The 276,462-nt window shown below is 41.9% G+C and overlaps 3 protein-coding genes and 2 pseudogenes across 3 annotated transcripts; 2 read left to right on the top strand and 3 right to left on the bottom strand.

Moving 5' to 3' along the window:
- Positions 1-64,133: 64,133 nt before the first annotated feature.
- LOC100607603 lies at positions 64,134-187,310 on the bottom strand (annotated as a pseudogene).
- A 10,550-nt stretch (positions 187,311-197,860) lies between these two features.
- Positions 197,861-198,492, top strand: LOC115831268 (annotated as a pseudogene).
- Positions 198,493-222,252: 23,760 nt separating this feature from the next.
- Positions 222,253-255,219, top strand: MIER3 (MIER family member 3). Its single transcript, XM_012497441.2, has 13 exons — positions 222,253-222,283; positions 223,725-223,749; positions 227,761-227,906; positions 235,778-235,912; positions 237,090-237,210; positions 239,044-239,129; positions 239,295-239,367; positions 241,396-241,547; positions 244,038-244,119; positions 245,950-246,044; positions 250,786-250,913; positions 250,995-251,137; positions 251,243-255,219. Exons 1-13 carry the CDS (start codon positions 222,275-222,277, stop codon positions 251,698-251,700), a joined length of 1,653 nt encoding a protein of 550 aa, XP_012352895.1. The 5' UTR covers positions 222,253-222,274; the 3' UTR covers positions 251,701-255,219.
- LOC100583725 (NADH dehydrogenase [ubiquinone] 1 alpha subcomplex subunit 5) lies at positions 226,197-226,624 on the bottom strand. Its single transcript, XM_003265945.4, has one exon. The coding sequence runs from the start codon at positions 226,611-226,613 to the stop codon at positions 226,263-226,265; it is 351 nt and encodes a 116-aa protein (XP_003265993.1). The 5' UTR covers positions 226,614-226,624; the 3' UTR covers positions 226,197-226,262.
- A 2,556-nt stretch (positions 255,220-257,775) lies between the features above and the next one.
- Positions 257,776-265,937, bottom strand: SETD9 (SET domain containing 9). Its single transcript, XM_030798283.1, has 6 exons — positions 265,790-265,937; positions 263,995-264,362; positions 261,980-262,100; positions 261,110-261,228; positions 260,132-260,237; positions 257,776-258,303 (listed from the first exon to the last, which is right to left on the bottom strand). The coding sequence occupies exons 1-6, from the start codon at positions 265,885-265,887 to the stop codon at positions 258,216-258,218; spliced, it is 900 nt and encodes a 299-aa protein (XP_030654143.1). The 5' UTR covers positions 265,888-265,937; the 3' UTR covers positions 257,776-258,215.
- Between the last annotated feature and the right edge of the window lie 10,525 nt (positions 265,938-276,462).

The raw sequence follows: 276,462 nt of genomic DNA, 5'->3' as shown, positions 1-276,462 counted from the left end.
AATGGAATGTTTCTAAAAGATACCTGAAAAACGGGTGGAACGTAAACTCACCAAAATTTACTGTCCCCAACGTTTTGTTTTAATCTTTATCGGGAGTTGGCCACTTTAATTAATAATGCCCCTCTGCGGGCCAAAGGAAAGGGAATTAACACTTGCTGGATGCCTTGCCCGTGCCAGGCATTTTAATGCTTGTATCACCCTCTGGGGTGAGTACTATTTTGCAGATAAGGAAACAGGATGAGATTGACGTGTTTAACGTTGCAGAATATGGAAGTTGGGCGCCACAACTTGGCTGTACCACATTTAAACTCAAGTCTATTAGGGGCTTGATCCGCTTTCTTTTCTCTACACCACATTGTTTCCGTATAAGCAACTTATGTGTTGGGAGAGGACCTGCTCGTGCTTTTATTTGTAAGCATGATATCAAACCAAGAAAAAATAAAGGAAACAAAAAAAAACCCAAGAATAAAACTGATAACTTGGACACACAATTTGTGCCTTTCATGTGACAGAAGACACTATAAAGTCGAACAACTAGTAGTGAAACAGAGAAACAATTGTAATAAATCACAAGCAAGTTAATATTTATATTCGGTTACCATCCTTAGCGTATGTCTTATTTGCATAATAAAATATAAAGAGCTCTTACAAATTATTAAGAAAAAGATAACACCCACTCTTTTAAAAAGTTGAGGGCGGACCGGGCGTGGTGACTTACGCCTGTAATCCCAACACTTCAGGAGGCTGAGGCTGGAGGATCACCTGAGGTCAGGTGACCAACACAGCGGAAACCCCCTCTCTACTAAAAATATAAATATTAGCTGGGCGTGGTGGTGGGCACCCGTAGTCCCAGCTACTAGGGAGGGTGAGGTATGAGAATCGCTTGAACCCAGGAGGGAGAAGTTGCAGTGAGCCAAGATTGCACCACTGCACTCAAGCCTGGGCGACAGAGTGAGACTGTCTCAAATAAAAACGTTTAGCCTGGGCGCGGTGGCACAGGCCTGTAATCCCAGCACTTTGGGAGGCCGAGGCGGGCGGATCACCTGAGGTCGCGAGTTCTAGACCAGCCTGAACAACTTGGAGAAACCCCGTCTCTACTAAAAATAACAAAATTAGGCCGGGCGCGGTGGCTCACGCTTGTAATCTCAGCACTTTGGGAGGCCGAGGCGGGCGGATCATGAGGTCAGGAGATCGAGACCATCCTGGCTAACACGGTGAAACCCCGTCTCTACTAAAAATACAAAATAAATTAGCCAGGCGTGGTGGCAGGCGTCTGTAGTCCCAGCTACTCGAGAGGTTGAGGCAGGAGAATGGCGTGAACCCGGGAGGCGGAGCTTGCAGTGAGCCGAGATCTCGCCACTGCACTCCAGCCTGGGTGACAGAGCGAGACTCCGTCTCAAAAAACAAAAACAAAACAAAAAATATATATATACAAAATTAGGCGGGGCGTGGAGGCTCTGGCTCACGCCTCTAATCCCAGCACTTTGGGAAGCTGAGGCTGGCGACTCACTTGAGGTGAGGAGTTCAAGACTAGTTTGACCAACATGGTGACACCCCATCGGTACTAAAAATACAAAAATTAGCCAGGCGTGGTGGTGCGCGCCTGTAATCCCAGCACTTTGGGAGACCAAGGCAGGCGGATCACTTGAGGTTAGGAGTTAGAGACCAGCCTGGCCAGCATGGTGAAACCCCGTTTCTACTAAAAATACAAAAAATTAGGCCGGATGCGGTGGCTCAGCTGTAATCCCAGCACTTTGGCAGGCGTAGGCGGGTGGATCACCTGAGGTCAGGAGTTCGAGACCAGCCTGCACAACATTGGCGAAACCCCGTCTCTACTAAAAATACAAAATTAGCCGGGCTTCGGCCGGGCGCGGTGGCTCACGCTTGTAATCCCAGCACTTTGGGAGGCCGAGGCGGGTGGATCACGAGGTCAGGAGATCGAGACCACGGTGAAACCCCATCTCTACTAAAAATACAAAAAAATTAGCCGGGCGTGGTGGCGGGCGCCTGTAGTCCTAGCTACTCGGAGAGGCTGAGGCAGGAGAATGGCGTGAACCCGGGAGGCGGAGCTTGCAGTGAGCCGAGATTGCGCCACTGCACTCCAGCCTGGGCGACAGAGCAAGACTCCGTCTCAAAAAAAAAAAAAAAAAAAAAAAAATTAGCCGGGCTTGGTGGCGAGCGCCTGTAATCCCAGCTACTTGGGAGGCTGACAGAGGAGAATCACTTGAACCCGGAAGGTGGAGGTTACCGTGAGCTGAGATCACGCCATTGCACTCCAGCCTGGGCGACAGAGAAAAAAAAATACAAAAAATTAGCTGGGCATGGAGGTGGGCGCCTGTAATCCCAGCTACTTGGGAGGCTGAGGCAGGAGAATTGCTTGAACCTGGGAAGCGAAGGTTGCAGTGAGCCGAGTGGGGCTGCACTCCAGCCTGGGCAGCAGAGCAAGCCTCCATCTCAAAAAAATAAAAGGCATGAACAAGCTAGTCGGGTGTGCGTGTATACATACATAACATATGGGGGGATTTAATAATTATGTGAAAAATTATCCCACCTCACTAGAAATCAGAAAAACTGAAAATAAAATTAACAGTAATATACCACTTTCACATAGCAGATTGACAAAGATTTTAAAAGACCAAAAACCTAGATAAGGATATAAGGAATTGGCCGGGCGCAGTGGCTCACGCCTGTAATGTCAACACTTTGGGGAGGCCAAGGTGGGTGGATCATTTGAGGTCAGGAGTTCGAGACCATCCTGACGAGCATGGTGAAATTCCGCCTCTACTGAAAATACAAACTTAGCCAGGCATGGTGGCAGGTGCCTGTAATCCCAGCTACTCCAGAGGTTGAGGCAGGAGAATCGCTTGAACCCGGGAGATGGAGGTTGCAGTGAGCCAAGATTGGGCCACTGCACTCCAGCCTGGGCAACAGGAGCGAAACGCTGCCTCAAAATAAAAAAGAACAAGAAAAGAAAAAGAAAAAGGATATAAGGAATAGGCATTTATTTGCATTAACCATATCAAAATGAAACTCTTGATATGTGCAAGCCTTTCTGGAAGACAGTTTGGCTTTCATAAAAATGTCAAAGCCTTTAAGACACCCTTTAAACAGTTATCTTACGTCTTGGAATTTATTTTAATAACATAATACGAGGCCGGGCGCGGTGGCTCACGCCTGTAATCCCAACACTTTGGGAGGCCGAGGTGGGTGGATCACAAGGTCAGGAGTTGGAGACCAGCCTAACCAAGATGGTGAAACCCCATCTCTACTAAAACTGCAAAAATTAGGCTGGGCGCAGTGGCTCATGCCTGTAATACCAGCACTTTGGGAGGCCAAGGCAGGCAGATCACAAGATCAGGAGTTTGAGACCAGCCTAACCAACATGGTGAAACCCCATCTCTACTAAAAATACAAAAATTAGCTGGGTGTGGTGGTGCACACCTGTAATACCAGCTACTCAGGAGGCTGTGGCAGGAGAATAGCTTAACCCCGGGAGGCAGAGGTTGCAGTGAGCCAAGATTGAGCCACTGCACTCCAGCCTGGGCAACAGAATGAGACTCAGTCTCAAAAAAAAAAAAGAAAAATGAGAGGTAGATTACAAAACTGTATATATAATATCCCATTTTTGTCAAATAAAAAAGTATAATCAAAGGAAAAGTTTTGACAGACTAGAAACAATGTTAACAATGCTTATTTCTAGGTGGCAGACTAATAGAAGATCTTTATTCTTCATACTTGCTAAGAGCATATATCACTTTTGTTTGAGATGGAGTCTTGCTATCACCCAGGCTGGAGTGCAGGGACGCGATCTCCGTTCACAGCAACTTCTGCCTCCTGGATTCAAGCGATTCTCCTGCCTCAGCCTCCCAAGTAGCTGGAATTACAGGCATCCACCACCACACCTGGCTAATTTTTGTATTTTTGGTAAAGACCGAGTTTTACCACGTTGGCCAGGCTGGTCTCGAACTCCTGACCTCAGGTGATCCACCCACCACGTCCTATCAAAGTGCTAGGATTACAGGCATCAGCCATCGTTCCTGGCCTACTTTTCTAATTATAGAAAGAAAAAAAGCTACATCTATGCTCACTCTGAGGGCACTACAAAAAATTTTAAGAAAAAGTTTAAGAAGGGCCGGGCGCGGTGGCTCACGCTTATAATCCCAGCACTTTGGGAGGCTGAGGCGGGCGGATCACGAGGTCAGGAGATCGAGACCATGGTGAAACCCCGTCTCTACTAAAAAATACAAAAAATTAGCCGGGCGTGGTGGCGGGCGCCTGTAGTCCCAGCTACTCAGAGAGGCTGAGGCAGGAGAATGGCGTGAACCTGGGAGGCGGAGCTTGCAGTGAGCCGAGATCGCGCCACTGCACTCCAGCCTGGGCGACAGAGCGAGACTCCGTCTCAAAAAAAAAAAAAAAAGTTTACAGCCGGCCGCGGTGGCTCACGCTTTTAATCCCAGCACTTTGGGAGGCAGAGGCGGATGGATCACAATGTGAGGAGTTCGAGACCAGCCTGACCAACATGGTGAACCCTCATCTCTACTAAAAATACAAAAATTAGCCGGGTGTGGTGGCACATGCCTGTAATCCCAGCTACTCAGGAGGCTGAGGCAGGAGAATCACTTGAACTCAAGAGGCGGAGGTTGCAGTGAACCGAGATCATGCCACTGCACTCCAGCCTGGGCGACAGAGGGAGACTTCATCTAAAAAAAAAAACACAAAAAAAACAAACAAACAAAAACAAGTGGGGAGTGGTGGGATGCTGTCAGCATGTTCAGCTTAGTTTTGAAATTTTTATTTTTTATTTTTATTTATTATTTTGAACAGGGTCTTACTCTGTTGCCCAGGCTGGAGTGCAGTGATGTGATTTCAGCTCACTGCAATCATTACCTCCCAGGCTCAAGGGATCCTCCTATCTCAGTCTCCTGAATATCTGGGCCTACAGGCACGTGCCACCACACTCAGCGAATTTTTTTTGTATTTTTGGTAGAGACAGGTTTTTCCATATTTGCCAGGCTGGTCTCAAACTCCTGAGCTCAAGCAATCCTCCCCGCTCAGCCTCCCAAAGTGCTGGAGTTACAGGCATGAGCCGCCACGCCCGGCCAAATTCTCACTTTCTTTTAGAGATATAGGTCTCTGTTACCCGGCTGGTCTGAAACTCCTAGCCTCATGCTGTCCTCCTGCCTTGGCCTCCGAAAGGGTTTGGATAATAGGTGTGAGCCACTGCACCCAGCACTTCAGGAGTTATTATATTAACTGCTGGAGAATTTACTACATGCTTCTTTTTATTTAATTTAATTTATTTTTTCTTTTATTTATTTATTTATTTTTTTTTTGTAGAGACAGGGTCTTGTTGCCCAGGCTGGTCTCAAACTCCTGAGGTCAAGTAATCCTCCTGCCTCAGCCTCCCAAAGTGCTAGGATTAAAGGCGTGACCCACCACACCCAGACTTACTACATGCTTCTTAATCCAAAGAGATGCATGGGTTGACAAGTATTCCACCCTGCTCCAGTTTTGGGTGGCCCAGTTTCCCTAATTGGCACTTCCACCTCTGTGCCTCTCCCTCTGTACTAGAAGGTATATGCAAAAACACACAGCATGATCACAATTACCAGCGAAATTTAAAAAATTTCTTTTCTAATATGTGACTTTCAAAACACTGCCTCTATAAATGGCATTTATTATTTTAAACCTACAGCAAGAATGTAAACATGTAAATTCTTGTAGGTAAGGTGAAGAATATATTTTGTAGTGTTTCAAAAGAGTGGTCTATTTCAATAGGTTGTATCCTTTGTCTCTAGAAATGGAAAAGAATACAGGGAACCCTGGAGGTGTAGTTGATTCCCTGCACCTTGTGAAAGACTGGGTGACACAAGGAGAAACCCAGTCCAGCGCCAGGCTACTTTGTTCCTTCCTGATCCTATGTAAAATGAACATGTGGGACCATGGTTAGGAGTATTCTGTTTGTTATGTCCTCTAGAAAGGACAACATACACTGCAACCCCAACTTCCTGTTTCTGTCTAATACACTCTGGAGTGAAAGGAATGAATATGGCCAATGAATGGTTGAAGAGAAGGGCAAACACAGGTGGTGGAATTTCCCTCTTATTTATCCTCTTAGGTGTGTTTCCAAGTTCATTTTTGCATAGCATCTTCCACTTTTAACTCTGGTTATCCGTTTTAGGAAAAGAAATCCATCATATTTTTCAGAAACCTGATTGAATCCATAGCTTCCCAGTGTAACTAAGTGGCAACCCTCCCAACCACTCTACTTAAATGAATTAATATTTCTCATAACATTGAGTCTAATTGTCTAATGAGCATATAGGGATACAGACAAGCTAAATGACATGGTCAAAAGCCAATCAAAGGAAATGGAGATAGAAGTAAAACTAAAGATTTCTCATTTGGGCTGGGCTGCATGGCTCACACCTACAATCCCAGCACTTTGGGAGGCTGAGGCAGGAGAATCCCTTGAGCCTAGGAGTTTGAGACCAGCCTGGGCAACATGAGAAGACCCCGTCTCTATTCTAAGAAACATTTTTTAAAAAAGATTTCTCATTTTGGTGTCTAGTATTGAGCTTTTAAGTTTCAGAACTAGAGTAGTCATAGATCAGTTCAACTTTAGTGACACTAGGACCTGTTTTCACACTAATCAGCGTTTTAAAAAATTCAGTCCAGGAGTGGTGGCTCATGCCTGTAATCCCAGCACTTTGGGAGGCTGAGGCTGGCAGATGGCTTCAGCTCAGGAGTTTGAGACCAGCCTGGGCAACATGGCGAAATCCTGTCTTTACACAAAATACAAAAATTAACAGGGCGTGGCTGCCTGTGCTTGTAGTCCCAGCTACTTGGGGGACAGAGGCAGGATTGCTTGAACTTGGGAGGTCAAGGAAGCTGCAGTGAGTGGCAGTGAGTGGAAATCGCACCTCTGCACTCCGGCCTGGGTGACAAAGTGAGACCCTGTCTCAAAAAAAATCCTTGTGGTAGTTTGCTGAGAATGATGGTTTTCAGCTTCATCCATGTCCCTACAAAGGACATGAACTCATCCTTTTTTTATGGCTGCATAGTATTCCATGGTGTATATGTGCCACATTTTCTTAATCCAGTCTATCATTGTTGGACATTTGGCTTGGTTCCAAGTCTTTGCTATTGTGAATAGTGCCTCAATAAACATACCTGTGCATGTGTCTTTATAGCAGCATGATGTATAATCCTTTAGGTATATAGCTAGTAATGTGATGGCTGGGTCAAATGGTATTTCTAGTTCCAGATCCTTGAGGAATTGCCACACTGTCTTCCACAATGGCTGAACTAGTTTACAGTCCCACCAACAGTGTAAAAGTGTTCCTATTTCTCCACATCCTCTCCAGCACCTGTTGTTTCCTGACTTTGTAATGATCGCCATTCTAACTGGTGTGAGATGGTATCTCATTGTGGTTTTGAAATCAAGCAAAAGTAATATGTTAGAAGTAAGGTCCTACTCTACTTCAAAATTAAACTTTTTAATTATTGTTATTATTTTGAGACAGGGTCTCACTCTGTTTCCCAGGCTGTGAGTGACTTTTGTATTTTTTATAAAGACTGGGTTTCACCATATTGCCTAGACTGATCTCGAACTCCTGGGCTCAAGCAACCCACTGCTCAATAAATTAGATATGATCCATGCTACCCTACTGTTTGTCTTAAAATGCTACTATTTTCACTTTAATAGACTCAGATTAATCTGGTTTCCACATAGCAGTGGAAAGAGCATGGGCTTTGGAGTTAGACAGACCTAGGCTTGAATCCTAGCTCAGTTCATTTCTGATTTATTTCATATTAGGTGCTGTTGCTGTGCTATCTGTTGCGGATACAGAAATGATTAGGATATAGTTCCTGCCTCCAAATTCCTACCACCTGAGGGATAAAACTGACAAAATATCTACACTCACTGCTGTACCCCACAGTACCTAGCAATAGTAGCCATTCAATAAATATTTGTCAAGTGAATACATTTCAAGATGTTTTGCTAGGTGCTATGTTAGAGGCATGTACAGGGCGCTGTGGGATGGCTTTTCAAGAAAAAGCTTTAAAAGCTGAGTCTGGTAAATTGAACAGAATTCCAGGGGGCGGGGGCCTTCCAGGTAGATGCTGTTGCACAACTAAAAGCACAAGGATAAAAATAAGCCACAAAGGGGCCGGGTGCGGTGGCTCACGCCTGAAATGCCAGCACTTTGGGAGGCCGAGGCAGGCAGATCACCTGACGTCGGGAGTTGGAGACCAGCCTGGCCAACATGGCAAAACCCCATCTCCACTAAAAATACAAAAATTAGCTGGGCATGGTGATGCACTCCTGTAATTCCAGCTACTCTGGAGGCTCGGTCAGGAGAATCACTTGAACCCAGGAGGTGGAGGTTACAGTGAGCCAAGATTATGCCACTGCACTCCAGCCTGGGCAACAGAGTGAGACTCCGTCAAAAAAAAAAAAAAAAAAAAAGCCACAGCAGGGCATTTCCAAAGATGCAAAGAGAAATGACTGTTAACCACCCAGGCTGCTGGGAACCCAGAGAGGGTTGAGATGGCATCACAAGGACCTCAACACTGTGCTAGGAAGATTAGATGTTTATCCTGGAGGCTTTGGAAAGTCTTTTAAGCAGGAGAAAGACACGATTGGATTCATGCTTTCAAAAAAGCCTTCTTGTGATCCCCTGAAAAAGAGATAAGGAAAATGAGGCTACAGGAAGAGAAAGAAGCTACGAACCTGTTGCAGTAATCCAGGTGAAAGATGACGGTGGCTGGGACTCCCCTGGCCTCCTTTCGGTTTCTCCCACACACCATGATTCTCCCTGATGAAAATCATTACGCAAACTGTTTCTTCTGCCTGGAACACATGTACTCTCCCACTTTCTGTCTCCATCTCTTACAAGCTTTTAAGTCACAGCCTAAATGTCACTTTTATAGACAGCTGTACTGACTACCTACCTAGTTCCCCTACTCTCCCTTATTGCACTGATCATACTTATAAATTAAAGTTATTAATAATTTATAAGTTTATTTAGCTGGGCATGGTGGCTCACGCCTGTAACCCAGCACTTTGGGAGGTCAAGGCAGGAGGATTGCTTGAGGCCAGGAGTAGAGACCAGCTTGGCCAACATAGCAACACCCTGTCTCCAAAAAAAAAAAAATTTTCGCCGAGCCCAGTGGCTCACACCTGTAATCCCAGCACTTTGAGAGGCCAAGGCAGGCAGATCACCAGAGGTCAGGAGTTCAAGACCAGCCTGACCAACATGATGAAACCCTTTCTGTACTAAAAATACACAATTTAGCTGGGTGTGGTTCTGGGTGCCTGTAATCCCAGCTACTCTGGAGACTGAGGCAGGAGAATTGCTTGAACCTGGGAGGCGGATCAAGACTGAGGCAGGAGAATTGCTTGAACCTGGGAGGTGGATCAAGCCATTGCACTCCAGCCTGGGCAACAAGAGGAAGCTCTGCCTCAAAAAAAAAATAAAATAAAAAATAAGATTATTTATTTAATGTCTGCCTTACCCACTGCACTCTAGGTTTCATGGGGAATTGAATGAGTGAATAAATGAATGAGCAGAGAGTGGTGGAGCAACATAAACAGATTCAAGAATAGAATATAGAACTCAGAAAATGTGATGTTTCAACGTTTGTGAAGACAAGGCAGAAAAAAAAGTCAGCGATGACACCCAGTTTCTAATTTAGGCACTTGGGTGGCTGTTAATGGCATTCCCTGAGTTAACTGAGGCCCAAAAACAAGTTAGATGGAAGATGGAAATCATGAGTTCAGTTTGGGACATTGCGATATTATGAAATACATATTTGGGCCGGGCGCGGTGGCTCACGCCTGTAATCCCAGCACTTTGGGAGGCCGAGGCGGGCGGATCACGAGGTCAGGAGATTGAGACCATCCTGGCTAACACGGTGAAACCCCGTCTCTACTAAAAATACAAAAAAAATTAGCCAGGCATGGTGGCGGGCGCCTGTAGTCCCAGCTTCTTGGGAGGCTGAGGCAGGAGAATGGTGTGAACCTGGGAGGCGGAGCTTGCAATGAGCCGAGATAGTGCCACTGCACTCCAGCCTGGGCAACAGAGCGAGACTCCATCTCAAAAAAAAAAAAAAAATACATATTTGGTCTTGTCCCAGCTTCCTGGCATGCAACTCTTAAAATCCTTGAAATCTCTAAACTGGTAAGTGTCTTTCTGTATGCTAGTAAATTGACTGATGGCTGGTGATTCCTGGATAGCCTTAGGATAGGGTTGGTTGCCTGGAGAACCAACCTTGTGATTGGAAGGTTGAGATTTTCCAGCTCACCCACCAACCTCCAGGGAGGCTAGAGGTTAAGTTGATCACCAAAGCACCAAAAGCCAATGACTTTTTTTGTTGTTGTTGAGACGGAGTTTCGCTCTTGTTGCCCAGGCTGGAGTGCAATGGCCCGATCTTGGCTCACCACAACCTCCACCTCCCAAATTCAAGAGATTCTCCTGCCTCAGCCTCACAAGTAACTGGGATTACAGGCATGCACCACCATGCCTGGCTAAGTTCGTATTTTTAGTAGAGACGGGGTTTCTCCATGTTGGTGTTAGAAATGCTTGTTCCCCAGTGCCTTAAAGAAATAGCACTTGAACATAAATATAATTTCCTCAGCAAGGCCATTTTTTACTTTCTGCAGAAAGGGTACACTCATCAGCAGTTTTGCCGTGACAGTACATCGAACAAAGGAGACAGGGTCATTTATAACCTGATGTGTCCACCCTACTGCTGTGTCCAGTTTCCAGTGGCTGGAATGGGACCTTACATTCTGTATTTGTCCCGATTGACTAGCAACTTAGAACTTTTTAAAAGAGGCAAAGGCAGAGGAGAACAAAGGAAGGAGGAAGTAACTTGTGGAATGCTGAGAAAGGTAAAAAACACCTTCAAATAAGGAAGAAGAACAGGCTATGACCTAATGCTTGCTTGGACCAGTATAAGCATGCCAGGGCAAATATTTAGGCTAAATTGAGGGAGCTAAGAACATAAAGTACATTGATTTCTTTATTACGGCTAGCAGATATTTAAGAATGTTATCACAGGTCTTTGAATAAATTTTGCTTCTAAGAGAAGTGTCTATTTATTCCTAATTAGATGGGGAGGAAAGTCTTTGAAGAGGAACCTCTACTTTACTTTTTGCATTGGTCAGGCTGGTCTTGAACTCCCGACCTCAGGTGATCTGCCCGCCTTGGTCTTCCAAAGTGCTGGGATTACAGGTGTGAGCCACTGCACCTGGCCTGAGAAGCCAATGATTTAATCATGCCTATGTAGTGAGGCCTCCATAAAAACCCAAAAGGACAAGGTTACTTTTTGTTGTTGTTTGTTTTTGTTTTATCCAAAAAGACAAGTTTTGAAAAGCTTCTGGACAGCTTAACATGTAGAGGCTCCTGGAGGGTGGTGTGTACAAAGAGGACCCTGAAGCTTCTTCCCCCTTACTGATTCTCATGTAATATCCTTTATAATAAACAGTAAACGTAAGTAAGTGTTTCCCTGAGTTCTGTGAACCAAGCTGGCAAATTAATCAAACTCAAGGAGATGGCCATGGGAACTCAGATTTATAGCCAGCCAGGAAGTCAGAAACAGAGATAAAACAACCAAGTAGATAGCATCAGAATTGAATTGAAGGACACTGGTGTCCTTTGAAGATTCCATCGCAGAACTGATTGGTTGTTGGTGGGGAGAAATCCCCACACACTTCTTGATGACCAGAGGTCACAAAGTCTTTAGACATGTTGAATGAGAAAACAGAAAAAACACCTTTTTTTTCCTGTATCTATGGAGACGCGTACTATGAATCTCAAACTGCTAACTCAAGTTGGCAAGAAGTGAAACTCAGTGAAATTTTCACAGTGAGCCCTATAGTCCAGTGTTAACCTCAGTCAATTTAGGAGGTTTCCCCTTTGCCTCCAGTTGTCTTATGTGGAGATAGGTAACTTATGTATGCCAATAATTCAGGGAAGGATAGGGTTTCACGTCACCTAGGAGTCAACGTTGGAATCTGCTGAGAGATTTTTTTTTTTTTCTGCTGAGAGACCTTTATGCTGAATATTTATTTATTTATTTATTTATTTGAGATGGAATTTCACTCTTGTTGCCCAGGCTGGAGTGCAATGGTGCGATCTCGGCTCACTGCAACTTCCACCTCCCAGGTTCAAGCCATTCTTCTGCCTCAGCCTCCCGAGTAGCTAGGATTACAGGCATGCGCCGCCACACCTGGCTAATTTTGTATAGTTAGTAGAGATGGGGTTTCTCCATGTTAGTCAGGCTGGTCTCAAACTCCCAACCTCAGGTGATCCGCCCACCTCCACCTCCCAAAGTGCCGAGATTATAGGCGTGAGCCACCGCACCTGGCTTTTATGCTGAATTAATGCCGATCATTGGCTCAAAAAAGTTCCACTCTTGAGTCTTCCCTTTGTAATGGCTCAGGAAATTAAGATTCTAATAACACACAATGGAAAAATTTGGAAGAAAGTACAGCAATAAGAGGTTGAGTCCAGAGAGAAAGAACAGAGGACAGATACAATCAGTAATAGCTTACAACATGGATGGTGATAAAAGATAGGAAGGTAAAACAGAATGGGTGAGACTCCTGGTCTTAACAGGTCTTTATGCTATTAGAAGTAATTTTGACTTTTTTCTATACAAGAGAAGGAGCCTTTGGTTAATTAATTAATTAGTTCTTTTTTTTGAGGTGGAGTCTCACTCTATCGCCGATGCTGGAGTTCAGTGGCCTAATCTCAGGTCACTACAACCTCTACCTCCCAGGTTCAAGCGATTCTCCTGCCTCAGCCTCCCGAGTAGCTGGGATTACAGGTGTGTGCCACCATGCCCAGCTAATTTTTGTATTTTTAGTAGAGATGGGATTTCACCATGTCGTCCAGTGGTCTCGAACTCCTGAATTCAGGTGATCCTCCCGCCTTGGCCTCCCAAAGTGGTGGGATTATAGGTGGAAGCCACCAAGCCCAGCCTGCCTTTGGTTAATTAATTTTTTAAATTAAATTAAAAAAAATTTTTTTGAGGACTTTTGCTCTTGTTGCCCAGGCTGGAGTGCAATGGCATGATCTCGGCTCACTGCAACCTCTGCCTCCAGGGTTCAAGCAATTCTCCTGCCTCAGCCTCCTGAGTAGCTGGGATTACAGGTGCCCACCACTGTGCCCAGCTAATTTTTGTACTTTTAGTAGAGACAGGGTTTCACTGTGTTGGCTAGGATGGTCTTGAACTCCCAACCTCAGGTGATCTGCCTGCCTCGGCCTCTCAAAGTGGTGGGATTATAGGCGTGAGCCACCGTGCCCGGCAGCCTTTGGTTAATTTAGATGGAAAAGTGACATGATCAAATTTACATTTAATAAAAATACTCTGAAAATAAATTGGAGGATGAATTGAAAAAAATTGAGGCTGGAATCTGGGAGACTGCTTACGAGGTTATCAAAAGAGTCCAGTTGGCTGGACGTGGTGGCTCATGCCTGTAATCCCAGCATTTTGGGAGGCTGAGGTGGGCAGATCACTTGAGGCCAGCAGTTAGAGACCAGCTTGGCCAACATGGTGAAACCCAGTCTTTACTAAAAATACAAAAATTAGCCAGGCATGGTGGTACGCACCTGTAATCCCAGCTGCTCGGGAGGCTGAGGCAGGAGAATCTCTTGAACCTGGGAAGCAGAGGTCGTAGTGAGCTGAGATCCCACTGCACTCCAGCCTGGGTGACAGAGCAAGACTGTCTCAAAAAAATAAATAAATAAAAAAGAGTCCAGTCAGGGATTCCTTTCTTAACAAATATATCCATCTATATGAGTGGTGTCAACCTGGGCAATTTTGAGCCCCAAAGGGTATTTGGTGATGTCTAGAGGCATTTTCGGTTGGCCAACTAGGTGGATGCTGGTGAATAGAGACCAGTGATACTGTTAAACATCCTACAATGTTCAGCACAACAAAGAATTGTTATCCTTCTTACACGTTCTGTGGTGTAAGATTAAGAAACTCTCATCTAGATGGGTAATATAAAATTGGGATTACGGTCTAATAATTTTTAATAATTTTTTTTTTTTAACTTAGCAATACACTTACCATCTTTTCAGGTTAATGATTGTAAATCTGGCCAGGCATAGTGTCTCACACCTGTAATCCCAACACTTTGGGAGGCCGAGGTGGGAGGATCACTTGGGACCAGGAATTTGAGACCAGCCTGGTCAATATGACAAAACCCTGTCTCTACTAAAAATTCAAAAATTTGCTGGGCGTGGTGGCATGTTCCAGTAATCCCAGCTACTCAGGAGGCTGAGGCAGAAGAATCACTTGAACCTAGGAGGCAGAGGTTGCAGTGAGCCGAGATTGTGCCACTACACTCCAGCCTAGGCAACAGAGCTAAACTCCGTCAAAAAAAAAAAAAAAAAAAAAGAGCAAGGCATGGTGGTTCACACCTGTAATCCCAGCACTTTGGGAGGCCAAGCTGGGCAGATCACTTGAGGTCAGGAGTTCAAGACCAGCTTGGCCAACATGGTGAAACCCCATCTCTACTAAAAATACAAAAATTATCCAGGCGTGGTGGCACACGCCTGTAATCCCAGCTACTCGGGAAGCTGAGACAGGAGAATCGCTTGAACTCAGGAGGCAGAGGTTGCAGTGAGCCAAGATCACAACACTGCACTCCAGCCTGGGTGACAGAGCGAGACTCCTTCTAAAAAAAAAAAAAAAAAAAGATTGTAAATCTGCATTACTTGTAATGGTTACCTAGTATTCCATAGTACAGTTACATCAATATTTATTTAAATAATTGATCTCATATCAATGGACATTTAGGTTGTTTTCAATTTTTTGCAATTAAAGCTAATACTGTGATGAATATCCTTATACAGAAATCTTGTACAAAAAAGGAAAAATAAGCTGGGTGCAGTGAATCACACCTGTAATCCCAGCACTTTGGGAGGCCTAGGTGGGCAGACCACCTGAGGTTGGGAGTTCGAGACCAGCCTGACCAACATGGAGAAACCCCATCTCTACTAAAAATACAAAAAATTAGCTGAGCGTGGTGGCGCATGCCTGTAATCCCAGTTATTCAGGAGGCTGAGGCAGGAGAATCACTTGAACCTGGGAGGCAGAGGTTGCGGTGAGCCAAGATCATGCCATTGCATTCCAGCCTGGGCAACAAGAGCAAAACTCCATCTCAAAAAAAAAAAAAAAGAAAGAAAGAAAAGAAAAATAATAATAAACTAAAACTTGTACGTAACACTACTACCTAATTATATATAAAATAACCTAGAAATCACTAAACCTCCACTTTATTCAAAGTTTTTTATAGTCATCTCACCCTCCCCCATCTATATGCCCTATTCTTTTTTCAGCAGCAATCCATTTAGTGAACAGTAAAGGTTCTTAGCTTTTCTTTGTCTTGTCTTATACTACCCTACTTTGAGACATTTCCTTTTTTTTTTTTTTTTTGAGACGGAGTCTCGCTCTGTCACCCAGGCTGGAGTGCAGTGGCGCAATCTCGGCTCACTGCAAGCTCCGCCTCCTGGGTTCACGCCATTCTCCTGCCTCAGCCTCTCCTAGTAGCTGGGATTACAGGCGCCCGCCACCACGCCCAGCTAATTTTTTTGTATTTTTAGTAGAGACGGGGTTTCACCGTGGTCTCGATCTCCTGACCTCGTGATCCACCCGCCTCGGCCTCCCAAAGTGCTGGGATTACAAGCGTGAGCCACCGCGCCCGGCCGAGACATTTCCATTTTTATTAGCACTTATGTCTCAAAATTAGCAGGGAAAAAACAGGAATTGAAACTCAAATAGAATATTTTTAGTGCTTATCAAAACGTTGATTAAATAATTGAGAAAGAAGCTGGAAGCATGATTAAAGTGAAATGCTTGGATTATCTGTGGATTTCCTATTCCTGGTTTAGTGTTCCAGTGAGTAATTAAGGATTGCTTCCTTTGCTCATCAGTATTATTCAGTGTTACTATGGAAGTCTTTGTCCTACATTGCCGGCACTTACCCCAATGATAATTAAACCTACCGATTGTCACTTCTGCATTTTTTCAGCTACTTGGCATCTGATTTATTTGTGTCTCTTACCTCTTTCTTTTTTCTTTCTAGTTTTCTGTCTTTCCAAGTCATAAAATTACTAAAGTTTGTCACAACCATGTGACAGCTCCATCAAGATTCCAGCCTGGGCATGGTGACTCATGCCTGTAATCCCAACACTTTGGGAGACCAAAGATTAGGAAGATCACTTGAGCTAAAAAGAAAAAAAATAAAAAGATTCCAAAACAAGGAAATATTTAAAAGTGTTTGAGGCTGGGCGCAGTGGCTCACACCTGTAATCCCAGCATTTTGGGAAGCTGAGACAGGAGGATCACTTGAGGTCGAGAGTTCGAGACCAGCCTGGCTAACATGCTGAAACCCCGTTTCTACTAAAAATACAAACAAAAATTAGCCGGGCATAGTGGTGCATGCCTGTAATCGCAGCTACTCCGGAGGCTGAGGCGAAAAAATGGCTTGAACCTAGGAGGCGGAGGTTGTAGTGAGCCAAGATCATGCCACTGCTGCACTCCAGCCTAAGCAACAAAGTAGATTGTCTCAAAATAAATAAATAAATAAATAAATAAATAAATAAGGCCTGGCTTGGTGGCTGACACCTGTAATCCCAGTATTTTGAGGGGCCGACACAGGTGGATCACTTGAGGTCAGAAGTTCAAGACCAGCCTCGGCAACATGGAGAAACCCTGTGTCTACTAAAAATATAAAAGGCCGGGCATGGTGGCTCATGCCTGTAATCCCAGCACTTTGGGAGGCCGAGGCGGGTGGATCATGAAGTCAGGAGATCGAGATCATCCTGGCTAACAAGGTGAAACCCCATCTCTACTAAAAATACAAAAAATTAGCCGGGCATGGTGTCAGGTGCCTGTTGTCCCAGCTACTTGGGAGGCTGAAGCAGGAGAATGGCATGAACCCGGGAAGCAGAACTTGCAGTGAGCCGAGATCACGCCACTGCACTCCAGCCTGGGCTACAAAGCGAGACTCTGTCTCAAATAAATAAATAAATAAATAAAATAAAATCATAAAAATATAAAAATTAGTCGGGTGTGGTGGCACATGCCTGTGGTCCCAGCTACTCAGGAGGCTGAGACATGAGGATCATTTGAATTCAGGAGGTAGAGGCTGCAGTGAGCTGAGATCTTGCCACTGCACTCCAATCTGGGCAACAGAGTGAGATCCTGTCTCAAAAAATAAAATAAAAATAAAAAAATTAAAAAGTTCTTGTAAATCAGAGTATTAGTAATTTTTACTAGAAATAAAGAGATGATTTTAGGCTGGGTGCAGTGGCTCATGCCTGTAATCCCAACACTTTGGGAGGCCGAGGCAGGTGGATCACCAGAGGTCATGAGTTCGAGACCAGCCTGGCGAACATAGTGAAACCCCGTCTCTACTAAATAAAAATACAAAAAATTAGCTGGGCGTTGTGGCAAGTGCCTGTGATCCCAGCTACTCGGGAAGCTGAGACAGGAGAATTGCTTGAATCCGAGAGAGGTGGAGGTTGCAGTGAGCCGCGATCATGCCATTGCACTCCAGCCTGGGCAACAAGAGTGAAACTCCATCTCAAAATTAAAAAAAAAAAAATCTTTCTTTCTTTCTATCTCTCTGTCTCTTTCTTTCTTTCTCTCTCTCTCTCTCGCTTTCTTTTTTGATTCAGAATCTCAAGAGCGCAGTATTTCGATCACAACTCACTGCAGCCTGGAACTCCTAGGTTCAAGCAATCCTCCTGCCTCAGCCGCTTGAGTATCTGGGACTACAGGTGCACACCATCGTGCCCAGCTAATTTTTTAAAAACAATTTTTAGTAGAGGTGAGTTCTTTCTAAGTTGCCCAGGCTAGTCTCAAACTCCTGGCTCAAGTGATTCTTCCACCTTAAAAATTGAAGAATTAGGTGGGGCACTGTGGCTCACACCTGTAATCCCAGCACTTTGGGAGGCAAGGCGGGCAGATCACTTGAGCTCAGGAGTTCGAGACCAGTCTGGGCAACATGGTGAAACCCTGTCTCTACCCCCCAAAAAATACAAAAGTTAGCCAGGTGTGGTGGTGCTTGCCTGTGGCCCCAGCTACTTGGGAGACTGAGGTGGAAGGATTGCTTGAGCTTGGGAGGTGGAGGTTGCAGTGAGCCACTGTCATGCCACTGTACTCCAGTCTGGATGACAGAGTGAGATTCCATCTCAAAAAGGAAGAATCAAGTGATTCTTCCTCTCGAAGTGCTGGGATTACAGATGTGAGCCATCGTGCCTGGTCCAGAGATGATTTCTGATAGAAAGGAATTTACTAAATTTTGTTTTCTTTTGTTTATTTTTTGAGATGAAGTTTTGCTTTTGTTGCCCAGGCTAGAGCGCAGTGGCGTGATCTCAGCTCACTGCAACCTCAGCCTCCCGGGTTCAAGCAATTCTCCCGCCTCAGCCTACCGAGTAGCTGGGATTACAGGCGACAGCCACCACGCCTGGCTAATTTTTGTATACTCAGTAGAGACAGGGTTTCACCATGTTGACCAGGCTGGTCTTGAACTTCTGACCTCAGGAGATCCACCTGCCTCGGCGTCCCAAACTGCTGGGATTACAAGCGTGAGCCACCGCGCCCGGCCTTTTTTTTTTTTTTTTTGAGACGGAGTCTCACTCTGTCGCCTGGGCTGGAGTGCAGTGGTGCGATCTCGGCTCACTGCAACCTCCATCTCCTGAGTTCAAGTGATTCACCTGCCTCAGCCTCCTGAGTAGCTGGGATTATAGGCACCCGCCACTACACCCAGCTAATTGTATTTTTAGTACAGACAGGGTTTCACCATGTTGGCCAGACTGGTCTCCAACTCGTGATTCGCCTACCTCGGCTTCCCAAAGTGCTGAGATTACAGGCGTGAGCCACTGCGCCCCACGTGCTTTTTTTTTTTTTTGCCATCTCAAAGGTCTAGACCTCCACAGAGAGTGGAATTTATTAAATATTAAAATGAGGCCAGGTGCAGCAGCTCATGTCTGTAATCCTAGTACTTAGGGAGGCCAAGGCGGGTGGATCACTTGAGGTCAGGAGTTTGACACCAGCCTGACCAACATGGAGAAACCCCGTCTCTACTAAAAAATGTATATATAATTAGCTGGGTGTGGTGGCGCACGCCTGTAATCTCAGCTACTTGGGAGACTGAAGCAGGAGAATCGCTTGAATCCAGAAGGCAGAGGTTGCAGTGACCGGAGATCACACCATTGCACACCAGCCTGGACAACAAGAGCAAAACTCTATCTCAAAAATTAAAAAATTAAAAAATTAAAAGGGTACCAGAATAGTCTGAGGAATTGCTGTCTTTTAAATCCTCAAACTTGGAAGAAGTTTAAAGTGGAGACTTTAAAAAAAAAATTGGGGGTGCTGACCAGTACATCTTTGCTTCTCTAGAATACAGAATGCTGATTTCTTGAGGGAACCCATTTTGTGTATTAGTGGGACTGACCCCACCTGACTACCAATTTCTCCCACGCCCACTCCAATTCAAGGTGTTGAGATGTGTATTTGATCTGCCTAATGAAAATATACCATCTTTGGATGGGCGCCATGGCTCACGCCTGTAATCCTAGCACTTTGGGAGGCCAAGGCGGGCAGATCACGAGGTCAGGAGATCGAGACCATCCTGGCTAACACGGTGAAACCCTGTCTCTACTAAAAAATATAAAAAATTAGCCGGGCATGGTAGCAGGCGCCTGTAGTCCCAGCTACTCTGGAAGCTGAGGCAGGAGAATGGCATGAACCCGGGAGGCGGAGCTTGCAGTGAGCCAAGATTGTGCCACTGCAGTCTAGCCTGGGCAACAGAGCAAGACTCCATCTCAAAAAAAAAAAAAAAAAAAAGGAAAATACACCATCTTCGATTGGGCATGGTGGCTCACTCCTGTTATCACAGCACTTTGGGAGGCTGAGGAGGGTGGATCACGAGGTCAAGAGTTCGAGACCGGCCTGGCCAGCATGGTGAAATCCCATCTCTACTAAAAATACAAAAAATTAGCCAGACATGATGGCACACACCTGTAATCCCAGCTACTTGGGAGGCCGAGGCAGGAGAATTGCTTGAACCGGGGAGGCGGATGTTGCAGTGAGCTGAGATTGCACCACTGCACTCCAGCCTGGGCCACAGAGTAAAACTCCAACTCAAAAAAAAAAAAAAAAAAAAAAGAAAAAATTCCATCTTCATGGCCACAATGTCAATTTGAGGATGTGACTCAAGCTTGACCAATTATAACCCTGTCTGGGACTTTGCCACAGATGCTATCATAAAGACATTCTCTTTCTACTGGGGTTACTAAAACTGAGAGGTTGTTAATCTGGGATCGCCAGTAGACAAAATCTGGGATTTCTATTGTCTGCCATGTCGCTCTCAGAAACAAATATAATCAGAGCATTGACATTTTTTTTAGTCTTTGAATGTAGTCCTTCCTTCCTGAAGCAGTGATCGTCTCTGGACTTCACAGTAATGGAAGCAAATACATTTTCTTTACTTCTTTACTAGTTTGTATTGGGTTTCTGTCATTTTCATTCTAAGGAGCACCTATGAATTCAGGGCCTTTGTCCTGTAAGGTGACTGATACAATGTAGTGTTTTCTTTCATTCATGATCTCCATAGTCTATTGAGGAAGACCTTCAGGTTTTGGTAAAGAAACTGGCCATCTGAAACAACCCATAAGGTAAGTGTAACAATTCTGGTGTTTTTCTTTTTGTGTCAACAGCATGGCTAGCCCAAAGAAGAATCAGAATCACTGGCTCTGTCTATAAATAAGTTTCCCTTAAAAGCAGGATCCCTTTTGTGGAATATAATTGAAAAGGAAGCAATTTATCCTATCCAATTTTCCTCTATCACCCAAAGCAGAAGCTCTTTTCATGTCAGCATAATGAAAGGCAATCTGAGAAAGGCTCTGGGAAGTCTCCTTGCAGTTAGCATTCTTTTCTACTGCAAAAGGTGAATCCAGCCAAACTTCTAGAAGTGTAAAATGAATGGGTGAAAAAAGACAATCAATTTGAGGAAAAAAAGTTGGTGAATCAAAGGTTAAGAGAAAAGTAGAATTGGAATGAAAAAGTAAAATTGGAGGATGAGAAAAAGAAAATGAAAACAGAAAAATTACTTAAAATTTTCTGTATTGCTTTTTGCTTTAACTTACATGCAGAAAACTTAGTTACTAATGGCATAGTAATTCATCCATTAAACAGTTAGTCATATACAACCTACTCTGACTTAGGGACTGGGCTAAATGCTGAGGATGCAACAAGGAGCAAGACACCCATGGCCTCATCTCTGTTTATAAAAGTCAAAATTTGGTTCTAAGTAGGAAATAAATGAATCTCAAACACACACTATATTAGTGTGGTGATGCTCTCCCCACTAGCCAAATGCCCTGGGCAATGGGCAAGGGGAGGCTGGAGCTTAGCCCCTTCTCAAGCTAAGCCTCCTGCTTATTATTATTATTATTATTTATTTTTTTTTTTTTTGAGATGGAGTCTTGCTGTGTCGCCCAGGCTGGAGTGCAGTGGTGCGATCCCAGCTCACTGCAAGCTCCGCCTCCCGGGTTCACACATTCTCCTGCCTCAGCCTCCTGAGTAGCTGGGACTACAGGCGCCCGCCACCACGCCCGGCTAATTTTTTGTATTTTTCGTAGAGACGGGGTTTCACCGTGTTAGCCAGGATGGTCTCAATTTCCTGACCTCATGATCTGCCCGCCTCGGCCTCCCAAAGTGTTGGGATTACAGGCGTGAGCCACCGCGCCCGGCCAAGCCTCCTGTTTAAAGGGCTTTAGAAGAACAAGTGAGCTGGGTTCACATTTTCCCCTGGAGCTTGGAAGCCACACAGCACCTGACTCAGCAAGGCTGTGTTGACCTGCTTTTCTGACAAAAGAGCTCAGGGAGGGGACTGTGTTGGGAACGGTCTGCACCCAGTGGTTGGTGGGGCAGAGGATGCATGAGTTATTCATAAGCCAAAGCCAAATATGGACTTGGGTAAGGGAGCTGGATTTGCACCAGGAAGACCACTTTTAAGGATGTGGTGACTCCAGCAGAGAGGTGGGTCACTGGAAACTCCTGGAAACCAGGGGCCAAGGGAAGACCACACATGGCCAGCTGGAGTAATCATTGCTTTACATAAAAAAGAGTTTTTTTGTTTTTTTGTTTGTTTTTGAGACGGAGTTTTGCTCTTGTTGCCCAGGCTGGAGTGCAATGGCGTGATCTTGGCTCACCACAACCCCTGTCTCCCACATTCAAGCTGTTCTCCTGCCTCAGCCTCCTGAGTAGGTGGGACTACAGGCATGCGCTAGCATGCCCAGCTGATTTTTGTATTTTTAGTAGACAGGGGGCTTCACCATGTTGGCCAGAATAGTCTCAATCTCTTGACCTCGTGATCCACCCACCTTAGCCTCCCAAAGTGTGTGCGGAATTGGTGGGTTCTTGGTCTCACTGACTTCAAGAATGAAGCCACGGACCCTCACGGTGAGTGTTACAGCTCTTCAGGTGGCGCATCTGGAGTTTGTTCCTTCTGATGTTAGGATGTGTTTGGAGTTTCTTCCTTCTGGTGGGTTCGTGGTCTCGCTGGCTCAGGAGTGAAGCTGCAGACCTTCACAGTGAGTGTTACAGTTCTTAAGGCAGCACGTCTGGAGTTGTTTGTTCCTTCCAGTGGGCTCGTGGCCTCGCTGACTGCAGGAGTGAAGCTGCAGACCTTCGCGGTGAGTGTCACAGCTCATAAAAGCAGTGTGGACCCAAAGACTGAGCAGTAGCAAGATTTATTGCAAAGAGCGAAAGAACAAAGCTTCCACAGTGTGGAAGGGGACCCGAGCGGGTTGCCACTGCTGGCTCGGGCAGCCTGCTTTTATTCTCTTATCTGGCCCCACCCACGTCCTGCTGATTGGTAGAGCCTAGTGGTCTGTTTTGACAGGGTGCTGATTGGTGCATTTACAATCCCTGAGCTAGACATAAAAGTCCTCCACGTCCCCATCAGATCAGTTAGATACAGAGTATGGACACAAAGGTTCTCCAAGGCCCCACCAGAGCAGCTAGATACAGAGTGTCGATTGGTGCACTCACAAACTCTGAGCTAGACACAGGGTGCTGATTGGTGTGTTCACAAACCTTGAGCTAGACACAGAGTGCCGATTGGTGTACTTACAATCCTTGAGCTAGACATAAAGGTTCTCCAAGGCCCCACCAGAGCAGCTAGAGTGTCGATTGGTGTACTCACAAACCCTGAGCTAGACACAGGGTGCTGATTGGTATGTCTGCAAACCTTGAGCTAGATACAGAGTGCTGATTGGTGTATTTACAATCCCTGAGCTAGACATAAAGGTTCTCCACATCTCCACCAGACTCAGGAGCCCAGCTGGTTTCACCCAGTGGATCCTGCACGGGGGCTGCAGGTGGAGCTGCCTGCCAGTCCCACGCTGCGCGCTCGCACTCCTCAGCCCTTGGGTGGTTGATGGGACTGGGCGCCCTGGAGCAGGGGGTGGCGCTCGTCGGGGAGGCTCCGGCCGCACAGGAGCCCATGGAGGGGGTGGGAGGCTCAGGCATGGCGGGCTGCAGGTCCCGAGCCCTGCCCCGTGGGAAGGCAGCTAAGGCCCGGTGAGAAATCGAGCGCAGCACCGGTGGGCTGGCACTGCTGGGGGACCCAGTACACCCTCCGCAGCCGCTGGCCTGGGTGCTAAGCCCCTCATTGCCCGGGGCGGCAGGGCCGGCCGGCTACTCTGAGTGACGGGCCTGCCAAGTCCACGCCCACCCGGAACTCCAGCGGGCCCGCAAGCGCCGCGCGCAGCCCCGGTTCCCGCTCGCGCCTCTCCCTCCACTCTCCCTGGAAGCTGAGGGAGCCGGCTCCCGCCTTGGCCAGCCCAGAAAGGGGCTCCCACAGTGCAGCGGTGGGCTGAAGGGCTCCTCAAGTGCCACCAAAGTGGGAGCCCAGGCAGAGGAGGTGCCGAGAGCAAGCGAGGGCTGTGAAGACTGCCAGCATGCTGTCACCTCTCAAAAGTGCTGGGATTACAGGTGAGCCACCGCGCCGGCCTAAAAAGTTTTTAACATTAGAAATTCCCAAAGTGGTTGGGTGTGGTGTCCTACACCCGGGACACCACAGCTACTTGGGAGGTTGAGGCAGGAGGATTCCAGCTGCTTAGGAGGTTGAGGCAGGAGGATTCCAGCTACTTGGGAGGTTGAGGCAGGAGTATTCCTTGAGCCCAGGAATTTGAGGCTGTAGAGCACCAGGATCCCATCTATGAATAGCCACTACACTCCAGCCTGGGTAACATAGTGAGACTTCATCTCTACAAAGAAATGCTCAAAGTGGGAGAGTATCTAGAGAAGCTCTCTATGGGAAAAAACCAGCATTTAACATCCGTTCAATCTAGAGGACACCAATACCAGATTATAACTGTGTAAGACCTTTGTGTTCTTTATTTCTGCTTCCTCCCTTCCAACCAATAAAACATGAAATATATTTGAGCTTGAGGGAAGGAGAACTTGAATTGGTGACATTTTGGAATGTGGATTATTCAACTGGACTGGCCTTTTTCTTCTCTAAAAGTGACAGTAAAAAAACTACAGAACATGCCTAAGATTTTGTCCTGGGACAGACAAGAACCATTGTAGAGAAAGGATTTAAATGTACAAACTGAGAAAGAGTAAAATAGTTTTCTGTTATCGAACTATTTACATGCCTTCCTTCATTACCCCATCTTCCAATTATCCCCAAGAGTGGGCTCACTTGCATATAATAAAGCACAGACTGTTTATGCAAAGGTTTCTGCTTATGTGTAGATGGGATTGTTACTAATTTTCATTCTATCCTGAAAGGGGTCTATTGGCCCGCAAGTGAAAAGCTGTTACTCTAGGCCAGTGGGTCTCAACTCTGCAGATCTTTTTTTTTGAGACGGAGTCTTGCTCTGTCACCCAGGCTGGAGTGCTGTGGCTCGATCTCAGCTCACTGCAACCTTCACCACCCGGGTTCAAGCTATTCTCTTGCCTCAGCCTCCCAAGTAGCTGGGATTACAAGTATGCACCACCATGTCAGCTAATTTTTGTATTTTTAGTAGAGACAAGGTTTCACCATGTTGGCCAGGCTGATCTCAAACTCTTGACCTCAAGTGATCTGCCTGTCTCAGCCTCCTAAAGTGCTAGGATTACAGGTGTGAACGAACCACTGGGCCTGGCCAACTCTACAGATCTAACCCCTCCCTTTTCTTTCAATAATAAACATTTTGTGCTCATTACTTTACTATAGTAAATAAACTGGAAGTAATTGATAAAACACACAGTTCAATGTGTAAATGTTTAGTGATGGTTTCACTAGAATGCATAATGGGATAGTCATACGTCTGTACACGTATGTGGAATCACTGAAAAGCTACAAGTGCAGAAAAGCAGGTATACTGTACTGACTTAGATAAAATTAGCTGACACGTTATTACTGGTATTCTTTTCTCTTTTTTTTGAGATGAAGTTTTGCTTTTGTTGCCCAGGCTGAAATGCAGTGGCGCGATCTCAGCTCAGTGCAGCCTCTGCCTCCCAGGTGTAGAAAGTAAAAAGTTTCCTCTTCAAAGTTTCCCTTCTTGTTAAAGAATAAATCATAAGTGTTAGAAATAATAGTTTCTTTCAAAGACTAACTTTCTTCAAGCCTCCTTGCTTTGTGTTAATAACTCTTTGTTAAGCCCTATCCTATGCAGCTGTTGGACATGCTCACAGCCTATGCCCCTTCTTTATTTGAAATTGTTATTGCTTCTTTAAATCTTTCGTAAGCAACTTCTTCCTTTCCTTTGTTCTCCCTTGCCTTTACGTATTTGAAAAAGTTTTAGGTTGTTAGCAAATCGGTTATCAGTTTAGACTGTGAGGTTGGGCTCCAGCCAATGGATGCAGGACACAGCAATAAGGATAAGCCATATGCGTAAGGGATAAATATGTCTGCATTTCCTTTGTTCGGTGTACTCTTGTGGCAAGACTGCTGGCAGGTGTACCCTTTCTGCAGAAAGTAAAAATTGCTTGCTGAGAGATCTTTTGTCTCTGTGCTGACTTTTCTTCACAGCACCGATTATCTATTTCTAACACAGGTTCAAGTGATTCTCCCACCTCAGCCTCCCGAGTAGCTGGGATTATAGGCGCACACCACCACGCCCAGCTAGTTTTTGTATTTTTAGTAGACACAGGATTTCACCAAGTTGGCCAGGCTGGTCTCGAACTCCTGACCTCAGGTGATCCTCCTGCCTCAGCCTACTGGTATTATTTTCTGGAGCTCTGAATGTTTCTTGGTAAAGTTTCCCATAAAAGGAAGTATGGTTCTTCAGTTTATTCAGTAGTTGCCTTCTTAGAAAATTAGTGTACATTTAAGGCATGCCAGAAACACTTAGTGTTTATATATTAAACAAAGTTGACTAAATTTAGATTCCCTATCTTTGAAACAATCAAAAACACCCTCACAAATTCCCAGATTACCCTCAGGGGAAGATTCTACCACTCAGTACTGGGTAGGTCTGTGAGGTCATCCGTTCCCACTTCTCTCCGGCTGTCTCAGTTCCTGCTTATCCCTTCCCCTTACCTTTCCTCACTTCAGGGGAGTTCCTAGGCTGATGAGAACTCTCTTTACAGTATTTTTCTTTTAGAAATGCTAATGAATTGAGATCACTAAATCTGATTATCTCATCATAACCAAATCTTGACTGAATTTGGATGTTCTAAAACTCCCTAGTCTGTCACATACTCATTGTTTTAAATGACTGTTCTCAACCATTCCTTAATAATGGTTTTGTTTTCAGAGGATTATCTCTCTACATTTGGGGTTTTTCTATAGAAAAATCCCAGAATCATGCTGATTGGCCCTATTCCGCATTTATGATCTCCAGTTTCAGTTTTCATGGATATGTGTACTTTTCTTTTTTTTTGAGACAGAGTTTCGCTCTTGTTGCCCAGGCTAGAATGCAATGGCACGATCTCGGCTCACCACAACCTCCGCCTCCCAGGTTCAAGCGATTCTCCTGCCTCAGCCTCCCAAGTAGCTGGGATTACAGGCATGCGTCACCACACCAGGCTAATTTTGTATTTTTCAGTAGAGACGGGGTTTCTCCACGTTGGTCAGGCTGGTCTCAAACTCCTGACCTCAGGTGATCGGCCCACCTTGGCCTCCCAGAGTGCTCGGATTACAGGCGTGAGCCACCATGCCTGGACCCTTTTTCTCTTCTTTCTTTTTGAGACAGGGTCTCCTTCTGTCACCCAGGCTGGAGTGCAGTGGCATGAACACTGCTCACTGCAGCCTGGATCTCTGAGGCTTAAAAGATGCTCCTGAATAGCAGGGACCACAGGTGTGAGCCACCATATCCAGCTCATTTTTAAATTTTTTGGTAGCAACAGGGTCTTTGTTGCCTAGGCTGGTCTCAAACTCCTGGGCTCAAGGAATCCACTTACTTCGGCCTCCCTAGGTGCTGGGATTACAGGTGTGAGTCACCATGCCTGGACTCTCTCCAGGTATTTGAAGGGACTCAGGTATTACTATCTAAGTTTCTGGTCATTGCATCTATATCTATATTAGTGGGCACCCCAAGCCCAGTAATGCTGTCATCTTTGCAGACTTGTAGAGGTACCCCCTTGGTGATCTTGAATAAGATCTTAAAAAATTCTCTGGATTACCAGGCAGAAACTCTTGTTCTCTCCCCTTACTTTCCCCTGAACAAAGAGTTTCTCTCTCTTTGCTGAGCTGCCTGGAGCTGGGGTTGGGGTAACACAAGCAGCCCTGCATCCACCACTACTGGGACTGCACTGGGTCAGACCTAAAGCTAGCACAATACTGGGTCTTGCCCAAGGCAGGCTGTAACCACTATCTGGCTACTGACTGTGTTCGCTCAAGACCCCAGGGCTCTACAATCAGCAGATAGCAAAGCCGGCCAGGCTTGTGTCCTTCACTTCAGGGCAACAAATTGCCCCAGTCCCTGGATGGGTTCAGAGATGCCATCTGCGAACCAGAGCCTGAAGTTAGAAACTTCAGGAAGGAAGTTTAGGAATCCACCTGATGCTTTGCTCTACTATGGCTGAGCTGGCACCCAAGGCCCAAGAGAAAGTCCTTCCTATGCATCCCTCCTCTTTCCTTAGGCCCGGGGATCTCTTGCCATGTCCATAACTACCACAAGCACAGGGTGAGTACTGCCAGGCTACTGCTAATGTAGAAGCTGGTATTCCTATGGGGAAGATGATCAATGGAAGCTTCTGTTCAGCCATCTTGCTCTGCCTCCTAAGAGAGAACTTTATTACGAATAAAGTGGATGAAGAAATAAATTTACAAAAAGTATTCTGCCACCTATACACCTGAAGGAAAAGTTAAATTGTTTAGCGAGTGGGTATTTTATAAAATGAATGGTTTTGTTGATTCAAATGGCAATGTTCTGAAACATATTTATATGAAATTAAAAGTGTGCTGTATATTATTACTTTTGTGCTGTAGTGTTCTGATTTGTTTATAATTTTACTCTTCTGCCTCTGTGCTAAGTATCCCATTGTGACACTTGACTTAATTTGAAGGATCTGATATCGCTCTTTTTCACATGCCCTGTATTAAATAAAACTTAAAGGAAGCCATTGGATTGGACTGAGCTTCTGTACTAGGCCCATCAGACCAAGTAAAAATGGAGTTACTCATGCTCTAGTTCCATGCCACTAACCCGAAACTAAGTTGTTTATCTGACCTTCTGAGAAATCAGAAAAGAGAGAGAAGAGCTGAATCCCCGAGCAAGCCAGTTTTAGCAAGATGAAGTTATCTCTGCTTTAACTTTTACAAGTAAAACAACTTTGAAATGGCCTATCTACACTGGGTGCGGTGGCTCACACCTGTAATCCTAGCACTTTGGGAGGCCAAGGTGGGCAGATCATATGAGGTCAGGAGTTCGAGACCAGCGTGGCCAACATGGTGAAACCCTGTCTCTACTAAAAATACAAAAAAAATAGCCGGGCATGGCAGCATGCACCTGTAGTCTCAGCTACTTGGGAGGCTGAGGCAGGAGAATCGCTTGAACCCGGGAGGCAGAGGTTGCAGTGAGCAGAGATTGCGCCACTGCGCTCCAGCCTGGGTGACAGAGTGAGACTCTGTCTCAAAAAAAAAAAAAAAGAAATGGCCTATCCACTTTTTGTTCTGTTTCTCTTTCCTTCAGCACTTTTCTGCTTTTAAGAACAATCTCAGGCTGCGTGCAGTGGCTCACACCTTTAATCCCAGCACTTTGGGAGGCCAAGGCTGGTGGATCACAAGGTCAGGTGTTCGAGACAAGCCTGGCCAACATGGTGAAACCCCGTCTCTACTAAAAATACAATAATTAACTAGGCCTGGTGGCACACACATGTAATCCCAGCTACTCGGGAGGCTGAGGCAGAAGAATTGCTTGAACCCAGGAAGCAGAGGTAGTGAGCCGAGATCGCGCCACTGTACTCTGGCCTGGGTGACAGAGCGAGACTCCATCTCAAAAAAGAAACAGAAACAATCTCCTCTGCTCAGCTCCTCATAATACTCATTCTGTTTTTTAGATTTACAAATAAAAGCCAATGACATCTTTAAACTAAATTTGTTGTAATTTTGTCTTTGGACAAATATTTTCCTGTGCTTTCAGATGCCGCTGTCTCAATCTTCATATAATCTATGGAAGATCAGTACATTTTCCCTTCAATATGAAGTTGATATTGACATTTTACTATTAATTACCTCCAGGCTGTGAAATTATAGGTGACTGTTTCACTATTTTATATTTCCCAGATTTTAAATTTATTATTTAAATTTATTACATGTTTAACTTTTTTTTAACTTTGAGAGATGTTAAAATACAGAAATGTGCAGAAAAAAACATAAACTAATACTTGTGTCCTATGTTCCCACAGTCCAGAGTTCATCTATAATGTTATAATTAACAAAATAATACAATTTTTTTTTTTTTTTTGAGATGGAGGAGTCTCTCGCTGGCTGGAGTGCAGTGGCAAGATCTTGGCTCACTGCAACCTCCACCTCCACCTCCCAGGTTCAAGTGATTCTCCTGCCTCAGCCTCCCCAGTAGCTGGGATTACAGGCGTGGGCCACCATGCCCGGGTAATTTTTGTATTTTTAGTAAAGACAGGGTTTTGCCATGTTGGCCAGACTGGTCTTGAACTCCTCACCTCAGGTGATCTGCCCGCCTCAGCCTCCCAAAGTGTTGGGATTACAGGCGTGAGCCACTGCACCCGGCCATTTTTTTTTTTTTTATGGAGTTTTTTAGACGGAGTTTCACTTCTGTTGCCCAGGCTGGAGTGCAATGGCGCGATCTCGGCTCACTGCAACCACCACTCCTGGGTTCAAGCGATTAGCCTCCCAAGTAGCTGGGATTACAGGCGCCTGCCACTACGCCCAGCTATCTTTTTTTTCTATTTTTAGTAGAGATGGGGTTTAGCCATGTTGGCCAGGCTGGTCTTAAACTCCTGACCTTAAGTGATCCACCCACTTCGGTCTCCCAAAGTGCTGGATTTATAGGCATGAGCCACCGCGCCCAGCCTCATTTTAATAAATTAATAAATTCTGCTCTCTCTGGAGGTCTAGACCTTTGAGAAGGCTTAAAACAAAAAAGGAGGCCAGGCAGGGGGCTCACGCCTGTAATCCCAGCACTTTGAGAGGCCAAGGCACTGCACCCAGCCTCTATAACCTTTGTGCCGCTGATTTTTTTCATTTTTTTCTGATAATAATATATAAAGTAAAACATTGTCTTGTAGAATGTAAAGAGGTAGACTGATCACAGAGTCTGAAGACAGAGGTCATTATTAAATATGTAAAAAGTAAAATATTTTCTCAAGTCCAGCTACTTTGGAGAGAGTAAAATCACAAGTAAGGGATAATTTTAAATGATAAAGATACCCTTGCTTTGAAAATAATAATATAGAGACTACTGCCTACTATGTGCCACATATTATTCTAAATATGCTATGGATGTTATCTTCTTCTTTTTTTTTTTTTTTAGTAGAGACGGAGTTTCACCGTGTTAGCCAGGATGGTCTCGATCACCTGACCTTGTGATCCACCCGCTTCGGCCTCCCAAAGTCCTGGGATTACAGGTGTGAGCCACCACGCCAGGCAATATTTGTATTTTTAATAGAGATGGGGTTTCACCATGTTGGTCAGGCTGGTCTCGAACTCCTGACCTTGTGATCCGCCTGCTTCAGTCTCCCAAAGTGCTAGGATTACAGGCGTGAGCCACCACGCCCAGCCAGATGTTATCTTCTTTAACCTTGGCAACAATGTGAAATGTTATTGTCATTATATCCCTATTTTACAGATGAAGAAACTGAGATGTAGAGAGTATAAGTGGCTTGCATACAGTCATACATCTGGAAGATAGTAGATCTGGGGAGTATTAATCTTGATAGTATAACTCTAGGGTCTATGTGCCTAACCACTATATGTGGGGAAAAGAAAGAGAGATCAGATTGTTACTGTGTCTGTGTAGAAAAGAGTAGACATAGGATAATCCATTTTGTTCTGTACTAAGAAAAATTCTTCTGCCTTGAGATGCTGTTAATCTATAACCTTACCCCCAACCCTGTGCTCTCTGAAACGTGCTGTGTCAACTCAGGGTTAAATGGATTAAGGGCTGTGCAAGATGTGCTTTGTTAAACAGATGCTTGAAGGCAGCATACTGGTTAAGAGTCATCACCACTCCCTAATCTCAAGTACCCAGGGACACAAACACTGCGGAAGGCCGCAGGGACCTCTGCCTAGGAAAGCCAGGTATTGTCCAAGGTTTCTCCCCATGTGATAGTCTGAAGTATGGCCTCCTGGGAAGGGAAAGACCTGACCATCCCCCAGCCCGACACCCGTAAAGGGTTTGTGCTGAGGAGGATTAGTACAAGAGGAAGGAATGCCTCTTTGCAGTTGAGACAAGAGGAAGGCATCTGTCTCCTGCCCGTCCCCGGGCAATGGAATGTCTCGGTATAAAACCCGATTGTATGTTCCATCTACTGAGATAGGGGAAAACCGCCTTAGGGCTGGAGGTGGGATATGCGGGCAGCAATACTGCTCTGTAAGGCGTTGAGATGTTTGTGTGTATGCATATCTAAAGCACAGCACTTAATTGTTTACCTTGTCTATGATGCAGAGACCTTTGTTCACATGTTTATCTGCTGAACTTCTCTCCACTATTATCCTATGACCCTGCCACATCCCCCTCTCCGAGAAACACCCAAGAATGATCAATAAATACTAAGGGAACTCAGAAGCTGGCGGGATCCTCCATATGCTGAACGCTGGTCCCCTGGGCCCCCTTATTTCTTTCTCTATACTTTGTCTCTGTGTCTTTTTCTTTTCCAAGTCTCTCGTCCCACCTAATGAGAAACACCCAGAGGTATGGAGGGGCAACCCACCCTTCACTATACTGAGCTTTCATAGGTAGAAATGCTAGAACCCCAGAGCCACATCAAGTCTGTCTTTCCCCCAGTAGAATTCAGGGAAGTGTACTAGTTATCTGTTTCCTCATAACGAACCATGCCAAAACTCAGTGGCTTTAAGCAACAGTTACTTGATGCATAAGCCTGCAATCTGAGTAAGGTTCAGCAGGGAAGGCTCACCTCTTTTCCATGTTAGTGTCAACTTGAGGAACTCAGTTGGAAGCTGAAAGATCCACTCCACGATGGCTCACTCACGTGGCTGATAACGTGGTGCAAACCATTGCTGAGGACTCAGCCAGGGATGAAGACTGGGAGGACGTAATTTCTTTCTATGCAGTCCTTTTAACAACTGCTTCAATTTCCTCATGGCATAATAGATGGATTCCAAGGACCACCATCTCAAGAGGGACAAAAAGTGGAGCCTGCTACTGTCCTAATATGTGGGGATAGAAACTGCTGTAGCATCACTTCCACTATATTCTATTGGTCAAGCAAACCCAGAGTCCAAATTCAGAGGAGGCCTCATGCTCCACCTAATACCACTGTTCGCAGTGGTATTAGGCCCTAAATTTAGATCATGCTTCCTGCCACTTATAACAGTCCTTGTGTTGTGGGACTTTTCTAAACCACTCTTTTAGTTTCTCATGATGTCCCACTTGGAGCCATTATCTTGTAGGCCTGGTCAGAAGACACTGGAAGAAACAGCACACAATACAACCTTAAATATCAGACTGCCCTGCTGACTATACCCTGTCATTCCTTGCCTCTGCCTGTGCTGTCTAACTCTCCTACATCAGGATGCGTCCCTTTGGCAGCCAGGACACTATGAGGTCTATAAGGTTAAGAGGACCCCCTAGGTCCCTGCTCTACACATCTCCCTATTTTCCTCATTGCTCCTCTCTTTCCTAAAAACACAATTTGTTTGAAAGCTTCCATTCAAGGCGACACAGGCTACATCATTTAGGAGGCCCAGTGCAAAATGAAAGTTGGGATTCCTTTTTCAAAAAGCAAGAAAAACGTATACTTAAAGACACAAAAGTATAAATTTTTTTTCTTTTCTTTTACAGTCTTTTTTTTATTCTATTTTATTTATTTTATTTTTTGAGATGGAGTCTTGCCCTGTTGCCCAGATGGGAGTGCAGTGGTGTGATCTTGGCTCGTTGCAACCTCTGCCTCATGGGTTCAAGCAATTCTCCGGACCTCAGCCTCCCAAGTAGCTGAGACTACAGGTGCATGCCACCATGCCCAGCTAATTTTTGTATTTTTAGCAGAGATGGGGTTTCACCATGTTAGCCAGGCTGGTCTGGAACTCCTGACCTCAAGTGATCCACCAGCCTTGGCCTCCCAAAGTGTCGGGATTACAGGCATGAGCCACCACACCCGGCCTTAAAGTCTCTTTCTTGACTTCTCTTGGTATTTTGTTGTTCTAAGTAAAGAACAATAGGTCAGGCATGTCACAGTGGAAAGCAAACTGGTCTAAATTCAGCTGACACCCACAGAGGGAGCATTTAGACAAGTCCTAGCCAGAGGGGTATCACCCACCCCAGCAGTTGGAACCTGAGTTTTAGCAAGTGTCACCATCACGGAATAAAGTGCTCTGGGGCCCTAAATAAATGAGCGGCAGTCTAGGCCATGAGGACTGCCACTCATAGGCAAGTCCTAGTGTTGAGCTGGGCCCAGATCCAGTGGACTTAGGGGGAATGCAACCTACTGAGATACCAGCAGAGGTGGCTAAGGGGTTGTGCCACCCCTCCCCCAACCCCAGGCAGCATAGCTCATGCCTCTGAAAGACATCTTTTCCTTTCATGTGAGGAGAGGAACTAAAGAGGAAAGAGGACTTTGTCTTTCAACTTCGATACCAGCTAAGCCACAGTAGGACAGGGCACCAGCAGAGTCTTGAGGCCCCCTTTCCAGACCCTAGCTTCCGGACAAGATTTCTAGACACACTCTGGGCCAGAAGGGAAACCACTGCCCTGAAGGGATGGATCAAGCAGGAGCCATCTCCTGCTAACTAAAGAGCCCTTGGGCCCTGAATAATCAGCAGCAATACCCAGGTCATATGCCATGGGTCTTAGGTGACACTCTGAGATGTGCTGGCTTCAGGTGTGACTCAGTACATTTCCAGCTGTGGTGGCTATGGTGAGAGACTACTTCTGCTGGAGAAAATAATAGGGAAGAGTAAAAGGAACTTTCTCAGCTGGGCATGGTTGCTCATGCCTCTAATACTAATACTCTGGGAGGCTGAGGTGGGCTGATCACCTGAGCCCAGGAGTTCAAGACCAGCCTGGGCAACATGGTGAAACCTTGTCTCTACAAAAAAAAAAAAAAAAAAAAAAAAGCCAGACATGGTGGTGTGCACCTGTGGTCCCAGCTACTCAGGAGGCTGAGGCAGGAGGATCACTTGAACCCAGGAGGTCAAGGCTGCAGTGAGCCATGATTGCACCACTACACTCCAGTCTGGGTGTTGGAGTGAGACCCTATCTCAAAACAAGCAAACAACAAAAGGTTTGGGGAGGGGCAGAACTTTATCTTGCAGCTTAGGTACCAGCTCAGCCACAGTGAGGTAGAGCACCAAGCGAGCTCTTGGGGTCCCCAATTCCAGGTTTTGGCTCTTGGATGGTATTTCTGGATCTGCCCTGGGCCAGAGGGGAGCCCACTGCCCCAAATGATGGATACCAGTCCTGGCAGCCTTCACCACAAGCTGACTGAAGGGCCCTTGGGCCTTAAGTAAACATCGACAGTAGTACTCCCCACGGGCCTGTGGTGGTGGTGGCCATGGGGTGAGGCTCCCCAAGAAGGGACAAGTGGGAAGAACTGTGTCTCATTGTTTGAGTGCCAGCTCAGCCACAGAAGAAGACCAGGTAGATCCCTAAGGTTTTTGACTCCATTCCCTAATTCCTGGATGCCATCTCTGGACCCACCCAGGGCCTGGGGCAACTCACCACCCTGAAGGGAAAAACACAAGCCTGGCTGGCTTTGCCATCTGCTGATTGTAGATCCCTAGAGTCTTGAGTGAACATAGCCAGTAGCCAGGCAGTGGTTGCAGTGTGCCTTGGGCAAGACCCAGTTCTGTGCTAGCTTTAGGTCTGACCCAGTGCAGTCCCAATGGTGGTGGCTGCAGGGCTGCTTGTGTCACCATACCCCCAGATCCAGCCAGCTCAGCACAGAAAAACTCTTTTTTGTTTTGTTTTGTTTTGTGACGAAGTGTCACTCTGTCACCCAGGCTGGACTGCAGTGGCCCGATCTCGGCTCACTGCAGCCCCCACCTCCCGGGTTCAAGTGATTCTCCTGCCTCAGCCTCCTGAGTAGCTGGGAATACAGGTGCCCATCGCTATGCCTGGCTAATTGTTGTATCTTTAGTAGAGATGGGGTTTCACCATGTTGGCCAGGCTGGTCTGGAACTCCTGTCCTCAAGTGATCCACCTGCCTCAGCTTCCCAAAGTGCTGGGATTATAGGAGGCCAGCGCACCCATATGAAACTTTTTTTGTTTGGGAGATCATAAGGGAAGAGAACAAGAGCCTTTGCCTAGTAATCTGAAGAATTCTTCTGGATCTTATTCAAGACCACTGTATTAGTCAATTCTTGCATTGCTAGAAAGAAATACCAGAGACTCGGTAATTTACAAAGAAAAGATTTTTTTTTTTTTTTTTTTTTTTTTTTTGATGGAGTCTTGCTCTATCGCTCAGGCTGGAGTACAGTGGCAGGATCTCAGCTCACTGCAAACTCTACCTCCGGGGTTCAAGTGATTCTCCTGCTTAGCCTCCTGAGTAGCTGGGATTATAGGCACGCACCACCACACCCTATAATTTTTGTATTTTTAGTAGAGACAGGGTTTTACCATGATGGTCAGGCTGGTCTCAAACTCCTGACCTCATGATCCACCTGCCTCAGCCTCCCAAAGTGCTGGGATTACAGGCGTGAGCCAACGTGCCCGGCAAGAAAAGAGGTTTAATTGGCTTGTGGTTACACAGGCTGTACAGGAAGCATAGCAACTTCTGGGGAGGCCTCAGAAAACATACAATCATGGTGGAAGGCAAGGGGGGAACCAGCACTTTACATGGCCAGAGGAGGAGGAAGAGAGAAGGGGGTGGTGCCACAAACTTTTAAACAACCAGATCTTGTGAGAACTTACTGTCATGAGAACAGCACCAACTGGGAAATCTGCCACCATGATCCAATCACCTCCCACCGAGTCCCACTGCCAACACTAGGGACTACAATTTGACATGAGATTTGGGTGGGGACACAAATCCAAACCATATAAACTATCAAGGCAGTACTTCTATGAGTCTGCAAGAAATATAGTGTCACTGAGCTTGGGGTGCCCCTTTATGCAGATAATGCTTAGATCACAACACCAAAGTATTTTCAAATACCTGGAAAGCCTTCTCAAGAAGGATGGGTACAAACAGGCTCACTCTGTGAAGACTAAAATGTACACCTAACTTTCAATGCCCAGACACTGACAAACAAGCACAAGCATCAGTATCATCCAGGAAAACATGATCTCACCAAATAAACTAAATAAGGCACTCAGGGACCAATCCTGGGGAAACTGAAATATGTGACCTTTCAGACACAGAATTCAAAATAGCTGTTTTGAGGAAACAAATTCAAGATAAAACAGGGAAAGAATTCAGAATTCGATCAGATAAATTTAACAAAGAGATTGAAGTAATGTATAAGAATAAAGCAGAAATTCTGGAACTGAAAAATGCAATTGACATACTCAAGAACACATCAGAGTCTTTTGTTTTTGTTTTTGTTTTTGTTTTTTCTTTGAGATGGAGTCCCTCTCTGTCACCCAGGTTGGAGTGCAGTGGCGCAATCTTGGCTCCCAGCCTCAAGCGATTCTCCTGCCTCAGGCTCTGAAAGCAGCTGGGATTACAGGTGCCTGCCACCATGCCCAGCTAATTTTTATATTTTTAGTAGAGATGGGCTTTCATCATGTTGACCAGGCTGGTCTCAAACTCCTGACTTCAGGTGATCCACCCGCCTCGGCCTCCCAAACTGCTGGGATTACAGACACGAGCCACCACACCCGGCCTGAAGCTCCCTTTCCAGGACTTCTGTGAGGTCATGTTCTCTCGTGTTCCATACTACTTCTTTGGCCATATCATCTCAGTCTTTTTCTAGGAACCTCTTCTGCTGCTTATCTTGGGAATGCAGGTGATCCTCAGGGTTTTGTCTGGCCTTCTTCCCTTCTCTACTGAATGATCTCTACCATGTCTATGAGTAAAAAACAATGAAGCATGCCTATAAGATCTAGAAAATAGCCTTAAAGGTATAAATCTAAGAGTTATTGGCCTTAAAAGAGAAGGTAGAGCCAGGCGCGTTGGCTCACGTCTGTAATCCCAGCATTTTGGGAGCCCGAGGTGGGCGGATCACCTGAGGTCAGAAGTTCGAGACCAGCCTGACCAACATGGTAAAACCGTGTCTCTGCTAAAAATACAAAAATTAGCCAAGCATGGTAGTGCATGCCTATAATCTCAGCTACTCGGGAGGCTGAGGCAGGAGAATCGCTTGAACCTGGGTGGTGGAGGTTGCGGTGAGCCGAGATAGCACCACTGCACTCCAGCCTGGGCAACAAGAGTGAAACTCTGTCTCAAAAACAAAAAAAAGGTAGAGAGATACGGGTAGAAAGTTTATTTGTCCAGGTGTGGCGGCTCCTGCCTGTGATCCCAACACTTTGGGAGGCGGAGGCCAAGGCCGGTGAATCACCTGAGGTCAGAAGTTCAAGACTAAAAATACAAAAAATTAGCTGGGTGTGGTGGCAGACGCCTCTAATCCCAGCTACTGGGGAGGCTGAGGCAGGAGAAATACTTGGACCTGGGAGGCAGAGGTTGCAGCGAGCCAAGATCGTGCCATTGCACTCCATCCTGGGCAACAAGAGCGAAAATCCGCCTCAAAAAATAAAAATAAATAAAATAAAAAAAGAACATTTATTCAAAGGAATAACAAAACTTTTCAAACATAATGAACAATATCAATATCTAAGTACAAGAAGGTTGTAGAACACCAAGCAAATTTAACCTGAAGAAAACTACCTCAGGGCATTTAATAGTGAAACTCTCAAAGGTCAAGGTTAAAGAAAGAATCCTAAAAGCAGCAAGAAAATAGAAACAAATAACATACAACAGAGTTCCAATATGTCCAGCAGCTAACTTCTCAGTGGAAACCTTCCAGGCCAGGAGAGAGTGCCATGAGATATTTACAGTGCTGAAGGAAAAAAACTGTTACATTAAAATAATATATCCAGTGAAAATATCCTCCAAAGATGAAGAAGTAAAGACTTTCCTGGACAAACAAAAGCTGAGGGATTTTATCAACATCAGATCTGTCCTACAAGTAATGCTAAAGGGAGTTCTTCAGTCTGAAAGAAAAGGACATTAACATGCAATAAGAAATCATCTGGGCTGGGTGCGGTGGCTCACACCTGTAATCCCAGCACTTTCGGAGGGTGAGGCGGATGTATCACGAGGTCAGGAGTTCGAGACCAGCCTGGCCAACATAGTGAAACCCCATCTTTACTAAAAATACAAGAAATTAGCTGGATGTGGTGGTGTGTGCCTGTAATCCCAGCTACTCGGGAGGCTGAGGCAGGAGAATGGCGTGAACCCGGGAGGCGGAGCTTGCAGTGAGCCGAGATCACTGTGCCATTGCACTCCAGCTGGGGCAACAGTGTGAGACTCCATCTCAAAAAAAAAAAAAAAAAAAAAAAGAAATCATCTGAAAGTACAAGACTCACTGGTAATAGTAAGTACACAGAAAAACATATAATATTATAATGGGGTAGCTGTGGTGTGTAAACTACTTTTTTTAAGTAGAAAGACTAAAATATTATCCAATCAAAAATAGTAACTATGGGCTGGGTGTGGTGGCCGTAATCCCAGCACTTTTCAAGCCCAAGGCAGGCAGATCACTTGAGGTCAGTGGTTCCAGACCAGCCTGGCCAATATGGTGAAACCCTGTCTCTACTAAAAAATACAAATATTAGCTGATGTGGTAGCGCACGCCTATAATCACAGCTACCTGGGTGGCTGAGGCACGAGAATCACTTAAACCTGGGAGGCGGAGGTTGTGGTGAGCCGAAATCACACCGCTGCACTCCATCCTGGGTGACAGAGTGAGACTCTGTCTCAAATATAATAATAATAATAATAATAATAATAATAACAACAACAACTATGGGCCTGGCATGATGGCTGACACCTGTAATCCCAATACTTTGAGAGACCGAGGTGGGCAGATCACCTGAGGTCGGGAGTTCGAGACCAGCCTGACTAACATGGAGAAACCCCATCTCTACTAAAAATACAAAATTAGCCAGGCTTGATGGCACATGTCTGTAATCCCAGTTATTCAGGAGGCTGAGGCAGGAGAATCACTTGACCCCAGGAGGTGGAGGTTGCAGTGAGCCAAGATCACACCATTGCACTCCAGCCTGGGCAACAAGAGTGAAACTCCATCTCAAAAATAAAAATAAGAACAATACTAATAACTATAGCTGGGCGTGGTGGCTCATGCCTGTAATCCCAGCATGTTTTGGTAGGTTGAGGCAGGCAGATCGCTTGAGCCCAGGAGTTCAAGACCAGCCTGGGCAACATGGAGTAACCCCATCTCTACAAAAAATGCAAAAATTAGCTAGTTGCGGTGGTGTGCACCTGTAGTCCCAGCTACTTAGGAGGTTTAGGCAGGAGGATAGCTTGAGCCTGGGAGGCAGAGGTTGCAGTGAGCTGAGATTGCACCAGTGTACTCTAGCCTGGGTGACAGAGTGATACCCTGTCTCAAAAGAAAATTAATAATAATAACGACAACTTTTCAAGACACAGTACAATAAGATATTAATGGGAACAACAAAATGTTAAAAAGCATAGAGATGAAGTAAATATGTAGAATTTTTTTTAGTTTTCTTTTTGCTTGTTTGTTTGTGTATGCAGGCAGAGTTAAGTTGTTATCAGCTGAAAATAATGGATGATAAGATAGTATTTGCAAGCCTCATGGTAACCGCTAATAAAAAAACATACAATGGACACACAAAAAATAAAAAGCAAAAAATTAAATTATACCACCAGAGAAAAATCCCCTTTACTAAAAGGAAGACAGGAAGGAGGGAAAGAATTGAAGAACACAAAACAACCAGAAAACAAATAACAAAATGAATGGCAGAAGTAGGTCCTTATTAATAATAACATTGAATGTAAATTGAGTAAACTCTCCAATCAAAAGACACAGAGTGGCTGAATTGATTTAAAAACAAAAAGACCCAGTGATCTCTTGCCTATGAAAAACACACTGCACCTATAAAGACACACATAGAATAAAAATAAAGAGACATAAAAAGATAGTCCAAGCCAACAGAAACTAAAAAAGAGCAAGAGTAGCTACAGTTAGACAAAATGAATTTCAAGACAAAGGCTTTAAGTAGGAACAAAGAAGGTCACTATATAATAAGGGGTAAATTAAGCAAAAGGATAACCATTGTAAATATATATCCACCCAGTACTGGAGCACCAAGATACATAAAGCAAATATTAAATCTAAAGAGAGAGATAGACCCCAATATAATGAAAGCTGGAGACTTTAACACTCCAGTTTTAGCATTGAACAGATCTTCCTGGCAGAAAGCCAACAAAGAAACGTTGGACTGAATCTGCGCTATTGACCAAATGGATCTAATAGTTATTTACAGAATATTTCATCCGGCGGCTGCAGAATATACTTTCTTTTCCTAAGCACATGGATTATTCTCAAGGATAGGTCATACATTAGGTGACAAAACAAGTCTTAAAACATCCAAGGAAATCAAAATTATATCAAGAATTTTCTTGGACCACAATGGAATAAAACTAGAAATTAATAACAAAGATTTTGGAAGCTTTAAAAACACATGGAAATTAAACAATATGCTCCTAATGATCAGTGGATCAATAAAGAAATTAAGAAGTAAATTGGAAAATTTCTTGAAACAAATGGCAATGGAACCACAACATACTCAAACCTATTATAGCTTTAAGTGCCTTCATCAAAAAAGTAGAAAAATTTCAAGGCTGGGCACAGTGGCTCATGCCTGTAATCCCAGCACTTTGGGAGGCTGAGGTGGGTAGATCACCTGAGGTCAAGGGTTCGAGCCTAGCCAAAATGGCAAAAACCTGTCTTTACTAAAAATACAAAAATTATCCGGGTGTGGTGGTGCATGCCTGTAATCCCAGCTACTGCTTGGGAGGCTGAGGCAGGAGAATCACTTGAACCTGGGAGGCAGAGGTTGCAGTGAGCCAAGATCGTGCCACTGCACTCCAGCCTGGGCGACAGAGCGAGTGCAGTGGCACAAGACAGATCGTCTCAAAAACAAAGAAAAAGAAAAAGAAAACAAAAAAAAGTAGAAAAACTTCAAATAAACAATCAACAACTTAATGATGCATCTTAAAGAATTAGAAAAGCAAGAGCAAACCAAACCCAAAATTAGTAGAAAAAAGTAATAAGATCGAGCATAAACAAAGTTGAAATGAAGAAAACAACACAAAAGATTAACAAAACAAAAAGTTAGTTTTTTTGGTTGGGACGGAGTTTCGCTCTTGTTGCCCAGGCTGGAGTGCAAAGGCACGATGTTGGCTCACTGCAACCTCTGCCTCCAAGGTTCAAGCGATTCTCTTGCCTCAGCCTCCCGAGTAGCTGGGATTACAGGTGGCTGCCACCATGCCTGACTAATTTTTTGTATTTTTGGTAGAGACAGGGTTTCACCATGTTGGCCAGGTTGGTCTTGAACTCCTGGCCTCAGGTAATCCCCCTGCCTCAAGCCTCCCAAAGTGCTGGGATTACAGGCATGAGATACTGTGCCCAGCCAAGAAGTTAGTTTTTAAAAAGGTAAACAAAATTGACAAATATTTAGCCAGACTAAGGAAAAAAGAGAGGGCTGGGTGGGGTGGCTCATGCCTGTAATCCCAACACTTTGGGAGGCTGTGGCAGGTGGATCACGAGGTCAGGAGTTCAAGATCAGCCTAGCCAAGATGGTGAAACCCTGTCTCTACTAAAAATACAAAAATTAGCCAGGCCTGGTGGCAGGTGCCTGTAATCCCAGCTACTCAGGAGGCTGAGGCAGGAGAATCACTTAAACCTGGGCAACAGAGGTTGCAGTGAGCCGAGATTGTGCCACTGCACTACAGCCTGGGAGAGAGAGTGAGACTGTCTCAAAAAAAAAAAAGAAAGAAAGAAAGAAAAGAAAGAAAGAAAAAAGGAGAGAAAATCTAAATAAAATCAGAGATGAAAAAGGAGACATTCCAATCAATACTGCAGAAATTCAAAGGATCTTTTTTTTTTTTTTTTTTTTTGAGACTGAGTCTTGCTCTGTTGCCCAGGCTGGAGTGCAGTGGCGCAATCTCGGCTCGCCGCAACCTCCACCTCCCGGGTTCACACCATTCTCCTGCCTCAGCCTCCCGAGTAGCTGGGACTACAGGCACCCGCCTCTGCGCTCAGCTAATTTTTTGTATTTTTAGTAGAAACGGGGTTTCACCATGTTAGCCAAGATGGTCTCAATCTCCTGACCTCGTGATCTGCCCACCTCGGCCTCCCAAAGTGCTGGGATTACAGGCGTGAGCCACTGCGCCCGGCTCAAAGGATCTTTAGAGGCTACTGTGAGCAGCTATATGCTCATGAACTGGAAAACTCAGAAGAAATGGATAAATTCCTAGACACATGCAACCTACTAAGGTTGAACCATAAAAAAATCCAAAACTGGAACAGACCAATAATAACTAATGAGATCAAAGCTGTAATAAAAACTTTCCCAGGGCGAAAAAAAAAAAGGCCTGGGACGCAATGGCTTCACTGCTGAATTTTACCAAACATTTAAAAAAGAACTAATACCAATCTTACTCAAACTATTCCAAAAAATAGAGGAGGAGGGAACACTTTAGAACATACTCTATAAGACCAGTATTACCCTGATAGCTAAAGCAGACAAAGACACATTAAAAAAAAAAAACTACAGGCCATATTACTGATTAATATTGATGCAGAAATCCTCTACAAAATGCTGGCAAACCGATTTCAACAACACATTAGAAAGATCATTCATCATGACCAAATGGGATTTATCTTGGGAATGCAAGGGTGGTTCAACATACGTGGATAAATCAATGTGATACATCATATCAACAGAATAAAGGACAAAAACCATATGATCTTTTCAACTGGTGCTGAATAAGCATTTGATACATTTCAACATCCCTTAATAACAAAAACCCTAAAAAATCCTGGGTTCAGAAGGAATATACTTCAACATAGTAAAGCCATAAACAACAGATCCATAGCTAGTATCATACTGAATTGTGAGGAATTGAAAACCTTTCCTCTGAGATCTGGAACATGACAAGAATTCCCACTTTCAGCACTTTATTACACATAGTACTGGAAGTGTCAGCTGGAGCAATGAGACAGGAGGAAGAAATAAAGGGCATCCAAATCAGAAAGTGCTGGGTGCAGTGGCTCACATCTGAAATCTCAGCACTTTGGGAGGCCGAGGTGGGCAGATTACTTGAGTCCAGGAGTTCAAGACCAGTCTAAGCAACATTGTGAAACCCCATCTCTACAAAACACACACATACACACACACACACATACTCACAATTGGCTGGGTATGCAGGTGTGCCCCTGTAGTCCCAGCTACTCAGGAGGCTGAGGTGGGAGGATCACCTGAGCTTGGGAGGTAGAGGCTGCAGTGAGCCATGACCATGCCACTGCAGTGCAGCCTGGGAAACAGAGTGAGACACTGTCTCAAAAACAAAGAAACAAAAACAAAAAACAAATTGGAAAGCAAGGAATCAAATTATCCTTGTTTGCAGATATGATCTTATATTTGGAAAAACCTCAAGACTCCACACACAAAAAAACTATTAGAACTGATAAACAAATTCACTAAAGTGTAGGATACAAAATCTACATACAAAAATCAGTAGCATTTCTATGTGCCAATAGCAAACAATATGAAAAAGAAATCAATAAAGTAATCCCATTTACAATAGCTACAAATAAAATTGAATACATGGGAGTTAATCAGCCAGGCCTGGTGACTTACACCTGTAATCCCAGCACTTTGGGAGGCCGAGGCAGGCAGATCACCGGAGGTCAGGAGTTAGAGACCAGCCTGGCCAACATGGTGAAACCCCGTCTCTGCTAAAAATACCAAAATATTTACCCAGGCATGATGGTGGGTGCCTGTGGTCCCAGCTACTTGGGAGGCTGAGGCAGGAGAATTGCTTGAACCCAGGATGTGGAGGTTGCAGTCAGCCGAGATCACACCACTGCACTCCAACATGGGTGACAGAGTGAGACTTTCTCAATAAATAAATAAATAAATAAATAAATGGAATTAACCAAAACCAAAGAAATGAAAAATCTCTGCAATGAAAACTATAAAACATTGATGCAAGAAATTGAAGAGAACACACAAAAAAGGAAAGATATTCCATGTTCATGGATTGAAAGTATCAATATTGTTACTCCAATATTCTATGTTCATGGATTGGAAGAATCAATATTGTTGCAATCTACAGATTCAGTGTAATTCCTATCAAAATACCAGTGACATCCTTCACAGAAATAGAAAAAAAAAAAACCCTAAAATTTATATGGAACCACATAAGCCCCAGAATAGCCAAATATACCTTGAGCAAAAAGAATAAAACTGCAAAATCACATTATTGGATGTCAAATCATACTACAGAGCTATAGTAACCAAAACAGCATGATACTGGCAGAAAAACAAACACATAGATCAGTGGAACAGAATAGAGAATACAGAAATCTATACATCTACAATGTATAGATTTTGACAAACGTGCCAAGAATATACATTGCAGAAAAATCTTCAATAAATGGTGCTGGGAAAACTGGATATCATATGCAGAAGAATGAAACCTGATCAGTGTCTCTCACTTTATACAAAAATGAAGTCAGTCCAGGCGAGGTGGTTCACGCCTGTAATCCCAGCACTTTGGGAGGCCGAGGCAGGTGGATTACCTGAGGTCAGGAATTCAAGACCAGCCTGGACAAAATGGTGGTGAAACTCCATCTCTACTAAAAATACAAAAAATTAGCTGAGCATGGTGGCGGGCAACTATAATCCCAGCTACTAGGGAGGCTGAGGCAGGAGAATCGCTTGAACCCGGGAGGCAGAGGTTGCAGTGAGCTGAGATCGCATCATTGCACTCCAGCCTGAGCAACAAGAGCAAAACTCTGTCTCAAAAATAAATAAATAATAATACAAAAACTAGCCAGGCATGGTGGCGCATGCCTGTAATCCCAGCTAATGGGAGGCTGAGGCATGAGAATTGCTTGACCCAGGAGGCAGAGGTTGCAGTGAGCTGAGATCGTGCCACTGCACTCCATCCTGGGCAACAGAGCAAGACTCTGTCTCAAAAACAAAAATAAAGTAATAATAATATATAGATATGTAGATTTTTTTTGAGACAGGGTCTCCCTCTGTCACCCAGGGTGAGACAGTAGCAAGATCAGGCCTCACTGCAGTCTCGACCTCTCAGACTCAAGTGATCCTCCCACCTCAGCCTCTCAAGTAGCTGGGACTATAGGCATGTGTCACCACACCTGACTAATTTTTTTTATTTTTAAATTGTTATAGAGACAGGGTCTTGCTATGTTGCTCAGGCTAGTCTTGAACTCCTGGACTCAAGCGATCCTCCTGCCTCAGCCTTCCGAAGTGCTGGGATTACAGGTCTGAGCCACTGCTCCTGGCCAGAAAGAAAAATATTTTTAAAAATTATAAGATCGATGCTTCCTTCCTTCCTTCCCTCCCTCCCTCCTTCCTTCCCTCCTTCCCTCCCTTATCTCGGCTCACCGCCACCTCCCTGCCTCGGGCTCCCGTGATTCTCCTTTCTCGGCCTGCCAAATACCTGGGATCGCAGGCGCACACCACCACGCCTGCCTGGTTTCTCTATTTTTGGTGGAGGCGGGGTTTCGCCGTGTTGGCCAGGCTGGAGTACAGTGGCCTGATCGCGGCTCGCTACAACCTCCACCTCCCAGCCGCCTGCCTTGGACTCCCAAAGTGCTAAGATTACAGCCTCTGCTCGGCCGCCACCCCGTCTGGGAAGTGAGGAGCGCCTCTGCCCGGCCGCCCATCGTCTGGGATGTGAGGAGCGCCTCTGCCCGGCCGCCGCCCTGTCTGGGAGGTGGGGAGCGCCTCTGCCCGGCCGCCCCGTCTGGGAAGTGAGAAGCGCCTCTGCCCGGCTGCCCCGTCTGCGATGTGAGGAGCACCTCTGCCCGGCCGCTGTACAACCTTCCAAGTGTGAAGTGACAGCCTTCGTTGTAGAATGAATGAAGACACTGGCACTGATTATATAACACCTTGGCAGCTATCTCAAGTCGTTGATGGTGGAGGTATTGGAATTATAGAAGAAAGCAAACACACAAATTTGACTAAAGGCGATTTTGTGACTTCTTTCTATTGGCCCTGGAAAACCAAGGTTATTCTGGGTGGAAATAGCCTTGAAAAGGTGATATATATATGAATGTATCTGATTTTTTTTTTCCCCGTGTAATTCTTACTTTGTGCATTTGATATTCAGTTGTGTTTGTAATCACGGAAAAATAAAAGCATATATTTAAAAAAAATAAAAATAAAAGAAAAATTAGCCATCTCAGAATGATGTGAGCAATTATTATTTTTTAAAAAGCACTTTGAGGTATTTATTAGTGGTTATGGCTTACAATCTACATGTGACATTTTTAGATAAGATAATTTAATAGACAGTGCCAGATAATGTTATCTGTTTTTGTTGAATCCGCCTAAGGTTTTATTATCTGAGAGGCCTCAGGATTTCTTTTTTCCCCCCAATAAAATCTCCCTTGTTGGTAAAATAGCTAAAAAACATTTAAAAGACAAAAATATATATGCTGGCTGGGCAGGGTGGCTCATGCTTGTAATCCCACCACTTTGGGAAGCTGAGGCAGGAGAATCGCTTGAGACCAGGAGTTCAAGACCAGCCTGGGTTAACATAGTGGAACCCATCTCTACAAAAAAAAAAAAAAGAAGAAAAGAAAAAAATTAGCTGGGTACATTGGCACATGCCTATAGTCCCAGCTACTTGGGAGGCTGAGGCAGGAAGATAGCTTGAGCCCAAGAGGTTGTATTTATAGGTAAAATAGCACTGCTCAGATCCTATGGCAGCAGTAGAAGAAAGTCAAGCTATACAGCTGTGATGGTCCCACCAGTCCTAGCTCACAGGCAAGATGGGACCTAAAAGGGTTGCTGGTCAACAGGAATGGGTGGCTTGGAGACCTGATCCCAGAAGAGGGCAGCCAAGAGCTGCCTTAACCATTGAGGAAAGCATCAGAGGAGCCCTTCAAGGGTGACTTTAAAAAACAGGTTCTGGGCCGGGCCTGGTGGCTCAAGCCTGTAATCCCAGCACTTTTGGGATCTGCCTCGCTTGGGGCGGATCACGAGGTCAACAGATCGAGACCGTCCTGGCCAATATGGTGAAACCTCGCCTCTACTAAAAATACAAAAATAGCGGGGCCGGGTGGCGGGCCTGTAGTCCCAGCTACTGGGGAGGAGAATCGCTTGAACCGGGGAGGCGGAAGTTGCAGTGAGCCGAGATCATGCCACTGCACTCCAGCCTGGGCGACAGAGTGAGAGTGAGACTCCATCACAAAAAAAAAGGAAAAAAAAAAGAAAAAGAGTGTGTGTGTGTGTGTGTGTGTGTGTGTGTGTGTGTATAATCAAGGTCCACAAAAGGAACTTTTGCCTATTTAAATATACACAATAGTTATGATACACTTAAAAATACAATAAAGGTATGCTCTAATGATGAGTTTGAGGGCACTTTCAGGACTAGAAGCTAGAAGGAAGCTGTGATACAACATTGTACTATGGCTTAAACCTCCCTTGGAGCATTCTTGGAAGTAAGAGCTAAAGCTTAAATGCTACCCAGGTGTTATCTGAAGTCTCCTACATATGACATCTAGACAAGATTGGCCTGAATGCTAGTTACTTACTATGGGAAGTCCAAAGCCCTCCCTAAGATTTCTGTGACTCTCTGGGAGGGAGGAGGTAGATGTCGGGGAAGGTATAACGTTCTCATGGTCACCTTTATATGTATAAACAAAGCATTTAGAACAAATCCTGGCATGCCTTGTCAGTATTAGCTGTTTTCACCTCTTCATTCTTCTTCCTCCTCCTCCTTCTCCTTGACCTTCTCTGCTTCTGGCTTCCACTAAGCAGGGTCAGTTAATAGATTGTCACCTTATTTCTTACACAGGTGTTTCATTCTGCACCATGCGGATCCATTGGTTAATTTCATTACCTGTTTCAATGGATACATACTTAAAATACCACTACTCACTCCACTGCTCACCTCCCACCCCACACCCACCTCCACAGATGTTATTATCTGTTAACGTGAATTTTTTTTTTTTTTTTTTAGACGGAGTCTTGCTGTGTCGCTCAGGCTAGAAGTGCAAATAGCGCAATCTCTGCTCACTGCAACCTCTGCCTCCCAGATTCAAGCAATTCTCCTGTCTCAGCCTCCTGAGTAGCTAGGACTACAGGCACACATCACCACAAATTTTTGTATTTTTAGTAGAGACGGAGTTTCACCATATTGATCAGGCTGGTCTCAAACTCCTGACCTCATGTGATCCAACCGCCTCAGCCTCCCAAAGTGCTGAGATTATAGGCATGAGCCACTTTGCCCAGCCAACATGAGGCATTTTTGCTTTTGTTTTTTGAGACAGGTTCTTGCTCTGTTGCCCAGGCTGGAGTGCAGTGGCAAGATCATGGCTCACTGCAGCCTCAACTTCTTAGGCTCAAGTGATCTTCCCACCTCAGCCTCCCAAGTAGCTGCTACCACAGACACATGCCATCATGCTCAGCTAATTCTTTAACATTTTTTTTTCTAGAGACAAGGTCTCATCATGTCACCCAAGCTGGTCTTCAACTCCTGGCCTCAAGTGATCCTCCCACCTCAGCCTCCCAAAGTTTGGGGATTTAACAGGTGTGAGCCACTGCACCCAGTACATTTTTGTTTTTTATCAGACTTTGGTGAAAATTTGGGGAGTGAAAATGAATGAGGTATGAGTATTCACAGCTCAATAACATGAACCCTTCCACTTGAATACTAGATACTTCTTTTTTTTTTTGAGACAGAGTCTTGTCCTATCACCCAGGCTGGAATGCAGTGGTGCGATCTCAGTTCACTGCAACTTTTGCCTCCCGACTTCAAGCGATTCTCCTGCCTCAGTTTCCTGAGTAGCTGCGACTATAGGCACATGCCACCACGCCTAGTTAATTTTTGTATTTTTAGTATATAGGGTTTCGCCATGTTGGCCAGGCTGGTCTTGAACTCCTGATCTCAGATGATCTGCCTGCCTCAGCCTCCCAAAGTTCTGGGATTATAGGCATGAGCTACCGCTCCCAGCCAAATACTAGATACTTCTTAAAAGTTCTTTTCCAAGGAATTTTTCTTTTTCTTTTTTTTCGAGACGGAGTCTCGCTCTGTCACCCAGGTTGGAGTGCAGTGGCGCGATCTCACGGGTTCACGCCATTCTCCTGCCTCAGCCTCCCGAGTAGCTGGGACTACAGGCACTCGCCACCTCGCTCGGCTAATTTTTTGTATTTTTTAGTAGAGATGGGGTTTCACCGTGTTAGCCAGGATGGTCTCCATCTCCTGACCTCGTGATCCGCCCGCCTCGGCCTCCCAAAGTGCTGGGATTACAGGCGTGAGCCACCGCGCCCGGCCCCAAGGAATTTTTCTATTGGCTTCTGACTCATATAGGTATTTAGTAACACCCTGGCTAGATTGTTTCTCTTCTCTCCTGGGTCTTGTATCATTTCAGCACCCTCTCCTTCCTGAACTGCAGCCCCCAAATGCAAATTCTTATTCTTTATACAGAACACAGCAGTTCTCACTGCTGTCTACTTCCAAACTAAGATCTGGACCCAGTTTTGCGTATCCAAACACACCCAAATGTTCAGTAGAACAAAAAGGCTTTTATTTACCAGGCTCTACCCTCCTTTGATGGACATTATGGTTGAAAATTTCATTTTTATCTCATCTTTGCACAGGCAGATAGAGTGAGAGAAATTTAACAGGGACCTCAGAGAGAAGACAAACTGGGAGGGATGTGGAGCTTCCTAGGGGGGGGATTAACATTTGGAGAGCAAGTATCAGCAGTAACAGCAGTTTTAGACTAGAGACCAAAAACCTGAAATAATCCAGTTCATGGAAAATGAGGCATACTAAGAATTCAAATCAAGGGAATAGAAGAGTAGACACAAGTTCCTGCAAAATGGGGCTTGTCAACCAACTCCATACAACAACTAGGGTACCTGATAAAGGTCCCCCATATTCTGGTCACTTGTATTGTGTGGTCTGAAGAATGGGCAAGGAAGAAACCCCCAAGCCTGAAAAATCCATGTGAAAAGGGCCGGGTGTGGCGGCTCACGCCTGTAATCCCAGCACTTTGGGAGGCTGAGGCCGGCAGATCACCTGAGGTCAGGAGTTCGAGACCAGCTTGGCCAACATGGCGAAACCCCATCTCTACTAAAAATACAAAAATTAGCTGGGCGTGGTGGTGGTGGCGCGCACCTGTAATCCTAGCTACTCGTGAGGCTGAGGCAGGAGAATCGCTTGAACCTGGGAGGCAGAGGTTGCAGTGAGCCAAGATCTCACCATTGCACTCCAGCCTGAGGGACAAGAGTGAAACTCTGTCTTGAAAATAAATAAATAAATAAATAAATAAATAATCCATGTGCAAAGGACTTAAGTAGGCAAGAATTCTAGGGGCTTGATACAGATCTGAAGACATTCTGACACTCATGATATGATTAATAATTGTTTTATTCCTGTGAGAAACAAGTGTGATTAAATTAAAACATTTGTTTTGGTTGTTTGGTTGGTTAGTTGTTTCTAGAGACGGGGGTCCTGCTATTTTGTCCAGGCTGGTCTTGAACTCCTGGCCTCCAGTGATCCTCCTGCCTCAGCCTCCCAAAGTGTTGGGATTACAGGAGCAAGCCTTGATATTTGATAAAGGTAGCACCACAAAACAATAACAAAAGGATGGATTGTTTCTTAGGTGGCATGATAAATCTGGCTTACAGTTTTACAGAGAAAAATCAAGTTCGAACTCTCTGTTTTTACCATGTGTAAAGGGGACTCAAAATGGATTCTACTATCTACTAAAATAATATTAATAGAAAATGCAGGGGACTATGTTTGTGAATCAGGAGGAAAACTTGGGCAAGATCCAAAATACCAACATGAGATTAAAAATAAAAAAATGAGGGGCTAGGCGAGGTGGCTCATGCCTGTAATCCCAGCACTTTGGGAACTCGAGGCGGGCAGATCACCTGAGGTCAAGAGCTCGAGACCAGCCTGACCAACATGGTGATACCTGTCTCTACTAAAAATACAAAATTAACTGGGCGTGGTGGCACATGCCTGTAACCCCATCTACTCAGGAGGCTGAGGCAGAAGAATTGCTTGAACCTGGGAAGCGGAGGTTGCAGTGAGCTGAAATTGTGCACTGCACCCCAGCCAGGGTGACAAGAGTAAAACTCTGTCTCAAATAAATAAATAAATAAATAGAAAAAGAAAAAGAAAAAAAATTGAATGTGACTGCATAAAATTTAAAGATTTGTGTTCAATGAAGTACAAACTTATGAGACAGGTGACTGAGTTGGAAAAGATAATAGCAATGGCTAAAACCTTCAGGGCATCAAAACTAGAATATAAATTACTCCAGCAAATCAGCAAGAAAATATTGGAAACTCAGTAGAAAAATAGGAAAAAGATATGACTAGGCAATCCGAAGCAAGAGAAGTCCAAAGGGCTAACAAATAATGAAGACATAATCAGCCTCACTAAAAAGCAAATAAAAATTAAAGCAAAGACATTATACCGTTAGACACTCATCAGATTGGCAAAAATGACAAAGAATGCTACATCTCAGTTTGGCAAGTATATGGGAAAGTAGGGTAAACTGATTCAGGTATTCTAGAAAGCATTCTGATAGAATTCGGTGAAAAAAGTTAGTATATACCTCTGACTCAATTATCTCTGGATATATTGTGCATATGCCAGGGAAATTCTTGCACAGGTCTGAAGGACAGTCATACAAAGATATTCTTTCCAGCAGTCCCAGCTACTGGAGAGGCTGAGGTGGGAGTGTCCCTTGAACCCAGGAGGTTGAAGCTGCAGTGAGCTGTGATCATGCCACTGCATTCTAGCCTGAGCGTCAGAGCAAGACTCTGTCTCAAAAACAAAAACATAATGCTGAATAGTAAAGAAGTAAGAAATAGAACAAACAAGCCTGGGCAACCTAGGGAGACCCCATCTCTATGAAAAACTAAAAAAATTAGCTGGATGTGGTGGTGCATGCCTGTGGTTCCATCTATTCCAGAGGTTGAGGCAAGAGGATTGCTTGAGCCTGAGTGACAGAGACTCTCTCTCAAAAAAAAAAAAAAAAAAAAAAATAAAGCAAACAAAAAAAATACCATATATCATTTATTTTAAATTAAAATATCATTTATTTTAAATTAAAACTCATAGAAATGTGTTTATAACCTATATAAAACATATTAGGCTGTGTGCAGTGGCTCACACCTGTAATCCCAGCACTTTGGGAGGCTGAGGCAGGAGGATTGCTTGAGCTCCGATGTTCAAGAACAGACTGGGCAGCATAGCAAGACCTCATCTCTACAAAACAAAAAAACACACACATACATTAGAGGCTGGGCACGGTGTCTCACTCCTGTAATCCCAGCACTTTGGGAGGCCAAGGCAGGCGGATCACTTGTGCCTAGGAGTTCGAGACTAGTCTGGGCAACATCTCGAAACTTCATTTCTTTTCTAAAAACAAACAACAACAGCAAAAGAACATCAGTGTGAGGAGAAAAAAATGGGATTCAAGATTGGGGCATTCTTTATGCAGAACACAGCAATTCTCACTGGTGTCTACATTGAAGGAAACAAAAATAAATTTTAAAAATGAACCAGGCTGGGTACGGTGGCTCACGCCTATAATCCCAACACTTTGGGAGGCCGAGGTGGGTGGATCACCTGAGGTTAGGAGTTCAAGACCAGCCTTACCAACGTGGTAAAATCCCGTCTCTACTAAAAACACAAAATTAGCCAGGTGTGGTGGCACATGCCTGTAATCCCAGCTACTTCGGAGGCTGAGGCAGGAGAATTGCTTGAACCCGGGAGGGGGAGGTTGCCATGAGCTGAGATTGCACCATTGCACTCCAGCCTGGGCAACAAGAGCAAAACTCTGTCTCAAAAACAAAACAAACAAACAAACCCAGTAGTAGGCATTATGTAGCTGACTTTATATTAAGCAATGAATTGAGAGATATGATTTTTTTTTTTTTTTTTGAGACGGAGTCTTTCTCTGTCCCCCAGGCTGGAGTGCAGTGGCGTGATCTCGGCTCACCGCAACCTCCACCTCCTGGGTTCACGCCATTCTCCTGCCTCAGCCTCCCGAGTAGCTGGGAATACAGGCGCCCGCCAACATGCCCTGCAAATTTTTTGTGTTTTTAGTAGAGATGGGGTTTCACCGTGTTAGCCAGGATGGTCTCGATCTCCTGACCTCGTGATCCGCCCGCCTCGGACTCCCAAAGTGCTGGGATTACAGGCTTGAGCCACTGCGCCCGGCTGAGAGATATGATTAACTGAATTCTCTACAACTGATTTTTTTTTTTTTTTTTTTTTTGAGACTGAGTTGTGCTCTTGTCCTCCAGGCTGGAATGCAGTGGCATGATCTTGGCTCACTGCAACTTCCGCCTCCCAGGTTCAAACAATTCTCCTGCTTCAGCCTCCTAACTAGCTGGGATTACAGGTGTGTGTCATCACACCCAGCTAATTTTTTGTATTTTTTAGTAGAAATGAGGTTTCACCATGATGGCCAGGCTGGTCTCGACTACTGACCTCAGGTGATCTGCTCGTCTTGGCCTCCCAAAGTGTTGGGATTACAGGCATGAGCCACTGCACCTGGCCCTCTACAACTGACATTTAATATAAAAGGAAAAAAGAGTAAATAAATGATAAAATGTATGCTTATCCACCAGCACAAACCACCTTGAAAATATTATGATAAAAGAAACAGATAATTGCCACTAAAAGGGCAAAAAAACCTTGAGAATATACTTAAGGTGCCAAGACAGGAATACTAAAAAACAAAACAAAACAAAAACAAAGAAACAAAAAAACCACAAAAAACAAAAAAATACCCAGAATATACTTAAGGAAAGATTGTATTACTGAGGCCAGGCACAGTGGCGCACACCTGTAATCTTAGCACTTTGGGAGGCCAAGGCGGGCGAATCACTTGAGGCCAGGAGTTTGAGACCAGACTGACCAACATGGTCAAACCCTGTCTCTACTAAAAAATACAAAAATTAGGTGGCATGGTGGTGCACGCCTGTAGTCCTGGCTACTTGGGAGACTGAGGCACAAGAATCACTTAAACCCTGGAGGCGGAGGTTGCAGTGAGCCTAGATTGCACTGCTGCACTCCAGCGTGGGTGACAGAGTGAGACTCCGTCTCAAAAGAAGAAAAAAAGAAAAGGATTGTATTACTGGAAATTTAAAGATGACATGAGCTAAAGGTTTCTGGAAGGAGAAAAAAGAAAAATAATATATTTTCAAATGAAGTTTTAACTAAACATCATTCCAACCAAAATACTAATATGATTTTTATTTTTTTTTTTTAGGACTTTGAACAACATGCTAAACCAATAAGATTTTTCTGAGAAGTAGATGAAACTGATGTAAAGTTCACTGGTCACAACTGTGAGTGAGAAAAAACAAAAAGTTCACTAGGCTGGGCGCGGTGGTTCACAACTATAACCCTAGCAATTTGGGAAGCTGAGGTGGGAGGATCACTTAAAGCCCAGGAGGCGGAGACCAGCCTGGGCAACATAGTGAGACCTTGTCTCTACAAAAAAACAATTTTAAAAAATTAGCCAGGTATAGTAGCGCATGCCTTTAGTCCTAGCTCCTCAGGAGCCTGAGGCAGGAGGATCACCTGAGCCTGGGAGATTGAGGCTGCGGTGAGTTAAGATTGTACCACTGCACTCCAGTCTGGGTGACAGAGTGAGAGTTTGTCTTAAAAAATAAAAAAAGTTCACTAAACAGGTTAAGGTATCAAAGAATAGCTTTAAAAACGAGAGTAAAGAGGAGACAGTCGCTGTCAAGATGGTAAATGACATTATGATGCAACAATAATTTAAATAATGGAACAAATAAATAGATTCATGGGACTAAAATAGGAACCTCAGGAATAGAACCTTATTACAAATGATCATTTAATGTATAACACAAAGACACTACTAAATAGAAGAAAGGATTATCTTATGAATGTTGAGACAACTAGTTGACAGTCTGGAGAAAATTACCTAGAACCATACCTTATATTGGTACCACAATAAGTCTGAAGAATAGTTTCTTTCTTTTTTTTTTTTTTAGACAGAGTCTCCTCTGTCGTCCAGGCCGGAGTGCAGTGGCGTGATCTCGGCTCAATGCAACCTCCGTCTCCTGGGTTCAAGCAATTCTTCTGCTTCAGTGTCCTGAGTAGCTGGGATTACAGGCGTGTGCCACCACGCCTGGCTAATTTTTGTATTTTTAGTAGAGACGGGGTTTCACCATGTTGGCCAGGCTGGTCTTGCACTCTTGACCTCAGGTAATCCACCTGCCTTGGCCTTCCAAAGTGCTAGGATTACAGGTGTGAGCCACCGTGCTCAGCTGAAAAATTTCTTTTTTTTTTTGAGGTGGAGTCTCACTCTGTCGCCCAGGCTGGAGTGCAGTGGCACGATCTCGGCTCACTGCAAGCTCCACCTTCTGGGTTCACGCCATTCTCCTGCCTCAGCCTCCCGAGTAGCTGGGACTACAGGTGCCCGCCACCATGCCAGGCTAATTTTTTGTATTTTTAGTAGAGACGGTTTCACCGTGTTAGCCGGGATAGTCTCGATCTCCTGACCTCGTGATCCGCCCGCCTCGGCCTCCCAAAGTGCTGGGATTACAGGCGTGAGCCACCGTGCCCGGCCTGAAAAATTTCTTTTTCTTTTTTTTTCAGACAGAGTTTTGCTCTATTGCCCAGGCTGGAGTGCGATGGTGCAATCTCAGCTCACCGCAACCTCCACCTCCTGGGTTCAAGCTATTCTCCTGCCTCAGCCTCCTGAGTAGCTGGGATTATAGCCATTCACTACCACGCCTGGCTAATTTTGTATTTTTAGTAGAGATTTTTGTATTTTTTGTATTCTCCATGTTGGTCAGGCAGGTCTCGAACACCCGACCTCAGGTGATCCACCTGCCTTGGCCTCCTAAAGTGCTGGGATTACAGGCTTGAGCCACCGCGCCTGGCCACAAAAAATTTCTTTCTTTCTTTTTTTTTTTTAATCAATATTGGCCAGGTTAGCCTCGAACGTGTAGCCTCGCCTCCCCGAGTGCCAGGGCAACCAGCCTGAGCCACAGCGGCTCCCAAAAATTTCTTTCTTAAATCAACTTTTCTATGCTTTTTACATATAATATTTCATTTTATTTTTTATTTTTTCAGACGGAGTCTTGCTCTGTCTCCCAGGCTGGAGTGCAGTGGCTTGATCTCAGCTCACCGCAACTTATGCCTCCTGGGTAAAAGCAATTCTCCTGCCTCAGCCTCCTGAGTAGCTAGGATTACAGACGTGCACCACCATGCCCGGCTAATTTTTATATTTTTAGAAGAGATGAGGTTTCGCCATGTTGGCCATGCTGGTATTGAACTCCTGGCCTCAAGGGATCTGCCTGCCTCGGCCTCCCAAAGTGTTAGGATTACATGCGTGAGCCACCACCCCCGGCCTACATGTGATATTTCATTTAACCTTTATAATAATTCTGTGAGGTAGATATACTTGTTACTGCTATTTTGTAGATGGAAAATCGAAGCAGCTGGGCGCAGTGGCTCATGCATGTAATCCCAGAACTTTGGGATGCCAAGGTGGGTGGATCACACGAGGTCAGGAGTTCGAGACCAGCCTGGCCAACATGGCGAAACCACATCTCTACTAAAAATACGAAAATCAGCAGTGCATGGTGGCACGCGCCTGTAATCCCAGCTACTCGGGAGGCTAAGGTATGAGAATTGCTTGAACTCTGGAGGCAGAGGTTGCAGTGAGTCGAGATCATGCCACTGCACTCCAGCCTGTGTGACAGAGTGAGACTCCGTCACAAAAAAAAAAAAAAAAAAAAGGCCGGGCCCAGTGGCTCATGCCTGTAATCCCAGCACTTTGGGAGGCCAAAGTGGGTGGATCACCTGAGGGCCAGAGTTCAAGACCAGCCTGTCCAACACAGTGAAACCCCGTCTTTACTAAAAATACAAAAAAAAAAAAAATTAACTGGGAATGGTGGTGGGCGCTTGTAATCCCAGCTACTTGGGAGGCTGAGGCAGGCGAATCGCTTGAACCCGGGAGGCAGAGGTTGCAGTGAGCTGAGATCGTGCCATTGCACTCCAGCCTGGGCAACAAGAGTGAGACTCCGTCTCAAAGAAAAAAAAAAAAGAGGTGGGGTCTATTTACCCTTCCCTTGAATTGCTCTCAAAAAAAAAAAAAAAAAAGGAAAAATAAAGAAATTATTGGTTTGAATGACTAAGTTTTGGAATAATTTGTTACACAGCCATAGATAATGAAAATTCTACTTATTATCCTGTGAGTTAGGAATCATTTTTGTTCCAAGTTTGTAGAGGAGGAACCAAGGTTCAGACTGGTTAAGTAACATGCCCAAGGTCATATGACCAGTCAGTGACTGAGCTGGGATTTGAAACCAGGTGTGTCTGACTTCAGAATGCCTGCTGTCAATCTCATGCCATTCTGTCTCTGAAAAGGGAACTCAACTCACACCCGAGTCATTCTGCTTCCCACTCAGTACTTATTAGTTTGTAGAGAAGAATTCCAGGCCTCTAAATTCCATACTGCTGGGAGGGTCAAGTTCCCAAATTAAACTTCAGGAACATATAGAAATCTGGAGATTTAACAATGGTTAACAGAATCTAAAAAAGGAGGTGTATGGGGATTGGAGAAGTATTTCAATCTCAGATATAGTTCTACTTTTTAAATATATACAGCTCCTCAACTGGAAAGGACAATTCAGGCATCTCCAGTGTAGAAATATGTCCCTTGTAGAATGATGGGCAAGGATTTGGTTTATTTTCTGTATTTTCTTCTTTTTTTATAGAGACAAGGTCTCACTATGTTTCCCAGGCTGGAACTCCTGGCCTCAAAAGGGCATCCTGTCTCTGCCTCTCAAAGCATTGGAAGTACAGGCATGAGCCACTACACCCAGCTGGTTTATTTTCTACTGGGGAGTATCACTAGCCAGCCTAAAATATTCCAAAGCATCTTTCTCCCTTTGGTTGGTTGAAATTAAAGCCACTCTCTCCCAGAAGTTTTCTTCCTTCTGTGCCCACCTTGTTCAAGGAATTGGTTTCTGCTTTAAGTCAGGACACTAATAATGACTTTATGGACTGACCTGAGGGGGAATTTCCTGAGGGAGAATTGACCTAGGCAAGATTCTTGGGGCCTCCAAGACCTTCATTTGAATCCAACCTTGAATGCAAGTGATATGATGATATGTTGAGCATTTCCTAGGGCTTTTTCCAAGGGAAAACAGGACCACTTGAGGTCCTCCCAGAAATGGAATTTAGTTCTGAAGACCGATTTTGGCAACCAAAGAAATTTGTATGCCTTTGTTATAACAATTAAAAGTAACAACTCTGTGGTCTCTCATGAGATCCAAAAGCAGTGCTCTTCTAATTTTGTTGCTTTATTCTATTGTTCTTAGGCTCCTGTTGTGCTTAAAATCGTTATCTCTTTGTCTAGGTGCTATGTGGGTTGTATTTATCTGTGCCTTGCACAGAATAGATACCACAGAAATATTTTTTCAAAGGAAAAATGACAATCAAAAGCACATCACATGCAGTGGCTCACACCTGTAATCCCAGCACTTCGGGAGGCCGAGGCGGGCAGATCACAAGGTCAGGAGATCGAGACCATCCTGGCCAACATAGGGAAACCCCATCTCTACTAAAATATAAAAAAATTAGCTGGGCATGCTGGCGCACGCCTGTAGTCTCAGCTACTCGGGAGGCTAAGGCAGGGGAATCCCTTGAACCCAGAAGGTGGAGGTTGCAGTGAGCAGAGATCGGGCTACTACCCTCCAGCCTGCTGACAGAGCAAGACTCCATCTCGAAAAACAAACAAACAAAAAACACAAAAACACATCACAGCTCTATTAGCTCATGGCTTCTGTTTTCCATTGCGGCATTTAACTTTGCATCCAGAAGAAGCAACTGTGTGTATAATTTTAAAATATAGAAAAGTAATAAGTTTAGCCAAGTAGGTATCACTGAAATTGTAAAACTTGAGTATGGCTTTGAAAATTTTCTCTCTGTCTTTCGTTAAGGATAGGAAAATCAAAGTGAAAGCATGTGGTTAAAAACTAAACTAAAATAAAAAGAACTGATAAAATAAGATTAGTGAAGGGAAAATCACATGTGCTTGAGGATCACAGCAAGGTATTCCCCAAATTAAAGCTAAGGAGAAATGAAATTAGTTACATTCAAAATGTAATGAATGAGGCTGGGCACGGTGGCTCACACCTGTAATCCCAGCACTTTGGGAGGCCCAGGCGGGTGGATCGCCTGAGGTCAGGAGTTCGAGGCCAGCCTGGCCAACATATTGAAACCCCATCTCTACTAAAAATACAAAAATTAGCTGGATGTGGTGGTAGGTGCCTGTGATCCCAGCTACTCGGGAGGCTGAGGCAGGAGAATCGCTTGAACCCGGGAGGTGGAGGTTGCAGTGAGCCAAGATTGCACCATTGCACTTCAGCCTGGGTAACAGAGTGAGACTCTGTTTCAAAACAATAACAACAGCAATAACAGGCTGGCTCACACCTGTAATTCCAGCACTTTGGGTGACTGAGGCAGGTGGATTGCTTGAGTGATGTAGTTTGAGAACAGCCCAGGCAACCTGTGAAATCTTGTCTCTACAAAAAATTATGAAAATCAGCCAGGCGTGGTGGCGTGAGCCGGTAGTCCCAGCTACTTGGGAAGGTGAGGTGGGAAGATTGCTTGAGCCCTAGAAGCAGAGGTTGCAGTGAGCTGAGATTGTGCCACTGAACTCCAGCCTGGGCAACAGAGTGAGACTCGGTCTCAAACCAACAGACAAAAAATAACAGTAATATCTGCTGGGTCAGTGGCTCACACCTGTAATCCTCGCACTTTAGGAGGTGGAGGCAGGCAGATGGCTTGAGCTCAGGAGTTTGAGACCAGCCTGGGAAACATAGTGAGACCTCTTTTCTACAAAAACAAAAACAAACAAACAAAAATTAAAAATAGCCAAGTGTGGTAGCTAAAAAAAAAGTTTATTTAACAATAGTGTCTGTCACTAGACTTTGGTACAGGAGAGACAATTGGGAGGTCAGTAATATGGTAATCAGATATATACATTAGCCCATCTAGCTAGTGTCAGAAGGTTCTTAGGTATAGCTAATTGTTGCTGTGTGGAAATGTGGGTCCAGTGCTGTCAAATGCTCTGAAATTTTTTATATGAAATTTCTTTAAAATTCCTTACACTTAATTATTGATAACTAATATAAATATTTAGAATAGCCTGTACAGCGGGCGCAGTGGCTCACACCTGTGATCCCAGCACTTTGGGAGGCCAAGGTGGGCGGATCACCTGAGGTTGGGAGTTTGAGACCAGCCTTACCAACATGGAGAAATCCCATCTCTACTAAAAATACAAAATTAAGCTAGGCGCAGTGGCTCACGCCTGTAATCCCAGCACTTTGGGAGGCTGGGGCAGGCAGATCACAAGGTCAAGAGATCGAGGCCATCGTGGCCAACATGGTGAAACCCTATCTCTGCTAAAAATACAAAAATTAGCTGGGTGTGGTGGTGCACACCTGTAGTCCCAGCTACTCAGGAGGCTGAGGCAGGAGAATCACTTAAACCAGGAGGCGGAGGTTGCAGTGAGTCGAGATCACGCCACTGCCCTCCAGCCTGATGACAGAGTGAGACTCTGTCTCAAAAAAAAAAAAAAAAAAAATTAGCCAGTTGCCTATAATCCCAGCTACTAGTTGGGAGGCTGAGGCAGGAGAATTGTTTGAACCTGGGGGGCAGAGGTTGCAGTGAGCTGAGATCATGCCATTGCACTCCGGCCTGGGCACAAAGAATGAAACTCCATCTCAAAAAAAAAAAAAAGGTCCTGTGCAAAGATCAGTAAAATGTTGATAATTATAGAAGTTGAGTGACGGGCACATGGTGGTTCATTTTATACTCTCCCTCCTTTTCTGTATGTTTGAAATTGTCATAATAAAAAGTTTTTTTCTTAAATCCAACCTATGCTGGCCAAATTAAATTATAATTTCTGTCTTACTTGCTAAATGCCAAGAATGCACTTACGCCTACTGTAATCCCAGCACTTTGGGAGGCTGAGGCAGGCGGATCACGAGGTCAAGAGATCGAGACCATCCTGGCCAACATGGTGAAACCTTGTCTCTACTAAAAATACAAAAATTAACTGGGCATGGTGGCGCACGCCTGTAGTCCCAGCTACTCAGGAGGCTGAGGCAGAAGAATTACTTGAACCCAGGAGGCGGAGGTTGCAGTGAGCTGAGATCGTGCCACTGCACTCTAGCATGGTGACAAGCAAGACCCCATCTCAAAAAAAAAAAAAAAAAGAAAAGAAAAAAAAGAACACAAGTTCTATGAGGGAAGAGATCTCTCCCTAGTGCCTTGAGTGGTGCTGGGAACGTAGTAGGCATGCAATTAGTATTTGTGGAAAAAATAAATACAGGAAGGAAAATGCATCTTTTTTGAGCACTTAGGCATTGTGTTAGGCACTTAATGCTATTGCTGCATAATTGTGCTGTCTATTTTTCTGAAGAAAACTTTAACATATTGATACGGTTGGGCTGTGTCCCCACCCAAATCTCATCTTGAATTCCCATGTGTTGTGGGAGGGACAGGGTGGAGAGGTAATTGAATCATGGGGGCAGGTCTTTCCCATACTGTTCTTGTGATAGTGAGTAAGTCTCACCAGATCTGATGATTATTGTAAGGGGGACTTTTCCCACAGCTCTCTTTGCCTGCTGCCATCCGTGTAAGATGTGACTTGTTCCTCCTTGCCTTCCGCTGTGATTGTGAGACTTCCCTAGCCATGTGGAACTGTAAGTCCAATTAAACCTCTTTCTTTTTTGTAAATTGCCCAGTCTCAGCTATGTCTTTATTAGCAGCGTAAAAACGGACTAATACACATATAGAGAATGAGGCCAGCCACAGCAACTCATGCCTGTAATCCCAGCACTTTGTGAGGCCTAGGTGGAAGAATTGCTTGAGCCTAGGAGTTCATAGTGAGATCCTTACTCCACAACAACAACAACAGGAAAAAAAATTTAGCTGAACATGGTGGTGTGTGCCTGTAGTCTCAGCTGCTTGGGAGGCTGAGGTGGGAGGATCACTGAAGCCCAGGGAGGTGGAGGGTGCAGTGAGCCATGATCATACTATTGCACTCTAGCCTAGGTAACAGAGCAAGACCCTGTCTGAAAAACAAACAAACAAACAAAGGAACACATAATGGCCAGGCATGGTGGCTCATGCCTGTAATCCCAGCACTTTGAGAGGCCAAGGCAGGAGGATCACTTGAAGCTAGGAGTTCAAGACCAGCCTGGCCAATATAGTGAGACTCCATTGCTACAAAAATTAAAATTAACAAACAAACAAAATACATATACAAAATGGTTTGTATCACCTGTATGAAAGTTAAATTCACAAAGAGCTTTTGTGGCTTCCGTAACAAATTACTGTACATTTAGTGGCTTGAAACAACAATGATTTGCCAGGCATGGTGGCTTCACGCCTGTAATCCCAGCACTTTGGGAGGCTGAGGTGGGTGGATCACAAGGTCAGGAGACTGAGACTATCCTGGCTAACATGGTGAAACCCCGTCTTTACTAAAAATACAAAAAATTAGCTGGGCATGGTGGCGGGCACCTGTAGTCCCAGCTACTCGGGAGGCTGAGGCAGGAGAATGGCATGAACCTGGAAGGCAGAGCTTGCAGTCAGCCGAGATCACGCCGCTGCACTATAGCCTGGGTGACAGAGAAAAACTCTGTCTCAAAAAAAAAAAAAAAAAAAGAAACAACAATGATTTATCATGTAACACTTCTGGAGGTCAGAAGTCCAAGATGAGACTCACTCAGCTAAAATCAAGGTGTTCGGTAGTGCAGCATTCCCTCTGGAGGATCCAGAAAGAATCCATTTCTTTGCCTTTTCTAGCTTCTATAGGCTGCCTGCATTCCTTGGCTTGCGGCCCCATTCTTTATAAGTTTTTCTTGCATCACCATATCACTATGACACTGACAGTGAAACTCCTACTTCTTTCTTCCACATTTAAGAATCCTGTGATTACTTTGGATTCCCCCCCGATAATCCAGGAAAATCTCTGTTTTAAAGTCAGCTGATTAGCAACCTTAACACTATCTGCTATATTTAAGTCTCCCTTTTCACAGTGTGATATAATAAGAAATATATTTGTCCATAGTTTCTGTCATGGAGCTCCTGAAACATCTGGCATTTCCTGAGTGATGGGAGTTTCTTTTGTTATTCAGTATGAGCCCCATTTGTTTTTTTGTTTTTTAGAATGTAACGACAATAAAACTAATCTTAATTTTATTTGCATTTTATACATCAAATATTATATATTTGAGTCTACCCTATTTCTGTCTATTTTTGAAAAATGATTAAGCAAACACTTAATATCAAAGGCAGAATCACATTTGGTCAGGTTCATGTTGATAATAACTGGAGCTTGATTTTTGTTGTTGTTGTTGTTGTTGTTTTTGAGACAGAGTCTCGCTCTGTCACCCAGGCTGGAGTGCAGTAGCACAATCTTGGTTCACTGCAACCTCTGCCGGGGTTAAAGGGGTTCTTGTGCCTCAGCCTCCCAAGTGGCTGGTATTACAGGCGCCTCCCACTATGCCTGGCTAATTTTCTGTTTAGTAGAGATAGGGTTTCACCATGTTGGCCAGGCTGGTCTCGAACTCCTGACCTGAAGTGATCCGCCCACCTCGGCCTCCCAGTGTGCTGGGATTACAGGCACGAGCCACCAAACCTGACCTATAACTGGTTTTGAGTTAATGTAACTATCTGGGATGGGCCAGCATTAACCAAGACGATGGTGATGGACCTTAATCTAACAACCATCACTGCAATGCCATACTATTCCTTTAATTTTACCCTCTTTGCGAACTTTGAAGCAGGACAAGAGACCATTGTATTTCCAAACAGGTAGATTTCTTTCTTTCTTTCTTTCTTTTTTTTTTTTTTTTAGACAGAGTTTCACTCTGTTACCCAAGCTGGAGTGCAGTGGCACGATCTTGGCTCACTGCAGCCTCTGCCTTCCAGGTTCAAGTGATTCTCCTGCCTCAGCCTCTCGAGTAGCTGGGACTATAGGTGCCCACCACCACGCCAGGCTAATTTTTGTATTTTTAGTAGGGAAGGTGTTTCACCATGTTGGCCAGTCTGGTCTCTAACTCCTGACCTCGTGATCCACCCGCCTCAGCCTCCCAAAGTGCTGGGATTACAGACGTGAGCCACCACGCCCGGCCCCAAATGGGTAGATTTCTTTTTTTGTTTGTTTGTTTTTGTTTTTGTTTTTGAGACAGAGTCTCACTCTGTTGCCCAGGCTGGAGTGCAGTGGTGCGATCTCGGCTCACTGCAAGCTCCACCTCCGGGGTTCACGCCATTCTCCTGCCTCAGACTCCCGAGCAGCTGGGACTACAGGCGCCCGCCACCGCGCCCGGCTAATTTTTGTATTTTTAGTAGAGACGGGGTTTCACCATGTTAGCCAGGACGGTCTTGATCTCCTGACCTCATGATCCGCCCGCCTCGGCCTCCCAAAGTGCTGGGATTACAGGCTTGAACCACTGTGCCTGGCCATGGGTAGATTTCTTATTTGGAATGCTCCATATACATGTGGTATAAAAAGATGTAATGGATGCTTCTTGCTTCCTAACCCACGTGGGTTTCCATTGATATTTGTTCCTATAAGCTCCAGTGTTTGTTCTAAAATTAGTGGCACTACACTGATTTCCAAAAGCCCAAGTTCATCAGGATGACGCTTTAGTACCAGGGCAATTTCAGATTCATAATGAACTACAGAGGAATGCCAGCAGTACTGTTTGTTGTTTTTTTCTACTGGTATTCAACCAAGAATGTGTACATTTTCATCAGGCGCTGGATTCCCATTTAATTGTTCTATTTCCTTTGCTGGTATCTAGCACTCTGGAACCTGTTTGAAGTCCTCCTCAAGGTTCCCAAAAACTCCTTTTGTGTTTTCTTTTGAATGTAGAAAATTTAAAATTTTTTTCGGCTTGTTTTTTGGGTTTTCTATCTAGTTGAGCCCACAGGTATGGCTAATCTGCTGCTCCCTTTTGGCAGAAGGCTCCTCTTTCACCTCCATCGAAAAACACATGGTATTTTTTGCTGCATGGAGCCCAGGCACCTCTTAGTGAGCCCAACAAGCAGGGTGAGTGTAGGGTGCACTTTTTTTTTTTTGTATTTGTTTTGAGACAGAGTCTTGCTCTGTCACTCAGGCTGGAGTGCAGTGGTGCGATCTCAGCTCACTGCAACCTCCGCCTCCTGGGCTCAAGCAATTCTCCTGTCTCAGCCTCCCAAGTAGCTGGGATTACAGGTGCATGCCACCATGCCCAGCTACTTTTTGTATTTTTAGTAGAAACGGGGTTTTGCCATGTTGGCCAGGCTGGTCTCAAACTCCTGACCTCAGGTGATCTGCATGCGTTGGCCTCCCAAAGTGTTGGGATTACAGGCGTAAGCCATTGAGCCCAGCCAAGGGTGCAATGGCACCTGGTCCAGGCAGGGTGAAAGCCCTGCAGCAGGAACTGTAAGCCTCTATCCCCTTTCTGGTTTTTTTATTTTTTTTATTTTTTTTATCTCGCTCTGTCACCCAGGCTGGAGTTCACTGACGCAATTTCGATATGAGCTCCCTTTGATCACACCTGAGTTTATGCTAATGAGGTGAGTTGATATGGGGCTGGTCACCAGAAAAAACAAGTATTTAGATGGTTGAAAGTTTCAGCCCTATTCACCAACCTTCTGGGAGGGAAAGGGGGATTGAGGATTGAGCTTTATATAAACTCCTGAACAACAAGATTCAAAGAGCTTCCAAGTTGATGAACACATTCACTTACTGGGAGGGTCATACTCCTGGAGAGGGTTTGGAAGCTCCATACAAACCCCTGCCCAATACCGTGGCCTATGCACCTCTTCCATCTGACTCTTCCTGAGTTGTGTGCTTTATAATAAACCAGTAAATGTAGGAAAAGTTTTTCTGAGTTCTGTGAGCCATTCTAGCAAATTATTAATATCAGACCTAAAGAAGGGGTCATGGGAACCCCTGAGTTACATCAGCCAGAACTATGGATATGGCATCAGACTTGCAAATGCAGCATGAAGTGGGGACAGTCTTGTGGGACTGAACCCTTAAGTCTGAAGCAAGCTAACTCCAGGTAGTTTGTGTCTCAATTAATTGAAATGTTTGACATCCAGCTGATGTTGGAGAATTGCTTGGTGTTAAAAAACACCCCAGACACAGAACCTAACATATTCATAGGTTTTGGGGATTAGGATGTGGACATCTTTGCTTCCCTAAATACTAAAGTAGGAGCCAGGCACAGTGGCTCACACCTGTAATCCCAGCACCTTGGGAGGCTTGACTGCTCCCACCTTGATTGCTCTTTAAAAATTTTTTGAAATATTTTAATTTTTAATTAAAAAATATTAGCCGGGCATAGTGATGTGTACCTGTAGTCCTAGCTACTTGGGAGGCTGAGGTGGGAGGATGGCTTGAGTCCGGGAGTTTGAGGTTGCAATGAGCCATGATCATGATGCTGCACTCCAGCCTGGGTGACAGAGACCCAGTCTCCAAAAAAAAAAAAAAAAAAAAAAACGAAAGAAAGAAAAGAAAAGAAAAAGAAAACAAACGAAGTTGGTACCATGATGACTCCATATCTGAGCAGTACAGTAGCCACAGAAAGGATCTGTACAGTGCAGATAGGCATGCCTGTCTTTCATAGATGAGTGTATCTTTCTGTCATAGCTAGGTGCACTGTCTTTTTATAACTTGATGACAATAGATATTAAAACCATTGAGGGAGCTCTCTGAACCTGTCCTGGTTCTGAGGGCTGCCTAATTTAATAAAAAACAAATTAAAAAATAATAAAACCATCTAATTTTGTTTGTTCTAATTCCACATTTAGTTAACTTCTGATTTTACCCATGTACGTATTTTTTCAAGATACAGAATACTCTGACTAGACAATATTAATGACTTCTCCATTTGGCAGTTAGATTTCTCTTTTTTAAAAATTTTTTTATTTTTTGAGATGGAGTCTCATTCTGTTGCCCAGGCTGGAGTGCAGTGGCACAATCTTGGCTCACTGCAACCTCCTTCTCCTGGGTTCAAGCGATTCTCCTGCCTCAGCCTCCTGAGTAGCTGGGACTACAGGCGCATGCCACCACACCCAGATAATTTTTGTATTTTCAGTAGAGACAGGGTTTCACCATGTGGGCCAGACTGGTCTCAAACTCCTGACCTCAGGTGATCTGCCTTGGCCTCCCAAAGTGCTGGGATTACAGGTGTGATCCACCGTGCTCTGCCTATTTGGCAGCTATATTTCTCATTGTAAATTAACACCTTGGATACCGGTTTTAATATCTATTGTCATCAAGTTATAAAAAGACAGTGCACCTAGCTATGAAAGAAATATACAATCATCTATGAAAGAGAGGCATGCCTATCTGCACTGTACAGATCCTTTCTTTGGCCAGTGTACATTTCATGGACAATGAAGAAAGGTGGAGTTTTTGGACCTGAAGACTCAACTCAGGATTGTGGTGAATACAGCAAAGTTCTGCAATTTTGTGTGTCCTTTCCTCAGGTAGCATCTCTCTGTCTCACTGCACATTTCTTTTTGTTTTGTTTTTTGAGACAGGGTCTTGCACTGTTGCCCGGGCAGGAGTGCAGTGGCATGATCGTAGCTCACTGCAGCCTCTAATACCTGGCTCAAGGGATCCTCCCACCTCAGCCTCCTGAGTAGCTGGGACTACAGGCACACATCAACATCCAGCTAATTTAAAAAATAAAAATTATTTTAGAGACAGGGTCTCACTGTCAGTCTCAAACTCCTGGCCTCATGCAATCCTCCCTTCTCAGCCTCCCAAAGTGTTAGGATTACAGCATCAGACTGCACCCATCCCACTGAAAATTTCCTATAAATGTGGCAAGGATCTTTCATGCATCATAAATGTGAGTTAAATGAGTTAAGACCTTTATACAAAGATGATATCAAAGGCAAGGAGGAGCCTCCTGCCCATCACAACATCAGGGCAAGAACAAAGGCTTTGAAGGCCAAGAAAGCCACACTACAAGGCAGCCACAGCCTCCTGAGGAAGGCCCATGAGTCACCCTCCAGGGGTGTAGCACACTGAGACTCCAAAGGGCCCTAGAAAATGTGTTTTCAGGAGGAACAAGTGAAACCATAGTGCCATCATTAAGTTCCCCTTGACCTCAAAGAAGATGGAGAAAATAACACGCTGGTTTTAACTGTAGATGCCAAGACCAACAAGCCTCAGATCAGGCAGTCTTTGAGAAAAACTTTATGCTATTGACATGGTGTGTACCTTGATAAAGCCTAATGCAGGCAAGAAGGCATATACTGGACTGGCCCCTGAGTACTCGGACTCGTTACTGCCAACAACATTGGGATCATCTAAAACTGAATTCAGGCCAGGCGCAGTGGCTCACGTCTGTAATCCCAGCAGTTTGTGGGGCCAAAGCGGGTAGATTGCTTGAGTCCAAGAGTTCAAGACCAGCCTGAGCAACATGGTGAAACTCCATCTCTACAAAAAATGCAATAGTTATCCAGACATGGTGGCATGGACCTGTAGTCAGGAGGCTGAAGCAGGAGGTTCCCTTGAGCCCAGGAGGCAGAGGTTGCAGTGAGCCGATTTTGTGTCACTGCACTCCAGCCTGAATGATAGAGTGAGACCTCATCTCAAAAACAAACAAACAAAACAAAAAACCCCCCAAAAAAACCTTGGTAGCCTGAGTGTGACATGACTGTACAGTGCCACGAGACTGGAAGGAGCTATATGGACAGGAACAAGTGCTGACTCCACTGTAGCCTGTGTGCAGAGATGGTCAATGACCATAAGACTCTACCCCATCCCTGCTGCTCTGACTCCGTGAGTTTCCTTTGATGGCACATCCCTAGGTGGGGCCTAAACAATGACTGAGGTTCTTTTTTTTTTGGACACTTTTTTTTTTTTTCTGTTACCCAGGCTGGAGTGCAGTGGCACGATTTCGGCTCACTGCAACCTCTGCCTCCTGGGTTCAAGCAATTCTTGTGCCTCAGCCTCCCAAGTAGTTGGGACTACTATAGGCATGCATCACCAAAGCGTGGCTACTAATTTTTGTATTTTTAGTAGAGACGGGGTTTTGCCATGTTAGCCAGGCTGGTCTCGAACTCCCGGCCTCAGGTGATCCGCCTGCCTTGACCTCCCAAAGTGCTGGGATTACAAGGCATAAGCCACTGTGCCCAGCCTGAGGTTCATTTTCTATCAATGCAGGAGGATAGGACTTGAAGAAGAAATTACATTTATTTATAAGAAATAATAGATTGTGACATATCTTTTAGGCACGGCTTTATGGACTGTTACACAAAGTCATCTAACACCTCCATTATTAGGCCTGTGTCGTACCTTTCACCTTCTTCTCCTCTACAGTCCACCCACAGCCCAACTGGACTTAGTCACTCTGCATTCTTTCGTGACAGAGCTCCCAGGGGCAGAACGTAATCTATTCCTGTCTGTACCCTCGCATTCCTCTCAGGGCTTGCTTCCTCTTCCCTCCTTGGGAATGCCCTTCTGCACTCTCATTTCTGCCTGTCAAAATTGAGTCACCTTTTGAAGAAGCCCAGTTCAAAGCCCCATCTGTGGGCTGAATTGTATTCCCTTCAACACAATTCGTGTGTTGAAGTTCTAAACCCCAGTACCTCAGAATGCGACTCTATGTGGAGATAGATAGGAAATTGAAAGCGGTAATTATGTTAAAATGAGGTCATGAGGGTGGGCCCTAATCCAATATGACTGGTGTCTTTAGAAGAAGAGGAGATCTGGACACAGACTGATACAGAAAGAAGACCATGGAAAGACCCAGGGAGAAGATGGCCATCTACAGTCCAGGAGAGAGGCCTCAGAAGAAACAGATCCTGCCAATATCTTGATCTCAGGCATGGCCGCAAGATTTCTGTTGTTTAAATGGCCCAGTCTATGGTACTTTGTTGTGGGGATCCTAGCAAACAGGACCTTCTTCACTCCTGTTCTTCAGATGCACTTTGCCTTGCCTGTCCTGTTGCTCTTTGTGCAGCAGCCTTGCATGACACTTAGTTGTAAACCCAGTCATCCCTTTGGATCTGTGGGTGATTGGTTCCCGAAACCCCCATTGATACCCAAACCCTCAGCTGGCCCTTGGTATCCTTGGGTTCTGATATGTGGACAGGAGCACCCACTGCATGCTTCCTTTCAGCTTAGGGATGAGCCTCATCTATGACCTTAGCTTCTGCCATAGTCTCAGGATAATTCAAGATTGGCTGACAAAATGACTGATACCTTGACTGAAATGATGAAATGTGCTGTGGCTTGGGAGATGCAGTGGTGTAACTTTTCTTACAGTTTGGAAACAAAATGAATTACAATTAACTTGTTTCTGTGGTGGACTGTGTCACGCACCACCTAGACCCCCTAGTAGGAATGAAAAACTTATTCCCCTACGTCCCAGGAATGCTGCAGGAAGACAGCACTCAGCTGTCTTTGGTGATCCCCTGGACTTGAAGAACACTGATTGATCTAAGATCACCTGTCCTTTCAGGGCTGGCCTGTGGGAGTATAAAGGCTTGGCTTCCTATCCCCAACTCTGAGCAATTCTGAAGAGCCATCAACCTGAAGGACAACCCGTTGTGGTCCTGAGGTCTTTGCTGGGCCAGCATGGGAGCTAGACTTCTTCCTAGTCCTGCTGCTTCCTCCCCTCCTTCCTCATGTGTTGATCCTAAGAGCACTGCCTAATAAAGGCCTTGCGTGTTAACTTCTGTCAGAGTCCATTTCTGGGAAACCCAACCCAGAAAGGGTTTCATATCAATTAATTAGTATTTTCTTGTAAATTTATGGCTGTTCATACAGACAACAGAAGGTATGTGTCAAATCCATGTTAATTATGTTTATTTTGTAATATAAATTCCATGAAGGAATAAAAGGGAAGAAAAAATGATCACGTAGGGTGGGAAAATAGGTAGTAATTACTGAATTGTAACAGAACACAAATTAATGTTATTAATTTAAAATGAAGTTTATTACTATTTCAGCTACATTAAATAACCTGGTGAGCCAGGCGTGGTGGCACACGCCTACAGTTCCAGCTACTCGGGAGGCTGAGGTGGGAGGATCACTTAAGCCCAGAAGGTTGAGGCCAGTATGGGCAACATAGCAAGACCTTGTCTCTGTAAGTAAGTAAATAAATAAATATATACATACATACATAATTTGGTGTGCTAGCCATTATTTCAATAAATTAACTTTGTGCCAGCAAAGATTTGAAGATTGGTCTCGCTTTTGTGCTGTTTGCTCTCACCTTAATTTTCCTTTTTTTATTTTTTTTTGAGACAGAGTCTCGCCCTGTCACCCAGGCTAGAGTGCAATGGCGTGACCTTGGCTCACTGCAACCTCCACCTCCCAGGTTCAAGAGATTCTCCTGCTTCAGCCTCCCGAGTAGCTGGGATTACAGCTGTATGCCACCATGTCCGGCTAATTGGTTGTATCTTTAGTAGAGATGGGGTTTCACTGAAAGAGTGGCTCTGTAGGCTCAGACTAAGACCACGCCACACCTGTTGCAGTCAAGAGATCTTTATTGGAGGAGTCTGAGGGAGAGCCAAGGCGGAAGGGAAGAGAGAGAGTGCTGCAGCCTCCGTCTTTTATGCCCGGGGACGTTACGTGGGGGTTGCTGGTTGGCTGAGGGGCTGTGCCTAGGCCGAGGCGGGAAGGCGTGACCTCTGGTTGGCTCCTTTTTGGCGGGCCTTTGTTGGGGAGGAAGAAGAACCCGAAAGTTCTGGGACTACAGGCATGAGCCACCGCGCCTGGCCCTCACCTCAGTTTTCTTCAGCAGCTCTTTGCCGTGAAGGTTTGGGTTTCTGTTTGTTACTAGAAGCATCCAGACCAAACATCTTCCATGAAGGAGAAACAAAAAGCTGAAGCGAACCCCTAAATGTGCTCGATAAAAATAAGAGTGAGGCACATCTATGTCAAGCAGGTGGACAACCAAGATACTGGCTGACACTTTTTTTTTTTAGACGGAGTCTCGCTCTGTCGCCCAGGCTGAAGTGCAGTGTTGCAATCTCGGCTCACTGTAAGCTCCTCCTCCCGGGTTCACGCCATTCTCCTACCTCAGCCTCTCCGAGTAGCTGGGACTACAGGCGCCCGCCACCACGCCCGGCTAATTTTTTGTATTTTTAGTAGAGACGGGGTTTCACCGTGGTCTCCATCTCCTGACCTCGTGATCCGCCAGCCTCGGCCTCCCAAAGTACTGGGATTACAAGCGTGAGCCACTGCGCCCGGCAGACACTTTTGTTTGCTTTTGACTGTGAGCAGTAACATTCAAGAGAACTGGAAGGTGGCTCCTTAGGCTGCCAGCAAGCAGGGAAGTTTTGCAGGTCAGGACGGGAGGCTGTGTGTCCGGAATTGGTGGATTTTTGGTCTCACTGACTTCAAGAATGAAGCCGCGGATCCTCACGGTGAGTGTTACAGGTCTTAAGGTGGCGCGTCTGGAGTTGTTCATTCCTTCTGATGTTCGGATGTGTTGGGAGTTTCTTCCTTCCGGTGGGCTAGTGGTCTCGCTGGCTTCAGGAGTGAAGCTGCAGACCTTCGCGGTGAGTGTTACAGCTCATAAAAGCAGCACGGACCCAAAGAGTGAGCAGTAGCAAGATTTCTTGCAAAGAGCGAAAGAACAAAGCTTCCACAGTGTGGAAGAGGACCCGAGCGGGTTGCCACTGCTGGAACAGGCAGCCTGCTTTTATTCTCTTATCTGGCCCCCACCCATGTCCTGCTGATGGGTAGAGCCCAGTGGTCTGTTTTGACAGGCGCTGATTGGTTCGTTTACCATCCCTGAGCTAGACATAAAAGTCCTCCACGTCCCCATCAGATCAGTTAGATACAGAGTATGGACACACATAGGTTCTCCAAGGCCCCACCAGAGCAGCTAGATACAGAGTGTCGATTGGCGTATTCACAGACCCTGAGCTAGACACAGGGTGCTGATTGGTGTGTTTACAATCCCTGAGCTAGACATAAAGGTTCTCCACGTCTCCACCAGACTCAGGAGCCCAGCTGGCTTCACTCAGTGGATCCTGCACCGGGGCTGCAGGTGGAGCTGCCTGCCAGTCCCGCGCGTGCGCTCGCACTCCTCAGCCCTTGGGTGGTCGATGGGACTGGGCGCTGTGGAGCAGGGGGTGGCGCTCGTCGGGGAGGCTCCGGCCGCACAGGAGCCCATGGAGCGGGTGGGAGGCTCAGGCATGGCGGGCTGCAGGTCCCGAGCCCTGCCCCGTGGGAAGGCAGCTAAGGCCCGGTGAGAAATCGAGCGCAGCGCCGGTGGGTCGGCACTGCTGGGGGACCCAGTACACCCTCCGCAGCCACGGGCCTGGGTGCTAAGCCCCTCACTGCCCAGGGCCGGCAGGGCCCGCCGGCTGCTCTGAGTGAGGGGGCCCGCCAAGCCCATGCCCACCCGGAACTCCAGCCGGCCCGCAACCGCCGCGCGCAGCCCCGGTTCCCGCTGGCGCCTCTCCCTCCACACCTCCCTGCAAGCTGAGGGAGCCGGCTCCCTCCTTGGCCAGCCCAGAAAGGAGCTCCCACAGTGCAGCGGTGGGCTGAAGGGCTCCTCAAGTGCCGCCAAAGTGGGAGCCCAGGCAGAGGAGGTGCCGAGAGCAAGCGAGGGCTGTGAGGACTGCCAGCATGCTGTCACCTCTCAGCTGCAGAGGCACAGAAGAGGAGGGGAGAGGACAAGAAAGGTAAGTGTGGTTCATTGAAAAGTCAAGAGCACAGATCCATACTTGGATTCAAAGTCCTTGCTTGCTTTCTAGCTGTGTGTCCTTGAAAAATTTCACTTAACTATTCTGAACTTCAGTTTTCTCAAGCATAAAATAGGATTAGTGATAATTCTTACCCATAGATTTGTCATGGTGATATTACATGTTAAGCATCTGGAACAATGCCTGACAGTACAATCGCTTAATAAATGTTAGGCCTGATCCTCTACACTAGGAATTGAAGGTTGGGCTTTTTGCCCACAAACCACCCCTACCCTCAATGCCAGGAATGGCCACAGTGCATTGGAAGCAGCATTAGCAAGAGCAAAAGATTTTATTATATTATTTAAGTCAATGGACGTTAGTTAGCACCCAGTAAAAAGGTATCTTATAGGGACACACAAAGATGATTCAGAGATCTACGCCCCAAGAGCATATTGTCAGATACAGACTACATGGTCATCTGGCTCCTGTTGAATGGAGACCCACCCTTTGGGAGTAACAGTGAAGTGTCAGGGTGACACTTCAGTGGCCAGTGGTCACCTTTGCAGAAAGCCCTCACTGCCTGCAGCCTCTGGCACAGGGCAAAGAGCACAAGTTTTAGAGTAAGATCGGCCTGACTTTGACTCCTGGTCTGCTCTGGGCAAGTCATTGAATCCTGCTGAGCCTCTACTACCCTCATCTCTAAAACAGAATGATAGTTACCTTATAAGGTTGCTGTAACAATTGAGATGAGGCGGACTAGAATGCTTAGCACAAAGACTCAGCATTAATTCACTGGACAAATATTTATTGACTACCCACTATGTTTCAGGTACTGTGCCAGGTGGTAGGAAAAACCTGGTTTCTAGTGTCCCTGGAAAGAAAAAATGTTAGAAAGATGGAACTATATAAGATCTAGTAAGGTGGGTCAGTAGGGTGACTACTTTGCAATAATTTATTGTACGTTTCAAAATAGCTAGGAGAGAAGAAGTAAAATGGTTCTAGCCTAGGCAGGATGTGGTGGCACATGACTGTAGTTCTAGCTACTCAGGAGGCTGAGGCAGGAGGATTGTTTGAGCCCAGGTTACCGTGAGCTATGACTGCACCATTGCACTCTAGCCTGAGTGACAGAGCAAGATCCTGTCTCCAAATAAATCAGTAAATAAAATGTTTCTAGCATAAAGACAAATATTTAAGGTAATGGATATTCCAAGTACACTGCTTTGATATTTACAAACTATATGAATGTATTAAATTATCACATGTACTTTGAAACTATGCATTTGTATTATGCATCAATTAAAAAAAGAAAATAAAGTAGGAAAAAACAAAAAGAGGAAACTCTGTCCAGAAAGTCTTCTTCGTAATATTTTTAAGTGCTAGCTGTTGTAAAACACTATGTCAAGTTGAATGCTTTATACAGGTTAACTCATTTCATCCTCGTGTGATGGATTAGACACTATTATCCTCTATGCCTCCACTTTACAGGGGGAGTGGGCAGACAGGAACTGAGACGGGTAGGCAGTGTTAAGATCACAAGGAACCTCATAACACAGGTCATGCAAAAACTGTGAAGCCTGTCCTGGATAGCTTGTGTTTGCCCCTCCCAGTTCACTCTCCTCCCTGCTCTGCCCTGCTCAAGGCCCCAGGAGGCGAGCCTGTAAGGACTGTATCAAAGGCTGCTGCACCCTGCCTTCCACTGAGGTTCACCCACTGATTATCTCTGCAGAGGTCAGAGGGAGGAGCGTGAGGTCAGGGTATTGATTCCCCTGGCTCCCTCTCTGTCAGGTTGCCTGGAGCTGGCTGTGTCCCAACTGAAAGCCACTTCCCTTCTACAGGAGGCCAAGTCCACATGACTCTTCCCTCTGGGTTTTAGTTATTTCTCCCTCCCTTCAAATCTTTACACTTGGGGGAGCTAAAATCCAGGCTGCTACCAGCGGTGGATCACTGTAGCATCCCTGTGGGATCCCTACATCTACAACATTAAATAGTACCTTTGTGAAAAAACCCATACACTTTTTCTTTTTATTTATTTATTTGATTATTATTATTTTAAAGATGAGGGTCTCTCCCTATGTTGCCCAGTCATCTCAAACTCCTGGACTCAAGTAATCGACCTGCCTCAGCCTCCCAAAGTGCTGGCATTACAGGCATGAGCCACCACACCTGGCCCCTAAACACATACACTTTTTAATCCATTTCCACTGCCATTTCCCCGGCCCAAGCTGTCCTTGGACTAGATAACTGGATAACATTCCAATTTGTTTTTCTGCATCCACTTTTTTTGAGGGGGAAGAGGGTGAACAGAAGGACATAATATTAAAATGGTGTTATTCTTCTCTAATTATTGCTTTGTTGTTGTCGGTTGTGGGTGATGGCGGTGGGGGTGAAACTTGCTTTTTTTTCCCTCAATATCTTGGGTAGATTTCACAGCTCTACCTTCAGTTATTAAAATTCAGTTAGCATTAATCCCAAATTTTATTTATCTGTTTTAAGAATTTATTAAAAATTCTTTTTATAATGAAAAATTCAAATATACACATACCAAAGTAGAAACACAATAATATAATAACTTTCTCCCTACACCTAATTACCCTGCTTTGATAATTGTTAAAGTTTTTTTTTTTTTTTTTTTTTTTGAGATGGAGTCTTCTCTGTTGCCCCAGCTGGAGTGCAGTGGCATGATCTTGGCTCACTGCAACCTCTGCCTCCCAGGTTCAAGCAATTCTCCTGTCTCAGTAGCTGGAACAGCAGGCACACACCACCACACCTGGCTAATTTTTGCATTTTTAGTAGAGATGGGGTTTCACCATATTGGTCAGGCTGGTCTTGAACTCCTGGCCTCAGGTAATCCACCCACCTTGGCCTCCCAAAGTGCTGGTATTACAGGTGTGAGCCACCACACCCAGCCAATTGCTAACTTTTTTTTTTTTTTTTTTCCAGACAGGGTCTTGCTCTGTTGCCAAGGCTGGAATGCAGTGGCATGATCACAGCTCACTGCAGCCTTGAGCTGCTGGGCTCAAGCAATCCTCCTGCCTTGGCCTCCTAAAGTACTAGGTTTACAGGCATGAACCACTGCACCCAGCCAATTGTTGACATTTTGCCAGCTATTCTACCTTTCTTTTTCCTTTTCTCTAAATTATTTTAAACCAAATCTCAAATGTCATGTCATTTGACCTGTAAATTCTTCAGTGTGTATATAACTAACATATAAAGTCAGCGTTTTTTTAAAAAAAAATTCCAGTGCCATTACCACACCTAAGAGAACAATTATTATTATTATTATTGTTATTTTTGAGACAGAGTCTCGTTTTGTCACTCAGACTGGAGTGTAGTGGCGCAATCTCGGCTCACTGCAACCTCCGCCTCCCAGGTTCAAGCAATTCTTCTGCCTCAGCCTCCTGAGTAGCTGGGATTACAGGTGTCCACCACTGTGCCCAGCTAATTTTTGTACTTTTAGTAGAGACAGGGTTTCACCATGTTGGCCAGGCTGGTCTCGAGCTCCTAACCTCAGGTGATCCATCTGCCTCGGCCTCCCAAAGTGCTGGGATTACAGGTGTGAGTCACCACGCCTGGCCCAATTATTTCTTTTCTTTTTTTCTTTCTTTCTTTCTTTCTTTTTTTTTTTCTTTGAGACAGAATCTCCCTCTGTCACCAGGCTAGAGTGCGGTGGTGTGATCGTGGCTCACTGCAACCTCTACCTCCTGGGTTCAAGCAATTCTCCTGCCTCAGCCTCCCGAGTAGCTGGGATTACAAGCACATGCCACCATGCCCGGCTAATTTTTTCTTTCCAGGGACACTAGAAACCAGGTTTTTCCTACCATCTGGCACAGTACGTGAAACATAGTGGCTAGTCAAAAAATATTTGTCCAGTGAATTAATACTGAGTCTTTGTGCTAAACATTTTAGTCTGCCTCATATCAGTTGTTATTATTATTGTTTTTGAGACAGAGTCTCGTTCTGTCCCCAAGGCTGGAGTGCAGTGACACAATCTCGGCTCACTGCAACCTCTGCCTCCCGGGTTCAAGTGATTCTCCTGTCTCAGCCTCCTGAGTAGCTGGGATTACAGGTGCCCACCACTGCGCCCAGCTAATTTTTGTGCTTTTAGTAGAGACAGGGTTTCACCATGTTGGCCAGGCTGGTCTTGGACTCCTGACCTCAGCTGATCCACCTGTCTCAGCCTCCCAAAGTGCTGGGATTACAGGCGTGAGACACTGCACCAGCCTGTTATTTCTTTTTCTTTTCTTTTCTTTTCTTTTTTTTTGAGATGGAGTCTCTTTCTGTCGCCAGGCATGAGCCACCACTCCCAGTCCCAATTCTTTCTTTCTCTTTCTTTCTTTCTCTTTCTTTCTTTCTTTCTTTCTTTCTTTCTTTCTTTCTTTCTTTCTTTCTTTCTTTCTTTCTTTCTTTTCTTTCTTTCTTTCTTTTTCTTTCCTTCTTTCTTTCCTTCTTTCCTTCTTTCTTTCTTTCTTCCTTCCTTCCTTCCCCTCCCTTCCTTCTTTCCTTCCCCTCCCTTCCTTCCTTCCTTCCCCTTCCTTCCTTCCTTCCTTCCTTCCTTCCTTCCTTCCTTCCTTCCTTCCTTCCTTCCTTCTCTCTATCTCTCTCTCTCTCTGTCTCTCTCTCTTTCTTTCTTTTTTTTTGACAGAGTCTTGCTCTGTTGCCCAGGCTGGAGTGCAACGGTGCGATCTCGGCTCACCACAAGCTCTGCCTCCTGGGTTCAAGTGATTCTCGTGTCTCAGCCTCTCGAGTAGCTGGGATTACAGGCATGCGCCACCATGCCCGGCTAATTTTGTATTTTTAGTAGAGACTGGGTTTCTCCATGTCGATCAGGCTGGTCTCGAACTCCTGATCTCAGGTGATCCACCCACCTTGGCCTCCCAAAGTGCTGGGATTACAGGTATGAGCCACCACACCTGGCCCCCAATTATTTCTTAATATCACCTTATAACCAACAGATGTTCAAATTTGCCTGATTGTGTCAAAATGTCTTTTGCAGTTTGTTTACATCAGGATCCAAATAATATCCAATCCCTTCCTTTCTAAACATTCTTCTTCTGGCTAGGTGCAGTGGCATATTCCTGTAATCCCAGCACTTTGGGAAGCCAAAGCTAGAGGATCACTTGAAGCCAAGAATTTGAGACTAGCCTAGATGACATAGCAAGACCCCATCCCTTACAAAAAAATTATTTTTATTCTCCACCTGCCAAACTGGATAGATCTTACTAGGTTGCGCAGGATGGTCTCGAACTTCTGGGCTCAAACCTGCTGCCTCAGCTTCCCAAGTAGAAGGGACTACAAGTGCATGCTAGAGTGCCCCGCTCTAAAATTCTTCTTCTTCTTTTTTTTTTTTTTTTGAGACTGAGTCTTGCTCTGTCACCCAGGCTGAAGTGCAGTGGTGCGATCTTGGCTCCCTGCAACCTCTGCCTCCCGGGTTCAAGCAATTCTTCTGCCTCAGCCTCCTGAGTAGCTGGGATTACAGGTGCCTGCCACCACACCCAGCTAATTTTTGTATTTTTAGTGGAGATGGGATTTCACCATGTTGGCCAGTCTGGTCTCAAACTCCTGACCTCGTGATCCACCTGCCTCAGCCTCCCAAAGTGCTGGGATTACAGGTGTGGGCCACCGCACCTGGCCTAAAATTCTTAATCTCAGTTAGTTTTTGCAGAAACCAGTTCGTTCATCCCATTTAGTATCTTGTATTCTGGATTTGGCCGATTGTATCCTTGTGGCATTGTTTAACATGTTCCTCTGGGTCCCATATTTCCTGTAAACTGGTAGTTAGATTTATTATCTTGATTAGATTCAAGATGCATCTTTTGGCATAGATGGAGCTATATACTTCTTCTCTTTTATCCACTCTTGATAACCTTCAATCTATACATATAACAGCCTGCTAATTAAAAAAAAAAAGACAACAAAAAACCCTGTATGTAGATGCTGGGCACAGTGGAGTGCACCTGTAGTCCCAGCTACTAGGGAGGCTGAGACCAGAGGATCTTTGAGGTCAGGAGTTCAAGGCTAGAGTGCACTGTGATTATGCCTCTGGATAGCCACTGCGCTCTAGCCTGAGTAACATTGTGAGACCCTGTCTCATTAAAGGAAAAAACAACCTGTATACAAGTCTGGTAGTATCACCACTACCTTATCCATCATATTTAAAGCCCTTAAATGTGTCCTGTGGCTCTAAATCCAAAGATCAAAATACTTAGCACAGTTTACTATGCTAAAGACAGGAAGCTGTCTTTCCATTTTCATCTTTTTTTTTTTTTTTTTTTTTTTTTTTTTTTGAGACGGAGTCTCACTGTCGCCCAGGCTGGACTGCAGTGGCGCGATCTCGGCTCACTGCAGGCTCCGCCCCCTGGGGTTCACACCATTCTCCTGCCTCAGCCTCCCGCGTAGCTGGGATTACAAGCGCCCACCACCTTGCCCGGCTAATTTTTTGTATCTTTAGTAGAGACGGGGTTTCACCGTGTTAGCCAGGATGGTCTCGATCACCTGACCTCGTGATCCGCCCGCCTCGGCCTCCCAAAGTGCTGGGATTACAGGCGTGAGCCACCGCGCCCGGCCTCCATTTTCATCTTGTACTACATCAGCCCTGTCCACTCACACTGGGTTCTCTCCATCCCTCTCAATCATCATGCTCCTTCTTCATCCAAAGCTCTAGCACTTGCTAGTCCCTTTGATTGGAACACTCCTCCTTCCTCTCTTTGCCAAATTAACTGCTACTTACCTTTCAGAATTCAGATCACCTTAGTTCTTCACGGAAGACTTCCCTGACTGTGCAGATAAATCTCTCAGTCAGGCTGGGCATGGTGGCTCACGCCTGAAATCCCAGCACTTTGGGAAACTGAGGCAGGTGGATCACCTGAGGTCAGGAGTTCAAGACCAGTCTGGCCAACATGATAAAACCCCATCTCTACTAAAAATACAAAATTAGCCAGGTGTGGTGGTACGTGCCTGTAGTTCCAGCTACTCAGGAGGCTAAGGCACGAGAATCGCTTGAATCGGGGAGGCAGAGGTTGCAGTGAGCCCAGATTGTGCCACTGCACTCTAGCCTGGGCAACAAGAGCAAAACTCTACCTCAAAAAAATAAATAAATAAAAGATAAATAAAAAATAAATCTCTTAGGATGCTTTTCTCTTGCAACTGCAAGTGACAAAAATAAATAAGTAAATAAACCAACCAATCAATCAGTCAAACCGGCTTAAGCAGAAAGAGGGGAATTAACTGGTTCATATAACCAAAATGTTTATCAGTTGCTGATATGAACCTAGGTGCATGTATTTAATTAATATCTGCAGGGATCTGCATTTTTTTTTTTATTATACTTTAGGTTTTAGGGTACATATGCACAATGTGCAGGTTTGTTACATATGTATCCATGTGCCATGTTGGTGTGCTGCACCCATTAACTCGTCATTTAGCATTAGGTATATCTCCTAATGCTGTCCCTCCCCCCTCCCCCCACCCCACAACAGTCCCTGGAGTGTGATGTTCCCATTCCTGTGTCCATGAGTTCTCATTGTTCAATTCCCACCTATGAGTGAGAACATGCGGTGTTTGGTTTTTTGTCCTTGCAATAGTTTACTGAGAATGATGTTTTCCAGTTTCATCCATGTCCCTACAAAGGACACGAACTCATCATTTTTTATGGCTGCATAGTATTGCATGGTGTATATGTGCCACATTTTCTTAATCCAGTCTATCGTTGTTGGACATTTGGGTTGGTTCCAACTCTTTGCTATTGTGAATAGTGCCGCAATAAACATATGTGTGCATGTGTCTTTATAGCAGCATGATTTATAGTCCTTTGGATATATACCCAGTAATGGGATGGCTGGGTCAAATGGTATTTCTAGTTCTAGATCCCTGAGGAATCGCCACACTGACTTCCACAATGGTTGAACTAGTTTACCGTCCCACCAACAGTGTAAAAGTGTTCCTATTTCTCCACATCCTCTCCAGCACCTGTTGTTTCCTGACTTTTGAATGATGGCCATTCTAACTGGTGTGAGATGGTATCTCACTGTGGTTTTGATTTGCATTTCTCTGATGGCCAGTGATGATGAGCATTTTTTCATGTGTTTTTTGGCTGCATAAATGTCTTCTTTTGAGAAGTGTCTGTTCATGTCCTTTGCCCACTTTTTGATGGGGTTGTTTGTTTTTTTCTTGTAAATTTGCCTGAGTTCATTGTAGATTCTGGATATTAGCCCTTTGTCAGATGAGTAGGTTGCAAAAATTTTCTCCCATTCTGTAGGTTGCCTGTTCACTCTGATGGTAGTTTCTTTTGCTGTGCAGAAGCTCTTTAGTTTAATGAGATCCCATTTGTCAATTTTGGCTTTTGTTGCCATTGCTTTTGGTGTTTTAGACATGAAGTCCTTGCCCACGCCTATGTCCTGAATGGTATTGCCTAGGTTTTCTTGTAGGATTTTAATGGTTTTAGGACTAACATTTAAGTCTTTAATCCATCTTGAATTAATTTTTGTATAAGGTGTAAGGAAGGGATCCAGTTTCAGCTTTCTACATATGGCTAGCCAGTTTTCCCAGCACCATTTATTAAATAGGGAATCTTTTCCCCATTTCTTGTTTTTGTCAGGTTTGTCAAAGATCAGATAGTTGTAGCTATGCGGCATCATTTCTGAGGGCTCTGTTCTGTTCCACTGATCTATGTCTCTCTTGTGGTACCAGTACCATGCTGTTTTGGTTACTGTAGCCTTGTAGTACAGTTTGAAGTCAGGTAGTGTGATGCCTCCAGCTTTGTTCTTTTGCCTTAGGATTGACTTGGCAATGCAGGCTCTTTTTTGGTTCCATATGAACTTTAAAGTAGTTTTTTCCAATTCTGTGAAGAAAGTCATTGGTAGCTTGATGGGGATGGCATTGAATCTATAAATTACCTTGGGCAGTATGGCCATTTTCACGATATTGATTCTTCCAACCCATGAGCATGGAATGTTCTTCCATTTGTTTGTATCCTCTTTGATTTCATTGAGCAGTGGTTTGTAGTTCTCCTTGAAGAGGTCCTTCACATCCCTTGTAAGTTGGATTCCTAGGTATTTTATTCTCTTTGAAGCAATTGTGAATGGGAGTTCACTCAGGATTTGGCTCTCTGTTTGTCTGTGATTGGTGTACAAGAATGCTTGTGATTTTTGTACATTGATTTTGTATCCTGAGACTTTGCTGAAGTTGCTAATCAGCTTAAGGAGATTTTGGGCTGAGACAATGGGGTTTTCTAGATATACAATCATGTCATCTGCAAACAGGGACAATTTGACTTCCTCTTTTCCTAATTGAATACCCTTTATTTCCTTCTCCTGCCTGATTGCTCTGGCCAGAACTTCCAGCACAAATCAATAAATGTAATCCAGCATATAAACAGAACCAAAGACAAAAACCACATGATTATCTCAATAGATGCAGAAAAGGCCTTTGACAAAATTCAACAACCTTTCATGCTAAAAACTCTCAGTAAATTAGGTATTGATGGGACGTATCTCAAAATAATAAGAGCTATCTATGACAAACCCACAGCCAATATCATACTGAATGGGCAAAAACTGGAAGCATTCCCTTTGAAAACTGGCACAAGACAGGGATGCCCTCTCTCAGGGATCTGTATTTCTTGCCTCTCCTCTTCTCTGTTAGCTTCATCCTCAGGTATACTCTCCTTGTGTCATGGCCACCAGCAGCTCCAAGTGCATTCTATTAGCTTAGCTGCTCAATTGAAGAAGAACATCTCATTCTTAATGGTTCCAGGAAAATCTCTGCATCTTTCTCATTGGCCTGGCTTCAGTCACATGAAACTTTCTTGAACCAATCACTATGGTCCTAGGGAAGTAGCACTTTCATTAGCCAGGAATAAGTCATGTGACCTTCAATGAAGTCAGTGGGGAGAGGCTGTGGTTAGTTAGAGTGGGACAATGTTAGCTCTACCTGAACTGCATTGTCAGAGAATGGGGAAGGGGTGGTTCCCAAAGGAAAGCTGAAGTTTTGTTTTTGAGACAGAGTCTTGCTTTGTTGCCCAGGCTGGAGTGCAGTGGTGCAATCTTGGCTCCTGCGACCTTGAACTCTTGGGCTCAAGCAATCTTCCCACCTCAGCCTCCTGAGTAGCTAGGACCACAGGTGCATGCTACCATACCTGGCTAGTTTTTTTTGTTTTTGTTTTTGTTTTTTTTTTTTTGTTTTTTTTTTTTAGAGGTGGGGTCTCACTATGTTGCTCAGACTGGTATTGAACTCCTGGGCTCAAGCAATCCTCCCACCTTGGCCTCCCAAAGTGTTGGAATTACAGATATGAGCCACTATACCTGGCCAGAAGTGAAGTTTTTAGAAGAAGAAATGTTGGATAGGTATATTCTTTTTCTCTTCCTCCTCCTTCTTCTTTCTTCTTCTTTTTTTGTTAAGAAACAGGTCCTTATTCTTTCCCCTAGGCTGGAGTGCAATGTTGCAATCATATCTCACTATGCCTTGCACTCCTAGGCTCCAGTGATTCTCCCACCTCAGCATCTCGAGTAGCTAGAATTATTGGAGACAGGGTCTCACTGTATTGCCTAGGCTGTTTTCAAACTCCTGACCTCAAGGGATCCTCCCACCTTGGCCTCCTAAAGTGCTGGGTTTATAGGTGTAAGCCACTGTACCTGGCCCCATACTAATACACTCTTATAGCACTATGTACTTTTCCTTCCTGGTACAAGTCACAGCTGCAATATTACACTTATTTGCTTGATGATTTGATTGATGCTTATCTCTTCCATGAGGCTGTAAGCTCCACGAGGACAGGCATGTTTTTGTTTTACCTTATTACTATATTCCCAGTGGATGCTTGCCTCCAGTGGGTGCACAATAAACATCTGTTAGCTAAATGAATTAACTGTGTTTTGGATATTTGTAGGTGTTACATCATGATGATTTTGGAATTAGACACATTTGAATTTCAATATTGACTCAGTGTTGGCTCTGTCACTAATTTGCTGTTAGACTGGTTAATAATTTGGTCTAAGAGCTACTTTCCACATTTGTGAAGTTGGAATAATACATAGTTCATTGGACTGTTTTGAGGATTTGAGTAGATAATGAATGCAAAAGATCTGGCATATTGTAAGAATTCAATAACCAACTGAGATTACTCTTTTACTCTACTTATTACCAGGAAAACTGGTTATCCATCTTCCCATGACAGAATTGCTTTATAATTTACACCCCCACCCAGACACTCCTTCAACTGTAACTAGGGCATATATCCATATTTTCCATTCTGTAGGGCTCCACCCTCTTACCTATTTCCTGGGGAGAAAAACAAGGTTAACCCAATAAGTAACATGAAACAGGTGGGGCCAGGTGTGGCTCTTGCCTCTTCCCAGTCACTCATTGTTTTGTATCTTCTCAGCAATCAAGCTAATTAACACAATGGCCTTCCACTCCAGTCTCCACTTCTATTTGCATCCCTGCCCTTGTTTCTTCATGGCCTCATCCAACTGAGGGGCTTCCTTCCATACCCAAACTATCCATTCTACCCTCATAAGTAGGGAAATGGATGTGTTCCAGACCAACCTGGGCTGTAAGCACCACGGATACGTCATACAATAGCCAGTGAATGGAAAGAAACATCAGGCTGAGTGATCCAGAAAGGAAGTGCACCTCCACTGATGCCCTGGCTACCTGTCAGCATTCTACTGCAAGGTGATGGAGTTAGACCTCTCGTCGCTCCAAGTGTTTAGGGATCAGTAATGAAAAGAGTACACACCTGAATAGGAAGGGAACAAATTCCATGAAAAAGTTGGGTGTGGGTGTTGAAATTGAACAGGAGAAGACATTTTGCAGGGCTGGTATTGTATAAGGAGAAACCTGTGCTGACAGGAAAGGAATTGAAATAGTGGACCACAGGAAAGAAAAACAATTGCTATGACTCAGTTTTGGCTTTGAAGGAGTTTACATCTAATCAAAAGGACAGACATGAAAACTAATCAAAAATAAAAAGGAAAATAATACAAATTATAATAAAAGTCTGTATAAGGTCTTAATGTGGGAGAACAACCTCTGCTTGGAGGAGTTAGAAAAAAAAGAGTTGGGCCGGGCGCGGTGGCTCACGCCTGTAATCCCAGCACTTTAGGAGGCCGAGGCGGGCAGATCACGAGGTCAGGAGATCGAGACCATCCTGGCTAACACGGTGAAACCCCGTCTCTACTAAAAATACAAAAAAATTAGCCGGGCGTGGTGGCGGGCGCCTGTAGTCCCAGCTACTGGGGAGGCTGAGGCAGGAGAATGGCGTGAACCCGGGAGGCGGAGCTTGCAGTGAGCCGAGATGGCGCCACTGCACTCCAGCCTGGGCGACACAGCGAGACTCCATCTCAAAAAAAAAAAAAAGAGTTTATTAAATGTTTGAAAGATAAAAAGAAATTTGGGATAAATTTGACGCAAGATGATGTTTCTTGCATGCCTGGGGGGTAAGGGTGATCTGAGTAGAAGCAAAACATAAACAAATATATGGAGGCATAAAGAAGCATTATGGGTTAAGTGAGGGGTAGGTAATTTAGATATAGCTAAAAATTAAGCTACGTTTGAAGGAATAGTATGCATGTAGGTTGGATAAGGGACAAAAGTACAAGGCCAGGTTGTATGGGGCATTGATGTGGCAGCAGGACATTTAGGCTAGGAATTTGGGCTTTGGAGAAATACCACCCTGGCTTTGAAACTTAGATGCAGTGTCAGTATAACACATTGTCACTCCTTTCCCACATCTCAGGAGGTGACTCTTTGTAGAGGAAGCTGTTGGAGACCTGAAATTCACAAAACAGGTGTTTTTTCCCTAGACCAACCTCGTGTACCTGCTTGTTACTTGGTCTCCAATCAGCAGTTCAAAGACTCAGAGCCAGTGAGGTCAGCTCTGATACGGTGTCTTTAAGACATAAAGCCAGTAGCCAGGCATGGTGGCTCATACCTGTAATGCTAGCACTTTGGCAGGCTGAGGTCAGCTGATTGCTTGAGCCCAGGAGTCTGAGATTAGCCTGGGAAATATAGTGAAACTCTATTTCTACAAAAAATACAAAACTTGGCCTAGAGTAGTGGCATGTGCCTGTAGTCCCAGCTACTTTGGAGGCTGAGGTGGAAGGATCGCTTGGGCCTAGAAGGTCAAGGTTACAGTGAGCTGTGATCATACCACTGTACACCAGCCTAGGTAACAGAGCCAGATGGTATCTCAAAAAAAAAAAAAAAAGAAAAAAAAAGACATAAAGGCAGTTGACCCTGCATTATAGATTTACCTTTTCAAGACTTCATTTCTTAATGTCAGAGATACAAAAAATTTAGAAATTAGAGGGCTGGGTTGCAATAAAAAGTGGGAAGCAGGTTGGGACGGACCATCCAGTGCTTTTGTCTTTATTAGAGTCCCTCTAAGGTTTACTTTAATAAGCACTTGCTTTGAAAATCCCTTTGTTCTTCCACAAAACTGGCTCATGGAACACCTTAAACTCTGCATTTAGTGGAGAAAGGGGCTTCTGGAATGCTTTTGACTTTACAACTCATGTTGACCTGACACTAGACCTCAGATCTTCATTGCATTTGCCTTGAACGGGACCTTTGAACACACTGCCTGAAACAGACATTTGCGCACTGAGTAGTCAGTGATTAGTTAATGTTTCACCAAAATTGCCAAATACTTACACATACCTAAGATACCTGTTTCATTTTTCATTTTACTTCTTTCTTATTTTTAAAACAACTTTTCTTCGTGAAAACATGAAAGTAAGTGGCTAAGATTATGGCCCATCATCTCTATTGCAAATAATCTTAAGAACAAGGACGTTAGGATAATAACTACAGCGTGATAATCTAACTCAATAAATTTAATGCTAATAAAATACTATTGCCTGGGCCAGGTGTGGTGGCTCATGCCTATAATTCCAACATTTTGAGAGGCCAAGGTGGGAGGAATGCTTGAGCCCAAGAGTTTGAGTCCAGCCTGGGCAACATAGCAAGACTGCCTCATTTTATTTTATTTTTTAATTTTTTATTTCCATAGCTTACTGGGGGAACAGGTGGTGTTTGGTTACATAAGTAAGATCTTTAGTGATTTGTGAGATTTTGGTGCACCCATCACCTGAGCAGTATACACTGCACCCTATTTGTAGTCTTTTATCTTTCACCCTCTTCCCACCCTTTCCCTCTGAGTCCCGAAAATCCACTGTGTCATTGTTATGTCTTTGTATCCTCATAGCTTAGCTCCTGCTTATGAAAATATACGACGTTTGGTTTTCATTTCCTGAGTTACTTCACTTAGAATAATAGTCTCCAGTCTCATCCAGGTCACTGTGAATGCCATTAATTCATTCCTTTTTGTGGCCAAGTAGTATTCCATCATATATATATATCACAGTTTCTTCTTCTTTTTTTTTTTGAAACGGAGTCTCATTCATTTGATTATGGCCATTCTTGCAAGAGTAAGGTTAGGTATCACATTGTGGTTTCGATTTGCATTTCCCTGATCATACATTTTTTCGTGTTTTTTTGGCCACTTGTATATCTTTTGAGAATTGTCTATTCATGTCCTTAGACCACTTTTTGATGGTTTGTTGTTGTTGTTGTTGTTGTTGTTGAGATGGAGTTTAGCTCTTGTTGCCCAGGCTGGAGTGCAATGGTGTGATCTTGGCTCACTGCAACCTCCGCCTCCCAGGTTCAAGGGATTCTCCTGCCTCAGCCTCCCGAGTAGCTGGGATTACAGGCACCCACCACCATGCCTGGCTAATTTTGTATTTTTAGTAGAGATGGGTTTTCTCCATGTTGGTCAGGCTGGTCTCAAACTCCCGACCTCAGGTGATCCGTCTGCCTCGGCCTCCCAAAGTGCTGGGACTATAGGTGTGAGCCACCACACCCGGCCGAGATAGTTTGTTTTTTTCCTGTTGATTTGTTTGAGTTCATTGTAGATTCTAGATATTAGTCCTTTGTCAGATGTATAGATTGTAAAGATATTTTCCTACTCTGTAGGTTGTCTGTTTACTCTGCTGATTGTTCCTTTTGCCATGCAAAAGCTCTTTAGTTTAATTAAGTCCCAGCAATTTATCTTTGCTTTTATTGTATTTGCTTTTGGGTTCTTGGTCATGAAATCCTTGCCTAAGACAATGTCTAGAAGGGTTTTTCCAACATTATGTCCTAGAATTTTGATAGTTTCAGGTCTTAGATTTAAGTCCTTAATCCATCTTGAGTTGATTTTTGTGTAAGGTGAGAGATGAGGATCCAGTTTCATTCTCCTACATGTAGCTAGCCAATTATTCCAGCTCTATTTGTTGAAAAGGGTGTCCTTTCCCCACTTTATGTTTTTTGGCTTTGTCAAAAATCAGTTGGCTGTAAGTATTTGGGTTTATTTCTGGGTTCTCTATTCTGTTCCATCGATCTATGTGCCTATTTTTATACCAGTAACTTGCTGTTTTGGTGACTATGGCCTTATAGTATAGTTTGAAATTAGGCAATGTGATGCTTCCAGATTTGTTCTTTTTGCTTAGTCTTGCTTTGGCTATGTGGGCTTTTTTTCGGTTCCATATGATTTTTAGAATTGTTTTTTCTAATTCTGTGAAGAATGATGATGGTATTTTGATGGGAATTGCATTGAATTTGTAGATTGCTTTTGGCAGTATGGTCATTTTCACAATATTGATTCTACCCATCCATGAGCATGGGATGTGTTTCCATTGTTTGTGTCATCTGTGATTTCTTTCAGCAATGTTTTGTAGTTTTCCTTGTAGAGGTCTTTCACCTTCTTGATTAGGTATATTCCTAAGTATTTTATTTTATTTTTGCAGCTATTTTAAAAGGGGTTGAGTTCTTGATTTGATTCTCAGCTTGGTCGCTGTTGGTGTATAGAAGAGCTACTGATTTGTGTACATTAATTTTGTATTCAGAAACTTTGCTGAATTCTTTTTTTTTTTTTTTGAGACGGAATCTCGCATTGTCACTGGGCTGGAGTGCAGTGGCACAATATCGGCTGACTGCAACCTCTGCCTCCTGAGTTCGAGCGATTCTACTGCCTCGGCCTCCCGAGTAGCTGGGATTACAGGCACATGCCTCCATGCCTGGCTAACTTTTGTATTTTTAGTAGAGACACCATGTTGGCCAGGATGGTCTTGAACTCCTGACCTCAGGTGATCCACCTGCCTCAGCCTCCCAAAATGCTGGGATTATAGACATGCCACCATGCCTGGCCTGTTGGTAATTTTTTTTTTTTTTGAGTCGAAGTTTTGCTCTTGTTGCCCAGGCTGGAGTGCAATGGTGCGATCTCAGCTCACCACAACCTCTGCCTCCCAGGTTCAAGTGATTTTTCTGCCTCAGCCTACCAAGTAGCTGGTATTACAGGCATGCACAACCACCCCTGGCTAATTTTGTATTTTTAGTAGAGATGAGTTTTCTCCATGTTGGTTAGGCTGGTCTCAAACTCCTGACCTCAGGTGATCTGCCTGCCTTGGCCTCCCAAAGTGCTGGGATTATAGGCACGAGCCACTGCGCTGGGCTGGTAATTTTTAAATTACCATTTCAACCTTGCTGTTTGTTATTGGTCTGTTCAGGGTATCTAATTCTTCCTGATTTAAGCTAGGAGGGTTGTATCTTTCCAAGAATTCATCCATCTCTTCTAGGTTTTCTAGTTTATGTGCATAAAGATGTTCACAGTAGCCTTGAATTATCTTTTGTATTTCTGTGGTGTCAATTTTAATATCTCCCGTTTCTTTTCTTATTGAGCTTATTTGGATTTTCTCTCTTTCTTTCTTGGTTGATCTTGCTAATGGTCCATCAATTTTATTTATCTTTTCAAAGAACCAGCTTTTTGCTTTATTTATCTTTTGTATTTGTTGTTGTTGTTTCAATTTCATTTAGTTCTGCTCTGATTTTGGTTATTTCCTTTCTTCTGCTGGGTTTGGGTTTGGTTTGTTCTTGTTTCTCTAGGTCTTTGGGGTGTGACCTTAGATTGTTTGTGTTCTTTCAGACTTTTTGATGTAGGCATTTAGGGCTATGAACTTTCCTCTTAGCACTGCCTTTGCTGTGTCCCAGAGGTTTTGATAGGTTGTGTCACTATTGTTCAGTTTGAAGAATTTTTAAATTTTCATCTTTATTTCATTTTTGACCCAATGATCATTGAGGAGAAGGTTATTTAATTTCCATGTATTTGCATGGTTTTGGAGATTCCTTTTGGAGTTGATTTCCAGTTTTATTCCACTGTGGTCTCAGAGAGTGTTTGATGTAATTACAGTTTTTAAAAATTTATTGAGGCTCGTTTTGTGGCCTATCATATGTTCTATCTTGGAGAAAGTTCCATGTGCTATTGAATAGAATGTATATTCTGTGGTTGTTGGGTGGAATGTTCTGTATGTATCTGTTAAGTTCATCTGTTCTAGGGTATAGTTTAAATCTATGTTTCTCTGTTGACTTTCTATTTTGATGACCTATCTAGTGCTGTCAGTGGAGTATTGAAGTTCCCCACTATTATTATTGTCAGAAATAAATTTTGTTGCTGCAGAAGGAATAGCACTCAAACATAAATTTTCTCAGCAAGGCAATTTTACTTCTATAAAAGGGTGTGTCTCACAGATGGAGCAATGGCGAGAGCACACCTGAACAATGGAGGGGAAGTGGTTCTTATCCTTGACGCACGTAGTCCCTACTGCTGTGTCAGTCTCCTATTGGCTAGTGTTGAACCCCACAGTCTAAGCTAATTCCGATTGACTATTTTAAAGAGAGCAGCAGTATGAGCCAGAGTGGCGGGGTGAGCAGTTTCGGCGGGAAAGACAGTTATGGAACAGGTGACTAAAGGTGACTCAGGTCAGAGCAGGTGACCAGAGGTGACTCAGGATGGAGCAGGTGACCAGGCAACAGATGTGAACTACTGATTGGAACTGGCAGGAAGGTTGTTTACTGAAACTAGGGGCAAGGAGAAGAAGAGAATGAGGAAGTTAAACTTTAAAATGGAGAACACAGAACTGAAAATACTGACATACTGATTCTTTGAAGAGAAACTTAGAACTCACTATATTTAACATTATGTTGCTGTCTATCTCATTTCTTAGATTTATTAGTAATTGTTTTATAAATTTGGGAACTCCAGTGTTAGGTGCATATGTGTTTAGGATTATGATATTTTCTTGTTAGACAAGGCCTTTTATCATTATATAATGTCTATCTTTGTCTTTTTTAACTGCTGTTGCTTTAAAGTTTGTTTTGTCTGATATAAGAATAGCTATTCCTGTTTGCTTTTTGTGTCCATTTGCATGAAATATCTTTTTCCACCCCTTTACCTTAAGTTTGTGTGAGTCCTTATACCCATATAAGATAGTTGGTTGGTGAATTCTTATTCATTCTGCAATTCTTTATCTTTCAAGTGGAGCATTTAGACCACTTACATTCAATGTTAGTATTGAGATGTGAGGTACGATTCCATTCATTGTGCTATTTGTTGCCTGTATACCTTGATGTTTTTTTAATTGTATTTTTGTTTTATAGGTCTTGTGTGATTTATGCTCTAAAGAGTTCTGTTTTGATGTGTTTCCAGGATTTGTTTTAAGATTTAGAGCTCCTTTTAACAGTTCTTGTACTGATGGGTTGGTAGTGGTAAATTCTCTCCGCATTTGTTTGTCTGAAAAAGACTGTATCTTTTCTTCATATATGAAGCTTAATTTTGCTGGATACAAAATTCTTGGCTGATAATTGTTTTGTTTGAGGAGGCTGAAGATATGGCCTCAATCCCTTCTAGCTTATAGGTTTTCTGCTGAGAAATCTGCTGTTAATCTGATAGATTTTCCTTTATAGGTTACCTGGTGCTTTTGTCTCTCAGCTGCTAAGATTCTTTCCTTCATCTTAACTTTAGATAACCTGATGACAATGTGTCTAGACGATGATCTTTTTGTGATGAACTTTCCAGGTATTTTTGTGCTTCTTGCATTTGGATATCTAGGTCTCTAGCAAGATTGGGGAAGTTTTCCTCAATTATTCCCCCGAATATGTTTTCCAAACTTTTAGATTTCTCTCCTTTCTCAAGAACAGCAATATTCTTATATTTGGTCATTTAACATAATCCCAGACTTCTTGGAGGCTTTGTTTATATTTTCTTATTCTTTTTTCTTTGTCTTTATTGGATTGGGTTAATTCAAAGACCTTGTCTTTGAGCTCTGAATTTCTTTCTTCTACTTGTTCAATTCTATTGCTGAGACTTTCCAGGGCATTTTGCATTTCTATAAGTGTGTCCATTGTTTCCAAAAGTTTTGATTGTTTTTTATTTATGCTATCTATTTCCTTGAATATTTCTCTCTTTACTTCTTGTATTGTATTTTGGATTTGCTTACATTGGGCTTTACCTTTCTCTGCTGCCTCCCTGATTAGCTTAACAACTAACCTCCTGAATTCTTTTTCAGGTAAATCTGGATCTCTTCTTGGTTTGGGTCCATTGCTGGTGAGCTAGTATGATTTTTTTGGGGGGTGTTAAACAACCTTGTTTTGTCATATTACCAGAGTTGGTTTTCTGGTTCCTTCTCATTTTGGTAGGTTCTGTCAGAGAGAAGGTCTAGGGCTGAAGGCTGTTGTTCAGATTCTTTTGTCCCATGGGGTGTTCCCTTGATGTAGTACTCTCCCCCTTTTCCTATGTATGTGGCTTCCTGAGAGCTCAGCTGTAGTGATTATTATAACTCTCTTCTGGATCTAGCGACCCAGCAAGTCTACCAGACTCTGGGCTGGTACTGGAGGCTGTCTGCACAGAGTTCTGTGATGTAAACCGTCTGTGGGTCTCTCAGCTGTGGATATCAGCACCTGTTCTAGTGGAGGTGGCAGAGGGGTGAAATGGACTCTATGAGGGTTCTTAGCTTTGATGGTTTAATGTCCTACTTTTATGCTGGTTGCCTCCTGCCAGGAGGTGGCGCTTTCCAGAGAGCATCAGCTGTGGTAGTATGGAGAGGAACAGGCAGTGGGTGGGGCCCTAGAACTCCCAAGAATATATGTCCTTTGTCTTCAGTTACCAGGGTGGGTAGGGAAGGACCATCAGATGGGGCAGGGCTAGGCGTGTCTGAGCTCAGACTCTCCTTGGGCGGGTCTTGCTGTGGCTGCTGTAGGGGATGGGGCTGAGGTTCCCAGGTCAATGGAGTTGTGTACCTAGGAGGATTATGGCTGCCTCTTTTGTGTCATGCAGGTTGTCAGAGAAGTTGGGGAAAACTGGCAGTCACAGGCCTCACCCAGCTCCCACGCAATCCAAAGGGCTGGTCTCATTCCCACTGTGCACCCCTACAACAGCACCTAGTCTGTTTCCAGGCAGTGGGAGAGCAGAGCTAAAAACTTGCCCCAGGCTACCCGCCTCCTAGCTGTGAAAGCAAATATGCCTTTCCTTCTACCCCAGCCTGTGGGGTCTGCACACTGGATTCACACCCTCCCCTGAGTTCTGGCCAGGAGGCTTCTCTATCAGTTCAAATTGTTACAGAGTTCAGCTGGAGATTTCCTTCTCCCTGTGGCCTTGGCCCAGCACCTCTGGCCGCTCTCCTGGAGGACCCCTGTGAGACCAGGCAGAAACAGGTTGCTAGGGGACCCAGTGAGCTCCCAGGGGTTTTCCTGCTGCTTTCTCTACTCCTGTATTTCGCTCAGCTCTCTAAATTGACTCAGTTCCAGATAGGGTCGAAATCTTCTCCCATAATCTAGGCCTTCAGTTTCCCCAGTGGATGTGTTCGGGGCGGACCATCTCCCTTTCCCACTTCCACAGTTTTGGCACTCACAGCATTTGGGGTGTCTCCCGGGTCCTGCAGGAGCAATCTACTTCCTTCAGGAGGTCTGTAGGTCCTCTCCTGAGAGGATCTGATTTATTCCTGCAGTTGTTCTGGGGCAAAAATTCACAATGTCAGCTTCCATATGCTGCCTCTACTTTAAAAAAAGAGAAAAAAATACTATCACCTGATACACAGTCCATACTCAGTTTTCACTGACTATCTCAATGTTATCCTTTATAGCAACATTATCCCGCCAGAACCAAGATTCTATTTTGTTCCTTTAGTCTCCTTTACTCTAGAACACTTACTCAGCCTTTCACTGCAACTAAGACATATTAATTTTTATTAATCAGGAAACATAAGGCCAGGCGCGGTGGCTCACCCCTAATCCCAGCACATTGGGAGGCCGAGGTGGGCAGATCACTTGAGGTCAGGAGTTTGAGACCAGCCTGGCCAACAAGGCAAAACCCCGTTTGTACTAAAAAATACAAAAAATTAGCTGGGCATGGTGTCACGTGCCTATAGTCCCAGCTACTCAGGAGGCTGAGGAGGGAGAATCGCTTGAGCCCAGGAGGCAGAGGTTACAGTGAGCCGAGATGGTGCCACTGCACTCCAGCCTGGGCAATAGAGCGAGACTCTGTCTCAATTAAAAAAAAAAAAAAAAGAAAAGCAAATACGTAAATACAAGTAATGAGACATATGCTAGGGGGTGAATATTTTAAATATCATTTCATTTTATAACAGGAGGCCTTTGCAATAGTTCGTGTGTGAAAAAATGAGAACCATTCTTTTTTCTTTTTTTTTGAGATGGATTCTTCCTCTTATTACCCAGGCTAGAGTGCAATAGCATGATCTCGGCTCACCGCAACCTCCGCCTCCCGGGTTCAAGCGATTCTCCTGCCTCAGCCTCCCGAGTAGGTGGGATTACAGGCATGTGCCACAATGCCCAGCTAATTTTTGTGTTTTTAGTAGAGACGAGGTTTCACCATATTGGCCAGGCTGGTCCTGAACTCCTGACCTCAGGTGATCCACCCATCTCGGCCTCCCAAATTGCTGGGATTACAGGCGTGAGCCACTATGCCTGGCCGAGAACAATTCTTTCTTTTTTTTTTTTTTTTGAGACAGAGTTATGCTCTTGTTGCCCAGGCTGGAGTGCAATGGCGCAATCTCAGCTCACTGCAACCTCCGCCTCCTGGGTTCAAGCAGTTCTCCTGCCTCAGCCTCCTGAGTAGCTGGGATGACAGGCAACCTAGCTAATTTTTTTTTTTTTTTTTGAGATGGAGTCTCACTCTGTCGTCAGGCTAGAGTGCAGTGGCGCGATCTCGCCGGGCATGTTGGCTCATGCCTGTAATCCCAGCACTTTCACATAGCCCTTCCCCAGCTTTGGCACTGAAGGTCCACCCAGAAACCCTCTATTTCTGGGCAAAATGGGAGAATTAATTACACTATAATCAGCAGACCATTAGTGACGTGAATGCGAGGCCCCTAGAATGGTGAAGTTAGAGACAGAGAGACAGAGACATCTGTGTAAAGGTGATCATTGAAACTCTGGGAGGCATTGTCACAACTCAGGGACAAAAAGACAGGTGAGAAGGCCTCAAAGGATTAACTAGAAGCTGAGACCCAAAGCATCTCTTTTTGGGCAAGCAATTTTCCTAGCCTAATGATAATAAAGCAAGGATTGACTTACCTACAATGCCTTTTAATTTTTTTTTTTTTTTTGAAACGGAGTCTAGCTCTGTTGCCCAGGCTGGAGTGCAGTAGCACAATCTTGGCTCACTGCAACCTCTGCCTCCCGGGTTCCAGGGATTCTCCTGCCTCAGCCTCCCAAGTAGCTGAGATTACAGATGTGCGCCACCATGTCCGGATAATTTTTGTATTTTTAGTAGAAATGGGGTTTCACCCCATGTTGGCCAGGCTGGTTTCGAACTCCTGAACTTAAGTGATCCACCCACCTTGGCCTCCCAAAGTGCTGGGATTACAGGCATGAGGCACTGTGCCTGATCTCATTTTTTTTCATTTAATTCTTTACAACCACTTTCCACAGCTGCTTGTGATTATTACCTTTCCATTCTGAATTATTTCCCAGTATAGCCTTTTCTGCAATATGCTCCATTTTCTGCATCGTGAGTTTCAGAAGAATGGATCTTTGGATAGATAAAATAGGAATAAATTTAAAAGTTTGTTCAGCTATGGATCTTGTAAAAATCATAAGAACTGTGCTTTTTCTATATTATTTTCCCAAAATAAGGAATATACTTAGACTTCAGTTGATGTCTTCATTGTATAAGTTACACACAGTTTTTTTCATCTAATTGTTGGTCCTTGTTTTGTCAAAAATGTTTTAACTTACTAAGTCAAGCATAAGTAATTAGTTTGGCTCAAGGTCTTAATTACAGGTCTTACAGGGACCCAAAGGTCATTTTTACTGCACTCCCATCCAGGGCTATTCCTGCTTTTGCTTCTATACTTAGCTTTCCTGATGACAGCAGATGCTAAACTTGACACATCCATATACAGGCATACCTTAGAGATATTGTGAGTTTGGTTCCAGACCATTGCAATAAAGCCAATATTGCAATAAAGCGAGTAACACAAATTTTCTGGTTTTCCAGTGCATATAAAAGTTATGTTTGTACTATACTGTAGTCTATTAAATGTGCAAATCATTATGTTAAAAAATACACTTTAATTTAAAAATACTTTGTTACTTAAAAATGCTAATGATCATCTGAGCCTCCAAGTTATAATCTTTTTGCTTGTGGAGGGTCTTATCTCAGCGTTGATGGTTGTTGACTGATAAGGTTGGTGGTTGCTAAATGTCAGAATAGCTGTGGTAATTTTTTTTTTTTTTTTTTTTTGAGACAGAGTCTCACTCTGTTGCCCAGGCTGGAATACAGTGACGCAGTCATAATTTATTACAATCTTGAACTCCTGGCCTCAAATGATCCTCCCTCCTTGGCCGTCAAAAGTGCTGGGATTATAAGTGTGAGCCACTGTACCCAGCTGCAATTTCTTAAAATAAGACAACAATGAAGTTTGCTACATTGATTGACTCTTTCGTAAAAGATTTCCTGTAGCATACAATGCTGTTTGATAGCATTTTACCCACAGTAAATGTTTCAAAATTGGAGTTTGTCCTTTCAAACTCTGCTGCTGCTTTATCAACTACGTTTATGTAATATTCTAAATCTTTTGTTGTCGTTTCAACAACGTTCATGGCATCATCACCAGGAGTGGATTTCATCTCAAGAAACCACTTTTTTTTGCTCATTCATAAGAAGCAACTCCTCATCTGTTCAAGTTCTATCATGAGATTACAGTAATTCAGTCACATCTTCAGGATCAATTTCTAATTCTAATTCTCTTGCTATCTCCAGCACATCTGCAGTTACTTCCTCTGCTGCAGTTTTAAACCTTTCAAAATCATCCATGAGGACTGGAATCAACTCCTTCTGAATGCCTGTTAATGTTGATATTTTGACCTTTTCCCATGAATAATGAAGGTTCTTTTTTTATTTTTACTTTTTTTTTTTTTTAACCTTATTTACACTGAAGGACTAAAATGTTCCTAATGGCATCTAGAGTGGGGAATCCTTTCCAGAAGATTTTCAATTTACTTGGCCCAGATCCATCAGAAGCATCACTCTGTGGCAACTATAGCATTATGAAATGTACTTTATTTATTTTTTTGAGATGGGGTCTCACTCTGTCACCCAGGTTGGAGTGCAGTGGTGCAATCTCAGCTCACTGCAGTCTCCACCTCCCATGCTCAAGCAGTCCTCCTACCTCAGCCTCCCGAGTGTCTGGGACCACAGGTGCATGCAACCACACTCAGATAATTTTTTGTATTTTGGGTTGAGATGGGGTTTTACCATGTTGCTCAGGCTGGGAAATGTACTTTTTTTTTTTTTTTTTTTTGAGACGGAGTCTTGCTGTGTCACCCAGGCTGGATTGCAGTGGCACAATCTTGCCTCCACCTCCCAGGTTCAAGCGATTCTCCTGCCTCAGCCTCCCGAGTAGCTGGGACTGCAGGCATGTGCCACCATGCCCAGCTAATTTTTGTATTTTTAGTTGAGAAGGGGTTTCACCATATTGGCCAGTCTGGTCTCGAACTCCTGACCTTGTGATCCACCCGCCTCAGCCTCCTAGAGTGCTGGAATTACAGGCGTGAGCCACCATGCCTGGCCTGGAAATGTACTTCTTAAGAAGTAAGACTTGAAAGTCAAAATTACTCCTGATCCAGGGGTTACAGAATGAATGTTGTGTCGGCAGGCATTAAAACAACATTAATCTCCTGTATATTGTGAAGGAAATAATGTATACGATGGTCCATTTCCAAGACAAAGTGCCTTGAATAGGCTTGGGTCGGCAAACTACAGAAAGACAGAATATACTAGGCCCCTGCTTTAATAGCCAGTACCTACTTGTTGGGGCCCCACTTAGTTGCCCTCATCAGAACCAAAGAAGTTTAATCTAGAATAAAAGTTTACTAGACTGCAAAATAGCTCACTTTATCTATTCCTATCAGCTCGCCTGACTACCTAGGTCGTAAGTCAAATACTTGAAAAGCCCCTGAGCTCACTATGATTGCGATGCATTGTAGGCTGCAACAAAATGCAGTGAGACAACCCTAAATAAGACACCTAAAAGCCCCTACCTAACAACCAATAGGCGACGTTTGGAAAGATTATGACCCCATAGTACTCAGCCTATGAGGAACCGGGTGAAGGATCCGTGTACTAGGGGATAAATGGCTTGTTGTAACCATGCTGCATGTGTCTGCGCATCAGACACCCAATCTTGCAAGACTGTCATTAAAAGTCTTGCTCCCACTATTCCCTGTGTCTCTGAGTCCATTCTTTGGGTTTGGACAGCTAAGTTTGTTTCTCATGATCCCCATCAGAGCTCTTGGGTGACCAGGTACATTGTCTTTTTTTTTTTTTTTTTTTCTTTTTCGGGAGAACGGGGTCTCACTATATTGCCCAGGCAGGTCTGAAACTCCTGGGCTCAAGCTATCCTCCCGCCTCTTGCCTCCCTGAGAGCTGGGATTACAGGCGTGAGCCACCACGCCCGGCCGGTACATTGTCAATGAGCAGTAATATTTTGAAATGAATCATTTTTTCTAAGCAATAGGTCTCAACAGTGGGCTTAAAATATTCAATGAACAATCCTGTAAACAGGTGTGCTATCATTCAGGCTCCTTTGTTCCATTTATAGAGCACAGGCAGAGTAGATTTATCATAATTCTTAAGGACTCCAGGATTTTTGGAATGGTAAATGTGCACCAGCTTCAACTTCAAGTCATCAGCTGCATAAGCCCCTAACAAGAAAGTCAGCATGTCCTTTGAAACTTTGAAGCCAGGCGTTGACTTCTGCCTAAAGCTATGAAAATCCTAGATGGCATCTTCTTCTGATAGAAGGCTGTTTCATCTACATTGAAAATGTGTTGTTTATAATAGCCAACTTCATCAATGGTCTTAGCTAGATCTTCAGAATAACTTGCAGCTTCTACATCAGCACTTGTTGCTTCACTTTGCCTTTGATGTTATAAAGATTGCTTCTTTCCTTAAACCTTTGCTAGCATCAAACTTTTCTTCTGCAGCTTCCTCACTTCTCTCGGCCTTCATAAAATCGAAGAGTTAGGGCCTTGCTCTGGATTAGGTTTGGTTTACAGGAATGTTTTGGCTGGTGTGATGTTTAATCTACCAAAACTTTCTCCAAATCAGCAATATATCTGTTTTGCTTTCTTATCACTCATTTGTTCACTGGAGTAGCACTTTTAATTTTTTTCAATAACTTTTCAAAAAAAAAGGACTTTTCCTTTGCATTCACAACTTGGCTGTTTGGCACAAGAGGCCTGGCTTTTTTTTTTTTTATATTCCAAGTTTGTATATTTTATTATTAAAAAAATTTTTTAAAATTATATTTAAGTTCTGGGATACATGTGCAGAGTGTGCAGGTTTGTTACATAGGTATACACGTGCCATGGTGGTTTGCTGCACCCATTAACCCGTCATCTACATTAGGTATTATAATCCTTTGAGTATATACCCAGTAATGGGATTTCTGAGTCAAATGGTATTTCCGGTTCTAGATCCTTGAGGAATCACCACACTGTCTTCCACAATGGTTGGGCTAATTTACACTCCCACAAACAGTGTAAAAGAGTTCCTATTTCTCCATATCCTCTCCAGCATCTGTTGTTTCCTGACTTTTTAATGATTGCCATTCTAACTGGTGTGAGATGGTATCTCATTGTGGTTTTGATCTGCATTTCTCTAATGACCAGTGATGATGAGCTTTTTTTCATATGTTTGTTGGAGAGGCCTAGCTTTTGGCCTACCTTGGGTTTTTTGTTTTTTCTTTTCTTTTTCTTTTTTTTAAAAATAAAAACAGTTTCACTCTGTCACCCAGGCTGGAGTGCAATGGTGTGATCTCGGCTCACTACAACCTCCACCTCCTGGGTTCAAGCAATTCTTGTGCCTCAGCCTCCTGAGTAGCTGAGATTACAGGCATGTGCCACCATACCTGGCTAATTTTTGTATTATTAGTAGAGACGGGGTTCTACCATGTTAGTCAGGCTGGTCTCAAACTCCTGACTTCAGGTGATCCACCTGCCTTGGCCTCCCAAGGTGCTGGTGTTACAGGTGTGAGCCACTACACCCAGCCCTGCCTTGGGTTTAGATGTGCCTTCTTCACGAAGCTTAATCATTTCTAGTTTTTGTTTTAATGTGAGAGATGTGTTATTCCTCCTTTCACTTGAACACGTGGAGGCCATGGTGGGGTTACTAGTTGGCCTAATTTTAATATTGTGTCTCAGAGAATAGGGAGGCTGAGGAGAGGGAAAGAGACAAGGGGAACAGCCGAGTTAGAGGAGCAGTCAGAGGATACACAACATTTATCAAGTTCACTGTCTTATATGAGCATAGTTCATAGCAGCCCAAAACAGTTACAATGGTAACATCAAAGATCACTGATCACAGATCACCATAACAGGTACAATAATAATAAAAAAAGTTTGAAATCTTGTGAGAATTACCAAAATGTGGATGCAGTGGCACCAAGTGAGCACATGCTGTTAAAAATGGTGCCAGTGGACTTGGTCAATCCAGGGTTGCCACAAACCTCCAATTTGTAAAAAATGCAGTATCTATAATTAAAGAATTGCAAAAGAAAATCCACAAAGTGCAATAAAATGAGGTACGCCTGTAATACTGTGATGCCTTATGTTTCCGCAGCAGTTTTTCATACTTATTTGATTCCTATGGCTGTGAAGTGGATAGTTCAAGTTCTGCTATCATTCTCATTTCAAAAAATGAGGCACCTGAGATGCAAAGTGAGTTGACCAATGTCACAAGATGAATCAATGGAGGTGCTAACAGAGGAGGCAGAGACAGAATCTCTGACTCCTAAGCTGATAGTCTTACAACATCAGATACCACTTGATGCTCACATAATGTCACCCAAAGGTATAGAGCACACCTGAAATTTGAATATGTGACCTTGCTAGCCACATTGCCCCCACTTTTTGCCCATCATTTTGTTGAATTCTAGCCCATAGTTTAAAATTTAAACCCACAAGGCCGAGCACGGTGGCTCACGTCTGTAATCCCAGCACTTTGGGAGGTCGAGGCAGGTGGATCACTTGAGGTCAGGAGTTCGAGACCAGCCTGGTCAACATGGTGAAACACCATCTCCACTAAAAATGACAAAAAATTAGCTGGGCGTGGTTGCAGGTGCCTATAATTCCAGGTACTCAGGAGGTTGAGGCAGGAGAATCACTTGAACTCTGGAGGCAGAGGCTGCAGTGAGCCAAGATTGTGGCACTGCACTCCAGCCTGGGTGACAGAGCGAGACTCCGTCTCAAAAAAAAAAAAAAAAAATTTAAACCCACGGGATAGAAACTGACTTATTAGATGTGGAATATAGTGAGAAGAATTTGAGAGAATGAATTTCTTTTGCTCCCTCTCCCCCATGCCCACCACCTGTGTATGCTCAAGTCCCGGAAGTGTCTCAGTGGGCTCTGTATACAACTGTGGCAGATTGTATTTTCAAAAGATGGCCACAACAATATCTCCAAGCCCACATGCTCTTCTTATAACGTGTTGTGCCTTTGACTCTTCTCTTATAGAGAGGTGGTATCTATGATCCCTTCCCTTGAATGTGACTGGGTGACACTATGTGACTTCTGAGAACAGACCACAGAAAGTGGTGATGAACTCTGCCTGGTTCCCTTGGGGCACTTACTTTTGGAACCTGTCAAACATGCTGTGAGGATGCCCAAGCAGCCACATGGAGGGTCCATGTAAAGGTATTCCTGTCAATAACTTCAATTAGGTGCTCAGTCAACAGTCAACATTAATGACCGGACATCTAATAAGTGAGTCTTCAGATGACTGCAGTCCCCAGTCTAGATGGACTATCTTGACTCCCTCCTGTCCTGGGCAAACCAAGACAGTCAATTATCCTACCCGAGGTGTTGAGTCACATTATCTCCTCTGCCCCTGCCACACTAGCTTTGGAGTCTTCCTAGCTGAGGCCCCAGACCTCATGGAACAGAGACAATTGCTCAAGCTGTGCCCTTTCAAGATTGTTGACCAACAGGATCTGTGAGCATAATATCCTGGTTGCTGTTTTAGGCCACTGAACTTGGGATGGTTCAGCAAAAGATAATTGGAACAACTTCTGAGGATTTAGGATCCTCCACCTTTACATGATCCAAAGCTCCAAGCAAAATATCTCCTTCAAAGTGAAATAATTCAAGCACAGCCCAAACCTAGACAAAGGATTTCAGGGAACTGAAATTTCCTCCCCAGCCTAGCAATCTGACACCTAACTTCTATAGTGGAAGATTTAGTCTACAGTCCAATCTAAGCCTGGGGATGTCACTAGTTAAGCTATTGTCTGTCTTTTTTATGCACCTGGATGAGTAATTGGAATATATGATCTCTAATAGCATATACAACCCTAGAATTATCGGATTTACATGTTGTATTAGTTCGTTCTCACACTGCTATAAAGAACTACCTGAGACTGGGTAATTCATGAAGAAAAGAGGTTTAATTGACTCACAGTTCCACAGGCTTAACAAGAAGTATGACTGGGAGGCCTCAGGAAACTTACAATCATGGAGGAAGGTGAAGGGGAAGCAAGAACCTTCCTCACTTGATGGCAGAAGAGAGAGAGAGAGAGGGGGAGTGCCACACTTCTAAACCATCAGATCTTGTGAGAACTCACTCACTATCACGAGAACGGCATGGGGGAAATCCGCCCCCATGAGGCAATCACCTCCCACCTCCCACCTCCCCTGACACGTGAGGATTACAATTCGACATGAGATTTGGGTGGGCATACAGAGCCAAACCATGTCACATGTTAATGTAAATGAATTGATCATTTAGTTTAGTGGAAGCAGTTTTTCATATAGGACCTGGAAGGGCGAATATGAGAACAATGTGTTCCTGAAAATAAGTGATGAGCTTGGTCCGCCCATTGTTCTTTCTCTCCTGTATCATCAGCCTGAGACTGAGGTGCTTTCCACTGCTCAAGGCAGGTGCCTCTGGCCACATTTAAACATATTAAGTCTGTCCAGCACTCCTAGCTCTCTACTGCTTTTCACAACCAAGCTATTTCATTTTTTATTTTGAACCTTAAAAATTAAAATATAAACAAGGAACAGAAAAATATCGAATCATAAAAGTGAAGTTTACTGGATTATCACAAAATACATTCTTCGATCACTTTTCAAGGCAACAAAGTAAATATTGCTAACACGCCAGAAACTCCTCTCATGCCCACTCTCAATCATTACATCCTTCCATACCCCAAAGGCAACCTCTTGGCTTTAACACCAGAGTTGTAGCTATGCCTGTTCAAACTTTCTGTAAGTGGAATCATGTAGTATATAGATAGCATGTGGCTTCTCTTGTTCATCGTTGTGCTTGTCAGATTCATACATGTTGCTTCATGTAGCTATTTCTTTCTGTATAGTATTCCACTATATGTATTCCATTGTTGATGGGCATTTTTGTTATTCTCAGTTTTTGGATATAACAAATATATTGCAATAAACATTTTGGTACATGTCTGTTGGTCTGTTAGATATATATCTAAGACTGGAATTACTGTATCATAGGATATGTGCATATTCACATATTTAGCTTTAGTAGGGAATATCAAATAGTTTCCAATTTTTTTTTTTTTTTTTAGAGACGTAGTCTCACGCTGTCTTTCAGGCAGTAGTGCAGTGGCTCGATCATGGCTCACTGCAGCCTTGAACTCCTGGGCTCAAGTGATCCTTCTACCCTAGCCTCCTGAGTAGCTGGGACCACAGGCACCCACCACTGTGACTGGTTAATTAAAAAACATTTTTTTTTTTTTTTTGGTAGAGACAGGGTCTCACTATATTGCCCAGGCTGCTCTGGACCACCTGAGCTCCAGCAATCCTCCTGCCTTAGCCTCCCAAAGTGCTGAAATTACTGGGGTGAGCCACCATGCCCAGCCAGTTTCCAAACTTACACCAATTTATACTCCCTACAGCAGTGGATGTAAGCTTTCTTTGCTCCACATCCTCATCAACACTTGGTATTGTTAATTATTTCAATTTAAGCTATATTGAAATGTGTAGTACTGTCTTGTTAAGGCTTTAATTTGGATTTCTCTGTTTATTAATGAGTTTGAGCATATTTTTGTGTCATTAGCCATTTGAATATTCTTTTTTTGTGAAATAAAGGGAACTTTTAAGCCTCCTGACCATTTTTTAAAAAAAGATGTGTCTATTGAATAATGGAAGAAATAATCCATATTTTTTCATTCAGATATTCAGAGTTTTTTGTTGTTGTTGTTGTTGTTGTTGTTTTTGGGGGGGGGGGCTGAGTCTCGCTCTGTCACCCAGGCTGGAGTGCAGTGGCACGATCTCAGCTCACCGCAACCTTCGCCTCCCGCCTCCCGGGTTCAAGCAATTCTCCTGCCTCAGCCTCCCGAGTAGCTGGGACTACAGGCTTGTGCCACTGTACCTGGCTAATTTTTTGTATTTTTAGTACAAACAGGGTTTCATCGTGTTAGCCAGGGTGGTATTGATCTCCTGACCTCATGATCTGCTCGCCTTGGCCTCCCAAAGTATTCGGATTACAGGCGTGAACCACCGTGCACAGCCGAGATTTTTTTTTTAGTGAGGAATTCCAGGTTTCAGTTTCATATGTAATGAGCCTAGAAGTTGCCACCCCATCCTAACAAGTGAAAAGCTGAATAGACTGAAAAATCAGCAACACTTCTTGGATCTACAGGAGAGTTGGGAACACAGGGAAAACTGCTTCCTCCAAGATTGTAGAGACAGACAGGGTATCCCAGGGAATCATGATTTACCAGAGCAGAGACTCATGAATGGAAATTACTGCCAGGAACCAGTAGGAGTCATAATTTACCACAGCAGAGACTCACGAATGGAAATGACTGCCAGCCAGGGTAGGAAAACTTGAACTGAAATTGACAGATTGCTAAAGGCTCAGTACAGACAAGTCTGAGAGTTTAAAAAACCCAGGGGGACCTACTCATAACCCATTCCCCCAACTTTTGTCAGTTTTACCTCCAGGAGCTTGACCAGCTTCTCACAGTAAGTATCAGAGAAAAATCTTCTCATGCTTCTGGCAGGAAGAGGGGAAAAGGAGGCATTTTGAAATATGCCAGAGCACCCTGTTCTTCTTAATAAGTAGAAACTAGTTAACCAGATCCTAAACTGCTGGGGCATTATCAGAGCCTAATTGGCTGAGGAAAAGGGAAATACCTAATTCCAGCCCACTATAGAGAATGCTTCCCCTCCTCTCCGCAACTTCCTACCACATCACTAAAGGCCTATTTACAGGAGTTCTTTTTACTCAGTACACCATTTCTGGCTATCAATGCAAAATTACAAGGCATACTAAAAGGCAAAAACACAAATTGAAGAGACAGAGCAAGGATCAGAGCCAGACATGACAGGGATATTGGAATTATCAGACCAGGAATTTAAAACAACTATGGGTCATCCATTTCTCCATCAGCCAGGAAGGGCATTGGTGTAGAGACTGACATACCTATTAAGGACAGTAACTACCAGGGCTTCCAGTGCTTTGACAGAACCTCAATTGCTTGGCCTTCTGACCAAGTGTCTGTGATTTCGTATTGTTGGAGCATTTGTTGTATCCCTGGGGGTTGTAGCTCTTTATAAGTTTGCTGTGACTGAACCAAGAAAGAAAGCATCTATAGATTTCTAAAAAAATTGTAATCCCATGAAAAATTTTGTGGAGATGAGGAAAGTGCAAAGTGATTTCAGAATATAAAGAATTTCTTTGTGTTTTATTACCTAGAAGTTTGTCATTGACCTGTGTTCCTGAACTATGAAACATGAATATGTGGGCTAAGAAATAGTTTCCTTTGATAAATAAACAATTATCAAATACTTTGGACAGTTAAAAAAATAAAACAACTATGATGAATATGCAAAGGACTCTAATGGATAAAGTACATAACATGCAAAACCAGATGGTTGGCTGGGCACGGTGGCTCATGCCTGTAGGGAGACTGAGGCGGGTGGATCACCTGAGGTCAGGTGCTTGAGACCAGCCTGGCCAACATAGTGAAACCCTGTCTCTACTAAAAATACAAAAAATTAGCTGGGCGTGGTGGCATGCACCTGTAATCCCAGCTACTCGGAGGCTGAGGCAGGAAAATTGCTTGAACCCAGGAGGCAGAGGTTGCGGTGAGCTGAGATCGCACCACTCCACTCCAGCCTGGGTGACAGAGTGAGACTCCATTTCAAAAAACAGACAAACAACAACAACAACAAAAACCCCAAACCAGGTGGGCAATGCAAGCAGAGATGGAAATCCTAAGAAAGAGTAGAGAATCTCCGAGTTTGGGGATATTCCAATAGAAACCTCCAAAACTGAAAAGCAAACAGCATACAGACTGAGGAAAGAAAAAAAAGAACAGAATATCCAAGAACGTGGAGACAACTACAAAAAATATAAATATGCATAATGGGAACACCAAAAGAAGAAGAAAAAGAGAAGGGATAAGAAGACGTATTTGAAACAATAATGACTGAGAATTTCCCCAAAGTGATGTCAGACACCAAACCACAGATCTGGGAAGCTCCGAGAACATGCAGGAGGATAAATGCCAAAAACAAAACCAAATTCCACAAAACTACACTTAAGCATATAATTTTTAAATTACAGAAAATCAAGCCAGGCATGATGGCTCACACCTGTAATCCTAGCACTTTAGGAAGCCAAGGCAGGAGGATCACCTTAGCTAGGGAGTTCAAGACCAGCCAGGGCAGCATAGTGAGACCTCGTCCCTAAAAAAAACGAAAAAAAGAAGAAGAAAAAAAGAAAGAAAATCAAAGATAAAGAAAAAGTCCTGGAAGAAGCCACAGGAAAAAGCACGTTAGCTACAGAGGAGCAAAGATAAGAATTACATCCAATTTTTCCTCAGAAATCATTCAAGCAAGAAGAGAATGGAGTGAAATATTTAAAGTGTTGAGTGAAAAAAAAGCTATCATCCTAGAATTATGTACCTGAAAAATTATTTTTCCAAAGTGAAGGATAAATACTTTCTCAGACAAACAGAAATTGAGGGAATTTGTTATCAGTAAACTTGCCTTGCAAAAAATATTAAAGTAAGTTCTTTAGAGAGAAGGAAAATAATGTAGGTCTGATACTTGGATCTATATAAAGAAACGAAGAACATTTAAGAAGGAGTAAGTGAAGATAAAAACTTTTTCTTACTTGACCTAACAGATATCAGTTTGTTAAAAACAGTAACAATAATGTATTCAGATATATATGCATCTATATTTCTGTATGCTTATATGTAAATGAAACGAATGGCAGCAACGGTACAAGGAACAGGAGGGAGAAATTATTAGTATTATTATATTATTTGAGACAGAGCCTTGCTCTGTCCCCCAGGCTGGTGTGTGGTGGCACAATCTCGGCTCACTGCAACCTTCACCTCCCGGGTTCAAGCAATTCTCCTGCCTCAGCCTCCCAAATAGCTGGGATTACAGGTGCACACCACCATGCCCAGCTAATTTTTGTATTTTTTGGTAGAGACGGGGTTTCATCTTGTTGGCCAGGCTGGCCTTGAACTCCTGACCTTGTGATCTGCCCGCCTTGGCCTTCCAAAGTGCTGGGATTACAGACATGAGCCACTGCACCTGGCCTAGTATTATTTTATTATTATAAAGTATTCATACTATCAGTGAAGTGGTATAGTGTTATTTGAAAGTGGACTGGATTAGTTGTAAATGTATTTTGCAAAGTCTAGGGCAATGAATAAAAAATTTAAAAAAAAGGAAGTATAACTGATATTCTAAGAGAGAACATGGAACATATGAAATGCTCAATTAAACCCACAAAACACAGTAAAAGATGTAAGACAAAAATAGGAACAAAGAACAAGGGCTACAAATAAAAAATAGTAATATATATGGTAGATATTAATCCAACTATATCAACAATCACTTTGAACATCAATGATCAGAATGCACCCATTAAAAGGCAGAGATTGTCAGAATGGATCAAAAAACAAGACACAACTATATATAGCCTATAAGAAACCCACTTTAATTCCAATTAAATCAGAACAACAACAAAAGAAATCTACTTTAAATATAAAGATGCATATAGATTACAAATAAATGGATGAGCTGGGTTTGGTGACTCATGCCTATAGTCCCAGCTGCTTGGGAGGCTGGCAGGAGGGTCATTTGAGCCCAGGAGTTTGAGTCCAGCCTGGGCAACATAGCAAGACCTTGTCTCTTAAAAACAAAAAGTAGGCCGGGCGCGATGGCTCATGCCTGTAATCCCAGCACTTTAGGAGGCTGAGGCAGGTGGATCCCCTGAGGTCAGGAGTTTGAGACTAGCCTGGCCAACATGGTGAAACCCTGTCTCTACTAAAAATACAAAAATTAGCCGGACATGGTGGCGGGCGCTTGTGACCCCAGCTACTCAGGAGGCTGAGACAGGAGACTCGCTTGAATCTCAGAGGCGGAGGTCACAGTGAGCCGAGATGGTGCCACTGCACTTCAGCTTGGGGGACAGAGCGAGACTCTGTCAAAAAAAAAAACAAAAAACAAAAGTAAATTTATGCAGAAAAATATACTATGCTAACCAGTAATCAAAAGAAAGCAGGAATAACTACAGCTAACCCCTAAAAAACATGGGCTTGAATGGTGGGGTCCACTTAGACACAGATTTTCTTCTGCCTTGGCCACCCACAAGACAGCAAGACCAACCCCTCCTCTTCTGCCTTCTCAGCCTACTTACCATGAAGATGATGACGATGAAGAACTTTATGATGATCCACTCCACTTAATGAATAGTAAATATATTTTCTCTTACTTATGATTTTCTTTTTTTCCCTTTTACTTATTTTATTTATTTATTTATTTATTTATTTATTATATCAATAGGTTTTTGGCGAACAGGTGGTATTTTGTTACATGAATAAGTTCTTTAGTGGTGAGTTATGATTTTCTTAATAATTTTTTTCTCTAGCTTACTTTATTGTAATAAAACAGTATGTAATTCATATGACACCAAAGATGTGTTAATCAACTATGTTATCAGTAAGGCTTCTGGTCAATAGCAGACTATTCGTAGTTAAGTTTTTGGGGCGTCAAAAGTTACACACAGTTTGCCAGGCACAGTGGAGTATACCTATAATCCCAGCAACTCAGAGCCTGAGGTAGGAGAAGCGCTTGAGGCCAGGAGACCAGCCTGGGTAATATAACAAGACTCTGTTTCTAAAAAATAAAAACAAAACGTAAAATAAATAAAATATAAGTTTTATATGGATTTTCAACTATGCAAGGGGTCAGAGTTCTTAACCCCTATTTGTTCAGCCCCTATGTTGTTCACTGTATGTTAATTTCAGACAAAACAGACTTCAAACAAGGAGAGTTATCAAGAATAAAGAGGGACATCACGTAATAATAAAGCAGTCAATTCTCAAAGAAGACAACAATTCTTAACATGTAGCATCTAACAACAGTGTCAATATATGTGAGATAAACAGAATTGCAAGGAGAAAGCAATGAATCCCACCATTAGTGGAGGTTTCAATGCTCCTCTATCAGAAATGGACAGATCCAGTAGGCAGAAAATTATTATGGACATAATTGAACTCAAAAACACTACCAAGACTGGGCACGGTGGCTCATGCCTGTAATCCCAGCACTTTGGGAGGCCGAGGTGGGCGGATCACTTGAGGTCAGGAGCTCCTGACCAGCCTGGCCAACATGGTGAAACCCTGTCCCTACTAAAAATACAAAAATTAGCTGGTGGCGTGCGCCTGTAATCCTAGCTACTCGGGAGGCTGAGACAGGAGAACCTGGGAGGTGGAGGTTGCAGTAAGCCAAGATGGCACCACTGGCCACTGCACTCCAGCCTGGGAGACAGAGAGAGACTGTCTCAAAAACAAAACAAAACAAAACACAAAAAAGCAAAAAAAGAAACCAAACAAACAACTCCCAAAAAACACTATCAAGCAACTGGATAAAATTAACATCTATAGATAACTTCATCCAATAACAGCAGAATACACACTCTTTTCAAGCTCTCATAGAACATTCACTAAGACCACATTCTGGGCCGTAAAATACACCTTAACACATTTAAAAGAATACAAATCATACAATTTCTGATTTCAGGTCACAGTAGAATTAAATGAGAAATCAACAACAGAAAGGCAACTGGAGAAATCCCAAAATCTGTGGAGATTAAACAACAGACTTCTAAATAATAAATGGATCAAAGACTAAATGAAAAAATATTTTGAACTGAATGAAAATGAAAATACCACTTATTAAAATTGGTAAGATGCAGCAAAAGCAGTGCTTAGAGGGAAATGTATAGCATTAAATGTCTATATTAGACAAGAAGAGAGATCTAAAATCAATAACCTAAGTTTTCACCTTAGGAAACTAGAAAAATAGAGTAAATTAAATTCAAAAGTAAACAAAAGAAAGGAAATAATAAGAATTAAAGCTGAAATCAATAAAATTGAAAAATTGTACAGCTTTTTTTTTTTTTTTTTTTTTGAGACCGAGTCCTGGCTGGAGTTCGGTGGCATGATCTCGACTCACTGCAGCCTCTGCCTCCTGGGCTCAAGTGATTCTCATGCCTCAGCCTCCCGAGTAGCTGGGATTATGGGAGTGGGCCATCACACCCAGCTAATTTTTTGTATTTTTAGTAGAGACAGGTTTTGCCATGTTGGCCAGGCTGGTCTCGAAGTCTTGGCCTCAAGAGATCCACCCTACTTGGCCTCCTAAAGTTCTGGGATTACAGGTGTGAGCAACCATGCCCAGCCAAGAACTGACATCCTTTTAACATTGAGTTTTCCAAACAAAGAACATGTTATATCCCCCTATTTATTTAGATTGTCTTTAATTTATTTCAATAATATATACTTATTGGATTTATTACCATATATTTGATGTTTTTGAAATTATCAACATGGTGTGTTTTTAAATGCTTACTTTCTATTTGTTGCTGGTATAAAGAACTAAAATTGACTTTGCAATCCATCAAGTTTAAATAACTCATTAAATCTAATTATTTATCCATAGCTTATTTTGGATTTTTAGGTTTAAAAGCATATTACCTGAAGTTAATGACACTTTCATTGTTTTGTTTCCAATCCTTAATCAATTTTTGATTTTTTGCTTTATTGCACTGGCTAGTACCATATTGAATGAAAAGCAGATATCCTTTTATTATTCAAGGGAAATCTCAACATTTCACTGTTAAGTGTATGGTTACTGTAGATCTTTTGTAGGTGCTATTTTTCATATTATGTAAGTTTTCTATTACTCCTAGCTTTTAAAGAGTTTTTATCATGTAGTGTACACATTTGTAATCAGATGCTCTACTATTTGTCAATTATTTTAATTTATTTTAAAAATAGTAATACTTTTTGCTCGTTTGTTTGTTTTTAGGCAGGGTCTCACTCTATCATCCAGGTTGATGTGCAGTGGCACAATCTCGGCTGTCTGCTGCCTTGACCTCCTGGGCTTGAGTGAGCCTCCTGCCTTGATCTCCTCAGTAGATGACACTGCAGGTGTGTTACCATAGGCAGCTCATTTTTTTTTTTTTTTTTTTTTTGAGACAAAATCTTGCTCTGTCACGCAGGCTGGAGTTCAGTGGTACCATCTTGGCTCACTACAACCTCTGCCTCCCAGGTTCAAGTGAGTCTCTCATGCCTCAGCCTCCCAAGTAGCTGGGGTACAGGTGTGCACCACCTGTACATTTTGTATTTTTAGTAGAGACAGGGTTTCACTATGTTGGCCAGTCTCATCTTGAACTTCTGGACTCAAGGGATCTGCCTGCCTCTGCCTCCCAAAGTGCTAGGATTACAGATGTGAACCACTGTGCCCAGCCTTATTTATTTATTTATTGTTATTTTTTTGAGATGGAGTTTCACTCCTTTTGCCTAGGCTGGAGTGCAACAGCGGAATCTCGACTCACTGCAACCTCCACCTCCCGGGTTCAAGCGATTCTCCTGCCTCAGCCTCCCAAGTAGCTGGGATTACAGGTGCCCGCCACCATGCCTGGCTAATTTTTGTATTTTTAGTAGAGACGAGGTTTCACCATGTTGGCCAGGCTGGTCTTGAACTCCTGACCTCCAGTAATCCACCTGCCTCGGCCTCCCAAAGTGCTGGGATTATAGGCGTGAGCCACCGTTCTTGGCCAGGTTTTTTATTTTTTATAGAAAGGATGTCTTGCTATGTTGTCCCAGGCTGTTCTCAAACTCCTGGCCTCAAACAATCCTTTTGCCTCAGCCTCCCAAATTGCTGGGGTTAGAGGCGTGAGACACCATGCTCAGGTTATGTAATACTCTTTTTTAAATTAGAATTTTACATAGACAATGGTAGCCACAGGTAGTTCTTGGGCATGGGCACACCCTCCTCTGTTTGTCATCCTCAGTGTTTGTCTCAGGAGCTCTGTCCAACGCTCTCTTGAAGTCCAGGCGGGAGGTGTACTGAGACAGGGGCAAGGCCAGTGGTGCACGGAGTGTGGAGGGGGCACGACTGGCACGGTCTCAGGCTCTGACCGCCGGCCTGTGGCAAGACTCACATAGAACCTCAATATACAGAGCATACAAAATGAACTGCTGTGCTTTAAAATGAAGTGAGGGTTTTAAAGCTCCACCTACAGCCTCTTTTTTGCCACCAAGCCACAGCCTTGGAAGCAGCTCTTCGTGAGAACATAGTTTGAAAACCAGTGCACCAAACCAACCTCCTTACTTTAAACCATTTCCTTACTTTCCAAAGCTCTTAACTATGCAATTCGATAAAAGTGAAATAATAAATAGCTAAAATAGGTTGACCATTTACTCTGTGCCAGATATACTCTTAAGGGTACATGGACAATCTCATTTAATCATCATGACCATCCTAGATTAATCAGATAATTTATCATTTTATAGATGAGAAGAGTGAGGTTTGAAAAGGTTAAGTTATCTTAGCCCAAGATCACATAGCTAGCAAGGGGTGACTTTGATTCCACAATCTGTTATTCTGTTTTTTTTTTTGAGATGGAGTTTTGCTCTTGTCCAGGCTGGAGTGCAATGGTGCGATCTCGACTCACTGCAACCTCAGCCTCCCTGGTTCTAGCGATTCTCCTGCCTCAGCCTCCAGAGTAGCTGGGATTACAGGCGCCTGCCACCACGCATGACTAATTTGTGTATTTTTAGTAGAGATGAGGTTTCACCACGTTGGCTAGGCTGGTCTCAAACTCCGGACTTCAGGTGGTCCACCTGCCTCGGCCTCCCAAAGTGTTGGGATTACAGATAACCATCCTAGTAGATGCCATTAATTCAGATAATTTATCATTTTATAGATGAGAAGAGTGAGGCTTAAAAAGTTTAAGTTAACTTAGCCCAAATCACATGGATAGCAGGGGATGACTTTGATTCCACAATCTGTTACTCTTTTTTTTCTTTTTTGAGATGGAGTTTTGCTCTTGCCCAGGCTGGAGCACAATGGCACGATCTCAACTCACTGCAAACTCGGACTCCCTGGTTCAAGTGATTCTCCTGCTTCAGCCTCCCACGTAGGTGGGATTACAGGCCTCCCAAGTAGGTGGGATTACAGCCTCCCAAGTAGGTAGGATTGTAAGCCTCCCAAGTAGGTGTGATTACAGGCGCCCGCCACCATGCACGGCTAATTTTTGTATTTTTAGTAGAGACGAGGTTTCACCATGTTGGCCAGGCTGGTCTTGAACTCCTGACCTCAGGTGATCTGCCTGCCTCAGCCTCCCAAACTGTTGGGATTACAGGTGTGAGCCACTGCACCCGGCCCACAATCTGTTATTCTTAATAGGTAAATTAATCTGCTTTGCAGTTGATATATTTCATCCCTAATCAATGTAGCTAGCCATGTTTGAAAACACCTCCTACTTTAAGTTCAAGGAACATCTGTTATATGTTTGATTTTGCCTACATAGCAGCACAGCTGGCTAAATAGGTGATGAAAGACACATAATGGGAGGTGGCAACAAGAAGTGCTGATTGCAATTTGAAAATCTGTATCCAGAGTAGCACATTACTTTTGAAAATGTATCATCCAGGCTAAGCATATTAATTATTCAGATGTCATCTCAGATGTAGTACTTGTCAAAAACAAAGAGCGCTGTGTTCCCAAAACACGTCACACTCAGTGCAGCTAGTATCAGAAGCTGTTTATGTTCATTCTAAATTACTTCAGTGCTTCAACTTAAGCCTTTTCTATTTAATATGTGTGGCCTTAGATGAGTTATTCATTGTGTAAAAATATCTAGGGACTGATACATGATGTATTTTATGCTCCAATATGTTGTAGTATAGACAACACTGAATCTGGTCTTTCATTTCATTAGTATTTTTTTCTGGTAGAGTTTCTAAAGGATTCCTCCTCCTCCCCCCCCCCCCCCCTCCTCCTCCTCCTCCCCCTCCCTCTCCTCTTCCTCCTCCTGCTTCTCCTCCTCCTCCTTTTCTCTCTGTCTCTCTTTCCCTCTCTCTCCCTCCTCTCTTCCCCATGTCTCTCACACACTATTTATTTATTTATTTATTTATTTTTGAGATGGAATCTTGCTGTGTTGCCCAGGCTGGGGTACAGTGGTGCAATCTTGGCTCACTGCAACCTCCAGCTCCCAGGTTCAAGCAAATCTCTTGCCTCAGCCTCCTGAGTATCTGGGATTACAGGCGTGTGCCACCACACCTGGCTAATTTTTTGTATTTTTAGTAGAGACAGGGTTTCACCATGTTGGTCAGGTTGTTCTTGAACTCCTGACCTCAGGTGATCTGCCCACCTCGGCCTCCAAAAGTGCTAGGATTACAGGTGTGAGCCACTGCATCTGGCCTACACCAATTATTATATTTCCTTCTCAGAGAACTGTTCATTGTTTTAACATACCATAACTTGAAAGTATATTTTCTAGTTACTTACATTCATGACCAAAGTTTTCTGCAAGATAAAGCAGACAGCTCTTCCTTCTGAAATATGAGTGTGCTGATGGAAGCCTCTGAAGGAAAATTCTGTATGATCCCACCCAGCAAGCACCTCCCTCAACTTGTGTGTCCTTCTGGCTCCACTTCTGCTATTGAGGAAGACCTAGGCATTCCTAGCCTCAGTGACCCCTCCTTTCCTCCCTCTTCCTCTTCCCTGTACTCTGACAAAGATTCCCTAAATTCCTCCCATTCTTTCCATCCCAGGTCAGGTCAAGCCCGAGAGAAATAAAGTCCAGAGAAAATGTTCCTTTATTTCTTGATAGGAATAAGCAGGTGAGGAATGCATACAGAAACATTACATTGGATGCAGATATTTCTCATCCAGACTGACATCAGTCTTTAAGATTAGACTGGATGTGGTGGTGCATGACTGTAGTCCCAGCTACTTGGGAGGCTGAAGTGAAAGAATTGCTTGAGCCCAGGAGTTTGAGCCAGGCTGAACAACATAGTGAAACACCCATCTAAAAAGCAAACAAACAAATACATCAAGCTACATCAATGTTATATCTCAACGAAAAGTTAAAAAATGTTAGATTCATCAAAGACCACTGATCATTTAGACCTTCCTCCTAGCTTTAGACTACCTAACTGTGTCTTTACTACTTAGATTCCTAAATAGTTGTAAATCTAATTCTTTTTTAAGTATTTTCTGGGAAAGAAAGTTGATTGCTTTCATCAACGACCAATGTCAGAGCTTAATGGTTCTTAATGATTCTATTTTCATCAGAGATAATTATTTTCATGAAACACTTGAATCTGCATTCCAATTTATGCATGTGTAAGAGTCAGTTTCTTTCACAGGTTGTCAACCCTGGCTACACTTGAGGAGCCTTTAGAAAATACTATTATAATGCCTAAGATGGTGTCAAAAAGAAGTTAGGAAAAACAAGACAGGTAACAAATATAAAAAGACTGGTGGTGGCTGGGCGTGGTGGCTCACACCTGAAATCCCAGAACTTTGGGAGGCTGAGGCAGGTGGATCACAAGGTCAGGAGTTCAAGACCAGCCTGACCAACATGGTGAAACCCCATCTCTACTAAAAATACCAAAATTAGCCAGGCATGGTGGCGCATGCCTGTAATCCCAGCTACTCAGGAGGCTGAGGCAGGAGAATCGCTTGAACCCGAGAGGCGGAGGTTGCAGTGAGCCAAGATCACACCACTGCACCTCAGCCTGGGTGACAGAGCGAGACTCCCTCTTAAAAAAAAAAAAGACTAGAGAAAGTATGGTTCTAAGCACCAAAGAAATCAAACATAAAGATAAATGCCTGGGGATGGGAGGTGGGTTATCTATGAAGATAACAAACTACTCAACAAGAGGAAAACTTTGGAAAACAACAAAGCTAGCGAGAAAGGAGGAGACAAAATGAAATTGGATTTGACTGACCAGCTAAAGACCTTGATCCACTGGTCAGCACAACCCAAAGCTGAGGGTTAAGAGCAACCTCTGCTAACGTGCAGGAAGCTGTAGATATTTCATTATCACAAGGTAAACCTCTGGGGAGGGATTATGACAATAGTGAAGAATGACCAACAATTAGTGACAATATTTGAGAAGAAATAATAATAGCTAACACTTGGTAGGCACTATTCCAAGTATTTTACATACATTAACTCATTTAACCCTGAAAATAACCCTATAATGTAGTCTGGGATAACATCTATTTTGTAGATGAAGGGGTCCAGAATATACCACCCCCAAATATACCACTTTGGCATAGGTATTATTTTGAGCCGGAAGCAATTGATAAATAACAGATGCAGGAAGAGACTCTGCCCTTCCTCCATCTGCCTAAAAGCAGGGCATACATTTTCTTTTGTGAAGTTGGCATAAATCTCCCCCACCACTCCTGTACCAGGATGAACAGAAAAACCTTTATCATCAAACAGAGAACTAGCACTGAGATAAGTTTACAGAAACAAACCTTACTCAAATAACTCTTATCTTTCATTAGTTTCCCCCATATATTGCCTAGTCACTTTTCCACAATTTTCCGCCCCTAGGAGCCAAAACTTCCTTTCCTTTATCTAGTCACTTCTCTACAATTTATCATCCTTTGTTAAAATGATATAGAAACTCCTTTGTCTAGGTCAGGTACAGTGGCTCACACCTGTAATCTCAGCACCTTGGGAGGCTGAGGTGGGAATATCACCTGAGGCCAGGAGTTTGAGATCAGCCTGGGCAACATAGTGAGGCCTTGTCTCTAGAAAAAATAAAACACAATGAATAGAAAAAAAATGATTCACCATTTGATTGAGACTTCAACTCTCATTCTCTCAATGCCACCATTTGCTCTCTTTTATTGTGGAGGGGCTGATTTTGTCTTCACTGATAAATCAGAGCTTGCCTTCGAGGATGGTTCCTTCACTCCTTACTCTGATGCATTAATCCATTGCCCTCTCCAAAGACTTTCTGATTGGGTGGCTTCACACTCACATTTGTTCTTCTCACTCTGTAGGAAAACCAGTTTAAGACACCTTATAAAGAAAAGGATTGCATTGTCCAGGATTCAATAAGGAAGCTTTTTAGTCATGTTGGTCACGTTGGTTTCTTAGGCTTGACCCATACTCACACTCCCTGAAGTTCTGATCCTTCCTCCTTGTCTACAGAGCTATCTGATTAAAGGAGATCATGATCCTACAGACCCCCTCTAAGAACCCAGTTCCTAAAAATAGGTGACAGACACTCAGGTACCTGAGACATTAAGAAGGTAAGCTCTAGTTAGATTGCCAGGGTTCAAATCCTAGTGCCTTCTATAATGTTAAATAAATGTTATTTATATTCAATAATTGAATAGAAGATACAAGGATACATTATGAGAGCACACTACAACTTAGAATATACATATTTTTTCTAGAGTTTACATGAGATAAATATAGTCACTTATTCATTTTAGTTTATATTTGATATGTTTTATTTCATATCTTTTTCATATAGGTGAATGCACTTAGAACAATTTATACACTGGGGTAAAAGAGAATGCATAGTTTTTAGCATTTGTTGTGAATCCTTCAGGTGTTGGATACTGTGAGTTCTAAATTTCTCTTCGAAGAATCAGTATGTCACTATGTTCAGTTCTTTGTCCTCCATTTTAAAGTTTAACTTCCTCATAGTTTCAGTAAACAACCTTTTCCACCAGTTTTAATCAGCAGTTCACATCTGTTCCCCGGGTCACCTGCTCTGTCCTGACTCATCCTGGTCACCTGCTTTGACCTGAGTCACCCCTGGTCACCTGCTATGATTTAAGTCACCTATAGTTACCTGTTCTGTAACCATCTTTCCTGCCAAACTGCTCACCCCATTACTCTGGCTCATACCCCTGCTGTCTTTAAAATAGCCAATCGGAATTAGCCTAGACTGTGCAGTCCAACCCTAGCCAATAGGGAAATAACACAGCAGCAGGGGCTACCTGCATCAGGAATAAGAACCCCTTCCCCTCCCTTGTTCACGTGTGCTCTCGCCATTGCTCCATCCACAAGTCGCACCCTTCCATAGAAGTAAAAATTGCCTTGCTGAGAAAATTAAATTTATGTTTGAGTGCTATTTCTTTGGTGGCACCAAAAATTTATTTATAACACAGGTAACTTGAACTGAATAGGAAAATGAAAAACATGAAACTATTTTTCTAGTTTATAAAAGAGCACAGGCCAAAATAACATTAATTTAAAAAGTAGAAAATTGAATTTTGTCTACAGTATAGTTGAAACAGAGAACAGTTTGATTTATGGTGATATTAGAATTATGGGTGAAATTTTCTTTTATTTCAATTTATGTTAAGACTGTTATAGCTATCATGTACAATAAGCGAATAAAATTGAGCTATTAAAAATACTATATTATAATGTATACATATATTAAAAGATTTTCTTCAATTAGTTCCATGTTTAAAAGCATTGAAAAGTAGTATAATGTCTCAACATTTTTTTTTTTTTTTTTGAGATGGAGTCTCATTCTTTTGCCCAGGCTGGAATGCAGTGGTGCTATCTTGGCTCACTGCAAGCTCCGCCTCCTGGGTTCACACCATTCTCCTGCCTCAGCCTCCCAAGTGGCTGGGACTACAGGTGCCTGCCACCACGCCCGGCTAATTTTTTGTATTTTTAGTAGAGACAGGGTTTCACCACATTAGCCAGGACGGTCTCGATCTTCTGAACTCGTGATCCGCCAGCCTCAGCCTCCCAAAGTGCTGGGATTACAGGCGTGAGCCACCATGCCCGGCCTGTCTCAACATTTTTGTTATTGCATCTGAGGCTATAATTTTCAGAGAATTGGTTATTAACATAGATAGAATTAAAGCAGGTAAAAATCTTATTGGTTCTTGACTATGAGAAAGATATAGTTATTATCTAAAGTGAATAATAAAAATTTTAACGTAGTTGCATGCCACAGAATACATTATTAGTAAATTCTCAATTAGAAGAAAATAAATCTACAGATAGAGTTTTCTTTGGTTGATCTCTTTTGGGAAAAACAGGAAAAATCAGTAGCATACATATACTATGTGTCTATATTCCCGATCTTTCAGTGTTTGGCTCTGCTAGAGATTCATGTCCATTATTCTATCTCGATCTAGAAAATTTTCTATGAGGTTTGAAATTAAAGGTCAATACTGAAACTGTAAAACTCCTAGAAGAAAACACAGAGGAAAAGCTCCTTGACACTGTCACTGGCAATGATTTCTTGGATATAAAGTAGTCCCCACTCATCTGTGGAAGATGTCCCAAGACCCTTAGTAATGTAGGATTTTTCTGCTCCTTAACTCAGCTAAATCCAGGTCCTTGTCTCATGGCCAGGAAAAATTGGGCATGCGGACATTGAAGAGTGAGTGGAGTAGAATTTATTAACCAAAAGGAAAATTCTCAGTAAAGAACAGGGTCCTGAAAGCAGGTTTCTAGTTGCCCCCCTTCACAGGTGAATACAAGACCTTTTTTTATCCAAGCTCATGGGGCTGGGTTCCCTATTTGTATAAGGCATGAATTCCTGGTGGCTCCACCTTGTCCTTCCAGTGTGCATGGGGGGTTTTAATCTGAGCCACTCCATATTGATATATTTCCCCTTACTGTATGTTTGTTAAGGAATGGAATTTTCCACTGTGGACATGTTTAGGCAAGCCCCTTGTGCAGCTTCCCTTATCTGCATAAAACGTCTGGTATAAACACTTGTGGGGCAGGTTGGAGATTCTCTGGGGGCCCTTCCCTTACTATCTTCCTAAAGTAAGCTAGCTGACTCCTTTCACCAGTGGATGCCTGAAACCATTGATAGTACCAAACCCAATTGCCATAAACAGGAACACCTTTCTGTTTATGTATTTCGCGGATAAATTTAATGCCTTTTCTATCTTAGTTAAGCACTTATCACATATTGGATGTAACTTTTGGAGTTTGAAATGTGATTCCCGCCAAGCTGCTGTTTGTTCCAACTATAGATCTTAGCAACCTCAGCATACAATTTTTTCTTTTGCTTTCCTTATTAGGTTGAGAACTTTTACCTTTTCACTTAAGGAAATACTTTATTTTTGCTCTTTGGCATATCTGAATTGGCAGCATCACTCCTCTTGTGCTTTGGTCCATTTTTAAGTAAAATAAGGGTGACTTGAACACAAGCACTGTGATACCACAGTAGATCTAATAACTGAGAAGGCTATGAAATGACTTTTGGGTGGGTCACACAGACAGTGTGAATCGGTTGGACAAAGGGATGATTTATGGCCGGGGTGGGACAACACGAGATTTCATTATGCTACTCAGAATAGTATACAATTTAAAACTTATGAATTGTGCATCTCTGGAATTTTCCATTTAATATGTTTGGACCCCGGTGGACCATGGGTAACTAAATGAAAAGAGAAACAACAGATAAAGAGGGACTACTTTAACACCAAGAGCTCTGGTAACAAAAGTAAAAATAAACAAGTGGGATTACATCAAACTAAAAAGTCTCTGCACAGCAAAGAAAACAACCAACAAAATGAAAAAGTAACCTATGGACTGGGAAAAAATATTTGCAAACTAAAAATATTTTGGATAAGTTGTTAATCACCAAAATACATACAGAACTCCTACAACTTAACCACAAAAAAAACAAATACTCTGATTGAAAAATGGGCAAAAGAAATGAATAGACATTTTTCCAAAGAAGACATACAAATGACCAACAAGTATATGAAGAGGTGCTCAATGTCAACAATCATCAGGAAAATGCAAATCAAAACCACAATGAGCTACCACCTCAGACCTGTTAGAATAGCTATTATCAGGCCAGGTGCGGTGGCTCACACCTGTAATCCCAGCACTTTGGGAGGCTGAGGTGGGCAGATCACCTGAGGTTGGGAGTTTGAGATCAGCCTGACCAACATGGAGAAACCCTGTCTCTACTAAAAATACAAAAATTAGACCGGCATGGTGGCAGGTGCCTGTAATCCCAGCTACTAGGGAGGCTGAGGCAGGAGAATCACTTGAACCTGGGAGGCAGACGTTGCAGTGAGCCGAGATCATGCCATTGTGCTCCAGTCTGGGCAACAAGAGTGAAACTCGGTCTAAAAAAAAAAACAACTAGCTATTATCAAAGAGACAAAAAAAAAAAAAAAAAAGTGTTGGTGAGGGTGTGAAGAACAAGGAACCCTTGGCTGGGCACAGTGGCTCACCCTGTAATCTCAGCACTTTGGGAGGCCAAGGCAGGAGGATCACTGGAGCTTGAGACCAGTCTGGGCAACATAGTGAGACCTTGTCTCTACAACAAATAATAATTAAAAAATAGCTGGGTGTGGTGGTGTGTGTCTGTAGTTCCAGCTCTGCAGGAGGCTGAGGTAGAAGGATTGTTGAGGCTGGGATATTGAGGCTGCAGTGAGCTGTGATTGTACCACTGCACTGTAACCTGGATGACAGAGCCAGACCTAAGAAAGAAAGAAAAAGAAAGAAGGAAGGAAGGAAGGAGAAAGAAAAGAAAGGAAAGAAAAGAGAGAAAGGAAAGAAAAGAGAGAAAGGAAAGAAGGAAAAAGAACGAAAGGAAAGAAGAGGAGGAGGAGGAGGGAGGAAAGAAGGGAAACCCTTGTACACTGTTGTTGGATATTTAACCTGGTATGGCAATTGTAGAAAACAGTGCAGAAGTTCCTCAAAAAAATTAAAAATAGAACTACCGTGTGATCCAGCAATTCGTCTTCCAAGTCTGTACCTGAAGGAAACAAAATTAGTACCTTGAGGTATCTTGCTCTCATATTCATTGCAACATTAATCATGATAGCCAAGATGTGGAATCAACCTAAGTGTCCATTGACAGATGAATGGAAAAAGAAATTGTGGTACATATACACGACGTATTATTCAGCCTTAAAAGAGGAGCAGATCCTGTCTTTTTTTTGTTTGTTTTTTGAGATGGAGTCTTGCTCGGTTGCCCAGGCTGGAGTGCAGTGGCACGATCTCGGCTCATGACAGCCTCCACCTCCTGGGTTCAAGCGATTCTCCTGTCTCAGCCTCCCCAGTAGGTGGGACTACAGGTGTGTGCCACCATGCCTGGGTAACTTTTGTATTTTTAGTAGAGATGGGGTTTCGCCATGTTGGCCAAGCTGGTCTTGAACTCCCGACCTCAGGTGATCCACCGGCCTTGGCCTCTCAAAGTGCTGGGATTACGGGCGTGAGCCATTGCGCCTGGCTAGATCCTGCCATTTTTGACAACATGGGTGAACCTAGAGGACGCTATGCAAAGTGAAATAAGCCAGACACAGAAAGAAAAATACTGTATGATCTCACATGTGAACTCTAAAAAAGTTGAATACATAGAAACAAAGTAGAACGGAATGGGGAGATGTTGGTCAAAGGGTACAAGGTTGCAGTTAGGATGAATCAGTCTAGAGATCTAATAAACAGCATGATGAGTACAGTTAATAATGTTGTATCGTGATCATTCTGTATAGTTAGTAACATTATATTGGGAATTTGCTAAAAGTAGGTTTCAGGTTCTCTTACCACACACACACAGAAAGTAACAGAAGGTAACTATACACACACACAGAAGGTAACTACGTGAGGAGATGGATACTGTATTAGTTTGTTCTTACTCTGCTATAAAGAAATACCTGAAACTGGGTAATCTATAAAGAAAAGAGGTTTAATTGGCTCACAGCTCTGCAGAATGTACAGGAAGCACAGCGGTTTCTGTTTCTGGGGAGGCCTCAGGAAGCTTCCAATCATGGCCGAAGACAAATGTGGAGCAAGACATCTGACATGGTGGGAGAAGGAGCAAGAGAGGGCAAGGGCAGCACACTTGTAAACGACCAGATCTCTCGAGAACCCACTCACTATCATGACAATGGCACCGAGGGGATGGTGCTAATCCATTCATGAGAATCTACCCTCATCATCCAACCACCTCCCACCAGGCCCCACCTGCAACACTGAGGATTACAATTCAACATGAGATTTGGTGGGGACACAGATCCAAACCATATCAGATATGTAATTTGCTTGACTGTAATAACCACTCACTATATATATGTATATCAAAACCTCACGTTGTACACCTTAAGCATATACGATTTTTTTTTTAAAAAGAAATTAAAAGTCAATACTAAGTTAAATAAACAAACCAGTTAAAAACACTTCATGTCCCCAAAGGGAATAGTAATTATTTTTTCTCAGTAGAAATTAATGATGCATAGTAAGATCATCAGAACCACAGAACCCCAACAGCATCTTGTCTGACATGGAGTGAATATGAGAATTTTAGATGCAGACTGTGGGCTCTGCATGATGTTTCTTCCTTTGAATCATGCCACATTGCCTGGGCCAATTTAGTTCAGCCAACATTTATAGATCCCCTGCCTGGGACTAGATACTGTGCCAGGAGCTAGAGACTCTAAGACTGTCAAAATTGATCCCTTCCCCTCTTGGCCACCCTGCATACAGCAATGGTATTTCGTCTGCTTAGCTATTTAAACAACTGTGAAGTATTACAGAAACACAAATGTATATTGTGTGATGTGAAATACAAATGTACACCCAATAATTGTAAAGCAAATACAAGTATAACCATTCAACTAGGAAAAGAAAAAACACAAACAGTAGTGTAATCATCCTCCAAAGCAAGAAATAAGACAATGGTAACACCCCTGAAGTATCCACCAGCTTTGTAACTCTTCCCCATGACATCCCCTCTCATCTCTCCCAGAGCTAACTTCTCTCCTGATTTTAAAGTAATCACTACTTTTTTGCTCTAGCTGTCTAAAAAAGTATAGATACATACTTTTTTTTTTTTGAGTCTCGCTGTCTCCCAGGCTGGAGCACAGCGGTGCAATCACTGTTCACTGCAATCTCCACTTCCCAGGTTCAAGGGATTCTCATGCTTCAGCCTCCCGAGTAGCTAGGATCACAGGCATGCACCACCACACCTGGCTAATTTTTGTATTTTTAGTAGCTACAGGATTTCACCGTGTTGACCAGGCTAGTCTTGAACTCCTAACCTCAGGCAATCCACCTGCCTCGGCCTCCCAAGTTGCTGGGATTACAAGCGTGAGCCACCGCACCCAGGCTATGGATACATACTCTCTATGTATACATCCCTTAAATAATATAGCTTAGTTTTGGTTGCTTTTGAATTTTATGTAGATGCAGCCATACTGTCCATGTTCTTTTGTGTCCTGTTTCTGTTGTGCAACAGCCTAAGATTCATCTTTGTTGCTCCATGTAGCTGAAAGCTTATCCATCTTGATTGCTGCACACCACCATTTATTTATCCATTCTACTGACTGGGCCACAGAGTTGCTCCAGAGGCCAAGAACCTCCAGGACTGTCCCCACAGTTGATGTCCTTCTTGTTGATGTGCTTCAACCCACTAGCTTGCAGGTCCTTTTCTTCCAGTCAACCCAGACAGCATGCTACATACTTCTGTAGTCCTTGATGTTGTGTCAACCACAAAGGAAAACATTCAAGAATCTTGGAAGCCTTTTATTCCAAAAATGATTCACTAAAAGAAATGTGGTCTTTCTAACAACAGCTTTCTGTCCTCATTTTATTCAAGGTGCATAATTTAAATTCTATTGGTGATGAGAATGGCAAGTTATCTGAAGATAATCAACACTATCTACCTTAACTTTTCTCTTATTTCTAGTTCTTCTTTCACTTGTAGCTATATACATTTTCTGATTTCAATAGAGGCTTTTCTCTCTTCAAAAAAAAAAACCCCACATCATTTTCTTTAAAGTTAATGTTAACATGAAATTCAAATCCATTCATATGGTAATTCCATCATTCAAATTTATGGCTGTATTGAGAATCTTACATTATTTGATCTAAGGATAATAAAAATGAATAGAGCTATGGTCAGATCAAAGTGAGTTTTCAACACATGCAACACCAAAACTAAATGAGGTAATTTAATACTGTCTAATATAATATTCAATAGTCATGGAATACTTCCCTCAATTTCTTCAAAGTTATTCTTCTCTATAAAGGACAAATATGAATAAAAAAACCACCACAGACGCTGCTGCCTATCAATTTTAACACCTGGAAATTCTTACCACATGTGAACTACATTTCAAAGACATTCATTTATTCACGTATTCAATAATCATTTGTAGACTGCCTGTTAGGAACCATGTTAAGCACTAAGAATACAAAAGTAAATCAAAACAAGACAAAAAATGATTTGTCCCTTATTGATTATTTGGATGGCAAAGAGTTGGAGAAAGAGACTGAGGAAAGAAGCAGGACATCAACTAAAATTATTAAATAGTGAGATACATGCTGTGATAGAGCTAAACCTAGGATGCAAGAGAGATGGGAGGGGGGAAGGAATACAGCAATGCTAGGTGGGATTTGGGAAAATTTCCTAGAGCAGCTGAATCTGCAAAATAGTAAGAGCCAGGCAAAAGGAGATGGCAAAGACATTTCAAACAGAGGTGGGCAGAAAACGCAAAGATCTAGAAATGAGAAAGAGCACCTTATGGTCCCTGAACTGCAAGTGGCTTAATACAACTAGCTTGGAATGAGAGGTGGAGAGTGGTAAGAGATGAGGGTGGAGAAGTGAGTTGGTACCACATCATAAAAGACCTGTAGGCAATTGTAATGGGTTGAATATTGTTCCTCGAAAATTCATGTCCCCTTGGAATCTCAGAATGCGACCTTATTTGGAAATAGTCTTTGCAGATGTAATTAATTGAGGATCTCAAGATAAAAAGTCATCTTAAGGTGGGTCCTAAATCCAGTGATTCCTGGTTTTATAAGAAGAAAAGACTCTGGCCAGGTGCAACGTTCATGCCTGTAATCCCAGCACTTTAGGAGGCTGAGGTGGGTGGATCACTTGAGGTCAGGAGTTTGAGACCAGCCTGGCCAACATGGTGAAACCCTGTCTCTACTAAAAATACAAAAATTAGCCAGACATGGTGGCAAACACCTGTAATCCCAGCTACTCTGGAGGTGGAGGCAGAAGAATCACTTGAACCTGGGAGTCGCAAGTTGCAGTGAGCCAAGATCGCACCACTGCACTCCAGCCTGGGAGACAGAGTGAGACTATGTCTCAGAAAAAAAGAAAAAAAAGCCTCAAAGAGACACAGAGAAGGCCATGCTAAGACTGAATCAGAGACTAGAGCAATGCAGCTACAAGCTAAAGAATGCCAAGGATTTCAGGGAGCCATGAGAAACTAGGAAGCAGTAAGGAAGGAGTCTTCCCCAGAGCCTTTGGAGGGAGGATGGCTCTGCCAAACACCTTGATTTCAGACTTCTAGCCTCCAGAACTGTGAAAGAATAAATTTCTACTATGTTATCTCTGTGGTACTTTGTTATGGCAGCCCTTAGAAACTAGTACAATCATATTAAGGAGTTTGAACAGATTTGTAGATACTCATGTATCCTATGACATGGCCTATTCTTTTAAGCAAAAAAGTGACATCAAATGAGTACTTTCTTTGTTTTTTTTTTTTTTTGAGAGAGTCTTGCTGTGTCACCCAGGCTGGAGTGCAGTGACATGATCTCAGCTCACTGCAACCTCCGCCTCCCAGATTCAAGCCGTGCTCATGCCTCAACCTCCCAAGTAGCTGGGATTACAGGCATGTGCCACCAGGCACAGCTAATTTTTGTATTTTTAGTAGAGATGGGGTTTCTCCATGTTGGCCATGCTGGTCTCCAACTCCTGACCTCAAGTGATTCACACGCCTCGGCCTCCCGAAGTGCTGGGATTACAGGCATGAGACACCATGTCCGGCCACAATGGGTAGTTTAGAAAGGTCATTCTGAGGCAGGGCATGGTGGCTCACACCTGTAACCCCAGTACTTCGGGAGGCGGAAGCAGGAGGATCGCTTGAGGCTGGGAGTTTGAGACCAGATTGGGCAACATAGTGAGATTCCATCTTTACAGGAAGTTTTAAAAAAATTAGCCAGATGTGGTCACATGCACCTGTGGTCCCAGCTACTTGTAAGGCTGTGGCAGGAGAATTGCTTGAGCCCAGGAGTTTGTGGTTGCAGTGAGCTATAATGGCACCACTGCACACTCCAGCCCAGGTGACAGAGCAAGACCCTGTTTCTAAAAAATAAAAATAAAACATAAAGTCACCATTTTGCAAACTCTGGTGAAACATGGGCTGTAAGGAATGCTCACAAATGGCTGCTAAAGCCATTAGGTGAAAGGCTGGAGGGGAAATTTATTTATTTATTTATTTATTTATTTATTTAGAGATGGAGTCTCACTCTGTCACCCAGGCTGGAGTGCAGTGGCACAATCTCATCTCACTGCAAACTCTGCCTCCTGGGTTCAAATGATTCTCCTGCCTCAGCCTCCTGAGTAGCTGGGACTACAGACACGCACCACCATGATTTTTTTGTATTTTTAATAGAGACGGAGTTTCACTATGTTGGCCAGGCTGGTCTCGATCTTCTGACCTTTGATGATCCACCCACCTCATCCTTCTAAAGTGCTGGGATTACAGGTGTGAGCCACTGTGTCCAGCCGGGAGGGGAATTTTATAATGAGTTCATCAGGTATAACAATACCTGAATTCATCCATCAATCTCAATATCACTATAAGTGGAACAACCAGACATTAAGAACATCATGATGTGATACAATATGAAATATATCACACCACCTATGAAAAATACTCAACAACAAAAAAATTAAACAAATATCAGGCCTCTATCTTTCAGTCTACAAAAAATGAAAAGAGGAATAAGTTAAACAACTCTACAAGGAAATGATCAATCAAATTCAGAATCTGGCATATTCTGTAGGACAAGCAACCTGATTTTTAAACAAATAAATGGCATGGGAAAAAATTTTTTTACTTAAGAGGAACTATGCTGGGCACAGTGGTATGTGACTAAGGCATAACTCTTAGTCCCAGCTATTGGGAGGCTGAGGCAGAGGGATTGCTTTTGCTTGGGAGTTCCAGGCTGTAGTGCACAATGACTGCACCTGTCAATAGCTGCTGCACTCCAGCCTGGGCAACATAGAGTGACCATGTCTCTAAAAAAATAAAGAAATAGAAAGACAGCAAGACTGTGGGAGAGCTTGCCTACCCAGGTATTGGGAATATACTATAAAGCTAATATAAAACTACATTCATATGACACTGGTGAAGGAAGAAAGTAGAAAAATTTAGAAATAGATACAGTGTAAAATGAAAATTTAATATATGGCAAAGGTGATAGTTTATATAATAAGTAGTGTTGGTACAATTGGGGGAATAAAACTAATCCTGTATTTTATAATATTAAAAAATAAACTCTGGTTGGATCAAAGGCATAATTATAAACAATAACATCAGAAGAGTCTTGCAAGAAAATATAAGAGTCTACCTGAACCATCTAAGGGTGTGAGGTACCTTGACCCAGACTGGAAACCCAGAAGCAACAACAGAAAAGGTAAACATATTTGACTACCTAAAAAAACTGTTTAGGCCATGTGCACTGGCTCACTCCTGTAATCCCAGCACTTTGGGAAGCTGAGGCAGGAGGACTGCTTGAGCCTAGGAGTTTGAGACCAGCCTGAACAACATAGGGAGACCTCATCTCTACAAAATATTTAAAAATTAGCTGGGTGTTGTGGCGTGTGCCTGTGATCCTAGCTACTCAGGAGGCTGAGATGGGAGCATCACTTGAGCCCAGGAGCTGAAGGTTGCAATGAACCAAGATTGCTCCACTGCACTCCAGCCTGGGTGATGGGAGGGAGACCCTGTCTCAAAAAAAAAAAAAAAAAAAAAAAAAAAAAAGAAAGAAAAGAAAAGAAAAATGAAAGCTATTGCCAGAAATATCAGAAACAGGCTGGAGATACTTGCCAGCACAATTATTATTCAGCATTGTTTTGGAGGTTTTAGCTGAGGGAGTAAGGCATAAAATAAATAATATTAAAATAAAAATGTTCAAAAAGAAGACAGAATTTGAAGATAATATGATTATGCATCCAGAAAATATAACTCAATTTAAAAACTATTAAAAGTAACAAGAGGCTGCTGAGTAATGTAGTTAAATACAAATGAGATATATAAAAATCTATTATTATCTTTACACTAGGAATAATCATTTGAAAATTAAAGATGAAGAAAAACATTCACAATAGAGACAAAAATTATAAAATACAAGGGAACAAATTAAATAGGGACAATTTTAAAAGACTAAAACTTTATTTAAAGGCATAAAAATGGAGTGTCAGATACAGCTTAATAATGGCTGGGAGGGTCGATTAGAAAAATGCCAATCCTTCTTTAATTACCATATAAATTTAATGGACTTCTAATTTGAATCTTGTTTTTTTAATGAAGCTAAGCAAAATTATATTAATTAAAAATATTTGGTCAGGTGTAGTGGCTCATATAACCTCAGCACTTTAGGAGGCCAAGGTGGAAGGATTGCTTGAGCCCAGCAGTTCAAGACCAGCCTGAGCAATATGGTGAAATGCTATCTCTATTTAAAAAAAAAGTTAGGCCGGGCACGGTGGCTCATGCCTGTAATCCCAGCACTTTGGGAGGCTGAGATGGGCAGATCACGAGGTCAGGGGATCAAGACCATCCTGGCTAACACGGTGAAACCCCGTCTCTACTGAAAATACAAAAAATTAGCCAGGTGTGGTGGCTGGCGCCTGTAGTCCCAGCTACTCAGGAGGCTGAGGCAGGAGAATGGCGTGAACCCGGGAGGCAGAGCTTGCAGTAAGCCAAGATAGCGCCACTGCACTCCAGCCTGGGCGACAGAGTAAGACTCCGTCTCAAAATAAATAAATAAATAAGCCAGTCATGTTGGTACACACTTGTAGTCTCAGCTACTTGGGGACACTGAGGCAGGAGGATTGTTTGAGCCCAGGAGGTCAAGGCTGCAGCGAGTCATGTTTTTGCTGCTGCACTCCAGCCTGGGTGACAGACAGAGACCCTGCCTCAAAAAAATTATTTAAAATTTTGTATAGAGTGATATATGCCAGAATAATTAGGAAATATTTGAATAAAAGACTATGGAGGAGAATTTGTCCTATCAGAGAGTAAAACTTATTGTAAAGTATCTGTAGTCAAAAGAGTAAAGAAATAGAGAAATATGTATAAAGAGTATAGAAATTATCTAAGTGTACATAGGGTATTACTAGGTTGATGCAAAAGGAACTGTGGTTTTTGCCAATTGTTTCTGTACCAACCTAATATTAGATTACATTTCAGTTAAGTGGGAAAAGGACCTTTTATATAATAAATGGTATTGTCATAATCTGCTAACAATTTAGAAGAAAGTTAGATAAACCAGATGGAAAGAAACATAAACTTTAGTAAACCAGTACCTAAGAGTAAGATTGAAATATACTAAAAAATATCTTTCATTTCACCAACTTCCATAAAAGCACTAGGCCCAGACAATTCTTGTGATTTCTATAATGCTGTCACTTTTATTAAGAAATAAATTATTCTCTTATCAAGCTGACTCAGAAAAGTAATTTTTAAAAGTATGATATTAGGTGGGTGGGAAGCTATTTGACTTATTTTGTGAGATAAATATAACATTAATGCCTAAACTGAGGAAGCCCAGTGTATTAGTTAGTTGTCTTTTGTTGCTATAGCAGATTACCACATACTTAGTGGCTTAAATACACAAATCTATTATCTTACAGTTCTGGAGGTCAGAAATCTGAAATGAGTTTCACTGGGTTCAAATCAAGGCATTGGCAGGGCTGTGTTCTTTCTGAAGGCTCGAGGGGACAATCCATTTTCTTGCCTTTTCCAGCTTCTAGAAGCTTCCTACATTCCTTGGCTCCTAGCCTCCTTCCCTCTTCAAAGCCAGCAGTGGCTGGCAGAATTTTTCTCACCTGGACTATTCTGACCCTGACTCTTCCATCTCCCTCTTCCACATTGAAGCGCTTGTGTTTACACTGGGCCCATCCAGATAATCCAAAAATATCTTTCTATTTTAAAGTCAGCTAATTAGTAAACGTAATTTCTTGTGCAAATGTAATTCCCCCTTCCATGTAACATAACATATTCACAGGTTCCAGGGATTACATCGTGGACATCTTTAGGGGATGATTATTCTGCCTAACAGAAACAGTGTAAGAAAAAATAACTATAGGTAGGTGAGTAACTATCCTGGTTTGACTGAGGGTTTTCTGGGATGTGGGACCTTCTTTTTGTTTGTTTGTTTGAGACGGAGTTTCGCGCTTGTTTCCCAGGCTGGAGTGCAATGGCGTGATCTCAGCTCACCACAACCTCCACCTCCCAGTTTCAAGCGATTCTCCTGCCTCAGCCTCCCAAGTAGCTGGGATTATGGGCCTGCACCACCATGCCCGGCTAATCTTTTGATTTTTAGTAGAGACAGGGTTTCACCATGTTGGTCAGGCTGGTCTCAAACTCTTGACCTCAAGTGATCCACCTGCTTCATCCTCCCAAAGTGCTGGGATTACAGATGTGAGCCATCAGGCCTGGCCCAGACCTGTTTTAAAACTAGAATGGATGGTTCTGGGCCAACAAGGACAGTTGGTCAGCCTAAGAACGTTAATATAAGCACACATGTGAAAATCTTAACATTTAAGCCAAGAAATGCAAGATTGTTGCACATCAGATAGTTTTTTCATATAATTTACCCATTTATAGACTAAAGCAGCAGTCGCCAATCTTTTTGGCACCAGGGACTGATTTTATGGAAGACAATATTTCCACAGACCGGGTAGCGGGGGATGGTTTTGGGATGATGTTTATCTATTTTTGTGTAGGTTAATGTTTTTTCACAATAAATACTGAAAAAGGAATTAGATATAATCACCACATATTTTATAACCACAACCTATGAAAGGAAGAAAACAGATATATTTTTCCCAATTCCAAGAGAATCTGACAATTGCTTTACACTTGTTGAGTTCGGATTACAATAAAGATTGGTTATAATGTAGATGAGGAAATTCAGATTGAACTTTTTATAACAATGAAGAAATAAAATTTCTCAAAACAAACAAGTAAAACAGGCACCATTGTCTCAAAATTAAGGGTTCTATAACAATAAACCACAGTAGTTAAAAATCAAGATGCAGCTGGGAAACTTCTTAAATGCATACTACGGCCGGGCGCGGTGGCTCACGCCTGTAATCCCAGCACTTTGGGAGGATGAGGCAGGAGGACCACAAGGTCAGGAGTTCCAGACCAGCCTGGTCAATATGGTGAAACCCCGTCTCTACTAAAAATACAAAAATTAGCTGGGTGTGGTCGTGCACGCCTGTAGTCCCAGCTACTCGGGAGGCTGAGGCAGAAGAATTGCTTGAACCCGAGAGGCAGAGGTTGCAGTGAGCCAAAATCGTGCCACTGCACTCCAGCCTGGGCAACAGAGTGAGACTGTCTCAAAAAAAAAAAAAAAAAAAAAGCACACTAGTCAGAATCCATTTCATGATGACAAGAAACATAAATCTGTGGAGAAAAGACCTTCACCCCAACCTAGCTAACGTTTACATTTTTAATGTGTTCAAGATATCTGATTGGTTAATAGTGTCCATTTTTGATCCCTATCTCTATAATGAGCTGCAATGGCCAGTTTAGTATTCTGTAACCTTAAAATGCCTGTGTCAACATTACACCTGGCCAAGGTTCTTGTTATTGAAACATACGGCACCTCTGGTACAAGTACAGTTCTATTCAAGGCTGACTTAAAGAGATTTGGGGCTTAAATGTTTTAAAAATGTCCACTGCTCTAGGTCTGTAATTTTGAGAGTCCATGAGTGGGGTAGGCTTGGGAAACACTAATGCTGTGTAAGGGAGATTGTTCTCCCCTGAAGACTTGAGATAGTTCCTGCAGGATCATCAAAGGAGTTGACCACAGTTGATGACGTTCCAACATGTTGTTGGATGATGTAAATGTCAACAATATGTGTGCTAGCCAGAAGTCATGACACTGGGTCCCAGTCAGACTCCAGAGCCATCTCTACTTGGGGGTGGAAGGAAGACTGACCCCCTTTTGGCTGTGAAAACCTCTAAGGCTTTTAGACAATTCAGAGGAAATGTGGAGACTTCAAGAAGTAGATACTGAAGTTCTAGCTAAAAAGGCCTGTGGACTGAGGGCTTTGTGGTTCCAGACACCCTAAGTGTGTGGAGCTCTTCCTTCTGAATACACTTGCGAAGTAGAGTCGGTGTCCTCTTCTGGGCTTAAGGGGGGGTCTGTAGAGTAGGGGAGTTAAGGGTGGAAGTTTGGAACAACCGCCATGAGGAATTGGAGAAAAATCCAACAAAGCATTCATTGAAGGACTTTGGGTTGTGAGGAAGAATAAGTTGAGGCTGGAGAACCTTATTACCCTAAAGCAGCTTGAGAGCAGGCCTTGAGGTTGGATGGGTAAAGGCTGGGGTACGATGGGAGGCAAAGGGGCAAAGATGGGAGGTCCCTGATGAGACCATGATTAAACTGATGCATCCAGGGATCTAGTATGAATGAAGAAAGTAGGGAAGACAAAAAGGGTATGAAAGTTAGAGAGAAACACAGGGCAGTTCCTGGGTAGGGGGTGAGGGGTGGGGCCTTGGATAGATCAAAGGCCAAGTGGAGGAGTGAGATGTAGGAGAGCTAGAAGCTTGTGGTCAGAGAGCAATTTACTGGAATTCAATATATCAGAGGTGGAGCACATAGCTGTGCAAAGGTCCCAGGTGTGCCCATGGGAGGAGGCATCAATATGGAGTAAAGGTCATTGTATATCAAGCCATCATGAAGTTAGGGTGTTGATGACTTATCTGACTTATCCTTGTGGGTGTTTAAACACTCAGACTCATGACAAATAGCAAAGAGACTCTCTGGCACAAATTTAGAAGAATACCAGCATATTAATAGATGACAGGCTGCTTTTATTTGTATCAGTCCCAGACTCCAGTTTGTAGCCATTGTATTCTGGAAACCTGGAGAAGAATCCAAGGACCCTGATCCCCCATTTTCTGAATATTCTCTAACACACACACACACACACACACACACACACACACCTCTGAGGCCTCTTCCCTTCTAAACTAGGAGAAAGCAATTGAAAGGTCCTAAACATAAATCTCTCATTAACTCAAAGGAGGAGAAACTTAAAATGACAACAGTTTATAAGACAATTGGTTTATTGCAGTATTATGAGTCAAGAAGTCAGTACATTTATTGCAGGTTTATTTTATGCTTAGCGTAGCATTTGAAGGTATGGGTTTTGGAGTTTAGCTGTCCAAAGATCAGATCTAACATTTAATATCTGCATGGAGAGGGCAAGTTACTTCATCTTCCTAAGCTTCAGATTGTTGTCTTAAGGTTATTATATTATGTCCTACTTCACTGAGTTTCCTTGAGGATTAAATGAGATGCTGCATGTAAAGTATAAAGTGCTTAGAATAGTAAGTGCTCAGTCCTACTAAGTATTGTTATGACTCTCATTCCTCATTCTTGAGGCATGTTTCTCACAGGCCTCTCTTTACTCATTCTAGAATGAAGGTAAATTCATGCACATTTAGTATTTTCTAGGGAACATGGTGGATCCAGCTGATGCCAGCTCAGGGTTGTGTGCATCTCTTCCCAACTTGTGGTTCAGTGATGTTGATAGCTGGGGTCCACCATGGTGGTGGTATTTACACATGCAAATTGGCAAATACTACAACCAAAATAGTCCTCCTTCCCTGTTTTTTGTGGAAATCAGGTTACACCATTGCATCTTCGGTTTTTGTTTGGGTGATTCCTTCTCAGATCTGTAACTAGACAGCAGGCTCATGTACAGTTCCTAGCCTGATTCCCAGCCTCTTGCAGGTTTTCACTGGGTGAAACTTTCCAGGCCTTGGATGATAGCCTCTCCTGCTCCCACTGCCTCTGTCACCTTCTGATTGCTGGGATGTGTGAAACATACAATTAGCAGATTCCATGACTTTCACAGCTCTTTCTGTCTTTTGGTCTCTATAGTGTTAAGTTAGGGGTCTATAACACCTCCAATATTACCCCAGTTCCTGCCTTGTTTTTGTCATAGTATTTAAATGTTTTTAGAAAGAGAATGGAAGATTGGGAGAGAACACTCAAGCTCCCTCAAAACATGCCTCCCATAAGAGGAGGTTTGGCTCTCCAAGGTCTTCATTGCTGCGATCTTATTTTTCTTTTTCTTTTTTTTTCTTTTTCTTTTCTTTTCTTTTCTTTTTTTTTTTTTTTTTTTGAGATGGAGTCTCGCTCTGTCACCCAGGTTGGAGTGCAGTGGTGCAATCTTGGCTCACTGCAACCTCCGCCTTCTGGGTTCAAGCGATTCTCCTGCCTCAGCCTCCCAAGTAGCTGGGACTACAAGCGCACACCACCATGCCAGGCTAATTCTTGTATTTTTAGTAGAGTCGGGGTTTCACCATGTTGGCCAGGCTGGTCTCAAACTCCCGACCTCAGGTGATCCACCCGCCTCGGCCTCCCAAAGTGATGGGATTACGGGTGTGAGCCACTGCACCCAGCCTATAATCTTATATTTAAATCAGGGCAAGGTGAAGATCTTTCCACCTGCTTTCTTGCCTAAGGTTTATCCTTTTTCTCCAGTGGCACAGGAAGATAGAGCAATGGATTAAAATTTTCTAAATGGTTTTATCTGTCTTATTCTTAGTGGAGTATGCTCCCTGCTTTTGCCCATAGGTTGTCAGTTTTTACTTTAATTTTGATTTTTATCTTTTTTTCTTCTTAAGTATTTCGATTGGAAATTTAAAAAGAATATGTCAGGATTTGTTAGCTGAATGCCATTTTATATTGGAAATCTTCCTATGATAAACACAATTTTACTTACAAACTTTATTTTTGTTCTAGCCCTTTTCATGCCAAAATGTTGTCATTAAATAGAGCTATTTCACATTATATTTCCTTAGAGAAAGCGCATGTAACAAGGACAGACCCAATTCAATCTAGAATTTCTTTTTTTTTTCTTTTTCCCTGTCAGCAGGAAGTCATCCATCTAGAGTTTGTAAGAATATGTTGGAATTTACAGTGGTGCCCTGAATAAAAAGATTCCTTTAATATGCACAAATGAATTAGCAGAATTATAAACTCTGCTTAGAAGGAGAGATGATGGTGCTGTAAGGATAAAAAGCATCTACTGAAGCCTGATTTTTTTTTTACTACACTGAACCTGGAAACACTGGAATTTCTAGACAATCATGGAACGGTTGTGTAGTCCACACGCACAAGCAGCTGTGCTCGTGCTCAGGATGCGGAGCTGGTCCCCCACCATGGGGAGGAGCTCAGGGACACCGAGTGTGACCACAAGATGAAGGAGGGGACTGCATTCTATGGAGAGCCACACTGGGGGAGGTCATATCCTCCTTCTTATCCACCAAACATCCTTCTAGCGAGACCAGGAAAAGTCAGGAGACCACTCAAAAAAGAAGGAGAACCTGAGAAACCATCTCAAACAATGTCAGCAAGACAGGATCACTGTGACATTTCCAAAAAAGACTTGTGATCCCAACTCTTGGCTTAAGCCTCAGCCCTGGTCACTGCTCTGTGCTCATCCTCCATGAGTCTGCAGCTCTCATCTGTAAAGTAGGCACAGTGGTGAATTTGCCAGACTGTAATGATGCCTGAGTTTATATATGCTGAGATATTTGTAAAGCATCCCCAAATAGTCATATTCAAGTTATCATAACTATTAATAATAAATAATTGTTATTACTTTTATTTATAAAAAAGGAGAGCTGAGAGCCAAAAGATAAAGACTCAAATTTATTAAAATATGTTTCCAAAAACTACCTTTTAACTTGAATAGGTAATGCATATATTCAAATTGAAACTTTAAAATTCTCTTTTTATTATTTTTTGAGACAGGATCTCGTTTTGTTGCCCGGGCTGGAGTATAGTGGCACGAACATAGCTCACTGCAGACTCAAACTCCTGGGCTCAAGTGGATCCCCTCATTTCAGCCTCCTGAGTAACTGGGACTACAGGCATGCACTACTATGCCTGGCTAATTTAAAAAAAAATTTTTTGTAGAGATAGAGTCTTGCTATGTTGCCCAAGCTGGCCTTAAACTCCTAGGCTCAAGCGATACTCCCCTGCCCTCCCTGCCAGCAACCAATACCCCTAAGCTAAACCCCCCATCCTCTGGGGCTCTCAAAGTGCTGAGATTATAAATATGAGTCATCCTGCCCCGCTGAAAATTACCTTTTTAAAAAACTAACAGATTTAGGTCAAGCAGGAAATCAAGCCTCAAATATACATATGTATTAGATACCATCCACCAAAATAATTTCTGGCAGAGAAAAAAATAGCATGCTTAATAGTAGCATGGCTAAAACCATGCCAGAAAAACCTATATATTTGGGAACATCTTTAGGAATGCATGTTGTACAACTAATAGTGGAAATTTTCTGAGTAAGATCTGGTGATTCGAAAGGGAAAGGAACAGTTAACTGGGAGGGTATCTGCAGGGTTCTAAAAGGCTGGTCTTGTGCTTTAGAACTCTGTGGACTGCCTGTGTCCTGGGAAACAACACGGGTGAGGCTCTCTTCCTGCGTTTCTCACCTATGGGCAGTCTAAGGGGCTGAGTAATGCCAGTTTGATTTACTTTACATGCATGCTGTTTATGTTTACGTGCATAGGCTATGATTAGCAGTAAAGGGGAGTAGCCTCTCTCCTGTGAGTGAGTCAACAAGTTGTTTTATTTCTATAAGAGTAACACCCCAGGCCGGGCACAGTGGCTCATGCCTGTAATCCCAGCACTTTGGGAGGGCGAGGCGGGCAATCACGAGGTCAGGAGTTCGAGACCAGCCTGGCCAATACGGTGAAACTCCATCTCTACTAAAAACACAAAAATTAGCCAGGTGTGGTGGCATGCGCATGTAGTCCCAGCTACTGGGGAGGCTGAGGCAGAAGAATCGCTTGAACCTGGGTGGTGGAGGTTGCAGTGAGCCAAGATTACACCACTATACTCCAGCCTGGGTGGCAGAGTGAGAGTCCATCTCAAAAAAAAAAAAAAAAAAAAAACACCAGTAACACCTTCCCTTCAATGTGGGGGGAGCCAGGCAAGCGTGGCAAATCCTGTGAGTGTTACACATTGGTAAACAAATTAGAATCCTTTTATTTGGCAGTAGGCGCCAGCTTGGGTTCACCAAGGACAAAGCATGTCAAACTAACCTCATTTTCCAAATTTATGAAAGACTGATAGAAGAGAGGAATGTTATAGAAAGTTATTTCTTGCTTTAGTGAGACACCCGACAAAGACAATTATGATACCTTTATGGATGAGTCCAGGAAATGTCATATGGAAAATAAAACAATTATCTGTACTTGATTTCTAGCTAATTTAACAACAGTGGCCAAACATCTCTGTTTACACAACCCATATTTGCTTAGAGGATTTTTTTAAATAGCTTTATGCAGGATTCATGAATTGTTCATATTTTTATTAGTTACCTTGATGAAGATCTAAAAAAATGGTTAGCAAATAGGAATATGACTCAAAGTTGAAAGAACAGATTACAGCTTGGGTGATGGAATCAAGATCTCCACAGACTACATGATAGACTCTCAAAAGATAAAATGTGGCATGGGTTTATAGGTTTACATTTAAATTGTAAAGATCAGCCTCATAAATACAAGTTGAGGGAGACCTAGAAAAGAAAAAAAAGTCTTTAAAAAACAGTAAAGGGTTTTGTTGATTTTAAACTTATGTTACCTAATAGTTTGCCACTAAAGAAGAAGTCAAATGGTTGGTTTTTTGTTTGTTTGAGACAGAGTCTCGCTCTGTCGCCCAGGCTGGAGTGCAGTGGTGCGATCTCAGCTCATTGCAACCTCTGCCTCTTGGGTTCAAGCGACTCTCGTGCCTCAGGCTCCAGAATAGCTGGCACTACAGGTGCCTGCCACCACAGCCTGGCTAATTTTTGTATTTTTTGTAGAGACAGGGTTTTGCCACGTTGCCCAGGCTTGTCTTGAACTCCTAGCCTCAAGCAATCCACCTGCCTCGGCCTCCCAAACTGCTGGGATTACAGGCATGAGCCACCCCACCTGGCAAATGCTTGTATTAATAAAAGCACAGCAAAAGATTATTGAAGCCCATTGTTTTCTGTAATGATTAGACCACAGTCATTCATGATTATTTATTACCATGGCTCAGGTCATTATTCTAGAAGTTATTGGAATCTGAAGATGGATCAGCCTGAGTTACTTAAGGAAGCTTCCAGTTTATTTAGAGGATAAATAAGACTGTATTTTAATAACTACAGCAGAAGTTAGGAATCAATACTGGAAAGAGGTACAGGTAAAGCCATATATAAATTCAGAGAAGCCAGAGATCGTTTCTGGGAGTGGTGATCAGGAGATGCGCATTGAGCAGAAGGAACAACTAGAGTCTAGAACACAGTCAAATCTCTTGTGCTGTGCATGAGTCTTGTAGGGGGCTTGGTGTTCGTGGCCAGCAGATATTTGGTGCACCGCTGCAAAGGACCAATTTAAAGTGCCAGAGGCAAAATGGATATAATTGGAAATCCTGAGCACAGAAATGGCACAGAAAGTAATTAAGTCTAACCGAGTTTGTCAAGGGCAATAGTATGAAATAAGTTTGGAAAGGTAGTTTGGAGCCAGAAAAATTTGCTTCATTAATATGAGTAAGAAGGAACTTCAGGTCTTCAAAGAGGTCTTTTGCCCTGAGACAAAGGTTGAATTTCCTAGCGTTTCCTTTGTTCTCTGGCTGCAGTCTTACTCTGGGTTATTATTCTGCAGCTCACCCCACTGGGGATTTGCTGTCTCTTGCTATACAGACATATATATGACTCTGATTTCCCTCATATCTGTTTTTGCATCCTGCCTATGCCCCCTCCAAAACCCAGTCTCAGGCCATTCATGTCTTGTACTGTACTTGTAACACTTATTTCTCATGTAGAAGGCCTTGCATGCCAAACGAACGTGTTTGCATTTTATAGAATATACACCCAAGTGGAGTAATCGCAGCAATAATTTGAACAACGAATCAGCCCTGTAGGGTAGACAGAGTGGAAAGGAGAAGGCTGAGGTAGAGAAAACTGTAAGGAAGGTTAGGGGCCGGGCGTGGTGGCTCCCACCTGTAATCCCAATTACAACAAGAGCGAAACTCTGTCTCAAAAAAAAAAAAAAAAAAAAAAAAAGAAAGAAATGTCAGATTTAGGGTTGTACTTATAGAAGTCTAAAGGAGGGAGCAGGTTTTTAAAATGTGTTTGTTTGTTGTTGTTGTTTTTGAGATGAAGTCTTTCTCTGTTGCCCAGGGTGGACTACAGTGGCACAATCTTGGCTCATTGCAACTTCTGCCTCCCAGGTTCAAGTGATTCTCACACCTCAGCCTCCCACTAGCTGGGATTACAGGTGTGTGCCACCACGCCCGGTTAAGTTTTGCATTTTTTAGTAGAGATGGGGTTTCATCATGTTGCTCAGGCTGGTCTCAAACTCCTGGCCCCAAGTGATCCTCCTGCCTCAGCCTTCCAAAGTGCTGGGGTTACAGGTGTGAGCCACCATGCTGGGCCAAGGCAACAGTTTTTAAAAATAAAAATATACATTGTCACTGCCAACGCAGGACCTTACTTACTGGGGAATTGTGTACACATTGTTGCTCAGGCAAGAATGATCACCAGCTCCACAACAAATTAACTGCCTAGGAGATTGTAGCCTATACAATCACACAGTGGAAGACAATTAGAAGGTTAAAAGTTGGAAAGGAAGAGGCAAAACTGTCTTTATTTCTAAGTGATATAATAGTTTACCTGAGAAAATAAATAAAACTGTAAAATTGAAAAAAGATAAAACAACTCAATCTAACTGTGTATCAAATTGGTAATTCAACTATAAAGAGAAAAGAATTATTTCAGCTCTCTTTAGAACATATAACTCTGATCATATATCCTTATCGAAATATAAGGGTAAAAAAAGGACAAAGAAATCTTCCACTTTATTTAGTAGTAACTTCATTATTGATATTGATATTATAATTTTCTATTATTACATTATATTTCTGAAACTGTTTTATTCATATTATAGCATAAAACAAAAACTATGATAACATTATCAGGAATCAGTATTTTCAGTGTGAGAGAAGAGATAGAAAGTCAGAAAGAAGATAAGAAAAGCTTGTGTCATTCTAAAGCTGGGAAGGGAATTTAGCAGATTTTGGTAAGGGGAGAAAGAGTGAAATCCTTTCTTCTCCATCACTAGTTTCATGGATGAGGCATCTATAACAGAAGACAGATCAACAACAGAAAAGCATGGGAGCCTTCAGAAGTGAAATGGGGAAACCTGTGTATTTTTATGCTTAAGTTTGATGAAGAGAGGACAGTCACGCAGAAGTACGATTAGACAAAGGGGGGTTATTACCATCCAATGGTAATAAACTAGGGGGAGCTCTGCAAGGTCTATTTGTTCAGATTAATCTCTGTGTCCCTGTGTCTTCAGAGAGAAGGGCATTCCTTTACTCCAGGTATAAAGCAGGCACCTCTGGAACGAGAGTTGTATGTTCTACTTTAGGGGACCCAGGTCTGCTGAGGTTTACAACTTACTTCAGGGGAGAAGAGGTCAGGGGAAGGTAAGAGAATCCTTCCTGCTTCTGTTGTTTTCTCAAATGCCAGTGTCTTTCATATTTTGGGGTTGTGTGTCCTGAACACCATCATTGCACATACAAAACACAACCATAACAATAGTTAATATCATTTTAATGGCAAAATATTGAATTTTTGCCGCTTAACTTGGAACAAAACAAAGCTATCTATGGTTATCACTTCTTTTCAACGTTGTACTGGAGTTCCTAGCCTATGCAAAAAAAAAAGAAAAGAAAAAAAGGACAAAGAAAAACATACAACTGGAAAGGAAGAAGTAGATTGTCTTTATTGGCAGATGATATGCTTATATACTTACAAAATCCAACCACGGCAACACATACATTTCTAGAAAAAACAAGTTGAATTTAGCAAAGATGGCTGGATACAAGATTAGTTGGAAAACTAATTAATACTCAGGAATGAAGTTAATCAAAGATATGCAGACTTCTATAATGAAAACTACAAAACATCGCCAAGAAAAATTAAAGATGGCCTAACTAAATAGAGAGATACACCATTTCGAGGATTGGGAGACTCAATTCAAGATGTCATTCTCCACAGATTGATCCATAGATTTCATACAATTCTATTAAAACAATAATCTCAGCACGTTTTGGTTTTGTTTTGTTTTGTTTTTGAGATGGAGTTTCACTCTTGTCACCCAGGCTGGAGTGCAATGGCACAATCTCAGCTCACTGCAACCCCTGCCTCCCAAGTTCAAGTGATTCTCCTGTCTCAGCCTCCCAAGTAGCTGAGACTACAGGCGTACACCACTATGCTGGGCTAATTTTGTATTTTTAGTAGAGACAGGGTTTCACCATGTTGGCCAGGCTGGTCTCGAACTCCTGACTTCAGGTGATCTGCCTGCCTCGGCCTCCCAAAATGCTGGGATTACAGGCGTAAGCCACCATGCCCGGCCTCGGCAGGTTTTTAACCATGGAATTTGACAAGCTGATTTTAAAACGTGTATGAAAAAAGAAAAAAAAATTATAATAGTCAAGCAATCTTGAAAGAGAACTGACTTGGAGGACTAACCCATGAGACGTCAAACTTAGACATGAAATCTAAACTGGGCATAGGGACATGCACCTGTAGTCTCAGCTACTAGGGAGGCTGAGGAAGGAAGATTGCTTGAGCCCAGTAGTTCAAGGCCAGTTTGGGCAACATAGCAAGATCTTATCTTTTTTTTTTTTTTAAGAATTAATCTGAAACTTAGCCTAAAAGAGTCATAAAGGAATTGTGGTACTGGCATAAGGACAGACAACTTAATGAAATAGAGTCCAGAAATAGATCCATGCACACATGGTTACTTGCTTATGATAAAGTCACCAATGCAATTCAGTGGGAAAAGGGTAACTTTTTTTCAATAAATGAAAAAATTGAATAGTTACATGGAAGACCCTTGTAATATGCTCAAAAATGAACTTATGATTAAATCATAGATATAAATGTGAATGACAAAACTATAATGCTTCTAGAAAAACATATAGAAAATATATTCATGGAATTGGGGTAGGCAAAAAATGTATAACTAGGATACAGATGAATTAACCATAAAAAGGAAAAGTTGATACATTAGGCTTCATCAAAATAAAAAACTTCTATTCATTCAAAGCACAACATAAAATAATATATCCACAAAGAGACTTTTACTAGAATGTTCATAGCAGTTTTATTCATAGTACCCCCAAACTGGAAATGGTGCAGGTGTCTGTCAACAGGAGGATGGGTAAATCAACTGTGAGTGTATGGGTGATCATTGGATGATCCTTTCAACTTTTCTACATTTTTGAGATTATTCATAATAAGATTTTGGAGAGAAAAGTGTGGGAAAGAGACAAACATGAAAGGGTGCAATACTAAATATGCTTTTTAATTGTCTTTCAGTATTCAGATGTGAAATGAATGTATGAACTGGCAAGGACACACGTCTTATTACATAAAATCATTTCTACTTTCTGTTTCATACAGCATACCTGTATAGTTTAAAATTTAGTGTATATATATTTTAATAAATCGTAACTTTTACTTTCTCACATGGTGTAAAAGAAGTTTATTCACATTCTGTTACTGTAAGTGCACCTATAATTGAGCCAGTGCCAATACATTTTCAATGAGATTTTAGAGGTATATTGAATTATCTGACTTTTCACAATTACTCTTTGAGTGTATAGTACCAAGTAAGATGGTTATTTTAAAAACATGGAAAACGTGGAAATAACTAGTGCAGCAGTAATTTGGATTTTTTTTGCTATTTAAGTTGGAGTTCTTTGCTATTTAAGTTGGATATTTCTTATATTACTGAAATTGTTTTTAGAATTTTTTTACCCTAAAATGCAGGCAGTATTTTCACAGAAGTTAATGTAGACTGATTAGAAGTATTTTAAAAGAGCAGGTAATGCATGCTTTTTCTATACAAAATATATAAAAACAAAATTTTCTTCTTTTGAGACAGAGTTTTGCTCTTGTTGCCCAGGCTGGAGTGCAGTGGCGTGATCTCGGCTCACTGCAACCTCCACTTCTTGGGTTCAAGTGATTCTCTCTTGCCTCAGCCTCCTGAGTAGGTGGCATTATAGGCACGTGCCACCACGCTCAGCCAATTTTTTGCACTTTAAGTAGAGATGGGGTTTTATCATGTTGGCCAGGCTGGTCTTGAACTCCTGACCTTAGGTGATCCACCCACCTCAGCCTCCCAAAGTGCAGGGATTATAGGCGTGAGCCACCGTGTCCTGCCAAAAACAAAATTTTTAAAAAGAAGATAAAGGCCGAGTGCAATGGCTCAGCCCTGTAATTCCAGCACTTTGGGAGGCTGAGGCGGGTGGATCACTTGAGGCCAGGAGTTCGAGACCAGCCTGGTCAACATGGTGAAATCCTGTCTCTACTAAAAACACAAAAGTTAGCCAGGCGTGGTGGTGGGTGCCTGTAATTCCAGCTACTGGGGATGCTGAGGTGGGAGGATCACTTGAACCTGAAAGGTGGCAGAGGTTGCAGTGAGCTAAGGTGGCACCACCGTGCTCAGGCCTGGGCAACAGAGTGAGACACTGTCTCAAAAATAATAAATAAATAAATAAATAAATAATAAAGGGAAGAATTGGAATGGTAGGGAAGGCACTGATATAAGGTGGAGATAGCACAGAGCTTCAAGCTCATGGGAATGCTGAATGGGTTCTGACCCAGAATGCCAGCTCCACCCAACCAAGCCCTCTGAGAGGTTTTTCCCCTGAACCCCACAGGAGGGAGCAACCCCAGGTGGTGGTTTTCAGTCGTGCTGTTACCCACACGTGCCTGCTTCAGCTGATTGCAGTAGGTTGGCCCCGCAGAGGCTGCAGTAATTTTCTGGACAAATCAGATTATCTCTGTTGAGGAGTTTGGAAAGTTTCAAGAGAGCTGTGTCGCTGACACGTTGGAGTAGAAGCAACGCTCATACAGAGGGAAAGCAGCATGCAGACCCCATGGGGCAGTCCAGGCCTGAGCAAGAAACCATGAGCGTGAGAAAGGCTAGTGGAAAAGTAGTTGGCTGACGGGAATGGAAAGAAGCAGACATGGATTTGAGCAGTGCCAAAATGCTTACATGGGGCTGGTTGCTTGCCAGGGAATGTCCACATTTCATCCTTAATTTAAGGTAGATACTTTCATTATTCCCATTTTTACAGATGAGGAAACTGAGGTGGAAAAGCGTTAAGTGTCTTGGCAGCCTGGTTCTTGAGCCCTGCTTTTAGCCACTGCACTGTGCTGCCCTTGTCCCCGCCCTATGCCCACCAGGAGAGCAGCTGTGGGTCCTCAGAACATGTGCCACAGCCAGTGAGTCCCTGCTGTACAGCTGTCCCATTCTCCTGTGAGACTTTTTTTTTTTTTAATGATGTCTGACTCTATGCCTGAGGCTCTACCTTATGATGTATGGAGGACAGAGGAGAAAAAAATGGCCCCAGGAGGAAAACAGTCATGGTGAGAGGTGAGACTTGAAGAGTCAGCAGAAAGCATCCTATGAGCCACGTTAAAGAGTTTACACTTTATCCCCAAAGCAAGGAGTACCACTGAGGTGTTGTTGCAAGCATGGTGGGACAGACAGGGAGTGGGGGCAGGAATCATGATGAGATTTGCGTCCTGAGAAAGATATCCTGGCAGCCTTAGTGGAGGAGGGAGCTGGCAGTAGTGAGTGAGGGAAGCTGAAGCAATCTAGGTGATGGTGATGACAGCCTGAATTAGGAAGGCTGGCAGGGGAGATAAAGAGGTGTGGACAAGTTTGAGAGGTACTTAAGTGGGAGAATTCAGGACCTGGTGATTTACTGGCTGTGAGGGGAGAGAGAGAAGAAAAGTCAACAGTGATAGTCAGAGACACTATAGATGATGATGTCATTCTTGAGATAGAAAACACAGTAGGAGAGAGTCCATCAGGTCGGGCTGGCTTCACGGGCACGCGATCTGTGTTCAGAGGGAACCATGAGTGGCTTAATGCTCTACTGCTCCTGCCTTGAATTTTTTTTTTTTTTGAAGAGATGGGGTCTCCCTATGTCACTTATGATGGTTTTGAACTCCTGGCCTAAAGCAACCCTCCTGCGTTAGCCTCCTAAAGTGCTGGGATTACAAGCATAAGCCACCATGCCTGGCCTGCCTTAAAATTCTTAGTAGCTTTTGAACAGGGAACCCCACCCTTTGGTTTTGTACTAGGCCGTACACATGATGTAGCCTATCCTGCCATCAAGCACTTGGGAGTGCAGCCTCAGAGCGCAGAGGAATAAGGATTCGAGTAGTGTTCCCCAAAGAGTGTTTTCAAAGGGTGCTAACAGGTATTGTGTGGGAGGAAAAAGTAGGGTCTACAAAATGAGGCTCCATGGTCAAATAAATTGAGGAAGAACTGATTAAGCAAAGTTAAATCATTTTTTTAACCTACAGAGTATCCCAGAATTATTAATATGCCAATGAGCTGTTGCATAATAAAAAATATCTGAGTTTTGTCCCTTGCTCCTGACACAGGGATTTAAAAAATCTTTGGAATTGTCCAAGTGATAGAGGGAGAGGGGCCATGATAGCCTCAGGATGGGGGCTGGTCATCAGAGAAACCAAGCCTGTGATTAGGGAACTGGAAATTTCAGCCATCCAGCCTCTGGATGGAGGGAAGGAAGGCTGGACAGTGAGTTCAACCACATGGCCAGTGATTTAATCCATCATGCCTGTGTAATGAAACCTCAATAAAGAACTCCAGCCTGGGTGAAAGAGTGAGACTCCGTCTCAAAAAAAAAAAAAAAAAAAAAAAAAAAAAAAAGAACCCTGGACTCTGATGCACAGAGGAGCTTCCTGGTTGGCAACACTGATGTCCTGGAGGGAGGACATGCCCAGATTCCACAAGGAGAGGGCATCAAAGCTGTGTCCCCCCTGCCATCCCCAGACCTTGCCCTGTGTGTCTCTTTCATTTGGCTTTCCTGAGTTGTATGCTTTACAGTAAAACTGTAATCATCAGTATAATATATTTTGGTTTTCTTTTTTTTTTTTGAGACAGAGTCTTGCTCTGTCGCCCAGGCTGGAGTGCAGTGGTGTGATCTCGGCTCACTGCAAGCTCTGCCTCCCAGGTTCACACCGTTCTCCTGCCTCAGCCTCCCGAGTAGCTGTGACTACAGGCGCCCACCGCCGCGCCCAGCTAATTTTTTGTATTTTTTTAGTAGAGACGGGGTTTCACCATGTTAGCCAGGATGGTCTCGATCTTGTGATCTGCCTGTCTCGGCCTCCCAAAGTGCTGGGATTACAGGCGTGAGCCACCGTGCCCAGTCTCATCAGTATAATGTTTTAAGGATTTCTATGAGTTATCCTCGTAAGTTATTGAACCTGAGGGGGTCATGAGAACCCCCAAGGTTATAGCCAGCTAGTCAGAAGTGGGGGTGGCCCCAAGACTTCAGCTGATGTCTGAAGTGGGGGCAGTCTTGTGAAGGACTTTGTGCCAACTCCCGGTGGTTAGTATCAGAACTGAATTGAATTGTAGGACACCCACTTGTTGTCAGAGCATTGGCGTTGAAACAGTCGAGCTGTAGCAGTTGCTTTGGTATGCACCATCCAGCCCAGATTCCCCTTTCAGGACGGAGGCACTCATTTCCCCAGCTGAAGGAGGGAGGTGTTGATTGATGACTGCTCACAGCTCCATCCCTTTCTGGGGAATGTCCTGGCAGAAGGGAGCTGAATTGCCATGGTTACTGCCCCTCATCCCTGGTAGAGCCTACCTCCAATGACTAGAGAAGCACAACCCCTCTTGCCTCAATACAGAACAACTTTGAAGGGCTATTCCAGCTCCAGAGCTTCCTGTAGGATCAGCTGAGGGTGCTGTGGCAAGTGTGGGACTTATATCCAGAATTATTAAAAACTCTTACAACTAAAAAATTAGAAGACAAATAACCCAATTAAAAAATGGGCAAAGGATTCTGAAGGAGAAATAAAATGGCCAGTAAGCACACAAGAAGAGGTTCAACATCATTACCCTTTAGGGAAGGATCCAGTGAAAATTGAGGCAAATGCACAAGAGAGGCCAGAATTAATGGTGCAAAGTTTTGTGAGAAAGCCGGAAGTTAAACCAAGGAGGAATGGGAGACTTACTTTTGGAAAATGGGCAGGATATTTCTCTAAGACAGCAGGAACGGACCACCCAGTACACAAAGACGTTTGGAAGTGGTGAAAGAAAATCTGATGGAGTCCTCGTCACATGGTCTCCCCTTCACAGTAAATAATTCTGTGAAACGAAGTTATCCTAAGAAAGTGATGAAAGTTGAATATTTCATTGAGCTCTATATAATACAGATTTTTTATGAGTTCAAAAGTTTTGGTGGGGTCGGGTGTGTTGGCTCACACCTGTAATTCCAGCACTTTGGGAGGCCAAGGAGGGTGGATCACTTGAGGTCAGGAGTTCGAGACCAGCCTGGCCAACATAGTGAAACCCCCATCTCTACTAAAAATACAAAATTAGCCAGATGTGGTGGTGGGTGCCTGTAATCCCAGTTACTTGGGAGGCTGAGGCAGGATAGTCACTTGAATCTCGGAGGCAAAGGTTGCAGTGAGCCGAGATCATGCAGCCTGGACAAGAGCAAAACTCTGTCTCAAAAAAAAAAAAAAAAAAGTTTTGGTGGGATATAAGGAGTCTTTAAAAAAAAAAAAAACTTTTATTTCCAATGAAAACGTTATAGAACCCTTTTACAGAAAATTTTGTAAGGCAATTGAAGAAGAAAATGCTTGTAATCCTGTGACCCTAAATATAACTACCAGTAATATTCTGATGAATTTCCTTCTAGCCTTTTTAATGCATCCTTTAAAATTTCACTGTACTCAAAATGTCCAGGTAATTAGTATCTTGAGTTTTTTGTGTTTCTTGTTTTCCCCTTGTGAGTCTCCCTGCCCGTTTCTTCCACCCTGCCACTCCATGATGGTGTATAGCCTTAATATAGTGGTAATTGTTAGGGACTGCATAAAGTTGATAAATTTATTATAATTAAACAATAAGTTCCCAAGAATTGAACATTGGTTTCACTTTTTCAACATCATTAACTCTAGAAAAAAATATTTTTATACTTAGAACGGATTATTTCCTAAGAATAAATTGACAGGTAGAATTACTTGGTCAGGAATTATATATACTCATATGCCTTGTGATATATATTGTTAGTTTAAGTACACACTTGAGAAACTGTTTTGCCCATCTCACCAATAATTGAAACAAAAACGAGGTATCATTTTTGGCCTACCATCAATTTGGTTGACCAAATCTGCCAAAAAACTTAATAAATGAAAGTATTTACATAAGTGATTATGAGTTTTTATAAAGCAATTTGACAGAATATACCAAGGGCCATAAATGTTTTTATACCCTGTTCACCACATATTTAAGGGACATTGCCAAATTAGACCATGCTGAGCAAAGGTATCCAAGATTTTCCAAAATGGAAAATCCTCGAAGAGACTGTGATCTACTTAAATTTCAAAACCTGAAAACAATGAAAATAACCAGCCTTCAGTTGAGTATGATCATCATGAAATTAGCAAACAAGACATTACATTACAAATTCTAAGTTTAACAAAGATTTAATTACCCATCAAAAACAATGAAAACGAGCAAGAAAATTATTCTCATCAAACACACAACTTGAACAAACATAAAATTTCTGCAACTTCAAATTTTGTACCAAATGGAGATTATAATTATTGATTAAAAAGAAAATGTGGGTAAGCTTCAGGTGTACGCTTGCCTCAGGCCCTGTAAATGTTAGGGGTGGGTCTGTGGAGGCAGGAGGTAGTGTTGAGGTGGAAGAGGTTAACCAGCAGGCCAACATTTTGGTGGGGGTAAGCTGTTTGTTTTTTTTCTGAGCTCTACTTTTGTATTATTTCTAAATAAAATATAACAGTTTTCAAGTACATAAACTTTGAATATATTTACAAAAACATAAAGTGAATTTTTAAAAATAAAAAATTATTTTATATATGTGAGATGGTTAATTTTATGTATCATCTTGGCTAGGCTATACTACCCAGTTATTCAAGTAAACACTAATCTAGGTGTTATTGTGAAGGTATTGTGTAGATGTGGTTAATGTCTACAATCAGTTGACTTTTAAGTAAAAGAGATGACCCTGGATAATGTTAGTAGGCCTCATCCAACCTGCTGAAAGACCTTTAAAGAGCAAAAACTGAAGTTTCCATCAAGAAGAAATTCTGCCTCAAGACTGCAGCATCACTCCTGCCCAAGAGCTTCCAGCCTTGCTGGCCTGACCTACCAATTTCAGACTTGCCAGCCCCACAATCGCCTGAGCCCCTTTCTTGAAATAAATCTCCGTCTCTCTCTCTCTCTCTCTCTGTGGGGAACTCTAAAATAACATGTTTTTAAAATAAGGTATTTTTTCTTCTAAAATATTCAAGACCATTTATTAAAACTAGAAGACCAAATCAATTCAAATCATAATGCATTAATATAAAAAATGCAAACAAAGTATTTTAATAAAATGGAAGTTTATTCAATTCATTAACAGTTTAATTAGCTCTTATATGAAATAAATTTGTAAAATAAAGCCATTCACAATCCCAGCACACTCTGTCCACGTAGTTGCACTGTAAAGAACTGTCATGTTGCTTGCTTCCCACATTCAGATCCACGGTGTTGATCAGGGCAGTTAGGAAAACAGAAGCCACACTAGTTGTTTTCACAGCAAAAATTAAGGGATTGGTTGAACAGGTATCAGAGGACTAAAAAAATGAAAAGGTGGCATGAAGGTACATGCACACAGTATCTGCAGAAGCCATCATCTGCAGAAAGAAGAAACTAGAAGCTCAGAGCCCTGCAGAACTGGGGCACAGGTTTTGAACAGGAGGCGTTGCCTGGGTAGTGCTGATGTCTCCAAAGGGGTGTCATGAGGCTGGTTCTGGGACTGCGCAAAATAGCTGGACACTGGACAAGCAGTGGCAGTTCCAGCCACGTTGAAGGGCTATTGTGGGGGTGTTGCCAACAGGAACATCCAGTAAACAGGGGGAGGAGCCAGCCCCTCCCTTCTCTGGCCTTGCCGTCTCCCTCTAGCATGCCCTATTGGCAGAAAGTAAAAACATAGTTTGCAGAGCTTCAGTAATGCCTCACAAAAAAAAATATAGGTGGATTCAGATCTGAGGGATAATACACATTTAAGAGTAAAACGATTTATTCAGTGTTACAAAATGTGCCTCTGCCACCATATGCAATTGTGAATACAGCATTAATTCGTCAGTTATTCCAGAACCATTAATTGGAACACACCAAAAAAAAAAAGAATGCTTGGTGCTATTGGGACATGCTTCACTATGGCAAATTTGTTGCTTTCAAGCTCTCTGAGAAGGATTTGACAAACTAACAAATCAGTCTTTTTTGTTACCTAAGCAGATCTGCTGCTCAAATCTGTCCTGAACTCCTAAAAGGTACTGGCCTCCAATGTCAGTGGTGGAACACCCTATAAATCTTCTTGGTATTTTGACACAGCTGCCTTTTGTTTGGAGGATGGAAGAGCCATGAGAAGATGTATTCCCCTGGGGCCAGAAGAGTGTTACTCATAGGAGCAGGTGTTTAGGGTTAGAGGTTGTGCCATGCCAGTGCTGAGGGCAGGATTCCAAGTGTGACATGCTCTTTGATTTTTCTCTGTATGTATACTGATGAGGGGAAGGGTTTGTGATCTACAGCCTAATCATGAAGCCCGGGCAGCAGTCCTTCTTATCTGGATCTGAGAGTGATACTGCTCAAGTGTAACCTGGCAGTGTGGGGGAGTTGATGCTCCTGAGGGAGAAATTTTGACCAATGAAAGATGGGAGTCAATGGATAAATTCTTCCTTTGTTTCTTTTCCTTCCCCAAGATGATGCTGAGATGGTGTGTATGTGGTTTCACAGGGGTCCAATCTTACGGCTTGGGAAATCAGTTGTGTTTATTGGTGGTCGGCTTGATACAGCATCTTGGTATCGGTCCTTTCTCCTTCTCTGCTTCTCTGCCCTGGAGCTTTACTCCTGTTCTTTGGGATTGCATTCCCTGGTAAGGCACCCACGCATAAGGCCTCTGCTTCAGGCTCTTTTTTCGAGAGCCTCAGCTAAGACATTGTCCGTACCGTAGCATGAAAAACACAGTTGGAGAGTACTTCTGTTCTGGTTAAGAAAGGTAAGACTAGTTCTCTAAGACATGGTTGGGATCGGAGTGAAGAGAGAGAGATACCTAGGAAGCAAAATTTAAGGGAACATTCACTCCTAGGGTCATGCAAGTATAGAGTTGGCCTTAAAAAGGAGTGCCTCCTTAAATTTTGTGCCCTAGATGTCTTTCTTGCCCAGCCCAGTCTGCCTTTCTCTGAGATCACTCTGTTGGAGGTTAAGGGTGTCAATCAATCACTCCTGTGCCTGGAGTACCAATCAGTTGGAAACAGATATAATAAACCAATACAGCAGAAGCTATATTATTAACTGGGCAGTGCCAACAACTATAAAATAGGGAGTTTCTATTGTGTTGGAGAATGTGGATTTACACTGTAATTTTCTTCAAATCCACATTAGTGACATTTTCTGAATACTTCTGTATAAGTAGACAAACCAGCTCATCATTGTTTTTCAGCAAAAAATATCTTCCTATCATTAGGCTGTAGGTGCAGAGAAATGAGTTAATCATTCTCGGTGTGTGGCATATTATTTTTGTTTCCAGGATGTCTTCTGAACATTAATGCCCAGCTTCTTTAAATGTCCCTTTTAAAAAACTTTATTTTTTGCTTTTATGCTTTCTTTTCTAATTATTAATTCCTTTTAATTGCATAAAATTTAGAAAGTTTATTAAAATATAAAAATACTCATAATCCGACATCCAAACAGTACCATTGTTAACATTTTTATAATTCTTTCTAGACCTTTCTCTGTATACTTTAATGTTTTAGGATATATTGTGTATACACTTTATGATTTTTTTGTCATGCTTTTAAACTTAAGAGTATATTGTGATCATTTTGCAATGCCATTAAAAACTCTTAGGCTGGGTGCAGTGGCTTATGCCTGTAATCCCAGCACCGTGGGAGGCCGAGGTGGGCAGACCACCCGAGGTAGGAGTTCAAGACCAGCGTGGCCAACATGGGGAAACCCCCGTCTCTACTAAAACTACAAAAATTAGCTGGGTGTGGTGGCGTGCACCTGTAGTCCTGGCTACTCGGGAGACTGAGACAGGAGAATCACTTGAACTTGGGAGGTGAATGTTGCAGTGAGCTAAGATTGTGCCACTGTACTCCAGCCCAGGCGAAAGGATGAGACTCTGGCTCAAACGAGCAAACAATCCCCCCACCCCCGCCAAAAAAAACCTCTTAGTAAAATTTTAAGATCGAAATAACTTGATTTTGGTAATAAAAGTAATACATGCTTATTATAAAAAATTTTGCTAGCACAGAAACATTTAAATAATAAAGTAAAAATCACCTGTAATTTCATATCTCAAATATGCACTGCTAACATTTTAGAATATAGTATCTTTGTGTCAGATTATATGCAAAAATGGCCACAATTATTTCCTCTCCTGAATTCACACCTCTTTGCAATGTGACCTGGCAGTTCCTTATATCAAGAGATGTAAGATATGAAGAGTCTACTTGCTCTCTCCTTGAATCTGAGCTAGCTTTGTGACTTACTTTGGCCAACAGAATGTGGCAGAAGTAGCACACCAGGTATCAGCTCTGGATTCACTCTTGCTCTCAGAACCTTGGGGGGCACTCTGTGAACAAAGCCAGCTTTGTTTTCTGGGGAATGAGAGGCCAGGTACAGCAGAGACTGGTGGGACCAGTTTTCAGGCAACCGTCTGCAGGCCACAGATGCATGAATGAGCCTAAGACTAGAAGAACGGCCCAGCTGAACACAGCCCAAATTGCTGTCCTGCAAAATGATGAATGAAAGAAATTGTTGTTATTTTTTAAGCCATTGAGTTTTAGGGTGGTTTGTTATGCAGCAAAAGTGAACAATGCAATCTTTCCAGACTTCCTTTCTTCCTTTCTTTCTTCCTTCCTTCTTTCTTCCTTCCTTCCTTGCTTTCTTGCTTTGCTTTGCTTTCTTTTCCTTCTTTTTCAGACAGGGTCTTGCTTTGTTGCCTAGGCTGGAGTGCAGTGTGCAATCATGGTTCACTGTACCCTCAACCTTCTGGGCTTAGGCAATTCTCCCACCTTAGCCTCCTGAGTAGCTAGGACTACAGTGCGTGCCACCACACCCAGCTAATTTTTTATTTTTCATAGAGACAAAGTCTTCTTATGTTGCCCAAACTGGTTTTGAACTCCTGAGCTCAAGAGATCCTCCCACCTCAGCTTCTCAAAGTGCTGAGATTACAGGCATGAGCCACTGCACCCAGCCTGGACTTCTTTTTCTATGCTTCATACACACATAGACTTTTTAAAAAACAAAAACAAACAAAAAAACACAATCTTACTCTATGTATTATTTTGTTTCCTGCATTATATCTCTTTAATAACATAGCATGTGCTAAATAAATATCTTTCTGTGCTAAATAGATTAGTTTAATAGTTGCTTCATATTATTTTCATATTAATATTATGATCTTTTAATACCATAATTTATTTAACTACTTCTCTATTGGTGGACACTCAGGTTCTTTTCTGTTTGATTTTTCTACTGTAAAAGCCCTGATTAACATTCCATATATTATATCATTGCAAATTTGTACTGCTATTTCCTCTCATTAAATTTTTAGAAATGACTTGTTGGGTAAAAGGCCACGTATGTATTTAAGGACATTAATACATGTTCTTTTATGTTGCCCAGGCTGGTCTTGAACTTCTAGGCTCAAGCAATCCTCTCAGCAATCCTCCCAGCTAAGTCTCCCAAGTATCTAGGACTACAAGCACGCATCACCATGCCCAGCAACATGTTTTAAACTGCCTTGAGAAAGGTGACACCACATTGCCAATTCTGTTCTCCATTATCTCCATTATGAATTTTAACTCTGCTACCCAAGTTCATCTCACTCATCTCCCTTTTCCTTTCATTCCATTGCCTTTCCACCTCAACCTGTTCTATGGTTTTCTGATTCTGCTTCAGAGAGGTGAGTTACTCTGCAGTCTTCTAAGGATGTAAAATATTCTCAATTTTTCTTTTCTGTTTCCTGTAGGAATAAATGAAGCCCAGATATCTAATTTTCTTATTTGTTATTTATTCTCTCTCTGGAGAAGCCAGCTCTATCTAGAGACTTCACTTGGGTGTCCTTTTTGCCCACAGTGCTGCTCCCTGTTCACTTGGACACAGGTCAGGTCCATGAGTCAGATCCATGGCAAATGGCCAGCAGGGGTACACCCCACTCTGGATCCAACTCAAGTATCAAGTAGATTGTCATCAGCTGTCTGTGTTGGAATGTGGTGGGATCTTCTTTCCTCTTTTTTTTTTTTTTTTTTTTTAAGATCTCGGCTCTTAAAAAAAAGCCTCCTGGGTTCAAGTGATTCTCCTGCCTCAGCCTCCCAAGTAGCTGAGACTACAGGTGCACGCCACCACACCTGGCTAATTTTTGTATTTTTAGTAGAGACAGATTTGGCCAGGCTGGTCTTGAACTCCAGACCTCAAATGACCCACCCACCTCGGCCTCCGAAAGTGCTGGGATTACAGGCATGAGCCACCGCACCTGGTCTGGGATCTTCTTCCATACCCACTCTGAACAGATACCATTTATAAAAAATTACAATGTCCAGCATGCACCTCTCAAGGGCTCTTTCTTTCTCTGCCCCATCTACAGGACTCTACTTGAGAAGCAGCCACGTCACAGTTTAGTTGAGTTTTTTTGTATCTAACGGCTCTCTAATTACTAGTTAGATTGTCATGTAATGACATTGCATTAATTAGAGACTTAAACGGCACACCTCTATCTATTGGAGAGGCTAGGGTTCAAAATGTCCACTGTGATTTGACATTCCATTTGTATTTCTGCTCTAGCAATTTTCAGAGTTCTAAGCAGTTGGCCAACATTATCTCCAGTCCTCAAAACAACCTCAGAAGACAAATAGGAGGCAGGTGTTCTTGTCCCTGAACTTCATGGGGAAGCAGAGGCACAGGGGGACAATGTGACTCATCTGCCCAGTCTGTGGACATTTGTCAGCTGCCTTGCTTCCCCTCCTTTGCTCCATGCTTCCCATCTTGTGGCACCATGCTACCAGACTGCCCATCCCTGAGGTTGGTTGGGCTGAAGTAGAAGGTCAATTAGGATGAGTCATTCATTTGAACTGCCTGGTTGCTGCTTAGAGAGTGCCCTTAACACAGGTTGCCCTGCTGAGCATTTGAGGTGTGGTGCTGAATAAAACTGCATGCCACTGATCTTGCCCTAAAAGCCCTGCATCATGTGTTTACCACTCAGACTCCGTAAGTCTTAATCTACTTCTTCCTCAATAACAGCTTAGTCAGTATGAAGTGACTCTAATAATAGCAGCAGCAGATTGAGCATACACAATGCCTGTCATCCCGAAGGTGTTTTAGGAAGCTCTGCTGAGGTGCTTCTCTGTCTGTCTGGTCATATCTTTAACCATGCATCTGAAACCAGATGCTCATGGTGAGGGAGATGAAAATATTTGGCAACTAGGAAGTCATGGGGCTGTACCTAAGGGGTTCAGAGAGACTATGACTAGGTCCAGCTGAGCACATTAGACTTGTCACTTGCCATGAATGTGCATCATTAGGAGAATGGAAACAGTATTTACTAAACATGTTTTAAGAGTCTTTTGGTTTCCAGGAAATGTAAAACTATGATGGATACAGCAGGTGCAGAGGCAAGCCAACTGTGAAAAGGTTAATGGCTGATATTAGCAATCAGAAGGTAGATATCTGTTGGACTTACAGCAATGGAAGCTAGTAGAAAATAAGAAAGAGAGAGAGTGAGAGAGAACGGAGATAATATCATTGCTCCTGTTTCAGGAGAGGAGGCATTTAATTTATTGATTAGAGAGATCCTGGGGCTGGTGGGTTCCCAGGAGGTCAGAAGAGTAAACAAGACAATTTGCTGGCAAATGAAAATGAGGGGCTGGGCGCAGTGGCTCACGCCTGTAATCTCAGCACTTTGGGAGGCCAAGGCAGGCAGATCACTTGAGGTCAGGAGTTCAAGACCAGCCTGGCCAACATGATGAAACCCCGTCTCTTCTAAAAATACAAAAAAAATAGCTGGGCATGGTGATGCACACATGTAATCCCATCTACTCGGGAGGCTGAGGCTTGAGAATCGCTTGAATCTGGGAGGCAGACGTTGCAGTGAGCCAAGATCGTGCCACTGCACTCCACCCTTGGTGACAAGACAGAGATTCTGTCAAAAAAAAAAAAAAGAGAAGAGAAAGAAAGAAAAAAGAAAGAAACAGAGAGAAAGAAAGAAAAAGAGAGAGAGGGAGGAGGGAGGGAAAGAAGAGGAAAGGAAGGAAGAGAGAGAGAGAAAGAGAGGGAGGAGGGAGGGAAAGAAGAGGAAAGGAAGGAAGAGAGAGAGAGAAAGAAAGAAAGAAAGAAAGAGAAAGAAAGAAAGAAAAAAGAAAGAGAGAGAAAGAAAGATAGAAAATTAGGCTGAGCAGATATCAGAACCAGGAGGGCTGTGAGATGCTTTAGCTCCTCTCATCACTCTGCAGACAAGATGTGGTCCTTTGCTCAGAGCCACACTTCAAGTATGAAAGACTGAGATGGAAGTAATGGGCCCTGGAGAAGAAAGATGATGACAGGGAGAGAGGAAAAGATCTGAGATGAATCTGTTGCTTCAAGATCCTGAAACAGAAACATACATAAGTAGCAAATATAAACATGTATAACCCAGAAACACCTATGACTCTTCCAGGAGAAAATCCTGATTCTGTGATTTCACTCCATGAATAAACCCACACTGTCATTTATTTTGATAAATAAAATTTTACTTGTGGATTCAAGTCTATTTAGAAAACTTTTCCTGCTTCACAAATCTCATCAGTGTGAAGACTACGTGAAAATCATTCTCTGTGGAAGCTCCTCATTTTGATCTCCACACTATAGCAATTCAGTTTCTAGTCAACCATAGAAAGATAAATAATCTTAAGACAACAGTCCTAAAGGTAGAAAACTACTGTTAACGTTCAGTGTACAAGTCATACCTCTGGAGGGGAATATACTCAATATCAGAAGAATTATGGTGGGTAGGGCAGTTTCGAGTTTCACTTCCTTCTTCAGCCATAATTTTAGAGGCGTGGCATCCAGAGCCATAAACCTAGAATTACATGCTAAATCACGCGCACAGGCTGGGATATGCTTTCAGGGGTTTCTGGAGTGAATGGAAATATTTTCATGGACCTTAAATGGCTACATTGTGCATTCTTTTCTCTCCAATTTTTATTATAAAAATTTCCAAACATTCAGAAAAGTTGAAAGAACAGTTCAATGAACATCCATATATCTCCTTCTTAGATTCAACAGTGGTTAATGTTTTACCATATTTGCTTTTTCTCTCTCTGAAGGTGATCTTATTTATTTATTCCCCTTTGGAAGTAAGTTATAAATACTATGACATTTTACCCCTAAATACTTCACTGGGTTTAACACTTTTCTTGCCATCAGAACGAGGGAATCTTTGTGTGTGTGTGTGATGGACTGTTGCTCTGTCGCCCAGGCTGGACTGCAGTGGCACGATCTCAGCTCACCGCAACCTCTGCCTCCAGAGTTCAAGCAATTCTCCTGTCTCAGCCTCCCAAGTAGCTAGGATTACAAGCATGTCCCACCACCCCTGGCTAATTTGTGTATTTTTGGTAGAGACGAGGTTTCACCATGTTGGCCAGGCTGGTCTCAACTCCTGACCTCAAGTTATCTGCTCGCCTTGGCCCCCTGAAATGCTGAGCTTACAGGCGTGAGCCACCGTGCTGGCCAGACCAAGGGAATCCTTAAAGAAGAAAAGTGAAGCTTTGTTTAGAGAGAGGATGAGCAAGATGAATTGTCAGCATGACTCCTGGGAATGGTTTCCAGCACTTAGCTAATTCTCACATTGATTCTCTGATAAGTGGTGCTATTTTACAAAACATGGGTAATAAATTCCGTCTTGGTAGTTCTTGTTTCAATAATTTCTAAAGAGACAAAGCAAATCCATTTTAATTCTGCATGCTTTCATATCCATTTTCTTCATTGCTTATTTCAAAAATATATCTTTATTACAATGTCCTATTGTACATACTAGAAGTTAGAACTTGTTTTTTTCCTCCCAGCATACTAAGCACTAGAGTTATTTTATGATACGTATTTGGAACTATTAAGAAGGGAGTTAAGATATTTGATTATTTTGCCTGTGACTTGAATGATAATAAAATACAGTACTCACTTTTCAAGGCAAAAGATGTAAAACATCACATTAACAGTTGCTGATGATTACAAGGCATTACTGCATGATACATTATAATAATGGTTATCTTCTCCAGAAAAATAATTATATTATTTTAATGCACTCATAATATCACTGTAATTTTTAACTGCTGTTTTGTTCCCAAGCCATCTTGTACACAAATAAAGAACTTAGTGCCAGTTAATCAGGGCTAGATTATAGAAGGGAGAAATTATTCATTAGGAAACTGCAGATGTCCTATCTTTGTTTCAGAATGCACCAGAGAATTTAATTCAAAGTTCTAAAAAAAATGTTGACAGACAGATGGGATATGAACCTAATGAACAAGCTATAGTACAACACTCTCTAATATGCCAGGCCCCTCTCTGGCACTTTCCTTTCTGTCAATCCCCAATTCCTCACAATAGGTCAACACGTGGCACCATGACAAATACTCAACAATAATTGTCTAAAATTGGACAAAAGCCATTGCAATTGAACAATAATGATAAATAAAACAGAGTAAGAGCCAGCTGTTTTAGGTAAAAAGTAGTTTGGGGCTCAGGAATCTTTATTCTATTTGGTTCCCTAGGTTATTCTGATGCCGACCATGAAAAAACATATTTTGACCTACACTGTTTCCAGCACCTGACTTGCTAAGAGGGTGGGTTATTGCTAAGCGCAATCTATCATGTGTGAACTGATTTAATGCTGTCTCCACTGGTTGACTAGTGCTAATGGTTTCTATTCTATCCTACATCAGTCATTGGTCAGGAGGAGCCAGGGACCCATATCCTGCCACTAAGAATCACTGTGTTGGCTGACTCTGAAGAGGGTATTTACTTCTTATATCAGCCCTGAAGCAAATCTGTATGACAGGAAACCTGCCTAGTAGTAGTTAAACAAGAGGGGTGTGTGTGTGTGTGTGTGTGTGTGTGTGTGTGTGTGTGTATGCACATAGTACTGGACCCAAGATCAGTCTTTTAAGGATCTACTTCACATTCCCAATATAGTCCTGCTATAATAAACATAAGCCCTCAAAAAAGTCAGTATGCAATGCACAATAGGAAAAAAATGGGCTTAGGGTGACAACACTCAAAATTTTCTTCAGTGACAGATTTCTAAAAAGGCATTGGAGCCTAATAAAGATGGTAGAACAGTTTTACACAGTTAAATGGTTAAGAAATTCACAAAGAATACAACAAATAAGGCACTTTGCTTTAAACAAGATCTGAAATTTGTGGAAGTGGGCATTGGAAAGGTTGCAGCTTGTGACTTGTTGGGGAGTGTGGGAAGGAAGTTACCCGAACTCAGTTACCTGAACAATAAGAGATCATCACAAACCTATTAGGATGGCAAAAATTAGGATGGAAGCGTTGCAACACCATAAGTGGATGGGTGGGACTCATAACACACATAGTGAACTGAAGTAGCTAATAGATGTTTGAGGTGTGTGTTGTGTGTGCATTTTGTGTATTATCAAGCAGCTCAGTTCAGCTGAGAGCAGTTTTCTGCTTTCACCTAGTGTTTCTCATTCATAAGATCTCATATCACCAAACCAAATTTGCATTATGCTCGTATTGTTTCCTAAGACAGATTGAGTATCCCTTATCTGAAATGCTTGGGACCAGACATATTTTTGATTTTGGATATTTTTGGATTTCATAATGTCTGCATATACATAATGAGCTATCCCGGGGGACAGGGCCCAAGTCTAAACACAAAATTCATTTATGTTTCATATACACCTTATACACATAGCCAAAAGGTAATTTTATTTTTCCCTTGGCAATGCTGAATAAATTGTATGTTGTGCACCTGCGTTTTGACTATGACCCATCCCATGAGGTCAGATGTGAAACTTTCCTCTTGTGACATCGTGTTGGCATTCAAAAACTTTCAGATTTTGGAGCATTTTGAATTTCAGATTTTTAGATTAGGGATGGTCAACCTGTATATCAATCACGTGTGCAATAACTTTGTGTTTTTAAGACCAGCATTACAGCAGAACTGGTCGTGGCTGTAAGGAGTTCAAATCCTATGTGTTGGTTCCAGGTTGCCTAGACCCTGAGGGTGGCCAGGAAGACAGTGTTGCTATAGCGCTGACAATGCTTCAAGGCCACCCACATAGCCATGAGGGAACTCAGCATCTGTTGGGTATCATTCTGTATTTCCATAGACTAAGGTTTATTATAACTATTAGATACTGTATAGAAAGAAAACCAGCATTGGATTAAGCCTCAGAGAACCACATTTTATTTTTGGCTTTGTAAGCTGTGTGACCTAAGGCAAGTCCCTTTATCTCTATTGGATTCAGTTCCTGATCTGTAAAATAAACTGGACTTCATTTCATCTTGCTGAGATCCCTTCTAGCTCCAATATCTTGTGACTCAGAGGCCTTCTATGCTGATTAAATGCAGAGCAAACGAACCATTTTCAATCTCTTCAAAACTCTCCACATTGCTCAGCAACATTTCTTCCCATCCCAGGTTGTCTTCCTTGGTTGTTTCCCAAAGTAAAAATTCCAAATTGTTATGATTCTCAATCTCCAGCAACAGATGGAATCTGCTGAGGCAGATCAAGTCTGAGTTCATAAGGCCATCTTTATTGAAGTAAAATTGACATACAATAAGCTGCACATATTTAAAGTGTGTAATTCGATAAATTTGGACTTATGTATATATATCCATGAAACCATCACCACAACCAAGGTAATGAAAACATCCCATTCCCCTAAAAGTTTCCTTGTGCTCCCTTGTAATCCCTTCCTCCCCTTCTACTTCTTCCCCCATATGCAGGCAGTCACTGATCTGCTTTCTGTCATTATAGACGGTTCACATTTTCTAGAATTTTATATAAATGGAATCATGTAGCATGTTCTATTGTTTTGTCTGGCTTCTTTAACTCAGCATAATTATTTTGAGATTCATTCATGTTCCTTTTTTTAATAAAAGAGTAGTAATAAAAATGAGCTGGGTAGTAATCTACCATGTAGATATACCTCTATTTGTTTATCCAGTCACTTGTTGATGGACATTGGGCTATTTCCGGTTTTGAGGCACTACAAAGGAAGTGACATTGTAGTGCCTCAAAATGTTGTAAACATTTTTGTACAAATTTCTGTATGAGTATATGCTTTCATTTCTCTTGGGAGAGAGAGAGATTAGCACCCCTAATCCAAAAATCTGAAATCCAAATCCAGCCAGCGTGGAAGGTATAGATTATATGCAGTAAGTGTATATTTCACTTTTTTAGAAGCTTCGAAACTATTTTCTGAAGTGGTTGTACTATTTCATATTCTCACCAGCACTGTATGAAAGTCCCAATTCTTCCATATCCTTACCAGAACTTAGTGTGGTCACTCTTTTTAATTTTTGCCATCCTAATAGGTTTGTGGTGATCTCTTGTTGTTTTCACTTGTATTTCCCTAGTGACTAATGATTTTGAATATCTTTTTATATGCTTATTTTCCATCTGTATATCTTCTTTGTGGAAGTATCTATTCAAATGTTTTGCTCAATTTATAAAATTGGGTTGTTTTCTTATTACTGAGTTTTTAAAAATTGCAGTAAAATACACATAACTTAAAGTTTACTGTCTTAGTCATCTTTATATGTGCAGCTCTGTGGCATTAAGTACTTTCACACTGTGCTACCATCATCACCATTTCACACCATGCTACTGTCTCCAGAACCCCTGATTGTAAAATGGAAATTCTGTACCTATTATACAATAACTCCTCTTTCCTCTCTCCTTCCCTTCAGGCCTTGGCAGCCACTATTCAAATTTCTATCTCTATGAATTTGACTACTCCTAAGTATCTCATATAGCCAAGTGATATGGTTAGGCTTTGTGTCCCCACCCAAATCTCATCTTGAATTTTAATCCCCAGGTATTTGGGGAGATACTTTGTGGAAAGTGATTGGATCATGGGGACAGTTTTCCCCATGCTGTTCTCATGACAGTGAGTGAATTCTCATGAGATCTGATGGATTTATAAATGGTAGTTTTTCCTGCTCTCTCACACACTCTGTCTTGCCTGCCACTAAGTAAGATGTGCCTGCTTCCCCTGCCATGATTGTAAGTTTCCTGAGGCTTTTCCAACCATGCAGAACTGTGAGTCAATTAAACCTCCTTGGTTTATAAATTACCCAGTCTCAGGTAGCATTTTTGTCACAGCATGAGAACGGACTAATACACCGTGCATGAAGGCTCATGCCTGTAATCCCAGCTACTCAGGAGGCTGAGGAGGGAGGATCCCTGGAATCCAGGAGTTTGAAGCTGCAGTGAGCTATGATGACACCACTGCACTCCAGCCTGGGTGGCAGAGAGAGACTCCATCTGTCTGTTACTCTTATCTGTTATTCTTAAAAATAACAATAATTTTTTAAAAACGTACTTCATATAAGTGAAATCATACAGTATTAGTCTTCGTGTGACTGGATTATTTCACTTAGCATAATGTTCTCAGGGTTCCTTTACATTGTAGCATATTTCAGAATTTCCTTCCTTTTTAATGCTTGAATAATAATCCATAGCATGTTGTCCACACATTTGTACCACATTTTGTTTATCCATTCATCCATGGATGGGCACTTTCGCCTCCTCCTTTTGGCTGTTGTGAATAATGCTGCTATGAACATGGGTGTGCAAATATCTCTTTCAGTACCTGCTTTCAATTCTTATTATTGAATTTGAGTATTCTTTCTTTATTTTTTTGAGTATTCTTTATACATTCTGGATACAAAATTTTTATCAGGAATATAAATCACAATTTTTTTCTCCTAGTCTGTGAATTTTCTTTTCATTTTTTATCAGTATCTTTCAAAAAGCAGAAGTTTTAAATTTTGATTAAGTCAAATTTATGGATTTTTAATTTGTTGGTTTTATATCTAAGATGTTTTTGCCTAACCTTAAATCATGATGATTTTTCTCCTATTTTCTTATAGATAGTTTTTGGTTTTACAATCAGGTCTGTAATCCATTTTGAGTTAATTTTTCTTTTTTTTTTTAATTTATTTTTATTTTTATTTTTTTTTGCACACAAAACAATAAACATTTTCTAAAAGTACATACGAACAAAAAGATGCATATCAAACATATTAGGAAGGTTGCACATGGGAAGACGGGGAATAGAAATGGGGGGTGGGAATTAAAGAAAATAAATGAGAGAGGGACTTTGTATGGATCAATGATAATAACTCAATCCTCTATTTGACAAAGAAGAAGGAGAAGGAAGAGGAAGAAAAAGAAAGTGGGATACAGGATCAGAAAGGGAGGAAAAGAGAAAAAATTAGAGTATGACTCCAGGGTAGACCTGTTTTGTTGTCGCTTGGTTCGTTGGTTGGTTTGACAGTTGTATTTTTCATATGTTTCGCCATGTTGGCCAGGCTGGTCTCGAGCTCCTAGCCTCAAGTGATCAACCCACCTCAGCCTCCCAGAGTACTGGGACTACAGGCGTGAGCCACCACATCCAGCCCCCACATTGCTTCTGGCCTCTGTGGTAGACCTCCCAGACGGGGCGGCTGGGCAGAGGCGCTCCCCACATCCCAGACGGGGCGGCCAGGCAGAGGTGCTCCTCACTTCCCAGACAGGGCGGCCGGGCAGAGACGCTCCTCACTTCCTAAACGGGGTGGCGGCCGGGCAGAAGGGCTCCTCACTTCCTGGACGGGGCGGCTGGGCAGAGGCGCTCCTCACATCCCAGACGATGGGTGGCCGGGCAGAGGTGCTCCTCACTTCTCAGACGGGGCGGCTGGGCAGAGGCGCTCCTCACTTCCCAGATGGGGTGGCCGGGCAGAGGCGCCCCTCACATCCCAGAAGGGGCGGCTGGGCAGAGGTGCTCCTCACATCCCAAACGATGGGCGGCCGGGCAGAGGCGCTCCTCACTTCTTCCCAGACAGGGCGGCCGGGCAGAGACGTTCCTCACTTCCTAGATGGGGTGGTGGCTGGGCAGAGGGGCTCCTCACTTCCTAGACTGGGTGGCGGCTGGGCAGAGGCGCTCCTCACATCCCAGACGATGGGTGGCCGGGCAGAGGCGCTCCTCACTTCCCAGACGGGGCGGCCGGGCAGAGGCGCTCCTCACCTCCCAGACGGGGCGGCTGGGCAGAGGCCCTCCTCACCTCCCAGAAGGGGCGGCCGGGCAGAGGCGCTCCTCACTTCCCAGACGGGGCGGCCGGGCAGAGGCGCTCCTCACATCCCAGACGATGGGAGAAAAGAAATTTGAAATTTATGGCCAGGAGTGGTGGCTCACACCTGTAATCCCAGCACTTTGGGAGGCCGAGGTGGGTGGATCACCTGAAATCAGGAGTTTGAGACCAGCCTGACCAACATGGTGAAACCCTATCTCTACTCAATACAAAAAATTAGCCAGGCGTGGTGGCGCATGCCTGTAATCCCAACTACTTGGGAGGCTGAGGCAGGAGAATCGCTTGAACCCAGGACATGGAGGTTGCAGTGAGCCAAGATTGTGCCATTGCACTCTAGCCTGGGCAACAAGAGCGAAACTCCCATCTCAAAAAAAAAAAAAAAATTAAAAATTTAGTCCTCCTTTCTTCTAACCACACACCACTGTGTCAACATGTCACTTTTGACCTTCAAGCTTTTACCTGTGGAGTGGTAAAAAGATAACCTTTTCTCTGTAGTTAGCCTCTTAAAAATGGGTACCAGGCCAGGCGCGGTGGCTCACATCTGTAATTCCAACACTTTGGGAGTCCTAGGAGGGTGGATCACCTGAGGTCGGGAGTTCGAGACCAGCCTGACCAACTTGGAGAAACCCCGCCTCTACTAAAAACACAAAAATTAGCTGGGCGTTGTGGCACATGCCTGTATTCCCAGCTACTAGGGAGGCTGAGGCAGGAGCATCACTTGAACCTGGGAGGTGGAGGTTGCGGTGAGCTGAGATCATGTCATTGCACTCCAGCCTGGGCAACAAGAGTGAAAACCTGTCTCAAAAAAAAATAGTATTTGCTCTAAGTTAATAGATACTATTAAATTTAACTTTTGAAGGCAAGGGTGTGAGCTGACTCTGGAAGCCATAGTTTTATTCGTACTCAATACAGTGATAGGAGAGGTAACATTTGTAATTGAGGGGAGTTAGTATAATCATCCATTCCTTTTAAAGAATCATGGTCTATAATTTTGAAAAGCACACTACTGTTCAAGGATACCCATATAAAACCTATGGTAACAGCAAGTCTCCTTATTCACGACTTAAAATGAAATAAGAAAAACTGCTGTAAAAATTAAGCTGCTCCCAATGGGAACATTCAAGAAGGCTAACGTACCTTACAAATCTGACCGCGAAATTTCCCAAGATGGCATTTGTTTATATATTTAATGGAATATCTACTATGAGTCAGGTGCTATTCTATATACCCTAGGGGTGCAAAGGTTCTTATCACCTATTACTGTAAATAACATATATGCAAAATCCTATGTCATGAGTCATAATCTGACATTCCAAAAGAGAGGTGAAGTGTTACAGAGAGTTCAGAGAAAGCTGAGAGGTAGTTAAGGAAAGCTGTTGGTGGGGGTGGCCCGAAAATAAAGAGTATGCCAGCAGGTAGAGATGGGAGTGTGAATGAGGAACACTGCCCCAGAAAGACCAGGGCGGTTCAGTGCGACTGGGGCATTGGGTACACACAGGAGAAAGGAGGACATATGCAGGGAAACATGGGCTAGAGCCAGGGCATGGAGGGCATTGAATGCCAATCTAAGAAACCTGAACTTAGTTTCCCATAAGTAATTATATGCCATCAAATAATTTTGAACAAGAAACCAGCAGGAAGGCTTTGAGCAGCACAATCACAAGATGAATACTCTGCATTTAAGTCACTGTTTCCCAAATCACGGGAATCTTTAAAATCATCTTAGGGAATGTATCTTAAAATACAAATGTATAGGCTATACTCCTGGAGGTTCTTATTCATTATTCAATCTCCCGGGGATCCTGATTCTTCATCCTGATTCACCCTGTTCCTAGAGGAGGCAGCTCCCCTAGTGATGGTGACAGCAGTGGTGCCCACCAGGGCCCAGGACCAGCAGAGGCCTTGGCAATGTTCTGTTCACAGCGATGGTGGCGGTGGCAGCAGCAATGGCCCCCCGTCAGGCCAGCATGACCTTGGCAGTCGGCTCAGCTGCTCAACCTCCCTTGCTTCACATTCCCTATCTGAGCTAGGTTCTTCAGCTTTCCTGATGATAAGTTCCTTTACAAAAATTTTTTTTTTTAATTTTTATTTCTATAGGTTTTGGGGGAACAGGTGGTGTTTGGTTACATGAATAGGTTCTTTTTTTTTTTTTTGAGATGGAGTCTCGGTCTGTTGCCCAGGCTGGAGTGCAGTGGCATAATCTCAGCTCACTGCAACCTCGCCTCCCAGGTTCAAGCGATTCTCCTGCCTCAACCTCCCGAGTAACTGGAATCACAGACATGTGCCACCACACCCAGCTGATTTTTGTATTTTTAGTACAGATGGGGTTTCGCCATGTTGGCCAGGCTGGTCTCGAACTCCTGACCTCAAGTGATCCACCAGCCTCAGCCTCCCAAAGTTCTGGGATTACAGGTTTGAGCCACGTGCCCAGCCATGAATAAGTTCTTTAGTGGTGATTTCCGAGATTTTGGTGCACCCATTGTCTGGGCAGTGTACACTGTACCCAATGTGTAGTCTTTTATCCCTTGCCACCCCCCACCCTTTCCCCTAGTCCACAAAGTCCATTGTATCATTCTTATACCTTTGGGTCCTCATAGCTTAGCTCCCACATGTGAGTGAGAACATACGATGTTTGGTTTTCCATTCCTGAGTTACTTCACTTAGAACAATAGTCTCCAGTTCCACCTGATGATAAATTCCTATTCTGCATAATTACCCTAATTCTTTTTCTGTTGTTTGTAGCCAAGTCCTCTAGCCAGTACAAAAACCAAATGGAATTTTCAGTAATGTTCAGTGCCTGCTTATTCACCTCTACCTGCCTCCATCAGACAGAAGAAAACTTACAGATTATCCCTTTGTCTTCTGGGAGAAAACCTAATTGCTTGACAGCGAATCTTCCCCTGGCTGTGAAATACTCTGGAAAGGTCTTCAAGTCCCAGGAGGAAAACATGAGATTAGTCTTAGTCACTCAACATCCCTCCCTCATTGCATTGTTTCCCTCCTGGTTTTCTCTCTCTCTCTCTCTCTCAATCTTTTTTTTTTTTTTTTTTTTTTTTTTTTTTTTTTTTTTTTTTTTTTGAGACAGGATCTGGCTCTGTCACCCAGGCTGGAGTGCAGTGGTGTGATCAATCATGACTCATTGCAGCCTTGACCTCCTAGGCCTCCTATCTCAGCCTCCTGAGTAGCTGGGACTGCAGGCATACCACCACCCCCAGCTAATTTTTGTTTGTTTGTTTGTTTGTAGAGACAGAATCTCACTCTGTTGCCCAGGCTGATCTCAAACTCCTGGGCTCAAGTGATCTTCCTGCCTCAGCCTCCGAAGTGTTGAGATAGATTACAGGTGTGAGCCACCATGGCTGGTCTTTTTTTCCTACTTTGACATAGATTTATTTGGTGTAGAATATTTGCTTAGTCAATCAAAATTCCTCTTTCCTTGGAATGCTTTGGTTTTCTAAATTCCTGATTGTTATAGTCCCCAGCTTTCTCTCTTGAATTCAATTCCTCAGATTTCAGCAAAGCTGTTACTATGAGCCTGCTAAGACATTTTGGGAAGCCAGCAGCTGTCCACTAAAGGTTTTCATTCTTCCTGTTTGGTATCAGAGGTAACTTGTGTGTCTTTTAAAAATCCCCGTTTGGCTTAAATAGATATTTGAAGAAAGTGGTAACTCTTAGCCTGGCTGTAAACCTTCACCCCAAGACAGGAATGTGTGAGTACATAGGGTCCAAAGCCTTTGTTTTGATTGTTTTGACCAGGGATTTCTTCTAATTCTTTTCCTTTTAACAAAGTAATTATAGAGACAAGGGTCTCACTATGTTACCCCAGGCTGCTCTTGAACTTCTGGGCTCAAGCGATTCTCCCTCTTTGGCCTCTCAAAGTTAGGATTAGGGCGTACTAGGATTACAGGCGTGAGACAGCACGTGTCCTCTTCTCATTCTTTCACATTTGCAGGATCAGGAAATGTAGAGGTATGAGTTTTAGTTTAAAGTTAGCTCATTGTCCTTTTCAAAAAGTCCTCATTTTGACCCAAAGACTGAATGTCATGTTTTTTCCCCCATGTGAACTAAAGGAGTCATAGCCCAGAGAAGTGAGGAAAGCTGAAGGTGTTTGACACACAGGGAGTAGGAGGCTGTGCTCTGCTCCAAAAGGAAGCACGTCCTATGAAACAGGAGGAGCCAGACTTCCTTGGAAGATGCTTCAATAGCAAAGTTCAAGGGCTGCTGCTCCATCCTGCCATTGACACCACATGGTCACTTACAGATAGTGTTGGCATGTTAATTTAGAATGATGGGGAAAGATGCCAAATTTCACCTAAAGCAGTGTTTAATGTGCTTCAGAACTATTTGGGATGATTGCTAGAAATATAGATTTCCAGATACCATAACAGACCTGCAGACTGGGATTATCTAAAATCTAAGTCTGTGTGTACATGTGTGTGTTGAGTATGTTGGAGGCAGGGAGCTTGGTCATTTTTTAAAATTAGCAAAGTGAGCTTAATAGGGACATAGGAAGTATTAAGTTGGTGAAAAGTAGTTGGGTTTTTGCCATTACTTTTAACAGCAAATACTAAATTTTTGCACCAACCTAATAAATCCAAACTAACTTATGTTCAATATTGGTAAATGATGACACTATTGAACAATTGTTGAACACTAATTAACATTTTCATTTTTCACCGACCTAATAAATCCAAACTAACTGATGTTCAATATTGGTAAACAATGACAATATTGAACAATTGTTGAATACTACTTGACATTTTCATTTTTCATTATGTATTTAAACTTTTTATTTAGAAGTAATTATAGATTTACATGCAGTTTTAAGGAGCAATGCAGAGAGATCTCATATTCCTTTTACTTATTTCCCCTTAATGGTAACATCTTGCAAAACTATAGTACAATATCACAACCAGGATATCGACATTGGCACAATCAAAGTACAGAACAGAACATTTCCATTGCCACAAGGATCTCTCATGTAGTCTTTTGTAGTGTTGGTCTCAGAAACTGATACCCCAACATATGATGCTTTGACATGGTGCAGTGAAGAAGCCTCAAGATCTCACTGGCCTTCCCCTCATCCCCCAACTTTCCCTCCCAACGCACAGGACAAAGTTCCTTTATCTGCCTAAGATCTAGATCCACCAAACGGAACAATTGTTTTTTCTTTCCCTCTCTGTAAGACCAAAAATGTAATCACACCTGAACGGACCCTTTCACAGGATAATGTACAAGTTGATCTGTATTCCTTGATCCATTCATTCTCCCTAGTAATTCCCTCAACAGAATTCTTCTTCTCCCTATTCCCATAACCTGTTTCGCCAGGGTGGATATAAACTTCTGAACCTCATTGATGGGAGTGGATAATCACCCTGTGGTTCTCTCTGTTTGTATACATTAATAATATTTGTATGCCTTTTCTCCCATTAATCTGCCTTTTGTGAGTTGAATTTTTAGTGAAACTTCAGAGGGTGAAGGGGAAGTTTCCCTTAGCCCCTACAGTAGCCATACTTACTTCCCTAACCCCATACCCCAGTCCTTAGCTCCTGGCTATGGCAGTTTTGTTTCTCTAATTTGTCATTTCAAACATGTTGTATAAATGGTTACATTCTGTAATCATTTTGGATTTTTTTTTCACCCAGCATAATTCTCTGGAGATTCATTGAAGTTTTGCGTATCAGCAGCTTGTCCCACTTTGTTGCCTGGTTGTGTCTGTCATATGGTCTGAATGTACCATAGTTTGTTTAACCATTCACCCTTTGAAGAACATTTGGGTTGTTTTTAGTTTGGGACTATTATGAATAAAGCTACTACAAACATTTGTGTACAGGTTTTGGGTGAACATTATTTGTCATTTCTCCAAGATAAATCCTAGGAGTGAAATTGCTAGGTGGTATAGTAGGTGCACGTTTAGTTTTGAAAGAAACTTCCAAACTACTTTCCAGAGTGGTTGTACCAGTTTACCTTCCCATCGGTAATGTATAAGCCATTGGGTTTCTCCATGTCTTTGACAGCATTTGGTATTGTCAGTCTTTTGAATTTTAGTCATACTGATATTATGTAGTGATATCTTATGGTTTTAATTTGAACTTTACTAATTGTTGAACATCTTTTCATGTGCTCATTTGCCATCTGTATATCTTCCTCAGTAAAATGTCTCTATGTCTTTTGCTAATTTTCTAATTGTATTGTTTATTTTTTACTGTTAAATTTTGAATGTTCTTTATATATTCTAAGTACTAGTTGTTTGTTAGGTTAGCAAATCTCTCCTAATCTGTAGTTTAACTTTTTATCCTCTTAACTAAATCTTTCCCAGAGCAAAAATTTTAATTTTCAATAAGGTTCAATTTACCCCCCCCCTTTTTTTTTTAATGGGTTATGCTTTTAGTTGGCAAGCCTAAGAACTCTTTACCTAGCCTTAGATCCTGCAGATTTTCTCCTTAAAAAAAAAAAAAGTTTTATAATTCTGGCCAGGTGCGGTGGCTCACGCCTGTAACCCCAGCACTTTGGGAGGCCAAGGTGGCTGAATCACCTGAGGTCAGCAGTTCAAGACCAGCCTGGCCACATGACAAAACTCCGTTTCTGCTAAAAATAGAAAAAATTAACCTGGAGTGGTGGTGGGCGCCCAGCTGCTTAGGAGGCTGAGGCACAAGAATCTCCTGAACCCTGGAGGTGGAAGCTACAGTGGCCAAGATTGTGTCACTGCACTCCAGCCTGGACAACAGAGCCGAGACTCTGTCTCAAAAAAAAAAAAGTTTTATAATTTATATATATTTTATGTATAAGTCTATGATGCACTTTGAGTTAATTTTTACATAATGTGTGAGGTTTGAGGTTAATTTTTTTTTTTTGTCCGTGGATGTCAATTGCTCCAGCACCATTTGTTGAACGACTATCTTTCCTCCATTGAATTGCTCTTGCACCTTTGTCAAAATTGGTTGGACATACTTGTGTGGGTCTGTTTCTGAGTTCTCTATTCTGTTCCATTGATTGATATGTCTATTCTTTCACTAATACAACACAGTCTTGTTTACTATTGCTGTATAATAAGCCTTGAAATTGAGTAGACTGGTTTCTCTCACATACTCTTCTTTTTTAAGAAAACTTTTAACTGTTCTAGTTGCTTTGCTTCTTTATATACATTTTAGAATAATCTATATTTACAAAAATCTTGCTGGGATGTTGAATAGAATTGCATTAAACTTGTATATCAATTTCAGCAGAACCGACATATTTACTATGTTGTTTTTCAATTCATGAACATGGGTATACCTCTCCATTTATCTAAATCTTTAAATTCTTCCATCAGCGCTTCATAGTTTTCAGCATACAAACCCTGTACATGTTTTGTTAGATTTATACCTAAGAATGTCATGGGTTTTTGAATAATCCTAAATGATATTGTATTTTTTCTTTCAGTGTCCATGTGGGTTTTTTTTTTTTTTTGCTGATATTAATGTGCGTATGTTTTTCTTGTAGCCTGAGACTTTGATAAACTCACTTGTCAATTCTAAGAGGTCTTAAAATTTTTTTTTGTATTTTCTATGTAGATAATCATGCAAACAGAAACAGTTTTATTTCTTTATAACATGGTTACCTTCTATTTCCTTTTCTGGCCTTACCACACTGACTGGAACTTCCAGTACTCCATTGAATGAGAGGGATGAGAGCAGACATCTTTGCCTTGCTCCCAGTCGGTAGGGGGAAAGCACTGTCTTTCATCACTTAGTGTAATGTTAGTTGTAGGTTTTTTGTAGGAGCTCTTTGTGAAGTTGAGGAAGTTCCTGTCTGTTCCTAGTACACTGAGAGTTTTTATCAATGGATAAAAGAGAGTTTTTATGAATGGATGTTGAATTTTATCAATTTTTTTTACTTGGCTGGGTTCAGTGGCTCACACCTATAATCTCAACATTTTACGTAGCTGAGGTAGAAGAATTGCTTGAGGCCAGGAATTCAAGACCAGCCTGGGCAACATAGCAAGACCCCATCTCTTAAAAAACTTTTATCTTTATCAATGATATAATCATATACTTTTTATTTTTTAGCATGTTGATATGATGGATTACATGGTTTGATTTTCAAATGTTGAACCTACCTTGCATACCTGGAATAACTCCCATTTGGTCTTGGTGTACTATTCTTTCAATATGTTGTTGAATTTGATTTGCTAAAAATTTGTATCTAACATCTAGGTGAGTGTGTGTGTGTGTGTGTGTGTGTGTGTGTGTGTGTGTGTGTTGAGGTGAGGGACATGGTTGTTTTTAATAAATATCCCAAGTGGTTCTAATGTCTTTGGTCCCAGACCATACTTTGAAAGATGCTGGCCGGGCACGGTGGTTCATGCCTGTAATCCCAGCACTTTGGGAGGCTAAGGTGGGTGGGTCACTTGAGGTCAGGAGTTCGAGACCAGCCTGGCCTACATGTTGAAACCCCGTCTCTACTAAAAATACAAAAATTAGCTGGGCGTGGTGGTGCTGGCCTGTAATTCCAGCTACTCAGGAGGCTGAGGTGGGAGAATCGCTTGAACCTGGGAGGCGGAGGTTGCAGTGAGCCAATATCGTGCCACTGCCTTCCAGCCTTGGTGACAGAGCAAGACTCCATCTCAAAAAAAAAAAAAAAAGAAGAAAGATGCTGAGTTGAATTAGAACTAGAATCAGCTCTAACAATCAACTAATGATTTAGGTCAGGTAAAAATAACAGAATTAAAATAACTAGCTCACGAACTAAGGCAGGATTTCCAGTGTCTAGTAGGCCTCATTCTGTCCAGGAGACGAAAGTGAAAAGTCTCAAGACCAGCTAGAATGCACTCCTGCTCCAGAAAGAGACCAGGGCTGCCATACAGTAGGTGTATGGTGCTTGTCAGTGCCAGACAGGATGGGCTGGGAGCCTATAGAGAGAAAGGATTATAGGATTCTGGAAAAGATTTAGAAAACCACCCTATCTTACATAGTGCCACCCCCAAACTGTCCTAAGCTCAGAGTTCATGTACTTTGGTCTACCATCCAGTGAAACAGCATCGAATAGAAGGATATGGTTCCTATGAACCCTGTAAGTTGTGCAAACAAACCAGTCCGGAGGTCTTCTAGTTACACTAGGATCAATAGCTTATTTTGTGTAAAAGAGCCTTTTTTTTTTTTTTTTTTTTTGAGATGGAGTCTTGCTCTGTGGCCCAGGCTGGAGTGCAGTGGCATGATCTCGGCTCACTGCAGCCTCTGCCTCCTGGGTTCCAGCAATTCTCCTGCCTCAGCCACCTGGGTAGCTGGGATTACAGGTGCATGCCACCACACCCGGCTACTTTTTGTATGTTTAGTAGAGACGGGGTTTCACCATGTTGGCCAGGCTGGTCTCGATCTCCTGACCTCAGGTGATCCACCTGCCTCAGCCTCCCAAACTTCTGGGATTACAGGTATGAGCCCCAGCACCCAGCCAAAACAGAGACCCCCCCCCTTTTTTTTTTTTGAGATGGAGTCTTGCTCTGTCGCCTAGGCTGGAGTGCAAAGGCATGATCTTGGCTCCCTGAAACCTCTGCCTCCAAGATTCAAGTGATTCTCCTGCCTCAACCTCCTGAGTAGCGGGGATTACAGGTGTGTGCCACCACGCCCGGCTAATTTTGTATTTTTAGTAGAGACAGGGTTTCACCATATTGGTCAGACTGGTCTCGAACTCCTGACCTCGTGATCCGCCTGCCTTGGCCTCCCAAAGTGCTGAGAGAGATTACAGGCGTGCACCACCGCACCCGACCAAGAGGCCATTTTTTATAATCTCTACCAGACCACTTCAGCTCCAGTGAGACTAGAGAGATCAGAGTGCCCCTAGAGGCTAAGCTTGGTATTGTCAGTAGCCCTTACATCCGGCAATTTTTATTTTGCTAGTGGCCCTGAGGAAGTTACACAGGTGAGAACTTTGCTGGGGCTGGAATCAGGGACAGCTATAGTGGCTGACTCATTTCTTCTCAGAGAGACGTACTTCCCAAGGGCAGAGTGGAGGAGTGCTGGGAACCAGAACAACTGACAGATCAGCCTGGCAGGTGATAACAGAGACAACTTTTTCTATTACACTGCAGCTCAACACAGAAGAATCCCAGCTGCAGGGTTAAAAACCACAAAATGCAAACATGAAATAAAGAAGAAAGGCTCTGCAAGTAGGCTCTGCAGTGTGGGGGCAGTAGAGAGAGCCCTTCACAATCATTGCCTAAGAAGGAATAATATTCACATCACTGCACCATCTCTGGTTTATAAAATAATAACAGGTACCATATGGTAACTGCTTACTACATGCTAGGAATTGGGTAGTACACACTATATACATTATTGCTAGTCTTCACATCACAGGTAAAATAGCATCAGCATGTTAAACCAAAGTATTTGTTCTAAGTAATCCCTGGGGTGAAGTCATCCCATGGATACCATTGCCAGGCCACTCATGAGGCATTCAGAACATAGAGGTTTATGTCATAGTGCAGAGTGGACGACACTCCCATCAGATGGTTAGGCCATAAAGCCATCTGCTCTAGCAAACCGTCAACAAGGAGCACATAACTGAGAAAGTGAAAAGTTGAACTTCATACTTTTTGGTCTTAGCGGATTTTAAGGGGAAAAGGGGTCTATGAAAAGAAAAATAGAGACCTTTCTCCTCTTTACTCCTCAGGGCTGACACTTGGGATAGGGATCGAAATATCCAGTGGGTGGTAGAAAGATCCAGAGATCCAAAGAATGTCAGGGCCCTTCCTTCCCCAGGAATTTCTTGGGCTGGGATGCTTTCGTCACCATGCCTGGGGAAGACTGTTGGGTGAGGAGGGCTACTACCCTGCAGGAAGGGAACTAGGGGAGTCATATCCCACTCTCACTCCCCTCCTTCCCTCTCATGGCCTTTCAGGCCTTCTCACTGGCCAAATACAACTGGAAGCCAGTAGACAAAGGAACCACTGAAGTAGTGCATTCAAGCCAGCTTAGGCTTGCAAAAAGCATGGTGGAGGAGAGTATAACTACAAGGGCAAATGGAGACACTTTTCATCTCTCTGCGGCCCTCCTACTTCCGACACACACAGACACACACACACACACTCATTTACTCACACACACACACACACACACATGCAGTAACTCAGTCACTCTCAACCTAATAGTTTTTCACCTTGGATCATAGTCACCGTACTGTGGGGTTTGTACATGTGCTTCCTTCTAAAACACTCTTTATTTCACCTATATTCATCTTTTCAGTCTCAGTGTTGACACTGTTTCCTCCAGGGAGCCCTTCTTGGTTCCCAAGCCTGGGCTGGATGCCCTGACTCTGTGTCTCACAATAGTAGTACTTAACATTTGTAAGTGTATACAGTGGCAGGCGCTGTTCTCAGTAACATCTAATGTGTGTTAATTCACTTATTCCTTACAACTTTATCAGAAAGGTACTATTGTTGTTTCCAATTTACAGACAAGAAAAATGAAGTACTGAACAGTTAATGATCAAGGTCACCCAAGTAATTAATGATGCGGTCTAGATTTGGGTTTGGACAGACAGAATCCAGAGCCCATGCTATTATTTACTGTGTTAAATTGCTTTGTGTTCCAAACTGTACTTATCCATAGACCATTCAGAGTGTCTGGTACATAGAAGGCACCCAGCAAATACTAGATTTAAATAGTTGGTTAATTAATCTATGTAGGACTGGGGTCCTAAGTCAGTTTCTTAAGAACATTTGTGTGAGAAGGATTTGTTATCTAGCTTTTGCTTTGTCCTCATCAAATACTTACATGAGATTATGTTTTAATGCGGAAGATCTGTCTAAGAACTTCTGGTACACCAGAATTTATTATCCTGGTTGCTATTGGGAGTTGAAGTATCCATGTGATTAAGGATTTGACAGCACAATTTCTGCAAAAACCATTAATGGTATCCACTTCAGCAATTATATTTATCATTTCCCACCTGGGAATTCAAGCCCTATCCTTTGCTCACATGGATGTGCAGTAACTTATGCATCTGATGCGGCGTCTGACGCCACAGTTTCTGCAAAAACCATTAGTGGTGTCTGCTTCAGCAATGAGGTACAGGAATCGGCTCTTGGAAGACATCAAAGAAAAGAAGAGGGTGGCTATGTAGATGAGTTGTGGGAAGATGGTGTAATGTACAGGAAGGAAATGGCTCTAAGGGGGAAAGAATGAAGAAGGCTTATTGGATTCGATTAGATGAAGAGTTAAACTGAGATAATACCAAAGTGAAGAGAGTCAAGAAACTATAATTTTATAGTGTACCTTTCATATGACAGGCACCATGTTTTAAATAATGATTCCTTTAATCATTACAACAACCCAGAAGGATATTTTTCAGTTTACAGATGAAAAAACTGAAGGCCGAAGAGGTTAAGCACTTGCCCAACATTATCCGGAAAGTGGCCATGCAGGGATTCAAAGCCTGTGTTCGTCGTGTAGCTCATAGCCCTCCTGGTACACACCTTAGAGCTCCAATGCCTTGTACAGAGGCCAAAACATCACTCACTCACTCACTTATTGGTTCATTCATTTATATACAAGTGTTTACACAAGTGCCTACATTGCGCTAGGCACTGCACTAAGTGCTGGGGATATTACAGTGAAGAAGGCACATCCATGGCTTCAAGGATCACATTAATCATTGTGAAACCTGCAATGATAGGACGCTATAGTAGTGCCAGAGCATCTAACCCAGTCTTGGTGGAGGTGAAAAGAGACACTGACCTCAAGAAAGGCTTGCAAAGGAAACTCATTCAGTTGGATCCTTGAGAGACTGGGAATTAGCAAGGAAAGGAAGTGGAGCAATATATTCCAGAGAGAGGATACAGCTGCTGAAAAGGCCTGGAGATCTTCCAGAATTGCCAGTAGCTTCGCAGGAGGAAGGATGATGGCAAGAGATGAGACAGGGCAGATAAACAGGGTTCCAAATGTGTAAAGCCTTGTGTAATATATAAAGAATTTTGGACTTTTAACTTGAGAACCATGAGGAGCTAATGTAGGGATATTATTGGACTTGTGGTTTGGAAGTCTGGCTATGGTGTGAAGAATGAACTAAAGGAGAAAAAATGGAGGCAAGAATAACTTGAACTAACATAGTGGCACTGGGTTAAGGGGAGAGATTCAGAAAATATCAAGAAGGCAAAATCAACCAACAAGACTTGGTGATGAACTGGCCATGAGGAATAAGGGGGGAAAAAAAGTCAGTTACAACACTGTGGTTTTTGGTTTCTACATAGAAAGGTGAAATTGACATTCACTGAAACAGAGAGTGCAGGAGGAGACACAAGCTTGGAACAGACTGCATTGACTTTAATTCTGGGACATTCAAATGGAAATGCCAGTGGGCAGTTGGTTATATGGGTCTGGACCTCAGGATGGAGACCTAGACTGAATAGAACAATTTCAGTTATCAGCATGAAGATCATTGTTACCACACTTGGTCAGGAATCAGAATTGCCTCTGGGGCTTTTTTTTCCTTTTGCAAATGAAGAGGTCTGATTTCATCCCAAACCAACTGAATCTCAAAGTTTTCAGGGGGCAGGATCTAGAAACGTAGGTTTTTAAAGAGCTCCATTGGGATTCTGTTGCCCTGTCAAGGTTAAAATTTTTTGATATGTGTGGTAGCCGTGAAAGTGTACTGCTCACAACTCCTTCAAGAGAACCTGCCTTGAGAAACACAGCCAGTCTCCCTTTGGATCCAGCACCACGTTAACACCAAGACAACACTTCCTGGCTGGCACAGGACGACTTAACAGGCAACTTGGGCTCCAGGATTCCAGATGGGCCTGACTGGAACTTTTTTAGAACTACCTGGAAATCTGAGACGCTTCTTACCCAGACCTCCTTTGTTCCCCCTCTTCTTTCACCTGTGTCAGAATAACATCATGATCTGAATGTTTTCCCAACCTACTCCTGCTCCCTCACCTTTATCCTTCGTGGGTGCTTTCCCCAATAAACCTCTTGTGCATCCTGATGGATGCTTCTTGGGAAGCCAGAACTGACACAGTGTGGCTGATAATTGAAGGCATACACATGGTAGAGATCATTCAGTAGAGAAGAGAAGAAGGCCAGGCAGAACCCTGAGGATCACCTACATTCCCAAGATAGGCAGCAGAAGAGGTTCCTAGAAAAAGATGGAGATGAAGTGGCCAAAGATGTAGGATGGAACGCAAGAGAACATGACCTCACAGAAGTCCTGGAAAGGGAGCTTCAGGCCGGGCGCGGTAGCTCATGCCTGTAATCCTAGCACTTTGGGAGGCCGAGGCGAGCGGATCACCTGAGGTCAGGAGTTCGAGACCAGCCAGGTCAACATGATGAAACCCCGTCTCTACTACAAATACCAAAAAAAAAAAAAAAATTAGCCGGGCGTGGTGGTGTGTGCCTATAGTCCCAGCTATTCAGGAGGCTGAGGCAGGAGAATCACTTGAACCTAGGAGGTGGAGGTTGCAGTGAGCCGAGATTGGCCCCCTGCACTCCAGCCTGGGTGACAGAGTGAGACTCCATCTCAAAAAAAAAAAAAAAAAAAAAGAACTTCAAAGAGGCTGATATGGTTCATATAGTCACAGTGGTCAAATAAAGACTCAAAAGATTTAACAGTATGGGCTGGAGGTCTCAGTGACAGTGTCTTCAGTGGAGTTAGAAACACAGATTGAAGTAGGCAAGGAACACAGCGTAGATGAGGAAGTGGGGATACTGAGGGCAGACATGCCTTTGTAGGGTCTTGTCTAAGAAAGGGAGAAAATAAGATAGGGTGGATTTGGATTTGAGAGTTTTTCTTTAATGAATTCTATACATTTCTTTTTATAAGATGGGAGATCCTAGGGCCTTTTTAAATGTTTCCAAGAAGGAGGTAGTAGTGTAAAGGCAAGAGTGAAGAGCAATGTTGAGAGATGGTGGAACCAGATGAGATCATTATGAGATAGAAAGAATAGACTAAGAGGCAGGACTCCTTTCTCATCTGGGCAATGCGGAAAAGAAGGAAGAAGAGCTGCAGACACAAGTAAACTTGTGCATTGGGTACCAGAAAGTTGAGGAAGTTTCCATATGATGGCTTCTATTTCCCTTGAGGTTAAGTCTCAAGTGAGAGGACAGTGAGCAGTGGTGGGATATAGGTAAAAAAAAGAAGAGAGGAGCTTAAAATAATTTCTGTAGAGAGTGAGAAGTGAGCTACCCAGACAACAGAAGAATTGTCAGGCAGCCACCGAGGACCTGGTTGGAGTCCATGAGTTCAGAGTGGCCTGACTACATGTGTTTGCATAGATTTTTTTTTTTTCCCATTAGACTATGTATGGGGCACAGAAGACAGGTGGATCAGTTCTCCAAGCTTGGAGTGTTGCTGGGCAAGTGTGATGCAAGCACCATAGGGGAAGGCAGTGAAGGAAACTAGAGAGAAAGTGGTAGAAGTAATGGGCTATGAGATCTAGATTCAATAGAAAAGGAAACAGAGAGGATGAAGAAAAAAGAAAGTCAAGAACAGACAATGGAAATCTTAGAGTAAGGGAAATATAAGGATAGGAGATTTTGATCGTTAGTGGAATGTTTGAAGATTTTAGAGGTGGAATCATTTCAGGTGGTGGTGAGGTCTCAGGTACGGCAACTGGAGTAGGTGAATGTGATGGCATTTGGAGTTGAATAGGTAAAGAAATAAGGTGCAGAAGTGCTAGATGGGTCTTTCATACGGACACCGAAGAAACTATCAATGATAACAGATCTGGGGAAAGATGGAGATGGTGGACAAGGAGCCAGGGTTTACAGGGAATGATGAGCCGTAATGAGGAGGTCCACAAGTGAGAGGAAGGAGGAAAGAAAGGCAGCAAAGCCAGATTATGGTGTGGGTCTTAGAGGAAAAAAAGGATGTACTCAAGGGGGGAAGAATTGTTGAGGGAAGATGCTGTCAAGCTAATCTCTTACCTGAGGAGGACATATGGAGTATTGGAGAGCAAGAACCAAGTGGTCAGAGGGCTGCAGGACAAGCAGCTTCCTTCGGAATGTCCAGGTTTCTCTTTAGGTGAGGAGATGCAGGAAACATTTTGTGATGTTGAAAATTCGGCAGAGTTTGTATCTGTGAAACAGGGTTTCCCAGGAGCACCATGGGCAGATTTGGGAGAAAAAGGAAAGGCAGTGGGTTGAGGCGGGAGAAAGGAAGGACAACACAGTAAAGAAGAGAGTCTGGGAGAGAAGAGATGGCAAAGCAGTTTCATCTTGACTGGTGTTCAATCTTGACAGGAAGTAAACCAGGATGCACTCACAGCAGGGTTTCTGGAAGAAGTATCCCCACAATGGCTTCATGAATAGGAGAGCCTTGGGTTTCTGTAAGAAGTCCAAGCTCAGGTAGATTATATGTCTAAAGGAATTCTAGTGTAACAAGCCCTTGAGCAATGACAGTATCATAGTTTCACCATTCTAAGATGATGTGAATTGTGAGGTCACCCAACTCAGAACAACTTTCAGGGGGTGAGAAGGGAAACAGTATGTTTATCATGCATCATGATTTCAGAAACGTTACCACATGAAACATTTATGACTTAGTCAAGAAAAGACAAAACTGCTTCTGTATAACTTCATCATGTCCCTGGTTAATGGAGTGGAATGTACACTCTATTTCTTAAATGAATAAAGGAGAAATGTGTTGAGAGATGGCCATTCAGAGAGAATAAGAGGAAATGAGATGAAAGAGCTGCCTGGGTGATGTTAGTGAGGATTTCCTAACAGCAATCATTCTAGTTTCGTCTATTCTTTGTTTATCACAAAACTGGGTTTACACAAAAAACAAGAATGTCTCCTCCCGAGGGATTTAAATATGGTAGGTTTCTCATTCCTTGGAAATGGGTTTCCTGGCTGTAAGCCAAAATCTAGATAATCTCTCAAATTATTTACCAAACTGACTCTTCTGCCTCCTTCACCCCCATAATTCCCATTTGTGTCTTCACCCAGCCAGTTTAGACCGTTGCTTATGTGTGGGGCAAAGTTCCATGTAAATAGGCCTTATTTAGTCTTTCTCTGAGACTTATTTCTTTAAATCCTAAAATAGAAAGTTAACAGAAGAATTTCCTAAGTTTTTCTCCACTCTATTTACATTTCAAAATGAGCATAATGCTGGAGTTTTTTGTATGCTCCAAGAGGCAAAACCAAACCCCTGGTTGGTGTAATTTACTTAAATGCCAGATTCTCCTGGGGAAACTGCGCTCTCTTTATAGGCCTTGATTCAAATAACTACTCTGATTCTCAATAGCTTTTTATGAAATTACCATGCAGAGCCTAAATTGGTGCAGCTGAATTAAATAAATATCGGAGTTTAACATTCTTAATCGCAAACCCTCAATTTAACCAACCATTTATTATAATCAAAAAGCAATCAATATGTTGATTGTGGTGACATGCAAAATGGAGGTAGAATTATTAGTAATTACCATACATTTGTGGTTCAATGTGATGGTGAAATAACTGGGAAAAAAATTTTAAAGCACACTACAGTTAAAGGACTGGTTGCTATGTTTTGGAGCAGCATGCTATATTGATTGTAGTCTTTAAATAAATTGAATAACATAGTTGCTGTCAAACATATGAATTATTCATGAAGCACAGTTTGAGAACACTAAAGCAGCCCCTGTTTATGAATATTCAGACATGTTAATATATAAACGACTGACCCAACACTAACCAATTCTTGCATGAAGAAAAGGTCTCAGAAACAAAATGGAAATCTATTAGGCAAACTCCCTTGAGTCACTCGCTTGAAATGTAATCAGTCTGAGAGATGGGGAATAAAGACTGAGCTGCAAGTCAGGGAGGTATCAGGCCAAAGAGGGAGGCATGGGGACCTTCTTTGACTGGGATTGCTTGGTGATGCCAAAGTCTTTTTTGCAGGCTCCAGGGACCCTGGAATTTCTATGATCACATTTCCAAAGGTGTGGCCTTTGGAGCCCTTCCTATCAATATCAGGAACTACATAGTAACACACCTCTGGTTTACTTTTTCAGCCCTATTTAGGAAAGGATGAAAGGAAACTTCAGAGCATTCCATATTTGAGAAAATCCTCACATTTTCTTTTCTCTAAATAAATTTCCACAGTGGCCTGTAAGTTGTATGTTTTAATATTTAGAAACACAATTCTTACTTCCCCAAAACTCTGGATATCACTGAGTCTTGGGACAATATATTTTAGTAAAAGATAAAATAGAGAATTTTTCTGAGGCCAGCAGATTACATAGATAAGAGTCTCACAGGACGGCAGTGACTGGTGACCAATCAGGGTCATGAACTGACCCAGTTTGCCTGGGTCTCAGAGGATTGCCAGGATACGGGAACTTCAGTTTTAAAACATAGAACAGTTTCAGACAAGCTGGGATGAGTTGATAACCCTATCAACCATCTCAGTATGATCAGAGGAATCTCTTAGAATATGGAATTCCTAGTGGAAAAACTAGGAAAACCCTGGGCAAACAAGGAGGGTTGGACACCCTACCCAAACCACAAAATGAGAGGAACACATTTGGGAGGATCTACTTATGCTGATCAAGTTTCCAAAAGACTACTATACAAAACTAAAAGCTAATCTATTCATTCACAAAAGAGCACACATTTTCCTCTGAGTGGAATTTTATGTACATCATCTAGGGGACCCCATTCCATTGTCAACACGACTAAATTTTTTGAGTAGAATCTTCCAAGTGTGTGTGTTACCAGAGCTAATGGAAGAAATGTCTGGAGTATTAATTCCCAAACATCACTGCAGATCAATATCACCACAGGGGCTTTTAAGAAAAGGGACCCTTGGGCCTCACTCAGAGATTTTCATTTACTAGGGCCTGGGATGAAGCTTGGGAACTGTATTTTTTATAAGCTCCCCCAGAGGATACCAGTCAAGTTTAGGATAGGGAAAATATTTTACCCAGGCCAGGGTAGAACCTGATGAATCACTCTACCCAGCCACTTCTCGGGTGACCACAATTTTCATGTTGCACATGTTGCAATGAGTCCACCTACTCTTAGGTTCTGGTATCCGACACTGTCTGTTCTCTTCTGACTCTGCCACTTACAAACTAAAACTTAAGCAGTTCAGTTACACTCCCTGACCATCAGTTTCCTCATCTGTCAAGAGGAACCTCATCTATTTGCATACAACCTATTTCATTAAGTTGTTATGAAATTAAGTAATACAATGCATGTGACATGTTTAGAAGCCTGAGAGCCATCAAGTTCAATGAATATTAGCTAAAATTATGATTTAATGTCTCTCCCTGACTGGTGATGAATAGACTGTTACATTCTAACTCTTAGTTTTTTTTTTTTTTTTACTAAACTCTCTGAAGACCATCTCTTTCTGTTAATGCACTCTTTCTTCAATCAGGGTGCCTCACACTATTAGATTTCAGGTTAATATATTTGACTACATGAATGTTTGATTGCCCACAGCTTTGATCTGTTGGTATAATCATGTTTCCGAAGATGAGATCTGAGTCACCCCAGTTCAGCCTGGGTGCTGTCAGCCATGTGCATTCAGCCAGTCTGTTGGGGGCAGTCATGGATAGCATGAAGCCATTCCATTCTGGCAAGGTCATCATGAGTCGATGGTTGAGAAAAGTGAGTCCTGCCATATAGGGCATGGTTGGGAATGCCTTCTTTTGCAATGTCCATTTAATTCTCTCCTGTTCACTGCTCCAATAGGTGGAGATTAGATAAATTCCATATATTTGCATTGGTTTCAGCTAGATTAAGTTTCATTTCCTCATTTTCTCGATCTCAGAAGGACGCTTAGCCCTACTCTCCTGAACTAAGTAGAGTCACCATGTGGAAGTGTGGTTACACTAGTATGGCTACAATTGGCTAGTTGTTTACCACATTATTTCCTTTTTCCTCGTAGACACATAACTAAATATTTATCAGTCTTCCTGTCAGTGAGATATGGTCATATGTCTAAGTTTCAGCCAATGGAATCAGGCAGAAGTATTGTGAGTTATTTCCAGGCTTGTCTGAGGAAACCTCCAATGCAATCCTCTAAATCCTCTTCCCTCACCTGCTGACCTAATGCACTAGATTCAGTGAAGCCACTAGATTATAAGAGGCTTGGTTCCTGGGTCACTGCTCAGAGAAGAGCTGCCCAAGAGAATGCCTGACTAGGAACAGCCAAAATAGACCCTTGCATTTGTGAAAACCAACCTCTAATTGGGATTAGGCACTGAGATGTAGGGTTTTTCTATTTCATCAGTCAGCTTGTCCTGACTTTCCAAGTAAGAGGGAGGAACTACCAATATCCACTGCAAACATTGGGCAAGTAGTATTTTTGGTCTCTGACATTTTAATTTTTAAAAACTAAAATATGCTTTAAAAAATAAAGTCATCCAAGTAAGTCTTTATATATTTATTCTAGAAAAATTAAAAACAAGGAAAAAAATTAAAGTAAGGCATAATTATACGATATATTCTTTTGGACTATGTATATCTAGATATATTTTCCCCCTTAAAATGAGCTCATCTGCTTTTGGTATTTTATAACTTTTTCCATTACTTAACATGTATGTATTTATTTATTTTTAGATAGGGTCTCCCTCTGTTGCCTGGGCTGGATTGCAGTGGAGTCATCATAGTTCACTGTATCCTTGAACTCCTGGACTCAAGTGATCCTCCTGCCTCAGCCTTCTGAGTAGCTAGGACTACAGGTACATGCCATCATGCCTGACTAATTCTTTGATTTTTATTTTTTTGTAGAGATGTGGTTTTGCTGTTTTACCCAGGCTAATCTCAAACTCCTGGCTTCAAGTGATCCTCCCACCTCAGCCTTCCAAACTGCTGGGATTGCAAACATGAGCCACTGTGCCTGGCCCTTATTTAACATTCAATGTAAACATGTTTTTTCACCTGTATTATCATTTAAAAGGGATGTACCACCATCTGTCTAATGCAGTGTTATTTAATATTAAGATTTTTCTCAATTTTTTTCCCACAAAATAAATACTTCTGTGAATTTCTCTATATATTAATCTTTACTCCCATCTTTATTCTCTTAAGATGAATTTATTGAAGTGGAATTGTTAATTTGATATTTTTTTTCGTTTTTTTTTTTTTTGAGATGGACTCTCAGTCTGTCACCAGGCTGGAGTGCAACAGTGCGATCTCGGCTCATTGCAACCTCCACCTCCCAAGTTCAAGCGATTCTCCTGACTCAGCCTGCCAAGTAGCTGGGACTACAGGTGCATGCCACCACGCCACTAATTTTTGTATTTTTAGCAGAGACAGGGTTTCACCATGTTGGCCAGGATGGTCTCGACCTCTTGACCTCGTGATCCGCCCGCCTCAGCCTCCCAAAGTGCTGGGATTACAGGCGTGAGCCACTGCGCCCAGCCTGGAATTTTATTCTTATAACTAGTGGAGGGTTGCCTGGTTCCATTGGCCTTGACCAAAACCATAGCCATCTTTCAATTTCATAGATTGTAAGTGAGCCTGAGGAAGGACTTGCCAACATGTGTCATTATATGACACGCAATTGAAGAAGAAAACGTTGGGTCTCATAACTTGAATGACAATCTCTTGAAATAAAAGTTTCTTCCAAAGTTTGTTACAACTGAAATTCCTTAGAGAGTGAGATGTAAGCCCATCCTGGGGCAGACAGGCCCATTGCTGTTCTTCCACACTTTTCCATGTCTGAGGTCTGCAGGGCAGGATGTGGTTACACACTGAGATACAGATTAACCTAAGTGTTGCATTTAACATTTTGTAGAAACCATTCTGGTAAAGAGGCCTTTTATTTTCAGGTTTGCATGAGTAATTATTTGGTTTAAAAAAAAAAAACCTCCTAAAAATTTGATTATTTCAACTAACACCAGAGTTAGATAAGAATATGAAGGATCAGGTATGATTTTATTTATTTATGATAAACTCATAGAATGTATACTGCAAGTTTTGCTATTTGAAGGTTTTAAAATCTTAGTAGACTGGTAGATTTTATATATCAGCTATCTTAGGGCAAACAAGGCAGTAGTTTACATTTTTTCATTTTGAAAACAACTCTCTACTCTCGTGGTAGCACCTTTTGGCCTCACTGACATTGTGCAACTGGGCAGGCCACACACAGTTGCAAAGACGCTTATCTTCTATCAGCAATGTGTGTTGTATTGAGTGTGATTAGACTAGCCCAGCTCATGGATGACTGTGTATGCCATTGTCAAACAATCCTCTTTGGATGGAGCATAACCTTGTGATTAATGCCTTTCAACATCTCGCTTCAAAGATGAAGAACAGTGCAGATGGTTGAAGGCACAGATAATACAGGTTATGCACTGATTTATTGGCATCTGCAAGAGATACTTTTGGAAATACTGTGGCTAAGAACATGCTGCTCTAAACACTTTTTATCAGGTTACACATAAATATTTTCAAAATAGTCTATATGGTAATGATTTTAGTTAAAGCCATTTGGATGGAGGGATAGAGTCTGAAGACAGGTCATTTAAGTAATTCATGAGGCCCAGTTTCATAAAGGGCTTTTACTATCAAAAGGGTAACAAAATGACTGGGTCATTTGTTTGATAAAGTTGCACTCCCTCCACATCAGACTTCCCTTCCAGTTGTGCAACTACCAAAGCACAGTGTGAGAAGATGAGTATGCCTCATCAATATCTTCTCTAGGAAGTCTCTTTGTGGCCACATAGAAAGTATTACTCTTGGTAGGCAAGATATATAATTACTCTTGGTAGGAATGATATATAATTACTCTTGGTAGGAAAGATATATAATTTGTTTGTTCATTTAAAACAGCAATCTACTTTCTAACAGCTGAAAGCCAAATTGATTTATTTATATATCTTTGGAGTGTGATGTATTATAAAGAACTTACCTGCAAGGTTTTTATTTTGGACTTTGACCAATGAAAATGATGTCACTGTTTCCATGCTGAATTATTTATTGGATCTTGACAACAGTAACAGGCAGCTTTTCCCCTAAAATTGGTAGCTGTGTTCATGACACTTTGCTGTTACTGCATGAAAAGATGTTCTAATGGTCCTGAGGGTCTTCATCATTAGGATTGTATGTTTCAAAACAGAATCTCATCTCCATCCTTCCTGATCAATGAACATCTTTCTCAGAATCTTTGAAGCACCTGGCACTGAGCTGGCACTCAATGTTGGTTCCTTTTCTCCGGCTAAGGAGATGATACCTCTATGACAAACCCAGCACATCTAGTACACTTTGTAATCTTAGGGTCGTGAGACAAGGCTTAGTAGGCTGTAGGGCTTTTCAGAATGGGGATGGCAGAAACCCAGTGGGACAGATTCATGGCCCATACCCCCTAACAGTGTGATTTTAGCATGTTTTTTTTTCCTTTCAATCAGATTAGGTGACCAATTTCCTAAAATTGGTGTTTTGCCTTTTGTAGAAAACAATTATTTTCACTGACTAATTTATAATTTTACACCAACCACTCTAGCACTGGAATGCCTGGAGCACGTGAGATTCTACAAATCTCCCTATGTGATCCTGGCACTTGCTTCCCTCCATCACTTGAGAACTTGACATTCACTCAGAAGAGATCAGTCACAACAGCCATTGGGAAACATTTTCCTCCCATAGATTGGTGTATTAGTCCCTTCTCATGCTGCTATGAAGAACTACCCAAGACTGGGTAATTTATAAAGAAAAGAGGTTTAACTGACACCCAGTTCTACATGGCTGGGGAGCCCTCAGGAAACTTACAATCATGGTGGAAGGCATCTCTTCACAGGGCGAGAGGAGAGAGAATGAGTGCAAGCAGGGGAAATGCCAGACGCTTATAAGACCATCAAATCTTGTAAGAGTCACTCGTTATCACGAGAACAGCATGGGGGAAACCACCCCCATAATCCAATTACCTCCACCTGGTCCCACCCTTGACACGTGGGGATTATTACAATTCAAGGTGAGATCTGGGTGGAGACACAGAGCCAAAGCATATCAATTGGCTAGATGAAATCAGGCTGGAGGTCACCCAATTCTGTACAGCCACAGTTTTGCAGCTCCACCGTACAGTGCATATAAAGTATTATTTTAGCCAATTCTGGGTCCCTAGTCTTTCAGAGGCACAGGATTTCATCTGCATTAATGCATTAGTTATATACTCTGTGAGTGACTCTTTCATAGTGTCAGAGAGTAAACATTGAGACTTCTCAGAGAAAGGGCTGGTTGAGTGAAGCATCCTTCGACGTGGGACCTTCTTACTCCATACCCTGTGGTTGGAGGGGGGAAGGGGAGGGTTAAACATGACAGCTGTCAGCTGTGAGGGTGCAGCTGCTACACAAGTCTGTTGCCATTCTAGGGATGAGGGCTTCTGAGGCACTTTGGGGCTTGTGACTCCTCCTTAGTTTGTCAACTATTCCTCTATAAGAGCCAGAGTAACACTCTGTATACCTATTACACCCATCAATCCTTTGGCTCTTCCTCTTTCATACACACACGTGCACACACTCATTATACCTGTGAACTGATGATGGTACATTGTCATTTTACTATCCTCATTGTTGATTCATCTTTCAGTCCATTGATTCTTTGATCATTCACTGATTTGTTCATGCAGCCATTCATTTACTTATTCATTTCTTTGTAGACTGGTGCTGAAAAGATTTATACACAACAGTGACTCAATCCTAACACAAAATGCCTTGGACAGCCTCCTGTATTTTCTCTCTATGCCACTTCATTTTCAGTGTCTGTGTTAGGCCGTTCTTGCATTACTATAAAGAAATATCTGAGACTGGATGATTTATAAGAAAAGAGGTTTAATTGGCTCATAGTTCTGAAGGCTGTACAGGAAGCATAACAGCATCTGCTTCTGGGGAGGCCTCAGGGAACTTTTATTCATGGCAAAAGGTGAAGCAGGAGCAGGCACTTGGCATGGCACAAGCAGGAGCAAGAGAGAGAGTGTGTTGCGGGGGAAGTTCCACACACTTTTAAATGACCGTATCTCCTAAGAACTCACTATCGTGAAGACAGCACCAAGCCATGGGGGATCCACCTCCATGATGCAAACACCTTTCACCAGGCTGGACTTCCAGCATTGGGGATTACAACTCAACATGAGATTTGGGTGGGGACAAATATCTAAACTACATCTGTGTCCTTTCGATTGAGACCTCTATTAGAGCCGATTCCTTCCCTCCCATATTCTTTTCCTCCAGTCCTCCCTCTCACTTTGATGTCCCTGATGGGCTGTGTTCAAGGAGACTTCACCAGCATAGGAGGTCAGGGCTGGCTGCCTGGAAAGACCTCTGTGGGTGGGTGACAGGTGCCAGGTGGTACCAGGGAGCAAAAGAAGTTGATTAAAGATCAGTTGCTGAGAATACTATAAATATTTAGAATCTCAACCCAGAGAGTTTTCCAAATTTTCCTTTACCTCTCTAATAGTAGCTCTGTGATACCACCTATGAGGTTACTCCAGGAGCAGCACATGGGAAGAGAATGTTCCAGAGCCCAAGGATTACAGCATGCCTGGTACTGTGATCACGCTGGGGCCGCAGAAACAATCAAGGATCCCACAGTCCACTGACCAGCACACTGACCATTGTTAGCCCACTGCCTTTTTTGTCCTGTCTGGAACCTGGTTCTTTATTTTCCTTTTCCCACAGAACAGTCTTTCGGTTCCAGCCCAGCTACAGCCGACTCTCAAAGAGATCCTTAAGCAAAGCCTACTTTGTTTTTGAAGTCTCAGTCTTCTTTCCCATGTCCCATTTCTTGCATCTGGGCTTTGGTCTTTGAGCCTATCCCCATTATTAACCTGGAAGATGTCCCCATATCCTCTTAGAACAGGAGCCTGCCTTTGTCTTGCCAGTCTCGCTCCCAGGGACCAGACCTCCAACTATTGATACGGGAGTGCTGGGAAGGGAAGAGCGTGGTCCCTTTAAATGATACAGAACTGGGGAAGGGAAGTGCTGGGTGGAGGACTGCATGGTCCCTGGCTAGGGCTCTACCCCCATGGACATAGATGAGGGCAGGGACTTCTGTCTTTGGGCCAAATGTTGCATTTTCCAAGACCACCCTAGCTCACCACAACCCCACCCAAGACCCTAGCAAGGCAGAGACAGAAGCTGCTGGACGGCAAGAGGAACACATCAGCGGAAGAAAACACAAAAGGCTGGATGGCAAGAGGACGTCGGTACATCAAAGGGAGCATGCTAGCGGAAGAGCACGCGGACAGAGGCCTGCAGGCCATCAACCGGCAGAACCACACGGAGTTTTGCTGGGACAGTCAGAGGAGAGCCCAGGCTGTTGAGCGGCTGGACTCCAGGGAAAAACCACCTCCTTTCTGGCTCCCCCATCTGCTGAGAGCTAATTCCACTCAATAAAACCTTGCACTCATTCTCCAAGCCCAGGTGTGATCTGATTCTTCCGGTACACCAAGGCAAGAACCTGGGATACAGAAAGCCCCCTGTCCTTGTGACAAGATGGAGGGTCTAATTGAGCGGCTTAATACAAGCCGCCTATAGACAGCAGAATTAAAGAGCAAAACTAAAAGTGCACCCTGTAACACATGCCCACTGGGGCCTCAGGAGCAGTAAACATACCCCACTAGACACTGCCATGGGATCTGAGCCCCACAGACGCACTGTCTGTATGCTCCCCTAGAGGTTTGAGCAGTGGGGCCCTGAAGAAGCGAGCCACACCCCATCACACGCCCTGCGAGGGAGAAAAGGGAACTTTTCCTGTTCCACTATCTCCACTCTATTTTTTTTTTTTTTTTTTTTTTTTTGAGACAGAGTCTTGCTCTGTTGCTCAGGCTGGAGTGCAGTGGTGTGATCTCAGCTCACTGCAACCTCCACCTCCTGGGCTCAAGCAATTCTCCTGACTCAGCCTCCCAAGTAACTGGGATTACAGGCGCCCACCACCACACCCAGCTAATTTTTGTATTTCTAGTAGAGACAGCGTTTCACCATGTTGGCCAGGCTGGTCTTGAACTACTGACCTCAAGTGATTCTCCCGCCTTGGCCTCCCAAAGTGCTAGGATTACAGGCATGAGCCACCACACGAGACCACTATCTCCACTCTTAACAGACTTCTGGCTTGGCGACCTGGACTCCTAAGGGTGATTCACCTCGAATGCCCCATTCCTGTGCTACATACACTTCCAGGAACTCTTTTTCTCTCCTCAACTGCTTACTCAGACCTTCTGCAATTGCACTTACCCTGTACCATGCACCAAACCAGAATTAACTGTAGCTGCAGCTGCGTGGTTCCTTCTCTCTCCCTTCGGTTTTACCTCTGGGGACAGAGACACTTCCAAGTCTTGGTGTCTCCTCCACTTCTGTCCATCTGTAAGTATCTCTAAGCCTGGCTGAATCCCAGAGTGGCACAGGCAACAGTCATGTGTGAATTAAAAGTTATGGCATTTGCTGTTCTGTAGATTCATGCCACAGAAGACAGAGCCAAAACTTGAATGAGCAGAGAAATTTCAGGGCCACATGCAAATTCTCTCCAAGTGAAATGTTTTAAAAAGGAAAAGACAAAATATTGTCTAGTTTTACTATTTCCCAATTTTACCTTCTGGAACGTGACTATTAAAATATCCTTAAGGCATATGCTCTGCAGCTCCCTTTTATGCCAAACTTCCTTATAATGTGATTATTCCGTATTATTATTATTTAAATCATTTTTATGTGTCTTCAAAGGACCCATTTAGTAGCAGGATATCATAGTGAAAAGAGCACAAGGTTGGGTCGTGGTCCTTGTCTCTCTAAAATGCACTAGCTATTTAAACCATGCAAAACACTAACATTTGCGGGATGCAGTTTTCCCATCTGGGATGTAGTAATAGCATTTCTCTACCTGTCTTGTAAGGTTGTGAAGATCAAAAGATAAAGCCTTTTATGAACTTTAAGCATTACGCAAATGTCAGATATGGCTGTTAGAGTACAATAGTGTTAAAGATATATAAAGTTGCTTTCTTCAACATTTTTCTTCATCACCAAAGATATTTATTTATTTGTAAACCTTCCTGAAAATCACCCTTATATTATCATTTTATTACAAACCAGTTTGTGGAATAGGTTGAAAAACATTATTATTTTCATTCTATGGATGAGAAAACAGAGGTGAAGAAAAGGCAAATACGGGATTTTACCTAAGATACTGCTGATAAACAGTAGAACAAGGGTGAGAAGCCAGTTCTGCTTCTTCTGCTTCCCTGGGCTATGCTTCTTTTGTTCTCTTCACTTGGGGTCTCTCTCTAACCAGCTCTAACTCCTATTTAGAGGTGTCTGATCACCTCTGTGCCAGGGGTGAAGCTGAAGCAAGCACTTGGGTGCCAGGCAGGAGAGTGAGGAGCTGAACACTAGTGGATGGGTGGAGGGCCAGGCTGTGCAGAGCAGTGGGCCCAGGGGAATTGCAGGGTGGGAGCAAATTTCAGGGACCAAGCCAGAGATCAGTTATCAAAAGAATTAAAAAATTCTGAGTGGGTAAATATGACAGGCAAGAACAGTATAAACAGATCAGGATCCAGCCAATTGCAGTTGACCAGCTGTGGCACATGGGAGTCAGGCTCAGGCACAGAGGGGTCTGGATAAATTTTTTGAGAAGGGTTCATTTGCACCACTTTGAAGTTCCGGGCCTCACTCTGCCGATGTGCCACACTTGTCTCAGAGGCCTTCCACTCATTTAGTCAGTGTGCATGCATGCATCAACACAGACTTTTTGAGGTTTTATTATGAACCATGAGATGCATTAGGTGCGAGAGATGCAATTATGAATAGGCACGTATAAGGTTCATGTTCAGAAACACTTAGACTAGTGCAGGGTTTTCCACCTGGGCACTAGTGACATTCTGATGAGGGGACTGTCCTGAGTACTGGCGGATGTTTAGGATAGGCCTCTACCCACTAGGCACTACTTCCACCTCTCCAGTTGTGACAACCAAAAATGTCTCCAGGCATTGCCAAATGTCCCCAAGGTGTGGGGGCACAGGCAAGGACAGATGACCCAATGTTAGGAATCACTGGTCTCGTGTTAATTATGATTAACAATTACTAAGCATTTACTAAGTGCCAGGCACAGAGTTTGACACAACCAGCCAAAAGGTTGATGATGGAAACTCTTAGCAGGCCCTACTTAAACATTTCACCAGATTCTCCAAGGCTTTCCACTTCCTCCACAACCCTAGCGACCAACTCCAAGGGCATGTGGACCATTTGCAGCCAAGTGCTCTGGTTTGCCTGGATGTTTCTGCTCAACATAACACATGTTGAGTATGTTGAGTCATATGCTTACGAGAAAAAATTGTATTTGTTACCAAACCCTTTGAGCCTATGGTACTTGTTATAGTTGTACAATTTAATTAAAGAGTACATAAACTGATTAAACATAAGTGTAGAGTTGTTCCTAAGAAAATTAAGTGCAATGCTTTGGAAAGATATAATTTAAAAAACTTCCTTTTCAATTAAATCTGAATAAGAACAACTGTAAAAAGGCAGAAAAATTATAAAAATCTAGAGGATGTAAGGTCTTGCTACACTTTATCATTATTTTTAGAGATGGGGTCTCACTCTGTCACCCAGGCTGGAGTGCAGTGACATGATCATAGCTTACTGCAGCCTCAGCCTCCTGGGCTCAAGCAGTCCTCCCACCTCAGCCTCCTGAGTAACTGGAACTACAGGCATGCACCATCCTGCGCAGCTTTGTTACACTTTAATGAATACCAAACAGGGCAGGCATGGTGGTGCATGCCTATTGTAGTAGTCCCAGCTACTCAGGAGGCAGAAGCAGGAGGATCGCTTGAGCCTGGGAGTTTAAAACCAGCCTGAGCAACTTCATCTCTAAAAAAATAGAAAATTAAAAAATAAAGAATCCAAAACTGAAAATTGTCACCAATGTACTATTAATCTAAATTAAGTAAGAGACAAAATGTGAAGTACAGTAAGCAGATCATTCTCAAATAAAAAGACCTATGCCCTACATAAAGATGTATAAATAAGTGAATATTTTTGTATGTTTTAAGTTGAAAGAAAATGTTTAACAAATGTATGGTATTTAATGATTATTTTTATCAGCCAACTACCTGTCTTCCCAGTTGCTTTAGATGAGTAGGATTCTCTCATATTGTCGTTGTTTTTGAGATGAAAAGTTGAAAGAGAGGGAACTTGCTGAGCGCTTACTGGAGATGGTGCAGGCCTCAGGCTATTTGAACAATTGAATCCAAAACATGGATATCAGACCAAATCGCTTAATTTATGTCAACAATATGAATGACAAAATTAAAGAAGAAGGGTTGAAGAGATTCCTACATGCCCTGTTTTCTCAGTTTGGCCATGTGGTAAGTATTGTGGCTCTAAAGACCATGAAGATGGGTGCGGGACACTGGGCTCATCCACAAATGCCTTGAGACAGTTACAAGGATTTCCATTGTATGATAAACCAATGAAAATCCAGTATGCAAAAACAGATTCTGATATAATTTCTAAGATGTGTGACACTTTTGCTGACAAAAGAAAAGAAAAAAGCCCAAACTGTGGAACAGATAGCAACAACCACAAACATAAAGCCTGGTCAGGAAACACTGAATTCAGCTGATACCCAAATCCTCAGGTTCTTACTACCCTCTGAATTCTGTTTTATTTTTAAGTTAATTTACCAGCAGAGACTCATGAGATGATGTTATCTGTGCTATTTAATAGGTTCCCTGGTTTCAAGAAAGTACGTTTTGTACCTGGGAAGCATGGTATTGCTCTGGTTGAATTTGAAAATGGTAAGTAGGCTGGAGCTGTCAGGGCAGCTTTACAAGGATTTAAGGTCACTTTGTCTCACGCTATGAAAATCACCTGTGTCAAGAAGTAATACTTGGGATAGTCATCATTAAAGGACTCAATATTATTTATAGTGTTTGTATTAGTAACATTTGCTCAGGTCATTCTAATAGTTAGGGATGAGGAAAGTCAAAGTGAAAAAAAATAGAGAAGTGACTGAACTAGGTAACATCTAGGACATGATGAGCCGGGAATGAAGTCTGGGCGTGCCTGGCCATGGTTCAAGCTGTGGACCACAATGTGATGCACAAACAACCCGCTCCCCCGCCACAATGATTCTGTCAATTACGCAAAAACTAAGAATTTCTGTTCAAAGCCATCATGAACAAAGTTATTAGACGGCAAATTGGGAGATGCCTGCAACGTCTAAAAACAAGGGATCATACAAAATTGAAAAAGAAGAATTGAAGAGATTCCCCCACACCCTGTTTTCTCAGTTTGGCCATGTGGTAGATACTGTGGCTCTTGTATGTAGAATATACAAAGAATTCCTAAAACTGAAAAGAAAAAGAAAGGAATGCAAACATAAAAATGACTAAAGTGCATAGTAGGCAATTCCTTTGACAGAAAAGGAATCCCTAAAGACTAATATGTATAAGAATGATGAATAATTTTAGTAATCAAAGAAAAGGAATTTGAAACAACAAAGAGATACCACTTTATGCCTCTTAGGCGGGCATAAATTAGCAGCATAATGCCATGAATAGGCACAGATGCAAAGATGTAGGAACCCCACGCACTGCTGGTGAGAATCCAGGTGGGAGCAGCCACTCCAGGGGCAACCTGGCCCCACCCTATGACCCAGCAATTTCTCTCCTAGGTGTACATCCCCAAGAAACCTTTATACATCCTCCTCAGGGAATATGTACAAAGATGTTTGGTATAGCACTAGGGTTAGCACAGGTCGTCTAAGAAACAGATGCCAAGATGCAGATTAAACCAATTAAACGTACAAAGATTTTCTTAGAGGGAATACCTGTGAGAGAAAATAAGGATGGATGGGAGAACTCATACCACAGTGAAGTCTGACCCCAAGTGAAGGAGAGGGAGGAAGGTTGGTGGAAGCATCCTAAGAACCTGGTGGAAGGTTCTCCAAATCCACCAGGAAGTCCTCAAGCCCTAATCAGCCATGGGAGGAGTCCCCCGTCTCCCAGGAATGAGCCTGTCTTAGTTGCCCGGCTCTGCTCAGTCACTGGCTAGGAGCAGCCCACAGGAAGCAAGGCCTCAGGTGAAACCCAGAGATAGATTTCAGAACTCAGAGCTAAGCCTTAGGTCAATTACACTCCTGCAGTTGGAGGTCTATGAGGCATAGTCTCATGGGTTCCACATGTTATTCAGAGTACAGGGACAGGAAGGCAACGTGTATGCCAATCACAGGGATTGTGGATAGGTAATGTGCAGTAGACACCACCAGTGAGCAGTTAGAACCAAAGAAGTAGATGTATACCTAACAGCACAGATGGGTCTTTAAAACAAAGTATAGAGTGAAAAAGGAAGAAACAGAATGGGATCTCCAATATAATAATATTTCCTAAATGTGAGATACATATACATGCATACAAAATGGTAACACTCAATATTCAAGCCTACACATATAAACCAAAAGACTCCCACTGTGCCCATTAGAATGGTTGTTAAGGTGGAATATGGAGGTAAAAAGGACTAAATAAAGGAATATACGAAAAAAGGACTTGAACTGAGCCTGAGTAACTCAGTCTCTTGACTCCGAGGGTCTAAATAAACAAATCAACATAGTGCTCACTTCATGCTTCCCCCATAGTCATGACACAGGAGCAGCCTCTCTGGAATTCTTTAATAGCAGCAACTATAAAAGCAGTCTTCCGTTGTAAAAACAGCAGCTCTTTGCACAGTAGATGTCTATGCTATCCCTGCCCCTTTAAATTCAGCTGGCCCTATCAGTGCCTCACTTTGCACAGTGCAGACCCAGCACAGCAGCAGCACAAAACAGGTAGCCTAGGAACCGCCTCAAGCTGCCTGCCTGCCTGCTTTCTCTCTCAATTTCTGCCTTCCAGCTAACGTCTGGGTTCTCCATTCCTGCCCTGGTCCCCTAGTTCTATTGTTTGTTTTCGTAATGGCTTTATTGAAATATAATTCACATGCCATACAATTGACACATTTAAAGTGTGCAATTCAATAGCTTTTCCTATAATTGCGTAGCCACGATTTCAGAATATTTTCATCACCCTCAGAAGAAACACTGTACTCCTTATCCATCAACCTCTAGTCCCCCCATGCCTCCCCCATCCCCCAGTTCCAGGCAATCACTAATCTACTTTTTGTCTCTATAGATTTGCCTATTCTGGACATTTCATAGAAATGGAATCTTACAATAAGTGGTTCTTTGTGACAGGCTTCTTTCATGTAGCCTAATGTTTTTGAGATTTATCTATATTGTAATATGTATCCTTTTTAGGGTTGAATATTCCATTGTAGCGATGTATCTTTTTCTCTTTTTTAAGGAAAAGGTCTCACTGTTACCCAGGCTGGAGTGTAGTGATGTAATCATGGCTCACTGTAGCCTCAACCTCTCAACCTCCCAGGCTCAAGCAATCCTCCCACCTCAGCCTCTTTAGTAGCTGGGACTACAGGTGTGTGCCACCACACTTAGCTAATTTTTTAATTTTTTTTGAAGAAACGGGGTCTCACTATATTGCCAAGGCTGGTCACAAACTCCTGGATTCAAGCAATCCTCCTTCCCAAAGTGTTGGGATTACAGGTGTGAGCTACCAGGTCCATACTTTCTTCATCCATTCTTTAGTTGATGGACATTTGGGTTGTTACCACTTTTTGGTGACTATGAATAATGCTGCTATGAAATTTGTATATATGTTTTTGTGTAGACATATGTTTTCATTTATCTTGGGTGTGTAACAAGGAGTGGAATTGCCGGGTTGTATACTAACTCTACTTTTAACCTTTTGAGAAACTATCAGACTGTTTTCCAAAGCAGCTGGATCATTTTGCATTCCCACCAGCAGTGCATGAGGATTCCAATTATTCCATATCTTCACCTACTCTTGTTATCATCTGTCCTTTTGATTAGGATCCTTCGGTTTTTGCCATTGGCTCCCAGCTCCTCCTGAACTCACTGACCTTAGCCGACCTGCACACACTTGGCATCTTGCTTGGCTTCAGTGCTCTTCAGGATTCCCTGTGAAAGGCATCTTTCACTACACTGGCAGAATTAGCCCTTGGCTTCCTCCACTAGAAAATAGGGGTTGCAGATAATGGGGTTCTCAGATTCTACCCCCAAAATAAAAGAATAGAGAAAGGGGAAAGCTTAATGTAGCTGACAGCTACCTTAGCCCTTGTGGTAGTTAATTTTATATATCAACTTGACAGAAGGGGTGCCCAGTTAGGACGTAAAACATTATTTTTGGGTGTGTCTACAAGGAGTTTCCAGAAGAGATTGGCATTTGAGTCTGTAGACTGAGTAAAGGTTCACCCTTTCCAACGTGGGCAGCCATCATCCAATCCACTGAGGGCCAAATGGAACAAAAAGGCAGAGAAAGGGTGAATTATCTCTCCCTTCTGCAGCTGGAACATCTATCTTCTACTGCCTGCAAACATTGTAGATCCTGGTTCTCAGGTCTTTGTACTTGGACTGAATTGCATCACTGGCTTTTCTGTATCTCCAGCTCCCAGACAGCAGATCATGGGACTTTTTGACCTCCATAATTGTATAAGCCAATTCCCATAAAAAATCTCATCTTTATCTCTATTATCTATCTATCTATCATCTATCTATCTATCTATCTATCTATCTATCTATCTATCTATCTATATCTCCTCTTGGTTCTATTTTTATGGAGAGCGCTGATTAATAGAGCCCTTTTCTTTTTCTTCTGCTCTAGTTGCTAGAATGACAAGCTGAGGAATCCAGGAGGGTCTGACCTAGGGACAGCAGCATTCTGGAATTCCAACCTGAAAGTGACAAGAATGACAGCACAACCACAGCAATTACCAATTTAGAGGTAGGCTCTCATTTCCTTAAATCTTTTCATTTTCTGCAAATGCAAAAATAAGAGAAAGAAGGGTCAGCATTGGGCATGGTAATAATGAATAAATCTCTGTTTTTACTGACAGTAATTTACAGTTGATAATGTTAATTGCTTCTGTTATCAACGACATCATTTTTATGGCTGTTTATTTAGTAACAACTCTTGGCAGTTGTACCATTTCTGTGTGTTTCAGGCTGAAGGGTCCTAGTTCAGGGTGAGACAGATTTGAAGATTATCATGGCTGAAGGAGAAATGCTGTCATCGCAGAGGAAAAAAAATATCAGAAAAGTTATGGATTGTGTTTCTTTTTAGCCCTCCATTTTGAGGCTGGGAGGCTGGGATCATTTAAATAGAGGTTTATTCCTTTGGACAATTGACTTGAGTTTGGATTTCTCAAGTATATTTGAATTTCACCCCAGGAAAGCAGGCTCGGTGAGGATGTTTTCCTAAGTAATGATTCTATGCATGGCAGAGCCTTTACTTGACAATCATTTAAACATGGGAATAGATTAAATCCATTAGCTAGGCCAGTGTTTTCCCCCTTACTGTGGTCATTAACCAAATTGCTAGCTTTAGTTGTAACCCAGATAACTATTTAAAGATACCCTAGACCTATTGTTTTAGCATTTTTATTTCAACAGACATTACTAGAAGACTAATTTTCAATATTTAGTTTTACAGAGTTTAAGTATAAACTTTTAAAGCATAAATTCTTTTTATTTTTATTTTTTATTTTTAGACAGGGTCTCACTCTGTTGCCCAGGCTGGAGTGCAGTGGCATCATCACAGTTCACTGCAACCTCTGCCTCCTGGGTTCAAGTAATTCTCCTGCCTCAGCCTCCCGAGTAGTTGGGATTACAGGTGTGTGCCACCATGCCCGTTTTTGGTTTTTTTTTTTGGATTTTTAGTAGAAATAGGGTTTCGCTATGTTGACCATGCTGGTCTCGAATGCCTAACCTCAAGTGATCCACCCACCTCGGCCTCCCAAAGTGCTGGGATTACAGGCATGAGCTACAACATCTGGCCTCAAAACATAAATTCTCTCCTTTTTTTTTTTGAGATGGAGTCTTTTTCTGTCGCCCAGGCTGGAGTGCAGTGGCACGACCTCGGCTCACTGCAACCTCCACTTCCCAGGCCCAAGCGATTCTCTGGCCTCAGCCCCCCAAGTAGCTGGGATTACAGGCACCCACTACTACACCTGGCTAATTTTTGTATTTTTAGTAGAGATGGGGTTTCACTATGTTGGCCAGGCTGGTCTGAAACTCCTAACCTCAAGTGATCCACCCACCTTGGCCTCCCAAAGTGTTGGAATTACAGGCATGAGCCATCATGCCTGGCCCCAAAACATGAATTCTCTTGCTAAGTGTAATTCATATACATTTAAGTGCCCCTGTTTTAAGGGTACTGATTAATGAGTTATGCTTTTGTTTAACTACTATCACAATCAAGATATAAAACATATCTATCACCCTCTTCTTCTACCTTTTGCTGTGAATCCCTACCTATTTTCTGGCCCCAGGCAGCCACTAATATACTTTTGTTACTAGATTAGTTTTGTCATTTCAAGAATTTAATATAAAAGGAACCAGACTGTTTTTGAAATTCATCCATGTTGTTGCATGTATCAGTTTTTTTTTCCTTTTTATTACTCAATATTATCTCATTGCATGGATATACCGCAAGGATAAAGTTTACCCCAGGAATGAAAGCTTGTTTTAACGTTGAAAATCAATAATTATAATTCATTATATGACTAGAATACAGGTGAAAAAACATATAATCATCTCAATATATTTAGAAGAGTTACTTGACAAAATTTAGCACCCATTAATGATGAATACTCTCAGCAAACTAGTAATAGAAGGGAGTGTTCTCAATATGACAAGGGCTTCTACAGAAGATATGATACTTAATAGTTGCATTGGTTATCAATTGCTATGTAACAAATTACCCCAAAATTTAGCAGCTTAAACAATAAGCACTCATCATCTCACAATTTCTGGGGATTAGGAATTTGAGAGCCACTTAACTGGGTGAGTCTGGCTGAAGTTCTCTCATGAGGTTGCAATCAAAATGTCAGCTAGGGCCACAGTCATCTGAAGGCATGAGTGGGGCTGGAAGATTTACTTCCGAGATTGCTCATTCACAAGCTGTTGGAGGAAGGCCTCAGTTCCTTAACTGTCATTTGTAGGAAGCCTCTTGTCCTTACCATATAGATCTTTTCATAAGGTTTCTCGAGTGTCCTCATGGCTTGGCACATGGCTTCCCCCAGAATAAGTGATCCAAAAGAAAGAAAAAGCAAGGAGGAAGCCACAGTGCCTTTTATCATCTAGTCTTTGGAGATCATATACCATCATTTCCACTAGAGTATATTCATTAGAAGCAAGTCACTAACTATAGCCCGCATTCAAGAAGAGGGGAATTAGGCTCCACTTTTTGAGGGAGGAATATTAGAGAAATTATGCATGTATTTCAAAACTACCACAATGTGAAAGATGGAATATGTTTCCCCAGGAAGATCAGAACAAAGAAGGATCTATAGATTCAGCACAGTCTGAATCAAAATACCCACAAGCATTTTATAGAAACTGATGAGCTGATTCACCTAAAATTCATATGGAAATAATGAAGATGTTAAAAAGCCAAAATAATTTTGAAAAAGAACAAAGTTGAAGGGTTTTTGCCACTTGATCTCAATCATCTAGGTCATCAGGGAATGTGGAATTGTTTTATGGACAGACATATAGAGCCATAAAACAAAATAAGGATTCCCCAAATATATGTATATAATATAAAATTAAAAATATGATAATAAAATATATATATTATTTTTGACAAAGGCATCAAGTTATCTTAATGGAGAAAGTTTTTCAACAAATGGTGCTGGAACAACTGTATGTTTATATGGAAAAAATGAAACTTGACCCTTAACTAATACTATATATAAAAATTATTAATAATTCAAAATAGATCATAGACCTAAATGGTGAAGTTAAAACTGTAACATATCTTTTTAAATTTAACTTTATTTTATTTATTTATGTATTGTAGAGATGGGAATCTCGCTATGTTGCCAAGGCTGATCTCAAATTCCTGGGCTCAAGCAATCCTCCTGCCTCGGCCTCTCAATATGCTAGGACTACAGGTGTGAGCCACCATCCCCGGCCAAAACTATAGCATATCTTAAAAAAGATTGTATTAGTCAGGGTTCTTCAGAGAAACAGAACCAATAGGAGAGATATAGATACAGATATAAGAGGCAAATTTATTATGAGAATGGGCTCACATGATTACGGAGGCTGAGAAGTCCCATGATAGACCATCTGCAAGCTGGAGAACTAGGGAAGCAGGTGGCTTAGTCCCTGTCTAAAGGCCTAAGAACCTGGGGAACCAATGGTGTAACTCTTGGTTTCAGACCAAAGGCCTGAGAATCTGGGGGCTGCTTGATACAAGTCACTAAGTCCAAAGGCCAGAGAATCTGGAGTTCTGATGTCCAAGAGCAGAAGCAGATGAATATCCTAGCTTCAGAAGACAGAGTGAATTCATTTTTTCCTCTGCCTTTTTGTTCTATATTTGCCCTCAACCAGTTGAATAATGCCTGCCCATCCTCAAATTGGGTGAGGGTGATCTTCCTTGTTCAGTCCACTGATTCAAATCACAACCTCTTCCAGAAACACCCTCACAGATGCAACGAGAAATAATACCTTACTAGCTATCTGGGCATCCCTTAATCCAGTCAACTTGACACCTAAAATTAACCATCACAAAGATGTAGGATAAAAATCTTTAGCCGGGCGCGGTGGCTCACGCTTGTAATCCCAGCACTTTGGGAGGCCGAGGCGGGCGGATCGCGAGGTCAGGAGATCGAGACCACGGTGAAACCCTGTCTCTACTAAAAATACAAAAAATTAGCCGGGCGTCATGGCGGGCGCCTGTAGTCCCAGCTACTCGGAGAGGCTGAGGCAGGAGAATGGCATGAACCCGGGAGGCGGAGCTTGCAGTGAGCCGAGATTGCACCACTGCACTCCAGCCTGGGCGACAGAGCGAGACTCCGTCTCAAAAAAAAAATAAAAAAAATAAAAAAAAAAAATCTTTGAAAAATTGGATTAAGAAAAAGTTATTATACATAGGCTACAAAAAGAAACCTTAAAAGAAAAAACACTGATATGCTGAACTTCATGAAAATTAAAATCTTTTTTTCTTTAAGTATTACTTTAACTGAATAACAGAGCTTAGAGTAGAGAAGGCTGTGTGTAATCCAGGCATGAAGGTTCTGATTGATGAAGGGCACTGGCCAGGCAGTCATTAAGTGATAGTGATCAGGAGTCGAGGTAGGATGAGAGAATGCTAGGATTCTTAGCGGATGGAGCATCCTGACTTAGTATCAAAGGAGCAAGACACAGACCCTTCCTCCTGACCCTGAGGCTTGTGCAGTCTGAAAGGATGGTGTCCTAGGGCATCAAGGAGAAGAGGCAGATTTCAGTTAAGGCAGGTGGTGGAGGAAAATGCCCAGGGAAGAGGTCCAAGATGTAAGGGGCATATTGATCACAGAGTGTCCTTGTTTGGGTGACTATAACAAAAAGACCAAGGATTGGGTAGCTTTAAAAACAAACATTTATTTCCTACAGTTCTAGAGTCTAGGAAGTCCAAGATCAAGCTGCTGGCAGATCCAATGTTTGGTGAGGGCCCTTTTCCTGGTTCATAGATCGCCATCTTCTCCCTGTGTCCTCACATGGTAGAAGGGACAAGGGAGTTCTCTCCGGTCTCTTTTCTTTTCTTTATAATAGAGATGGGCTCTTGCTGTGTCGAGCAGGCTGGTCTCGAACTCCTGGCCTCAAGGAATCCTCCTACGTTGGCCTCTCAAAGTGCTGGGATTTCAGTCATGAGCCACCATGCCCAGCCAGGGGTCTCTTTTCTAAGGGCACAAATTCCATTCATGAGGGATCTATCCTTAGGATCCAGTCATCTCCCAACAACTTTGCCTCCTAATGCTATCTATCACCTAGGGGATTAAGTTTCCAAATACAAATTTTGGGGGAATACAAACATTCAATCTCCAGCACAGAGTCTGACTTCTGAGGCTTTGGTGGAATGACTGGGAGGGAAGTGAGCCATCCTGGGAAGAGGAAGGAAGCCCTGAGGATAGAGGACTGGAGAGACAGGTTTTAAACCATGGCTGCTGGAAAGCAAGGACGTAAGGCTAGAAAGACTTAGTCCTCTCAGTCTACTAGAACAGTCGTCTTCAAATATTTTTGCTTGATTATTATCCCAAAATAATTTTGAAAAACCCTCTCACTTTTAAAAAATTGAAATAAAACTTACGTGAAGTACACAAATCTTAAGTGTAAGGCTTAGTGAACTTTCATATATTTATACATGCATGTTACCACCACCAAGATTAAGGTATAGAGCACTTCCAGCAGCTTGAGAGGTTCCTTCATGCTCCCTTCTTGTTGATACCTGCTCTCTCCTTCCCACAGGTAACCACTATTCTGACATGTATTTCCATCTCCCACATTTTTATGTTAACATGTAGGGCTGAGTGTGGTGGTTCACGCCTGTAATCCTGACACTTTGGGAGGCGAGGTGGGCAGATCACTTTAGGTCAGGAGTTTGAAGCCAGCCTGGCCAACATGGCAAAACCCTATCTCTACTAAAAATACAAAAATTAGCTGGGCATGGTGGCAGGCGCCTGTAATCCCAGCTACTTGGGAGGCTAAGACATGAGAATTGCTTGAACCCAGGAGGCAGAGGTTGCAGTGAGCCGAGACTGTGCCACTGCACTACAGCATGGGCAACAGAGCCAGACTCTGTCTCAAAAAAAAAAAAAAAAGAAAGTTAACATGTAAAGATTTATATTATAAATGTAAACAGTTGCAAAGGATGTAATCCCTGTCATATTTTATATATTATACCTTGCCCTGAAGATTTATCCAATTTAGTTTATAGAAATGTCTGGCATAAACCTTTTTTTTTTTTCTAAGAGACAAGATTCCACTGTCACCCAGGCTAGAAACAATGGCACAATCAGAGCTCATGGTAACCTAGAACCTCTAGGCTCAAAATGATCCTCCTGCCTCAGCCTCCTGAGTAGCTGGGACTACAGGCATGCACCACCACACCTGGCTTGCCCTACAAGATTTTTTGTTTTTTTGAGATGGAGTCTTGCTCTGTTGCCAGGCTGGAGTGCAGCAGTGGCGTGATCTCAGCTCACTGCAACCACCGCCTCCCGGGTTCAAATGAATCCCATGCCTCAGTCTCCCAAGTAGCTGGGGTTACTGGCACGCACCACCACGCGTGGCTAATTTTTTGTATTTTAGTAGAGACAGGGTTTCACCATGTTAACAGGCCAGGATGTTCTCGATCTCCTGACCTCGTAATCTGCCCGCCTCGGCCTCCCAAAGTGCTGGGATGATAGGCGTGAGCCACTGCGATGGCCTGCCCTGCAAGATTTTTATACCCAGATAGTATATTTGGGGTTTGGAAGAGAGGTCACTGTGAAAAGGAGGTGGGAAAGTAGAACTTGCAGAGTGTGGCAAACCAAATTTAGGAGATGGTGCAAATGGAAATGGAAGATATGTTAACCAATCAGCTTAAAGTGACCAGGGCCCACTTGCCCCTGGGAAGCCTATGTGTACCCCTAGGGCCGGTTTTCTCAATCTTGGCACTATTGACCTTTTGGGTCAAATATTTCTTTGTTGTGAGGGCTGGTCTGTGCATTGTAGGATATTTAGCAACATCTCTGACCTCTATTTACCAACATCTCTGACCTCTATTTACCAGAAGCCAATAGCATTCCTCCACTCAAGTTGTGACAACAAAAATGTCTTCAGACATTGCCAATGTCACCTGGGGGAGCAAAATTGCCCTGGGTTGAGCATCCTAGGGTACTCCAGTTTGAGGACTGTTGCCCTAGAAGATAGCAGCATCACAGAGCTCCTCTGTGACCTGGGATGGGGACCCACAATTGCAGTGTAGGACCCAGTTTCCCTTCTTTTGTTAGTCCACAGAAGTGGCACCTGAACCTTATTTCTCAGTATGCTGGCAGCGGCAGGAGTGGAAAGGCAGGAAGCACAGGAATAAGGGCCGAGTGGTCCTCGTTGCAGGGGTGAGCAGAGTGGGGGCAGTGGTCTTCATCTTTCATTCTAGCCTTTGAAGCTAAGGAGAAGGTAGGAACCTTCATAAATATGGTTTGGCAACTTCATCAGAGATAACCCTATGAGACCCCAAGAAATACCAAATGAGACTTGTGGAGGGCTAGGGATCTTTTAACAACAGAGAAGGGCAAGCATTAGAAAAATTCATTTTTAGTCTTAAGCCCATTTTTAAAACCCCATTCAAGTATGGTCTAGGGCAGTGCTACTCAAAGTGCGTGTTTGTTAACTGTTTCCAGTCTCTGACTAGATAAAGACCCAGTGCTAAAATACCAATCAACATACTGCTTCCTTCATTGAGAATGTCTTGCTATAAAAAAAAAAAAAGTCAGCTGAAATTAGTTTAGTACTTAATGACTTTAGGGCACAGTGACATCATTTATTTACAGTCTTGCTCAAGCTCCTTATCACTGCAGCAGTACACACTTGCAGTAGCTAGGACAATAAACTGAGGGTTTTTAGAGGGTCTTGAAATCAGTTTTGGAAATTTCAATCTTTGTTTTAAAAAATCTATTGACATAGAAAGATATTAGGGTGCATGCTATTTCAAAAGAATAAGTATTATTTTAGAAAACTTTTGTTTTGGTATAAATGTGCACTATATAAACATTCATGTGTACTGTGTCACAGTGTAAAAATATATTTCTAACTGTGGATATTGGTCAGAAAAGTTTGAAAAGTATTGGTCCAGGGAAACATGGAAGTACAACTGTGCTGATTTTAGGTGGGATCATAGCCCACTATGATCCCAGATCTTTTTCAGCTATACAGCAGCAGTAGCTAGTAGCAATAATTAATCTATATTCCTCAGTTTGCCCAGGTCCCCTGGGGATGGCACCTGTACACACCCGGTTCTTGCATCGTATTACCTAAGGGTGTTCTCTGGCTGAGACAGTAGGCTCAGCCGTCATGAAGGGCAGGCCGAAAGTGCCCAAGAGTTAATGCCAGGAGCAGCTTTTACTGTGAATGCGAATTGGTAGCTAAAATTCCAGCTACCTCACCCCTTTTAAAAACCTTACAATTCAAAGGCATTACACACCATTCCCTAAGAGGGTCCTCTGTGGGACTGAACCCTTGTTGCCCACAGTGGTACTCTCTTATTAATACACTATTTGTTGGCTTTCTTCCTTCTCTGTTTCAGTTTCCCACTCCCTTGCAATGGGATCATCTTCCAAATAAACTACTTCATCCAAATCTTTGCTTTTTGAAGAACCAGACTGTATTAGTCAATTTTCACACTACTATAAAGAAATACATGAGACTGGGTTATTTATAAAGAAAAGAGGTTTAATTGACTCACAGTTCCACATGGCCAATAAGGCCTCAGGAAACCAACAATCATCGTGGAAGGGGAAGCAAGGAACTTGTTCACATGGTGGCAGGAGAGACAGAAGTGCAAGCAGGGGAAATGCCAGACGCTTATAAAACCATCAGATCTCGTGAGAACTCACTATCACAAGAACAGCATGGGGGAAATGGTCCTGTGATCCAATCACCTCCCTCCCTCTCTCGATACGTGGGGATTATAATTCGAGATGAGATTTGGGTGGGGACACAGAGTCAAACCATATCACAGACTAAGCCAACTAGATATTGGTCTCTTGTTATTATAAGAGTTGTCTTTCATTGATTACTTATTAGATGCCAGCTAATATGCTAAGCACTTTACATAAGTAATCTCATATAATCTTTACAACACAGATTGAGGAAAGGAAACTGAGGTTCAGATAAATTAAATGACTCATCTAAGGTCATATGGCCAATTGATAGGGAAATCTTCCATTTGAACTCAGGTCTGTTTTATCCTGATGCCTGCTGTGCTATAACTGTGCTATTTTTTCTCCCATTGTACACTTCCTTGGCCCATAAAGTTATTGACTATCTAACAGTTTCTCCAAGTTAGCCTATCTTGTTTAGTTAGCCTATCTTGTTTTTTGGACCAATCTTCAGCCTATGCTATTCCTTTCCATATCCTTCCCCTGAAGTGCTCTGAGTGACAGAGGTGCCAACTCCTGTAGGCTGCATTTCTCAGGCTCCTAGATCAACCAGCTTCTTCCTGTGTTCAGGCAATGGGAGATGCTGGCAAGAAACTGGAGGGAAGAAGACAGAAGTCAGAATATTTCTCCCTCTCTCTGTGTCTCCAGTTGCATCTCTAGCATAGCTATATCTTCAGCTCTACCTAGTCAGGCATTCGATGGTTTGTTGCAACATCCCCCAGTGGCTCTGGCCGCTGGTAACACTGATTCCTCCTGTTGTCTCTCCAGCTTAGGGGCGGTAGCAACTTTCTGCTTTTACAAATCTCTGGATTGCTTCACAGTCCTCTGTTTGGCATCTCAGCTCTTTCATGACCTGTGTAAGCAATTCATGGATTAATTTCCTCTTTTTTAAATTCTTAGGATGGTTTCTGTTTTTCTAGTTGGAACTGACTGATACATTGTCTAGTCCTGTATTTCACAGAGTGATGATGATTCCTCTGATCTGATTATACATAGTGCAGGAGTATGTCATTGATGAAGTGATAGCTCAGAATCAGCCCCAAAATTACTTGCCAGTGTTTGTCTGTAATGAATAAGTGTTTCCGTTTTTTTAAAATTTTATTTTCCAGCTGGCAGTTATGCCAGTGTTCTAGCCTGGGTTCCCTAGAAAATAGAGCGTGAAGCAAGGACTGAGTGATGATGTTGTATCTGGGAGTATTTGGGAGGTACAAAGTCAGGGCAGCAAGCGCAAGGGAAAAGGGAAGTTAAACAGGGGAAGATGGGAAACCATGCAAGGTGATGCTTACCCACACCGATCATTGCTTCATCACGAAGCCACAGGTGACAGCTCGTCTCTCAGCAGGTGCATCTGCTCCCCTACACTATCTCAGGACAGGCTGTGTGGAGACACAGTGCCTCAGAGTCATCAATCCAAGGAATTTAACCACCTGCACCCCTTGGTCTCCATTTCCCTCATCATCAAAGTTTGCCTTGGAGACTGTTAATGTCTTCACATTTCTCTTATAGCATCCAACCCTTTCAGACAGTCACTCAGGAAGCCTGGTACTATGCTTGGCAGGCTGGCATACTGTGTGAGTACAGAAGAGGCAGGAGAAGCCAGACTCTAGGACACAGCTGCCTGGACAGAGCTGTCATCCATGGTGGAGGCTGTGAGTCTGGGAGGCAGTTTGGATGGAAGGAATCTGAGGGGGCACATGTTATGGCTGGAATTCTGTCCCCCCAAATTTGTATGTTGAAGTACAAACCCCTGGTACCTCAGAATGTCACTTTATTTGGAGGCAGGGTGTTTAAAAACGTGATTAAGTTAAAATGAAGTTAAAATTAAGATGGGTCCTAATCCAATCTGACTGATGTCCTATCAGAAGAGGAAATTCAGGCATGCAAAGAGACACAAAAGATGCAGACACAGAGGAAAAGAGCATGTGAAGAGGCAGTAAGAGGGCAGCCGCCTGCAAGCCAAGGAGAGAGGCCTCAGGGGAATCCAGCCCTGCTGACACCTTCATCTTGGACTTCTACCCTCCAAAGCTGTAAGAAAATGAATTTTTGCTGTTCATGCCACCCAGCGTGGTATTTTGTTATGGTAGTCCAAGAAAACTAGTACAGCACAAAGGTTGTTTCTGAGATTAACAGTTCCTGAAATTCCTTCTTTCTACGTAGAGAAGTTCTTCCAAAGGATTGGCCTGTTCTTATATAACTTTGACATCATAATTTTGGAGAGAAATCCACCCGGTGGTGGGGTGGGTTTATTTGTATGAACATATAAATGTTGGGGTTTCATTATTTCAGAAGCTGTCACGGAAGTTGGTGAGTGAGGAGAGCTGCCTTGCAGCATAGCTGCACGATATATTCCCATACAGATCCCAGCATAGTGAGCACAATATGTCCCTTTCTATCCCAGATGTAAAGGCCAGGTAGAGCTGAGGTGGCCAACATGGATCTTGTGTGGACCAAGCAAAACCTGCAGCTAGGGGTGAGTGGAGATGTTAGAAGCGACCCGATCATGTCCCAGAGAAAATGCTGAGAGTGAAAGCCTAAGAAGTGTGCCCTAGTGAGTCAGACAAGTAAGGGGGCACCAAGGGACACTGCTCTGTGAAGCAACATCAAACAGAGTTAGGCATCGGAGGTGGAGGAGGGAGAAGGGGATGAGAGCAAGTCAGAAGAGGTGAGCAGCAGGGCTGACTGCCCACTGAAGCCAGAAGACTAGTATCCACGGCTAGGCTTCCTGGTACATGTATCACATGGGCAGACCTAACCCAACAAAAGGCCAAGGAGAGAAATGATTTCTAAATGGATTAATACGTGGATGACTGCTCCTGTATAACACTCTCCCTAAGGATGCATTAGGAAGCACTGCCTGTCCTCATCATCCATACCTTGGGTTATTTCTCTCCAAGGAAGTGACTGCTGTTGAACTAGATCCTGATGCATTCATTCAACAAACATTTGCCAAGCACTGTGCTGGGTCAAGTGTATGCAAGGAGGGACTGAGATAGCTCTCTCTGCTTACCATCCTTCAAGTACTGTATAACTCTGATTATTTTTCCTGAATGTATTGTTGTTATAATAAAGTTGATCTGATACACATTTTTTAAAATCCAGTTTCACAATTTATTCCAAAAGTTAGGATCTTTAGTTTAGCACATTTCTTCCCCCAAATGAGATTGCTTTTTCTCATTCATAATCAAGATTTCACTTAAATGCTATCTTTTTGTTTTATAATGATTCCTGTTTTACTCATTAGCATCTTTATATTAAGAGTCCAGGCTTTAAATTTAAGCAGACTTGGGTCCAAATTCAGCTTTATCATTTTTAAACTGGGTAAATTTTAATATCTTTGAGCCTTAGTTTCCTTATCTGTAAAATGGAGAGAATAACATTCACCTCGCAAGCTAGCTGGGAGATAGGAAATAATATGCGTTTAATAGGTACTCAATAAATACTTATAACATGGAATTATATTGTATTTATGTTCAGTTTGTGCAAATTAAATGAAAAACAAAGAAAAATGGCATACTTTTTGCTATTCCTGAAATATTTCATAATAATAATTTTTTTAAAAAATGAAACTTTAAAAAATGCCTTAGGAAAGTGCCACATTGAAAGTGAATATACAGCCTCCCAAAAAGTCCGATGCAGCCAATTTTCCTTCAGTATTGGGTGTTTCTTTAGTTGAACACCAGATGATGAAGTTGGCTTGTATTTACAGACCATGCTGTACCAAAAAAAAAAAATGTGTATCTTTAAACACCAGAGTTACACTCAACGCAGCAAGATGTTCACACTAGGAGAAGCCAAACAAGAGTATAGAAGATTCAAGTCTCCCATCTCAAGCTAAACCTGGAGCATATTCTTTGAATAGAATGGAGAACAGAGGCACTAGCATCCCGTACGTTGTGCATTCTTTCTTCCAGATAATTTAAACAGCCATAAAATAAATCTAGTTCTGCTAATAGTTGCCTTGGAGGTACTAATAACCTTTCATTGAGAGAACTCCCTGTTTATCCTTGCCCTTTATAGCCCAACTCAAACCCAGTAACCTGCATTTGTTGCCCCCAGTTTCTTTGTGCTAAATTCTTAAATTGTCAAGTGAAGCTTTTCCCAAATTCTCTCTAGCTTCCATTCTAATACAGTACAACACAGAACTATGAAGTAATTGTCAGTTTTTACAGTTGTTTGGCTCAAGCTTTTTGGTCAATCTTAGAGAAGTAAATCTTTTTTTACCATTAGAGTTAATGAGATATAAGAAGAAATCCTTACAGAAGCTGTTTTGAAAAACACTTTGAAATCAAGGAAATATAGTAAGGTTTTAGGCCATATTTAATACATGTTAAATCTTCCTGTCTTACATATATTTTAGTCAAAGGTTAAGCATGGTATGAGGAATGGGGTATTTTAGTCCTTGTTGAGATTTTCCAACATCAGATATATTATATTGAGTCATAAAGGTAGTAAAAAGGATAGCACTTTTCATTTAATGACTTCCTCTTGGCCTTTGTCAAATAATACATTGCTCTTGAAGAAGGGTTTGGAAAGAACAAAGTGAAGAACCCAGCATTGGTAAGAAATACTAATCACTATTGAAATCTAAGCAAGTATTTTCAGCTAGTCTTCACACTCATCCGCAGGCCATAGTTTTGAAATGTTTTCAGACTTTCACATTTCCATGAACACTGGATAGAAGCCGCAAATAAATATCCTTACATGATTTCTCTTGTAATATTAATATTTTTCCACTTCTTATAAAAAATAAAATGATAGGCCAACTCCTGGACTGATTATCTTTAGCAGCAGCATACTCCTTTTACTATCATCTGATACATGTATATAAGAAAAGTTTGAACATAAATACAATTAATGAAGTATTTCTGAATTTTTACTCATAATTCTTTTTTATTCCAAAGCAAATATCAGATGTTCAGCAATACCAGATTCAAAAGCAAATACTGCACACATGTTGTCTTAGTCTGCATGGGCTTCCATAAAAAAAAATCACAAACTGAGTGACTTAAACAACAGACATTTATTTTCTCATAGTTCTGGAGGCGAGAAGTCCATGATGAAGGTCCGGCGGAGTCAGTTTCTGGTGAGGGTTCTTTTCCTGGCTTGCAGACAGTTGTCTTCTCACTGTGTCCTCACACAGGTTTTCCTTGATGCATGTACGCAGAGAAAGAGAGAGAGAGAGGGAGAATGTGCACCTATGAGAGAGCAAGCTTTCTAGTGTCCCTTCTTATAAGGACACTAATCCTATTGGACCAAGGTCACCCTTTTCCTGCTCTGCTCTGGCCCCTGGCATCCTGGAAAGCCTGTCCAAACTTCAGCGTTAATGGCAGGTGTTGTTTGCAGTACTCAAGAAGCAGTGGGCAAGGTCAGAGAACATCTGGGAAAGGCAAGTTCAAGGTGCTGAAGGTTTGCACAGTTAAGCCCCCAAAGCACCAGCTACCACTTAGGAGGGAGCTGAGAGCCAGAAAACAAAGACAACCCAGGAAGCAGGGGCCAAGAAAGTGGCCAAAGTTTGAATATAATGACAGCAGCAAAGTCCAAGAAGGTAGCATGGAGATCTTAATTACTTCCTTAGAGGCCCCATCTCCAAATACAGCCACACTGGGGGTTAGGGCTTCTGCATATGAATTTGGGGAGAACATAAAATATTCAGTCCATAACACTTGTTTACCAAAGAAATACCGTGCCTTTTATCATATTCTTTGCAATATACATAACATTACTTGTAGCCACATGCTACATTGTATTATAACAAGCTAAGTGATGAACTGCATATTGATTACTCTTTTTATAACTTATAAAATGAAAAAATTAATTCGGTTAGATCTGACATCATTTTAATCTTGAATTGCATGCTTTTAATAATCTATCTTATAATACATGGTTTGTAATTTATTTCTCAGTGGTTTCAAATATGCCTCAAAATAAGAATTAATATGCTTCTTAGAACTGAAAAATGAAATCAGACTTTTCAAGTCAGACTTGGCAGTTTGGTTTGACAAAGGGGACAGGGTTTGCTTGTTAGGTTATGTGGCAGACACTTTCCACAAGTGAAAGATTTAGGGCTCCAGTCCAAGGTTTTGACAAAAATGTATTTAAAACGTGTGATAAGATATAAACATTTTATTTAACAAAACTGTATTTGTAAGAGAGTCTTAAAATTAACACTGCTCCCATTTTCCTTCCCTTTTCTGAGCCTGTTGAGTTAAATAATTGCCTCTACGTGAAACAGTACAATTAACAGTCATTTGATAAGTCTTGGCAAAGGCTTTTTTGGTAATCTTCATCAAAATTGAAGTGAATTATAGTAATGAGCTATAATAGCTTTGTAAAAAATCCTTTTTCAAGTCAGGTAGCTTTTAACTCTTAGCTTTCAACAAAGTTGAAGGAACACATTTAAAACATCAGTGTATAGATCATTAAAAATGATGTTTGATAGAAGATCATAACATGATGTATTACTAAGGAGATCAACAAATTGAGTGATGGTTTAGTAACAAAACCCTTCCATTTCTATCTACTTGTGTATGAATATGGTTTCTCAAACCTTACTTCTATACAAATAAAGACTAAGAATAAAATTGATGTTAAGCTCCCATCCTAGTATTAAGTAATACTCATCCATGAGTACATGAATTAATTTTTAAAGATCCTATTCATTTTATCAATAGATTGATTTCCAATGCAATTTTTGTTCAAAAAGCTTTACTCAAAACTTGTAATACATGTATATTGTTTAGAGCAAATGTAAATTAGTAGTAATTGTACTGATAATTCAATCTGGAGGAAAATTATTTCTCTTTACTATCAATTTACAAGGATATTTTTGTTGCAGATAAAGATTGTAGGGTATCAACAAAAGACTTCTAAGCATAAAGCATATTACACTTCTTTGGAGAAAGTAGAATGGGAATATGAGTTCAAGGAGAAAAAGGAATCATGTAAAATTTCATACCATTAAAGAAACATGTTTATGTCTTTTTAAAAGAATAATGAAATATTAAATTGTTATGGTATTTAGATTCTATTGCATACATTTTAAGTGTTATATAATGGCTTTATTTTTAAATGACCATCATTACGAAGGGTAAGTATATCCTTTGCAGCTATTTAAATTTATAATGACAAAATTAGAAGTCAATTAGAATACATGAGAAGGGATACAGTTATTACAAATTCTTTTGAGGATGTTCCTGCAATTTAAAGCCATTGAATTGGAAGTTCCAATTGGGTATGCTTGCACAGCTATGTCAGCCTGATGCACCCATCTCATTTTAAGAATGGCCCTGACTCACAGGCTGGATATATGTTCATGTATATGGACCAAGTTCCCTTCTTAGAAACAAACTGAAACCTTTTTGGAACTGTGAGAACGCTCTCTTTTTTAAAGTTACCATGCAGATCATCTTTCTTTTGTTAACAATCTTTGCTCAGGCAAAACTTATTATGATCAGTTAGCTTTCTCAGAGAGTGGACATTCATTCCAACAAAAATATTTAATTGAATATCACACAGGAGAAGTGGATAAATTTAGAAAAATGCAAGTACTTTGGCCTGATGCTGGGTCTAACTGTTGGCATTACAGTCTTATAAGCTATGCTGAGAAGTACTGCTAAGATGATGTTCTAGATCAGAGTTTGCAAACTGGAAGCTCCCAGGTTAAACATGATTTACTTAACATGATTTATTTGATCTACACTGTGTTTAAATTTTTAAAAAATTAGTTGACGAAATTTTACAACCAGGAGATTTCACATAAAAATTCAGTTTTCCAGCTGTTCTTGGAAAATTGAAACTGGAAACATTGGGCCAGTAAGCTGAAACTGACCCAAGTAGTGCGTAGTGGCTTCCCTGTTTAAGTAGGACACATGTCTCCAAATTTGCTATTACTCCTGCATTTGTCTACACTAGCCTGCTTCACTCATTCATTATGCCTGCCTGACTACTATGGGTATTTGAGATTGAGACATTAACTTTCGTTAGTTTATTATTTTCCCATGCGTTAGATGGAAACTGCAGAAGCCTAAATATCTATGTTGCATTACTGTGGCCCCATTAACTGCTTTCAGTAGGTCATTCATATTGTGCTCTCCACTTTCACAGACAGTTACCAAAAGAATTTGTATATTTCTCCTACATTTGTATGCTTCTCCAATGAGAAGCAAGCAACTGATTACATTCACCTTTTTTGCTTTGGCTGCCAGAAAGCTCTATATTTATGGCTTAACTATTGTATTGTGTTAATACCTCATAACCTGCATATCCTTGTCCTTACTTTTTCTTTGGTGTTAACCTCCTAGTCTAGTTAGTTTCATTGGTCCTCATTTTTTTATATTTATACTTTTTTATTTTATTGTATGAATTTACTGGAAGCCTCTAAAATTACATGTTTGTAAATAAACCCTTCTTCATTTATTTCCTTTCTAAAGATGGTTGGAGGATCTATGACATTTTTGGTTCTCCTTAGGAGGTCACTATGGTTTTTAGTTTTCCTTGCTCACGTATCCATTTACCACCTATGGAAATTACTTAGATTGTAAGCTTTTGGGGGACAGGGACATTTTTATGGTGGTCCCACAGTGCCCAGCATCTAGCACTTTCTATATATGTCCTCTATTGCATAGTTACAGGATAATAAAAGTAAAAAGTAATAGTATTTTAATTTAAACTCCTTGGGTCAAAAGGATTTTTAATCTGTACTGACTCATGAAAGTCTTGTCAATCAGAAAGAATGAGAGCTCCATCTACATATAGTAGACTTTACATACTTTATCATAAAAGAATGTGTTATGTAGGACTGAGTGGTAAACTTTCTCTAGTGATCAGGTGGGGGAAAGTAGCTCTGCTTCCTTTAACTGCTAATAAATTTAGCTTCATTTATCTTTGTCTGAATCCTTATTTAATACCATGGACTCAGACTCCCTACACTATGTACTATAATAGGGAGCATATAAGCATCAAAATTACAAATGCCTATACAAAATCTTTACAATTGAATATAAAGAAAAGTCTACAGAAACATTACTAGATTCATGCAAGTAAATAAATCTGTATATATTTCAGTTATGGCAAGACATATAATCTAAGACTACATTTATGGTTTGGATTAGCCAAGTTTGCTGGGAAGAAAATGTTTTTCCCAGTGTAATGTATGAGGCAGGTTGTTGGAGACACTTGCTTCACGTGGCTCAGACTGTGGTCCAGCTGCTCAGGGCACTGTTTCATGGCTCTGTCCACAGCGCGTGCTCACTGCCTCATGTCTAAAGTTATTCACTTGTACTTAATTTCAAGCCATTTTTTTTACTTTGAAAACTCTGAACGCCTCATTGAAGACAGTACATACAATGTGTGCCAAGGTCTGGTTTCAAACTTTAGCTGTTTTTGAGTTATTTGACTGGACAAAAGGTCGAAAGATATCTTTCACAGCAGGGAAAGTGTAATTTTCCATGTCTTTATGATGTTTAGAAATAGTTGGAGTGATTTTTCCCTAAAATTTCCATAAGTAAATAACTTTTACCCATGGTATAAGCTTGATTTTGAGATGCCTTGGCAAAAAATCTGAAAATAACCCTCTCCCTACCTCCAGTCTCCAGCCTCATCCTCAGTATGCACTCCAGCAATAAGGGAACTGGAGGGACCCCAGGTTAAAATCAAGACCTTTCATGTTTGGATTAAAAGTATGAAAAGTTTTAGCTTCTAAAAACTTGTTTATCATTTAATATTACGTATGTTTTAGAAAAAAGTTGGGAGAAGAGCTCTGGTGTCTGAGATCACTCCAAATTCCTGTAGGGTCCTGCTATAATTCCTGATTGTGTTTGCATCTCACTTATCCATGTACCTTACAGCCGACTTTCTTTTCCACAGATGGAACTGGCCTCCCACTTTAGGACAATGTGTCTTCCAAATTTGCCAGGGCAACTCCATACCTTACTTTTAACTTCTTGCAGGACCTAACTCTCCAATCAGTCATTAGTGTATATTTTTGTGTACTTGGCTCAAAGTCTTTCAGGGCGGATGTGGACCTTCCCGAGAGTAATCTCCCCCAATGAAGAGCAAATGGTCATAAGGCACATGTAGGAGCAGGTATTCCTGTTAAGCCTTATGCTTGGTCTTTCACCCATCCACTTGCACAGGGGACTAGTTTCCTTTTATGATCCTACCCAAATGTTTGGCCTTTTTGGAGAAGTGAGGGAAGTGAGGGGTAGAATTTTTGAGACTCAGTTCAGGGCCTTTGATGTGCTGTTCCTGTCCTTCAACAGATGTATCAAGTATCTCTGGGTCATCCCCTAAGACACATTGGTGATGAACAATTCCTAGAACTGGTCTAATTTTTTTTGATAACAGCACAGTTTATATTTTTTGGGCATCTTCTTGAACTGTACAAGTATATTCAGCATCATTTCTCTGCCCTGTCGATCTTTTGTCTTTTCTTCTGTGTCATCAATAACCTGTTTGGCAAATGTCTACTTCCATTGTCCACTCCGTGAGCCAGTGTACACCGGTCTCCATCTCCCATTCCTGCAGGTCTCTTCGTGGAAACGGCAAAGTGCCTGACTGTAGTCCTCTCATTCTGGACTGACTCTGCCATCCACCAGCCTCTTCTCCCATTTCCCAGGGCTTCCTCCCACATCTGTCTATTTCATCGATCGCCTCCTCCTCTTAGGGAAGTTGAGTCTGTCGAGTTCCCCTGCACATCGCCTGCCAGTCCAAGTCTCCTGCCCGCCTCCCGCACGCCCTCCCGCGCCGCGGTGTCTGTGGGTCGGTCCCCAGACGCGCCCGCCGGCTCTTGGGCCTCCAATGGCTGGACGTGGGTCTGTCCCGCGCCCGCGCGTTCCTCCGTCCCCCACTTGCCTCCAATTCGGCAGGAACTTTACACCAGCCAGGAGGAGAAGGACGGTGCGCGCGAGTGCGGGTCTGGCCAGCTGTGGCTGGCGCGGGGGTGGCGAGGGGCGCCGGGCGGTGTCGGCGTGCCAGCGGGCCGGGGGCGTCGCGGCCGCCCTGCCCTATAAGGGGCCGTGCCGCCTCCGCCGCCGGGCGGGTGCCGGGCGGACCGCGGTGGTGGCGGCGGCGGCTGCGATTGGCTCAGGCGCCCCATCCGGGGACTGGGCTCGGCGCTGCTCGTTCGCCCTAAAGGTACCAATATGGCGGAGGTGAGCAGGGAAACCGGGCAGGAGCAGCCGGGCTGGAGCGGGCGCCCGGCGGCTCCCCGCGACCCCCGAGCCAGCCTGGGGGATCCGGGGCTCTTTCCGCGGCCCCATGAGGGGCGGCGTGGCGACGCGGGGGTCGCGGGGCGGCGACTGGCCGTGGCGGGGCTGGCCGGGGGGCGGGAGCGGGCGCGGGAGCGGTCTCCCTCCGGGACTAGGCCGCGGCGGCTCCGGCCCCGGTCGGGCCGGGCGACCGAGCCGGACCGAGGTGGCGGCCGGCTGCAGTGAGCCCTGCCCCAGGGACGGGGCAGTGCTGTGTCCCCGGCCGCTGACGCGGGCCGCCGGCGCCTCCGCGCTTCTTCCCGGGGCCCGGGTGGGTGGAAACCGGCCGAGCCCCCCCTCCGCGGCCGGATCGCAAAGAGGGGAGCGGGCTGCGCCACTGCCCTGCGGGAGTCGTGCGCTGTGCCCCCGGCCCACCGGGCCCGGGCTGCGGCGCGAAGGAGCCGCACGCTTCACTTTGCGGGGGGCGCGGAGAAGAGCGGGATGCGGGGCCACCGGGCTTCGCAGAAGAGCGGGACTCCCCACCCCGCAGCCTGGGAGGTGCGGGAGCCCCTGGGGTTAAAGGGCAGGCCGAGACCCTCGACGCCCTCTCCAGGAGAGCGGCTTGATAGCTCCAGTTTTCTCTGGGCTGGAGGAAGGAAGGCTGGGCGAGCGAAGCTGCCCCGGCCAGGTCCCCCGGGACTGGTGAGCTGGGGGGAGGGGGCGGTGTGGCAGGAGCCCCTGGGCTGGAGCTCGCTGGGGCGGGGGGCGCGCTGACGGTCCAGGGAGGGTCTGAACACTCTGGAAGGAGCCAGCATCCCTGGAACTGAGAGGAGCTGCATCTCTGGACTCGAGAGAGAGGATGGGGGGCTCGCGCTTTGGTTTGGGGGCAAGTGTCCGATTCGAGCTGGCCTACGCTCCAGGGGAAGAGATCGGCTTCGTAGTTGGGGCTCCCGGGCCCCAGGGGCGAACTAGGTGCTCAGAACGCGAGTTCGTTCCAGAAAAGGGTGTTACGTTTCGAGTTGTTTGGGGCTTCAGAGAGCCGGGTGGGATTTGGAGGACTCCGGAGATGCCAGGGATGGGGGACTGATGGTGAGAGCCGACTGCTCTGGGGTTTGCTTCTCCGCTTTGTAACTTGCTGAGCTCCAAGAAGCGACTTGGAGTTGCCTCTCAGACTCCGGGCTTCGTCCCGGGTCTGTGAGTTTGTACACTTGGGACTCGGGGAGGAAGGCGAGGCAGCCAAGAGGGGGCCCGAAAGGGGCCGGGAGCGATTCGAGCGAAGCTACGTCTTGCACTTTTGGCAGCTGCGGAGGAGCGCTCGACTCCGCCTCCTCTGCGCCCTGTTGCCGGCGCTGCCTCTTTCCCCGGCTGTGCGATCTAACCTCACGTTTTCTTCTCTCTCTCCTAGGCTTCTTTTGGAAGTTCGAGCCCAGGTTTGTCCTATTTTCTTACGTCTTCGGTGGTTCCCAGTGGGTAATGTGGGCTCAAAGGTCTGTTGCTAAAGGATTCCCCATAGAAATGTATGCTGCAGGTTTTTCTTCATTGATTTTTAAGAGTTTCAATGTGCATTTAGTAAAGTTTGGGGAAGGAACAGTTATATTGTTCTTTGTTGTTTTCTCTTGCATGTTAAAAAAGTAACTGTTACAAAGTTGCTAAGACAAGCGTTCTTTTAAGTAATATGACTTTAATTATTCCGTATCTTATTTTTCCTCCGAGCCTGAAACAGTTAATCCCAAATTAACTGGACACCAGCTTTAGCAATTTAGATTTTAATTTCGGTTTCTTCTAGAGATTAATTTGTCAGAACTCTGGGACTACTTTACTAACTGTAACCCTTCATCTCCTCTTACTTTGTTTCTTTTTCGTAATTAAATGTCTATGAATTGTGTTAAAATTGGAAGTTGAGAGGTAAAGCTACCTTAATAAAAAAGTTTGGCACAGAAAAAGGGTGATTTCGACTTTTGAGCTGAGACGATCTCAGGTCATCTAGTACAGTGTTTCTTAACTTTCCTGAGATCAGAAACCCCTGTCAGGATCTAATGAAAGCAAGGGATGTGTCCCAGAACTCTGCACATATGCATAATTACACACAATCTGGGGTTTGTAGAATCCCTGTAGCAGGTCCATGATAAGGACCTTTCCTCATGTGCTAATCATGTAAGGTATCTTTGTTTCAGTTTCTCATCTCCTTTCTAGCTTACCTCTTTGCTCTCTTCCCTCTCATAGTCTACAGGAAAAGCACCTCCGGACTAGTCCAACTCCATTATTTTACAGTTAAGGAGACTTTTAAATAACTTTCGTTGGTGGTGGAGCACAGATGAGCTCCTAAATCTTCTGTTACAACTTGTTTCCATAGAGTGAATAGTCAGTTTCCTTACACTATTACTTTTTGGTATCTGCTGCACCTTCAGAGCCTCACTTGACTGTCATTTAAGGTATTATAACACCAAGTAGAAGAAATTTGCAGCTATTTTAAAAATAGCTGTCTACATCTTTAAAATTCTAAAAATTTTTGTTAATTTTGAGATGAACTTTTTTGTTATAACTGATTTTAGGAAAATATATACATGATGTCAAACAGCTGGATTAATGGAATTTTTCCGTTTGGTATCACTGACTTCTTTTAAGAAGTTGCAATCTAAATAAGCCAAAAGACAGTGTAACCTGTTTTTAATCATTTAGCCTGTTTTTGTTTTTTGTTTGTTTGTTTGAGACGTTACGCAGGTTGGAGTGCAATGGCGCAATCTCACTGTAACCTCCGCCTTTGAGGGTCAAGCTGTTCTCCTGCCTCAGCCTCCCAGGTAGCTGGTACTACAGGGATGCGCCACCACACTGGGCTAATTTTTTTGTATTTTTAGTAGAGATGGGGTTTCACCATGCTGGCTAGGCTGATCTTAAACTCCTGACCTCAAGTGATCCGCCCGCCTCGGCCTCCCAAAGTGCTGGGATTAATTAGCCAGTTTTTTAAAAAGAGAATTTTAGAGTTGGAAGGGACTTTTGAGGTTCTTTCAGTCATCCCCATGTATTTTGCAAATGGAAGACAGGAGCTAGACCTAGAAAGTTTAAATGACTTCCTTTAGGTCCCAAATAGCCAAGGACAAAGCTGGGAGTAGACCCTCAGGTCCTTCGATTTTTGGCCCTTATTGAATACCTTCCATGTTAAAGGGGAGGCCTGTTGTGCCAAGTGATAGAGGAGTAACAGAAGAGCCCAGAGGACCTCTGCTACCAAAGAGGTGGAAAAGTCAGCATCTATTTCATTTCTGCCTCTTTGGCATACCATGGAACTTGCCAAGAATTCCTCAAAAAAAGAAAATTTGTAATGGTGGATGTGAGCTAATTAATAAATATTCATATTTCTTTTTTTTTTTTTTTTTTTTTTTTTTTTTTTTTGAGATGGAGTCTTGCTCCATTGCTCAGGCTGGAGTACAGTGGTGTGATCTTGGCTCACTACAGCCTTGACCTCCCAGGTTCAAGCGATTCTCTTGCGTCAGCCTCCCAAGTAGCTGGTATTACAGGTGCCCACCACCATGCCCGGCTAATTTTTTTGTATTGTTAGTAGAGACAGGGTTTCGCGATGTTGACCAGGCTGGTCTGGAACTTCTGACCTCAGGTGATCCCCCCACCTCGGCCTCCCAAAGTGCTGGGATTACAGGCATGAGCTACCACCCCTGGCCCATATTTCTTTTTAAATTAAACCACATGTAAATCAACAGGTTTTTAAATAAGCAGATATTTTTCAACATTAAGGAAGATAACATAATGTAAACCTGCCAAAAAATTAAGTCCTGTAGAAATTATATTTTTAGAACTAATTAGATTAGAGTGCTCTGAACCCAGAATCAAAAATAATGAATTATGTGTGTGGTTTTTCTTTTTTTTTTTTTTTTTAATATAACAATATTTAATTACATCAGTTTCCCATTAACACACCAAAGTCACTTAATAATTATATTGGCCATTTCCACTGATCGGCAGGAGGCTCTTCCACTAATGGCTCCCATAGTTTCCATTCCCTCATTTTTCTTGCCAGATTTAGTTCATGTTCAGCCTGAAGAATCACCTCTTCTAATTGACCGCCTTGAAGTTGGTCTTCTAATTTTTTAACATCTGGTTCCGCTTTAACCATAGCCAGCTTCTCATTTGTAATCTGTTCTGTATACTTTCTATATGCTGCATTTTTAGGGATTTCCTCAAGAACATCAAGAATCTTTGTGTACAATATTCTTAGCCTCTCGTGAGGAGTATTGCACACAGCCAATCCCACAAGGCCAGTGGTCTTCTTCAGCACACCAGCCATGACAGCGCCAACGAGTCCTTGTGTGGTTTTTCCATAGTGAAAAATCTTTGGCCTAGTTCAGTGTTTTGGTAATGATCTCACACTGTCCTGAAATGTTTGAAATTTTAAAATATTCAGTAGCTTGACTAAGAACAGATTAAACTTTTTATGTTGAGTATGCTTCCATCCACTTCTTCCTTCCCCCAACCTCAGTTTCTGATACTTTCCTTCCTTGCTCTGAGGGTTACTGGTCTAATTGAATTGGATACTAGAGTAAAACAAGTGGAGAAAATCCTGTTTTTTTATAAATTTAATTTCATTTCTTTGGGATTATGGATTTTAGTCATCTCTTGATTTTTGGAGTTTCCTATTGACTTCATATTTGCTATTAAAAGCTATTATAGTTTTATAAACAAGTATGAATTATCCAAAACAACTTGCAATGGATATATCTTCTAAAACCTTCAGATGTGATTTTCTGTACTCCCTACACATAATCCCAAGAACTTTGTTAGTAATCCAAAGTAAAGCAGTCTTACAGTTTAATACTTGTCTGATTAATACTAGGGAACTTAAAGTACTGTTAGAGACATGTAAAGTGATACAATGCTTTTAAAAGCTGAATGGCTGTATAGCTGCTTCACAGAAACTTGTATTTGTTTTATAAAACAGATTTTTGTTGTGTTTTCTGTCTTTATTTGAGGGTTAGAATTTGAGGAAAATTTATATTATCCTGAAGTGTGCATCTTAGTGTATAGCAGATTCTTGTGAAATCTTCTGTTCATGGAAATTTAATCCTTCTGATACTTTGCTATTGCTTTTAGACAGATGTATTAAATGAAATGATAAGCAGGTTTGACTCCTTTTTCTATTAGAATGTGTCTTTAAAACCATGCTGCTTAAATCACTTTGTTGTTATCATGTTTTCTTGTGGACTAGACCCCTTATAAAAGTGTTTGTGAATAACTTTGCCTTGTTATTTTGCTGATTTAGACATATTTTCAGAATCATAGGGTCTTAATTTATAACCTATAAAGTATATAGTAAATTCATTTAGTAAAACCCTCATGTAAATATGAAAAGGGACTGGCAGAAGAACACAAGTTTTTATTTTCTTTTGTTAATAGCCTTGTAAATGTGTAAAGTGATTCAGTTTGTTTTATTCCAGTTGGGTCTTTGTCTTCTGAGGATCATGATTTTGACCCCACTGCTGAGATGCTGGTCCATGACTACGATGATGAAAGAACTCTTGAAGAAGAGGAAATGATGGATGAGGGTAAAAACTTCAGTTCGGAAATTGAAGACTTAGAAAAGGTATAAGATTTACTTTAATATACAAACTTACAAAGATTTTGAAATTCTATTGTAATTTTAAAAATAATCTACCTGAAATAAAAATAGGATCATAATCCTTTTTTTTTCACTCTTATTTTGGGGGATAGCCTAATAAGTATGTTTTCATTTAATTTTTCAAAATTATTTTGTATCTGTTAATTTTTAAGCTTGTATCAGCACAGTGAAGTAGGTACACGTAGGCATTTTACAGATGAGAAAATTGAGATACAGAAAACTATAGGCCCTAAGATTATTTCTGAATCCTAGTCTAGCCCTCTTTCCATTGTAACATACTATTCTGCTAAGGGTCAAACTTGAATTTGGCTAAGTACTGTAGTAGATACAGAGAGAAGCCTTTTCCTTCAAATAACTCATAATCTAGTGGAATATTTTAAGAAAACTGAAAAAGATTTACTGTATATTCAAATATAAATTGGTAATATCCCATCCCCTGCTCCTTTAAAAGTCATCTTTGAAAAGGTTGGCAAGAGTGAGTGTAGTTTGTAATTTTTTAAGCCCCAAGTCAATGTAAATTCAAATGAACTGTATTTTCATGCATTTATACCAGGACTGTACATAGAGAGGTCCCTATAGGGGTTACCTTGAAAACGTGTAGGATTTATGCTTACTTAACCATATTTGAAAATTTCTTATCAGCCAGAATAACAAAAGCTTTCAGAAATGATACTTATACCCTGAGTTTCTTATACCTCTTTTTCTTGAAAAGGGCAAGCACATTCTTATCATCTCCTCTGCTTAGTAGCTTTGTGAGGCAGGAGTGGAGTATTATTTTATTTCCTTCTTCACGTTAATACACAAGGAAACAGAAGAGTGACTTAACTGCCCACTTGCTCTGATCTGTTCTTATCTGTAGTAAAGTACAACTGTATACATGTGGTCTCCATTCTTTTTATTGATGTTTAATGAAACATGAAAATGAATAAAAGAAACAGTAGAGACACAAATATAAAGAGTAAGAATCAAGTTTTTAGAAGGAATTTTAAATTATGTTTTGATTATTTTTGTATCACTTGAAATAGTGTATTCTCTTAATCTTTTATTAGTGGAATAGTGATTTAGGTATTGGTCATGTTAACAGTCTTAGGGGATTGATGTTAATGTTCATTTTCAAGAATTATAAGTTTTTATGTTCATAGTAAATAAACTCAGTTGTGTGTTGACTGTAATGTGGCCCATATTTTGGTGTTTACAAATTTTTAGTACATCATGTGTTATGGAAAATAAGGTAAGTACTAAAGCAATTTTCCTTATAGTAGCTCTTTGAGTATAGAATATGTGGCTAGATTTTGGTTACTAAGCATACTAAAATAGGGTTTATGTAATATCTTTATATATTTTAATTTATGCATATTACTGCCATCTGAGAGCTTTTAATAGACCTAGATTTATAGGTAGAACTTTTTTTTTTTTTTTTTTGAGACGAAGACTTGCTCCATCGTGCAGGCTGGAGTGCAGTGGCACAGTCTTGGCTCACTGCAGCCTCTGCCTCCTGGGTTCAAGTGATTCTCCTGCCTCAGCCTCCTGAGTAGTTGGGATTACAGGCATCCACCACCACACCTGGCTACTTTTTGTATTTTTGGTAGAGACAGGGTTTTGCAATGTTGGCCAGGCTGGTCTTGAACTCCTGACCTCAGGCAGTCCACCTGCCTCGGCCTTCCAAAGTACTGGGATTATAGCATGAGCCACCACACCTGGCTGGTAAAACTTTTTAAAGAGTTCTTATTTCTACTTTTATTAATATATAATTACCCCCTTGATGTTCACTGTGAGAAAAATTCAAAAATTCAGAAAAGCACAAATGAGAAAGTAAAATATCACTTTTTCTACCATTTAGACTTTAGTATAGGTTTTTCCTTTTTTGTTAAAAGAAAAAAGGCATTTAGGCTGGGGGCAGTGGCTCACACATGTAATCTCAACACTTTGGAAGGCTAAAGTGGGACGATCGCTTGAGCCCAGGAGTCTGAGACCAGCCTGGGCCACATAGTGAGACCCCGTTTCTACCAAAAAAATTTAAAAATTAGCTGGGCGTGGTGGTGCATGCTAGTAGCCCCAGCTACTTGGGAGGCTGATCATCCCAGGAGTTCAAGGTTGCAGTGAGCTATGATTGTGCCACTGTATTCCAGAGTATGTGACAGACTGAGACCCTGTCTGGAAAAAAAAAGATCACTAGACATTTAAACAAATTATATGTATATAGTTTTGCAGCCTGTGCCTTAAGGTATAGACAGGCGTTAGTTACTAACATTGAAATGCATCTCAGACAGTCTCATTTGGTCCATCCAGCAATGCCATCAGTTGTGTCAGATGAATACTGGCATTATTTTTCTAGGCTCAGAGGCCTTGTTGATTGTAGGATGTACTGTTGATTTCTTTTTTTTTTTTTTGAGACGGAGTCTCGCTCTGTCACCCAGGCTGCAGTGCAGTGGCGCAATCTTGGCTCACTGCAGGCTCTGCCTCCCGGGTTCACGCCATTCCCCTGCCTCAGCTTCCTGAGTAGCTGGGACTATAGGTGCCTGCCACCACGCCTGGCTAATTTTTTTTGTATTTTTTTTTTTTTTAGTAGAGACGGTTTTTCACCGTGTTAGCCAGGATGGTCTCGATCTCCTGACCTCGTGATCCGCCCGTCTTGGCCTCCCAAAGTGCCGGGATTACAGGCGTGAGCCACCGCACCCGGCCTACTGTTGATTTCTAAACAGTGTAGGTGGTGGAGGAACACTTGTATATGAAGTTTGCACTTTAGTATCAGGCTACATCCTGATTCTGATATGTGAGGGAGTGCATCATAGGATCAAGGAAATGATGGTATGTGAGGAAATGGAGGTGAGAGGGATTAGGTGATTTGTCCAAGATATTGGTTAGCAGTTAGTGGGTCTTTTGCCCTAAATCTGTTTCTCTTCCTGATATAAATCCTTTGACTTATAGAACAGTTCATTTATAAGTGTGACTAGACTCTACTGTGTCCCTTAAAATGTCAATAGGTTCAACAAAATACCCAAGAAAAGGAAGAAAAAAATCCTTATACCTGGGATAAGGTGATGGATCACACTTCTAAGCTGATTTAGCTACCACAGATCCTTACAGACTTTGAGACTTACTAATTCAATTTTGAATAAATTGTTTTTATGTTTTAAAGGACTTAAGTGCTTTATTAATAGGCTCTCAGAGAGTTCATTTGTGAAGTGCTTCAGAGACTAGATTCACCTTTTCCAGTTTTGCTTTAAAAGTTTTGATACAAATGATTTGTGTTTTAGCATCAGCCCTCTGGCCACCAGTGTCATCCCTTGAACTTATTAATGAGGTTTCTACGAAGATGGTCATCTTCTCCCTCAACAGGTGGTCATTCCTGTGTCTTTATAGAAAAGTGGGAGTTTTCTTGAGTGAATGCTGGGAACCTCCTGTCTCCCTCACACGTACAAACTTTTATATTATTCTTTCCCTCCTGTCCTGCAAAGTATCTGCGATATCCCAGGCTAACCTCTAGATTGTATCCCTCCTGCCCTCAATTTATTCTTCTACCTTTTTTTTTTTTTTTTAATCTCCACATAAGAATCCTACTCGTGCAGATCCCACATTTGGAAGAAATTCTCTTTTGATCTTGTGTTGCCCTCAAGTCACTTTCCTTTTGTAGCCAAGTCTCAAGTCATGTATGTACTTTCTTCCCTCCCATTCAGTCCTTAGCTTGGCTTCTTCCACCATGCTATAAGGCCACCAATAATTACTTTCTTAGAGATAGTCTCACTCTGTCACCCAGGCTAGAGTGCAGCGGTATCATCATAGCCAACTGCAGCCTTGACCTCCTGGGCTTAAGCAATTTTCCCCCCTCAGCCTCCCAAAGCCCAGGGATTACTGGTGTACCCCACCACCCTGGCTAATTAAAAAAAAATTTTTTTTTATAGAGAAGGAGTCTTGCATGCCCAGGCTGGTCTCCAACTCCTGGGCTCAAGTGATTCTACCTTGGCCTCCCAAAGTGCTGGGATTACAGGCAGCAGCTACCGCGCCTCACCCAGGTCACCAGTAATTCCTGATTGCCAGATACTAAGATTTCTTGTCTTTCTCTTGCTTAGTTTCTTTTTGGAATTTGACCCAAGTGACCATTCCTGATTATCCATACTTGTTTCTGCCTTAATTTATGTAATCCTACTTTTTCCTGGTTCTATTGTCTGGCTTCTCCCTCTTTCTTATTTTACGATCTTTTCTTTCTTTTCTTTCTTTGCCTGCATTTTAATTAACATTCTCCAGGGTTTTGGCTATTCTCACTCTGTGTGCCTTTTCTGGGTGATCTCACTCAAACCCACTGCTTTAACTTTCACCTTAAACTCATCGTTAACCATCCCATCCTTAAGTTGATCTTGTGCTTCTGTCTCATAGTGGTGCTATAGTTACCTAACTTCTCAGGCCAGAAATCTGGCAATCCATTTAGACTCCTATATTGCTTTCATTCCTTCTATCAAGTAACTCAAGAAGTGGATCTTTCCCTAAATTTCACTCAAATAATCCCCCTCCTTAGTTCAGGCTCTCATTCTACTTCCCTTAGAACATTATTTCCAAAATACAAATCATGTTTAAGAATTTTCAGACATACCCATTGCCCATAGTGTAATACATCTGAAAGTTCTTCTGATAAGCATAGATCCCCTCCCCTTTTCTCTCTACCCTCTCCGTGGGTGAGCTCATCAACTTCTGTGGCTTTAAATATCATCTAGATGCTAATGAATGCCAGATTTATATCTTTAGCCCAGCCTGGTTCTCTGAGCTCCAGGCTCCTGGCCAACCTGACTTTTCTACTTGGATGTTTCATAGTCCTCTTAAACTTAACTGTGTCCTTTGCAGAGCTCTTGTGGTTTTTTTTTTTTCTTCAAAAACCTTTTATTCCTTTAGTATTCTCTATCTTGGCAGAAGTTACCACCATCTAGGCAATTGCTCAAATAGAAAACTGGGGAGTCCTCCTTCCCTTTCCCTCCCACGTCCAGTGACCCATTTGGTTCCACCTCAGAATATGTCTCTTCTCTTCGCTTCTCTGCTCTTGTGTATCAATACCCTCACCTAGCACGAGGCTTTTTAAGTGGTTTCCCTGCTTCTCTTGTATCTCTCCACCCTTCTTAACTTTTCTTCATGCAGGTGTTCAGTATTTTAAGAAGAAATAACGCTATGGTACTCCCTTTTTATGAGTCTCCGATGGCTCCTCATTGCCCTGGGAATGAAGTCCAAGTTCCTTTCCCTGGCCCTGAGGCCCTTTGTGATCTGTCCCTGCCTCTCTTTACATTCTCTTGAGCTATTCTTCATTCTACTCACCAAACTTTGGCCACTTGGCTTAGTAGGGAACCACCTTCAGGCCTCACATGTGTGTTTTTTTTTTTTTTTTTGCCTGGAATACTCTTCATGGGACTGGCCTTCTCAGACTTCAGACCTCCGCTGAAGATTGCTGACTGTCTTTCCCTGCTACCCTCTGAAAGTGGGCCCCGAGTGTTACTCTGTATCTCAGGGCTCTATTTGTTTGTTACACTCATCAAACTTGGCAGCCCTATATTTGTGTATTGTCAAAAGCCTTGTCATCTTTCAAGACTTAGCTCAGTCTTCACCCTCTGTGCATACCTCCATACTCCATACCAGTATTCTTGGGGTGTAGGTCTGCCCTTCTCTATACTCACAATTGAATATTGAAGCCATCACATTGTATTATAATGGCTAACTCATCAGTTTCTCCCATTAAGACTGAATTCCTTGTGAGCAGGGATTCTTCAGTAAATTTCATTTGTATGTCCAGTAGCCAGTAGCTAGTAGCCCTCAGCCAAGTACTTAGAACTGAGTAAATGATGGGAAGGTGGACCATCAGTGCATAAAAGGTGAAAATTGCCACTCCCTGTTTCAGGGAGAGAGTCTGAAACTGTGAGGTTCTGGAGAAATACTACTGACAGGTGCTTGGCAAAGGCTGCAACCCAGGCACCTCTTATATTAGAACCAATATGAGCCAAAGGGAATGGGCTGCATGGACTCTGCAAGGAGCAAGATAGGACTGTAGAGAGACTCTAAATCCGAGTCTTGTTACCTTCAGTGGATTCTTTGGTTTGGAAGAAAAATAATTCATTGAAGTTTCCCCATGGTGTAGGTGAACTTTACACTGTTCTGACCATCCAACTCAATTTATGCTGATTCCATGCTCCCAAAGGAGTTTTGGTTGATTTAAATCCCAGGCTAAAAAAGATTTTCATGATCATTTATGGTCGTTAGAAAGGCGTATGTCTACTACTGCAAATTTATAAATTAGTGTTCTATCATATACTTGATTGTAAGTTCATTTAGCATAAATCTGTTTTAGTTAGGCACAATAAATTATGTAAGTTCCATACCTGCAAAGGTGAACGCCAAACGTTTGCATCCCCTGTGGGCCCTGTGGGCAGCCAGCTGGCCCTCTAAGGAATCATCACTGGCTCTTCTCAGGTCACTTTGTGATCAACTGTGGGCATGTTTTGCACACTCTCCTTTAGCGTTTTCATGTTGTTTGCTTTGTGGATTATTTTATTTTAAAGGGAAAACTAAACCATAAGCAAATTTTAAAAATCTCTTAATTGATGGATACAGAAATCTTAAAAATGTTTAACAGATTAACTAGTTCGTGAGTATATTGTTTTTAAGTTATTTATTTGAATGATAAATAGTTCTCTTTTTTTTGTATTTTTAGTAGAGATGGGGTTTCACCATGTTGGCCAGGCTGGTCTCGAACTCCTGACCTCAAGTGATCTGCCTGCCTCGGCCTCCCAAAGTGCTAGGATTACAGGCGTGAGCCACTGCGACCGGCCTTGAATGATAAATAGTTCTATACACTTTAGTAGTTAAAACATAGTCATGTGTCACTGAACGAGGGAATACATTCTGAGAAAGGCGTCATTAGGCAGTTTCATTGCTGTGTGAACATCACAGAGTATGCTTAGACAAAAGTAGTTAATGTAGCCTACTACACACCTAGGCTATATGGTGTAGCATATTATTCCCACCACAGTTGTATATGCAGCCTGGCTGTATATGCAGTCTGCATGCACTGAATGTTATGTAGTGCATGGTAACACTTATTTTCACATGGATTCCTGAGAGGGAAACAGTGACTTCGTGTCACTTTGAGGCATGGCATAGGTGTTCATAACATAGGCAGCACTGTAGCCAGGGTATGTAGTTTTATTAAAGCAGTGCAGCCAGTGAGATAACTTGGGGAACTGGAATTCAAACCCAGAATTAAGCCTCAGTTTTCTCACATGTGAAATGGTGATAACAGTATAATCTTCCTCAGACAGTTGTTTTAAAAAAACTGGTATAAAAATATGAGATATAGTAAGAATATAAAAGGATAATTGTGCTTTGAACATAAATATTGCTGATGTTAGTAAACATTCAGCAAAGGTTTTCTACCGGGTGTCTTCTAATTAACATGAAGAATAAAGCAAGTGGTCAGCTGTTAAATGCAAGGAAAGAAGCTGTGAATTACAAGTTATTAATTGATTAATTGGAAATGTTTTCAGGGCAAATCTTTATGTTAACTTGAAAGCAAAAAACAAAGGCACTAAAGTAAATATTTGAGGAATTTTTAAAGTACTAAAATGCTTCTGGAAAATAAAAACTAAGGTGTTAATTGTTAGGCTATTGTTTATACATTAATTATAGCTCTAGGTGTTTGGTCCTGTTTTCTGACAACAGCACAAAAAGAAAAACTGAAACTTGCCTTTGATTTGTTCTGCTGTTTTGATAATGTGCTTTCTGAACCTAAGGACAGTACAGTTTACCTGCAGTTCAGTATTGTGACATCTGCTGAGTCTGTGTTTATGCCCTGGCTTGAACAGGAAGGAACCATGCCTCTAGAAGATTTACTGGCGTTCTATGGCTATGAACCTACAATTCCAGCAGTTGCAAATTCCAGTGCAAATAGTTCCCCAAGTGAACTGGCAGATGAACTACCAGATATGACACTAGACAAAGTAAGTGTGAGCATTTGAAAGAAAAATTCAGGGTCTGTTACCATTGACTGCTTTTACTTCCATTTAAAGTATTATTTAGTAATTCTTAAATGTAAACTTCTTGTTGACCCATTGTGCTTATTTAGGTGGCTGATTTAAACTTTGTTTGGCTTTGATCACACTATGTTAAGAGTAGTATTAATAGCAGCTTCATGGTACTTTGCATGCCTAAATAGTCTACCGTAATGTTTTCATCTTTCTTGTGTAGACACATTGTATCTAAACTTAGATTTTGCCTTAACTTCTTTTGATCCTATAAACACATAAAAGCCTTGATTAATAAATCCCCCAGAAGCCTTCAAACCCAGCTGGCTTAGGCGTGGAGTGGTTGGAGAGAAGTTCCGTTTTCTTGGCTCTGGGAGTGACAGCGGCTGCAGCAGCCAAGACCGCGGTGATCCATCTCTAACATAGGCTGGTTGTGGGGAGGCCTAGTCCCTGCTGAGGAAAATTCACACGGCCATGGCCTCTGCTAACAGATCCCTGGGAACCTTTCCTTGCCTTTCAGATCTCAGGCAGGGAGAGGAATCCACATCTTGGAACCTCTTCCTGTGAGTTATATTGTTCCCACTTTTAAGTCAATGTGATATTAATGTACCACAGACCTTAATGACCATAGTTATTCAACAAGTATTTATTGAGTGGCTACTATGTGCTAGGCACAAGGATGACTGTATACTTACATAAAAATTAATTCAAACTTGTTTCTTTTAAAATTATGTCAGTAGAGCTGTTCATTAGTCAGACTTTTAAATTATTGGAAGAGTGGAGTTTGGAGGCATTTTTTCAGTTTTATTATTGACAGAAAATGAATATAATTGTTAACCACTTAAAAGTCAGACTGTTTTTGTTGTAAATTCACCAAAAATTAGCCTACAGCTTTAGATAAGCTCTCTGCATACCCACAAATTAGGCAATTGTTTAAGTATATAGTTACACTGATTATCATTTAATAGTATATTATTGAATATTATATAATATCTAATATTAAATATTTATGTACATGAAGTAAATCATAGAATTTCATATTTGTCTCATAAGATTCCAACTGCTTCTGAATTATATGTTATAAAAGGATAGTTTTCTTAATTAATGAGATGTAATCATTTCTAACTCTAGCACTGCCTTCTTATTCTTCCAGGAGGAAATAGCAAAAGACCTGTTGTCAGGTGATGACGAGGAAACTCAGTCTTCTGCGGACGATCTGACGCCATCTGTGACTTCCCATGAAACTTCTGATTTCTTCCCTAGGCCTTTACGATGTAAGAAACCCAGTGGATTACTGATAAATAGTAACATTGATACTGTAGCTTTAGTACATTTTATTGTGTTCAGTAATTTGTGTCAGAATATTCTAAATATTTTATGTGGTTGAGATAAAATACTTCTATAATTTAAACAAGATTATAACCTTTCTTTTGGGATAGAGGTGAACTAATACGCCATTTAAAAATGGAAATATTTGGCCAGGTGCAGTGGCTCACACCTGTAATCCCAGCACTTTGGGAGGCCGAGGCAGGCGGATCACTTGAGGCCAGGAGTTTGAGACTAGCCTAGCCAACATGGTGAAACCTATTCTTTACTAGAAATACAAAAAATTAGCCAGGTGTGGTGGCACACACTTGTAATCCCAGCTACTTGGGAGGCTGAGGCACGAGAATCACTTGAACCTTGGGGGCGAAGGTTGCAGCCAGCTGGAGATGATGCTACTGCACTCCAGCCTGGGTGACAGAGAGAGACTCTGTCTCAATAATAATAATAATAATAAGATAAAATAAAAATGGAAATACTGACTTTATTTTTACAAGGCCATTTTCCTTCTCAAGACTCATCTGTTGCTATGGTAACCATTCTTAGTTTGACCACAAAATTTTATAGACCTTTTTTTGAATTTCTATTAAAAGGCTCCTGCTCTCCTGGTTTTGAAAACTTATTAGTGCTCAAAAGGTATTTTTATTTTTAATGATTCATCTTTTTCCTATTAGTTCTTGGTGTTACCTCTTAATGTTTATCAGTAATATTTTAAAGGTTTTGAGGTTGGGCGTGTGATCCCAACACTTTGGGAGGCTGAGGTGAGAGGATCACTTTAGGCCAGGAGTTCTAGACCACCCTGGGCAACATAGCAAGACCCTGTCTCTACAAAAAAATTTTCAAATAAAAAACTTAGCTGGGTATAGTGGCATGCACATGTAGTCCCAGCTATTTGGGAGGCTGAGGTAGGAGGATCACTCAAGCTCAGGACTTTGAGGTCACAGTGAGCCATGATCAGGCTACTGCTCTCCAGCCTGGGTGACAGAGTGAGACCCTGTTTCTAAAAATAAATAAATAAAATGTTTTGGACTAAAATAATTTCTTAGATGCAATCTCACTTTTTTTTTTTTAGGTATTTTTATGATAGAAGAACTGTTTGGTCAATAAGTTCAAATATCCATGCATTTGTGTGTGTACAAAAACAGTTTTGATGGACCTAATATGCAATTCTGTGTGTGTATCTCCTTCTGGATTAGTATAATCAGAACTCCAGTGTTTTACTTTCTTTTTAAGGTGACCACAGTGGTTTCCTTTTACATCCGAAACTATTTAATAGTATACCATAATAATTATCAGGATACTATACACTTTTTTTTTTTGAGATGGAGTCTCACTCTGTCGCCCAGGCTGGAGTGCAATGGCGTGATCTTGGCTCACTGCCACCTTTGCCTCCCAGGTTCAGGCGATTCTCCTGCCTCAGCCTCCCGAGTAGCTGGGACGACAGGCACCTCCCACCATGCCCGGCTAATTTTTTTGTATTTTTAGTAGAGCCTGTTGGCCAGGCTGGTCTTAAACTCCTGACCTCAGGCGATCCACCCACCTCGGCCTCCCAAAGTGCTAGGATTATAGCCGTGAGAGCCACTGCACCGGCCAGGATACTATACACTTTATTAGGATTTTCAGTGTCTCATTTTGACCAATGTCGATTGTGAGAAACATGCAGGTGGTTTAGTATACTTATGCTGATCTCACATATTTAACAACATTTTTAAAAATACAACAGGCATTCTTCCAGGTTCTGCAAAAATAGGCAGTAAAAACCTTTTTAATTTTTATCTTTTAAGCAAATACTGCATGTGATGGTGATAAGGAATCAGAAGTTGAAGATGTTGAAACAGACAGTGGTAATTCACCTGAAGATTTGAGGAAGGTAAGCTGAGTTAATATAGTGGACTAAATTGGCTTTTAAAAATATTTCTGAAATGATTTATGATAATTTTGTTGTTTTGACCTGTAGAAACTGATTAATGAGTTGGGGCTTTTTTTCAGTATTTTTTTTATAATAGGTTATTTTTACCTCTCAATTTTCCTGTAGGAAATAATGATTGGTTTACAATATCAGGCAGAGATTCCCCCTTATCTTGGAGAGTACGATGGTAATGAGAAAGGTAAGGAAAGCTTTTGATTTTGATAATGTTTGGTAGATAAGGTTACCATTTGATACGTTTATTTAAATATCTGGCTTTATACCAGCCTTGGCAATATATAGATAGATTTGGGAAACATGCAGAGTTAGGATTTTTAGGCCTGACTTAGGAAAAATGTATCAAAGTTAGTCACTAGACTCAGAGTTTCCCCCCACCCCCCGCCCCGCCCCGCCCAAGGCACACATAGTGCTTATTAGCCAGTGTGCTCAGTGCCTGTTCGAACAGTGGAGAGCCTCCCACGGTGCCGTACCTTGGCCTTCATCCTTCTTCAGTAGAAGCGGGTAGGATCTCATCACCTGAGATAATGAGAATGTTAAGATATAATCTTCTGGAAAGAAAACTCTTGAGGGAAAAAGAGACGGGAAGAAATTCTCCTTCCCTAGCCCCAAAAGAGCAGGAAGTGAAATGTAAGGATCTGCTTTCACTTGTATACTCCTAATTACGTGTAATCGGTTTTTCCTCATGTTTTTGGTGCATTCCAACTGTAGTTGGTTTTCAAAATATGGAGGGGATAAGGTGGTAGGATCTAAAAACATAGGTACACCTTCTTAGTTGAACTCGGGAATATTTCCATGGGTGTTTGGCCTTTTCCCTAAGTTGATTTATCCCTGTGAAGTCACAAGGGCAAAAGCAGCACCCAACACAATACTTCCTGAGTCCTTCTTTTTCCTTTCCTCCATGCCACGTCATCCTCCATTTAAAGGAGGGAGGAGTGGTTACCCTGGGGTTGTTAGCCATGGCAGCCACTAGGAACACTGTTTTCCTAAACTGCTTTCAAACTGTTAAAAGACAGTTGTCCCAGGGGAAGCAAAACATAGCTGATGATGTTCAGATGTGCCAGCCTTCTCACCTCACCACCCAAATGCCACACTCGGCCTTTGAGCCAAGTACATGCTCAGCAACTGTAGGTCCTTAGGTCACACATAGTAGAGGTGATATTCTGTCGGTGCTGCAGATTGGAGGGAAGGTGTACTTTCTCTATCTTTTGAGGAAATAAACCCAAATTGTTTTACCTATTTCACTTGTGACCAAAGAGTAAAGAAAGTTCTAGGAACTTCTCTCAAAAGTCTAGTCTTACTGCTTCACAGGCACACTTTATTTTTAACTTTCCTGCTAACTGGGAATGACAATGCCTGCCTCCTACAGTTAGGATGATAATGCCCTTATCATGGTCCCTGGTACCTGGTAGTGTGTTCTCAGTAAATTATTTTTATTAGCTATAGTCAGTATTATGCACTTGAAGAACGGATTGCACTTGAAGCACTGGACTAAATACTTGGGCCATTCATATTACTTTATTGTGTAAAGTAGAAGCTTTGAGTAAAATGGCAGAGTGCATTAATAAAACATAAACTTGTTTTAATGACATTTTGTTCATTAATATATGAGTCTCTTTAAGAGATTGTGGAAAGTTTACTTTTCTTACTGTTTCTCCCTCTTCCCAAAAACCTCCCTAGGGAGGTTTGGTTAGTCTACTTTCTCCTTTAAATAAAAGTTATCTTGTTGGGAGAAAAAGTATACCTTTCTTAGCTATTTCCTTATTACCAGATATTTTGGGTTTTATTTATTTGCAATTTTGAACCTCTAGAGATTTCATAGAGCAATTTAGGGATTTCAAGAGAAAATTCCAATGAGGTTATTAGAGAATTTACACAGGTTATTTTTGCCCCTTCATTAGAAGAGTATAAGATAACCACTGTGGGGTTTTATATTAGACTTTACTAGGCATGGAGAGCCTTCAGATTGGTCAGTATATCCAACCATCAAAAAAGCTACTTGCTTTGGCCCCTGGAATCCTTGGCCCATAATAAAGTTAAATTTTCGCTTGTGTGTGAAAGGCCCTACTTAATGGATAATCAGATTACTGGTGTCTTCAAAGTTATTTACTTGTCCCACTGGATAGCCTATCAAGGAAGACAAAGAATTGTTTGTGTACGTCTTTGAGTGCATTCATGATTTTTAATGTGTTAATGGGATTTTCTTTATCAGTATATGAAAACGAAGACCAGTTACTTTGGTGTCCTGATGCGGTTTTGGAGAGCAAAGTTAAGGAATACCTTGTTGAGACTTCATTAAGGACTGGCAATGAAAAAATAATGGATAGGATTTCTGCAGGAACACACACAAGGGACAATGAACAGGTATACTTCAACTTCTGTTGAAACAGCAGCCAGTTTACAGTATCTTCTTGATTTCTTATATTTGATACAGATATTTGTAACATGTGAAGTAGATATCTTTTCTGATAGAGTTTTAAAGTGTGCAAAATACTGGTTTAAAAAACCATAACCTTGAGTTCTAGAGATAACTTCACTGTAGTTTTGTATCTTTTCTTCTGGTCTTTTAAAAAAATACCTTTACATATGTCTTACTTGAGATGCCATTTTATATCCTTTTAATTAATTAATCTTATTCTCCTTTGCCATTGAGAATTATTTAATACCTCATTCTTGATGTCTGTATAGTCTATCCTATACTTTTTTTTAAAAAAATTTTCCCTAAATTTCAACATACTGTGTACTTATCCTATACTTGTAATTCATTTATTTAAACATTCTCTGTGGTTGGACTTTTAGATTTTATAAGTGTATTATTTGAATTATTCTCAACTTTATTTAGGAAGTGATTAAAAAGTAATGTCTATTAAGACTGTATAAATTTGACTTAGGAGCATTTGTTAAGCGCTTGTGTACCTGTAGATTCAGAATACTCTCCTGATCACATGTGGGATGGGGGATGGGAACATTGCCTATTAAGCTTTTCGAATACCCCTAAGTTTTGCCCCTCTGACATCATTCTGCTTCTTTCATATGACTTTATCACTGAGAATCCCCAACCCTGACTAATAAGCATTCAGAGGTAGGCAGACACAAACTTGAATTCTGAAGTAACATAGGGAAGTCATACTAGCTGTCAAAAAGAAATCCCATTGGGTTTTTGTATTGATATTTCAAGTCTATATTAATTTTAGAAGAATTAAAACCTTTATAACATTAGAAACTCAAATGTTTTTTTTTTTTGAATATCACATGCGTCTCACTAATTCCTCAATATCTTTTATGTGTGTGTGTATTCAATGCTATTGGAAAGGGGAGCTCTATTTTATTTATTTATTTATTTATTTTTCCGAGATGGAGTCTTGCTCTGTCACCCAGGCTGGAGTGCAATGGCGCGATCTCAGCTCACTGCAACCTCCACCTCCCGGGTTCAAGCAGTTCTTCTACCTCAGCCTCCCAAGTAACTGGGATTACAGGCATGCACCACTGTGCCTGGCTAATTTTTGTAGCCAGGCTGGTCTCAAACTCTCGATCTTGTGATCTGCCTGCCTCAGCATCCCAAAATGTTAGGATTACAGGCGTGAGCCACCGTGCCCGGCCCTCTATTATATTTATAATTGTATATTGTTGATGTTGAGAAATACCAATTTTTAAAAAAATGTGTCTTAAACTATTGAAACTACTTGACTCTTTCAGGTGTTTCTCAGGTTTTCTAGCTTGCTTTTTAAAAAATTTATTGGTAGTATCACTTTTGTTTGACACATCATAATTGCGTACATTTATGGACTGGTTTTCTGGTTTCGGGTCATTATTAAATTACACTTTTGTTCCTTCCTTACCATTATTATTCCTGCTTTATGTCTTAATGCATTAGCTGTAACTCTGAGATATTTGGTAATAGCAGTGATTTGGTGCCTGCTTTTGGTGGAAGTAATACATCTAAGGTTTTTTACATTAAGAATAATACTGATCCTTGGTTCTACTGTCTTTACTATAGCAAGATAATATCCATCTATTTATAACTATTATGGTTTTTGTCTTTTTAAAATTAGAAATGAATATCAGATAGTTTTTAAGCAGCTGTTGATTTTTTTAAATTAAAATTTAATTATACATATTTAGGTACACAGTGATGTCTTGATACACATAATGTATAGTGATCAGATCCGGGTAATTAGCTTAGAGTGATTTTTTAAAATGTAGGCTATTGATATATTAAAAGTTTTCCTAATATTGAGCCATCTTCACTTCCTTAAAACTTAACTTGGGAAGGTAGATAGATTATTTAACTTTCAATTGAATTCTTATTCCTGTTTGTTATGTTCATAATTCCAAGCAGATTTAATAGGAATATATACTGATTCTAAAAAGTGGCACCTTTCATAGTAGATGGAAATAACTGAGACCATTACAATCCTAGTCTGAAGTGCCATGCCTATTACTCCGGCTCTGCTGCTGTTCCCGTATATTAAAACTAAAAGAGACAAGGAGGAAATGACATCAAGGGACAAACTGTAACTCATTTTTCCAAACTAGAAAAAGAAACATCTAAAATAGGGGAAACTCTAATCTCAGACCTAGTGTTTTTGTTTGTTTTTTTAAAAAAAGAATGATACAGGCAGGTGACTTCTGAGAGGCAGCGTGAGGATGAACAAACTCACATGATACCAGAGTCAGTCTGCACGATAGTTATGTAGACTAAATGCTTGGGCAAATACACCTTCAAATGCCTTGAAATTAGAGAGGATTTCAGTGTTTATCAAGACTCCAATATTTATCAAAACTCTTATACCTGTTTTTTAAAATGCTGTTAGGTATGAACTTTTAATACTTTTTATTGAATATCCATCCCAGGCATTATATGAACTTCTCAAGTGTAACCACAATATAAAGGAAGCAATCGAAAGATACTGCTGCAATGGAAAGGCCTCTCAAGGTAAGAAACACTTGGGTTTAAGAGAGGGACATGACAGGGATGGTCATTTGGGGATCAGAATAAGCAAAGTCTCCTAAGGGACAGAGCAATCCTGTAACACTTTTGTAAGATCTGGTTCAGCTCCATAGCAAATAATTTTTCCTTTTCTTGCACTCTATTTTTAGATGTATCAGAGATTGTTCAAATACAAATTAGTCACCCCCCTGCCACCTCTACTTTGTGGAAGAAATAGTTACAGAACAAAGCAGACCCCAGAGATGACAGTATGTCCAAAGTAATTAAAAAGAATGGTTTTATGATTTCATTGAAAAAAAGTTTTTTTCTTTTTTTTTTTTTTCAGCAAGACAGGAAATGAAAAGGAGATTAAAGATTAAAAAAGAAACATGTATAATATATTCCACTGAATTTATTTCAAGAATTGTATTTTTAGTAATCATGTAATAACATTTTATAGTTCTTATGTTTTGTGTGTGTCAAGGAAAATGGTTAACTTCTATTTCAGTATTTTTTGTCATTATATAAATGGATTGCATGCACCATAGCTTTCATTAAATATGTGTAGAATGAAAATAATACTTAGTAATATTACTAGATGACTTGGAAAAGTATTAAAACTAAAAAATAATACATTTAAACTTATGAATTGAGATAGTCTATTAAAATGTCTCCCTTAGAAAAGCTGCTTCTTTGAAAAAAAATTATTTTAGGCTCTCAAAACTCTCAAAATACTGGTTTCTTCCTTAGTTCAAACTATTTTTCACCTTTATTACGGACTGCTATTAATGGCTTTAGGGACCTGGTCTCCCATGTCAGATGAGACACTTCAGAGATACAGATGAGTAATAACTAATCTTAAGTCTAGGCTATGACTCTTTGAAGACCTTCCAGGTCTCTGCCCCAAGTAGATGCGGAATTCACCAATGTTAACATCTGCTGGGAAATTGAATGGGATTTATTGTTTTGAAAGCATGGACTGTTTCTTATTTCCTTTATATTTCCAGAGTATGGCACTCCACACACCGATTTCAAATAAATATGTATTGATTATACTTTACTTATGGTCTCTAATTAAAGAATTTGTGGTTTTGTTTTTTGTCTTTTTTGAGACAGGGTCTCACTCTGTCTCCCAGGCTGGAGGGCAGTGGCATGATCTCAGCTTAGTATATAGCCTTGATCTCTTGGGCTCAGGTGATCCTCCCACCTCAGCTTCCCAAGTAGCTGGAACTATAGGTGCCTGCCACCATGCCTGGCTAGTCTGTTTTTTTGTAGAGACAGGGTTTTTCCATGTTGCGCATGCTGATTTCAAACTCCTGGGCTCAAGTGATCCTCCTGCGTTGGCCTCCCAAAGTGCTGGGATTACAGGCATGAGCCACCACACCTGGCTAGAACTTGTGGTTTTGAAGTAAGACCAAAACAGAGCTTCTTTCCCCCAATAAAGGAGGTAGAGTTTTTTTTCTAATTGAAAAATACGTTCATTGTTTAAAAAAATGTTTTTAATCAGAAAAACAGGCATGTTATAGAAAAATGTTAAATTCTCATCCCATAATGCAGTGGAAAAAAAGCAGTGTTTATATTTTTGTATTCTAGACTTGATCTATAGTATGCATACTTTTGGTAATTCTAACTGAAATCTCCTGCATACAGAGAGAGAGAGAGAGAGAGAGAGAGAGAGAGAGAGTGTGTGTGTGTGTGAGAGAGAGAGAGAGAGAGCGTGTGTGTGTGAGAGAGAGAGAGAGTTTATGACCTTTTACAGGGAAAACATACTGAAAATCAGTGATTCACGTAAGAGAATTTGGGGGCCCACGAATTTTATTTTAAATTTTTTTTTAGAAGGAATGACTGCATGGACGGAAGAAGAATGCCGAAGCTTTGAACATGCACTCATGCTTTTTGGAAAAGATTTTCATCTTATACAGAAGAATAAGGTAAATTAGGCAGATGAGTACAGATAAATTACTAGTTACAGTGAATGTAAGCAACTAATTTATAAGTCACTTAAGTAGGAAAAAAGAACAACTTACTAATGTTCCCTTGCCATTAGCATTTCAGGTATCATTCTAACATGACTAATTTGCTCAAGAGATGCCACAGCCTGCTTATGGAATGGCTGATAGTATATTCACATATCTTTTCACATAAACAGTTAACACAAAGTGGACTCACTGTATTTTTTAGGAAGTCTCACTCTCATTTCTCCTTGACTTTCCTTTCTTATCAAGCCATTCAGAGGTTTGTGGCCTCAAAATAATTTCTCTTCAGCAGTGAGAATAGCTGTTGCTGAAGGAAGAAACATTGTTACTAAAACAACTAGAAACATATTCTAACACCACCAAATGCTGGTAAGGATGGGAAGCAACAGGGACTCTTATTCATCGCCTGTAGGAATGCAAAGTGGTACAGCCACATTGGAAGATAGCTTGGAAGTTTCCTATAATACCAACCATACTCTTACCGTATAATTTAGTAATCCTGTTCCTTGGCATTTACCCAAATGCGTTGAAAACTTATGTCCACACAAAAGTGTTTATAGCAGCTTTCATCATAATTGCTAAAACTTGGAAGGAACCTGTATGTCCTTTGAGGTGAAAGGATAAACAAACTGTGGCACCTCCAGAACTGGACTATTATTCAGCACTGAAAAAATTGAGCTAACAAGCCACAAGGAAACATGTGAAATCCTAAATGCATATTATTAAATGAAGGAAGCCAATCTGAAAAGACTGCATATATATGATATTCCAAAAGACTTCCAAATATATGATATTCTGAAAAAAGCAAAACTATGGAAACAATAAAAAGGTCACTGGTGCCAAGGCCGAGGCAGGAGGGAGAGGTGAATAGGCAGAGCACAGACCATTTTCAGGGCAATGAAACTATCCTGTATGATGATATTGTAATGATAGAGATGTGTAATTACACATTTGTCAAAACCCATAGAATGTACATCATCAAGAGTAAACCCTAATGTAAACCATGGTCTTTGGGTGTTGATGTGTCAGTGTAGATACATTGATTTTTTTAACAGATGTACTACTACAATGTAGGATGTTGAAAGTAGGAGAACATCAGGATATATAGGAACTCTCTACTTTCTGCTCAGTTCTGCTGTGAACCTCAAACTACTCTTAAAAACTAAAGTCTATTCAAAATACATACGTATGTTCATTAGAATAGTTTGGAATAATTCTCATTAAAATATGCTCTGTTTATTTCCTCTTTTCATCCTAAAGGAAGGCAGGGTTCTGAAGCATTTGGGTGGGTAGCTCAGTACTTTATGCTTTTATAAAAACTAATGGACTTTAGTTTTTAGAGCAGTTTTAGGTTTACAGCAAAGTTAACCAGAAAGTATTGAGTTCCCACATGTCCCTTCCACTCCTATAGTTATTATTATATCTTTTATTATTAATAGTGTACATTTGTTAAAATTAATGAGCCAATATTGATACATTATTATTAATTAAAGTCCATAGTTTACATTAAGGTTCGCTCTTCATGTTGTACCTTCCATTGATTTTGGCAAATAAATAATGATATATATCCACCAGTACAGTATCATACAGAGTAGTTTCACTGACCTAAAAATCTCATGTTTTATTCTTCCCTCTGTCCCTTCCCCCTCCTCTCTAACAACTTCTAGCAGCCATTGATCTTTTTATTGTCTGTACTGTTGCCATTTCAGAATGTCATATAGTTGGAATTATACAGTATGCAGCCTTTTCAGATTGGATTCTTTGACTTAGCAATATGCATTTAAGTTTTCACCATGGTATTTTTTGTTTGTTTGTGTTTGTTATGAGGCTTGATAGCTCATTCTTTTTTTTATCACTGAATAGTATTCCATTATATGGATGTACCAGTGTATTTATTCACTTACCTATTAGAGGATATCTTGGTTGCTTCCAAGTTTTGGCAATTATCATTAAAGCTATAAATATTCATGTGCAGATTTTTATGTGGATGTAGGTTTTTAATTCATTTGGCTAAATACGAAGGAGTAAGGATTACAGGATAGAATGGTAAAAATGTGTTTATTTTGCATGAAACTGCCAAACTGTCTTCCAAAGTGGCTGTACCATTTAGTATTTCCAGCAGTAATGAATGAGTTCTATTGCTCTACATCTTCACCAGCATTTGGTGGTGTCAGTGTTTTGGATTTCACCACTGTAATAGTTTTTAATGCCATCTCTTTATTGTTTTAATTTGTAATTCCCTCATGAGGATGATATTGACCATCTTTTCTTATGCTTATTTGTCATTTGTGTGTTTTTTTTCAGGTGTTCATTCAGATTTTTTGCCCAGATTTTAATTGGGTGGTTTGTATTCTTGTTGAGTTTAAGGAGTTATTTGTATATTTTGGATTCTAGTCCTTTATCAGATATATGTTTTGCAAATATTTTCTTCCATTTTGAGGCTTATCTTTTTATTCCCTTGCCAGTGTGTTTGCAGAGTGAAAGTTTTTAATTTTAATGATGTCCAACTTAGAATTTCATCTGATTGTTCACGCTTTTAGCGTTTTATTTAAAAAAATCATTGCCAAACGTAAGGTCACCTAGATTTTCTACTGTTGTCTTCCAAGAGCTTTATAGTTTTGCATTTACATTTAGGTCTGTAATCCATTTTGAGTTAATTTTTGAAAGGAGTAAGGTCTGTGTCTAGATTCATTTCTCTTTTTTTGTATGTGGATGTCCAGTTGTACTGGCATCATTTGTGGAAAAGACATTCTTCCTCCATGGAATTGCCTTTGTTCTTTGGTTAAAGATCAGTTGACTGTACCCGTGGGGTGTATTTCTGGGCTCTCTCTTCTGTTCCTTTAATCTATTTGTCTTTCCCCCCACTGAATACCATACTGTCTTGATTACTATAGCTTTATAGTAAATCTTGAAGTTGGCGACTGTCAGTACTTTGATTTTATCATTTGATAATACTGTGTTGGCTATTCTGGGTATTTTGCCTTTCCATATTAAATTAGTTTGTTGATACCCACAAAATAACTTGCTGAGATTTTGATTGGGTTTGCGCTAAATCGGTAGATCAAGCTAGGAAGAACTGACGTCTTAACAATGAAGTGTCTTCCTATCCATGAACATAGAATATTTCTTCATTAAGTTCTTCTTTGATTTCTTTAATCAGAGTTTGGTAGTTTTTCTCATACAGATTTTGCATATATTTTGTTACATTTATACCCAAGTATTTTAATTTTGGGGTGCTAATGTAAATGGTCTTGTGTTTTAAATTTCAAATTTCAGTTGTCATTGCTGTTATATAGGAAAGCAGTTGACTTTTGTATATTAACCTTGTCTCCTGAAACTTTGCTGTAAGTGCTTATTAGTTACAGGAGATTTTTTGTTGATTCTTTGGAGTTTTCTACGTAGATAGTCATGTCACCTGTAAACAGACAGTTTTATTTCTTCCTTCCCAATCTGTATACTTTTTATTTCTTTTTCTTGTCTTACTGCATTAGCTAGACCTTCCAGTATTGATGTTGAAAATTTCACACTTTCTGTATGTTTGAAAATCTAATGTTTCTCAAAGATGAGATAAAGCGTATTATTTAAGACATTTTTAAAGAAGTCTGGATTGTCCTTTTAAGTAAAAAAAACCATCAGTTTTGTAATGACTTATGAAATTTACTCTATCCATTCATTCCGTAAACAGTTATGTCCTTCCACTTCACTTGCCAGACATTGTTTTAGGCACTAGAGATACAACAGTGAATAAGACAGAAAAGGTCTGTGGCCCCACGAAGCCTGCGTTCTCTGCGAAGACTTATAGTTAATGATGTTTATTGAAAGGTATACTGTATTTCTTGGTTTAAAAAGCTTACTCCCATATTAGTAATCTTATATCACAACTTACTCAGGAGTCAGGTTAGAGATACTGAAACTTCTTTATCGGGTACTGATTAAGCAAGGGAGAAAGCGTTTATTGGATAAGGATGAAGAATTTTGTTCATACATCTGAATTCATATCTGTGGCTGTATGTGGTTAGAGGAACCCTGGTTTGGGTGTGGAGCCAAGTTGGTGAGGCTCAAATTTTATTCTTGTTGTTTCCAAAATCTGTTGGATCTAAAAACCAAACATACTGGAGGGAGAAAGCCCTGCCTTTAGCCAGCAAGTCTTCTTAAATTCCAGATGCTGTAGACCGTTGATCCATTTGCCAAGGGTTCTTAATCTCTTTTGGAAAGTGGAACTCATCTGATGAGGCTGCATTCCTTCCCCCCAGAAAAGTATGCCTAAATATAATTTTGTGAATTAATAGATCTCAATGAAATCCATTTATGGACCCCTTAGAGGTTAGTTAATCCAAAGTTAAGAACCTTCACTGTAGTCAAAATCACTGAGCTCAGGGAAGAAAAGTAAAGAATGCTAGTGTTTAAGATTTTCAGTGAAGGTGTAAGATAATTTCTGGATACACACTTGTTTTATAAACTAATACATTCTGATTTTTTAAAAAAAAAAACCTTGGGCTTTCGAAAATGGCCTCATTATTAAATGTAAAGGCATTCCACTAATCAAAATGTTCAGAACTTTATAATTTATTAAAAGTGTTCAGAACTATATAATGGGAAAATAAGACCCATGCATTGAAGTTGTAGTGTTGTGGAAAAGTTGCTTAAAAAAATGGTTGAGTTTGTTGGTTTTTTAAAAATTCAACTTTTTCATTAGGTGAGAACTAGGACAGTTGCTGAGTGTGTAGCATTCTACTATATGTGGAAGAAATCCGAACGTTATGATTACTTTGCTCAACAGACAAGATTTGGGAAAAAACGATATAACCATCACCCTGGAGTTACGTAAGTACTGTGGCCTTGACTTCAAAGACTTACTTTTAACTGTGATATACAGTCATAAAATTACTGGGGTGTGTTTTTCAGGGACTATATGGATCGTTTAGTAGATGAAACAGAAGCTTTGGGTGGGACGGTAAATGCTTCAGCCTTAACTTCTAACCGGCCTGAGCCTATTCCTGATCAACAGCTAAACATTCTCAACTCCTTCACTGCCAGTGACTTGACAGGTAAAATGAAGACCTTTCTGTGTTTAGTACAGTTCGTTGCAAAATTGTGTCCTCTGTTTCATGTCATAGGACCACTTACTTAAACAATTTTCCGTTCCTTTTTAGCTTTGACCAACAGTGTAGCAACCGTCTGCGACCCCACAGATGTGAATTGTTTGGATGATAGCTTTCCTCCACTGGGCAACACACCCCGTGGACAAGTTAATCATGTGCCTGTTGTAACAGAAGAGTTACTCACCCTGCCCAGCAATGGGGAAAGTGATTGTTTTAATTTATTTGAGACTGGATTTTATCACTCAGAGCTAAACCCTATGAACATGTGCAGTGAAGAGTCAGAGAGACCAGCAAAAAGATTGAAAATGGGCATTGCCGTCCCTGAATCCTTTATGAATGAAGTTTCTGTAAATAACCTGGGTGTGGACTTTGAAAATCACACACATCACATCACCAGTGCCAAAATGGCTGTTTCTGTGGCTGACTTTGGTAGTCTCTCTGCCAGCGAGACCAATGGTTTCATCAGTGCCCATGCTCTGCATCAGCACGCGGCCCTACACTCTGAGTGACCTGAGTGAGGAGCCCGGAACTGCGTGTGCAGCACCAGTAAACTTGAGGGGAGCTATCAGGTTTGCATAGTCTTTCACTGGAAGTTTGAACCTTTCTCACTATGACATCAGTGATGTCAGTATGTATAGAACTATATCTTGATTTATCAAGAGTATTTTCATTTTTCAATCCATAAATGTGGAAATGAACTATGATCAGCAGAGTTGGGAACTAAGATTGAACTCTGTGGTGCAGCTTTAAGCTCTGCTTCTCTCTTCCTCATCTCCCAATACCTCTTCCCCACTCCCTTCTTTTTCTATTCTTTTCTGTTCCCCACTGCCCTCACTCCCAATTTTAAAACCTGTAGACAGAGGCCACCAGCTCAAAACCAGCACAGATGTTCTGAACTGAATGGTGTGGCCTCTTTTTGTGTAAATTCCTTTTGCCGTAATGGATGCAGTGGAATAACAATGTTTACAGGTACCGATCCCGATCCCTGCTCAATGTAGCATTTTTTTGGTTTTATTTTCTTAATAAAAGCAGGGGTAGGTTTCTTTAAACTGCACAAACATGCAAGGATTTTTTTAAAATGGAAACTTCTCTCATGTTATTCAACTAGAGCACTTCAGTTTACAAAACAGCAAGTCCATCTTTATGGAAGCCAGCACGAGGAACTGTGTGCAAATAATGAAGACGCTTGCTTGGATCCTGTTTCAAAATTCTAGACCAGGGCTACCTTACACAGAATTGGTCATGTTACTGCCAGGAGATTTCTGTGTAACTTCATTTATTGGCTACAAATTTGGCATTTGAAGATGTGGTACTCAGATGGGGTTTTGTCCACCATTGTCAAGATTGTAATCTTAAAAATCATACCAGTCATTGATAATTTAGTTTATCCTGAGGCAGTCGACTTGCAGAGGCACAGTCTACAAAGCCTAGGATATTGCCACTCAATGGTTTACATTTTGGGACATCTTTTAAGTTGTTTGTAGCACTGCAGTTCAAAGTGTTAATATTTAGAGGGACTTCTAGATTTTATACCTAATGCAGTAGAACCTTGAAGTATATTTAAGCTTTTTTGTTAAGCTTGAACAGTTGGCAAGAATAATGTGAGTTCCTATCTGAAATAGAATGGTACATTACCACTTTAAGTTTTAAAAATTGATAGATGTTCAGATGTATCTCAAACTCAGTTTTATTTTTATTCCAAATATTGTGAATGAGAAGCCATTGTCCTAAACTTTGGCCATTTTTGTGCTATAAACATGCATTTTTAAGTTATAAGGTGAATCAAACAATATGTAATACAGTATTAGGATGTAATCTTTGCTTTTGTAGTACTGTTAGAGAATTATGTTTTTTGCATTGTCTTAATTAAAATTTTTGATTTTTAGTAGTTGCTTTGCAAAAAACAAATGTTTGGCTGCATTGCTAATATTTGTAAGTATAAGTTGCTTCAAGGTTGTGCTGATGAGTAGATAGGATGTAGTGATCTTAGTAGTGATTGAAAGGGAGGGTATTTATTATACAAACTGTGAACTGCAATGACATCCTTAGTTTTGGATGATGTGTATTCTTGTTTTTCTTTGCAGCATTTTAATGAAGATTGCTTTGAAGTGTTTACGCAGTAGCACATTAGTATAAAATTTAGTTTAGCACAGTGGACAAAAAGTAGTTAAATTAATAACTTAAAATCAGTCTCTTAATTTATACATCTGAAGTATAGCATTCCTGTATGCACACAGTAAATAATGGGTAGCCTGGGCTCTGCGTTACTTTCTTATATTTTTATCCAAGTTGTCAGCTTCTTATTGCTGTGTTGTTGTGCTAAACTTTGAACCTTATTTCTTTTATTAAAAATCAGTACACATTCTATAATTTAGTAAGATACTGGCCATAATCTTCCATTGTTATAACCTTAATTTTCACTCTGGGTTTACAGTGGCTGGTCTGTATAAATAATTTACACAAAGATGACTGAATGCTAATACCAGTTGCACTTAAATGAACATGCCCATTCTCAGTAGCTGATGCAGTAATATATTCAGTTTATCTATGCATTGCTGGGGTCTTGATATAAGATGGAAACAGTGTTTCTTATCTAAAGTTTTGATTATCAGCAAGTTGAATGGACACTTTAGTTATTTAAATAAAGATTTTTGACCAAAATCCAGAAAATGGTATGAGAGAAAAATAAATTCCAGCTAGTTTAATAGATTTTTAAATGTCAATCTGATTTTAGCCTCTTAGAGAGTGCTAACTAGCTGGTAATGTTTACTTTTAATTCCTTGTTAAAATGAGGCAATAATTTGCAAGATTTTTGTATATAAGTGTAAATTCTTCATATCTTTTTAGATCTAATTCAATATTTTCTGACTACTTCTGCCATGTATAATACCATTTTTGTGCATGCTTGATGTGACATTCATAAATTGTACCACTATGACTTTATCCATGTAAAATAGCTATTTATTGAATTTTCTTTTAAAAGCTGGATTTACTGGTTTTTTTTTCTCTCAGTTTAAACATCTTAACAGAGAATTTGTTACTGTTTATTAAAAGAATTGCATTTGGAAGCAAGAAAACAACCTGATTTGCAATCATATTGAAGAAACAATAACGCCTTTATTATCAAGTGTTAAGCACAATTCTTATAACAAACTGTGATAAATTCTTTTTGTTGTTTTTTTCCTTTGCCACATTATTTTCTTATGAACAAACCAAAAATTCATGGTGAGCAGTTGCAGTGTTGGCTGATATATCTTTTATGTACAGGGAATTTGAAAAGGACAGTGGATTCATTTAGAAGTGTAACTGGTGCTGTGATTATAGCAATACATTTGTTAGTTGTACTTCATCTTTTTCATGCTAGCTTTTTAAATGTTTAGTTTTCCTCTTGTCATGGTCAGCTGCTGAATTTACTTGAAGGATGTAGAGTATTGTTTAAAAAATACTAAAATTTGTACAATTAGGTCAGAATTGTGCAATCATTTCCTTTTTAATTTTTAAAATGTTGAGGGTCATAAATATTTGAGAACATCAGATCTAATAGAGCATAGTGATACTATTTAATTTAACCAAAGTCTCTAGTGAGTATTTCAACTTTGAATGTAAACTAACGAATAAACCTGACCACCAAGGAGATTGTTTGCCCAGAGTTTCAAAGCACATTGTCTACAAATGGAAATTGAAATAATTTATAAAATATTGACGTTACTATGTTTTTTAAAAAGTTCCTAATTTTTTCACTAAATGGAGGAAACTATTAGTTTTATTGTTAAATATGGTAGATATTAATATTCCTCTTAGATGACCAGTGATTCCAATTGTCCCAGTTTGAAATAAGTACCCTGTGAGTATGAGATAAATTAGTGACAATCAGAACAAGTTTCAGTATCAGATGTTCAAGAGGAAGTTGCTATTGCATTGATTTTAATATTTGTACATAAACACTGATTTTTTTGAGCATTATTTTGTATTTGTTGTACTTTAATACCTGGTGTACAGTTCCAGAAATAAAAATCTGGGAATCTTTTTTTCTTGGTTCGTGTGAATATTTGCCAAAAATAGATATTTTATTTAATGAATCTTAAGCTACAGCAAATAGGTAGATATTATACTACTGTTAAATCTGTTTTAGATGCAGTAAATAAGATATATGCTAGATAGTGAAGTTGGTAGATTAAATATTTCCCTTAAATTCTCTATAATTTCCATCTATCTATAATAAAAGTCCTCCTGTAATCCCAGCACTTTGGGAGGCTGAGGCGGGCAGATCATGAGGTCAGGAGTTCAAGACCAGCCTGACCAACATAGTGAAACCCTGTCTCTACTAAAAATACAAAAATTAGCCGAGCGAGGTGGCGCATGCCTGTAACCCCAGCTACTCAGGAGGCTGAGGCAGGAGAATTGCTTGAACCCTGGGGGTGGTGGTTGCAGTGAGCTGAGATCCCGCCATTGCACTCCAGCCTGGACAACAGAGCGAGACTCCATCTCAAAAAAAAAAAAAAAAAAAAAGGTCCCAAAGTAAGGATTATACTTTTAGTTTAATTCAGGAAACATTTATTATGTGTCAAACGCTGTTCTAGGTAACTGTCTTTTAGGAAGACAGATCTGAAATTTGGTCAAATATTACTTGACAGACTACATTTGTGGTCAACTAGTCTTCCTTATCCATACGATTCATAGTTTGATTGACCCTAGTCATACCTTTCCTAAACATCTTTTTAAGCTAAAGCTCCTATCTTGGCCTTATTTCACAAGCTTGTCCCCATATTTCATTTGCTCTGACCAGAGCTTTATGTAGTTCCATTTTTAAGATGCAGTGATCAGATTGCCAATAATATCCAAAGTTTGTACAAGGCCAAGAAGGGGATAAGAGGAAAGCAAAAACCTTGACTCCTCTGCTTTGGTTACTTGACTAAAACCACATCCCTTCCTTCTCAGACACAAAAGGACCTTAGCACATAGGGCTCTGTGGTGGACACATGCACAGAAGTGCCTTCGGAGCAGGGACAAGCACACATATTCTGAATACAGCAAGAATGCAACAATGTGCCGTGTGAACTCAGAGTATTTTCAGGCTTTAGGAGACAGAAAAGCCTGTGGAAGCAGGATAATGTCTAGTACATCTGTGTTACTAGAAGTCATTTTGGCGATAATTTCCATCTATGGTACGCTTTTTTTTTTTTTTTTGAGACGGAGTTTCGCTCTTGTTTGTTTCCCAGGCTGGAGTGCAATGGCGCAATCTCGACTCACCGCAACCTCCGCCTCCCGGGTTCAAGGAATTCTCCTGCCTCAGCCCCCCCGAGTAGCTGAGATTACAGGCATGCACCACTACGCCCGGCTAGTTTTGTATTTTTAGTAGAGACGGAGTTTCTCCATGTTGAGGCTGCTCTCAAACTCCTGACCTCAGGTGATCCGCCCGCCTCAGCCTCCCAAAGTGCTGGAATTACAGGAGTGAGCCACCGCGCCCGGCCGTGGTACGCTTTTTGAGCTTGCTGGTGGTAAGTGCTAAAGAGAATGAGGAATATGTCAGGGGTGGGAGCAGTGAGATTGTAAATTTCAATGGGGTGATGAGGCAACGCTCCTCACTGAGGTGACAGGAAGGGAGAGAACAAGCTATGTGGCTGTCTGGGGGAAGATGTTTACAGGCAGAACTAAGTGCAAAAGTCCTTGGGTGGGAATGTGCCTGGCAGGTTTGGGGAGTGGCCAGGAGGCAGGTGTGGGTTGGGGTGGAGTGAGCAAGGGGAGAACAGGAGAGCTCTTGAGGTCATGAGCAGATTATGCATATGAAGGACTTTAGCATTTACTCCATGACAGGGAGAGGGTTTTGAGCAGAGGTATGTCAATACCTTTCATTTAAAAGAATCACACTTGGTGATATGTTCTGTAAGGGGGACAGGAGTGGAAACAAGGAAGGCAATTGAGAGGCTACTGAAATAGCAATAAACTAGGTGAGTAAAGCTGGTGTTAAGGAAGTGAAGGTGATTAGAATCTGGTCATATAGGTTCCATGAGTTTTTGAGGGGTCCAGTAAAGAACACCACCCTCCTTCCTATCCAAGTTTGGAACTGAGAGAGCTGAAGTCAGGTCGATGGAGGTCAAAGTAACTATTGCTAATAAAACTGGGGAAGGTAGCTTCAGGGCTGCAGCCAGGTTGGCCTGCCAATATATTACACCTCTGGACTCACTCTGTCACTGGCTGGGCTGGCTACAGGCTATTCTCTGCACAAGGCAGAGAACTGCCAGGGACACATTCTTTCTGCTGGCAGCCAGAGTCCACAGGGAAGGAACTAGAAGGGTATATAGGACATGGGTGCCTAGTTATTCTCCAAACATAATCAGGGAGTCACTCTGCCTCCAGTGGGTGGAGAGAGAGGCTAGGAACATTACCAGTGGAAGCCCTCCACATGAAGACATGAGACACGGGGAATAAGTGTTCCTCCCACCAACACTATCTGGCACTTTTTTTCCACCTTTTCTTTGGTGTGAAAATGTTCAAAGAGTAAAGAAAATAGTAATAATGACCTCACATTTTCCCCTTACCCAGCTAGAGCAATCTTTACATTATACATAGACACACCAATTTACTCATGGCAACACAATAGATATTTTTTACTCAATTCTGTAAAAATAAAGTTTTTACAGAAGTTTGTACACATCTGCAGTACTACAGAACTGCTGATGCCTGGCTAGAATTTTATAAACCACCACAGAGCTTACAAAATAAACAAAAGAAAAATTGAAATTATAAGTTCAAAGAGTAGGTTTTAATTTAATAAGCTATTGTGTATTTAGGTGAAAACCAATTAAAATTGGAATTGCATTACAAATTTGAAATTGTAATGAAGCAAGTAGCTTTTATCATGAACTTGGAACATAAATATAATACCAACAAAAACATAAGAAATTCCTATTCCAATTAAGTCTCAAAATATTTGTTTTACAGGTAGAACTCAGAGAAGTGATTAACAAAAAACACTTAGAATTAATAGCTGAGTAGAAAACCTAATAATTTCTGATTCACAGAGTTAGCTGACAATTGTGTAGTAGTTTGAAAAAAGCTCTTCTCCTTGATTGATGTCCCTAAGTGCGACAAGAACAACACATCGAAGTGGGCTGAAAACAAAAAGAAAGATATACAAAAGGTAGAGCATTAACAAATATAAGCTCATATTTTTAATATAACCAACATGGCTTTTATAGAGGTAACTTTACTCAGGTTCCTTACATTTTAGTTTATGCATTTGATTTCCGTGAGGAAATAGTTCTTATCCCTGATGCAGGTATTCTAAAGAGTATATCTATATCATTTAAAAAATCACAAATCAATGTTTATACAACTGACTACTTCTTCTGAAAACACTGTTTCTAAGTTTAAGCCCCCAAAACTACTATCACAAAAAGGATTTTAAAATGACATTATACTTTTTCTTGTATTCATTTGTATCTTATATTCTGAAAAATGAAAACATTACTTAAAATTAGTTGGAGTTTTAAAAAAATGCTTTTTTCTGGACATCATAAGATATCGTTTGCTTTTTTTGAGATAGAGTCTCACTCTGTCACCCAGGCTGGAGTGCAGTGGCGTCATCTTGGCTCACTGCAACCTCTGCCTCCCGGGTTCAAGCGATTCTCCTGCCTCAGCCTCCTGAGTAGCTGGGATTACAGGTGCGCGCCACCACGCCTGACTAATTTTTGTATTTTTAGTAGAGATGAGGTTTCACCATGTTGGTCAGGCTGGTCTCAAACTCCTGACCTTGTGATCCGCCCGCCTCGGCCTCCCAAAGTGCTGGGATTACAGGCATGAGCCACCGCGCCCGGCCTAGATATTGTTATATATACACATTCAAAGTTCTAATAACATCATGCCCCGGAGTGTATGGCTAAGAAAAGCTAATTGTTAAACACACAAACATACACATGCAGAGAAGCAAAAGTTATCAAGTTTTTGGTTTTTGTTTTTTTCTTGTTTTGGGATGGGATCTGGCTCTGTCACCCAGGCTGCAGTGCAGTGGTGTCATCTCAGCTCATTGCAACCTACACCTCCCAAGGTCAAGGATCCTCCCACCTCAGCTTCCCAGGTAGCTGGGACTACAGGTGCACACCACCACACCCAGCTAATTTTTGTATTTTTTGTAGAGAAGGGGTTTTGTCATATTGTCTGGGCTGGTTTCGAACTCCTGTGCTCAAGCAATCCACCCACCTTGGCCTCCCAAAGTGCTGAGATGACAGCCTTGAGTCACCATGTCTGGCCTCAAGTTTTAAGTATAAAGAATAGTTCATGTTTTAAATGTCATTCATCTTAGAAGGACAATTTAATAGGTCGTATATAAAATAAAGTTTGCTAGCAACTCAACAAAATAATACAAAGATTGTATCTTCCTACAGCACTGTTAAGCAAGAACTCTTAGCTCTCCAGAATTACCTATATTTTAAAACTGTTATTTGAATATTCTCAGTAGACTTTCTACTGAATGAAAAGAAAATAAATGCTACGTTAAAATATGTGTCTTCTGAATACAGTCCTTTTTTATTTAGGTTCGTTATTAAGAACCTAATAGTGAAACTGGCAAAGGAATCATAGTGTAATTTGGCCTCTTTCTTCAATTGGGTGCTTTCTTATAAGGTAGAGAACATGATATTATAAATGATTAAAGTAAAGATATATTTGAAGATTTCGTAGGTAGGAAAAAGAGAATTATTTGAAAAAACTTTAAGGTGGATACTTATGAAGTACTGCCATAGAATAAAAATGGGTAAAAATAGAATGAGCTAGGTTAAAGGAAAATTTTAAATTTCAAATAAGCCTACATTAACACGTTAAGGTGTGAACATAAAAATCTGAAAAAAAAATTTTACCCCAAATTCTATATAGCTTTTTCTTCTATATTTTTTTAAGTACAGCATAAGCAGAAGATATGAAATGCTCTTTTAGCAAACGAACCTTTGTTTGTCATAGCTGTAGGCAATGTTTGGAAGGTATTGCTTCAGTTCTATAGGGAAAACTGCAGGCACATCAAATTCCTGATAACAGACATTAGCTGCTCTGTCTAGGAACAAGCACATCATTTTTAGAAAAAGCCATTATACAAGGTCATGGAAAACAGAATTGAATTATGACACTGAATGTCTGTTTTTCTAAATTATCAAAACATGCTCAAAATAATTACTACTATGTTCCAGGCACTGTTAGAGTTTATTTACTTATATATATTTGCAGATATAAATGGTAAATCATAAATATATAAAATAAAATATTCAAAAGTAAGACATATATAAAACATGTTTTATTATTTACTTTTTGCATAAACAACATATATAATAACATATGTTTAGATTATACCAACATACATAATAAACATATATGTATGTTTTCTTGTTTACTTTTTATATATCAGGAAATAGAGGCTCAGAAATGTTAAAGGTTAAATATTAATAAAAGAGTCAGGCTTGGACTTCGTTTCTCTCTAACGCCAAAGCCCATGTTAAATGTAGTCAAACAATCAAACTTTTACCTATGGGAAAGTCAACTCCTAAAGAAGATATAGGTACGGACTCACAAACTTAGCAACAGAAAGCAGATACTAGTCTAGCCATTAATCTATAAGGCTATATTGAAGCACTGACATAATAAATTCTATTTTTAAAAGGCTAAAATAATAATGATCAAAGGGCGGTTATCAATTGCCTATATTCACTGCAAAATCAGAAGAAAAATAGTAAATTAAACAATTCTAAATAATGTATATCATGATTTCCCCTAATTCTCTCTGATATCATCCCCCAAAAGTGAGAGTAGCTTAAGGACTTGACTAGCTTATTATATGTTATACTCAACTGCCCTTGGCACTCAGTCATATGACAAAGGAGTAGAATTAGCCATTGCTATATCTCATCTCACAGCCCCATGATGCCTTCTTACCATTGGAACAATTGTTGACATACTGTCCCACAGCCAGAGGGTTATGAATTTCTGACGTTAGCCATGTACTATCACTCATTTTTAAAGGGCCAAGTCGATCCCTCCCATTGCAAGATCTGAAACAGGTGAAAGCATTAGCTAATGGATCTGTATCTTAAAATAGAATTCTAAAATACAAAATTAACCCTAGAATTACACAAGTGCATTTTTTCTTAAAGAAAAAAAAAGACTTTTGTATAATCAGTAGGGCAATTGAGTTGTTACACAGCAGCTATCTAAACAGAATTTTATTCAAAGTATAAATGCTGGCCAGGCGCAGTGGCTCACGCTTGTAATCCCAACACTTTGGGAGGCTGAGGCAGGCAGATCACTTGAGGTCTGGAGTTCGAGACCAGCCTGGCCAACATGGTGAAACCCCATCTCTACTAAAAATACAAAAATTATCTGGGCCTGGTGGCGCACACCTGTAATCCCAGCTACTTGGGAGGCTGAGGCGGGAAAATCACTTGAACCCTGGAGGCAGAGGTTGCAGTGAGCACAGATCGCACTGTTGCACCCCAGCCTGGGCAACAGAGCGAGACTCTGTCTCAAAAAAAAAAAAAAAAAAAAAAAAAGTAAAAAAAATAATAAAATGAAGCATAAATGCTGAGCTGGGTGTGGTGGCTCAAGCCTGTAATCACAGCACTTTGGGAGGCCGAGACGGGAGGGTCGCTTGAGGCCAGGAGTTCAAAACCAGCCTGGACAACATAGCAAGACCCCATCTCTTTATATAAAAAATAAATAAAGTACAAATGCTATTAGTCATAATCATTGTGGTAAGTGCGGTTCTGTCTCCTATAATTAAATTTGAACACGGGCATCACTTACTGGTACACAACTTTCGATATCCCTTTGTCATTCCCATCAATGAGTACCCCATCCAGGCATCTAAAAATAAACGGATTTCCAATGGACTGGAAAAAGATTGGCTCATACTTCTGATATACTGTACCTATTACACAACAAGACAAGGAAATATTATAACAACATGAAAAATCATAAAGACTGCGATAAGAACCCTTCTTTGGAATATAATCACATTCTCTTTAGTTACTTTCCCCGTTTTAAAGAGTGAACGCCCAATAGCAGATGGAGCACAGAACCGACTCATCCACACAGCAAAGCAGAACATGGCTATCTTGACTGGATTAAGAAAATGTGGCACATATACACCATGGAATACTATGCAGCCATAAAAAATGATGAGTTCATGTCCTTTGTAGGGACATGGATGAAACTGGAAAACATCATTCTCAGTAAACTATCGCAAGGACAAAAAACCAAACACCGCATGTTCTCACTCATAGGTGGGAATTGAACAATGAGAACTCATGGACACAGGAAGGGGAACATCACACTCCGGGGACTGTTGTGGGGTTGGGGGAGGGGGGAGGGACAGCATTAGGAGATATACCTAATGCTAAATGACGAGTTAATGGGTGCAGGAAATCAACATGGCACATGGATACATATATAACAAACCTGCACATTGTGCACATGTACCCTAAAACCTAAAGTATAATAATAAAAAATAAATAATAAAAAAAAAAGAATATGGCTATCTTGGTTAATAACATGAACATCACATTTTAGGCTCAGTTTTACAAAGTCATATATATATATATATATATACACATTTATATGTATATGTGTATACACACACACATATATTTAAGTAGAATGTGATTTAACATCTAAAGAGTTTGAAGAAATTTATTTTGCTAATAATTAAATAATGGAGACACATATGGGAATAGATGAGTCTGACATTAAGCCTGTTTCTCCTTTCACTGGCAAAAGAGGAAATGAGAAAATATTTACCGGGTGCTTCCTATGTTCCAGGCATGTTAATCTATTTATTAAACTTCTTTTAGTATTAATTTATTTATTCCATTTAGTCTTTACAAAATTAGGTTACTTGTACAGCAGGAAACTGAAACTCCCTTGCTTGGGGATGTAAAATTAGAAAACAGGAGAATGAATTTTTAAAAACCTGGGTCTATCTGACTCAAATATTCACACACACACTTTCCACTATACCAAATAATATAATGTTAGTTTAACACATAACGTAGTCTATTTAGCATTCTAGTCAATGATCTTGTGCCGAGAAATTGCCTTACTTTCCAAGTGTAGAAAGGGCAGGAAGGTCTTTATTCGGTGACTTATGGGTTTAAATGCTATCTTTTATGTTTTGATCCGTACCCCTTTTTTTTTTTTTTTCGAGATGGAGCCTAGCACTGTCGCCCGGGCTGGACGCAATGGCACAATCTCGGCTCACTGCAACCTCCGCCTCCCGGGTTCACGCCATTCTCCTGCCTCAGCCTCCTGAATAGCTGGGATTACAGGTGCACACCACCATACCTGGCTAATTTTTTGTATTTTCAGTAGAGACAGGGTTTCACTATATTGGCCAGATTGGTCTCGAACTCCTGACCTCGCGATCTGCCCGCCTGGGCCTCCCAAAGTGCTGGGATTACAGGCGTGAGCCTATCCATACCATTTTTATCTTTAACTATCAATTAAACCAAACTGACATGTTTCTCTAGTGCTTTTTAAGTAATTTGTCAAAGTGGGTCATACTGTGTTCTAAATTTCAACATTGACAGGAAAGCTTTCCTTGAAAGAAAAAGTGCATTTATCCCAACAAATACTCCAGGATACTTTCTATCACAAAACAATTTACAAACAGTTAATTTCCGAATTAGAATAGCAAAAATCTATGGAAACTCGAGTTTCCAATTTAATCCCTTACTCTAAGGATTGCAAGGCTGGGTATTTTACTGAACTTATGTTTATCAATATGTAAGAAACTTGGCAAAGTATAATATTAATCGTGCTGTTACCAGGATACATAGATACGACTGCGCCTTTTGGTACCAATCCTTTAGTAACGAAGACACCTTTTCCAGCAGAAATCAATGAGCTAGTTGCTTGGGCAACACTGAAACCCGAAGTCTTGTAAAGAATTTCTTCTGGTTTAAAGGTACTTTGCTGTTGATGTCTGTTTTCAAGCAGTTTCACCCCTTGATGTTCAACTGCCAGTAGGTCTTGATATTTTGATTTAATAGATTCTGGAAGCATAGTCAAGATTTCTGATTGTTTATTGAAATCATTTAAGAATAGAGCCTGGAAAACTTTCAGTAATGTTCCTAGGACATCTTCATCTGAGATAACTTTGTCTTTGGATTCCTCTGGAACATATCGGAGGGTCCTGAAAATCGGAAAAGTTTCTATTCACTACCCTTCAACTGATCAAAGCCAAACTTACCTGCATACCTTCTGGGTTCCTGGCCTTAAGGAACTATAAGCTTATTCTCATGTGTGTGAAGGGCTGGAAACTAAGTTCAGAAAAGAATTGTTTGAGGGAGTTCTAGTTAGCTAACTCCCAACACTTCCCACCCAAGTAGTCAGTACTTATGAAAGGCCCATTCTATACCACATGCTGTGGGGTGCTTACATTATTCCATTTTTGCAGACAAGGAAAGCAAAGTTGTTAGGGAACTTGCTCAAGGTCCCAAAGCCAATAAGTGGGAGAGCCAGAGGCAGAAACGAAGTTGAGCTCTTTCCCGTACTACACCCAACAGCCAAGCTGAATGTCATCACAATGAGAATGAATGACTTCACATTCAATGGCTTTTTAAAAATGGCCTTGTAGTTTCAAAGACAAATTCAACATCATATACTTTGTGACACTCTCTCCAGGACTACTAACGTCTCCAGTGACTGCATCTCTTATTTCCATAATCATTATCTTTTTGTACTAACGGCATTATTTTTACTTGAACAAAAAGGTTGTAATTCCCGCCTCACGGTTCCGTAGTCATGATACAACTGATCTCCTGTTTCCCTAGCATGCAACCTTCGGGAAAGCGCTTTGTTTCCCTATTTTTCGGACACTGACTTCGGGGAGGCCCGGTCGGCCTCTTTGGCGAGCACGGTGTTGAGCTAATCACTGGTGCGCCCTTAATAACACCGGCGGGACTCACCCCAATCCAAAACCCACCATCCCGACGTGCTTTTGAGTGGCGTTCTGCCCGTTCTTAACGCGCGAGCTACTCCACGCTATTCTCACAGCCGGGATGGGCTTCTTTAACCACGTGAAGTACTTGTATGAACTATGAAAATAAACCCTGGCTTGGCTTTTCTGAGGAAGTTCAAGCACCTAATTAAGCCCTAGTGGAGAAAAAGCCACGCACTCTCACGCGGTAAGAGCAGTCTTTTAAAAAAGTTTCCAATTTTTGCCCAGATACAAGCTCCCCAGTCAGTGCCCAACGCAACAAGGAAGAACAGGCGACACCTCCGGCTGGCGAGCTCGGCCTCGCGGGCCCGGCAGCGCAGCGGACACTGGGAAAGAGGCCATAGGCCCCGCCCACCTGAAGCCACCGCCCGCTTCAGGCTTCCAGCTGGCCTCGGACTCTACCAACCTCGGCCCCGCCCGCCTCTGGCCCGCGTTCCTTAAACCCCTCCGCGGCCTCCGTCCCCGCCCACCCGGCCCGCCCACCTCAGTCGCTGAACACCCGGGCCCGCCCATCTCAGGCTGGCAGTCAGTCTAAGGCTCTCCGCCTCGCGTCCCGCCGCCGTGGTGGCGTCTGGGAACTGAAGGCAGGCGCCCCTCGTTCTGCCGTCCCGCCCTCTCACCTCGGGTTGTGGCTTAGGTTCAGTGCGATCCAGGGAACGAAGCGGTACTTGTAACGGCGCCATCGCTGCCACAGGCCCCGCAGCAGACGGCCAGGCATGGCTGCCCCGCGGGGCCGTGACTAGGACGGCGCGGGGAAGGCGGATCGAGGCCTCGGGCCCGCCCCGGCCGGGGAGGAGATGGGGCCGCGCTCGGCCGCCTTCCCCTGGCTCCGCCCTCAGTGTTCCTGGCACCGCTTGACTTCAGTTGCTCTGGGGCTTCGTCTTTCCCCTTTCCTGACTTCACCTCTCTGAGTGAGAGGCGCGTAGAGCTGGAAGGAGGCCCCCTTGACCCCTTTTTCTTTCTCCAGTAGCTCGGGTGCTTCCGTGGGCGCACACACGCGCTAGCCCTGGTTGCGGGCGAAGGGTCACCGGGCCTCAGGGGCGAACCCGCCCCCGAGACCGCGTCCCAGGAGCGGACCGCCTAGTTTCTCTGTCACGGCGGTCTGGCCTGCCCCTTTGTCCCGGCCGCGCTCTGTGTTCCATCCTCCGTCCACTTGAGCTCTGCCTCTTCCTCGACGTTCTCTCCCCCTCTCTCCGTGGCCCCAGAGCAGCCCGACTTCGGGAACCCGAGTTTCAGTCCTCTCCAGACAGCAGCCCTTCTCCTGCGTGAAGCCGTGTTCCCAAAGTTACCAGTTTGGGCGTTTTGCGAATATTTACAGGTAAAAAAAAACAAAATGTCATGATTCCCTTTTTCACTCGTCTTTCTCTTCATTCACCCAACCATTCAAAGGCAACACTACATGGACAAATGTTTCTGAAAAACAGCTTTGTTGAGGAATGGTTGGGATACAATAAACTGCACATATTTAAAGTGAACAGTTTGATAGGTTTTCGACACCACAACCAAGATAGGGATCCAGTCCCTCCCCCAGTCCCCAAGCAACCACTGAGATGCTTTTGTCCTTTTAATATGGTCTTGGATTCAATTTGGAAAAGTTTTGTCTAGAAGTTCTGCATCTGTGTTCGTGAGATATTGTTCCGTAGTTTTCTTGTAGTGTCTTAATCTGGCTTTGGTATTTAGGCTAATGTTGACTTCATAGGATGAGGTGGGAAGTAGTCCCCCTATAGGTGAAATTTAAAATGACCTTTACGACTGCTCCTCCCCAACACCCAGATGCATGCACACGCACACACATATTTAGAACAGGTTTGGACAAAGTTCAGTTTTAAGGGGGGCAAACTACAGGAATCCCTTAACCATATTCAAATCACCAAGTGTTTATTGACAGATAAATACGTTGGTATCATTTCCTCTATTCTTTGCCTGAGAGTGAGGTTGGATCCTAAACTATTGAAATTGGACGGCTCAGATCTAATAAAAACTCAGCCAAGGCCGGGCGCAGTGGCTCACGCCTGTAATCCCAGCACTTTGGGAGGCCGAGGCGGGTGGATCACCTGGGGTCAGGAGTTCGGGACCAATCTGGCCAACATGGCGAAACCCCGTCTCTACTAAAAAAAAAAAAATACAAAAAGTAGCCGGGCGTTGGTGGCACGTGCCTGTAGTCCCGGCTACTCAGGAGGCTGAGGCAGAAGAATCGCTTGAACCCGGGAGACGGAGGTTGCAGTGAGCCGAGATCCACCACTACACTCCAGCCTGGGTGACAGAGTGAGATTCCATCTCAAAAAAAAAAAAAAAAAAAAAAAAAAAAAAAATCAGCCAATCGCCAGTAGCTAGGGGACTCATTTGTTCTATTCTGAAAGAAATAAAGAGAAAGAGTATCTACCAAAGTCTGTATTTCATTCATATCATATAGGATGTTAGCAAACTCTAGAGGCTTTTCTCTCAGACTCTGTGTTTGTTTGATAATTTGGCATAATCTAGATTTACCTGACTTGCTAAATGGAGTCAATTCAGTTCCAGGATGTATTAATAAGTGGCATACAAGAAGGTTTCTTTATAGTCTCCAAACTTAACAAAGAACCCAAAAGAACTAGTTTAATCTTTACTTATGGTAATGTACTTATCTAAAAAAAAAAAAAAAAATCAGTTTTTGTATATTTTTACAGTGTTTTTTATATTTATGGTATTAAAATTAAATTTTGGTTAGCTAAATAATTCATGAAAACCTTCTTTTTCTAGTTTCTTAAAGTAGGTTATTAGGTCACTAATTTTAATCTTTTCTTCTTTTCTAATGGAAGCATCTAAAGTTATACAAATAGAAACATGGTAGCTAAAGCTCAAGTCACCCTTAACCAAACACTGTACCTTGTACTTCCACCAATCCTGGCACTTGGCGCTTCTCAGAAGTTATCAGACGGGTGTGTTTGCTGCCAGTTTTATTTTTATGTATTTACATACCTGCGTATGTTTTTATAGAAAATACATAGTATTTTGTGTGAGTATTGTTAAAATACTATAAGGATCCACAACTTCTTTGATTTCCTCAAAAATACATCTTGAAGATCTACCCATATTGGTTTGTGTAAGCCTACTGCATTCTTCTATTTTTGAGGTTTTGCCTTCAAGTTTAATATTTACTGTAATTTTCTAGTAGGTATACTTTATGAAGTTTTTTAAAGTTCTATTTTTGACTTTCCAAAAATTTTTATTGTTTTAAATTTTAAATGAATGATAAATATCAAATGTTTTTCTCTGTTTATTGAGATGACCATATAGTTTCTATTCATTTATTCATGTAGTGAATGATGACACATTGTCAAATGTTGACCCGTCCTTGGATTTCTGACATAACTACTCAGTTATGAGTACCTCTTTGGTCAGATCCTGTAGGTTTTAATATATGCTATTGTCATCCCACATTTATTTTGAAGTATGTTTTAAAATTTTTTAGATACAATTTGCCTGTGAAAACATCTGGGCTTGTAATTTTCTTTGATAATAAATTCAACTTATTTTAAAGATATAGGGCTATTCATAATGTCTGTTTCATCTTGTGTTGTTTGGTAAGTTATAGTTTTATGGAATTTGCTCATTTTGTCTAAGTTATCAAATATCTTGGTATAAAGTTGTTTGTAAATACTGTCTTACTAGCCTTTTAATGTCTGTATGATCTCTTGTAATAGCCCATTTTTGTTCCTGATTTTGGTGATTTGTGTGCTCTTCTTCATCATTGTAATTGAGGGTTTGTCAATCTTTTCAAAGAAACAGTTTTTGGCTTTTTTACTTTTCCCTGCTTATTTTTTATTTTGTTGACCTCTGTTCTTATCTTTTCCCTTTCTTTTTTTATTTTTAGTGATGGGGTCTCACTATGTTGCCTGAACTGGTCCCCAAGTGACCCAACTGCCTATGCCTCCCAAATCATTGGAATTACAGGTATAAGTCACCGTGACCAGTCATATTCTTATCTTTATCATTTTATGTTTTCTACTTACAGTGGGTTTATTTTTCTCTTCTTTTTCTAGTTTCTTAGAATAGAATATTAGGTCACTGATTTTGGTCTTTCCTTCATTTCTGTAGAAGCATCTAAAGTTATAACTATCCTTCCAAACATTACTGTAGCCAAATCTCAGGAATTTTGATATGTTGTATTTTCATTATCATTCAGTACAAAATATTTTTAAAATTTCTTTGTGATTTACGTTTTTAATCCATGAAGTATTTAGAAATGTGTTTTTAATTTCCAAATATTTGGGATTTCTAGATATCTTATTGTAACTGGTGTTTAGTTTAATTCTGTTGTGTCAGAAAACATGAATGATTTCAATTCTTTTAAATTTATTGACTTGTTTTATGTCCCAGCATGCACTCTATCTTGGTGAATATACCGTGTCCAGTTGAAAGGAATGTGTATTCTGTAGTTGTTGGGTTTAGTGTTCTATAAATATTAAGTAGGTCATTGGTTCATAGTGTCTTTTAAATCATCTGTCTTTATTGATTTACATAACATTATAAATACAGATGAATGAAGAATGACAATTTGACAGACAGTTTTATAATATATCATAGATAGCAAGCAAAAGATTGGCCATGATGGGCATGGAGATATGCTGCTATCCAAAATTACCCTCTTCTTCTGACTCTTTTTCCCACTTCCTGTTGTTTCCAGTTTCCCCAAATACTCTACCCAATTGAATATAAGACTGTATGTGCTGTGTTTTCCATTTAAAACCCATTTATGCTATAAATCACAAAACTACTGTGTAGGAAAAATGTTCTTTTTTGAGACAGGGTATAGCTCACTGCAGTCTCCAAACTCTTGGGTTCAAGCAATCCTCCCTCCTTATCCTCCCCAAGTAGCCGGGATTACAGGCATGCACCACCATGCCTGGCTAATTTTTTAATTTTTAATTTTGTAGAGATGGGGTCTCACTATGTTGCCCAGGCTTGTCTTGAACTCCTGAGCTCAATCAGTCCTCCTGCCTCGGCCTCCCAAAGTGCTGAAATTACAGACGTGAGGCACTGCACCTGGCTGGTAAAATCATCTTTAACATCAGTGTCTTAAATATGTATAAATAAGGCATGTATGTCTGGACAGATTGTAACTTCCAGAGTTCAAAGTGAGATTAACTTGATTTTTAAATAATTTATTGAACTTCTATTATGTCCCAAGCTCTAGTGCAGGAGACAGATACTAAGTAAACACATAAATAATGTCAGACAGTGATTAATGCCATAAAGAAAATAAGGCAGGATAATGAGAAGAGAGTGGGCTGGATATCTTATGTAGCCTGTCCAGATCCACTGTCCACACCCTGGGGGATTGACTGGCTTGCACATCAACAAGGTCCCTCATCTTCCTGCTTCCAAGTGGATTCAACCAGTGGAGAGCACTGGCAGGAAACTGCAAGAAGAGAGGAGAGTGAGGTGCTGGTCTCTGTGTACTGGCTGTATTCCAACCTAAGGTCCTCTCCATGTAGTCTTCTATGTTTCCGGGTTTCATTCAGGCCTATGGATGGTAACAACACCTTATTACTGCCAGCTCCACAGTTCTATATAATATCCTTGTGGTTTCCCTTCATTCTGTCCATGCTGTTACACAATTATTTTCAAATGTCTTAATTTCCATGTGTTATCTGTTTCCTGCTGGGACCCCACTCTCTTTATGTGGGTCACATGGTGTGGGATTAGGGGTATCAATTTTTGATAGGGTGATGACATGAATGGCTGAGACCTGAATAATAAGAAGGCAACAAACTTGAAAATATCCACAGGGAGATTCTCCCAATGGGAAATGCAAAGGCACTGAGGTAGTGATATGGTTTGGATGTTTTTTTCCCTCCAAATCTCATGTTAAAATGTGACCTCCAGTGTTGGAGATAAGCCTAGTGGGAGGTGTTTGGGTCATGAGGGCAGACCCCTCACCTATGGCCTGGTGCTGTCCTCACTTCAATGAGTGAGTTCTTGCTGTGTGAGTTCATGCGAGAGCTGGTTGTTGAAAAGAGCCTGGCATCTCCTCTGTCCCTTGCTCCCTCTCTCTGTATGTGATACACCAGCTCCCCCTTTGCCTTCGGCTATGATTGGAAGCTTCCTGAGGCCTCACCAGGAGCAGATGCTCCAGCGCCACACTTCTCATACAGTTGGCAGAGCTGTGAGGCAAAATAAACCTCTTTTCTTTATAAATTATTCAGCCTCAGGTATTCCTTACTGCAATGCAAATAGACAAGCATGGGTGGGGAGGAGCTTCACATGTTCAAGCAGGGAAAATAAGGTTATGGAACAGGGTAAGTAAGAAAAAGGGAAAGATGAAGTCGGGGAGAAAGAGAAGATGCCAAGTCCTGTAGGTCCTGGTGAGGAGGTGGGATTCTTAGTGTAATGGGAAGCCACTGGAGGGTTTTAAGCAGGAGGGTAATAGGATCTGATTCATGTTTTAAAAAGATCACTTTGGATATTATGTGGTGAAAAGGTTGGCATCACCACACCAGTAAGGCCAATTAGGAGGCAAATACAGTAGTTTAGGCAGAGATGATGGTAGCTTAGACTAGAATGGTAACTGTGGAGATGGAGAGGGTGGATGGATTAGGATTCTATTTTGGAGGAACTCACAGGACTTGCCAATGGATTGGATATGGGAAGGTGAAGTTTTGAAATGCCTTCAAGAAATGTCAAGTGTCTAGTTGAATATTCTCACATCTGGAGCTCCGAAGCCATAACTGGTGATAGAGTCTTTAGCCAGAGCACTGGATGAGATCACCTAGGAAGAAAAGGGGGATGGCAAAGAACATAGATTGAGCAGTGACCATGAAGTCACCTGTCAATAAATGAAGACCCCTCATAACTTGGTCAAAAGCAGTTTTGGTGATAGGTTCGAGTGTGTTTGAGTGCACTGAGAAGCAAATGTGAGGCGAGGAATGGGAAACAAGTGTGTGTGTCTCTTTCAGTAAATTTTATGGAAAGAGAGGAAGAGAAATGGAGCCAAAGGCAGAGAATAATTCAGTAAGATAAAAGATCTCATAGCATATGTGTGTGTTGATGGGAATGACCCAGCACAGAGAAGGAAAATGTGGTGTGTGTGTGTGTGGGTGTGTGTGTGTGTGTGTGTTTATTGGGTGTGAGGGGGACAGAGGAAGTAGCAGGCACAACTTTGATTTCACAATTCTGTGCTGAAAGAGAGATAATATTTAGAGATAGCAGATATTCTGTAGGCTATTTGAATAGCTATGTAGTCTAATGTGGGTAACATAACTGGCAAATATTTATTCATTGAAAACTGTATGCCTCGGTACAACTTTAAAAGATTACAGTCTATTTGGGAAAACATATAATTTCTAAAAATTAAATATTAATTACCATAGAATTTCAGTGTGAGCTACTGGAGTTGGGGAGTGCTTCAAGGAGAAATAAGTAGAAGAGAAGTGGAAGGGATTAACAGAAGCCAGCAATTCTCAAATGTGGCCTGGGGAACCTAGAGGTCCCTAGGATTTTTTCTGGGCTCTATGAGGTCAAAATTATTTTCTTAATCATACTAAGATGTATTTGTCTTTACTCTCATTCTTTCTTGAGGGTACAGTGGAGTTTCCAGAGGTTACATGATGTGTGATAAAACAACAGATTGAATGCACAAGCAGATAAGAGGATCCAACTGCCTTTTATTAAGTTAGAAATTATATAGATTTGGCCAGGCACAGTGGCTCATGCCTGTAATCCCAGCACTTTGGGAGGCCAAGGCGGGCGAATCCCTTGAGGTCAGGAGTTCGAGACCAGTCTGGCCAACATGGTGAAAACCTGTCTCTATTAAAAATATAAAAATTAGCTGGGCATGGTGGTGGGTGCCTGTAATCCCAGCTACTCGGGAGGCTGAGGCACAAGAATTGCTTGAACCCGGGAGGCAGAGGTTGCAGTGAGCTGAGATGGCGCCACTGCACTCTCGTCTGGGTGACAGAGTGAGACTCCTTCTCAAAAAAAAAAAAAAAAAAATTTATATAGATTTGAAAAAAATATAAAACATGCCACTCTCCTATTTTTTTGGGGGGTGAAATATAGCTATTTTTCATAAAGATATGTTATCTGATTTAACATATAATAAGTTTTAATAGTTATTTCTAGTGAATTAATGCATTTTAATATATTTATCAATGTTAATATTGATACAGTAAATAGCAGCTATTAACCACATGAACAAAAGGTCCTTGGGGGCTTCTGATAATTTTTAAAAGTGTAATGGGGTCTGAAGACAAAAATATTTGGGAAATTGAGTGTTAGAACCACATATTGTGATTCAAAATTTTGTGAAGGAAAGTATGTGACACTTCATGGAATGTTGTAGTTAATACCAATTCTATGAATTATGGTAGTATGTTACATATTGATGATATTAGACAAAGTATTTTAAAATAATTCTGTCCTGCAGGACCTAAAATATTGCATAAAAAGGAGGAGAAAATGATCTCTGCTAGTCTTTGTATGAATTAGCAAAAGGCACCTTTTCCTTTGGCCACTTTACTGCCATCGACTGTAAAAAAATGTAATAAATATACAAATCTATTAGGACTATACTGTGCAGCATGCCCCATATAGGTATGTAGTACACCAGCTAGCTTTGGCAGTCTTGGGAATCAACTGGAAGATTCTGTGGCAGCACTTCTTGACTGCTCTGAGAACAAAAGGTTTGAAAACCACTGGTGTGCGGGAAGGTGCAGAGGTGGGGTGGAACACAATGGATTCAGAGAGCAGGAATGTAATGAAAGGAGTAGAACAGAAATTTTGTATTACGGATAGTAGGAAATAAAGATTTAGGCAGAATAAGGTCAGACCATTAAAAAACATGGATATTTGAGGTAGTCAGCAGTAGATAGTCATTGAATGTTCTAGTAGCAGAGTACTAGCTGAAAATAGAGTTTGAAAAGCTCAGAGGAACAGTAGTTGGCAGGATGCATGGATGGATAGATGCATGGATGGATATGGATGGATGGATGGACGGACGGATGGATGGATGGATGGATGGATGACCCTGCCAGCTGAGAGTAGAGTGGTTCTGAGAACAGGAGACCAGGAAAGGGCATCAAGTATCTTGCTACAGCCTCTCCTTTTGTTGTAGACTGTTAGAAGGGGGTAGAGGGACTAGGAACACCCTGTTATGCAATAGATAAGCATATAATCTAAGTTTTAGAATGGAAAAATGCAACTCTTAGGGATTGTTTTGAGTTTTTTTCAGTATTCTAAGGGGGAACACTGAGATTTCTGCTCTATTCCTGAGGAAGGGGTGAGATAACCTTTGATTTTCAGATATCTGGCAGTCAGTGCAAATTAAAGAAAAGTTTTACTCTGCTGCCCTCTTCTGGATGTTGCATAATTGGCCAAATAATTCTTCCACTTTGTTCCCTTCACTTTTGCTCCTAGACAGACTTCTGGACAAAGTAGGCTATGCACATCATCTCCATGACCATGCTTGCCCAGCTACGATCATGTTTCCTTCCAGTCGGCTTCACTGGAATGGTCCTTGCCATTCACTTTGTGAGACTTAAGTTCTCATCTTACCTGATGTCAGTGGCTTTTGAAATTACTGAACCTTTCTTTAAAACATTCTCTTCTCTTGATTTCCTTGACCCTGTGCGTTTCTAGTTTCTGAAGATGAGCTCTTGTCTCCTTTATCTATCTATTCCGCTTCTTGTCTATGCCTTCAATCTTGGTCTTCATCGGGGTTCTGGTCTTGGTTTTTTCTCACTGAACATATTCTCCTGAACATTCTCCCCCGTTTCCCTTGTGACTCATTGTGGTAGATGCTGTAGAGTTGCCTGCTTGGTGTCCATTCTTTTTTTTTTTTTTTTTTTTTTTGAGGCGGAGTCTCGCTCTGCCGCCCAGGCTGGAGTGCAGTGGCGCAATCTCGGCTCACTGCAAGCTCCGCCTCCCGGGGTTCACGCCATTCTCCTGCCTCAGCCTCTCCGAGTAGCTGGGACTACAGGCGCCCGCCACCACGCCCGGCTGATTTTTTTTTTTTATATTTTTAGTAGAGACGGGGTTTCACCGTGGTCTCGATCTCATGACCTCGTGATCCGCCCGCCTCGGCCTCCCAAAGTGCTGAGATTACAAGCGTGAGCCACTGCGCCCGGCCTGATGTCCATTCTTCTCAGACTTCCTTATAGCTAGGAAGTTCTAGTCAAATGAAATGTGAGTGAAAATCTCGTAAGCATTTTTAGGAAAGTTTGTGTCTTCCTGACACAGACACTGCCTTTTTATTCTCCTTTTTCTTTCCCTGATTGTAGATTGGAGATCAGAGTTTGAGCCTGAGGATGAAAGCCTCATGCTAAGAAGAGTGGAGCAGAAAGATAAAGCATGGCAACATCGATGACACCCTAGGCCTAATACACCAGCCCTGACCTGCTTACCTTCTCTCATTTGTAGGCTATGTAGTCCAGTCACTTTCACATGCAGCTGAGTACAACCCTAAATGATATATCAATCGCTTCAGTGACCATTTATATGTCAATAGCTTGCACATTTATTATTTGCAACCGAAGTATCTCTGGAGGTACTGATGTTCATATACAGTATTGCTGGAAACTTCTACTTGGATATCCTCCAGGCAACTCGAATATTTTAACATGTCCAAAACACATCTTGTCCTCCAATCTACTCCCCCTGTGATTTCCTTGTATCAGTAATGGCGCCAGCATTCACACAGGTGACCAAGCCTGGATAGCAGACGCATCCTCGATGTCATTCTCCATCCTCCGCATACCCTTCCCCCAAGATCATTTCTACAATCTTTCAATTCTGCTGTTTAATATCGCTCAGATTTGTCTCTTCCTCCTCATTCCCATGATGCTACCTTCACCTAGGTTCTGGATACTGCAATTGCCTTCTGACTTTCTCCCTGCCTTTTGTATTGGCCCATGTAACTCTTTCTTCAAGATACTGCAAGGGTGCTCTTTCTAACACACAAATATCGTCATGCCACTCTCTGCCAAAGATTTTTCAATATCTCCCTATCTTCTTATTTCTCCTCCTATCCTTTCTCTCCATTTCACCCTAGTTACAACCCTTATCCTCTCAGTATGTCTACATAGATGTTGAGAAATCTTATTAAGCAAATTGACCTTAAGGGAAGCTATCACTTAGTTATCTCAAAAATAAACTCTAACAGGAATCTCAGCATTGTGGGAAAAAGAATTTTGGGGCATGAAGGATTTATCCCTTATCACATCAGCTTAGGCTGGTTTTACCTCTACAGATCTGATAAGTTACAACCTAGGGCCATGAGGCATGGGGTATAGAGATGTCAGGTTGCATACCAACT

The sequence above is a fragment of the Nomascus leucogenys genome, chromosome 18, assembly GCF_006542625.1.
Source record: "Nomascus leucogenys isolate Asia chromosome 18, Asia_NLE_v1, whole genome shotgun sequence".
NCBI classification, from domain to species: Eukaryota; Metazoa; Chordata; class Mammalia; order Primates; family Hylobatidae; genus Nomascus; species Nomascus leucogenys.
This window is presented reverse-complemented; position numbering and strand designations above follow the sequence as displayed.

Excerpts from the sequence above, each read along its gene's own strand:
- SETD9 (XM_030798283.1), bottom strand. The coding sequence starts at position 265,887 with ATGCCTGGCCGTCTGCTGCGGGGCCTGTGGCAGCGATGGCGCCGTTAC. Across the intron at positions 261,229-261,979 it reads GGGATATCGAAAGTTGTGTA|CAGATCTTGCAATGGGAGGG; the intron begins CCAGTAAGTGAT and ends TTTCACCTGTTT. Across the intron at positions 258,304-260,131 it reads TACAGCTATGACAAACAAAG|CCCACTTCGATGTGTTGTTC; the intron begins GTTCGTTTGCTA and ends TTTTGTTTTCAG.
- MIER3 (XM_012497441.2), top strand. Across the intron at positions 239,368-241,395 it reads GTACGATGGTAATGAGAAAG|TATATGAAAACGAAGACCAG; the intron begins GTAAGGAAAGCT and ends TTTCTTTATCAG. Across the intron at positions 250,914-250,994 it reads AACCATCACCCTGGAGTTAC|GGACTATATGGATCGTTTAG; the intron begins GTAAGTACTGTG and ends TGTGTTTTTCAG.
- LOC100583725 (XM_003265945.4), bottom strand. The coding sequence starts at position 226,613 with ATGGCTGGTGTGCTGAAGAAGACCACTGGCCTTGTGGGATTGGCTGTG.